This window comes from Nymphalis io, chromosome 13 (genome assembly GCF_905147045.1).
Source record: "Nymphalis io chromosome 13, ilAglIoxx1.1, whole genome shotgun sequence".
Classification (NCBI taxonomy): domain Eukaryota; kingdom Metazoa; phylum Arthropoda; class Insecta; order Lepidoptera; family Nymphalidae; genus Nymphalis; species Nymphalis io.
Window position 1 is genome coordinate 7,482,022 of NC_065900.1, and position 288,358 is coordinate 7,770,379.

Below are 288,358 nucleotides of genomic sequence, written 5' to 3' on the forward strand. Positions count from 1 at the left end.
CGGTGTTATAACAATATTCCAACGATAATAGCAGCTGAATCCTATATCTAAATAATAAAAAACAAAACTTTCAATAGTTTATCCTACTCTATCTTACAGAAGTTCATAAGTTAGAGCGGGATGATAATTATATTAAATAAATGAGAGTAAACACAGCATATCATACAGGACTATATTCGCACAGATCGTTGGAGTATTGTAATTGTGTACAAATAAGAAAATTTATGTTTAGATTTTAAATATAAAAATATTAAAGTAGGTATGCACGTTTCAACAGTTGCTCAAAGATTCTTAAATACTAGACATTCAAAGAACTTAATATTATGCACTTGTATGTACATAATATAATATTCGGTGTATTTTATTATAAAAAATATAATCAAAGCCATTCATTAGCAATAACCAATTTAGAAGGTATCGAACAGATAAAATATTCTTAAAACAATAATATACAGACTACTTTAATTTATACAATTTAGTTAGGATATTTGAATTAAACAAAAAGGCAAAAATTAAACAATAACTAATTTGAAAAAAGTCGTTTATATTTATAAAACAATGTTAATTCAAAATCAAACAGTCATGTTTATTCTATACAACAATTTTTTTTTAAATTTCAGTATTGGAATAATCCGAAAACATAAACATTTATAACAAATTATACGATTTCTTCAAATGCTGTCCTAATTAAATATAAACTTTAGCGGATACAACCATAAAAACTTATTCAATCGAAAAAAATACATCATAGCTAACAAAAAAAGCTTATTTTAATGTTTATTTATAAATAAACTGATAATATTTTAATTTTTTTCTTCACAAATAAACAAATATATGATAAATAAATTATAATATATCAACAACAGGGACATTTATGTACTAAATCGTTGGTTTCTTATGTTTTTATAAATTTAAAAAATAAATATGTACTCAAATTTGAATAAATTAACTAATATTTAACGACTAGTTATATAGATAATATAATGTATTGTGTTTCTATGAAATTGTGGAATTATCTTTATCTTTAAAATGAAATCAAACGAATTAATTAGGTAAATAGGAAATTACATCAGCAAAAAACTATCGAGGAAGTTCCGTAAATCTATTATAAGAATTAAAATATATTTTTAATCTGTGATGATATTATATCGACGACAGTCTTTGTTAAATATAATTATAAACTATGATTATCATAAGCCTACCGCAGACACTAAAAATATTAATGATAAAAAAAAATCTCGCATAAAGGCCTTTATATTATTTATAACGTGAATAGAAACGCAGCTTAAAAACATCTTCGATAAAAATATGAGTACTTCATACGGATAACTCCAATAAAAGGCACTTGTTTTCAGCATAAAGCGCTGAATTATTAATAAAATACGAGATAAAAGCTAACCTGCTAAATCTATTTTTACTCACGCGTCGATTTACCGTTACTGTAGTACGAACCTTGCCCTCGACAACTTTATGCGAAATTTATACCGTTTCAAATATAATAATTTAAAATGTGCGTTCCTCTGTAATATAACGCAAACGATGTGTTAATATATTAGCCATCTATAAAACAAAAATACATAAAAAATGTACTTGAATATTATATTTTAACTGTTTATATTAAATTCATTCGCTGAGCTCTCTTTTGAGTATCAATCATTTGGAATTTGTTATTCAATGTTATGTTCAGTGTCAGTTTTATCTTTATCTCGCATGTATAATATTTGTAAAAGGAAGACGTTAAATAAATACGTATATGTTTAAATAGTTGACATTATCATTTACTCTTAACGTTGCCAAATGTAACTAAGTGTCTAAATTTAATCGAATAAATATGTGTCAGAATTAAATTCATTTCAAAATAGAAAAACCGTATATGACTAGTTTTCGTCATAGCTAACGATATTTTAAACATGATTGTGGTCACCGTTAGGTAAATATACATTTTAATAACGAATGCTGGCAATTTAATATCTTTAAATATATGACATGTCTTTTTGGCAAGAATAATTCTTATGTAGAGAGACGAGGCGCCATTTTGGTATCCCATGCAAACTAGACGTTAACCAAGAAGAAGGTTAACGAAGCGTAATTTGAGCGGCAACGAATTAGGTTTTTTGATCGAATTCCAACCGTCGTCGCAGCAGTTTCGGGTAATTAAGCCGCCTGTTATACGCGTAATTACATGTGAAAATAGTGCTATAAAAATATCGTGGGGTCGTTGGACTTTCGAGTAAAAAATCTCGTAAAAACATCGGCAAAAAGTAGGCGAGCACGACTGTCAAAACATGCGTCACGGGATTATGGATGTGTCGCCCGCGGCGTGGGCCCGCGCCGGTCGCAGCTCGCACCACCGCGGTGCGGGCGCGGACGCTTACTTCTCTTGTTCATTTACTTAAAAGTATCGACTGTTTGCTATTAGAATGACTATTTAATGTCACTGAACTCAATTATCTCAACCAGACGTATCGTTTAATGTTTCGCACAATGTGAATACCCGGATGCTCCAGCCATAAAACTTGATTAGAACATTTAATATACATTGAGAATTTTAATACATATACAAACACGTAATATTTGTAACATAACCCAGGAAATATAGCATATACGAGTATGTATGTAATAAATCGATACATTTTAATAAGGTTCTATCGATTCAGAATTGCGTACGTTCTATAACTTTTCATCAGTACTCAATATCATTTTTGCAAAATAAGTATGTAATATTTTATTAATTCGTTTTCGTTACAGTTATTATGAATATTGTCGAAATTATGATATTAAGATAAAACATAACGAGTTTTAAATGGGGCTCTGAATTGCGCGGCGACCGATCGGTAGCCAGTACCTAACTAGTAGCGACTACAACTGTCCTATCATTGTGTGGTAATGAGCGCTCGATACAGGTGGCTCGTGATCCACCCCAAGTGAAACAAATATCATGTCACGTCGACAGCAACATACGACGCCTATTAATTTATAGCTTATTGTACTCTAAATTTGAAGATGCAGCATTGTAATGCTCATATCACGATCATCTAAACTGGATCTAACCAGTCGTTCTTGCTACTATGGTTGCGGTTTATGCGTCTCACGTTTGTTATTCCTTAATAATCTTTTGAATTAACTGACAACTAAATTTTTATAACGTAAAGCATTAATTGGCTAGAATTTCAAATATTTAAAATTCGAACTTTTATTAATAATAAATACACGAATCACCATCAATTATAAAGATTTCACATTCATATAAAAAGGAATGATGTTAAATTTAATATTTTGATAAAATCTAATTAATAAAAAATATTCATATCAATATACACAACGCAACTGGCAACACTACAAGAGTATTATAAAAAAAAAACAAATTATAATAAACGTAGCACCTCTTCCTTTGTTACACACCAATCAGTTCGTATCATCAAATACATATTCGTATTACTACGAGTAATATTTTTTCCAATTACCTTGATCGATATCACTCTAATATTAGCTGTCTAAACATCCAGGTATTACGTTTAAAAAAGTCAAACGATAGAATCAAGTTTTTTTCCAAGTCGAGCCATGTACTGGTCTAAGCGAATCTGTGTAGGATGTCTGTGGTGATACCCCGTAAGAAATCAAACACCTCAGCACCATCGCCTTCAGACTCGTCGAGATTCGGACTGCTAATCTGTAATTAAAATTGAATGTTACTACCACAATCTAAAACACACCTTGTACTGTTTCTGCCCGTGTGTGAGAAGGGAGCAGTTGTTAGGTTCTGTTTCCTTTTTTGTTCCCCTGACAACGTGTACGCAAAATTTCATGATCATCGGTTGAGTAACTACATAATGATTAAGGCGTGTAACAGTAACAAACAAATAAACTCACTTTCGCATTTATATTATTAATTAGGATGAACTTGATATGATAAAAAATACAATACACAATATATACTTTCAAAGTATGCGATGCATGTTGTCTTTTGCTTTTAAGCGGTTTATTTTGTAAACATGCGATCGAATGCGACATTTAATATCTAGATATAATCTATAACATGGTAAAATATACAAGAAAAATATCCGTTTTTGTCTTTGGTTCAGGCATAAACTTGTTATTGGATTGGTTCCATACAGCTCATGGCTGCCTGGGCTTAGTCTATAATTGCGCTTTTTTGGGTTCTCTTTTTACTCTTATATCCTCAGATCCGAAAATATCCTCGGTCATGAAGACTGGAAAAACCGTAGGAAGGCCGATAAAAAAATGGGCCAACCGATGGGAAGTAATAACCTTCGTCCATATACACCGACATTATGTTTTACTCGCTGGGCTATTTTGGGTCCACTGTAGCGACTTAATAAATGTATAATATAAGTATATCAATCAACAAATTGAAAAACAAATATGTCACTATTACAGTTTAAACAGTGCAAATTCGAGACCACAATGTAAATTTTCATAGCAATCGGATCAGTAGACTTTGCGTGCAACGGGAAAAATATATCTTAATAATATTTGTAAAAACAGTAGTCGATGTGTTTCAATCGTTTCGATGTTTGAGATATAAAATTTGGTTATACTTTAAAAAATAAACCTTATTTCATACTATTTGTATCGTACTAAATACATGATGCAAACAAACAAACCATACAGAAATTGATATGTTTGATAAATGATAACCGTTATTAACTGATCTAATATATTTGTATATCACAGCACTATTTCAAATCGATTCTGAGCTCTGGATTTATATCGTTCGTTAGTAGGCTGCCGACATTTACTATGGCTCTTGATATCTATGGTCTATATACGGAAATCGTTAGTAATAATTAAAATAAACGCATCTATTGTACACATACAATGTAGCCTTATACCCTTTTCTCTAAATGTCTTACTTTTATTTATTTATTCTTATCTTAGAAGTTGCAAAGGACTTCATTCCTTTAGACATTCACTCCCAGCGTTGCTTTGAACTAATCAGAAAGTTTGTAAGCGATGATGTGAAAACAACAGCAAAAAATACACAAAATACAAAAAATGCTATACAATTCTTAGCATAAAAGCCTCATCAATCACATACCAAGCTTGTGTAAATTTGTTTTCACCTATAAAATAACGAAAGTAACAGTGCATAGAAATAATACCCGGTCACCAAATGCGTGAAGATAATTTCATGATGATAATAATTTCGCTCGAGGGCGAAAACGTTCCGTTTAGGTATTTAAGTGGTAATAAGACAAAAATAAGTAGTCTAAATTTTGAAAACGGGAGATAATATCACGAAAAGTTAAATGAATGGGACGCAGGCAATGAGTGTGTTCCGTGCTCATTGTTGCCGATTTCTCACAGCGATTTGCTAATAACAGTTATTAACCCGCCTCCGGTCAGCTTGCCGTTGCGTGTGGACTACCGGCCTTGTGAGCAAATAAAAAATATAATTATTCCAGAACGGTATCATTAAATTGTACGTCTATTAGGAGGCGATATCACTGTCGCCTCGAGTGTCGATATCTGACAATGTCTTTCTAAATTACGCGCGATGGACTGATAGACATTTATAATAAATAGCAGCTTAAATAATTTTAATTAGTCACCGCTAAACAGCAAACCAGTTTCTGTCATCTTGACAATCCTTTCTGACATAATACTTAAGCAGAATTGTGGTACCATAAGTAGAATTTTGTGTATCAAACAAATTTTTTTTTGCATATCATTTGTGGTAATTTAATCTCATTAGTAAACGTTGAAGTTCATGTGACATGCCACTTGATTTTTTGTTCAGTCCAACTGTATAATATTAGAACATATCAGTTCAAAAATTGTGCTTATATTATACAGTAACTGTCAATTTAAATTAGAAAAACAAACAAACATGAATCAAAATCAAATATAATTTTTTTCCCCGATCATATGTAAATATTTGCACTCTGCAGTACGCAAATACCGTTTTATTGCAAACTGAAAATATAAAAAATAAATAAAAAAAGCGGAATTTACATAGTAGTATTTAAATAGTCACCGATAAAATCCAGATTATGGTTACAAATCATGGTATTACTATCAACTTGTCGTGGCCTTAACCTTTCTTTTTAAATAATATATTTTACACGCATATGAAATATGGCTCTACTTATTTTGTGACCTCAATACCGGTTAATGCAAGAAAGTATTCACAACGAATTTGAATAAAAATCGATCCGATGAAGATTACTTAAATTTATAAGGTAATTTAAGACATGGCTTTCAAAGAGAATCAACATATAAGAATGTACTCTAGTCATTGCTCATATGTCAAAGAATTGCAATTTCATTATGTGCGATTCAACATATTCATTAGGCCTCACTTGAAGTCCAGTTAGCCCTAACTAATGACGTGTTATTTGTTAATCGAACTGATGGATTGGTGACGGCGGTAGTAGAATGTGGTTTCCTTATCAGCTCGGAACAGATAAATTATCTTTCCGTGTCGCGATTGTAGGGGTCATTACGCCGAAATGCTAGTCGCACGTCGCAAAGCAACGGTACCTAGAGAGAGGACTGAGAGGTGCTGGAGGCCGTTTTTGATAACATAATATTGTTTTGTTTACGCTTAGTTTAATTAGGTGTTATCTTTTTATTATGATTGAAGAGTTTATTTGGAATATAGGCGTTTCTTTATGAATTACTATGTTGAAAAATTGTATCAGTTAATACTGCGTCGGAAACGGCAAACTACTTTATTAATAATTAATTAAATATCATATATTTATGTATCTTTAAAAAATATATTATTGTTATTTTAATTAAGAAATTAATTCTAGGCATTTAACAATCAAATTTAATAGAAAATAATTGACTATAAAATGTTTTTCATTTTCTTAGTCTTAGTTGCTATTAACAACTCCAAATAACCAAACCAAAGAAACATATTAGAATTGAAGTTCAATAAACGATCATGATTTTTTTTTGAAAAAAAATAATTGTATTACATTAGTTTCGCTATACAAATCAAATTTGCAATTTATTGATAAATTTAAAGCGATGAAACGAAACATCTAAAATGCCGACAAAAACACGATAGGAAACGAAAGTAGGTTAGTACGACAATAATAAAAATACAATACTGATCACGTGTCTACAAAATCTGAGCTATTAAATTATATATGTATGTAAAAAAAATTGTCGGACATTGTACGTCAGTAATTCAATCAAGCGAAAGTTAGCAGGAGAGTAGCGAGCTCGTTAAAAGAGTTCAGTACCTGCAGTTTTTTTTTGTCATTCGATATTCAAACGATGCCATACAAGATTGACGTATCGAGATATTGGACGATCATTAAATTATCTTTTTTTTAATGGCTTTAGACGACTAATCTAGTATCAATTTAATCCATGCACTTCAATGAAGATATGTTTGTTGAGGTTTGTTGCATTCAAGAATGATAGATGACACTGTCAACGATTTAAACACGTTTTTAAAACCGTGTGTAGTGCTTACTTTAAAAAGAATAATAAAAGAAGGTAAGGGTGTAGTCGTAGCTACGATAAGAGATAATTAAAAATATATAAAAAGTAAAAATTTGTAATCCCATTGATATATAAGTTTTTGAAGGTTGTATTTAGCAGGCGTGTGTCATATTTATATGCTGTTTATTTTTAAGATATAGCTTATTACTTCAACAAGCCAGAGACGAACCTATTGTTCGGAGCATTTCTCAAGCAAAAATCAAGCTGCTAAAATCATTAACAGCTAAGTATAAACTTCATACGTCCCCGTCAGGAACGAAGTTCATTGCGATATTTTTTCAACTCAAAACGTGTTATCAATAAAAATGTAGTTTTTTATTGATTATATTACTGTATTTTTGTCACACCAAAAAGCGCAGTCCTCCCTTATTCAACTCTCTCTAATTTGTATATTTTATGTTATTTATTTATTTATTTTATTTAATGCACACCATAAAAATAACATAAGACTAATAGGAACCAATCAAACAACAAATGGCGCGCAAAGGCGGTCTTATCGCTTATAGCGATCTCTCTCGGACAACCTTCGGTGAAAGAAGTTTAGTAAGACACCAGCTAAGTTTAAATATAAAAAGGAGATACTAAATGTTACGTGAGAACAATCGGAGTATATCAATAAACTACGCATATCTACATTATAGAGTACAATTTATATATAGATTATTATAAACTACATACTATTTCATACATACATACTTTATGTATGGTAAGTGGGCACCAAAGCCCATAGACATTGGCATTGTAAGAAATGAACACAGAATACCCCCCCTTGATATATGCGATAGAGGATGCCGAGTGAAGAGCCAGACGAGCTTGCACAAAGCCCTATACCAATTAGTTATAAACAAAAATCACCTTAGTAATTTTATTTTTTCACAATTACACAGAACCGTAATATATCCAATCAATGTAAGCAACATCATAATAAAACTACGTTATAATATTAATAGTATCCATGATTACCGCCAGAAATATAACGATATGATTGAATTGAATGATTTTATAAAACTTCAAAATCATTGTACATTTATCCACGACTTCCTTTTCTCTTATTTTGAGTATTTTTTTTTAAAGTTTGGATATATACTTCTATCATTTTTAAACTATTTTTACTTTTGTTCACACATCAACCATATAAAATAGAAAGACAGTAATAAAGAGAAAGAGAGATCGCTTAGAGTAGGCATAACTCTACTGTAAGCCGTGTAAAAGAAATTCGTTCCAAAAGTAGTTTTAACATACCCCACCACAAAAAATAGCGTTTATACATTGTAATTTTGACAATAGTTTTAGAAATATTATTAAATATTTGGGTAAACAAAGGGCAACAAAAGGCACGCAGTGAGGGCCAATGTAATATTATTAGTATAATACAGGCTGATACATAGGTTGTCTCGAATGTTTGTTTTTTTAATTCTACCACTTTCCGCAACTGGACGCGTTAAATTTATTTTTATGTCCTTACATAGGTCCAAGCTATTTCTACGACAAATTTCATTATTATAGTATTCAATGGTTTAGTCTTGATGAGAAAACAAACAGACAGAATTACTTTCGTATATATTATATTAATGTGATGATTTAAAACTATTTTGAAGTTAGAGACAGCTAGTATTATATATTATAATGAAATAAAAAAACCCTTGAGTATTTTAAGATACCGTTTTACATAAAGGCGCAATTTGTAGTCGAAATTTGTCAGTACTTCATAACCTGTGCTCTTAAAAAATATAAATAAGCAAAAGTAAATATGTACAGTCCATTAGTCAAAGCCATTTAGCGAATTCATGTTGCGAGACAATATGGACTGGCCGGCGTGAACCCATACATACGCTTATACAAAAACCCAATGAAAGTCGAAAGTCACGCTTTCACTTGTCGGCGTCATTGTATTGTCGGACGATATTCCGAATTTATTTTTAACAATAAAGTTTCATATAACTAATGGTCGAATTATTGGTGGCTGCTTGGGTGATTAGGTCAGCTAAGCTATTACCATCAAATAACCACGCAGTAGAAGCCTGTCACTCACTAGAGTTCGGTGTTTATTAACTATTCTATTCATTTGGCGCAGTCGTGTTATTATTTTTAATTACAATAATAAAAGTAGTTCTACATAAAATAAAAGAATATAGTTTTAATCTGAGCATGAGTGAAATTATCTTTCATCGCTAATTGCTATCATTATCGAATCTAGGATTGTAGATTCTTTTTGTATTTACAATCGCCTGTAATTTGGCCGATGGTACACTTTATTAGTAATTCTACATTGTGAATTGAAAGTATCCACTTCATACTTACAAATTCCGTTAGCACTTGTATGAATGTGCAAGATACATTCACTGTGTTTGTATAAAGGACTCTAATAAATATGAACATGTCTAGACGCCATAACAACGTGAACTGCGACCTCTTAGTCTTGTGCTATGCGTCGTGATATAATGTTATAAATAGTTACGACTACTTCCTTTAAAATGACATCTAATATTAATGACAAATCTTTATAACAATGTAAAGTAGCCTAACTCGGAAAGTATTAGGCTACTTTATACCTTGCACCTAACCCCCAACTCATAACACGCGGGTGAAGCCGCGGGTGAAACTTAGTTGGACTGGACTTAAGAACTTTTTAAAATTTTGTAACGTGTTATAATAAGGTATAACCTCGAGAGTTTGAACAAATATGTTTTAAGTTTGAATGAAATAAGTTTTAAAAAGAGAGTAGAAAAGAATATTAGGTTTCTTTAACACAATGTTTTATTTTAATAACATTTCGTCCTTTAAATGATACCTTATTTTATTATTACAATATTATTGTAATAATAAAATAATCCTATAATTTTTATTGAGTTAAATTATAGGACATAAATATTTATATTTTACTAAAAACCAGTTATGAGGCATTTAATACAAAGTAAGGTGTTTAATCAAAATATTAACTATTCAAATTGATAAATTTAATCTTATTACTGCTGAACAACATTCATTTACTTAAGGTATAATATTATACTACTTCGGGTCGTCAAAAGCTAATTTACTTAGCACGCCTCTTTGGCGTTCTTCATTAAAGCAACTTTGTAAATTTAATAACAATATGTCTAGTTATTGCTCTAAAATTATATTAGTTCGGTCAAATTAGACATTTCAGTTAACAATATTTTGCATAGAGCTGAAAATTAGAAATCCAAATTTCTGTTTTTTGTTTTGGAAAAAATACTACAATAGCGGGTCATGATTCATATTGCGTATAGGTTAACAGACAAGGATATTTAACATAAAACATAGATTTTATTCTCAATTTGCTGTAGCAGTGCCCAATAATGTGGACATTAAAAGCAAATTTACTTTTAAAATTGGCATTTTTCCCAGACTAATTTCTATAAATTTTTATTTCTGAGCAGCTACGGACTTGTTAGGTTATCTATTATTTACCGGATATATATTGTATATAAAAAGCCGAGATGGCCCAGCGGTAAGAACGCGTGAATCTTAACCGATGATCGTGGGTTCAAACCCGGGCAAGCACCACTTTACTGGTGGTAGGGCTTTGTGCAAGCTCGTCTGGGTAGGTACCACCCACTCATCAGATATTCTACCGCAAAACAGCAATACTTGATATTGTTGTGTTTCGGTTTGAAGGGTGAGTGAGCCAGTGTAATTACAGGCACAAGGGACATAAAATCTTAGTTCCCAAGGTTGGTGGCGCATTGGCTATAAGCGATGGTTGACATTTCTTACAATGCCAATGTCTAAGGGCGTTTGGTGACCACTTACCATCAGGTGGCCCATATGCTCGTCCACCTTCCTATTCTATATAAAAAAAAAAGAATTTTCATGTGCTTAATTTGTGATTATAATTCATCTCGTGCTTTACGGTGAAGGAAAACATCGTGAGGAAACCTGCATGTGTCTAATTTCACTAAAATTCTGCCAGATGTGTATTCTAACAACCCGCATTGGAGCAGCGTGGTGGAATAAGCTCCAAAACTCAAAAAGAGGAGAGGAGGCCTTTAGCCCAGCAGTGGGACATTCACAGGCTGTTGCGGTATATTGTATATGATGATTATACATCATCGGACGTAGAACGATGTTGATGTCGGTGTTTCAAATGGTAATTCCAAGAATGGTGGTTCTTAGGTAATAAATATATAAACAATTGTTGTAGATTAGCTGTAATTGTAAGATCTACAATTATAATAACTATCATCGTTTACGCGAAAAAAGCCAAAAACAGATGCTTTTGATCTTGAATATTTTTCTAGCAGATGTAGAGGATCGTTAGGAATTTCTGATATTTTATTTATAATACTTTACCTAAGACTTTTTTTAAAATATGTAGATGTAATTATTTATTTGTTTGATAACACTAATATCAGAATCTACGGTCTGTACTAGTCCGACATGAAAACAATTTTTTTGCATACGATCTTAGTGTATATAGTACAAGCTTATAACTTTGACGAGCCGGTTGGCGTGGTTGGTAGATGCTTGCCTTTCACGCCGAAGGTTGTGGGTTCGATTCCAACCCAGGACAGACATTTGTGTGCATGAACATGCCTGTTTGTCCTGAGTCTGGGCGTAATTATCTATATAAGTATGTATTTACAAAAGAAAAAAAGTAGTATATGTAGTATATCAGTTGTCTGGTTTCCATAATACAAGCCCTGTACAAGCTTAATTTGGGATAGATGGCCGTGTGTGAAAAAATGTCCCAGGATATCATAGTTCATTTATTGAGTGATATACTAACTAATATATATAGCATTCGCTTCCATTAACGGGGGCGGAGCAGTAACATTTAACACGGATGTAATTCCGCAGAGTAGCTAGTCTATTAATATAAATAAATTTGATTTACACATTTTTAAATTAGCTTACGTTATATGCAACTGAAAAAGTCAGCACAAATTTAGGAAAAGGATTTTAACTTACATGTAACTGTCGTATCGGTTATATTTGATTACATTTATAATCTTTACTAATATTATAAATGCGAAAAGTTAGTTTATTTTTGTTTTATATATTTGTTTATTTTTCCGCTTTCACGGCTTAAAAACTGATCATCATGAAACTTTAAATAAAAGGGTACAGAAAAGGGCACAGTTTGGGGCGAAAGTAGTTAAAAATAAAATTTAAATGTTTACCGGTTCCATTGTCTGGAGCGGGACGTGGTCCCAGGCTTGTCACAAGTCTCCCCAAATAACGCCTCGTTTTCCTCGATCCACTGAAGCCAGAAGACCAGACTGCGGATGCCACGATACCGCCGTCACTGCTGACCTAGAATAATAGCGCACTCCAAATAAAAAAAATACAAAACATTGAGCCCGTAATGTTTTTAATATGCAACATCTTTTGGCACGCCTTGGAGGTAAGACTGACTCGTATGCAGTTACGGCAAATGGCAGGACGCTCTATTATGTATAGTCTATTCCAGTTACAATACTAAACTAACTAAAAACAAACCGTAAAGTTAAATATTTCAAATGATTTGCCAATAACTTCGCTATATTATGCCCTGCAGTTCTTTGTTAAGATATCTTCATTTCTAATACAGCAATATTACACTCAACTACTTCCAAAGTTCCGAAAACAGTCGACATTCGAGACGCTATTTTGATGAAATTACAATGGTTATTGTATATAGCAACACTCAATTTAAAGTTTCAAAAATAATACAAGAGTAAGACTTTTGTCTCTGATATTTTAATCCATATAACATACATGTATATCTATTAAAATTAATATAAAATTACGTTTAGAAACAATGAAATATAATATAATATCGTTACTTATTTTTTCATTCATTCATTAACCCACTCACTAATTCAGTAATTTCCTCCTCACTAATTTAACTCAAATGTCATGTCAATTCACAGTCAAAGTTGTTTATTTACCTTCTTTCCTATTCCCATTGTAATAGACTATGGTCATGCCCCATCTCTGTCTCTATTACCTTATATGTGCGTATCGCGTATAGTACATACTTGATATATTTTATATATAATGATATAATATAATAGCTAATAATATTATTATAATGATAAGAATAAAGTATTTATTTATTTTGTTATGGAAACTCTTCATTTTAATTTATTTGAGTATTGATTTCCTTTTTCAGACAAGTATTTTATATAAAAAGGCAAATAAATATGACTTCGTTACGAAAACGGAAATGTGAGTTCAAAGAAGTCTAGGTCAAATGCTAGGAATGGCATCCTCAATACTGATATGGATAAATGGCACTTAGAATTTGCTACGCGAGAGTTCGTGAAATCGTCAAATATATGAGCTTTGACATTTCCAGTGTCGACTTAGCGCTTAGTAATGGTTCGGAGCGAAATATCTTCCTAACTCTGCATCACGACTGAAAACGAATGGGTTTTATCATGTCCGTGACTTTCGTTACAGAATTGTGTAAAATTTATTTTGTATCAACACAAAAAAGGAAATCTTCTATGGATAACGTTCGCGTTGTTTGTAAACTGTGGACATTAAAAGCTTTATGAGTTATAAAGTAATCAAACACATCAAACATAAAATGCCAGTTTCGACAACATCTTAGGTCAAAGGGTTAAAAGTGATACCAGAAAGAGCTGCGTTCTGTAGCAAAACTGGTGCATTTTATGCCGGCCTCAACTGGACCGTTACACTTCTCAGAATAGGAAAGGTGACTATGAACGGTATCTCACTTTATAAGGCCGTATATTACAAATATTATGTTGGCGCTGGAAACTGTGTCATTAGTACTTAGAAGATACTCATCGTGACTTTAATTCATGCGCAGCACCTAATGAGACCGACAAAAAATAACCAAGAAAAAAACTATGTGTTTTCATTTAACAGCAAAATGCGGTCAAGTTGCTTATAATACATATTACTATAATAAAAAGGTTGAGCTTTAGATTGTGCATTAGACTAATAAATCGTTATAGAGATGGTTCGGTTCTGACTTAATTGTCGGAAGCAACTTCACGATTTTATATCTCATTATGCAGGTTAAGGCTTCATAAACAAGAATTAGAGTGAGATTTGCTTGGTTCGTTTACACATACCGCTCCTGGTCGCATTTAACGAGTTGGAATATCGAATATGGGAGTAGGAAGCGACGTAAATACATAGCGAAAGACCATACAATTGTTGCTTGAAATGCATACGTACGTAGGGTTATAATATTTTATCTATTTTAAGGAGCTAACGAGATGACCATGGAAACAATAATTCATAATTTTCTCGTCTTTATAATGAAATCATAAAATTAATTCAATTTTTTTACATCAAGCCGTATTAAGACGAATGTTCTATAATAGAAGAAAATTTTTAAAACGTCCAATCATAGTGACAGAACTAATAACCGCTGATAATATATAAATCATATTATCAATGAATATTAAAAATGAACATACAGTGGAGGACGAAGTGAGCGATTAATTTTATTTATGATATATGAAAATATATTTAGTGGCATCCAATCAATTTTATATTACTAGCATGGTGTTCGTAAATATGGATAGAATTTGTATTTTATCCGAGTCACGTCTTGATTCATAACCGCATTACACGCCTACTATGTTCGGAAACAGGTTACCCAATAAAGCAATTTCAAGAATCTATTCGCGGCGGTCGATAGCCTTGCCTCCACAAAAAGCTTGCATCGCGTTTACACTGACTTATGTACATTAACTAGCCGCGGCCAGTACCGATCAGGATGATTGTTATAATTTGGGGGGATAACTGTATTTTTGACACATTTTACTATATTTATAGACGAAGATAACATTTTAACACTATTATTTTTTTGCGTTATGATTCCTACGTCAATTTGTTTTTACATATACGTTTTTATATAGTTCGAATGTATCAGTTCTGTAATAATAATAAAAATAATAATATCCTGGGACATTTTTCACACACGGCCACCTGATCCCAAATTAAGCTTGTACAAAGCTTGTGCTATGGAAACCAGACAACTGATATACAACATATACTACTTTTCTTTTATAAATACATACTTATATAGATATGGCCAAGCACCACTGAATTTTCATGTGCTTAATTTGTGATTATAATTCATCTCGTGCTTTACGGTGAAGGAAAACATCGTGAGGAAACCTGCATGTGTCTAATTTCACTGAAGTTCTGCCATATGTGAATTCTACCAACCCGCATTGGAGCAGCGTGGTGGAAAAAGCTCCAAACCTTCTCCTCAAAACGAGGAGAGGAGGCCTTTAGCCAAGCAGTGGGACATTTACAGGCTGTTACGGTTACGGTATAGATAATTACACCCAGACTAAGGACAAACAGACATGTGCATACACACAAATTTCTGTCCTGGGTGGGAATCAAACCCACAACCTTCGGCGTGAAAGGCAAGTATCTACCAACCACGCCAACCGGCTCAAATCTTTACATTCTGTATCTTTACATTTGGAAGTTATTGTGGTAGGTTTCATTACTAGATGTACGAATTTTATCTATTCTCTACGTTGTGCCTCAAAGTTCATTTTGAAGAAGGTGAGAAGTTTATTTGAAGCTGGTTGTACATACATTTGTTACGCAAATAATATGTACGTTTGTTAAAGAGAACCCTCCCTTAATTTTTTTTTACAATGGAATCATTGCATGAGGTCATAGATTGATATCTCAGGTTGGGTCAGTGTGTTTTTTTTTCATTCAGAAACTTTCAGTAGCAGTCCGAAGTTCGGAAGTTGGCAGTGTTACATTTCTGAGATACAGAAAGGAAAGCACGTAAACTCATAGGTACTTTGGTGCGCCTGATCGGTTTAACAGAGTACGCTCGTGCACAAACACATATTTGTGCACTATCCTATCCACTGCGCCGTTTGAAGGTCCTTAAGATTTGCCGAGTCTGAAATTCGTTTACGATGCCTTCATATAATAAAGGTGTTACGGTATTACTGACTCCGGTCCGCTCCTTACATGTAAGAGTACTAAATAGTTACCAAAAGTATTGCTATTAATAATTATAATGATAACAATAATATAAGTGTGCCAGAAATGTGGTTCTACAGCCCATGTCTTATTTATTGCGATGGCATAGTAGACGATGAATGTTCTATTTAATAAATAAAATATGCCAATTGAAAATAGCATTGTGTTTTATTTATATTTTATTATAATCACTAACTGTTAACACGAATATTCTACAATCTGGCGTTATAAATGTGAAAGAAAACATAGTATTCAAGCCTGTATTACTCCGATTAGACAAGGAATCAAGACAAGCGCGATTGAAACACTCATCGTAAATGTTAATACCTTTCTTATGAAATATAATATTTAATCCCCATTGGAAAGGATATCAAAATCATTTATTTGTATCATTCTTTGAAAATCAACTAGATTATTTTATATCATTTAACTTAGTCATTTTGATATTTATAAGAAATTTAATACGATGTAAGAATTTCGCATAGATCACGACTTTCGAAGTTATGTAAGCACGCACGAGACATTACTTCGAACCGAAGTGTTCGAAATTTACTGCGGGAACTGCTTAACAGCGGGTTAATAGTTACAAAGTAGTACTTAGAAATATATGTGGGATAACTTAAATCGATTTAAGTTTCACACGTAAGTAAAAGCAGTTAAAGATTCACATCAATTCAGTGTAAAATCATTTTATATTTATTTTTATTTTTAAACAAAAACTTCTTTTATGTATCGATTAAGCATCGATGTATTAAAATTAAAAACTCATGTTACTCACACATTATGGTGGTGGTATGAGATATTTTACAGCGATAAGCTTTTCTTTGTAAGACTGTTTTTTAGTCATTTTAAATATTTTTACAAAAAAAGGTTAGGGTTTGGAATACATTTAAATGAATTTTATTTTAAATCAAGAAATATATTTTTTTAGCAAGAATAGTTATTAATACAACGCATTAAATATAGGTAACGTTACCAGCTTGTCTAAGAGCTGAGATATGAACTTGGCTAATTGAATGTGGGCGATGTCGTAAAGGACTTCTGTGAAATGTATTCTGCGCTAGTTACAACCGATTAAAAAATTACGGTAAAACTAGTTGTTTGTTTCGTGATTATTTAAAAAAAATGTGCTAAACATATGTTTAATACATTTAGGAAAGTACGTAATACTTGTATACACGCACTGATGAAACTGATGATGCACCCTTTTTCTCATCGTCATAAACAGATGAGACGTCGATTTGATCAAGCCGGTCTGGATAGGTAGGTGAGTACACTCATCAGATATTCTACCGCAAAATAGCAACACAGGATTGTTGTGTTTCGATTAAAAGGATGAGTGAGCCAGTGTCACTACAGGCACAAGGGATATAACATCTTAGTTCCCAAGATTGGTGGGGCATGGGCGAAATAAGGAACGTTTAAAATTTCTTACAGCACCAATGTCTATGGGCGGTGCAACACAGGATTGTTGTGTTTCGATTAAAAGGATGAGTGAGCCAGTGTCACTACAGGCACAAGGGATATAACATCTTAGTTCCCAAGATTGGTGGGGCATGGGCGAAATAAGGAACGTTTAAAATTTCTTACAGCACCAATGTCTATGGGCGGTGGTGTCCATCAAGTGGCCCATTTGCCAGCCTACCTACCTATTACACACAAAAAGGTGTTAATCCGACATTACCAGAGGGAGATAGCGTAGGGTCAACGGTGTTTTTCGAGGCACGGGAGTGTAACTCTGCTTACGTCTTAACTCCGGAATAATCCAAATTACTGACTTATTATACTCGACTAGGAATTCGATGTAGCCCTAAAAGCTAGCTGTTAAACCAACAAGGCAGTTACACAGTTCGTATCCGTAATTGTCTTAATGCTTACGCAAAGGCCGTCTCTCCTGTTGAGGAGAAGATTTCAGTTTTCCACACTGCGAATCAGTGGATATTCATGTGGATTTTTTATGTCAAATGGAGGATGCTTCCTTTATAGAATAGCAAATATCAAATATGTTATCAATTTTATATAATCAAATTTATTGACATGATTTTTATATATTGCTGCCTTTACTGTTTCCACAGTAACCGATAATGACGTACTCGTATTTCCTAGATATTAAAACATTATAAATAGAACAACGGCATTGTAAGACTTTTTTAAGTTTTAATTTAGAACTTAATAATAATAATATCCTGAGACATTCACACACGGCCATCTGATCCCAAATTAAGCAGAGAGCTCTTACCATGGAAACCAGACAACTGATATACTACCTATACTACTTTTCTTTTGTAAATACATACTTATATAGATAATTACACCCAGACTCAGGACAAACAGACATGTTCACACAAATATCCATCCTGGGTGGGAATCGAACCACAACCTTACGTTACGTTACGTACATAAGACTTTTTGCACTTACAGTAATGATATAATATAAATAGTTAGATATTAGGTAATCCACCTGTTTTCCTAAACTATTTTTTAAATGATTTCATTTTACATTTTTTTATAACATTTGAAACAGTTTTAAGTTTTTTTTAAACAGTTCTATTCAACTATCTAATCGAATTGTTTATCAAATCAACAAACAGACAAATTAACACCAAACACCAAAACACATAAACTTTCACATTTATAACATATTTTATTGAAATAAAATATTTATTCAAGCCTAAAACTGAATTTAAGTCTATGTCTCTTTATTGTTTGCACAACTTTTTACTTTTTTTTTCTAACAGTAATTCACTATAAATAAAGTCCATGTCACTTTTTTATTATTCCTAATAATTTTGTAGTAACATTTTTTATCAGTCTCCTTACTAGTATGTTTATGAGTTAATTAGATATTAAAAGTTTATTATTTTATTTTATTACCAGTTAAATGAAATTAAATTACCAAGGAAATAATAATACGAATCGAGTTCGTGGCACGCGAGATTGTAGTTATCTCTAACATCAAGTAGAAAGAAACTCTACATCACTACGAGATGTTAATTGCGCCGCGATTTACACCGAGATTATAGCGTTTTAAAATTTGATTTTAATGTATTCAATCAAAGACAAATGTAATGCCGTCTATTGTACGTGTGCGCATAGATTTTAAGTGGCAGTTTATTAGATTCTGGGTTAAGATCGAGTATAAAATAAAGTAATAAAGATTGATTAATCCGCTAAATTAACTTCAGTCTTTACTCGACATAAACTTTCAAATTTTATAATAATAATATTGACAAAATAAGGTTAAATACGTCGCTTAAAATATAATAATATAATATGATAATAAATAACAATATTTAGGAGCGTAATAATAATGGGTATTAATAAAACTCGATAATGGCGTGCTTAACCTTTAAAGTAGCGCTAAATTCCTGTCCCACATCTGAGGCCGGACTGTACATCTCTCTTTATCGATGTCTTGTACCTATTATGCTTAATAATTTCCCAGGAGGCAGTCCGCTATCTCCTGTGATACAAATCGGCGATAAGACGTCGGGGCTCCGCAATATATCATAATGTTCGTAAAGACAACACTAAGTGCGTGTCGCATGTGTTCCCGTTGATTTTGCGGCCGCATGCTGCGTGCGGACAGGACTGAGCGAGTATTACAAAGATAACATTTAAATGCTCGGGCACGACCATCATACTGACATCGCTGCTCTATTGTACATATCCGGAAATGTCGGACGCCATCACTCCAACTTCGATCAAACAAACTGAAATTCAAAGCCCACTCTGTTTTGAACTTATGACCTTTTCCGCACTTGACTAAGTTTATTTTGAACGTTGCAATTTAATTAAATAACTCGAAATTTGTTGGTATACAATTTTGCACTTTGTTCATTAAATATAAGAAATAGCGAAAACTCTATTTAGATCATCAGCAGGGGGAGGCGTGCACACCTTCAGCACTGATAGTAACGACTTCGTGAGTACATACATTTCATTGTTCTGGGTTCCGTTTAATTTTGAGCGAGTTTCACCACAGTATTTGAAATAGCACATTTAACTATCACAGCCGATATTTAATATACATATTATTTGTATAATAATATCATATTTGTGCCGTATAATCGAAATCAAATCTATTTCATGTTTATAATTTTATTTTTCAGATCCAATGTATTTTAAAAGTTTGTAAAACTACGGTTCTTAAATCATAAGATAATGAGTTTTTTGAAGAAGAGGAAGTATTTTATGGTATATGTTACCGGATAATTATAAAGACCGTTAGTTTATAATAAATCTAGCCAGGTAGTAAATTGTCAAAAAATTTTAAGCGGCGAATATTGTTTTTAACATAACGGAATAACTCTGTTAAACTATATACAAATTACACTAACCTAACCTAAAAGATTATAAACAATTGAATTTTTATGCGTTTAATTGTAAATTGAATGCTCTGTTCACAAGTTTTCGACATATTACAATCTGTCTAGATTTCTTATAAACTAATGTTCCTTATGATTTAACGGTGACATATACATTAGATTGATTATTATAAAACTACGCGATATTATACAATATTTTTTTTTTTTTTTTAAATTATATGGACGATATCGCAGACTACTATATAGTAAAACGCCACGAATTGCTGTTAATCATACGACAAAAATACTAATGAATGTATCTAGATAAATATTAGACTGTATCTTGAACTTGGACCTAGGACGTAAAACCATTTTATGTTCTCGGTTATGCGCTTATGAAACGCGGAACAATAGCCGAGCCAAAAGGCGGGCAATCTTTATTGTTCATCTTACTCTAATTCGAAATTGTTCCATTCAAATTGATTTCCATCAAGAGAGATAATATTAAAATTTATGACAGAACGGTACAAGGAGTTATATTATTAGGAGAATTGTAGAAATGTTTGTTTAACATTGAATTAGACTTGAGCGATGAACGCGCAACTTTACCGCTTAAGAAAACATACGAGCACTAGATTACGAGCGAAAGTATGTGCAGAAAATGTTCCTTTTGTAAAAAACGTCATAGTGAAAGTTTTTGGAAATATTTATAAAAGTTTTATTTCGTCACAATTCATAAAAAGTTACAAATAAAATAACTATTTTAAAAGGAATGCATTACTAGAAAGTAAAAATTACCAATTCATATTTAGGCACGGCCAAAGATATAATAACGGCTACCTTATGGAAATATAAAACGCCGTTACAATTCCAAAATATACTATTATCTCATGATGAACAAACAAAAATCCGTATGTCACACGTATCCTAGAAATGTTAATAGGAAAATACTTAAAATTTATAACTAAAAATGTATACCCATGTCATGATAAATTGCTAAAACGTGTTAGTTTATAGTCCAGCTGGCAGAAACATAAATATATGACACGAAGAAAATCATCAATTCAATGGGTGGTAATTATATTCCTGGGCACATAAATCAGGTGTGTATAATGTTTAACACCAATCGAACACGGCCACCGGTGGTATGTTTTGTGGGAAAGAGAAATTTGCAGTGGTGAGACAGCCCGGGCCAATGGTGACCTCACGATTTCAATTGTCCATGCGAAATGTTACAACTAAACGATGTCACGAGCAAGACAATTCTAGTTTTAAATTCAAGGTCAGAAATGTGCTCGCTGAAACATTATTACATGTCAAAAGGGCAAACCTAGATAGGAGACTTGGCTTTGAACATACGAACAAATTGCCTTTTATGCTCGCGACACAAAACATTTTTACTTTTACGGCTTCGTCGAAGAAATACTGTTTCTTATTTAATTTAAAAAAAAAGTGCAGTTTTCCTTTTTTCACGCTAAGTCACAGGCTATTACCCCGCGCAAAAACAAGTCTCTTTAAATTTTAAAATTAGAAATGTCTACACGGAATTATAAATTATTTTTTCATTAGAGAAACTGACGTGCGATTAGATATTTATGAATGAGCTTAACTTCTTCGACATTAGTCTTAGATTAATAAGTCGCAGAAAAAGTTAAGCTGGCTAAGTTCGCATTTCGTTTCTAAGACGAGATAAAGAAACTAGTACCTGACATCCGTTCTCTATAAGTAGTTGGATTATCAGTCGTGTTCATAGTTGAGAAGTTTATTAAAAATTAAAGCTGTCCTTAGCTTAAAGGATTAATATATGAGAGAAGAAATTATTGAATTAAGATAAATATATATGAAAATAAATAAAAAAATAATAAAATCTTAGTTTATGCTTAATGAAACGTTTTTTTTTGGTCTTTTATATTAAAGAATAGAACCCTTTGGATGTATAGAAAAGGCGAAAATAATTTATAAATAATAAAGAAGCATAAAGTTAGTATATTTTATTTTAATGCATTTAAAATGTATTACGTATTTAATACAACTTTTTAATGTAATTAGTAATTGAAATTCTTATTGTGTTACCGTTTATTTGGCCACATAGATCGTTAAAAAAATTAATGAAACGACCACTATTCTTGTTTACAATTTGGAATGCAAGTTAGCAGACAAAGATCACAATGGTTGATTAAAATTGATAAAAGAAGACAAACACGAAGCTCGAATTTAAAACGACGTATACTTGAAATAAGTTTGAATTTTATCAGCTTTGTTTAAAATACTTATAACTGAAATAATAGAATAATGTAAACATTACAAGCTAAGATGTTTGCTTGAAGAAATATATTCATGTCAACTAATAGGTTCACAGCTAGTGTGTACATAACAGCACCAGTACTGTCTGTTGCAACTGTAAAGCGATAATTATCATATGTTCTAAATGCTATTTACGTTATGTTAAAATGCACATCAAGTGAAACATTAGTGAAGTGAGTCTTGAGACCAACCAGAGTGTACCAATAAATATACTTACGGTAAAACACTCTACAGAGTCTTTGCAAGAAATTGTCGTAAGGACTTAAATAATATAATACAATCTATCTATTATATAAATAATATAATTCTATCGTATTTTCGAAACCTATTATGATTTTTATGGTAGGTAGCATAACATACTTAAGGCTCAAATCGTTTTAAATATCTTGTTTACATTTTTATTGTTTCAATGTACTTACGAATGGTCTTTCAGCACCGCTTCCAGTCTTCCTGAATGTGTGTTCCATACATATGCTGCTCCATCTGCTGCGCCCACAGCTAGAAGTCGTCCAACTGGCCCAAAAGCTGCTCTCGACCAGTCGCAACCCACCTTAAACGACTCGTGACTGCGAACAATATTGGGTCAATGTGGAAAAATATAATATTAGTAGGTAAAAAAACAAACATTGGCGAAACACAGCAGACTAGCCCAGTGATCACAACAATTGTCTTCAATCGTTGCCAAAACTTTAGATATATGATATCTTATAAATACCTTTTTATAGTAATATATATTTTAATTGTTTACCCATTTGTTGAACTCCTTTACTCCTTTACTAGTCAAAAATAAATATTAAAATTCTCTAAAAAGTTGTAACTGTAATACTCATTAAAAAATAAATCTTAACGTAAACGAACTGTTGACACAAAAAAAAATAACAACATAGAAAAAAAAATGAAAACTGATATTTAACAAATTTAAATAGCCAACCATTTCACCTTTGATCTGTTGAGGAGTGTCTTGCACGACTACATTTTACGAGTTTATAAAATTAACTTTAACTGTAATATATAATAACACAATATGCTCAAAAACATTTATGATGATATATAAATCTTACCTGAAAGATCGTACTATTGTGTTCATCCGTAAATCTATAAGCTGTATCGTATCATCTCGAACACACGCCAATAAGTAATTGCTATCTGAAAATAAATTGTGAAATGTTTAATAACCCTTAATTATCGTTTATAAAATAGGCCAGCGGGAAAATGTACCACTTCATGGTACGTGGTCACCAGCACATTGCCGTTGTAAGAAATATTGACCATTCCTAAGAGCGCTAATGCAGCAACAACCTTTGGAACTAAGATGACTTCTTTTACTTGTATTGACACTGGCTCACTCACCCTTCAAACCGGAACACTTACTTCAACCAGAATTACTTCAATAAATTGAAAGATTCATTGATTTAAACATTAATTTCCAAAACATCTGTAGATAATATTATATGAATGATATCAAGTAAACATAATTAGTCAATAGACACACATATAAGCCGTAATGTTTTAAGAAATATAAACTGTTACACAGCTAAAAAATAAAAGTCAGTTACCGTAATTTAAATTATATACTAAGCCTTGATAAAAAGCTGTCAGTCAGTGTAAGTTGGTAGGCAATTTATTTTACGACTTTTGAGATACCGCGGTCAAACTGTTATTTCAGCGTACACCGGTGCAATTTTAATGTTTTATGGGAAAACCTTAGGGTCATCTCAATTAAAACTAGTTGAATCTCTTGTTAAGCAAGTTACGAAGGCAACATAAGAAGTATTAGGCCCTCATTTATACCTGTGTAATGGAGAGATTTTATAGGAAAATCGTGACTTTGAAAGCCCATATTTTTACATTTATAAATATATAAGAACGAATATATCTAAATTATAACCGGGGAAGACTGAGACGTTATACATATAAATATAAGATTATATACTAAATAATACCTCTCTGAAATATTGCTACTTTTTTCATGTAAGTTTTATATATATGAATTAGTTCAGTAGACAATATTTATAAATTTAAAATTATGGGTAATTTACAAAACTGCAATAATAATAGTTTATAGTTATTACAATTACGAGGATTATCTTCGCAAACATATATGTATGTTATTTTCCTATGACTTTTATGGTCGCATGAAACTTTATGATCGCATGAAGAGATCTGTTATTATGACTAAATAAAGTGTGTAAAATTATATAAAATGATATATATACGGTTTACATAGCGGTTAAAATTAAATAACTTTTACGACATTGGAACACAGACATTGCAAACAATAATTAAAACTGAGTCCGTTATTCAAACCTATCATATGGTATATTTTGGGCAGGTCTTGTCATCCGCCCGGTTCATTGGGCCCGTCAATTTTGTAATATAAAAAAAATGTTAATCAGTGTAACGGACACTTAAAAAAATATCCATCATTAAGATGCAAGAGTGATTGCAAAATTATGCGAACAAAGTCAACCGATTCAAGTGATTTATCTTGTGTAATACGATCGAAAAAATAGATATGAAGTAGTTTATTAGGCTCTATATCATAAAGAGGATTATGGATATTCCTTTTTAATGTAATATATCAAGTTTACTTCATAACTTAAAATCATTAGTCGACATTTGAGGTAAACATGACTATATTAAGTATCTTATAATAACTTTAATTCAACATTTAAAGATTTTTTCATAATAAAATATAGAAATTACGTATTGGGAAATTATTTAACTTTGGTTCAATAAAAATAAATGACTCGATGATAATTTTGGTAATGTTTACGTGTATGTAGTAAGCGGTCAAGTTCTGTTGATCTGGGCCGTGCGTGACATCTAACTGTGAATAGTGTCCCTATTGATGCGGCGTTCGTCAACGAGGTGGCTGACGATGATATCGACGTGATTTAATCAGTTGCCTAGCCAGTGATGTCCCGGCACTTCGATTGATTGAAGGTATCAATCTCACTGTTTCGTGAGCCGGACGGACCGTTACTGACAAAAAAGGGATTGATCGAGACACGCGTAACGGAAATGGGCATCGCATACCCGTCACGTAGTTGTACTGACACGAATACCGATACTAATATACTGTGCATTCAATTATCTCTGAATATTAGTTTGTGCTATAGAAATTAACGAGTATTTTTTTAGAGATTGTTTGTAACCGTTTTCATATGAAGTAAATTCGTTCCCGTCAGTAATCGCGCCGACGGCGAGAGTTTGATTAACTTGCAGCGATCGATAGCAGTGATTATGTTATGCGTACCTCTGCTGAGATCGAGTGATGTGACCTTGCCCTGGAGCATGATGTGATTGGCCGACATTTCAGTGCGTATGTCCCAGAAGCGTATTCGTTTATCGAAGTGTCCCGAGATGATTGTAGAACCCGCACCGTCTGACGTCACGAGATCGTTACAAGATGATCCTGCGAACTTTGTTTCTGTACCTGTAGACAATATACATTGAGAAATCGCGAGAACTGCAAAAGTTACAAACACGTTACTGGTTCTATGCTCTACAAAGTAGCGGAAAGAAATAACGTGAGAAAATAGCGTGTTGGTGCCTCAATTACTATCCTTAGAGAAATTAGGATAATTTACTGGTTGGTAAAGAGAGGCCGTGTCTAGTCGCTCGTTAAAATGGTCACCGAATGATTAAGGAAGATTTAAATTAAGATTAGATACTAAGTTAGACAAACTACTCCAGTAATTAATTAGTTAACTATCTGATGTAGGAAATTACTTAGGCATAGTTATTCGTTACCAGCGATTAAGTAAATTCTCGCAATAGCCTGTAAGGTGCCTTTTAGTGTTAATTTAAAACAATTTTGTGTTCATTAATCAAGTAATAAGTATTGTGATAATTAAACATTAATTCAGCGTATATACTTCGTTAACATAAAACGATGTGCATATAGTTAAACGTTCAATTGAGATTGCATATGATTGACAGGTTAATTATAACATGATGAATAATACGAATATTACAACTTACACATTCTACTTCTAAGATCCCAAATTTTGAGAGTACGGTCATGACTGCCGGTGATTACTTTAGTGGGTTCACCGAGGAATTTTGCCGCCATCACTTTTCCACTGTGACCGGTCAAGGTATGCTGCAACAAAGGAATGTTTAGTTTTTGTTTATCTAATTCTATTTAATAGTTAATTTATTTGAACATATTTAAACACAATTAGTATTCACGTAAAAGTAAAAGTAACGGCCCATAATGTCACTACGGGGCAAAGGTTCCTCTTCTAATAAAGAGAAGGTTTGTATATTACATCACCAAGCTCCAAGGTGGATATACCATGTGACAGAATTCATACAAAACAAGTAGAATTCATAACAATGTTTTCCTTTACCACTTAGCACCAGATGAATAACTAAAACAAATGAACACATAAAATCAATAATAATCAATGATAATTGATATAAATTATCAATGGTGCCTGGAATTGAACGCGCGATCTTCGACTAAGATACATTTATTTTGTTCTATGAGCCATCTCGACTCTTCCATTATTATGATTTGTGATTATATTTCATCTCGTGCTTGACGGTGAAGGAAAACATCGTAAGGAAACCTGCATGTGTCTAATTTCATTGAAATTATGCCACATGTGTATTCTACCAACCCGCATTGGAGCAGCGTGGTGGAACAAGCTCCAAGCCTTCTCCTCAAATGAGAGAGGAGGCCTTAGCCCAGCAGTGGGACATTCACAGGCTGTTACTGTACTGTACTGAATATATGTACATAAGCACGAAATCAAATATAAATAAAGTTCTATAATGAGCGAAATATGTATAAGATGTTCTTTGTTAAATAAAAAAATGTACAAGAAAAGGTTGACAGTGAGTACCGCAGAGCGCCAGCTACTGCCAGACACCCGATAACAATTTACACGAAGTAACCGACTCTACAACGAACGATTATCGGCTTCGTGATCCGCAACTAACCTTCTGTGCTATATTGACGTCTCACGAAAGGATCCACACAAGCTCATTTGCATATAAACTATCGATTAATTATTCAATATACCGTTAAAGTGGCAATGCGATAATATATCACGTAATATATAACAGCCCCATAATATGAGGTCATAATGTTGTGTAATTTAACGATGTTGCCGTAATTATTGTTTGTGGATTTATGTTGTTTACTAAAGGTCAAGTAACATATATTTATATTTGATGTTATACTAACTGTGCATAGGTAATTTATTGTTACCTACGACTTTCATATATAATAATTATGATTCTCTACTGTTTTCCAGACTTGTTGACGTTTACGGTTGACTTATCCGCTCCTTAACAATCGGCAAATGATCTATTTGCCCCGACTATGCTAATGCGTCGCACAACTCGATCCGCATATTTTTTTCAAGTGAATATCTCGTTATATATAGACTGGTTCGAATTTCAAAGTGTAAAAAACAATAATCAATATTTATATCATATATATATAGATAACTTGTTATGTTATTTGTTTTGATAGAAATATATACGTTGTAAAAATTAAACCAATTTCTTCTTTTTTAACATAAATATAGTTGCAGTGTATTATCAATAACAGATAGATAGATGCTGTCGCTGATATTTCTGTAAATATTTTGGAGTTTTTTGTATCTTAATTTTCTCCCATTACCACACTACATTATCACACTACGTTAGCATGTAAAGATCCGCTCCTTAACAATCGGCAAATGATCTATTCGCCCTGACTGTGCTAATGCGTCACACATATCGATCCCCATATTTTTTTCAAGTGTTTTAATTTTCTCCCAGAATATGTTAGCACATAAAGATTGTGCCCAAAGCCATCCAAATTTCAGATTTGACCAGCGCGCCCAGACAAATTAAACTGATTAATATGATGTAGTTTTTAAAATTTTAATATGTTAATTAATACATATCGCTGTCATTTTGTCTTCCATAGTCCATAGAGACACAAAATTTCTCCTTACTTATAAACGATTTTTTAGCGGGTGACTAATTAAACAATACTGTGTTTTATTGTTTCGAATGTCGAATTAATTATAACTCAAAGAGATAAACAATGTTTAAGTAACCAGTCGCTAAGCGACGATTATAAGTAAGGACGCAAGTGCAACCAAAGCGTCCCAGAAAGTCGTCACAATTTAAATAGATTTAATTAATTTAATTTAGAGTGTGCCCAGGAACTATTTAATTTGATTCCTCCGTCACCTTTTTACCATAGAACTGCGAGGCATCGTAAAGATCTGCACCCGTACGTTGTTGATGTATCTAAGACACGTACGAAACGATTTGCTTCCTCGTTTCTGATACGCACCGCTAAGATCTGGAATACCCTCCCGACCTCCGTTTTTCCCACTACCTACAATATGGGTACCTTCAAGTCTAGAGTGAATAGGCATATTCTAGGCAAGTGCGCTCGATCTTAGATTGTATCATCACTTTCCATCAGGTGTGATAACAGTCAAGCGTTCTGTTATATTAAAAAAAATAGACTATCGATATTTACAAAATACGTATCGATTAATAATACTTAAATCCGATGCGAAAAGACCAATACTGTAAACGATTAGCACTTTCAGTTATTACAAATAAGAGAAAATACAGAAGCATTCAAGTATCAAATATCAACAAATAACCAAAGATGTTGAGATACACTTGAACAAAGACCCACTAAGACGTAAGTACATTTCGTGAAGTAAAACCCATGAATCCGCATTTTGCTCTTAATTACCTACAAAACGCCCCGTTATCACGCAGCTTTGTCGACAAGCCTCATTCCATTTGCGTATACAGTAACATAAACAAAGGCCACTTACGCGTAGAGCTCCGAACATTGCTATGCACTGGACTTAACTTTAACTTTAAATATTGCATAAATTTATTGAAAACAATTCAATTTAATTAATACATCTAAGTAGCATGAATCAGTTTGTAAAAAAAATCTCGATTTACAAAGTCACTTCATTAAAAAAGTAGAACACACTTGATATGGGTTTATTTATGACGCTGGTTAAGCTGTCAATAAACCAATGGGTAAGTGAGAAATGATAATATGACCGGACGATAAAAACCAATTTATTGTATCGATATAAATAAAGTTTAAAACAACGGTCCGTATAAAAAGTAGTAGCAAAGTAATAATATTGTAAAAAAAAAAATTGCTCTCACATAATTCTTATAGAAATACGTGTTGAAGTACGCGCAAAACTATGCGCGAATAGTGTCGCGTTTCCGTGAGCGGATAACGAATAGCGATAGCTTGCCCAAATCCGTTCCCGCGAATACATTACGCGAGGAGGAATTAATTAAGCTTAATTCGCAAGTCGCCATTACCAGCGAGCACTGTTTCCAGTGAGCGGCCAACGGGACCTTATCATTGCTTTTAAAATTTATAGTATAACGGCTAATTAAGTGTACATTCATTTAGTTCGTTCATCGCGTCACGAGTTTGGGGCGCTTTATATTGTTACGAGTTTACTAATGTTTACAAAAGCCGAGATGGCCTAGTGGTAAGAACGCGTGAATCTTAACCGATGATCGTGGGTTCAAACCCGGGCAAGCACCACTGAATTTTCATGTGCTTAATTTGTGTTTATAATTCATCTCGTGCTTAACGGTGAAGGAAAACATCGTGAGGAAACCTGCATGTGTCTAATTTCATTGAAATTCTGCCACATGTGTATTCTACCAACCCGCATTGGAGCAGCGTGGTGGAATAAGCTCCAAACCTTCTCCTCAAAAGGGAGAGGAGGCCTTAGCCCAGCAGTGGGACATTAACAGGCTGTTACTCTCTTACTAATGTGTTTTATTGTAAGCGTATACATTTGTAAAATCAACGAACAGTTTCTTTTAAATAAAGTTTATAATCAAATACATACATTAATCTTAATTTTATTATAGTAAATTGTAATTTATTTACATATCACTTCACAACTGGCATACATGTTTTCTTAAATGCAAACGAAAGCGAGGGTGCATTCTTAAGATGATCTTGTGATCAAATAACACCGCAGTATCAAAATATTTAAGTTAAACGGTTTAAGCTGTAAGAAAGGTTTACATTCGATTTTTAATTAAATTAATTCAAATTGATTATAACTTACTCGATGTTATTTACACAAACGCTATATATGAAAACAAACCTTTAACTTTATCATATTATATATAATTAATGATGTAGTCTTCCTAACTGAATTAGGCTACGGCGGCCGTCTCAATGACACCTTGTTATTATAGTGCACAAGTGTATGCGTAAACACGAGTGCACTCACTATTCCTTCGCAGTCAAAACCCATTAGGAACGCAATCCAAAAGGATGAAAAAAGATCAGATACATGCTTTATGGGCTTTCCAAGGTAACACAGGGTTCAAAGGTAGAAAAACCCAACAAATTTTTATCACCATAGATTATTGGCCTGATTCAAAACTCATTGAACCTCGGGGCCTGAGCCACTAGAGAGGTCTCACCAACCAGCCAGTAAAACTTTATGCTTCTACTATGATGAAGTAGTCTTTACACATATGTTGGCGGGTAATAGCGAGTAGTAATTTAAACGAATAAAACTCATGCAATAAAATTTTAATATAGACAAATTGCTTCGAATGTTCATGTGCTTCCCTCAGGTGAATATCAGACATTCGCTACACTTATCTCTGGCCTATGAATTTGAATACTTGAGTGGCTGTTAGAATATATAAATAATGTACGTGCTCCCAGAGAAATAACTCATTCCTTATAAATCAGTTGATTTGAATTGCGTTGGCTCATTAACGATTCCAGCTGTGGTGCGTAGAACAGAAATACACAACTTATTACTTTAGATGCACAATTAAAAGCATCCGCAAAATATCTAAACAATTTTGTAGAGATGCTACAAGATTAAATTTGACCTAAATTTTAACAATACAATAATAAATTAAAATCAAATATTATTTACATAGAAATCTTTTTTAATGCAATAATATACCGTTTTTTAGATAAGAAAAATAAAGTGGACGCATATTAAATTATTATCGCTTTGATCAATTTTAGTTGCTTTATTTATTAGGTGTTAATTTTTTTATTTTATTTTATAATTTTAAATGAGGCCAAAAATCGCTTTTGACTATAAAAAGAATTGCTTTTAAGAATTCTATAACGTGTTTCTCGCTAAAAGCCAATAGCCAATTTAATAAGACATAATTTCCTAACAATGATAACAATTTCTGTTGAATACATATAATGCTGTTTTTTTTTTTACAAAAATGATTAATATCTTAATTAGACTACCGGTCACGTATTTTAATTCAGTTCTGTATATTCCCTCATGCCGCTTATCGTAAAGCGTAAACAACGTTAGACGACCATTAAATCATATGTGTCCGCTACACGAGAATGACGTGGTGATTTAATCATTGCTTGCGGTGGGGGCGCTGCACTTTTAGATGCATGAGACTTTTTCATTCGATATACTTCTGAACCAAATTTGGTTCCTTGCTAAATATTAAATATTTTTGCCATTTAATGACATTTAATGACAAAAATATTTAATGACGTATAAATAGTATAGTTGTTAGTTTTCTTAAAACAAAAAAAAAAATGATCTCACGATTTAAGATATGCTTTACAAAGAAAAATAATAATTTGATTTATCTTTGGCAGTTAATAAAATAGTTACATATAATGAACAGCTTGCATTTTTAAATTCCAATTTTTTAAATAAGTTTCATTTTACAGAACCATATACTGGTAATATTTTGTATCTTAATAAGTAAGTAGTTCACATTCTTTTAATAACGCTTTGAAAGAAACCTGCTACGTACGAAGAAACTTTATACCTACTATAAAAAGGAACTGCTAACTGTTTTACTTTCAATCTTATGTTCAGAGATAAATGCTTATTAGCTGCAGAGAAATCAGAGTAAATATAATTAAGTTTTAATTTTCTTTTAAAAAAAACACAACTGTTTACTGAACTGGCCACTTGTCTCAGTATTGACCAATTAAACAGATTTTAATATGCAAAACATTAGTTGATAGCCCTGATATTTTGAAAGGAGTGTGATGTGTGATGCGAGTATAAATTAGTGTTTGTAATTTTTTTTTTTAAATCTATATTTTTGTTGTCTGAAATAGTGAGGACTAATCAGAAAGTAGTTAATTTTTATTTATTATTGGCTTATTCCGGCCTACGGATTCCAATCCGGGCAAGCACGACTAACGTGATTTTCTTAATTTGTGTTTATAAATTATCTCGTGCTCTGTGATAATAAAACATTTATGAAACATGATTGAGTGTGATGCAATTCATACATGGACATATATCTACCAGCCTGCAGTTGGGCAACATGGCGTAATAAACTCCAGAAGCGTCACTTTTTTAATCCTTTTTTAGTAGCAATTTGTAACACAAAAAGTATAAAAAAAATTGTGAACACATGTTGAACATTAAATATTTCAATATACATATATTAATATATTATATACATACATTAAATATTTAATGGATTTGAAATACACAATATAAATAAAGTTTTATTAAATAGCGATCAAAATAGACAGTATTGCAAAAATATACAAGGTAATAATTTATTAATAATCCGTTAAACCTACTTTAGAGATTATTTATTCGATGAAAGTTTTTAATTAGTAAAATATTTTTGTCGGTATCATCTGAGACGTGCGTAGCGGAGGATATCAATATCATTATGTCGACCTAAAAATATAAATATAAATAGGTACAATATTTCACACATATCATTTAGATGTTTAATTAATTACCTCATATATGGCAAATTATTTAATATTTATTAATTGTATCTTTTGAATCTCAGCTAGGAATATCGTGGACGTTTTACGTACACTTTGAGCAGTAAAGTTGTTGGTATACTGCATGCGATCTGTGCTTTGTGACAGTACATGCTTCGCTTGTCGAGCTTTGTTACTGGAGGTCAATGGTGTTTCAAGAGAGGCAGATGTCACATTCTCTGGTACAATATATCCATTCGAGTAACATAAATCTTCATACAACAATAATCAAAGAGTTAAATTATTTGTTATATTTGGTTGAAAATAAGTAAATGTTCTAAAAAGAAATATTTTATAATAAAACAGATAGAATTTATATTATAAAATGTTTAATACAAAATTGTTATTACTACGAATATAAAACTGTTCAAGTTTAATTTAAAAATTATTATTGAAAATATTATTCAATATTTGTAATATAATAACAAAATACTTTTTATTTATTTGTTAATTTCTCTTTTTCTTTCATCTGTATCCAGAGAAAGTTACAAAGGCTGACTTTCCAGACCCTGGGGTCATTCGACGTCGCTTTAAATTTACTTGTCCTATAGCCACGTCAATTGCTTTTACTTTATCTAGACGGCAATTTATCCTTAATTATTGTTATTGGCCTATGAATAACGAAAATAGATGTACATAAAATTATGATCATAATCATATTTCAAAACAATATTTTCACATTAAGAATCAGATTGACCTCTTTCGTATGGATCTTACGACAAATATTTAATAGAGTGAGTGCTTGTGTGAATTATTACAGTTTTTACATTGAATGGTATCTGAAGAAGAAAATTAACGATCAAAAACACTTTCTGCATCGTAAGTGTCTGCATGTCGAAGCTAATGATGACAGAACACAATGAAGCAAGAATACATGGGAAGAGGATCTAAAAACAAACTAAACTATCTCACTTATTGCGGACATTCTCACACATTTGCTAATTAATCGCGTGATTGAGTCGCTTTAAAACGATTCATCATTTTTAATACATGTTAATAGGTTAGTCCAACGTTTTATAATGTAACATTCGTAGATCATTTTTCTTATGTGAATCATTACAACGAATCATAAATTTATTATGATGTTTTTATTTATTTTATAAGACTATGCTTTTATTAATAAATAAAACAACCATGACATATATTTCAAAAGGAAATATTTAGTTATGTTTCGCTTTTACAATGCACTGTGATATATAAATATAATAATGTGTATGCCTTTTTCAAATTGGGGTATTGTAATTGCTTATAAAATAATTGCGTATTTGTGTTTATAACGCACTATTCACGATTATTGCAACTAATGAATTTTAACCAGACTATCCGTAGCATTTAAAACAATCATGGTTATAAAACGTAAAGTGCTTTTAGTCATAATGATTGGTAAAATTAATTTATTTCTTGTAATGTATGTTATTAAAGAAAATGTTTATACGGAAATGAGGTAACATAAAAATCGAAAAAAGTTCTTAATATAAAATCATCTGCTTTAATTTTAAAATTAAAGCGTTTCAGTAGGTCATACGTGAACTGGAATTTTTAAATGTAATCGTAATACGCAGATCGAATTTGTAACAAAAAATTAAATGTTCAATAAATATTTATTTTAAGCTTTTTATAATATTCCGGTTAAAGGCGTTAATAAGTGAAAAGTGATTATAGAACCTGAACAGAGACGACATTAAAAACAAAAAGTATTATGTGGTTTTATTTTATATGTGACACTATAACTGCGGTTAATAAAGTACGTGGAAAAGCCATTATTATTGAAAAAATATTGTTTGCTTTTATATATCTTTATAACTTTAATAAAACAAATATAAAACATTAATTTATACGTTCCTAATAAAAATAAAATTCTAAATTATATATTACATTTTAAATTCTAAAGTTTTGAATTAATACTTTAGTGATAAGAATTTGAAATTTTATTACTCGCTCAATTCACGCGAACGAAACGTTATGCGTGAGAGCAGATTCGTTCGAACAAATGCCATATCACTGACAAAAGTCATTAAGCATTTCCGTACCGTAACCGTAACAGCCTGTGAATGTCCCACTGCTGGGCTAAAGGCCTCCTCTCCTCTTTTTGAGGAAAAGGTTTGGAGCTTATTCCACCACGCTGCTCCAATGCGGGTTGGTAGAATTCACATGTGGCAGAATTTCAGTGAAATTAGACACATGCAGGTTTCCTCACGATGTTTTCCTTCACCGTAAAGCACGAGATGAATTATAATCACAAATTAAGCACATGAAAATTCAGAGGTGCTTGCCCGGGTTTGAACCCACGATCATCGGTTAAGATTCACGCGTTCTTACCACTGGGCCATCTCGGCTTTTTAGCATTTCCGATTACACGTATTTAAATTGAAAACTGTTCATTCAATTAGAATAACGAGGCGATACTTGCGCCTATATATGTATAGTTGAAAACCAAGACCGTACCATAATAAACAATTTTCGCACATTCACGTAAAGTTGCTCGAATAAATATAGAAGTACGCGTTATAACTAAATTTGACGGTCAAAAAATGATGTGACCGTGTTACAGAATATGGAAGTAATGCTTCTATGGCGTGCCGACACCATCTCTAATGCGCTTATAATGATGATACCGGGCGGGACCGTGTAGTGCTAAGTAATTGATAGAGCAACTTGCTATCGCCTAACGATTAAAAGCTCTAATGTTACAAATTATGTTTCTAAATAATAGCTTCATTATGATTTATGTGGATATTAATTTTCATTTAGGCATTGTACTTAAATAAGTGTAAATGATTTTAAAGCGAATTTATCAAGCGACACATTAAAATAATGTTTGTTTATTGTTACTGTATTTGCATTAAATATTTCAAAATAGATATATACATAAAATATAATAGACATTATGATGGCTGAGTGTAATTTTCCTTTTTGTGGTATATAAAATGGTTTGAAGATAATATGTTTGCGATTTCAATGAACATATCTATAGAGTTGTAAAATAGTCATAACAAGCAGGAAATGTAGCTTGGTTCAGCAATGGACAACTATAAAAACGGTGCTAACATAATTTCCACAAGCCACAACTTTATTTTCTAAATTGAAGCCGGCCTATAACAATAAACAATACGTAAAAATGCTTTCTATTTTAAATTGAGGTACTAGTAAAAGTAAATTCTATGCATTATCATAATTACAATTACATAGTAATCGGTAAAGATCAATGGTCAATGCGGACCTAAAAAAACGATAAGCTTCGATTGTTTGGTTAAGGTTTGCGCCGTCTATTTTTTAATGGGCCATTCACTAAATTATACGTTTTCATCATAAGAAAGTTTTGAGTGGGATTCAAATCAATTTTTAAATCATGTATTAGAGTGAAAGTGGATCCCTTTGTATATTTAGCGTAGAGCCTTAGAATAGGGAAACGATACGAACTTAATGTACTCTTTGTTTGTTCAAACAACGAGACTCGCAATGTATTTACCGTGTTGCAGAATTACGAGATCTTAAGAGCGGCTTAGATTGAGAGGTTTCATCGGCTCGGCAATGGCTGCCTTGTTATTGTAGAGCAAATATCGTTAAATCAGTATGGCTCTCGGGCGCAATCTGAAAAGCGTGAATGGCGTGAATATTACGTTTAGAAGTGGGCGCGAAGTATTCTACTAGTGGTTTAGGTTACAGTGTGGGTAAAGTGTAACAAACAAAGGATCGTTCAGTTTATATGCCGTGGGAGACAATGCAAGTTCTGAACAACCGACGGATTTCAAGTGGGGTGAATGAATCCGAAATTCTGTATGAGTTTTGGTTATTGCCTTCACATTTAATACTGACGAATGTAACTCGCATTTAATTTTTTAGACTAATTATAATATATAAAGTTAAAGTTAACATCATAAGATCAAAGAGATTTTAAAAAAAGATCATAACTGCAATAAGCGTTTCTAAGTAATTTAAAATATTGTAATATATTGCATAAAGTTATTGTTAAATGAAATTTACATTTAATTTTCATAATAAGTGCACAGTTAAGAAGTTAATAACCTAATATAAGGCGTACTAATTTATTTTTTAATTATTAAAATATGAGCTTCATATATTACCTTTTAATTTGCGTTAATTTTTAAGAATAATATAAATCTGTCATTATGTGTAATGAAAAGTAAAGTTTAGAGAGATGTAAAACGTATGATATAAATTTTTACATCCTTTTAAGGTGAATGAGGTCCAGAACTGTAACTTGATGAATGATACGTCGGATGTTTAATGCGGGCAGAGATTTTTAACATAAAAGCGTTATATTGCATGTTTTCACCGGACTCACATGTAAATTAACCCAAAATCGCAGTCGATCTCCTCGAGCTTGTGGTCTAAGTTAAAACGAATAGTATACATTTCCTTAGTAATAACTTTTATAACATAGTTGATATATAAAATCAATTTAGTTTAGGTCACTCGACATCGAAAAATAAGAGGTCTGACGTTTATACTTTTATGCAAGAGATTTTATTAAATTATTTTTCAATGGAATTATAATCACATAACATATCTTAAATAATATTTTTGAAGTAATAAAATTTCTAAGAACGTGTAAAAACGTCTCAAGTTCTATTCTTTGTTTTAATTATCGTGATATTTTTCATACTATTATTAAATTATTATTCTGTGCCCAACTGAATGTTATTAAAACATAATTTAAAAAAGTTAGAACAGATATTATGTTTAATTATACTCTAGGAAAAAAAAGGTATCATAAAGCTTACAATATGATAAATGTTATATAAGCACGTTATGTTCAGATGTTGTTTTTATGTAGACAATTAGTATCGAGACCGCTATAAGTTTCTTTCCTGTTAGGTAAGTGTTTGAAATTCGCAGTATAGCGCGGAAGGCACACGCGCACCTCGCTATCGGCGCGAGGGCATCTGCCTCCGTACATCAAATTAACGGCGCGGAACCGGGAACGGCACGGCAGGGTAAACATACGCCAAATTTCACACCTATACCTCGCCTCGTCGCGTCGGCTAAGTCATTCACATAACGAATATTTACTTACGATCGCTTACATACCATTTGACATGTATCCAGAAGATTCCTTTGAAGAAATCATAAAAATATTACCTCTTTTAGTAAAGTTGTTCACATTAGCACTTTTCATCAAATATAACACTTAACATTTTATTTTAGCATATTCATTGTATTTGTGCCTGGGAGAAGGAATGAAAAATGAATAATGATCGCCTTTTGATACCTGTTGTTAGTTTAAGCATAAGCTTGAGCTAACTCAAGAAGGGAGCATAATTTTAACGATACAGTCGTGGGAAGACATGCCTTAAAATGATAAATAATTGTTTGATAATGTGGATAACAAGATGTGCTAAGACGTTGAAAAATATTATGCAGTATAATTATTTCATTTAATATATCAGATTTTGACATATTATTGTTCCAGTTAAGGATTAGTGATTTCATATATAATAGCTATCTCTAATGTTTTTATAATTTGTATAAATATAACGAGCGCGTTAACCAGTATAACAAATACAAGTAGATTAGAAGTAAAGAGTTACTCTCAATAAACAGTCACGATTCGTTGAAACCTGCAGAAACATTATTTGTCGCGAGACAAGAGTGAAACATGTGGGTGCTTAAGTACAATTTTAGTATTATGGTGAGTATTATCCAATTATATGTAATGTTCACGTTCAATATTAAAGTCTAGGCTAGGTGTTCGAAAAGAAATAAAATGGCGATGTTAATGTCACAGAAAGCTAAAATTATGTATTATGTGTATCTAATAATTATACGTTCATGACTTAACATAACATATATATATATTAGCAGTTAATCTAAGAATTGACCAAGAAAAGTTTGTTTATAGTATAATTCAACCATCTATTACTTGAATACTAATAGCCGTCAAACTCTAGGATCATGTCGGTAATTAATCATAGGTTTTTGTCGCGCAAAATGAATGACCACGCCCGCGATTGACTGTAACTGTATATTATACGCGAATTTTATTGTATGGTACAAATTTATCATTAGGATACACATAGTTCGCTGTTTTATTAGCAATAAATCAGTGTCTTATTAAGTAAAGCCATTAATTTATTTAATTTTTATGCGATTTTACATGCGATACGGTTAATCCGTATTTTTGATGCGAAATCACGTAATGCATGCTGACTGAAGTCTATTTGGTTATGGACAAGAACATGAAAGGTTTACTGGGCATAATCTGCGAGCCCGGGTGGCCGACAACTTAAGAGCACTCCTACACTCGTGCATCCAATCATTCCTTCATTAATATACTGCATAAACTTCGTATAAACAATTTATTCGCTACTGATGGACGTTGAAATGTATTGAAAATTCTAGATGAAATGCAAATGTTTAAAGGAAAATAATAACAATAGAATATAATTGACTTATTATTTAGTAAATATTAGCAGAAAACGTGGTGGCTTCGCCCGCGGAAAGCGCTACACGTTTATATAATTCTTAAAGTATATATGACAACATGAAGTTTATAGTTGAGGTATCTTTAGGTCGCCGTCATTACTCAATGAAAATCTGCCAAATTTGAATTCTCCGTGAGTTCTAATTTAAGCTGTGCGTTGATAAATAAATAATCAGTCAGTAACGGCATTATATATATTTGAGAGTGTATAGAAAATTTCACATTGCATCATAAATGTTGTAAAATTTACTAAATTATTTTTGTACCGTTAGTACCGTTGGAGATAAGTGTTTCAGGATTGCGTTATTGCAACGCGGAGTTTAAGGCCACACCAGGTAAGATTCTTATCATGTAGCAGTGATACGGAAGTGTGAGTGGGAGACAATGCGTGTGCGGTACATCCGCGGAATATTTCATAGGCTTGTGTCCGTAATTAGAGGACGGGCAGGCAAGGCGACGCTATCGCGGCATCCGGCGCCGCGCTATCATGTGAGAGATCATCCGATCCCTCGCTTGCCGCTTGCACTTAGCCTAACACATTTGCGATTGCAAATAATTAACATGAGCGCGTTCCTTTGACTTCTGGGGACGGCTTTATAATAATAATCTATCTTGTTACCATTTGAGATTCGGTCTCCGTGCATAAGTTTATATTTCGTATGCAACTCGTGATTCATTGTGTTGTGATTGTGATATAACTAGAAAAGATAAAAGTTGCATTGATATGCGCATCAATGTTTACATTTTGAATAGATAAGTACCTACTATCAGTTTTCCAGCTTCTATCATACTTTATATCTAACTGCATTTAAACCGGTCAACGGTGTCAAGGAAGCGAACAGGATATAGCTCTGCTGACAATTATAAAATAGCAAACATCACTTTTCCACGCAAGATAGAATACTTTGAAATTTTGCATATAGTTAATTGGATATAAAAACATATCTTGATGTAAGCTTATATTAAACACTATTGAATTATTGAATTTCAAATTACTTTATTTTGCTTAACCGATTAAGCAATTTAAATAATGTCTAAGTTTTCGATATACATATTTGCATTTATATAATAATTTATTTAATTACAGACGAAGTAGAAGTCATTCAGTAGAAAAAAAAACATAAATCATCAGTATCATACTTCATGTTATATATTAACAAAAATGTTATAATCACAAATCGTATTTTGATAATAATTCATAATAATAACAGAAATAAAAAAATTTATTACCGTTTTCTTTTGGAGTTATTCATCGGAATTAATTAATCGATTTTGTTCGTTTATATTAGGTTTATAATTAATGGCATTATAAGCTAGCGACACGAATAAAATTACAATGAGGTGATGAGAAGATATGTAAATGAATTTTTAATAAAGCCTGTTGATAAATGAAAATAATTTTATTTTTAATATTATAGCGTCAGCTCTTCATAATTTATTTGAAGAAAATTGTTAATGTTACAGGTATCGGTTTCTCGAGCATGACCCTAAATTATAACATTGACGCCTCGATAATTTTCAAATATTTATGGAAGTCGTAAATTCTGAAATCGCAAATCGTGCCGAAACGGTTATTTCGCTTCAATAAATATAGCTTTTGCTATGTTAGCTTGAAAATAAAAGTACGTTAGGTCAATGTGGCGTGTATTAATCCAAATTATTTTGTAAAAGTTTTAGTAATTTTAATTAGTTATTCTTTAGAAATCATATTTCTTTTATGAATATAAAGTTTGAAATATGTGGCATATAAGGTATATACAATATTACTACATAGTATATTTTATACGTTTATGCAAATAGATAAGGCTTTTAATAATTATAACTTTGGCTAGTGGATTAGTTAAAAGCGAGTGGTTCGTCATGCACGGTCGGTGGTCAGTATTAAAGCGGTGGTAACTGTTGATAATTAAGACCATTGGCTTAATGATCGTTGACGGTAACGGCCTGTGCGCCGCTTCGATCCCCCGCTATGTCTACCAGACGTACAACATTACGACAAAATCACATGCGTGTTACTACATATACTAGTTTAAATTAATTAACAACATAATATTAAGGAATTTTATTGTTTTAAAAATGAGACAGGAAAGACAACTAGAGATTTATTAATTTTAATAAATAATACGTATATACAAAGGATACGATCGTTTAGCTATATCTCATAAGTATGTGCATAAATCCTGATAACTAAACTAACGTATCGTGTGGAATTGTATTACAACTAAACTCACAAAGGAGTGACAGACAGTGAAAAATAAGTGAAGAGTACCTCCTAGGCTGTAATTCAAATACAAACTAAATATTTATGTCCTTCATCTCTTTTACTTTTGTGCTTCCATCTCGCATATGATAAATTCAATTTTACTAGCAAAGTATTCCTTCGCATATTATATTTTAGCGTGTATGGACACAATCTCTTCATAATTCTTTGCGTATCGGATACAATAATGTTTTGTTGTCATTATAATAGTAAATTTATCAACCATGTTGCAGTTCTTTGTATTTTTATCGGATGCACCTTAGTTGCAATTTATATCTTTGGACGTGCATTAGCAGATGTCTGCCTTCTTGCATTTTTATTTATATAAATACAACAATAGAAATGTAAATGTTACTTGATGTTTTAAAATTATTAATGGGAGAACTGTTGAATTATTATCATTTTGCGATATAGTTTACAGTAAAAACGTGTCGGAGCACAAAGTTCATAAGTTACATAGAAGGGCAGACGCCACGGCCACCGTCGCGGGCGCACGTTATCCACACGATTGTATTTCAGCTATGCACAGTTGAATTATCGCCGTAGTCTGTCGGAGCCTTTGCTTCCATTCACTTCCGCGAACGTCGCGTGTCCTCATCGATATGAGCATGACGCTAGCGGTCCTTTTGATAATGCTAATGTTTGCGAGATACGATGAAACGCATCTCGATATCAACCACATACAATGACCGCGCTGACTAAATGGACATCAAGCGACTACGGATTCCGATGGAATATTTACTTCTGCCTTAGATTGAAAGGTATTTGCAAAGATACAGATTATAGAGCACGACATTAAATGGACATCGTACCATGTTCAAGTTTAATTAAAAAAACGTTATGATTATATTTATAATTGGTTCACTTGTAGCAATCAAATACAATCGGAATACTATTTATTTTAAATGATAAAATTAATATTTACAGGCTTCATTGTAATAAATACACCATGAACAATTTAACATGACTCAACTGATTTAAAATATCGACGTAGTCAAAATATCTAATTAATGTTTCAATTGTTTTGATTTAGAAATGATTCACCCAACATTTCGAGTAAACTATTTCTATTGTTATTTATTGTGTGGGTGACATGGACCAAAAGATTAAAATTCCAAAGTACAAGAGGCAGTACTGAGAGTACTTTGTCTCTTTCCGCTTCGCTGCCTTTATTAATGTTAATTAACATCAGAAGAAATGCAAGCGTTTAAAAGCACTGAATGTGATATACGCGGTAAATTTATTACAAGCATAGACCTAACTAATCGGTTCATTAAACAAAATGGAAAGCTTTCATTTTGCTGTCCTTCTAGCATAGGTGTCTTCTATTTTAAACAAAGTGGGTAATTGTTTCGGATTGTCCTGATTTACATTCCAATAATTTAACACTAAGATATCACAAGAGAAAAAGTTCGGTATTTTAATAAAAACAAAAATGAATGGAAAAGTAGAAAGTCTCTCAAGTTTTTTTCTTCATTAGTAAACTCTAGTACTTTGCTTGTCGGTCGAAGATACAATACACAACGTGGCGGTAGTACGTGATCGACCGAGAAACCTACTCGATTTAATCACATTAATTGATACAACCGTTACGACATAATGATGATGTATTGTGGAAATAATTTGATATTTTAAAGTGTTGTACTTGTTGTGTATAAAAAACAAATACGTGTACCGCAAGTAGATGAAAATTTGGGCAAAGGTTATGTGTTTTTGCGGTATTTGAATAGATATTGCACTTCACGGACAATGCCGCCAACATGACTAATATAATTGGTCTCTTGTCTGTAATCTTCAACAAATTACTCGAGAGAATCAAGTTTTTTGGACGAGATATACCGGTATAAAGCAAGTCGAACAGTCGTGAGCCGTGTTGCACTTAAGTTTTTGTTGGTGTGGAGATTATTAAACATGTGGATCACAGTAATGCTATCGTCTCATTATATTCTTGTTCATTATTATATAGCACTATGCCATCATTTGAACGAGTATATATTACACTCACTTTAATATTAGAATATAAAATAATTTTTATCGTAATTGTAATAACGATATTCGATTTTCAAACTTCCTTACACTAACACACCAAAGTAAAAATTTAATGCATATTTAAATAAAAAAAAATCAGTAAGTAGCACTTTTCGATTGATGTTTAAAATAAAATGCGGTTTACATTTGTCTCTTCGGAAATTGATATCGATGGGGCAATTTTTAAGGTATTTCTCACGCGGCTTATTACAAAGACCAAATATAACGGTACGAATAAACCAAATTCCAGCATGCACTGATCCAGGAGGTAATTAGGTACCGTGGTCACGATTACAAGCCGAAGTGAAAACATTAGACGTGTGAACCCATAATTTAATACAAATCTTTTGGAGCGTTGAACTTAAGAGTAATTTAGTAAGTGGCAAGAAAATGATCTAAGCACTTTAGTAACTAATTTTGATACCGAATTGAGACCAACGGTCATTGCTTATATTAATGATCGAGGTCGCAAGCAATTTTCACGAACCAATTTTAACAAGAAATACGGACTTACAGTTACATTCAAATGTAATAATCTATTATTGCCGTTTAACAAAGTGTTAGACCAATACCACATATAAATTTCTTTACAAAAACGTTAATTTAGTTATCATTAACCGTGTGTATGTTTGACAACATATAAAGTGCTCAGAAATTGGTGTTCAGAATTTCAAAAACACCGACAAATGTACAATGCATATTGATATACCTAAAATATTATAACAACAGTGAAATGAAAGGTCGAGCTACAGTTAGACGCGACGAGACTTGGGGCGGCTTCGGGGAAGGAGTGCCGACAAGCAACTATAGAAACTGGAAAATTTATTTATCTGGTATCGCGAGCATCGGCACCTAAGGGCAGGCGGCTAGTTAGAAATTGAGCGGGCGATGTGTTTGTCGATACGGGACACTGCTCACTTCCTAACATAAATTCGGTGTGCGGGAATCGGATATTATTATTCAATCGGACGATCGAAGTTCGCGCGGAGGCCATAAGTCACGGCGACGCGAGCGCCGGCGGGCGCCGTGAGCGGTGGCGCACGAGCGCGATGCCATCGCGAGCCGTACCGCTAGTCCGGCTGCTTTGAGCTACGTCAATTTATACATAATTTTACCCAGCCGTTTAATTTGACTATGACTTATGGAGTTAATGTATTATACTTGAGTAATTATTATTGTTTAAAATTAATAGTACTTACGTACATGTAAAAATTGGTCCAGTCAATCATTTAACAAGTTATAATACGCATAACTTATATCGGTAAATTTTGTTTTGGAGATCGAAAATATGTTATTTATTTACTAGAATATGTAAGTACAAATTAATAATAAATATTACTCAAAAATATTGTTTTTTTTTCACTACTTTAAATGGATACGCGACTGTCTTTAAATGCAGCCGGTTTTACATAGTTATTGCTCGAATGCATAGGCTTACCGCAGCTTCCGCTACGCAAATTTACTTGAACATTTTAAACGCAACTACGGTAAAGATCAAAGAGATGTTTTTATTACTTTTCCATGAATAAGCGCGTTTTTAGCTTTTAAAATAGCAATTTGTATGTCTAGTGTGTCTAACGTAGAAATTAAATTTTCTAAGGTAGGTAAAAATTGTCAGTAAAATTTTATTTCTATTACGTGCTAGCTTAATATTTACCGCTGAAGAAGTGAACGCACTGTGGTCAAGCGTTAAACCGTACTGCGGTTGTGGACAGGGAATGTTATATAAAAACTAACATCCAAAGTGAATGCAAGTACGAGTACATCTGTCTAGTATAAAGTATTTGCATTTTCATTATTTCTAAATGATGTATGAAACCACATAAAACAACTCACCATTGTCACTATTGTTAATAATTTAGTTAAGTTGTTTGTGAAGAACGTGAAATTGTATATTACATTAAGTGATTTAAGTTTTGTTCATTTTATACAGGCCTACTTTTTACGCACGAGATCGAAAACAATTTTATTATCAGAATAAAAAAAGAATATTTCAAGGTTTATCAGCGATACTGTTTGTATTGCTAATGAATTTTGGAATTAAATTAATTATCGAATAAATCGAATATCGAATAAAATAAGTCAACGGTAAACAGTTCTCCAGCGATCTGAAGCTCTTTGTTTAAGCTCTGATTATTGTCAGTCATTTCATCCGTAATTCCGTAAAGCTTCATTGAAAAGACGCCAAGACACACAACCTGTGCTTTATTAGAAGCAATTGGTGAGTCGGTCACGCTTACGTAGCGTTTAAATGGCTAGTAAAGCTAACGTGGGTTCAGCGTCGGTGAGCACGGACATACAGAAAACTTCATAGAAATGCTTATATAACTGATGTGTAAAGTAATATCCAATAGGTATTTAACCATTTCGGTACTCGTTTTATAAATTGCATTCCTAATTTTGTTATAACAGTATAACTACTTACATATAAATATTTTTAAAACTATTTATGGGAATATGCATTAAAAACAGGAAATTAAAGAAAAAATAAATATAATTCTGATTAAAATATTAAATGAATGCGACTTAATATAATATCTTGAAAGCAACATTTATTTCACATTTGTTGCGTGAAGCTGTGTTCAAACATTTAAATAGTTTTATTAAATTCAAGCTATCATTAGCTCTAGAATATCATTAAAACATGTTAATAGCCTATTTCTATTAAAATATATATCCATTATACAAAACTGCTGTCTTGTTTTACTGTTTTTTTTAAGTATAAATAAAATAGCGACTCTTTCCCAGGATACTTTCTAGAATAATTTGACCTCTCAAAGTACAAAAGAAATGCTATAAATCGAAGTTTATCCAATACTTTAAAAGGTCATGGGACATGCCACAGTCCATTGAGAGAAATAGCTCTTGAATAGCTTCTAATTGATGCTACAAGTGCATTGTGAGCAGTCATTATATATCTGCTGCTCATGAAATATTCATCGAGCTATTGTCTTTTTACGTACGATATTTCTATTTGTTAGTAATTACTGCCTCGAAAAGATAAATAAATTTTTAAAACGTTTAACATTTTTTTCTTTCAGATTACGATGATTTAAATACTAATCGGTAGCACTGAATTATCGTATTACTATCATAATAACATTATACTGTGATTACTTGCAATAAACTGTTTAATCTGTTTGGTTTTAAATGTGATACTGAAGTGGTCATTCATTGCAAATACTAGCTTGGTAGGTGGGACTAACAATTATAAAGGAATTTAAGGATATATACACTATATTTAGCAACGATGTACAAAAAAATGTATTTTATGAAAGATATATTAATTATTAAAAATAAACTATTTAAGATAAATGCAAGGTACGTTGAATTTAACTTGTAGTTTAGACGCCACTCGGCAATACATTAAGTTACAGCGTTACAACATCGGCCAGCGTCGGACCACGTCTCACTCTACCTCCGGCCATCTGTTATTGCACTAAATTCCCGTTATCAACGTAAAATTAATATCCATCGCCGAATGAATTCTATCCGATACGTATATTAATAGTGAAAAATGATCAGTCAGTATAAGCCCGTTTATGATCCAAAGATTCCAATTTGTATATAATTATGAGCTTACATCACTTGTTTATTTCGGTATGGTTATTATTACTTGCCAACACGAGAGATTTATAGGGTTTTAAAATACGACGTAACTGTTTTTATAAACGTTTTAATTATATTGTAATAGAAAAATATGTATGTATTTGTTAGGAGCTTTTTCGTTTATGAAGTTACCTTAGACATATAGGATTTGATTCAGATAAAGTTAAATTCATTAAGATTAAAAAAAAGTGGAAATTAGGCGTGTAAAAAAATAGATGAGCGAGCGAGACAGTCAAACAGAAAATTGATTAGTTGGTAGGAGATAAACTGAGTTTTGTGGAGTCGAAGTAAATGCGACGAAACTGGTAGCGTGAGAAATTTCTGTGAGATGATACTGAAGCGTGCGTACCCAATTTCTGATGCAAATGTGCAAACCATCTTTCAGCAGTGAGAACAGCATCGTCGTATTGCCGCATGTGCTACCTACTTTTGTTAACAGCATTATTCATAGAGTTCAATTTTGCAACCATTAACCCTGGCGCGGTGTCTATTATGAGAGTTAATGGGACGGTAAATACACCTTTTACAGCTTTATTGGCAGCATTAGAAGAGGCTTAGATGTATCAGGCTTTTACGGAGCGTCACAACAATAGGGTTTAATAATGATAGCGGATTGCTCGTTAACATCACATACTTGTATGGAATGAAAAAATAAAACGTGTGTCGATTTTATAATTATATACGTGTAAAAAGATTATTATCTAAAGAAACATGTAAATTACACGATTAATGAATTTTTCAATTAAAATACGTAGTTGTATTATAAATAGTTGTTTTTAGTAACACGTTTAATGTTAAATATATATTTATCATATGAAGAAACTTTTCCAGCTTATATGTAGGATGATGAGGCCCTTGTAATTATTTATCAATCGCTTTAAAATAATATTTTTATCATGGCAGTAGCATTTTGTATCTTAAATCTCATAATAAAAGTAAGTCACCTAGAACGATCCTAAAAAAATATTAGAACAAAAAAATCGTGCTCGAATACGAATATCGAGTGACACAAGACGAGAGAGAAGTAGCCTAGTGCAGATTGAATTGGACAGGCGGGATGATATTGTTGGAATTACAAGCGTTTAATCGTGGAGAATGAGCGCGCGTCGCAGCGCGGGCTGGCTCCGCGCCGACAATAGCTGCGCTGTCATGCTGAACGTCGAATCCCAACGCTCGATCACGACCGCGACATCGGAAATCAATAAATAATCGAATGATTTAGCCACCGCGCCGCGTGCGAACTTGATTAGACACGATAGTGCCTGGCTGGATGGCTGCCGCATCTCCACCGAACTCTCGAACGTTATGCCGGCTGAAGGGCGATAGGTTATCAGCATTTCGTACATCACACAAGTCTATTATTTTAAGGCTAACGGCACGGCACATTTTTTATGATATGCATCTCATGAAACCACGCATAGTCTAATATACAGTAAGTTTGATTTGAAGGCAAAAACCTGTCCATATATATGAGTATGGGGCTATGACTAGACATTGCGGTAACTAATAAGAGCACAAATAGATGTAATCACACGTCTAAGTGGATTTATTCAAAAGTAGCATGGAATTGAGGTTCAACAAAAATTAGCTAGTTATAACGGCTCGTCTTGGACTGAAATTGTATGTTACAGCTTAGGAAAGAAACGATCTCGCAAAATTTTTATTGAAGTTTTTTCTGTTCCCATCATTTTATAGTTCATTATAAACACAGTTCGTGGAACTGTATGAAACCCTATATTTTAGTGTTTCTATACAAATGGTATTGTTAATAACGAATGCAGTGAATTTCCACATATCAGAAAAGACTACCGAGTATGGATAAATGTCAAAAGTTCAATTGTAAAACGAGATATCTATGGAAGTGCACGAAAGCAAACAGTTTGTTTCAACGAGAGAAATGCGATTCCTGACATATTGATCTTTCAGGTCATAACGGCGTTTTTATGTATTATATAACATCGGTATATTGATTAACTTTTTGAAATGATTGCATTTATAAGCGATAATAGTCCAGATGGCCTAGTGGTTCTAATACGTAAATCTTAACCGAAGAGTGCTGGTTCAAATACGAGAAAGCACCACTGAACTTGTAATTTGTCTAATTTGTATACATAAATCATCTTGTTCTCGGCGGTAAAAAAACATCATGAGGAAGCCTGCTTGTGTCGGTAACCTGCTACATATGCATCCACAAAGCCGCATTGTTGCAACGTGTTGGAATGAGCTCCAAACCTTCTCCTCAAAGAAGAGGCTTTAGGTCAGCAGTGAGACATTAACGGACTGTTTACTTTACTTAGAATTTAACTTTTATCAGCGATATTTTTTGCATACAAATTAACTTGTCCTTATATTATTTTCGACAACACTGAAAAATATTTTTAATTATAAAACATGCAACATTCTTACATATACCTACATCTTCATATTTTTATTAGCACTCCAGTCTTATTTATTCTCACTCCAAAACTACCATAACATACCATTTTTTCATCGACATTCCAATTAGATTGGAGAAAAAAATATAGGGCTCCCTACATACGTGCTCAATATAATTACCATTTACGAGGCTATCAATAAGCGTGGCGATTACATATGTGCCCTGTGTAATAGAGACCACATGAGCATTTCCCAGTGTTTTCTCTGATGTACCTTCAATAATCTACTATTATCATGATTTATAAAAGATTGATTATTGGTTAGCTCTGTTAATGACAGGCAAGGCCTGCTGGTGTTGCATATGCCTGCACGGTATGGTAATAAATACGTGTGCCAGCCGGGAGGAATGAAACTATAATAATAATATTTAGGTTGATTCACACTATTAAATTTTAATTAATTTGTCTATTTTACAATAAGTGAAAAAAAAATAGTTAAAAAAGGATTTAGCAACATTTTAATGAGAGCAGGAATCTTGATAATTATTATTCTATAATCGTAGAATTTATTAATATCATAATTTCGTTATTTCTTTTTGTTCTTTATATGTATGTAATGTGATTATAACATGTTTACTGCATGTATTATTTATCTGCTTTATTGGTCTCGTGTCTAACTTAAGATTCCGAGGTACATTAATTTTAAAGAAAATTATGTAATAGGACATTTATGGATTCACATTTATAAGTCCTCTACATCTTAGTCAAAATATATGGCTTGGTCAGTTCGTTAATCAAAGATCTATTGGCACAAAATTAACGCCTAGTTAGTGAATTACTTTGTGTTCATAAACCCATAGGAGAGTCTACGTCACTCTTACGAAGCAATATGTACTCTTTTTGGCGTTACCTTATATGAAAATATTATTGGTAGGATATCATTTCTTTTTGTAAGTTACTTAATAATTTAGATTAATTTTTTTATGTTCTTAGCTTGAAAATTGACAAAAGTTCCATACAAACTTTCATCCCCATATTTTAATGGATGGGGGATGTAAGCATATAGATCATCTATTCTTATATATAAGGCTATATCTATTGATAGAGATTAGCAAACATCACAAAGCGCAACGCAAGAAAATAGATAAGATTGTCAGGTCAGTGATTGACGTAAATTTCTATTCGTTTAGCAGATGAGATAAATTTGATATTTGACTTGTTTTGTTATATCCGAAGCAACTCTTTATCTAATACAGACTTGGTTTGTAATTATGTTTACTGCTCATGGCACTTTTTGATTAAGACTGACAACTAATTTATCTAAATCAGCCTACTTAGATGCTCATATTTTAAATTCATTTGCTGTGGTGCAGAATTGAGGAACGCTTAAATAAGAAAACGCATTCTTTTATTGTTGATTAAAGTGTTTGCTGGGGCCAGCCTTTCGGTATCTCATCACACACTTAAGCACGTTTTATATTGTATTCATAACTTATTATTCGAATAAGTATAATGTAGAATAAAAAACCTTTTGACATTTAATTATAATGCTTCAATGGGTCGGAATATGATCACGCACAAGAAATAAATAATTAGGATACCGCTTTGTAATAACTGGGGATTGCAATCAATTTTGAAATGAAGACATTTTGGAGGCGACTCGTAATAACATGGAATTCGTTAAAATTGCCTTGTTAGCAAGAAACTTTTAATAATAATTATAAGGAAAATGGATTGCTGTCAAGTATGCAGTTTGGACCGTAATGAATTGCGAAGTATTCTTTTTAGCTTAAACATAAGTTAATTGAAGATTTTTTATTTTTTAATATTCGCCGAGTATATTTAGTATCAGCTATTATATTATATAAACTTCTGATATAATTTAAATGACAATCAACAAGAAATGTTCAATTACTCAAATTATTTGTTTTATTTGTGCCAAACAATCAGAATTAATTTACTACTGCGTAAGTAGTTGAGTCGTAAATAATATACGATAGGATTTATATACTTAATGGCTGTTTACTGCGAATCGTTTCAATTTTTTGCCGTTGGTCGATAAAAAAACTTGTCCCGCAATACATAAAAGTGTACTTATTCAATACATTGTAATTTTAAACAGTTAACTCAATTACATACAATTTATTGTCATTAAGATTATGGATTATTTGTGGACACATAAAAATTAGTGCAAAAAGTTGAGTTTCAAATTGCTATATGTCTAGCGGTGTAACTTCGTAATTATCCAATTCAATGGTAGTTGAATGTATGTTATTTTCGAACGACCTGGCCGACAACAAATGTTACCTACTTTATATTGAGTAATGATATAGCCTTTAGTGTAACACTTTAGTAACTGGCAGGTGTCAAAATAGACTACAATGTAAACTGTTATCTTGGTAGGCTACAGATAATTATATATAGAGAGTCGTTGGCTGGGGGAGGATTAAAAAAAGAAGCTAGTAGATAAATTGAATAAATTCCAGCTCGAATAAGCCACCTTGATATGTGCAGGCTCGAGGACTGCGTGGCTGCAGTACTTAATCAATGTACTCATTACCCAATTAGTACGTTCAGTTACTTATTTTAAAAACGATTTCTTCGTCTTTGAGCCGGATAATAAAACCTTTATGAGAGTTTTAATTGTTTAAACATATTAAATAATTTATGTTTACGATATTCATCATAATGATCCAAATAATGTTAAAGCCGATAAACCCTTTACATGCCCAAATAAATTTACCAAAATTTATTTGTATTAAGAATAAATTATGTTATTATAACTGTATTAAATTTAAAAAATGACGTTACTTTGGCTGATGATTTTACTAGTTGAATAAAAAGTAACGGTTAACCTGAACCTTATTTATAATTAAAAGGGTAACTAATGTGTGTCAAAGTTTTGGCGAAGTTGTAAATTATACGGCGCCTTGGAGGCGCAGGGATCAAGTTTACGAGCGGCGCGATGATGAATTTTTATTGAACACGAATTAACATTGCTATTTATAATATAGAGTGATGTATTAAGGCTATTAAATAGTGCGATGTTAAAAATTGATATTAAATTTTATACTGATGACATATAGATAATGAAATATTAAAAAATATGAGGATCGATTAAGTATTACGATTTAAATAATAAAAAGGATTTTTTTTTTACATTACCAAATACATCTGCGTAATTGAAATCGTATAAAACTTAACATCATAATATAGTTGAGTTTTCATTGGACTCGAATAGTCCTTTTAAATGGCTCGAACGAAGTGCGAAGGCTGTGCTATCGCATGCATCGGACGAGCGACGCATGTTGATGAACACACTTCGTCAACGTGATTGATTGACAATCGGATGTTACACCTTCCAGTTCCGATATAGGTAAGTGTCTTGGCTATATTTTATGTTTTTTTTATAAATAAATAGATAAAGTATGATTCATTTTATGATGAAGCAGTAAAAAATTATACTATTTATATATATTTGACTTTCATAAAGTATTGTATATATGTATGATTTATTATTTTTACATAAAACAAATTGCTGATTATTATTATTTTTTTTATAGAATAGGAAGGTGGACGAGCATATGGGCCACCTGATGGTAAGTGGTCACCAAAAGCCCTTAGACATTGGCATTGTAAGAAATGTCAACCATCGCTTATAGCCAATACGCCACCAACCTTGGGAACTAAGATTTTATGTCCCTTGTGCCTGTAATTACACTGGCTCACTCACTCTTTAAACCGAAACACAACAATATCAAGTATTGCTGTTTTGCGGTAGAATATCTGAGCCCTACCACCAGTGTATCATGATTATTTTATGCATTATTATATATGTATAATTAAGATTAAAAATACATGATGGAGTGAGCTTATTAGGTGTGTAAGGAATAAATAATTTCAAGCACTATAAAAACCTGAGATACTTCGATTACCTTTTCTATCGTAATTATAGTAAATTGTGTAGCCTTACTTGCGTAAATTTGCCCGTAATTGTTTTCGTAATGTCGTTTAAGATTTTATCTACGAGCGAAAGAAGGGTTAAAAAGAGTTCGTTAAAAGTCTCGCATTGATTAGCCCACATCGGCGTTTCAATATCTAGTGAGGCGCCAATAATCAACTCTGAGGCATGCAAGACTCCGTAAATAGACGCATTAACCTGCCACCACCGCAGACTCACCAACTAACCTACAAAGTCCCCGGGAGGGACACGAACACACGTAAAAATAATGTTGATTTTTCTATCAACTACATTACCTTGCATACCAGTATTTTATTACGGACCAGTCCCTTCGGATTAATACAACTGTTGTAATACTTTAATTATTCTCGTAGTCTTTAAACAGTCGTGTATGCCCGATTAAAATCTGCATAGGCGGCTAAAAAAGATACATTCTATAAATAACTGAAATGCTATAAAACGTAAGGGAATAAACCGCAGTAAATTAAGAATTTAAAAACATGTCTCATATACATTAAAAGAAATATGAAAGAAGAAACTAAATATTTTTAATGTAACCCGAATTAATATATGCAATAAATATTTTCAAATTTATCACCGAAAATATTGAATAATATTCATGCTATAATACTTTATAGGTGCAACGCATTATTTAATGTGGTGCAACTTTTACGATTTATTATACCTAACATTTTAGTAGGTATAATGTTGTCATTATGTTAACAAGTTATCGTTTCTATCTCTTAGGTAAAAATAAAATAAAATTAGTTGCCGATTTAAACCTTAGGTATACAATACCTCTTTAAAATATAGGTAAATAACATAACAACGATTTCTTTTTTATTTGAATCATAAATATCCCATCACGATTATCATTACGATATTCAGCGTATCGAGAGAAGTAGCCGTCCGCGAGTCTTAATTTAGAAAATAAATGTCATAAGATTATAAATATATCTTGACTGCCTCGTTGGTCTTGTGGCTGGATATAATGCCGCAGATCCCGAGGTCCTGGATTCAATTCACAGGTCGGGCGGATAAAAACTTAGTAAGATTTTGTCAAAGATTCTCAGTAGCACCTTGGAGTCAGGAAGCTAGAAGTGTGTAACCTCCGGAAAGTATGTAAAGCCGTTGGTCCATTGGCCGTGGGTCACAAATATTAAGGTAAATAATTTCAGGTACAAGTTATATTGTAAATGTACTTTGATCTGAAATGGACAATCTAAACAAGGACTACAATTGAAATTGTAAAATAAACCGAACAAAAGTTTGCTGGAGCTGATCATCATTTCTTCGTGACACGAAAATAGAGACAATCCAGTGTCTAACTGATACTGATTATTGAAATAACTAACATAGTAAAGTTAATTTAAAACTAAGCTAAGTGACATTATTGTTGAAAATAAATCAAATAGACAATATTTTGAATATTATAAATATAAACACATTCTTAGATAAGAACCAAGATGACTAGAACACGTGAATCCTAACCGAAGTTTGACAAAACCGGGGGAGTACCACTTTTCAGGTGCTTAATTTGTGTTTAATTGTGTGCTTCGCGTTGCATGCACCTGATGAAAATCTGCCTTATGAGCAACCAACAAGCATTGGAGCAGCGTGGTGGAATAATCTCCATAAGATTAAATTTAAAAGGTTCAAGTTTACTTTTTGTGTCTGAGTTACTATATTATTATAATACCCATTCGTTATAAGAAATATATATTTTACAATAATATAATGGAAAATGTAGTCATAAAATTAAATTAAACAGAAATTCGCTTTGTGATTCGAATATCAATGACATAGTTAGGTACAAGTATGTATTTTCTAACACGCAATGTGCTTTATAAGGACTATTCTCATTAGACTACTACAGGGTCTCGATCGGCGTCTACTATCTCCTTGTGTAAAATAGTAATAATTTACAAAATTAAAACAACTCTTAACAAAATAATAAATCTTATAGAGTAAAGGGTCAAATAATATTGGTCCAACATTATGTAGCGTCAATAAAATAAATGAAATGCAATCTATTCATACAGAAATAAACTGGTATAAAAGTTATTAATAAACTTTATATTTATACAGGGTAGATTCATTCAACATAGCGTATAAACGTGTACGATGCGAGCGTAAATAAACTGGTCGGGCTATGAATATGCGGAGTAGGGAATGTAAGGGCTGTCGGTGAGAGCGATTTATCACCGAGCGGATCAGCGTGGGGCGGTAGTGTAGACTGTTTGATGAAACGGGATAGTGATCGGATTTTGTTTATGTGAGAAAGGGAAGGCAGATTCTTTGGTCGGGCGGCAAGGACGTCTCGCAAGGCCGGCCGTGTGTCGTTAGCCTGCTTAGTTGCTGCCCCCGGTCAAACAGACCCCTGCCAAGCGTTATGCCAATCAAACACTTTTGTAGATCTTTTGTAATATCAATTTAAAACAAAGATACTTACAAAGTCGAATAAATACCTTATCATTTAATTTAACGGCTTATAACGGTTCTTAGTGATATAAAAACATTAAATAACCAGAGCAAATAAATGAATAATAACATTTCTCTATGTGAATATTATCATTCATCTTTGACATATCCATTAAAAGGATCATAGATGTGTTACTCCCACGTTTAATTAAACTTTTTGTGCCCGTAACATGAGTCGCTGTTGTTATTAAAATTTTGATTCTCGTAATAGATACCGCTGAACAGGAAATTTTGCATAAGTATTTTAGCTTTAAGTTAATTTAGCCTCACGTTACATAGCTTAAGTTTTTATAGCGTATTCAAACTAAGAGACAATGGTTAGATTATCGAACATCATCTACGCAATATTAATTTCTCTATATATTAATATAATTATGTTTTATATGTTTGCGATTACTTATGTTTTAGTGTATATAGTAAATGAATGTCAATAAACGTCTGGCTTAGAATCTTTTATAGTTAAATGGTTCATAATAGAATTATATTAAGATATACCTATAAATGATAATAATATTTTTTATATAAAGCTAAAGAGTATGTTTGTTTGAACGCGTTAACCTTAGGATATAACAAAAAAAGCTCCTAGTTAGTTAGTTATACACTATATTTATTGACAATATAATATCACGCTACGACCGACGCTACAATCGAGCAGTAACGTTTAAAGCGGTGAAATCGCGCTGAGCAACTAGTCTTATAATATTTATCGTATACGCCGTAAATTTATGCTGGATGATATCATACGCATGTTAACGGGTTTTTTGTAAAATGTATGTCAATCGTTGAAAATGCTTTATGTAATGTATTAAATGAATTAATTACTATATAACATAATTCTACAAGTTTTGCTAAGCCTATTATATACATGTGATTAAGATTTTTAAAATTCATTATTTTTATTATTACATATATTAATTGAGACAATAGTAATCAATAATCAATTTAAAAATGCTTATTTTTAGTATTTAATTTAAAATGAAAAGGGCTTTGTTAATCAATTTAATCGACAATTAAAATAAATCTATTTAAGAGGATAGCGCGGGTGTAAACAGAAGAAGAATAAAAAAAAAATTAGACGGAATAAACTTGAAAATTTAAAAGCCAATTAACGCAAAGTAACACTCAAGTGCACGAATTCGAAGTCTCGTACGCTCACCATGGACTAGCATGGAATAACGTCATTAACATGCAAAGCAACTGTGACAAACCCCAATGCTACCAAGCGTTGACTCACGCACAATCTAGACCAACGGGTTCGCGTTTTATCTTTCTATCTTGATTTATAAATTAATATTATTTAGCTATAATTGGATCCTTGGTTGATGCACATTTTATTGCACAATACCAGTTTATAACCCCTCGCATTGTTTTAATGTCTCGCACCGAACTGTATACATACATAACATAAAAAAGAACATTAAAACATCTCAAAGTTATTCCAATGAAAATATTGCTCTTAAGAATAACAATCCAAGAGAGTCTACGATAAAGATGCGAAATTATTAACGTAACCTGTTCGATTAAAATTCAACGACCAAGTTCTGATGTGCGATCGAGTTTACGAAAAGATATTGACCTCGACCGAGGTGGATGTCTTATGATGGATGTTGGGATGAAAGTTAATGTAATTGATATATCGGATGGCGCTTCAACTGGTATTCGGTATCCGCAAACGTTTAAATGTAAGCTGATGAAAGGTTAAAATGTATATTAAGTCATTAAAGATGTACCATAATTTAATTTTATTTCAATTTAGAATATAGTTATGTTATGATATGGAATAATAAATGGTTTTAGAAAATCGATTAAATTTTTAAACAATATATTACATCGAAACGAAACCATTTCATTATATTATAGAATTTAATATGATAAGCATACAACTAAATGAGAATATCGCTTTTTGTGTCAGCAACAACTAGGCCATATAGAATGTTTTATCCTACAACAATATAATACCATCGTGGTAATTAAAAAGTACTTATATTTTATGGATCACTAACTTTCTCTCTATTCGATGAAGATTGATTTCTTTCGAAACAATAACATAGCAAACATTGTGTATTAGAAATTATAAAATGTATTATATTGCGAAGCGATACGCAAAGAAATAAAAAAAATATTTATGCGAAAGAAAGTGTGGTCCCGGATTGTAAGGCTTTATTTTTATATGGTAAATTAAATGATGTGTATTGAATGGCAAAGAATTTTTCTTTACACTGGGAAGTGAGCCATGCAAATTTTGCTTAACGCATATCAGCGTGTGGCCTGTTATAGTGTAGATTAATGAACTACTACGAATAAAAGTTAGCAGAGCGCAATGTAATCGTTTGTAAAATGCTCTAATTAGCGGCTGTGTCGCCTCCACGTTTCAATAACAATAGCTTTTAATGATCATTTGTCATTCAGTTTTTTTCATAAGCACATTCTTAAATACTTGATACAATGGCAATCTTATTTTGTTGGAATACAGAAGCATTACAAGATCATTATAAACTATAACGGACACTGGCGCCTGAACAACAAGCTTCTCATTAAGTCGATCAATGCTTGAATCAAACTTGTAAAGAATTATTGGCGAATTAATTTGGCGGACGCGAGATCGAATAACGGTGTCGGCGTGCCATTGACATTCGTCAGAGGTGGTCGCCGCGCAGCCACGACGACCGTCCTCCACGCTACCGCCCAGTACGTGTCGCCCGTCACCGTCGCACTGTTCAATGCCCATGCAATGCAATCATATTTTCATTTAAAACATCTATCTTCATTCACTACCTATTGAACTGTAATTACAAGTGATAGTGCTTCCAAATACTAAATTAGTCCATGTTCTTAATGCTATTTTACAATGTCGAAGTAACATTTCATTAAATAATGAAAGCGCATGTCTTGGAAGTAATGAATGAGTCGTCGTTCTGCCACAACGTTCGGTTAGCGGTTTTTTGCATGGTGCTCTCCTTATAAATTGATTTCTATAACTACCTAGCAAAGAACACTAAAACACTATAATAATTGGCAATTGCTGACTAAGAAGCCGTCTCTATTAATAACGCATTACAAAGTGAATGAAATTTATAGCCAAGCCATAGTCGAGCGGTCGAGTATCGCTCGTACGTATAAATTACTTATGGGTAATATTGATGCATGATATATTTTTATCCACTGCATTCTACCTTTATTCACGTTATGAATCTTCTACGAATGGTAGTGATAACAAAATTGAAAAATATTATATGAAACCTTTTTTTTTCTTGTATAGAGTTTTTCGAACAGAGCTAAATATAAAAACTGATAATGTGGACATACTTACGACTAACTATTATTTCTATTTTAGTACACATCGTAATGTCTATAGATTACTGCATCACCTTTCGAACTTGTATTATAAGAGAAATAACATACATTAGTACATTTTTATAATAAAAACATAACGATTGCGTACAATATTTTTTACTTAACACTTAAAATGTATATAGTCAAAGTTAAATTTAGTGATTTTATACATAATTATTTTGTTTCGATTAGTAAAAGACCAGGAAGAGAGAGAGAGAGAATTATGTATCTGCATCTGAATTGAAGCATTTTTCCTTAAAAATAAAAAAACTTTTTTTTTAAATAAACTTGTATGTTAAAGGACGAAGACAATTTTAAACGATGAGCATATTTATGGAACGGTTTATAATAGTGAAGTGTCAGTATTTCATAAAAAGAACTACCAAACATAACCGTTATTACTCGATATTGACATTGGCGGTTACTGATTGCTATTGGTGTAATATTTCTGTATCAAAATATATCAGATGCATTATTTTATAAAATGCTATACTGACATACCGACCCGATTAAAATGTTTTTAGGCATGTAGGTGAGTAAGACTTCAAACTAGTCGCATTTCTATTTGTCTGAATTCCCGCGTAATATGTTTTATATTTTAACTTCATATGATCATACCTGTCTTTGCGGTGGGAACAACTCTAGCTCCTTGTCTACGTTTAATTTAAAAGGTAAATAATGGTCAAGATGTTGTTCTTTCTTTTTATTGTACAGGGATTTCTTTTGCTCTCCTAGTCTCTCAAGTTTCATGGACTATCTGTGTATTTAAATCCAAACATAAATATTGTAATAGTTTATTTATAATAACCAGTATCGATGGGAACTGAGTTTGATATAGAATGTGGGGTGAATTGCTTTTTATTTTGTTTTGCTATGTAAAATTATCTGTCTTGTGGGCTTGAGAGGTTTTATGCAGTAATTTGCTTAAGAATTATGACATGTTTATGTAGTAGGGTTCGCATTTTGTCATGGGAATATTTACCCACACAGGTAGTGGGCAGGATAGGGAAGTGGTATACCACTTATAAATTAAAACATAACTATTGATTAAGTATAGAAGTCCAACTCAACTTCCATGTGATTATGTCAAGTGTATGCACTAACTCCAACTTAAAAGAGCTGGCATCTGTCCTGCAATACGTCACGCTTTCTTTTATTTTGGTGTCAACCTCGAAGGCATTTAGATTAGTGTCATCCGAAGACCCATTGTAAGCGTGCGAGTTAAGATCGAATGATTCTAGATGATGATTGTGTAGCACTTTATCAGTATTAAAACTGTGTGAAACGCAAAATGAACAATAAGAGTTTTCAACGAGGTATGATCGCTCGAGTGAAGAGATCCAATAAGCACCTGTCTAACTGTCGATGCAACCTTAACAGGATATCATCCAATGGGGATGACGCATATCTCCGCTACCACGAGATGCACTCAATTATAATAATCATTTTTAGATAATTGTGAACAAGTTCTATGAATAGTAAAATGTGAGATATTTTTATTATATTTTTATTATTAAATTGTTTATCTTTATCGCACACGAGGTTATAAATGCGATATTAAATATTTATATATTCATTGTGTTCTGAAAATGTACAAATTCATTCACTAAATCAAAGACTATCTCGTAGAGAAATGTCTGTGATATGCGTCAATAGCGATGCATTGACACATTTTGTATCTTAAGTAGGCTATGGACGCGGCTATCTTGCCGCGCTACATTTTGTTCCACGAATCACCTGCTCTTAAGACGTCTGTGTCCAAGAAAATATCTTGTGAAAAATGGAAAGTGGAGTGAATTTGTCTAGAGCAGTGTGTTAGTACGCGAGCGATAACGGTGAGTGTAACTACAATGAAACGTGCATTTACGGGAAATGACACTCAAAACAAATGAATTTATTGACCGTGAGAATTGCAACAACAATATTGTAAATATTAGGCCTAGAGCACAATGTACCTCATACATTATTTAACGCATTGTGTTATGCTAAAATATGTTGGCCAATTTCACATTGTTGAGGATTTTATAGCAAATCGGTCATTATAAATTGGTTCTTGGCGTAAATCATTATTATGCAAAAATCTATATTTATATCATTAAAAGATTTTGTGTGGTTGAACGCGCTTATCTCAAGAAATAGTTATGATTTAAAAAAAAAAACATATTATAAAAGGTAGTCCCCTTATAAGTAATGTTATAAGTTTTATAGTTTCACGCTACGATCCCTAAAAGTTGATCAATAAAATATAATGAATAAACGTCAACTCATTTGACAAACTCAAGTATTTATCACGCGCATGAAACATATATAACGCGAGTAAAACCGTGAGGAACATTTAGTTATCCAATCTTAGGTAATCCATCTATAAAATTATATCTATCAATCTAAGAATTGATTAATAACATACTTTATTAGTTTTTGCGCGCGGCTTCGCCCGTTTGCGAGGAGCGGAGGTGTTAGGTACTTTATCGTCTTTTCTATACCATTGAAAACGTGTATTATATATGTCATGAAGATCGGTTGCGTAGTAAAGACGTGAAAGCCTAGCAAACAAATTTACTTTTCCATTTATATTGTTAGTAAGGATAAGGGTTGTAATCACAAGTAAGCACTTTTGAATCGTATTTTGCAAGAATTCTTAAGTTCAAAATTATCATTGATTCTAAATATATTCGTACATACAACACTCAGTACTTACTTTTTCTCATTAAATGAAATTGAATATAATCTACAGTATCGATTACTTCGAAACAAGTTTATATCAATAACTTTTAATTTATGTGGGTAGAAACTTTCTAAAGTATTCTTTCGTTTGTATGTCACAGGGTTACTTTATTACTTACGATTTCAAAAAGCCGCATTACCGGACGATTCTCAAGGAGCAAACAAATGATACTGAGATGTCATTTACGTACCTGGAAAGTAAAATACATGACATTAATGGTGAAGATACCGTATAAGCAGCGCATTAGTATTTCTAAACGTAAATTTATATGAATTGAGGATTTAACTAACACGTTGAGAAAGTTCAATTGGTCTTAAACTATACGATAAAGTACATAAAAAATAAACAAGTATTATGATTATTAACCAGTTTTCAATGTCATGGCTACTGAGAATATAATAATTTTAGTATTTATATGTTATATTATGTTATCTTATTACATTAACGGCATGTATTTATGTTTATGTTAATTGATATTTGATTTAAGTATATATTTGTCAGCATTCCGGTAAATATTTTAAATAGATAGATTTAAATGAATTTGTATCAGTCGGAATTAACGACAACAAAATGCTATTTCGAACAAGCTCTGTAAGTTTTAAATTTATAATTTGCGTCAAAAGCAATAAATGTTTCCGTCGGTCCGTTGTACATCTAAATTGTAATTATAGTATCTATTATTATTATACTAAGTAAATAAGTTATTCCTGCAAATACATTGAATCAAGATAGTTTTTTTAAAGTATATTTAAATTTAAATATTACAAACTAAAGATGAAGCAAATGAAAGGATATATGTATGTAATAAGATTGTAACGGGGCATTGTCCGAGCAAAAAGTACTTTTTTTTCAAAGTTAATTATCGTATATATTAAATCGTTTCATATCCTTAGGAATTACAATTTAGATCAATACAAATCAAATGAAGTCTGCTTTGGGGCCAGTGGGCAAAATTATTCAAAAACGAAGCAAATCGAAGTTGTTTAAATATAAATATAAAACTTTATCAAATCGTGTACTCATAGTTTTAGTTGGGTCCATTTCATTAATTATAAATTCATACTGAATATGAAAATATGGCAGACATTATCCCACTACTTTAAGCTATCTATTTTTTTAATTAATTAAAAAGGTTCAATTGTTTAAATTAAACTATCGATCTTATCGAAATCACTTTTCATTTGGCGCCAGCGTCGAGTTTAAAAAATTAATTAAATGATGTTGGTTACTTTTGGTCTGATTTAATTTTTCGTTTTTATAAGAAATATAAACATGAATTGGAAAGGCAGAAATGACTTAATTGTTTTTAAAGACAATAAGAATAATATGGCAGGCTTAAATATCGGTTTATTTAATTAAATTAATATTCATGTTCATATACATATAGTATATATTTGAGCGACAATATTATTATAATTAAATTTATAAACGACAGTGAAAAGAGATTTTTATATGACCACATATAATTATATGATTATATACTTTATCATTATTATTTAAACGTTACTTTTTCCTGTTGATCACATTGATTATTTAGTACTCAGTCGGTATTAAACACGATACCTTAACTAGATACGAATTTATTTACGATGTATCTTAAGGATGTGAGCAGTAATCATAAAGATGCAGACTAAGCTAAGCACGCCGTGGTCTATTATACCATGGCAATACATGATTACACATTGTATATGTTTCGATAGTTATAACAAATTGTTGTTATAAAACATTATTTGAAATGCAGATAAGATAATAAATTATATAAGCACTTCCTTATCAATTCTTTCACTTAATGAAGATAACAATTGCTATTTTGCAACAATTATTGTGATGAGGCAAACCAAAATATTTTATGGCTATTATTTTCCATCCATCTAAATTATAACATATTAAATTATATATCGGTATAAATATTAATTTGTATTATGTATTTATAATGATTTTTGACATAAATGTTTAATAAAATACATAGAACTGTTTCACGACCAAATTGGTATTTAGGTAAAGTTAAATATATTTCTTGAAAGATTTTATCATTTTCTAGTTATGTTTTTGCTTGAATGTTTTATTATATAAACATTCTGCAACAAATATAGCAAAACAAGGGAAACTTTTAAAATTAACCTAACCTGAGTCGTGCATTCGTGAAGTAATTAGACTATGTTTATACGAAAACATCACGCATTTGTTATGCATCATATTAAACTGATTCCAAATACATGCATGGTGTTCGTGTCAATTACAACCATTTACCGTTCCAAACCCTTTTGTAGGTCCAAATCGTATCTTTTATTTGTATTTAAAACGGCGTCGCACGTGCCGTATGCTCAGATGCCGATAACGAGGCAGAAATACGTACTGGGCCACATTTTAAACACGCCTTTTGTTTAATAGGTACACACATTCCAACGATAGACACTATACCGCTACGTATTTGCCAGAAAGCGCCTTAATCTATCAGGAACGTTGAGGAAATCTGCATTTCAGTATTTTCAAAGCAATGCACTATTTAATTTTAATGCTCAAATTTGCGCAACAAAATCAAGCTGTAAAAAATATAGTTATTTCTGGTGGTTATCTGGCAATAGTTAATATCCGCAGCTTAATTTTCATCTTAGTTAAAGTTGCAAATTAAGCGGCAATGTCAATAAAAAGCCTTAACTGCTAATTGCAGTCGCTCGTAAAAGTAATCCTTGTCTTCCTGCAGTTCATTATATACCCTATTAAAATAGGGCATATAATAAACCCTATCAATCCTGAGATGACACTAATTACCTATTTCTTTATTTCATGAAATTGGGACATAACTAGTAAAAAAAATTCTCGACCTAACAACGGGTGAGAGCTTTTTATAATTTTAATAGACAACATCCTTAAAGTAATTAAAGTAACTTTCTTTTTTTTACGAGCATATAATCTCGTTTTATGTGATGAATACTTATCATTGTTACATATTTTATCAGAGAATAGACCGCGAGAAAAGTCTCGTTCATGCGTCCAGTCCAGTTAGCACGCGCGGCCCCGATCGTGATGCGAATGTCGTCATGACAGATGAGGAAAAAGTAAAATTGATATGTACTCCCCTGTCCACGATGACTAAGAAAACTTTCAACAGGATTTTGTGTTAGGTTTCTTTTACAATTCACATGGTAAGCGAGATTTCTTTGTGAAATCCGAATTTTTCAATATAAACCATCTGAAGAGTACTATTCATCGTTCGGCAAAAATTTATTTATAATTAGGATAATGAAACTTACCTATACAATTTGAAAAGTGTCAGTACTTTTTAAATTATATGGGTAAGTTTGATTGTCGGTCTGTTTGTTCGACGTGCACAAAAACAATTTTCGATTTTCTATAGTATCCATATATCTACATATTCTTTTTAGTTCTCCTCGTTACTAATCGTAAGAGTATAGATGGTATGGCATTGGTAATACTCGTAGGTGCCAATCAACCATGCTACAAGCATATAGATAGTGACAGTTTTTATTTACGTTTGTATGTCTGCATTTAATGAGGATGTCAAAGAAAGACCGTGAAAATTGGCTTTAAAACGAGTACTATGCGCACAAAATATATTTGCATATAAACGAAGCATATTTTTTTTTTACAAATAAAGGTGCGTCTGGGCGACAGAAGTTGTAAAATAGTCTTCGTTATGTTATCCTACTTTTCCTTTTTCGATTTCGCGCTCTCTCAGGTACGTAAAAAGAAACTTACTAAAAAGTGTGTAATGTAAAATGAAATAATATTAAAACTAAATATGATTACACGTATATTCCAATATACAATATTGTATAAGTTCAGTACGCTATCAGAAGTAGCGTAAAAGCAGTTTTGTTATTTTTTTAATTGCTTTTATACTTCAGTAAAACAATATTTGCTGATATGTGTAATAAAAATGTTATTTTATTAACGTAAAGAATAATCGAAACCATATTTCGATGTTTATTGTTGTATGAAGTCTTAGATGTCTGTAATATTTGGTGTTCAAATAGGACAACTGAACTTATCACATGAATTTAAAGAAAAATAATTATTTTATTTGAAACAAAATATTGTATGTGACAAATATATATCAGTATATCGGTTAAAATGGTAGGACAGACAAGATATTAAAAAAGTCAGGGTACGATATATCGTAGTACGTCTAAATACGATGTAGTAGTATGTAGCCTGTTAGTTCTCTGACGTATCTGAATGATGAAAGGCAATTTTTACGCTTTTATGGGATCGTTATAAAAATAAGACGAGAGATTCATTACACTTTGATGATGTAGTTATTTTATGTTCGTTGGCATATCAGCATAAATGAGAGAAGCATAGAACCTTTTTATACTTTCCTTGTTCGATTTGTCTTTTATTATTTTAAAAAATTAAATTGATCATGATTACAGAGAAATTTATAATATCAACCAACATCATACTGTATACAAGCCTTCTAAAGGTACTTTCATGAAAAATATTTATTCGTTTAAATGAAAAGTCGATTTTCGAAATTAAAAAAAAACATCATTATTCTATATTCTATGACGTTTCCAGCAAATAAGCATATTTAAAGAACCATTAGTCTTGAAATGACTCTTCAGCAAAATGTGATTTAATGTATTGGTAATAGCTTGTTAGACTCAGCTAACTATAATTGCATATCAACGGAGCCGCTGCAGCTTCTGTGTTAGATGTTTAACAAACATTTTCAAAGCTTTATCACATCAACTGTAAGATGAGAAGATTTATGTTATAGTTACTATTCATGCTTTAATGTTAATATATAATTATTTTAGGATCTAAAAAATAAACAAAACAATTCGCGGTTATTTTAATTAGAAGTGATAAAAAATATATACATTCGTTTCCTATATTATAATATACTTTATATTATAATTTAATTCTAACGTTTTTATACAAAATGTAATAAGTCATTGGAGTATTTTTTTTTCGAGTACCTTAGTGAGTAGACTTAGAATTGTGTATTTATGGTAATAGTTTAATCACATAGTAACGTAATTAAAATTCATGAATTAAAACTAATAACGAGTTTAATATTTGTTAATATTTAACTATTGCCATTTTTCGCTTATTCGTCTCGATCATCGTAGAAAAAGGCTATATGTAAGTTCTAATATAATCTGATACGAGTCACACGAGCTTCAGACGAGGCAATACCAAAGCATTTACATGATAGACTATAACAAGCAATTTACCTAATGACAAGCACGGATATTATTTAAGATATATTAAAATGTACTTGTTCATAACGATCATTTTTGTCACGAGTCTCTACGAGCGTAGATAATGGGAAAGCTGATTGCTTATTTGCCTGTTGACTTTTTTCGTTTATAGTATAAGGTATCTTATTATTGGCGCATATAATATAACAAAGTTTGCTTCATAGGATGATTTTAAATTTTTTACGAGTTAAATATCCAATTATTTTCGTCGTAATAATACGGGACAAGTAACTATTAAATGATATTTATAATAACGTTTCGGCATTTTTTAATTATATGATTTATCGCCTTCATAAAATATTACTTAAAATTAATTAATTAAAATGAAAATATATATATATATATATATATATATATATATATATATATATATATATATATATATATATTCACAAGCGATTCGAACGATTCGATCTAGTTCGGGTGTTGATGAGCTAATAAACATTATGTGAGTGTAATGTTTATGTGTTACGAAATGATTAAAAAAACGTAACGTATAATTATTTAGTGCAAATAAAATAAAATTGCAATGTTCAATTAGATTTACTTCGTAATAAGATAATAATTAAAACTTTTTCAAAAACACAAATTGCATGAGTTTACATATTTAACTGCTGGTTGCGTGCCAGTGGATAAAACAAATCTTAACCAAATACAGCGGTCTCAAATCAGCTTACGTAACATTGAGTTTTCATGTGATTAATAAAAGGTGAAGTCGTAAATATTTAAAATTACGTAAGTAACATTGAGTTTTCATGTGATTAGTAAAAGGTGAAGTCGTAAATATTTAAAATCAATTGTCATGGAAATGATCGTGAGAATACTTGCAAGTTTCGGTGTGTATCCAGCAACAGTCTGCTTTGTCCTAAAGTGGGGATTTTACGAGCCTACAATTCGGTATTGTAAATACTATGGGAACATATTATTTATATTTAAATCAAAAGTATATTATTTACCATACCAATACCGTTAATACTATCACTATCGAGGATACATCAGCCATATATTGTAATAATCATTTAAGAACTGTTAAATAAATTTTCTGTTATTATATTTTTAGTACACATTATCAGTAGTATTTAAACATCAAGCCTTAATAATGAGCAAAGGCAACCTTTTAATACACGAAGTTCATGTAAAATGTGTTAGTCATAATCAAATACTACCTAATCTCAAAGAAAGTTTATATTTTAATTATGTGTAATTTATATAAATTTAAAAGAATAGAGCTGCTTTTATATAAGTTTACTGTAAAATATAGTAACGGGACTGTTTTAAATGATAATATAATCTTGCTAATATACATAAAAAAGTGGACACTAGCTTGCTCTTTAAAATTTATTGTAATTTCGTATCTTGTTTCCTTTTCGCTGGTGTTGTTTACTGTTATAATTGTGTAATAATAGCATTAAATTATATCATTAAGTACCAGTTTTTTTTGTACGTTAGTATTTTTTGTGGGCAAAAACTTGGTAAAGAGCTTTAATGATTAAAATAATTATAAGTTATTAATAAAGTAACAAATAAATAAAAACGTAGACTATATCATGTATTATACTATACTAATATTATAAATGCGAAAGTACTCTCTCTGTCTGTCTGTTAAGCTTTCACGGCTAAGCCTCTGAACTGATTTTGATGAAATTTGGTATGAAGCAAGCTGAAGCTAAAAGGAAGGACATAGGATATTTTTTATGTAACACCTCCCCCCATCCTAACACACGGGCGACGCCATCGGCGAAAACTAGTATTAAATATTATGTCTAATTGTCACAATTTAAAATATACTGATTATTTTTTTATGACCTGTTTATATAAAAAATAATAACAAAAAAATAAACACTTATAGTCTAATAATAAATGTTACAATATTTAATTGTCTTTACGACGATTACATTTATAGTAAGCGTCTTGTATCTGATCTGCGAAAGACAATAAAGGCTTATGCACACGACATGGCGGGCGCCGCCACTGCATACCGCCTTCAATAGCCGATAATTACGATGCAATTAGGTGTAATGAACGCGCGTAAGCACTCTGCCTATCATGGTTGAAAACACATTATTTCTAACATAATTGCTTTGGACCACAACAACATGTCAAGCGTCGAACTTTTACATGTAAAATGAAATAAAATCAATTACCGTATTGTACTTATTATGGGTAAAAATGGCCATAGTTATACATCTCAGGTTTGAAACATGTTTAAGTATGTGCTGTCGAAAAATGCAATTTAAATGTCTCGATCATTATCGTTTTTACAGAATAATAACACGTAAGCTGGTATGATGATTGTTTCAGGGTTAAAAAAACAATTAAGTCGTCTGATAAAAATCGTTACATTAATTTTACCTGGCTAAACGTTGGCTGTATTAACTATGAAGCATAATGGCGGCTGTATTTTTGTTCTAATCTTTAATAGAATATGTATCAATTGAAATAATAAAAACAAAACATATACATCAATCGCACATAGAGAAATAAATCTTTGCAAAAAATTCCCTATACTTTTAATAACATATATTAAGCATATTTGGACACTGTATATCAATTAATCGCGAACAAACAAGTAATTACGACGTGCTGGGGTCAAGAGAGATTGATGAGTTCAAGAATTCATGCAACATACAGATTAGAGAAGCTGGAAGTGTTAAAAAAATTGCTGGCAATAACCATTATAATCACACTATTAATTTTCAAACTTGATTTCTCTACTCATTCTAAATTGGGAGGATTTGAATATATAAATTACTGTTAATATTGATCAATGTACGCGCGATCTCATCTGGTTTTTTTATGTTTATTCTAGTCAAGAATAATATTTCCTGGTTCACGTAAGCATAAAAAATCTATGATTATGCGTTGATTTAAATGGAGCTCAAAGCGTGTGAATAAAGTCTTCATGAAGGAAATGGTGACTGCAGATGATAATAAAAGAAAAGTATACGATTTATTTGTAATGCAGAATCGCAGATGCATCTGGGGAACAACATAAGGCGAGTGATTTTTATTTAAATTACAATTCACACAAGAGTTATTTATTAAATATAAATACACAAAAAATATACATTTGCAGTTACTTAATTATATTATTAACAAATTCAAGCTATTTTATGTTGTAAAGTAAATGTAAACTAGGTTAATATTCTGGCAGCATAATAACTATTAGAAGAATCAGTACCAGTATCCAGTATCCAGTAAGTGGCTTTAAAGCCATTCAGAATTTTTGTACGCAAAGGTTAAATTACACTCGCTTCGCCGCTACTTCCGACTTTTTATTGGGCTTTTTTTGCTATATCTCAGACTCAAGGCTCTCATAATCATTTGTTTTTACGTAATTTATGCTATCAGTTGAAATATGAATGAAAGTTGTATATAGGAGACCTGATATGTGATATTTGATATCGGAAACCTGAATTCATTACAATGAACGTGAGTGACGAGTTTTAAAACAACTCGGCAATTAAAAAAAAATGATAATATCATTGCAAAAATACGTTTATTATTATTAGTGTATGGTTATTTGTGTGACATTTTGCTGATATTAATCCAGTACGGCGTGTAATGAAAGCTGTGGAATTTAATTGATAATAAAGTGATATGCGGTATATCAGAATAAATGGTAGAGTCGTCCTAGCCACGAAACAATATATCAGTGAAATAGATACTATGTCATAAAAGCATGCACGGCGGCTTCTTGCCAACCATTTCAATTTTAGTTAATAGTTCAGCAATAAAGATGACGCGAATAATAAAAAAACAACTTTAAGATGATTAATTAATAGACGATGGTTAATTCTTTAGCTCCGATAGTTTTTTTTCAAGCCCAATATTGTGTCTTTTATTTTATTCTTTATTATAAAATCACCGTTAAAGTTTTAATTTAATTCTGTATAAAATATAATAAAATGATAATATTTCCAATAAAGCGTATTATAATTTACCGTTTATTCAAGCATTTAATTCTACCTCTATTGCGAAGTTTCCACTATCTAAAACAATAGCTTACCTCGTAATCAGAAGGTAATGTATACAGTAGTGTCCTAATAGATTATTTTGTATTGAAATATGGTACAAATTCATATCGGCCTGTTATTAATATATACATCGAGACGTACGTCTTCGTTCTGTCATAAATATTTTATTTGAAACAGACTTAGCTTTTACTGTTTTATTGTTTTTGTAAATAAAAAAACAAACTTGGATTTTATTTATGAAAGCTAATAAGACTCAGTTATATTATTATTTATTTATGTGTTATAATTAGTATGTGTAATAATTTTTTTGTCTACACTTGATAGATGAATGGATGCTTATTTATAAATCACAGGCAATGCAACGCAGCATAAAAAATATACTTAATTAGGGTCCATTATTCAACAAATCAGAATTGATTCAACAAAAGATTTATACATTTTTCTGAAAAATTAATAGTACATAATACATATACCTAGAGCTTGTTAGACAGCATAGATTTTTTTTTCGTTGACGTACGAAACATTGAATAATAACTTTCTTAGTAGTAATTTATTCCACGGATATAAACATATCCGTGGAATATATATTTTGCATATCTTGAAATTTATAAAGAAATTGCCAAGCGAACCCTAATGTAATTATACTTAAGAACCCATGATTGGTTCTTATTATTCAGGTTTTTGCTTGGTTAAAGTTTACACACTCAAATAAAACTAAAAGTAATAGTAAAAATAATTAATTAATATTTCCGAAAGGTGTTTTTTATGGTGTAGATTAATTATTTAATTATTTCCTCACACTTTTTAAAACGGATTTATATCAATCTAAGAGCTCTGGTTAATTCAAGTTTAATTTTTTTTTTTATCAACCGCTATGTAACCATATAATTATTGCTTAAAATTAAACAAATTGCTAGCAATAGTTATTATAATATTTAAAAAAACAGGCAGTCATAGGGACTGCCGATAGAAGTGAAAACTTGAAACTGTTAAATATATTTGTCCAATTTCCACATCTATTAGCACTCCAAGTAATAATTCTATCCCTTTTTATTATATAGCTTTTTATTCATCAAAATACCCAGTATGTCACAAAATCGGTATAAAATAAGAATACAGCTTAATTTAAATAAATAATAGTTAAAATATAGTGATATTATTTGTATATGCTGTTAGTTTTCACATAAATTTCAATTATTATTATTTTCATTGATTTCCACAACACTTAAATTATTTGTACTTTCAACGATTTTATTATATTAACGTTAGCATGTCGATGACGAGAAGCCACAAGTCTATTCCCTACGATAAACCAGTGCAACGCGCCTAAAGAACTTTTTACTTTAAAAACTCATTACGATTTGAACTGATGATAATTTTATGAAAATAATAAAATCTGACATAATCAATAAAATAATACTAAATGCCGTCGTAGATTTTATTATCTTGGTTTTATTAGCGAAGAGCAAATAAGCGGAAAGTATGATGGGAAATATGCTACTAATTACACTGAAGTGAGTTATCTTGAGAACATACTTTATGATGTAATCAATCGACAGTAAAGATATCCAGTGAAATAACATGTGAGAATAAGTGAGATAACAACGCAAAAGTATGTGATTTTAATTAGTAAATATTTTATACGGTCAAAGATAAATGCTAATAGTATCAAAACAAAATAAACATCAGATTTGCACGCAAAGAAGCATAATTGGTTTTTTAATTGATTGGAAAGTGGTAGGCAATAAGCTTACTAAATATAAGTCTTAATAAGTAAACGTATCTTAGTGACCCGTAGAAAGTAGAGGTCATCTGCTTAACTGAATCTTAGCAGTAAAATATGCTTTTAGGCAAATACGCCGACACACTTGGCACACATAGCAAATTGCAATTTCATTATAATTCACGCTTGTACCAACGGATGTCATTTATTTGTAAGCCGACAAAGCGTAAATAAAAAGGATTTTCAATATATTATGTCAATATAAACCATTTTCGATCAGGCTGACTTATAAGTAATTTAGAAAGCGACTCAATTTTACTTATAAGCTTTGAATGTAAGGTGAACATCTAAATTTTGTTAATTAACTAATTTCATAAATATTACTATCCTAATAAAAATGAAATTGATGAAGGATAGTGTGAAGGTCGTTTAGATCACGGGACAACTCAGGCGCAGATAGATATCGACGGCACCGGCGTCTACGATGTGGTCGCGCGGTTCGGTCCGACCGCCGCGACGTCCGGCGGCCATCTCTCCCTTTCTCTGGGTTATCGCTCTCTCTCTCCGTCCTTCGGTGGCTCGTTCCTCTTCTTCTTGCAAGGTTAAGGTTACGTCAGACGTGTTATGTTATAACCGTTGGGGCGCAGTGCGGCAAGTTCAGTGTCTCGACGAGAGTGGCCGCGACACTAGGCTCGCGACCATCTTAGCGCGCGCGCATCACGAGGACTGTGACGCACTGCTTGTGATATACGACCAGTGAAAAGTTCATGAACTGGGTGTTAAAATTGTTTGAACTATCACGTGAAGCTGACTCCTGAAAATTTAACTTTTGTCAAACTACCTTTTCAAAAAAGGTAAGTTATCATATACAAATATCAAATCAACTACAATCTACAGTACATACTTTTGGTCAATTATGGGATTTTTCGCGGTATTATTTTCCCGCTAGAAGTAGTCCTTGGCCTGTGTTATCCTGACTGTCCTGTTCAATAACAGGTCTATAAATATTTTATGGTAGTTGCGGTAGCTGGGTAAGGACCTTAGTCTCCCTACTACGGTACAAGATAATTAAGAGCTTATCCTGCTTTATATGCATATTTATAAGAATGAGTATGAAATGAATTTCCGTTACAATTAGCTTAACCCACTGTTGTTAATATAACAGAATATTAAAAAGAAACTGGGAAGCTTTTTGTTGCGTTAACTGTTTACATACAGAAAGGAAAACTGTATGTAAAATGTATTTGTATAAAGATACGATCGGTTAAATGTGTCTTAGTAATTTTGGCAGAATTTGATCAAACTATTTGACCTTCATATAGAATCGCAAGAGTATAAGAGATTTATAGGTTTTTACATGATTATTCCAAATAACGGTTTCAGTCACATCTCCCCTTTACTATAAAGTCAAGCAATTTAGGAAATTAGATATTTATGTTGATTTTTAATCGATTCATATTATCTTTTAAAATAACTATATAAATATATTTTATGTCGATATTAATAAAATATTAAAATCAGTTAGAATCGTGTATGATGATTCTTCAAATTACAAATATATTACCTAGACTAATAAATGAATAGAGGTTTTTGAGGCAAAATTTATTCAAAAAATAGCTGGTGTTTAGACGGGATAGAACTACAATCATATAAAGATATCAGAAAACATAACAAGTGTATGTTGTACCGTTAAGGTAGGTATTGCGATGTTTTTGCGTCCTCGGTTTGTCTTCAATCGTGTGTGAGATTGACAAGCTCCAGTGCACAAGCTATACATCGCTATATTTAGACTCGCATCGTTTGATTCCATTCCGGGAAGATGTTTTTGTCGATTCTTTAAGTTTCTTCACCTTAAGGGCATGATTTATAACAAAGTAAGATCATTTATTTATAAAGCCCTCAAATTAAAAGAGCAACGTATTTGAATTAGTGCTTTTTATCCCTCGAGCATGAACATAATTTATGTTGAAATTATAAAACCGCAGCGGTAATGTCATACTATAATTTATGAGGTTTCTTGCAAATATAAATAAAACGTTATTTGATTTCTTTACGGGAGGTCTTATATGATAGTAACAAATCGTTGATATTAGTGATTATAACTTTTTTTTTTTAATTTTGTAACGTAGGTTGAAGGAATAGTGAAGAAAAAAAAAGTATTTTAAATATTGTTATCTTAAAAGTTTTAATTGAATTTAACTGATTGAAACGAGAAATAACGATAAGCGTGAAACAGAACTCAAATAAAAGACTTCAACGCGTTGCACTGCGAGCATAAAATCGTAGATGCGTCGTTACCACACGTTTATCTGCGTGGGGGTAAATTATAAATAAATATATTATTCACGATAATAGATTAAACAGTAATTAAATGTCTGTTAAATACAATATATAAAATAAATAATTAACAATTTACAATATTACATGGTCATTTATTACATTTCAACGTCAGGTCAGTGTAAGTATAGTAATAGTAGTAACAGCCTGTAAATGTCCCACTGCTGGGCTAAGGCCTCCTCTCCCTATTTGAGGAGAAGGTTTGGAGCTTATTCCACCACGCTGCTCCAATGCGGGTTGGTGGAATACACATGTGGCAGAATTTCGATGAAATTAGACACATGCAGGTTTCCTCACGATGTTTTCCTTCACCGAAAAGCACGAGATGAATTATAAACAGAAATTAAGCACATGAAAATTCAGAGGTGCTCGCCCGGGTTTGAACCCACGTTCATCGGTTAAGATTCACGTGTTCTTACCACTGGGCCATCAGGTCAGTGTACGTAAAAATAATTTGTTAGAAAGACAAAACTTATAAATATTTATATATTATGTGCTGGTGTTTTAATCGCAACGACACTTTTCTTTATCATTTATTTTACCTGACATGTCGACAGTGCCAAAACAAAATAAATTAAAAAGAACGATCGCGGTTATAGCCCGAATAATAAAATACGTCGAAAATATCCTGTTAATTTTAATTCAACATATTTGAATTAAAACTACAAGGATATTTATTTATGGATGAAAGAAACGGATCTCTTCAGCTTAAAATTAATGCAGATTAGTTATATCCTTTACTGAATCGTTTTAGTTACTTAGTATAATAAAATGGTCCAGACAACACAAGCTCGATGTATTTAAAAAATCAATCGCATTTTTTTAAAGAATGAATTAATGTTCCGTTTGTGATCTTCGTATTAGAAACTAAAATAAGTGGAAAGTAATAGAAAATAAGAAAATTAAAATACTTCAATTAGTCTAACATAGCTCAGTTTTTACATTTTTATTAAAATTAATATCGAAATCAAAATTTTATTTTCATTTTATATTCTACATTAACATCTGATGATTGGAAATCCTCAAAATTTGAAGTAGGTTTTCTAAATTTTTTAAATCATAAAATATATATTATATTTGAATCGCGATTTTATGAAGTTCCTCTTGCCTAAATTTGTTACTTAATGAAGCAATTTCATTTACATGTTATTAAACATTTGACCAACCAATTGGTGATTAAATAATTATTATTGTTCATTAAAAAATTAACTTCCTGATAGCTCGGACTAGAAGATTTTAGTAATATCTATTCTATTAAATAATGCCTTGAACACTTGTTTACGAATTAATCTAACTTAAAATTGTATAAGTTCGTAATTTTAATGTATGTCCTGATTGTATTCTGTTTATTTACCTATATAAATAAAATAAATGAATAAATGAAGGACTAAAAAAACTACTAAACCAAGGTTTCAGTGCATAATATTACTGTATAAGTAGCTGCACTTCGCAGTTTTAACTGCTTTTAGTTTAGACTATAGATGTGACAAGAGTTAATTTCATGTTCTTGTTAATAAATAATATAAATATCAGTTTAACAGTTAATTCAATGTATAGTATATGAAAAAAAAAATGAAATATTCTATCATATCCATTAAATAGTCCTCTTTATAAACACGCGATAAGGAAATAGGTTCAATTTAAACTATCTCGCGGTGCATAATCTGTGGTCATTTGGTTCTGGTGAAAAGTCATTTATTTAATCGAGAGTTATTAACGCATTTATTTTCATGATATTTAATAATATATTAATATTCCTTTTATAATGTAATTGCGAAGAACTAGTACTTGTTTTAATATAGTTAATATTAAAACTATCATTAAAATATGTACCGTGTCTTCGCTCAGCTGATGTGCAATTATGGTCATGTATTATTAATAAAGTAAAAAATATAACAAGCAATTTGAATAACATTTCTAACGATAATTTTTAAGCTTTACTATTTTGCATATTTCTCAGAAATAAATTGTTGGTTAATATTGAATAAGCATTTCTTGCATATGTGTATATATATTTTGTGTATTTCGTAGACAGTTCTAACGATTTAGCTCAAATTTTTTATTTAGACAAGGTTTCACTTTTTAAATTTATCTTTGTCTTTTCAGAGTATTCAAATAAAAAAAAATTACTATTTACTTATTAGAGCCGAGCGAAGTTCAGTCGCCCATCTGGGCGTTAGTATCTACTGAGTATTTAGCCAAACACTTGAGATATCTCTCTTCGCATTTATTTTATATAGTTTTATTGGAGGTAACTATAAATTTAAGTGCAACTGTATTTAATGCTTTTACACAATTGCATACACAATTGATAGTAGTAAACGATTGGTCATAGTTGGTACAAACGACCTGGAATGCACGATCGGGGCCGGAGGTCAGCATTAGTACGAGCCTCTAGATAGGGCGCCCTGGCCGTAGTAAATTGAGACACAGACATGGAATGTTGTGGAAATAAATCCGTTTATAGCTGTTATTAGTTCTGGCTTACAAGGGTGCTTTATGGTACTACAATGTGAAAAGTATATAGATAATTTGATTCATTGACGTATAGGACGCTAGCTTAACTTGTTAGAAGCATGACAAGGTATATTTTATTCTAAAAAATAAACATAAATATATAATAAGTAATATCGCGCTTTCAAATGCAGCGTATTAATGGGATTCGATTGACCCCATTGTTGTAGCAGATTATAATTAAGAGGGTCACGTGAGAAAAGTGATGCGTTCGTGAGTTCGCGCGCGCTAGTGACACGCTACTCTCCGGACTATCGAGTACAAGGAAAAACCACGTCCTTATTTATCGATCATTGCTATGAAGATTTTATATCGTTGTTAATAATAATTAAAAAAAGATACGAAGAATTTCAAAATATTTAGAATATCTTTCTAGACGTTTTTTTCACCACTTAAAATAAATCGAAACCCATTCAAAGAAAAAATTGTACAGACGGAAATTCACTGTAGAGTTACTTTAAAATGTGATTTTATGATGACGATACATAAAATACGCGTATATCGCGTATAGTTTTACTATTGTAAAATTTTCGTTACGTTGTAATGTTGCTTAGCAAAGAAAAATATATTGATCTGAAAATAAGGGCAAATGATATTAATAATAGCATTGTTTTTCGTGGACTTATAGAGGAGCTCGTGCTCTTATTTGTATAGTAACGTTTAAAGGGCGGTACGAGGCGGTCGTGCGCAGGGCCAGGACGGATTCCATCAGGCTCGCTTTCCATGAAGGATTTTAATTACGCGGCGGCGAGTTGAACGACCCGTCTCGACGCTATTGGATGTGTCTGAAAAGCTTTTGACAATTACTTTTTTACATCCGATGGAGAATCAATTTATAGATTGATTATATTCGGAAATTGTTAAAAAAAAAACTAGCTTTCTAAACAGTTATGTGATACCTACGTGTTGTCCAAGTGTGCATGTAAACATGTTTATATTTGAATTTTATAATTTATTAGTTATAAATTAAATTGTATTTTTTTTATTTAGAGCATTTATGTGGTATTTTATTTACTGGACTAGCTTGTAACAGTCAGTTTTAAAAATAAATAAAATCGAAATGCATGAATAAACTTACGTGGTATAATTTACCACATAAGTTAAGAATAATGTGGAAAAGTCAGACAGTGGTCAAGTGTTTGTCCTTCTTACGACGCACTTAACCAGTCTTAGGAATTTCAACTTGTAGTGTTTCGTTCGGCAGGTGCACAAGGCACGCATAATAGCACCCTACGTGAAACTGATATCAGTTTTATTATGTACTTTGTACAATTGTTATCAACGATAGACAAAAAAACATATATTGAGAATTGAGAAAGTGAATTCTTAAGTAGGTACTTATTAATCAATATTTTGTAAAGGTATTGTTTTTTCTTGATAGTGTAACAAACATTTATAATCAATTACCATTACAGTTTTTCTAACATGCCTTTAAAATAAAAAGTGAATTATATTAAAACGACAATAACAAATCCTAAAATATCGAATTGGGTCGATCGATCGTTGGCGTCCTAATCGGAGTCGGAGTACGATGACCTCGTAGCCGTGATCGAGCCATTAAAAAATAACATAAATGTTGACTGTGAGAAAATCGCTAAACTAACTAACTTTAACAAAAAGACCAACATGAGAATATACATATAACAGTAATGTGTCCTAGATTTTTAAGAAAAATCTATATTCGTAAAAACTTACTGCTGTCCATATAAAGTATGATGAGACTGAGATAAAACTTATAAATAAAATTGGCAAAGTTGAGATGAGGGCGTGTGTTGTTGACTCATCTCTGACACACTTATTATTCGGATCGTTAAGCAAATAATATATTCAATCACTAAATTTGGATTTACCATAAAGGGGAAGTCTGCCTTAGAGAATGCTTAGGAGTGGCCAAACATTTCGTTATTATTAACTACTAATTTACCAAGTATACATTTATACAAAAAAAAATATTCAAACAGTGACATAAAAACCATTTTGTTTATGTTATTATTAATTAATTACAATGAAATAAAATATTTACAAACTAGTCATACATTATCATATTAAATAAGCTTTTATAATGAAATAAAATCTAAGCATGCAATATAAAATAAGATTTGAAACTATTACAAAAATCTTGACTATACTTCATAATGATCAATGTAGGGCGAAGAAAGTAAAAAAAACAATAAGAAAGGAATAAATAGCGTGTAACAAAGGACGTTAATAAATTGAATGGTCACCTGTAACCGAGACAAATCACGATTAAAATACCAGCTAGTCCGCACCAAATAGTGCAAAATCACGTACAATTGCTCGGTATCATTTACAAAAGGCGTGCGATAAAATCCATGAAATTAGTGGCATATTGTTATCTTTGCCCCAGATAACGCAGACTGAACTAATTTATATTTGCAAAGGCCTGCATTATGTCGTAAATCGGAAAGCCGTGTGAGCTTAAATGGGGAACGACGGTTTAGAGCGTTTTATGGTACATGATAGGTTGCCAGTAAAGCGGGCGGAATGTTCTCAAATTGATTGCGAGCGATACACAAGAATCATCTAATAAAATCGGTAATGGAACGGTATCGTTGGCGTGCGTCGCATAACGGCCCGGTTGTGAGTTCGCTCCCACGGCTGACGCATTATGCAACCTGTGTGCAGGCGTCAACGAGCACAATGCAATCTATTGATGGGGCTGATCGCGGTCGCGATCGCATTCCCGGCGAAAAACTACCTGCACCGTAAGTGAAAACAGATGATCTCTAACGATCTATTGATATGCCGCATTGTCACGACATAATGTTAATTATCCTCATATGAAAGATCTTCATTTAACGTAAATAATTAAACTCTTATTTATTATATACTCTGATAATGCATTTAGTACTTTAATGATTTATACGAATAACTTTTATAGAAGTCAATTTATAAAGGTGAAAATGAAAAGTACTGCGCGAGTAAGTAGTCAATAACCAGGTAATTAAGTTAATTAGACGTTGCAGTTCATTGAATAGGTAATTGATTTTCTAGTCACAGCAAGATAATTCTTGAAGCTGAGGTAATTAAAAGATCCGAGACCTTTCATCGTGTAATAAATACGAGAAAAGGGGAATTTCATTATTTTAATGTAAATGTTGCATTCATTCTTGCATTCAAAGTTATTATTAATGTTACTGTTACAGTTAGATAATGAGAAAACAGTTTTTTTGGTATGGAATTAAATGAAAACTAAAAAAATTGTAAAAGCATATCTAAATTAAATGAGCGTTGTTTTTTATTATATTATTTCGGTGAAGATCGTAGGCGTAGGGTTATTGCACGTTCAGTAGCGGAATTTGGTTGCGGCAGCGCGTGACCGCAGCCTGAAACGCACGATCCGTGAATTAGTCAAGAGCTTCTTATGTACTCGTAAGATTACTTGCGGTGAAACTAACAACTTTACACTTCACACTTCAATTACTTGGCAGTCAGCATGTGACCTAAATAAGCAGAGAGGCTATTTGGTGTGGTATGAAGGTGGAATGTCATTTGCAGAGTGCTCCGCTATTTCATTGTAATGTACATATGTAATCTATATGGACGATATGTTTTTTACTCTATAAATGTCAAGAGTAGCAGTTGTTGATATGACAATGTACATAGCACTATCGTTCACTAGGCTACCTGCAGACGTCGCTAATGCCGCTTTAGTTTATCTCTACATTAAATTCAACATGCCCCGTGCAATTTTATCATTCCTTTTAAGTCTTAACAAATGTTACTATAGGTATTTTTAGTTTAAACGTACCTTGATAATGTTGTTACTGTCGTAAAGTAAAGCTGTTGCTGCTGATAAGTGTATATATAAGTCGAAGTTTAAAATTTATGACACACGCGTTTTGATATAACTTAACTGCGATTGAAAAAAATCTTTTTCAATATTTTTTTTTTGTAATGTAGAATAACTATTATATTATATCATGTTGGTATTTTATTAATGTGTATGAATGTTGTACTGAAATACTTCAGCTATTGATAAATAAACATTGAAAATACTGCGAGTCTTATGATCATACATTGTATCATTTCTGTTGTAAAATAGAACTAGCTGATAATAATCACTAGAATTACATGAACTTATTGAACCAGTTAAATGTTTTGAGCCTGCAGGCTAAGAATATAGGAAGTCTTGAGTATTTTCAACAAATATTGAATGCTTACAACAGCTACGAGCCGCCCTCGAGGCTATTACTGTGCTAACGAGAAAGTGTAAGATCGAATAATTTGTAGAATGGTTTTAGAGGCCTCACACATACAAAATTGCTAGTTTCTACGAAACATTAAATGTAGATTTATTCTTTTAACTTTACAAAAACTCCACTTATTTAAGATACGATTTAAATTCAATCATACAATAATAAGAATGTATATAGGTACCAAATTAAATGTATTTAGCATTTAATAAAATAATTGAACTCAACATGTTTATTGAGTGGATTGAAAGCATTAAATCAACGTAACGGGTCTAGAAAATAATTATATATATTTATCTTGTCAGAATGAATGTACAAGTCTATTATCAATTATGATTAATATATTTGTTTTGTTTAAGTAATTATAAAACAATCCGACGGTATAGTGAAACGTGTATTACACGATAATAAATGGAAATGCTTTCAGGAAACAATAAAAGTCAATTAATTAAGTGATCCTGGTTTTGTCTTGTTTGGTTCAACGGACATCACCTAGTGGTATCTCTTATCACTAATGAGAGTTGCATTCGAATAATGTCGCTTCGTCCAATCCTCAAAGGTCATCAGGGCCAGAAGCTGACTCCTTCTGCCGATGCTTATCTAATACGGACATTCGCAATCGGGCGTGACTATTGAATGCTGCTTAGCATTGTTTTTGTTCATTGAACATTAAAAATGTTGATTGATAGAAATTTGGATACAGATTACAATCTTATAAAATGTCCTTAAAGAACGAAAATACTTAAAATAGCAGTTGGGTTATTATATTATAAATAAAATGCAATGTAGAGTTTCGATCTAATATAGTATTGATGCGAACTAGATGGCTAAGATAAAGCGCTGGGAGGTGTCAACGGGTCGCAGGCAGGGCCTATTTATCTAATCGGGCGTCGCCTCTTCGTCGGTGGGCGGCGATCGGGATAACGCCAGCGCCGCGCCCACACGCCAATTATGTGGGAAGAAGTTACGATTTTACGCGCGATACTGCCACTAAACCAAACGGATTTACCCAATGTCCTATCGCAAGGGTAGATCGAAAAACTATTAGCGCAGCATTAAAGGCAACGGATTAAGATAACGGCGACTGCCGCCGCAAAAAGATTCTGCTAAGTGAACAATTAATCATTAAATAATGTTTAACGGCCTTATTTATAAACTTTGTTTTGATTTTGCTCATTCTGTCATTATTTATTTTACATTCAAAAGTCACAGCATAGATTTAATTAATATAAAAATAGTTAAAAATAAAAATACATTGTCGTGAAGTGTGCCACAGCATAATAATTTAATTTACAAGCGGTGTAATGGCAGGCGACTTGTCTAGCTCAGTCACCTCATCGATCGAATGGAGTCAGCGGCCGCAAAGGTAATTACTAAACATGGTTCACATACAAACAGGAACACGTCCACATAAGGAATATGCTGTCGTTTCTTGCAATTCTAGGAAGGATATTGTAATTACGTAACACTAACATAAACCTTCAAGGGTTATGAATGGATGGAATTTTGTTTAATATTATTTTTGATAGATTTTATTAATAACAATTCAATTACTTTATTTGCAAAAGTCAAAATCTGTCGATCTTTTAGCTTGTTTTTAATTATTGTTAAAATAATTTAAAGTGTAATTAGCACATGAATGCAATGGATCAGTAGGTTTAAGTAAACACTTACAAGATCCTAAAATACTGAAAACAACGATCATGTATCATCTATTTTAAAACATATACATATTTTTCCATGATTGTAGAAACGTGAATTAGTTATTACAGTCATTGAAAGCCAATTCCGTGTCGACGATAAAAATAAGGTGGCCATCGAAGGTGTAATCACAAGACAATAATCATTGAATTTCCCTCCTATCATTTCTCAATGATCGCCGCATCTTTTCTTCTCGCATTCATTTTATGACGCATCGCTATAACGCGCTATATCTGTTCTATTAACTATTAAATAAGTTCATTGCATTCTTATTAACAATTCAAATCGTAATTATTTTAATTCATTTATAGTTAATTACCCCAATAGCATTACGACACGAAATGCGATTTATTGTATTTACTTAAATGTAATTATTTATAAGTGTACACGTATCCATAGATATTTAATTTGGGATTTTAGATTTCTAAACAAAACAGATTATTTCACGTCAGATAAGATTTTACTTATATATGAATTATATTACATTTATTTTGTGTTGTGTTCAAATTACTTTAGATGCCATTGAAAAGTGCGAGAATAATGACAAAAGGGCGGTACAGAGTTATTATAGTAATGTAAGGTTGTTTCGCCTTCATTCGCAGGCGTTGTAGCTTTCTTCTTCGTTAAAGAAAATAAAAAGTACAAAAAATAACCAGCTTGCCACAAACTCTATTAGATTTTCATTCTTACTTTTTGCAGAGGTTGTCGTCGTCTAACTCGATCTTCATGCGGACGTGAGAAAATTGTTAATCTTATTTTGTAATATTACCTCGCGGTATGATAAACTACCACTAATAAATAACTGTTCCCATTCCATGTTTAATAAACAACAAATGAAAGAATATGCCATCATGAAAATTTCAAATTATTTTAATTTTTTCTCTGCGTTATTCATATAAAGAATTACATACAGTTCGTATCCACCGTTGATGTAGAAAGGAAGAGTGCGTATATCGTTCTCCTCGTAGTCAGTAACAACCAACGGAGAAAGCAGCCGACATATCTCGAAAGGGAACTTCAAATCCACACGGTATAAAAATCTCCTATACAAACATATATATATTGAATCTTTAAATGCCATCCTTTTCTTTTTGTCCCGAGGACAGGATCTCAGGAACTTGTTTAAGAGAACTTTCCTCATATTGACGTTCAAGTTTTTTGCTCTTGTAAAAGGGCAAGTTGGTGGAATACATACCGGTGCGTGTATGAACGTGATTGTAATTATAAAGTAGGTTCATCATCCCAATCATAACAATCTGATGTGCGCCTGCAGCATAATCTGATTTCCCGTTCTCGATTATTATAAAGCTTTCTTTATTTTGCGAGGCTGTTAGGTAAATATCGTTATAACGGGGTTTAATGGACCTGAGAATTTGCATGCTGTGCTCATTGCAGCGATTGTATAGGGCGTAAGTATTTAAATGTATTTAAGAAAATACAGTAACCATTAACAGGCGATAAATAATCGATATTGTGGAATAGTAATTTTCTTGTTAGTTTTGATGCATAATTAAGTAATTTCTTTTATTTAGTTTTTTCGTAATTTGTGAATATAGTCAAACATACTTATATAATAAATAATTCTTAATAAATGCATTAACATTTATATAAACTGTTATCGTTCTTATCGTATGTATAGAATGATAAGAGGACATTGACCGGAGAATAGTAAGTAGGAACTTTTACTCGCGTTTTAAATATGCAAGGTTAGAAAGTGGGACCATGAAATGCGTCAGATAGTAAAATGACTGGAGAATCGCGTGTCAACGAGACTTGAACATTATCATTCCACGTACGATGTAAAACCACTTATTCGGTTCGCTGTGACCGTTATCCGGCGCACGCACGCTGCTTGCATCAATGACATATTTTTCCTCGGCGAAACTCCACGCACATTTGCCATTCAAGGTTAACCCGGTCAGTATAGCTCATTGTTTACATTAGTGTCGCGCAGTAAACCACTGTCTAGGATCAATAAACTTGCAAATGCATATTGTTTCCGGGATATGTCACTAAATACTAACTAAATCTTTAGTTTTAGATGAAAATAATCTCAACGTCTTTCATAAAATATATGATTTATATTTTATTTAACTTTCCATCCATTGTATCGTATTGCCTTTAAATAGTATTATCTAATTCCAAATAATCGCTCTACCTGTCATTAATACTGGTCATAAATGTCATATGTCTTATGTTTACGATTATTATATGCATAGATATTCAATTGAAGATATTGAATCGATATTTAGGGCGTGGGTTAGTATATCAGTGGTTGTTATTTGGGATCATGATAGTAACATGCGTGTATATAGCACGTTTGGCCCACGGCTGCAACTGTTACATCAATAAACGAACCAAGACCATTAATTGGAAATTCATCCAATAATTGAATCCCACGCTTTCGTCTATTTACAGTCTCGCATTTAACGTTAAAGCAAGCGTGATTACTAATAAAACTTTGATTACTGTTCTACATTAAATGTAAATTAAATTAGAAATTCGAACATTTTCAACAGAGCGAAATAATAAAGTGTTAAAATTAATAGTAATAAAGTTAGTTAGTTGTCAAGTACGTTCTTTCAGTTTCAACTATGAATGATTATGTATATGTAAGTCAAGCGGTTTTAATATTGAATGATTGTATATCACTAAATCAGGACATTATAAATGGTAAATGGTTACTCATTAATGTGGAAAGTATACTGCATCCGCCAGGTCAGTCGCAACACATGTGCTGGCAAACCTGTCCATTCCGTGTCATCTGACTGTACCACACAAGTATTCTTGAACTGGTTTAACTTTAACAGGGTCTATAATGAATCTCTTCACTCGGCTAATGACACCTTTAATAAACACTTTAAAAAGTGCATTCAGATTTAATAAATAAATTACGGAATATAATTTACTTTTAGATAGGTATATAAAACATGTCTATAAAATATTTTATTTGTATACTAATGATAGGTTCGGAAATTAGTTGGTATACAGTTTTAAAGCTTCTCGACTTTCGAGTCTTGTTTATTACTTTACCATAGTAGCGTGCACATTAAAATACAAAGCACGTTAGATTATGTACGACTTTAATATATTGCGGAAGAAGATTACAATGAACCGTAGTAAAATATAGAAACGCATATGCAAATAATGTTCAGATTTTTGAATTTAGTATTGCATACCTAATACAGTGAGCATTTAGTGTTCTCAATACGAGCAGCCGTCATGCCATCCGTACATTTTAACGAGAGCGCGATTCTCCGCACCGATAGCGACAGGCTAATGAAAACCCCTCTGAATAATGCATTAATACCAGCGTTAAATCGTGAGTACCTACAATCGACGTAACGACTAGAAAATACTAGATGCAAATTTAAGTCAACACCAACGCCGATAGGCTTCCGCAGGCAATTCGAGAAATTCAACCGACTACATTGAGTTAAATATAGCTAATCGTTTATCCATAGTGTTCTCAGTGTTGCAAATAGATAAAAGATTTTTCGGATTAAAGAGGTTAACTTAACGAGGTTTTGTGCAAGGGGTTCTATTTCGATTTTAATACTTCAAGTAAAAAACAAACATATTTATTCGTCGTTATTAATTTAATATGTCGCTATTTGCCAACCAATTTGTCGCCATGAATTAGTCTGCAGTTTGTACACAGCTCTAAATCGATTGAATAAAATATGAAAAACTGATAGTGATAGTGTCCTAAAAGCATCTTCAGATTGTCAAGACAGATGGATGGGCAACATAATATCGTGCCCTGGCTCACGCTACGACCTCTGTTCACCTTCTCTATTGAAATGTCAGTGCTTGGACCACTGACGAGACAATCGTAAAATACAATGTTAAGGTCACATCATGACTTCAATAAACAACTCCTAACATGGGAAACGTGAAGTCGTCGACGTCGTCTCAAGCAAAACGTCCCAAAAGTGTGTCAAACTTGTATCCAGTTGAAGGAAATACGTGTTAGCTGATTTTATGTTGCAAGTAAACATGTCGTTTCCGTGAAGTTTTGTTATTCGTGGTTGAATGCTCAACGTTAACGAAAAATAAATCTTAAATCGAATGCATGATTTACAAACAACACAACCATGTTTTTAATTATCATTTAGTATTATAAGAAACAGTAATCGGTAGTATTATTTTATGTGCAAGCTCGTCTGGGTACCCACTAGTCATATATTCTACCGTCAAACATCAATATTTATTTTTGTTGTCTTCCGGTCGGAAGGGTGAGTGAGCCAGTGTACAGGTACAAAGGACATAAAATCAGAGTTCCCATGCGGTTGGTGCATTAGCGATCTAAGCAATTGTCAATATTTCTTAAAGCGCCATTGTCTATGGACGCTGGTGACCACTTGCTATGAGGTGGTCCATTTGCGCGTCCGCCTAGCTATTCTATAAAAAAGTATCTAGTTACATAGGACGGGGCTATAGAAAATATAAGCCTAGCCAGTATAATCTTACCGTTCCCGCGTTCCACATATAGTGAATAAACGTAGTATGTCTTAGTCGTCGTCATAAACACTGGATAACTTGTTCTTTGATCCGCGTGACATTAAACTGTTATTGAATTATAATGAATAATGTAGTAGTTGAATGTACAAGGTAATGTTGTATTAGAGCCACCTTTCTTTTCAATAGATTGTACAGCTAGGTTATATTATTGATAACTATTAATAACGAGTGATGAAATCATTATTTAACACGCATTTACGATTTTCTTTCGCTTGACGTTAAAATTACTGTTACAAATAAAAGAGTGGATGATCAGCATCCCAGAATAATTTATCATAGCAATTTGTATGTCAACAGGACACGAGGCGAGTCGTCGAGCCAACATAGCGGGGTTTTACTTTCTTGTAGTGGCCTTAAGAAACTAGTTAAGAGAAAGTAGGATTACTATCGTACTAGTATTTATCGTTATATAACATTAAACTGAATTCCCTTATAAAGGTTACTCAATATATTTTTTAAACTATACTAAAATAATCTTAAGGCATATTCGCCGCTTAAAAAAAATCAAACATACATGATATAGGTGATGATTTAAACGTAAACAAAGCATTTGTATTTTAAACAAATTTTCACCTACAAAGTGTCTAATTAGAACGACATTACCGTGCTTATCCACCAGCCCGCGTGTGTAGAAAATAGGCGCTTACTCATAAATATTTATATAGACCACAATGCCGTCATTGTATGCTTCCATATTCATAGAGAATTATAATGGTTGTCACAGTAAGGTCCCGAACAAGAGCCGAAACGGCTCGCATTTAAGTGAATAAAAGATTCTCTAAAGAGTTTCACTTAGCAACCGACACGGTAAATATTGCCAATAGCGATGACACAGAATGGCGCGGCGTCTCAGCAGAATCAGTAATGGTAATTTTAGTGTACGAAGACTGTATTCAAACATTTACTTTCTTATGAGAAATTCAAGTCCGTTGCAGTAATCTTATTACTTTATAACTTTTTTTACTGAGTCGTTCTAATTTTGTTTGCGGCGATATCAGCGTATAGAAACAATTGTACCGGAAACTGTGGTAAAGAGCAGGTTATGTGGTCGTCGATGGTGACAAGCATTTCCCGTTGTGGTGAGAATTCAAGTTTGTATTGTAGCGGTATTCAAACTTAGGTGGTTACTGTGTTTCTGGATGTAATTGTGGTCAGTCATTATTCTTATGGAAATTAAAGCTAGTTTAATTTTATTTCTACTAACGTAATTGAACTGAAATATGTAGAAAAATTGACACGTAGAAATTGGCCCGCAATTATTTCTATAGCAATTTTGATTCGGTTTTCAAAGTCGCAGCGAAGAAAACTAGCTGTATCCAACGTTCTTAAATTATTTTCTTTAATTTCTATTGTTTTTATAATTTAGTTTCTAAAAACTAAATTAAAAGTAGTTACAAATTTATTATAACGTAAGAAAGCTTTTTACTATTTTGTAACATTCAAGAGTTTTATCTTATATTGATCAATTTTCTGAATCCCGCTGTCATGAATTTTATTTATTTAAGATAAAGACATCTTTTTTTTGTATCTTACAATTGATAAGTAGGAATTTATATAAACCAAGGATGTCTCGGTATACGAACAAACTGACTCGTAATATTCTTAAAATATTTATTTAAGACTGACTTTTGGGTACTATTTTTTTAGTTACGATAACTTTTTTCATAGATATTATTGCAATTTTTAAATCAATATCTTATTGGTAAGGACGACGACAAATGATAATTATTTATGGAGAAAAATAAATGGTTTATTGTTTAAAAAAAATAATAATATCTTTAGAGTAGCGTAGCGTATATAAATCTATTAATTATATATTTTTATATCAACAAAAATTAATCGAATTATATATCTCACGATTTTTTTTTAGATAAACTATATTTTACGGTTACGGTTTAACTTTAAGCAGATTTTAAGCGACAAAGCTAGTTTAAATTGAAATGTAGTAATAAAAAAGATAATACAGGACAGGACAATACTTCAGCTTTTTTTTTGCTCGTTGGTATATGTGGGATATGGAACATTGTTTATTTCTCTATTGTTTAGAACGTGCTTTGCATGATCATTTTCATAGTTTGCAAGTTGTAAAGACAACGGACAAGCTCCTAAGTTATTGTCGCTCTCAACAAGTCGACGAGAGTAAAATGGATGTACAATATCGATGACGAGACAATGATAAAATGGAACCGTGTGGGAGCGACATTGCTTTAAAGGTGTTGTTGAAGTTACTCCGTCTATCGTGCACATCGATTAGTTACTTCACAACAAAAATAAATCTTTATATTTATATCGTGGCATCAGAGGATTAATAGTACCAAAGTAACATTAATAAAATATATTTAGTTTAAATAAATATTGCTAGCTTACAGAAAAGTATATTCGACTAGCGAGCTTAAATAGTTGTTTATTTAGGCACATTTCTCCAAATGAGTCAATATTTATAAGTCGTCGACCTGCCGCCTCGTGCTTAGGGTTACGGGATTACGAAACGAAATAACATTCCCACTTTAAATTACCTGTTCAATTAAGTGCTATAATATATATTTATATATTCAAGGGTATGTTGAAATAGTGAAATAACATGGATCGGATAGGGTCGACGTAAAGTTACGAATCATGCCCAAGCACGCATGTTTTAGTTCAGCTGCCGTTATCTTATGCGAATTTACAGCCCGAGATTAAACTGCTCTAAAACACTGCTAACATCGGAAGAGCCGGTGAGAGGCGTCTTCGGTAATGGCTTCTTAACGTAATGGCGATAAAAACACTTCCTCGTATTGCTCACGTGAGAATATTGCCCGGCATCGTCGTGACATTGACGGATGGGGTGCGGGCGGCGTGACCGCGCTCACAAGTGCTGGTACGCTTGTCGAGCTAGCGCAGATCCTAACGCAGGACGCATCATTCTTGGCCCTTCTAGGTAAGCGTCGCAATCACGTGTCGAACAAGACATTGAAAACCTGCGGCTTTCCGGTGAATGAAGTTGCACTGAATAAACCTTTATTGTTTGTTGAATTCCTCAATTTATATGTTATATAAATATTAAATAGATTTTAATTGTATAACTGTTTAGCGAATATGGGTAGGCGGTAATTAACATAAATGTTAGTCAGTATGTAAAAATAAATATATTGTCTATAAAATAAGTATAACAGTTAACAAAAAACACGGAAGGTATTACAATTACAATAAGATTATTACACGAACGAAAAAGTTATATAGAGTACACTAAAGATAACTAAAGAAGGAGTACGAAGTTAAGTTACAGCGAAGTTATGTAATAAGTACCGGTTACATAGAATATAATACTTAATTACAGTTCCCATAACTGAATATTTTAATTTGCCAATTCCAATTAGTTAAATTTATAATAGCTACATTTAATTACAATAGATTGATGGTGAGATTGATTAAGTTTGTGTACATTGCATTATTAATCATTCAATAAATCAAGCCGTGGGACTGTAATACGATGGCAATGAAGTCGTTTCATGTAGTCTGATTAATGAAACTGATTACAAAAATTAACTTGTGTAGATAAGAGATACTTTTAATTAAAATACGTTTTGTTAATAATATATAAAATATTTTTTACAGTTTTAATTGGATACAGTTTAAGTACACATTTTAAATGACGCCTTTATTATACCTTTATATTTTTCTATACTGTTTTAACAAAAGGGAGGTGTTTTTATTTTATAATAATAGATGCGGGATAACTAAGTGGATTGAAACACGTGAATTATGACCGACCAAGGGTTTAAATCAGGGCAAGAGTTTTCATGTGCTTAATTTGTGAAAAGAATTCATCTCTTACGTGGTGATGAAGGAAACGATTACGATGAAATCTCCACGTTTAACATCCTCTAACCGGCCATGACGCAGTGTGGTGGATTATGTTCAAAATCTTCTCCTTAAAAGGAGAGGACTTTGCCCGGTAACGAGGGAATTATTAACGAGCTGTACTCATTTTTCATATCATAACAAATTATACTTTTATATTATATATAAGACATAGCGATATTTTTTATTATTAGCATAATAAAACCACTGTTTTTAAAAAAATATATCATTTGTAGCAATCTATCCCTCTGAACACAAAAGACAAATTCAGTCGTAACGGAACGTTAAATTAGGTAATCTCCTAAATTATTTTGCCTTTCTAAAACTTCTCAATTCAGGAGTCGTACGAAGAGAGCCGTTGGAATGATACAGTTAAATGTAAATCAGAGAATCTTTTCACACGATTTTTTTAGTTCGAGTAGAGGAATACCAAATTACTTTTAAGAGCTTTTTATAACATGTACATACGTATCACATATAGCACCAAGGATGTCGATATCTTACTACAGTACAAGACAAAACACAATTTATTCAAGTAGGCTCTTATAAGCACTTTCGAAACATCACTTAACAAGATTAAATAAAATTTATAGTCAACATATTTATTTCGGAATGATTATTCTACCGAGAACAAGCGACAAGAAAAACATAAATAATAAACATAATATTAATTAAATACAATTAAATTTAATTAATTGATTATAATTCTTTAATAATTCATTAATACAACACATTTAGCAGTTCTGGAGCGCGTGTCTTTGATCGGGTTCGTTGAATATGAAGACACCGTTATTTGACTATTCAATGAATACTTACACTTCATTTTCGAATATTTTTTGTCTAGTTTTTTGTTTTGCATAATGATGGGTATACGTTGATATGATTTAAAAACAATGTTATTCTTATAATATATTTTGAAAATTATAACTTCTCTTATATGACTTTATATGACTAGCTGATTCGTTCTAATGTATGATCCTAAATATTATTACACTATTACACGTAATGATGATCGCACGTCTGAGTGCATTTCTGTTACATTTCAACAACTTATGCAAGACCCGTGCGAGGATCGTGCTCATCCACCATAACAATCATCAACTTGCAAATATATTCACATCTATTTGTATTCTTAAAACACGTAACATGAATATTATAATATAAATCGATTTAAGCATTTTCAGTTCATGTGTCTATATTAATAACCGCCACATGTGGGATTTTAGTAACGACAAAAATATAATGTCTCATTGTTTCATAACGCTTAAGTACTATATAATTAACTTTATTTTTCTTTGTTCTACAGGATTGTCAGCAGCAGTTAGCAGATAGCGATTGCTGAAGTTGAGGTCAGTAACCTACGTTATTATATTCCGATCGGAATTTGTAAACTCCAGAAGTTACATGTCATTCTGTTTTATTATGTGCCGAGGAAGCGCTTAAAAGTTCGGATAGATACTACAGCTATCATTGTCTCGTTTATTTAATAAACATAAAATAATTCTCGTTAAAATATAAAACGTAAATAATAGAGCTTATTCCGTTGCGCCCATCATTAAATATTATGTTAAGATTAGTTTTACAGTTATACTGTATAAATTCGCCTTTTACAGTAAAGTACTCTAATAATATAACAGTGTCAAATTATCTCAAATGACTCAAAAGAATAATGATGATGAATGATAGTCAACGAAGTGTAAACATAAGAGATAGATACAGTTAAATTTTCTGGTAGTGCGTACGAAGTGACTCGCAACTCCCAAAAAATTATGATAGAGAATTTATATGTAGCTTCACTATTATTATCGCTTCGATTATAAAAATTAAGCTATAGACGTCTATGGTCAAAATTTTATAGGTAATTTACATTTTACTATAAATAATTAATCTATATAGCTTTATATTTATTTCAATAAATAAGCTATATTTATATATATATATATATATATATATATATATATATATATATATATATATATATATATATATCTATATATTTATAGCAATAAATAAGCTATCTAATTGCTTAAAACATCGCTATATGGAACCTTTAAAAGCAACTATTGTTTGAATATATGTGTCTTGTAAGTCAAGATTTTTGTTGAAAACTTGACATTAAAATAGGAAAAAAAAACAACTACCTTACCTAACCTACCCTAGTTTCCTAAAGTAGTTAATACTACTTTAGGTAACAGTTACCAAAAGTTTTTATTGTAATTAAAAATCGAGCTGCATCGATTTGCTAAACCTACTTCAAATGTAAAACAAGAGCCGTAAATGAACGAATTCGCAGAACTAACAGGTGGGTGATAAGTTTGGAAAAAACTCGAATCGCAAGTTTAAAAAAAAAAAACGTTAAACTCAACAATGTCGGTCTGTGGTTACCAAAATCAAAAACTGGTTTAAACGTCATCCCGTACTTTTTACCGTTCCTTGACACGCGACCCACTTTATTTTAAAATATCGAACACGTCAATACCGTATTAATATTAATTAGGTAAACTCTTCACCATACCAGCGCATACGATTCCACGGATCAAAATTGCAAGAAACACCCGTTGAATGTGAGAAGGCGATCCCATTCAAATGTCATTTATAAAGATGGTATCACCTGCAGGGTATATATTTTTTTTTAAATAACGTTTTTTACATTATTTTATAGTCCTTCAACCTTCTCATCAAAAAGAGGAGAGGAGGCCTTTAGCCCAGCAGTGGGACATTCACAGGCTGTTACGGTTACGGTTATAGTCCTGCTTAAAAGTTTATGTGCAAATGATATATTTTCTTACTTCAATTTGTCGTCATTTATATTTTATATTACTGCTGATCAATGTGTTAGTTGTCATGTTCAAGAGATTATAGGCTGCTTAAGAGTTTATTGCCCGTTTGGTACGTGCTAATTTACACAAGTTGAAAGTTAATAAACATAATAGTCGTATGTAATATATAAACTCTAAAATACTTGATACTTGTTGAATATTTAAATTAAAAATAAAATATGGAATTGAATATTACAAACCTAAATAAATAACATGTCATTTAGGTAGATATCGTTAACTACGAATAGATACTGTGAAGCCTATTTGAATATACGAAAGTAGGCAATAGGATTAGATAGGAATTGGCTTCAGGCTAGAGCTCAATAAGACATTTCTCGTTATACAAACAGGTGTGCATAGACAGGATCTAGATGGCTTAGGTATGGAGATTGCCAATGCATTCAATCATTCAGCATATTGTTTCCTGATTGCACTATACTGATCAAGCAACGATTTTCATCTAAATAGAATTTATGTTAATTCTGTGACCGTTAAGAATAGACTACATCTACGAGCATACAGTAATACAGGAAACGTCCGAGCATTATCAACCCTCCGGCGTAGGGCATGCGGGAAGCAATCGTTGTGTAAGTCACAGTACAAGCAAAAGGCGGCCGGACACTACTGACTTAAAGCCTCTCAATTGACGTCATAAATTAATGAACATAACGCTTCATACCACTGACTCATTATGTGAAATATCTAAATTATTATTTTAATTTATTAATTTATGTATAATTATAATACTAGTAGTTTGTATTAATTAAGGTGTTGTTATATTGATGAGCTTAACGGGTGAAGCATAGCTTTACAAGGTTAATTATTTTGTTGATTACCTACCAAGTATTTATGTAGAACGGTTGTTACAGTCTTTTGAATTATTACAAGAGCAATTAGAGAAAATACTTACAACGAGCGGACCACACGCCAGTAAAAACTCTTGACTAGTGAAACAATTAACGAAAATTGAAACTTATTTACTGTTGATTTTTTTTTAATTTTAAGATTAAAGGTGTATTCGGAAATTAGAGAAGAATTAATAATATTAAATAGATAATTTTTGATATAAAAAGTTGTTGCAAAAGTTCAATAATGAGGTGAAAAACTGTTTCTGTTATGCCACGTTATAGTCAGTTGCGTTCATTTTTTTTTGTTTCCCTCACCGCTTCCACAGCTTGCCTGGGTAAAAAATATACTGTTAACTGATTTGTCGAACAGTATTTTTATTATTCATTTTATTGCCATCATTCATTTATGAGGGGTATTTTTGAATTAAAATGACGAAATGAATTTAATGAATGAAACTACCTACTGAAGCTTGTACGTTATATACTTTGCTATAAAGTAAGCGGCACGGCACTTAGAGTATGTAAATTGTTTAACGGAATTGAGAAAAAATTGTGTCGACAGCTTGGCTAGAATTTTATCGTTTTCGACATAAATGACAAGACGCAGTGCACTAATGGTCGGTGAAATATTATGCTATTAAAAATGCACATAACGTTACATTTTCTAGTTTCGTATAAGAAGCGGCATTTAAAGTCGCCGTTTATATTTTACGACCTTCTTTTGATAAGTTGCGCCCGTCTCGTTACGTAGCATGCAAAGATAGTATAAAAGAGGTTGGATATGGCAGCGAAGCGGGATCTACGCTCTTATAATTATACATTCGTTTCAAGCATTCGATTCGAAAGTGAGATAATCCTGTTGCTGACAGCGAGGAGGCGGCGTTGTCAACTGTCCATCCAATGTTATCATAGCGCGACATCTTTATGTCGAGGTCGGTTTTTCAACGCGTGCGCGGTGCAGTGGGCGGTAATGGCGTCCGTCCCAACGGGATTCGCGCGCCGGCATCGTTTCGCGTCTCATCGTGCGGCCGCAATACATCGCTCTACTTAAATTACGTGCGAGTTTGTTCCGGTAAACCATCGTGATACCTTCACCGTAACAATATAAGATGTTCTCAAAGTTGCTAAAACTTGCTGTAAAAAATGGTGTTATTTGTTAATCTAGTTTGCATAGATTGTTGTTTACTTCACTTCACTAATATTCAAGTTATCTCAAAGTATAAAATGCTAAATTGTTATAGCATCGGCTGTGGTTGAATGAAATGGCGCCGGAAAGTGTTACCTACTTTTAACGCACGATATCACTGCATCATGATGAATCGCGATATCGTGTGCTCAAATAAGGCTCGTAACATTTGTTTGATTGTCGATAACGGTAGGCGCCAGATGCTGTGACACCAATTAATGAAGTACCCCTTGTATGCATTACAAACATTAACTAGAAAAAAACAAAATATTTTTAGGGTAAAGTTATTAAAGTATTAAAAATGTGTTTATGTGTTTATACATCACCGAAATAAAATTTTCAATGTAAGTTACTTTTATATTGAATACAGCAAATATTCTCTATAATATGAAATAACTGGTATAAATGACATTAAGAATTGCAGTTGTTATTTGTTGTCGTACGAGACGGTCCAGTGTGCCTACTGTCTACTGTCTAACCGTCGATTGTTGTTTTGTATAGAAAAGATAATATGTCGGAGTACTTGATTAACACAAAAGACAAGTGTTTTATACTTTAGATAAGATGACGATTTTTATGTTTTATTCCTATCAATGTCATCTTTATCTCTATCAATGTAAGTTATGATGATATGTATTATTTCACTTGAAAATAAGTGTTTTTTTTTATAGAATAGGAAGGCGGACGAGCATATCGGCCACCTGATGGTAATTGGTCACCAAACGCCCTTAGACATTGGCATTGTAAAAAATGTTAACCATCGCTTACATTGCTAATGCGCCACCAACCTTGGGAACTAAGATGTTATGTCCCTTGTGCCTGTAATTACACTGGCTCACTCACCCTTCAAATAGGAACACAACAATACCAAGAACTGCTGTTTTGCTGTAGAATATCTGATGAGACGAGCTTTCACAAAGCCCTACTAACAGTAAAAGTATTGCTTGCTACGATTTAAACTTGAGATCTTTAGTTCGGATTCACGTGTTGTATTCACTGGGCCGTCTAAACTCCATCCATACAAAGTAATAAAACCAATACATTTTATCTTATATATCGTTCACTTCATATAAACATATATATGTAGACTAAACTAAAACAATTTAAAAACGCGTACTTTTTAAATATATTAAAATGTATAAGCATATTAGTACACATAAATACGAACAGAATATTTTAGTCAGCTTCATGAAAATAATAAAATAATTAATTAATATATTATATTAAAGTTAAAGAATATTAAAGTATACTATACCGGAAATGAAATCGATATAAATTATGTAAATCATTTTGCCATTAACGAATTTGTGTGTTGAGTGCTCCGGATACATGTATTTAGGACTTAATCTGTTTAATTGATTGAAGTGACTGTCTGAATTATAAAAGTATTATCGAGAATCCATTTATACTGCCGGAAGAGCAGTGTTACCGTTATAACATTAGTGTTTTTGCATGCGTCATCTATAGGGCAGGGGTACACACGCCGCCGCTCCCGTCACAAGGAAACCAATCAATTACATATTAGCTTAATGTGAGCAAGATGACCCAAGGCGCAGTGCATGCAGAACGGACTCTGGACAAATCTTAACTAACGGACTACTGTCAACACAATGAACCTGTGATTATAGTTTATTGCTTTGTAAAATTTATGCCTAAGCATGTTCTAAAGCCTTATGTCGCATAATAATGAAACAAACGATCCATAAAATACAGCTAGTTAGAAAATAAATATGAAACGACAAAAACTGTTATTTTAAAAGACAATATAGGTCGGTTATAAGCTAAATTTTAATTATAAATCTGTAGGATATCGTGGCTGAAGACCATAGAGCCAGAGGAACAATGGCAGCATGCTTAGAAGGCGGATAGTCCGTGTTTGCCGCCGGCCGCAAAGTTCCGCCATTTCCAAGTTATAATTTTCAAGATAAAAAATGCACTGATTATATTATTTTATATAGAATTTTAAAATATTAAAAAATATAGCAAGAAAATAGTTATAAAGGTACAACATTCGTTTATAGAAATAAAAGCGTTTTTCATCACTTCGCATACGACAACAATCTATCCCATAATACACGTTGTTTAAATTAAAAGTGTTAGAAACGTATTACATTCAAAGCGTCGCTTTACTTTTTGAGCGATGCATTCACAAGATTAAATAAATAATATTACTTGGTGTCGAGCGTGAGGTTCATGGGTACTTTGGATGATTACTTGTTCGATAATGAGTTTAGAGGTCCGTTAGACTAGACCGGTCGCATGCGTACCGTACTCAGGGGAATTCACTCGTACCAATTAGTAACAACCGACATACATATCTTATGTAATTTAGTTTCTGTAGTCACACGAATACAACTTGAACACCTTATCCGAAACTGTAACTCGAATGTGTATTTTCTACTCTGCAGAAAATTAATTAAACTAGATTGGTTTTTAGATTCTATCCGTGATGTTATGCTAAATGTATGTTATTTGTTTAAATCAAGTAATGTTATTACTGTTCCAGCAATTTTCTTCGCATGCACGTTATATGTATCAAGAGTCGATTTTATTTTGCAAAATGAGATAACGTATCTCAAATGTTAAAGAATTTTCGACGAAATTGGTATTTAATATATCGACTCGGTTAGCGACTTACAGTATTGCAAAATCAGTTATAGAACCAGAATCGTTTTGATGATAAAATAATCTCCATGAATGTTATCCGAGAATATACTTGCTTCATATATCGTCCATCGTTTTAGGACAATGTGATCTGCTTTAATCCGAATACACAATTTGAATCTTTGATTATCATCGGTCATATTTCATTGGCTTTTATAGTATTTATTATTCGAACAAATAAAAAAAAATGTTATAAAAAATTTAAACAACATAAGCTTTAATGTAAAGCTAATGTTTTTACAAAGTTATCATATATCATAATTGTCTATAATATTTGTTTGAATGCTGTAGAAACTAGTTTAACGGTTATTCAAACAGTGATAAAATTGATTGTAACGCCGAAATGTTCACAATTAACATTGATTGAATGCTCACTTAACCGATCAGTAACGTTGTGTAACGATCTGTAGATAGAAATCGGTTAATAACCGTATCTGACCTTTTATCCTAATGGCTGTTTTTGTTTCGAACATTATAAGAAAGGAGTAAAGCTCATAAATATATAACGTATTTCCTGAAATATTCTACTGATGCAGTATAAATAGTTATCAATTTTAAAAATTACCAAATTAGAGAAGTAAGACGAAATATTAGTTTTAATTCAGCGGATACTTGTAAAGCCGCAATCCAATTTGTAGTATCGCGGTGACTACGAAAGATTGAAATGAACCTGTAAATCGAATCTATCACGTACAAGTTGCTATGATTATGGCAACCAATGGATTTCTTGCGGTCGACAGTTCTATATGCCCGAATGCAGAGACATCAAAATTGTAACATGTTAAAATTTGTGCTTTAGTAATATTCCTTTTAATATTCCTTTTTAACATTTTATTAGAAATTCCTTTTATAGTGTTAAATAATTGCTATTCTCGTGTTTGTGACATGTCGTTCGTTCATTACAATCGCAGCTTATAATTCTTGTAGAAGCTAGTTTTCGATTGTTCATATTTCATTTGCTATCGATATACGTATCAGTAGTTAGACAAGATATTTTATGAGCGTGGGCTTCGACGAGCTGCCTAAAGAACATAAGAAAGTGTCTATGGTTTGATTTAGCAAAACAATAAATACTATCCCGAGAATTGTGATGGTCAGTTTTGATTTATTGTTTTAATTTTATACTATTTTAGTAAAAAATAAATCAATTCACACTAATGTTTGTTTTGACATAATTATATGAAATAATACGGACGTATTTACTTTACTTTTCTAGAAAGTTTATTTAGTAAACTTCAAGTCAGTCATAAATAAAAGTAATTATAGCAAGCTATTATTAGCATGTAGATATTTTTTATCCTTATGGATCAATCGATCGTGGGCTTAACAAGGAGGGTAAGGTCGTTAAGCCATCGTTAGCGCTGTCCTCCATGCGGTTAAGTAATACAGGTGTAAGTAGTTCACTTGTCAACGTTTGTCACGCAGTGATGATTGATGAGGAGATAAACGACTGATATTACCTAGTTTGACGAGTCGATATAAACATTGTTGTAATAAAGATTGCTACCACATGAGCCGTACGGCGCGGCAGTGTATCGTCACCTGGGGCGTTCGTGACCGGAGTGCACGTGCGCCACGCTCGTCATGCGCCACTTGTGATTATTGTGTTTAGCGCCTACCATCCGTCACGGTGGTTTATTGTTCCCGGTGACTTTTACGAAATAGCAACTTTAAAAATTATATATATTTTTTAATTAATTCTATCTTGCTATGTTTTATAATTTAGTGAATATTGTTTTCGATTGATTAAACATAACATTAAATATATATAAAAATATTTCCCCAATTATATTAAAAACTACGATGGGACAAAAAAAATTGAAGCAAAAGTCACGGAACTTAATCGTTCCGGAATTTTAGTTCTTTTCAAAATGGTTCTGCACGACGTTATCAAACGTGGGTCAGTGTTTCAATAGAATTCGTGACAGTTGTCACGTGACACAGTCGGTACAGAAGTAGCCGCCATCCTATCGAGAATCAATTACGGTTTTCTGGTTGTTTATGAACGCTTTATTACACATCGAGGTCAACATTGAACGCGATCGAGTATACACAAATGTTAATAAAGCGAAGTAATATTACCATTTCAAATACGAGTTCGATATTGTGTTACAAATTGATAATGAAAACTTGACGATCAAAGTCGAGGTCTAATCTACACAGGTGTCCTCAATATTTGGACAAACTGTTCGTAGGTCAATAAACTTATGTAAACATACGTAGTCATATATCATCCGAGTGGGCACGGGTAGTGGGAAGTAGAGAGCGCGTTTCGACCTCCGCGAACGCAATAATTGAGCATAGAAATCAAATTACAGATGATTGATGATGCCGTTATAGCACGACTGAAGCCGCAAAGGCGACCGACAACTGGACGGACCATCATTTGCATTATAGGAATTCGACAGCATGCATGTTTAATTTTTTTTTACAATAATGTCATCCTGAACAGATTTAAACGTAGACGTCTTTATTTTACGAATGGTTTTGTAATTTACACTATGTATAGTAACTTTGAAAGCAATTTGTCAATGTCTATGTAAACGTGAAACATAAATAACAAAATAGCATGAATAAATTTAATGATTTACTTAAATATGACACATTATAAAACCGATTTTCAAATTATAATCTCGACTCACGACACAACAACAATCTTCGTCTAACGCCCAACGGCACATAAAAGTCACTTCTATAATAAACATTTATTGCTTTATTTCATTTAAAGTGAACAGTGCTAAGCTAATTCATAAACAAAGCTATTTCAGTGCTCTTAAATACCCTCGGGTGTTGCGGCGTGCGACGTCAATCAAATTAATTGTTCTACTGTAGTTTCGGATCGCCCATTTCATTCAAAGGCACCGACGCCTGTGGCTCTGCCTTATGGATTTCATGCGATAAAGTAGGAGCTAAAGGCTACAACAGTTTAGTGTTATTCAATTGGAACTTCATGTTGCATTTATTAAATACAGTTAAGTATATTATTTATCCGAGCAGTCTAAGCAATATATAACTTATTCTAGAAGCATTTTTGTGGTTTCTATCAAAGCAAGTGAGTTGTTTTTGTAGTGATCATTTTTTAAAAATGCTGCGCAACGAGCTCTGATAAGTGTCATTAAGTTAAAAAAAGAACGATGATAATTCTTACTAAAGCAATCTGGACAGAGATGAAAAGACAAAAAAGAAGAATAGGCATAATTATAGAAGTTACCACAAAGAATAATGTCGGCAGAAATAGAAACAAATTGCATTGTCGCCTGGTGCATATTGAATAGTGCACCGGGCAACCACAACAGGTTCAACGACCACAAATTACTAAAACAACTTTATGACATCATATACGAAACACATTTAGATAAAATTAATCATGTTACGTCACATAAAAGGGACACTGTTTGATAGTTATACATAGCTATAAAGTTAGAAAAAATTGATAGGTAAGAAAGAAAGCGTCTCAAAGCGGATGCTACGTGCACCGAAAACCTAGTTTAGATTACTGATTGAAGTCCATGCTGTTGTGAACAATGCTAGTAAATTATAGGACTTAGATTCTAGACTCTCACTGAGTTAGCACGATAAACAGCAAATAAAACTGAACAGGGTAATGAGGTAGCTCAATATACTTTCAAGATTTAGCTTTCCTGTGCAATAACATACATTAATTAAATAAATAGTTCTCAAAAAACTGTAATATAAGCTCGGTAGGAGAATGTTTAACGGCAATTTCACGTGGTTCTTATATAAATTATAGGCTATAATAATAAAAGTACCTCAAGTAGGCAATGGCGGGCAATAAGGATGATCCGATCGAATGAAGAGAAATCACAATCTCCTCATTAATGCAAATCGCTGAGACGACCAGGCCCGTGTTCAACCTACTGACCCTAGTGAGGATTATCTAGAAAAGCGGATTATGTACTATAAATTTAATTGTAGTCTTAAGAATATTTAATTATAGGAATAGAGTGCATTATATTAAAACAATCGTCTAATCGATTTTACTTATTATTTAATAAGTAAATTTTAAAAGAAGGACCGAATGCTATTATTTTTTTTGTCCATAAATGATTACGAGATCTTCATTTGCATCATTTGTTATAATTTATTTGTCTTTTTACACATTCTTATGTTGTTTTTCACTAGATCCTCAGTTTCGAGTTCTGTATTCGTAGCAAGTTAGTTGTAAAATTTACAATAGTCGATATTCAATTCGCATACATAATATAATTCTACAGAATGTTTCTTACTTTAAAGCGTCTTTGTTGTTCAAATATAGGCTTAAAACAATGAGCGACGTTGACGCCTGCGAGCCGCCTGATAGTAACCTTGTACGGGCTAGTCCACAATCCCGTCAAGTCAACACATAAGGAAACCTCCGCGCCCCATTAGAGACCAACACAACAAATTACAATTTCATTCAATGTAAATACGAGAAGCGTACTCGTAACTCCTGTCGATGCTAATGGTTGAATTTAGACACGCCTAATGGTTTATCATGAGGATTAAGCCGTTTAGATCCATTGTGACAGCAAGCGTCAATTTATTCTATTCACTGCAGTTGAAGTTGTACTTAAATGGTATTAGCAATAAGCTTTAACTGTGGTCTTTGTGCATATTACGATTGGAATGTTGATTGTAAACTAGAGATTTCTCATAATTATTATTCACAACGTATAATAATAATAAAGTAAATAATAGTTTCCCACTTATATCTAACATTAAATATCATTATTAGTTTGTGTTTATTTATAAAAGAAAATCGAAGAAACTTTCATAATTAATTGTCCCATTTCACATAATTCTAAGTTTAATTTGACATTAGATAAATCCTGGAGATATAATGGGAGTATCGAGTTACAATAAGGTCTATCGAGATCTCGGTACGAGAAATCAAAGGCGATATCCATAGTGTGCCAACAAGTACAAGTATGGTGAAACGTAAATAGCAGGTTGAAGGCATCCGGCTCATTGAATGCGCTGACCCCATCTGATCAAAGCTCGAGGCTAGTTGGGCACATTTGCAGCAAGTGATATCCGACATGGGAACACAATAGCTCTACAAGTACATCCCTTTAAAGTTCTTTCTAATAGCTATGATGTACCTTTGAGCACCTTTAGGCACAATGGTTGATTTGTATTAATTACAAATAAGTAATAAAATAATTTAGATTTTTTTAACAATAAAGAAAAATATTTGGTTATTTTTCTCAGCGATATTTAATACGATTTTTTTTTATGAATCACTTGTTGATTGAACATTCTCGCGTTTGAACTCGAACTACAGGTCAGCGTGTCTGACTCATAATTTAAGCCTACACAGGTCTCGGTGTGGGATCACTTATAGCTATTATCGATCGAGGATAGTAGGTTACGAATACAAATTACAATATCTTCGCAAATTTGCAATAGTAGTAGTAATTTACTACTATATTTGATTTGTATATCATTCGTCAATTATCTTGATTCTTGATTACCATATTGGTATTAGATTGTATAAGCATATTTATTAACATAAAAGATAAGTAAACTTAACCTAAATATTCATTACATGCTAACATATGACAAAATGCTAAATGTGAATTTAAGCGTATCGTACAATTATATTAAAATTAGCGCATCGTTTATCCGCATGACTTAAAACTGTACAATTATTATTGACTTGCGTGAAGTTTTCTGGCGTGGGACTATCAATGTATAATACGATATATTTTTTACACAATATAATTATTTGCTTGTCAAGTCGAGCATTGAGTACTTCTTAGTAAAACTCTCCTAGTTATTTAAACAAGTCCAAACGTTTAAAAAATTTCGCCACATTCTTAAAAAAAAAATTAGTGTAACGATCAGATCCGATCCGGTTTATAAATAAATATTATACATTGTATGATTACGTGCGGGTCAAAGACAGCCTGAGGCCGCGAGGACTTGATAGGTATCCATAGCGCACGTAATGCTTATACTCCTGTTATTTTACGCCATTAACTTGACGACTAATTTTATTTATCGCAGTCATTAATTTTACTTACAACTAGAGGCGTTATTTGTATTAAATACATAATAGATATTTCATTATTTTAAATTACACAATTTACAAAGCTATTGGAGTATATACAGATTATTTATATTTCAAACGTCGGTTTTATATAAGTACCGTCGAAAATAATAATTCCAGAAAAAAAGCTACATATTTTTATAACTTCTTTCAAATTTTTATTTATACGATATTTGATCTCTGAAGCCTCTTTTCAATAAGCTATTTAAGATACAATGCAGTGATCGTTACCATTACAAAAGTGGTAAAAAATTGTAATAAAACACTTGATGGGTGTCGTTCAATAGTAACAATATACAATTTATTCGTCGGTATCAGACGTAAAGCTTTAGAATGAAATTGGTATAACTTATACCGTTGACTACGTAGTGGACAACGCGATGAGACAAGGACCGTTACGAACATTGTATAGGAAACGTGAGCGTAACGTAATGCAGCGAGCTACCATCTACTCGTATATTGTTGGTAATATTAATAAAAAAAAACTATTTAGAAACTAATACAATTTGATTGCCGGTCTTTTTCTTTAAACAAATTGATGGGGTTATCGCCCTTGGAATAGGTAAACTTATATAACTTACGTTACGAATTGATACGTTTTAGTTGCAGTACAATTTAGATCATAAATATTTTAACGCTCGTTAAAGATAAAATCGATCGTAAGCATCGTATTTTTATATTTACTCTGACGAAACGTTTATTTATTTTATAAATATTATGTAATTACAAATGAAATGGTTAATTAAGTTCCGTAATCGTCCGTTTTAAACGTCTTTAAAATTTGTTTCTCTAAGCACTGTTACGTGTTGTAATTAAAGGTTATTAAACAGTGAATGCCCTGAGATAGGGATCATAAATGTTTTACATTCGTCCGTGAGAATCTAACGTGTGAATTACAATAAGAGAAACAGTGTCAAGAGACATATAGTTTATAAACAAGTACTGTTACTTAATTATTAAAAGTTATTCTACAATTATATTTTATTTGTTGCAGTTAATCGATGTTACCCCGGTCTTTATCGCTGTGCACAATGCGGCTAATATTAAGTTTGCTGGTAGTGGTGTGCGCCGTAGAGGCAGCAAAAAAATTCGAAGGAACGTTAAGATCAGCGGCAGATGCTCCTCCACAAGACAATCTTGCAGTGGAGTCAGCTTCAGCCGAACCAGCTGTAGTTGCTGCACCTGAAGAATATAAAAATCCAGGCGCACCACCACCTCCTAAATCAGCTCCGGAAGAAGAACCAGTACAACCCGAAGACCCAGTGGAAGAGCCAGCAGCAGAACCAGAAGAAGAGCCAGCTTCGGCACCAGAGACTGCTTCGGGGGGTGTTCCACCATCAGCTCCAAGTGGCATTTCAGCTCCATCAGCACCAGCTAATTCTCTTGAAGAATGTGATCCAGAAAAGATCGGATTCGAACTCGTGACAGGGTAATTTTGTTTTTATAAACTGCTTAATTATTATGTAATATTTACTATTGTTTTTGTTAATTATCTTGATGTTAATGAAAATAAAATTACACAATACTTTGCTTAAAATTATAACAGTTAATATAATTTAATTCGTTTATTATTCATTGGTTTGATAAAATTTAAACCGATTCTAATGTACCATAGATATGTCTTCTCGGCGCCCTCACACATTCTCGACGACATCCCTGGGACACTAATGCTCACCGATTGCCTCGAGCAATGTCAGGCCAACGACACTTGCCGCGCTGTCAACTACGAGACAGGACTATGCGTTCTTTTTAGTTCCGACGCTGATCAATTGCCAGGTTAGCAACATTATTAAAAATGCAACTATGTAACGGGATCTAAGTATGATAATAATAAATTCAACGATTATTCAATAATTTGTATGGTAAGCGGTAGGTTATTCTAAGTTCTCGTAGAGTCTATTTAAAGATGCAACTTATTATTTAATAAAGGCTTCGTTCGGTTCTAGCAAAAACTATTTTTAATATTATTTTAACTTTATTTAATGTTACAATCGTGCTATGAGATGTTTTAATGTTATATTTATGTTTCTATAGGTGCTCTGACTAAATCCCAATTTCCGGTATTCACGATCTACGCTCAGAAATCGTGTTTGGGAGTGAAACCGTGTGAACGAGCGTGGTGTTTTGATCGCGTTCGCGGCTACAACCTTAAAGGATTTGGAAAGAGGACACACACCGTTGAATCTAGACAAATGTGTCTCGACCTCTGTTTAGGCGAAAATGATTTCGTATGCAGGTGAGTTATTTAATATTTAATTCATATAATGAAATCAATATAACGCTAATAATTTTCAATTTCATTTTATTAATTTCCTAGCGTAACAAAGCTATGTGATAGATAAAAATGAATGTATTTGTGACTGTCCAACAGCTATTGTTGAATAAACATTTAATAGGAATTTCAAATTGGTTACTAAGAATTTATTTCCCTCGCCACAATAGAAGGAAGTGGTAAGCCCTCATTGAAATAGTGTCCGTTTATTGTAGAGAATGCAGTTGCAATGTATAGGAAAGGTCATAACATCTTCATTCGTATACTGTTATTTGTTTGTTATCTCTTCGATAAGGAAGCGAAAGATATCAAGACTGTTGGAATTAATATTATACGCTTTGTTGAATGTGAGTCTGATTCGATCCCGAGTGTATTAAACCGGCGACTCTACTCAGTTATATATCGGATAACAGCTTCAGATTTGCTATCTCAAACAGAAGATTCTTAAATGAGATAAAAGCAACAACTTTGTTGTATATTACTATTAATTACATTTGTATTATAAGTAATATTACAAAAAAAACATTAGTGTTTAAAAATTAATAAAAATATAATTTGTAATAACAATTGATCTTATCTACAAATCCAACAACAACATAAGATACATGTATTAATAGACGATTAACGATTAGATCAAAAAGCAAAACTTTACGTAATTTTTAATTAAAATATAATATGATTGACAATGGCTTAACACGTATATGTACATATATTTATAAAAAGTTAATACTTAGAAGAATTCGTTCAGACAAGGATCATAAAGACAAACAACCTGTAGTTATTCTTCGTATTGAATACGGTTACTTTTTATTGCAATTCATCGCAGGTCGATATGTAAATCCGTTTTACATCCATAAACATTGTTCGAGGAAAATATTTTTCAGAGTATTTGCACGCTACTGTAAGACACGAATTTATCATCTATATGATATGATGACAAATGCTTAATATTTTATTTTGTAATATTTATTTTTCGTAATTATTTCATCTCTATTTTTTTAACAATTCCTATAAAGATAATAAATATCTTTTAAATCGTTTAACTTCGAAAAAGTAAAATGAAAAACACAAGTTTTTTCATGTTCTTTGCTTAATAGGACTTTTTAATGTGCGCTTGTCCTATGCCCTACATGGAAAAGGCCCATCAAGATAAGTGCTTTTAGTTTTTATACTTCTAAGTATAACGAGCCCCAAGTAGTACAAAATAGGATATTAATTAATTAAACTAAAATTTTGGAAAACTTGTTTTCTTATTCTTGTTTAGTACTGGGGCTTTTTTCTTAAGATAAAATAAATTGGTAGTACAATTGACATTGACTAAAAATATACACTCATTGTAATTTAGAAAAAAAACTTTATACTAGAGATATTAGAAAAAATATAGTGCCAACTAGATTTCGTGATATACATATTATTTAATCTACATATTATATATCATTGTGAAAAAATGTAGCGATTAGAAGCAACAATAAAAGAGCACAACGTTTAATTTAATTTCGGGACGCATAAACACACTTATTGATAACTATTACACAAAGTTTAAGGCGATTGATTTAGATCGGCACAAATAACAGCGAGGCTGTACGGTGTGTTTTTAATGACTATAAAAAAAACTTTCAATGTCAATGAAACTATGCCAATTATCCCCTTTGCAGTCTGGCAATTAGATAGTAGATATATTAATTTAAATACTATTATACTACAATAGGTAACACAATCACACACGCTCGATATCTACAAAATTACAAAGTATTTTTGAGTTATTTCATCTACAATAATATATATAAGCAACTAAAATCATGAAATCAAATAAATTACACTAATAACACCACAATAAATACATAAATTGTTAAAATATATTTTTAAAATAAGAAATTAAGGATTTTTTAAATAAAAAAGTATAAACACTGATTTTGCTTCAATTTTATCTTGTGGGCGTAAAATTATAATACTTAATTTAATTTTCTATAACATTCATGTTATGTATACTTACTTTTATGTATTATTCGAAATACATATGATTGTTATAAGAGATGCAGAGTCATAAAGATGCTAAAAATTTGATCGGCCTCATAGCAGATATGAGATTTTAAGTATGGACGGCGTGGTTAGAAACAAAGTTCGAATAGCTTACTGCTGGGTACAAATCGTATCTTCATTGAAGCGGGCGCAGAGTTACCCCGGGCGGCGCAAATCGCGATCTCAAACAGTCACGACATTTGGCAAATATTCCGTGGACGTGGCGATGCGCGGTGTGGGAGCGGGCTGCCCTATCGCTTCCTACTTTCACGATACAATAACCGATAAGGCACACATTGCTCTTCGAGACTCATTGAAAGTCTATAAATTCAAGTAGAAACCTGTCCTTAAATGTCACCGTCGTGTTTCGCTGTTCAAACTTCGAAGTACCTCAATGTTTTGTGCAAGCTTTAAAATGTTGATCATTAACACAAAAGATTTATATCTGCTTGAATAATTACTCAGAGAAAACAAATCTTTTATCGATAATCTAGTTTTACTAGTACGCTTAGTATATAATTTTTCAAGAAGTAGAGAGTCATATCAGCAATCTTTAAGTTCGTAAGGTTAATATCTAGTAATTGAATTATTGTCTATAAATGGTCTATTCTTCGCTTAAACTAGGACCACCAAAGTTGCCGCCTTACAATAGATAGTAATATTCTAACTACGAATGTGGCTATAATTCACTATTATTGCTGTTACTATCATCCTGCCGTGCAGATAGAAAGATTATTTAAAATCATTCACGGGACCGCTTTATTTATGTTATAGAATCTCTTCCAGCAATAACTTCTGACACAATTGATTGAGTCGAGTTGAAATTTCATTTAATTCAATTATTTTTTGTTTAATCTAGATTTCAAATTATTCTAATGATGATGGTAATGGACTTAATAAATCAAATTCAATTTAATAATATCATAACATCGCTTGGATGATTATTTGACAAGATCCTAAATTGTTATGATGACAACATTGATGACTTTTTAGTATTGATCGACTATTTAAATAACTAAAACTTAAATGTTACATGGTACATGTGTATACCATACCCTATTTATTTAAAATAAATGAAAGTAATATTCTATCCCTATAGGAACTTTTTTTAAACGCGTTCCCATGATCTAGAGGAGCGAGGGTCATCCGATCTAAATCGATAGTATATCAAGAGAAAATACTGACCAAGATGAACAAAGATAATACTGTCTTTACACGGGTGGTCACTATAAAGCAATAAAGGGCTTAAGGTCAAACTTACATAACAAACGTCTGATCCGAACTTGTAACAAAACAGCTTCATACATATGGTTGCTTTCTTTTTTACTTTGCAATGTATAGTATTTATGACATCGATTTTACTTCACTACAAACCTTACATTGCAACCGAACCATATCATTTCAATAGATCCTAAATACAGGATTATTTAAATTTTCACTTAAGTACACATACTTTAAGTAAAATAAAAACATATTTGTACACTTTTTCAGTTGTTAAATCTTCTATAAGCCGAACATCGCATAATCCACTTTTAATGATAAACTTTACAGAAAAGAATTATAATCTCGAGTGCAAATCTTGAGAAAGTTCACACAGTATAATAAGAATCCAACAGCTATTAAAACGCACGCACATTGTTACAGATCGGCGAACTACAACAATAAAACGGGTGAATGCGTTTTGTCGAACATGGATCGTATCACTTTGGCTGGTACAAATTCTTTCCAGCCGAATGAGGGTAATAACTTAAAACTTTAAATATATACTGATATAGACCTGATAGCAATAAATTACGAATATATTTCTTTTAAATTTAGATATTGATTACTTGGAAAATAACTGCGTGGAGGAACCTACAAAGTTGTGTGAATTCAAAAAGATGAGTGGTCGCATCTTAAAAACGGTCGATTCAGTATATCAAGACGTGCAAACAATAGAGGAATGCCGCGAGTTATGTCTTAACTCACCTTTCCGTTGCCACTCTTATGATCATGGAGACACTGGCGATCATGTGTGTCGACTATCTCACCATTCAAGAGCAACGCTTGCTGACATTCAGGTAAGTGATCATTAAGTTCTAATATCAGTAAATCTCAGACTGTCAGGTTATATTATAGTACAAAAGTGTGTGCGCAAACACAGACGCCCTTTCTATTCTGTCAGTCTTATAATCCTATCGCATTATTATTATTATAATCCTATGGGACGATTCGACACGACCGGAGAAGGATGAACTCTACGTGTAGTTTTAGGCACGAGTGCAATACTGCCAAACTACTTGGGAATTTCGTGATTAAAAGCCTCAATAATTTAATGGCTGGTCCATTCCCCGGTCTGCAACTTCATGAATATGAAACGGTAGTGGTACCGTAGGGTAGTGGCATACATAAGCAGTTCGTGAACTAACAAGTGATAATTAAGGCAGTGTATAAGTGTGTTTGATAAATAAAAATTATACAAATAATTATATTTTACAATTTTAGGATCCTTATTTGGAAGTACCTGAAGCTGCTACATATGAATTATCTTCCTGCTACAATGTATCTATTGATTGTCGCGCAGGCGACATGGTAGCTCGCATTCAGACCTCAAAATTATTCGATGGTAAAATATACGCCAAAGGAAGCCCTAACTCGTGTGTTGTTGACGTTGAACAAAGTCTTGAATTCGAATTACATATGGGGTATAATAATATTGAGTGCAATGTGAAACAAAATGGACTTGGCAGGTAATTATTTTTTTTAGACTAAGTGCTTAAGTAGAAGTAAGTTTATTTCACTTTATATGAACAATAATTGTATATTTTTTTAGATACCTGAATGACGTTGTAATTCAACACCATGACACTATCGTTACATCATCTGATCTTGGTTTGGCGGTAACTTGTCAATACGATTTGACAAATAAAACTGTAGCAAACGAAGTTGATCTTGGAATTCACGGTGATATCAAGACCGGAATTTCAGAGGAGGTTATTGTCGATTCACCGAACGTAGCTATGAGGATTACCGACAGGAGTGGCGATGATACTATTGCTTCAGCTGAAGTTGGAGATCCCTTGGTAAATATTTGTTCCAATAATATTTTTGTGACGAATGTTTTTGTAAATATTTTAACCTTATATTTATTTTTATTCAGGCCCTGCGATTCGAAATTATGGACCAAAAGTCACCGTTCGAAATTTTCGTACGAGAACTTGTTGCTATGGACGGTGTGGATTCAAGTGAAATCACACTTATTGATAGCGATGGTTGCCCAACTGATCATTTCATTATGGGGCCTTTATACAAATCAGCAGCGAGCGGAAAGGTATTATTAAAAAAAATATATCTTTTTTATTTCTGAATTCCGAGCTGTGATATTAAGTGAGAAATCTAAATTAAAAATCTATAGTTTCTGAAACTCTGGCTAAAGCCTGATTAATTAATCTGACTATGAATATGTTTTGGAAACTGAAAGTAAGAGTTTGTGTTCACTAATATCAACACTTTTATAACTTACAGACGCTGCTTTCTCACTTCGATGCCTTTAAGTTCCCTTCATCGGAAGTTGTACAATTCCGTGCCTTGGTGACACCGTGTATGCCTACTTGTGAACCAGTTATATGTGATGGAGGACCGAATGAACTTCGATCGGTCATGTCATACGGTCGTAGGAAGAGACGTTCGACCCCAGCGGCACCTACTGATGACATGCTTCTAGTTCAAACCATTCAAATAACTGACAAGTTTGGTTTCGACAAACAGAAAATGAAGAATGTTACCGAAGATGCTGTGTTTGTAAGAGAGACAGACGTTACTTGCGTCAACGCATCTGGAGCAATGTTAGCAGCGGCAGCATTTATAGCAGCTCAACTAGTCGTGCTTGCAGCGTGGACTTGCAGTTGGCAACGAAGACGTGCGGCAGCTAAAGCCGCAGAACTCCTACCTGGCCCTAATGCTCCTTCAGCTCTCTGCAAAGTCTACGACGCCAGTTTCTCTCGTGCGCACCAGAGGCACTTTTGAGTAGATTTCCGTAGGTATGTTGACGTGATATACGTCTGCAATAGTAGTATATTTACATAATATAAATTCCCCCGTCGTTTCTAAGCTCCGAATGATAATGTAATATTATGATATTGCCTTGATAATTCAGGGAGTATAGGATGACGACAGCGGTTATTATTATAAGTTTCGAAGTAAGCCCGTTCTAATGCCATGTCAGGCAACCGTAGCGGAGTTTGCGCGACACGGAGACGGGGACGACCTTATGAGCGTGCGCGATTGTGGACGAATGCTTGTGATGTAACGCCTGATTTAAGAGTGTATGATGTGACTGGGTACGCTCGCTTGTCCCCATCTCCGGAGTTATTTGCGGGACTATGGCCGTGAGTCATCATAAAGACATTGTCGCTTAATATACTTTACGCTTAGACCTTTAGCAGAGGTTTCAAGTCGTATTGTACCATATTTTAATGTAGCATAAGCCTGATATGATGATAAGTAAAATTAAAAATTTTGTACCTTTTAAGTAGTTAACCGATCACGCGACCTAAGTCAAGAAACGTTAGATTGACGGCCATCCCGACATCGTAATTTATTGACTTTAGTTTAGTTTCTTTTTACGTAATTTATGTTTGATTGCGAATTAAATATATGTAATAATAAATTTTTAATTTAAATAAATAGATGCTTATAACTAAAATGTGCTATTTTCTACGATATAAATTGAAAGTATGTTATAATGGTGTGCTAGTAGTGCCTTACTCAAATATTGTAGTAATAAATTACACAATTTACTTCTATAAACTAATTTAATCCGTCCAAATTGCCAATTACCTGCAATAAATTTTTCTAAATAAATTCAATGTTTTCATTTACCACCCTCCACTTTTAAGGAACGAAAATAATCTCTTCGAAGTGAATATGTTTAGCTGATATTACCATGGGTCAAAACAATATCCAATTAATATATACATATGCTACCAATTTTTGAATGTTATAGTATAGGTAATTAAAAATATTCTTTAATATTTTTAGTGTTAATTTGATCAATCTAATCTGTGACTTATGGTTGCACAATTTAAACTTTTCACTTAACCTAGTTTCGTAAACTATGATAAAAAATATATACTTATGATAATTGCAAAAAACACGTTGATGACTCACATAATTTAGCTACTATGGATGGCAAGCAAAATCAAATTGAGTATTACAGCGGAGGCGGGGGCCGCTTTTAAATAAAATACCATAGAAATACGTTAGTCACTATGTTATGAGATATTGTTCAAACACTTGGAAGGCTCGAGAGAGACGTATAAATATACGAATGACAGGACGCTCTGACACAAATGTATAGCATTGTAGCAATGCTTTCGTGTATTTGCATTTCATGATAATAAATATCATGTAATATTTTATATTTACATATATTTATCTAAGAAAAATAGAAAAAATAAATTACCTGTTTTTTTGTGCAGTTTAATGTAATTATATTGTATTTATTTGTACTTGAGATTGTTCATAAAAATTCATTAGCTTAAGCGACAGTAATTATCTATACTGAAATGCGCAAGTAACACTGTCTGCCTGTTACGCTTACACAGCTAAAAAAATTAACTGATTTTGATGAAATTTTGTATGTAGCAAGCTTGAACCCCAAGGAATGATGTAGGCTACTTTTTATACCTTGCAACCACCCTTTCGCGAGTAAAACCGCGCGCGAAAACTAGTTCCGACCTTGTAACTCAAAAATCAAACACATTAACGAAAGTTTTATCATCTTACTTTCCCGTTCTATTCAAATTGAAAAAATTAAAATAAAAACATACTCAATCATTTATAAATGAGGATACATAAACGTGTATAAAATTTGTATTTATAAATCTTTTGATAAAACTTTTTCAACATAACTAAATTTATGATTTTTTATTGTACATTCCTTTCAAGTTACATAATAAGCTCATTTAAAAATGTTGTCAGAAGATAAATCGCAGACTACTAAAAAAACCGCTACCCACATGTTTTTAAAGAATGCGAGAACTAGTACGAAAATGGTCAAACGTTTTGACCAGTTCTAGACGTGTCTGAAAACGGCACGCATTAAGAGATGAGATCTTATAGTTTGGTTTGCGTGGAACAATCACGTGTGAAGGGGCACACCTCACGTCGGCATTCGTGCCTTAGATTAGATCGGAGTGTGCAGGCGACAACGGCACGCGACTGTAAGACACGTGCCGCACTGACAACAACCATTAGCAAACGTTGCTAAGAATCTAACTTGTGGTCTGAGATTAAGATTATTGCCAAGCGCAAGTAAATGACTTAACTTGAAATTCCTTTACAACATAGATGCTCCTTAGATCACACAGAGCACTTCTTCGAATATATTCCGATAAACTCATATTGCAAATAAATAGCGAATCATTTAAGGGCTATAAAATAAAATCGTCCAATGCAACAATGTCCATAAAGAAGAGAATTTTACAATAGCATGAAATATTCATAAAATAGGACCACCTGCGACTTTAAAGAATAAATGGCTAAAACGGCAACAATTCGTTGGCTGGCACAATTCTTCGCTGAGGTCAGCAATATCTCGACAACTCACATTTATTTAAAAAAAAAAAACGAAAAACCTTTAGAAATATATATTTCTTTTATGCAAATGAAAGCACAATTTATAAAAATATATTTATGTATGGATATATTTTAATTAAGGATAATTAACGTAAAATAATCTTCGCACACAATTGATATAATGATATTATATCCAATATTAGAAATATCTTTACACTGTACAAAGTCATCCTTGAAAATATACACGTTTAAAAAGATCTTTTGCTTGATCAAGAGGGACTCGCTCCGTATCTTACTATGATTCTATTGAACGAATTATTCGATAGTATCTTATGTTCGGAATAGCCACAGGAATGAAATATGGCTGCAGGCTTTGTTCATAAAATATGTTACGAGCCCTTAAGGTAATAAATAAGTATAATCCTAGTCCAAAAATAATTCATCCACATAATATCATTATTTAATAACAATAAAATATTGTTCATCGAAATAACTTTTATCTGAAGAGATGAAAATAATTTTGAAGTATTTCTAATTCTTTTATTTGTACATTTCATAAAATTATCTTTATTGTTTTAAAATTGATTATTATCGTCTAGAAAGAAATAACTGAAATGAAAAAAAAAAACGTACAAGAAATTAATTAATGTGAGAATAGAATTAAAATGTTTAGTCAAAACAAGGTCTATCTGTTTATAGAATCATTTTATTCATCAAAACAATGTTATTGTAGTTGCATGACTCCGCATAATCAAATATGCAGCATTTATCATCGTGTTCGCTGTCAATATGGACTTTATATTCTAAGCATGTTTATAGAAAATGGAAGTTCTATTGGTTTGGCATTTAAATGGCGCTATTGTTGCAGTAAATGTACTTTTAGTCTTTCATATACTTTCTCTGGTAAATGAAAGCGTGAAGTTGTTATGATTTTAATATTATGAAAATACGAGAATATTTAGTACGTATAAGAATTATTTGGTGTACCATTTCTGTGTTTATTAACTATTTCATTATTGAAAATTACTTGCTTTTGGTCTGTCTGATTACACACCATTTCGTTATGATAAGAGATTCATGGATACGAATTAAGTTCCGTATACAAGGTAATGTAGGAAAAATATTATAGAAACATATAGGAGACGGTAGCTTTATAATGACAAAAAATGGCATCCGCTGCTTGTGATGTTATCACGAAATCTTTTAGCAGTTCATAAATCATTTGATATAATCAGTGCAGCAATTTCAGTGCATTCACAATATATAATCGATTTTTGTTTATTATTAAGGCGATTACTCGATACCAGTAACGGATATTTGTGGTGCAATTTGTGTACTTATTTGCATCGGAATCGTTGGGAGCAATCGCAGTCACGCAGAGTCCAGTGCGAAAACAAACCTGGTTTACCCGTAAATCAAAAGTCATTCTTGTAGCGAATACGCTTTAAAATACATTAAGAAAGAAACGTGGACTGCATCAGTAAAGTCTACCTAACCTTTTCTGAAACCTTTCATTACTTACATTTATCATAAAACTAAATCCTTACTAATATTTTAAATGCGAAAGTGAGTTTGTTTGTTTGTTACGCGTTCACTTTATAAACCTTCAACTCATTGTCATGATTTTTTGCATACAAGTTGTCAGGGGTACAGAAAAGGACATAGGGTTCATAATACCCCTCCCCCCACAAATACGCGGACGAAGCGGTAGGTAAAAACTATAAAAGGTATACTAAAAATGGTGACGTTAATGGTTACGTCTTGGAATTAAATATTAATGAACTTATTATATAATAACGTATTTCTTTTTTTATATATAATCAAACCACAAATTAATACCATCACGCCTTTAATTTGTTTCATTTATTGTTTCAAACTTTTCTTGTTCGAAATTTAGCAACGTACCTGTGCCGGACAGAGTGTACAAGTGTGTGGCGCAAGCACAAGTGCACTATCTGTTCCTTCAAACATAATCAACATACGGGAATGTCAACACTGCTAACCAATTCCGGGTTGCTACAGTTCTCTGTAGCAACTAAAAATAGTAATTCTTTACTCGACAGAAATATTACTTAACTGTCTTAGATGTAGAATAGTTTTATAAGAATCACTACAAATTTTGTAGGTGGACTTTACGAGGTGGAATTTACGACTGGACTACAGTTTTGGTAAAAGTGCAGGGTCAGGAAAAAAACAATTTTTGTCATGCTATTTTTTAGCCCTCCTGGGGGAAAACCCACCTGGGTTCCCTGTATCTGGGAACCCTCCTAGAAATGGAGGCCCGCGGGCCGACATACAACCGAAAACAACCTTCTTTCACGCCTTTCAATCAATGTCCAAAGTACAACAATTATTTTTGTAAAATGTTGGGGCTTTAATATATTTAAAAAAGTAAAACATTTCTTCTCCTTAATGGCTAACGAATAGATAATGTACTATGTTTTCCAAACTATTTGGAAATTTAAGACAGTCATATAGCTGTATGGTTACGGTAGCTAGCCTTGGTGCCCCTTTTCAAATATCCAATCTATATTTATTAAACAGTTAGCACCAATAAACGATAATTTATTGGTATTAACTACAAAAACACTTATTTTAGAATCCAATATGTGTAAATATGTGAAAGCATCCAATATTGAGTTATCTATTACATTATTAGTGATTATAACTAAACATAATAAAGTATTTCCCCTAAATCGATTGTAATTTAATTTATTTATTACATTTTATTAATCGTAAAACATGTAAAATAATTCCATTATAGTAAGATGATACTACACTTGTTAGCCCTGTCGTATAAATATTAACAAACCAGTAAAGCCGTGTCGTGAAAGTAATTTGAGATTATGGCCATTCAATTTCCTCATACAAGTCTTACTGTAATTATTTGCCAGTCATTCGTGGTCGGATCCACAAATTTGTTTAGACATTCAAGTCTTGTCGTTGTTTTTTTTTAAATTGGTCAACTTCGAGATGTCCACACTGCGGGTGGCGGGAAATTCATCTGACATCGGTTTGTCATTAGCCCGCTCTCGGCGGGTTCCTTATTTGTAAACGGGTATACAACCGGTAGGTAGGTTGAGGACCTATGAGTCCCTGACAGGACTATCAGTCAAACATATTGCAAAACTGATTTGCTTGATTTGTTATCAACATTGACGAATGGTTTCTAGCGTCACTTAATATTTATATATTCATTGTTTTGTACTTGCTTCAACAATCTCAGATCGGGTTTAATCACAGTTTTACTTTATTAGAAATAAGATATAAAAAAGAGTAAATTAGAAATTTACTATTTCGTATTTTAAAACGTTTGTTCTAAAATTAAATAAAACTGTGATCTATGTGCAAATTTGGTCTGTCTTCAATTTCTCATTAAATTCAGATTCAACGCTATATACAAATTTCTTGTTGCAAGTAAAATTAGGATAGAATCGAAAACATAATTTTTATACATAAGAATATACAAAGAAACGCCCTCAAATTATAACACATACACACAAATATGTCCTTCTAAGAAACAATCGAATTCTGGAAACCTTAAAACCGGAAGATTCGTGAATTTTTATTAGTGTTCCCAAGTGTTCTCTCAGTGTTTACTTTTACTTTAACAGACTGTTTGTAAGGTAGTTTGACCGGAACTCTGAGCTGAAGTTGATATTGGCACTTGCTTGTTAAAATTAAAGAAATTATGATATTTTGTTTATCAATTTCTACCTCATGACAGCTTTTGATATATGTATATAGTTTATGATATATAGGTGATTATAGGCATATATTATAGTACGAAAAAGTTATGAATCGGAACGAAACTAAAAATAGAAAAGATACACAAAAACCACGACTATCAAGATTTGATTACTTATTAAAAAATCTTTAAAATGTTTGAATGTTTCGATGTGAAATTGGTAGATCTCTAAAACGAAAATTAATACTACATATAGTTTCATTTGATGGTTATGACACGATCATAAATTCATTTATAAAATAAAATAAATCTTTATTACAATAAATGTCATACTATTTATGATAATAGGTTACTTGTAATAAAACATAGTAATTTACAAACGTAAGAAATTATCCGAACAATAAGTGCGTGTTAAAATGACACAATGAGTTTTAATTTGATTTATTTGTATTTATAATTGACCGGGTGTTCCACTTTGAAGGAATCGATGAATAGGGAAACCACGACAATTATATCCACAAAGCCTTGTAAGTGTAACTATAATTTTTTTTTTTATAATTATATCCTGGTTCATTTTTCACACACGGCCATCTGATCCCAAATTAAGCTTGTACAAAGCTTGTGCTATGGAAACCAGACAACTGATATACTACATATACTACTTTTTTTTTGGAAATACATACTTATATAGATAACTACACCCAGACTCAGGACAAACAGACATGTTCATGCACACAAATGTCTGTCCCGGGTGGGAATCGAACCCACAACCTTCAGCGTGAAAGGCAAGTATCTACCAACCACGCCAACCGGCTCGTCATATGTGGAACTATGTGGAAAATTGAGCTTCTAACCAGTAATGGGACATTCAAGATGTGCAATTGCGTTTCACAGTAATATACAGTAACATTTCGAAGATTTAAAAAAAAACCCCAGTAATAAAAAGGGTAATTTTTTTTTATTTTTTTTTTTATAGAATAGGAAGGCGGACGAGCATATGGGCCACCTGATGGTAAGTGGTCACCAACGCTCTTAGACATTGACATTGTAAGAAATGTCAACCATCGCTTACATATCCAATGCGCCACCAACCTTGGGAACTAAGATTTTATGTCCCTTGTGCCTGTAATTACACTGGCTCACTCACCCTTCAAACCGGAACACAACAATATCAAGTATTGCTGTTTTGCGGTAGAATATCTGATGAGTGGGTGGTACCTACCCAGACGAGCTTGCACAAAGCCCTATCACAAACAAATATATCTACACAGTCCGATTAGGTCTTTAAACATCAATACAAAATGTATGATTTGTTCTATTAGTACTTAAAGTAATTTAATTTAATGTGATTGATTCTTTTGATTGTAAATTTGAATTGATTTGATTTAATTCAGATTTTTATTATTGTAATTTTTGTCTTTTTACTATTTATTTGTCTTTATGATCCCTGTTTGGTCGAAATAAATGATTTTATTATTATTAGCGTATGACGGTGTTGAGAGTGGATTCTTTTGCAAGGCAAGTATGAGCCAAAAAAATAGCTTTCTTCAAACTACCTTAAATTTAAAAATAAAAAAACCAACGCAACGGCTTATACTTCGAGATATCGCATGCCGCAATTCTTAAAGTTAAATTAAAACATTTATTTAATAATAATAATAATGTCCTGGGACATTTTTCACACACGGCCATCTGATCCCAAATTAAGCTTGTACAGAGCTTGTACTATGGAAACCAGACAACTGATATACTACATATACTTTTTTTCTTTTGTAAATACATATTTATATTGATAATTACACCCAGACTCAGGACAAACAGACATGTGGGAATCGAACCCACAACCTTCGGCGTGAAAGGCAAAGGCAAGCATCCACAAACTACGCCAACCGGCAAATTTTATTTAATTTAAAATATTTGTTGATTCGAAAGTGGCTAAACTCGATTATTATTTCTAAAAGGCACTGATCTTCAATAAATCCGAACCTTCAACTACTTAAATTAAGATCGCGTAGCGGTTCAACAATAATTCGTGAGTAATAAATTGTACTGCACTATAAATGTGCGAATAACAATAATATACAACGAAACGAGAGTTGAGTATTCGCGCGGGCCGTCGGAAGTGATGAGTGAGATCACGAAGTAGACGCGGACGCGCTAACAATCCACTAATAGGGATCGTGGTCGTGACCCCGCCTCCCGTGCTCGACAATATTATCCCAGCTGACGGATACAATTATTGCTCTCGAAGAGCGCACACTTTAGATTATTTTAACGAATCAGTCGTAATCAAATAGAAATGAGAATTTTAAAAATGTTTTAATTTTTTTTAATATAAATAATTCGATACATTACACGTTAAGATTAGTTCATAGTCGATTTTCGATCGGGTTGCTTATCAAATTGTTTTTTTAAACGACAATATTTAATAGCATATAATACTTAATAAATTATTTTTTAGGTACCTATTATATAATATTTTAATAATATTTTTTAATATGATAATTATATATAATATAAACGAATAATAAATATGTAATGTGCGGTTTAAATTATTGTAACTGAATATTTTTCTCTTAGTATTCGAATGTTATTGTGTTTAGTGTTTACGCGTTGCAATAATGAACTCTATTGAGCAATTACCTATCGTAATAATAGGGTAATGTTTGATTGAAAATATTACATTACAAATTACATTGTCTAGAGGATATCTTGCTACGGAAATCCCAAATTTCAAAAGGAATTAAGATTTAAATATATACAATACTACAATGTGAAGTTTTTTTTTTTCCAATTACCAGTAACAGCCTGTTAATGTCCCACTGCTGGGCTAAGGCCTCCTCTCCCTTTTTGGGGAGAAGGTTTGGAGCTTATTCCACCACGCTGCTCCAATGCGGGTTGGTGGAATACACATGTGGCAGAATTTCGATGAAATTAGACACATGCAGGTTTCCTCACGATGTTTTCCTTCGCCGAAAAGCACGAGATGAATTATAAACAGAAATTAAGCACATGAAAATTCAGAGGTGCTTGCCCGGGTTTGAACCCACGTTCATCGGTTAAGATTCACGCGTTCTTACCACTGGGCCATCTCGACTCTCCAATTAAATATATATATAATTTTCCAATTAATATAATTAAATATCATTGAATTTTCGAATATAGAATTGATGACAAATTATATTCTGCCTATGGTAAAATTTACCTTTATTCTTTTAGAAAATACGACGCTTGGATATTATTATGAAAACAAATATTTTATTAGATATCGTTATTCGGTTCGAATTGTCAAATTAAGTTTGACAAATTTTATATTATATTTGTATCCATTATGAGCTTATTACTAACTATATCCATTTTAATTTTACTTCCAAAGTTGCGATAACAACTTCGTCGACATTCAAGACGCAATTTTTTTTTCGAATCCATAAAAATAGATTCAGAAAATCATAGATTATTCACGATTTGGACCAATGATATCAGTCAGCGTCATTTCAATTTTCTTTTGTCTTTATTCCTCTTGAGGTTGGAATAGACTATAGGTGGGTAAATACTACTTTTATTTATATTTGGAGTAGAGTCATTTGCCCTCCCGGCTAATATAAAAAAAAATGTTGTCCGTACATATTGTAATTCGATGAGAAAAAGTCATAATAGTAAATTCTATAAAACTTTTATTGAAAGTGTTGATAGATATTAAAACAAACGTCACTCACCCTTAGTCTCTGGTCGCCGACGGTCCACACGCGGCTCGCGAAGTCGTTGGAAGCTCCTACGATGTACACGCCGGTGGCGTCGAAGTCCACTGACATCACGCCCGCATTGGACCCCACGAGTGTTCCCTTATTTTCAATAAGGCCAGCTGTAATAAACTATACTTATAATAAAAGTATTTACATTGTACAAGCTCACAAGCAGAAAGGAGTGAAGTTGAACGGTCTAAATTATAAGTTAAGACATATGTACAAAGCAAACATACTTGTATATGAACTGATTAATAAGCAGAAGTTCGGTAGTAGCGGCTTACTGGTGTGAGTGCTAGAACGCACACGAACAGAACCATCCAGGTAATAATATATATATATAGTAATCTGGTCTTGTACGAAGTCATCTTTATTACTCAATAATGTGAAATGAAGGAATTCTGGTTATTTTGAATACTTCGACTGGTTGAGAGAAACTGCTGCAAACTGGTTTCTACTAGTAACAAAAGCCCCAATATCTATTACATTGCATTTTTAAGTGTTAAAAGATACGTGCAGTTGCTACCGACTAGTGGCAACCATGTGAACAGAAGGACAAATAGTTTACACTAAGTAACTCACGTTTAGATACGTCCCAGAGTTTGACTTTCCTATCAGCTCCGCCGGTCGCTACGAGCCGGTCTGTCGGGCTCCATTTCACGGCATTTACTTCACCGTCGTGTGCGTCCTAGGCAAGGAAAATTATAAGTACATAAAAAATAGACAATTTTAATATTAAATAATATAGCTTTATATGACAAATTGATTAATAAAAAGGGGTAGCTGGTAATTCTCTCGTCGATTCTCCTCAAAAAATCCACATTCCAATGTTTTATAGACGAGACATTATAAAATAATGACTTAAAAATAATAGCCTTCATGGACGAAGTATAAGAATATATTTATTTTATTTTATCAAACGAGATCAATGCTCTTTTACTTCACGGCTAATTGTAATCTATATAATATACAAAGCCAAACAGTTCAGCATTATTACTCAACCTAATATTTTTTTATTTGGTTATTGATAAGTTTTAGTGTGATCAACAAAAAATGAAATAAGAGTAAAACAAAAAAAATGTTCGAAACATAAACAACAAATATGTATGTTATAATAAAATTTCGGCAACTGTGCGAACACTATATAAATAAGTAGAAATACAATCTATAAACTAAACATGTTATCGAATACATTAAATACTTTTCACTTATTTCCAGATGTTTAAGTTACGCCAAGATTAACTATTAACTCGGAATGATAAAGTATCATCCGTTCACTTGTAACGGCACTTTATCGTTTAACGATCAATCATTGACTTATCTAATATTCATTATATGTTTACTTAACAAGAGTACATTTAATAAAGTATACAGTTATTCACAATACCTTTAATGAAGTCGATTGTTTGTTTCTGTTTAAAAATCGACGCAGTATGTTTCGTATAAATATTTTCCATACATTATTCGACGTTCCATTGCGGTTGGTGGATACACGTGTGGCAGATTTTTATCCGACAAAAGCTGATTTTTTTAAAGATGTTTTCCTTTACCGCCGAGCACGAAATAAATAATAATAAAATAGAATTAAGCATATTACTGGTGGTAGAGCTTTGTGCAAGCTCGTCTGGGTAGGTACCACCCACTCATCAGATATTCTACCGCAAAACAGCAATACTTGATATTGTTGTGTTCCGGTTTGAAGGGTGAGTGAGCCAGTGTAATTACAGGCACAAGGGACATAAAATCTTAGTTCCCAAGGTTGGTGGCGCATTGGATATGTAAGCGATGGTTGACATTTCTTACAATGCCAATGTCTAAGAGCGTTGGTGACCACTTACCATCAGGTGGCCCATATGCTCGTCCGCCTTCCTATTCTATAAAAAAAAAAAAATATATGAAAATTTTGGTTGTGCTTTCCCGGATTTGAACCAGTAATCTTAGGTTGAGATTTACGAGTTCACCACCGTGTATGCGTCATCTATACTTTTAATTTTATACTAAAGGATTGCGATATTAAAAAAAAGCGCTTCGAATCACATTGAGAAATTGCGATAAGAAAGCAAAGTAATACTTACAAGGTATTATTTTTACATCGTATGGGATTGAAGATATTCAGTATAATAAAATAATATGAAAAAAAAAAAGAAATAATCGGTTTTAGACGACTATATTTTTTAAATGTGGTGTAAATAATCTTGATGTGGGTGGGTTTGACTGTATAATATTAAATTTAAGAGAAAACTTGATTCGTTTACTTATGTAAACATGTTAATAACATTCAAATGTATGTAAAGAGATAAAATTACGAAATATCTAATTTTGCGGATGTCAATTAATACAGATCTTTTTTTTTGGTATAAAGCACGTGTGCAACGGAACTACCGTTTTTGTGGATTTCATTTTTAAATTTGTAAATAAGTCTGTTAATCTTTATTATGGGAAAACGATTGCGCATCGGAGTGGATCGTGTACCGGACACGGTGGTAGATGTAAATTATTATTATTTTTTTTAATACTAAATATACAAGTGTGGTACTTTGAAAGGTAAAATTGATTAATTATTTTTGACGATTCTCAAAAACAAGGTAATTACCGTGAAAACAGTTTACCTACAATACGTCAAAATTCGAATGCCATATTTTTTTTACTGAACTAGTAATAGTAATAGTAACAGCCTGTGAATGTCCGACTGCTGGGCTAAGGCCTCCTCTCCATTTTTGAGGAGAAGGTTTGGAGCTTATTCCACCACGCTGCTGCAATGCGGATTGGTGAAATACACACGAGGCAGAATTTCAGTGAAATATGCAGGTTTCCTCATGATGTTTTTCTTCACCGTCAAACACGAGATGAATTATAATTTTAAATTAAACACATGCAAATTCAGCGGTGCTTGTCCGAGTTTGAACCCACGATCATCGGTTCACGCGTTCTTACCACTAGACCTTGGTTCTATCAAATTAATCAAACCAGTAAAAAACCACAAACCCAATAAGGGTTTGTGGTTTAAAATAATGGCCAATCAAAAACTATATTAAGTATGTCTATTTTTGAGAATAATGTATACCTTGAAATACATTTCGTTTAAACGCAAACGATGTAACAATACTGGACGTAAAAATAGCTAAAAATATAATTTTGAGTATTAACTTTAGATATAATTGAGACAAACTTACAAATCTTAATGCGACTTTAGTAGGCAGTGTTGTAGCGTAGTAAGGCATGGCATCCATTATTTTATCATCTGTGCTACCCCCAGAGCCACCACTACTTCTACTGCCACCTTCTCTGGCCGCTTCTTCTAATTCTTTGCGGACTTTATCACTTTTTTTCCTGAAATAAAACGTATAAAACTATAACAATTCCCGTATGTATTACTTCTGTATTTTTCTTCCGTGCTTAAGCTTCTGTACAGGGATTAAAGGGCCATTCTATCTTGTTTTCAGATCGTATAAAACCGCAACCGATGCTCATATCCTCGCTTATCCAGGCATCCATTTACTTACAAAACGATCAACCCAATACTGCTCACCTTAATTTTTATATATCAACAAACGAATGTGCAACTGCACGTGCAATAATACCATGCAATATTAAATATATACCATGCAAAATACAAACTGTCCATTATCAAACATATCTTAAATTTACAATGATTATTTTAAAATTAATGTTAATCAACCCAAAACTTTAATGATATTGAGTTTATTAATAATGATCATTTATTTAAAAGTGTTTGTTTTTATATTAAACTGGCTGATACGCGATTTGCCTTGCAACGGCTCTTTAATAAAAAAAATACATACGACTGCGTTACGTACGTCTACGTTTATGGTACTACGACAGTTACCTTCACGCAAGTGCCAAAAAAACTATAAAAAGTTTAAATCCAATCAGATGAAAGATGCGTGAACGTAATTAATACGAAAAAAACATGCATTATTTATATAATAAGATTTGAAGATTGAGTTTTTCAAATCAACATATTTCTTATAAAATCAATATATCATTTTATACACAATTATTTTAATAAAAAATCTAAATAAACAATCACTTTTAAATTTCCATTTATGAAAAATCAGATAAACAATCTTTCAAAATGTATCTAATTTATGATATTAATTTGATGTGCGTCTCGAGTATAACCACATTACAATTTTGTCATGTATGTCCAACATCATCTATATTCAAGTTGAAAATATATGTATTACAATTTTGACTTATAACTTTACCTTATACTATCATAGATATAAAATTGCCTAATTGCATATATATTTCTGAACATAATTTAGAAAACAAAGAAATTGTTATATGATGGTTAATATATACTTCAAGTAAATTCAACAAACTTTAGATATAACATTACCGCCAATTATTGAAAAAAAAATACAAATCAATATTTATAAAAAGAAACAATTTCACAAAAAAAACAACAAGACACAGTAAAAAAATTGAAATATAAAGCTGTAGATAAAAGATAGTACAAAATCGTATACAAATGCATCGTCCGTCGTAGCGCAATGATAAGTGGGGGAAATTGAAAAATGAGTCAGTTTCAGAGTGCAGTTAAGACATATATGGGCCGTCATTATGAGAAATAAATGTCCTTTTAAACGCCACAATGCCTTCATACCACCAAGACCTCATTCACATTATCTCAAACTCACCCGAAACTAACTCTACCAAACGTGTTGATGAAAAACGCAGTAGGGTTGCTTGACCTGTTGAAAAAAATTAAACAAAAGGAAGCAAACAAAATCATATACAATTATGCAAGCTTCTAAGGCTGCGCTATCACACGCATAGTCCATTCTATACATTCAACTACGTTAAAAAAACTAATATTTTTGTTATTAAACAGGGCCATTTATAAAACACAGTACCATTACAGTGAAGTAATAATAAAGCTATGCAAAAAAATATCCGACATCTCTCTTTCAAATACTTCTATTGCTAATAAATATTATTCAGGGCAATGTAATGTATAAAAATCTTATATAGTATAATATTTAATAATAAACAAATAGTTTAAGAGTGTAATAAAAAATTTAAATTTATAAAACCTAGGTGCGTTTATACAGTTATTGTCAATTTTTAATGGCGTTGTAAACATTCTGTTAACAACTATGGTACGAACCTTTAACACCTTTACCCCAACCGAATTAAATATACAATTTAACAAAAAGCCATACAGCTTTATAATTACAATCAACACATGAAAAAATATTTTTCAGTATTAATGTCAATCGGTAACCTTTAATTAAAATTTAATTTAGATACATGCAAATGATTTTGTAATGAAAATTAAACAGGCGTAATCTACTAAAATAAATAAAGTTAATCTTACTTTAAGAAGTGTTCATTTTCTTCGTTCATTTTGTCCGCATCTTTGGCTTTGTATTTAATAAGTCTTTCAACAAGAGACCGATTTTCATCCTGTAATTTAAAAAGTGTGATAATCTTATTTTATAATTATCTATTTATAATCTATAAAATGAAAAAATAAAACTTGTGGATAACCTTTTTTGAACAACATTCATCCGCTATTTGTTAAAGTAATTTGAGAATAATTAAAAAAAAATTAAGCAATGGGAATAAAAATTGAATAATATTTTTTTTATTATGAAAAGAAACATATTTTTTATTAATTAATATCGAAACAACACACATACGATAGTTAGTGTCGCGACGGTCAAAGTCTTTCACTTATTTTGCTCTAGCTCTCATAAACCAAGTGTCTGGAGGGTAAAGTACAAAAGAAACTTCGTTACAAAGATATTATCACACTAAATTGTACCGGATTGGGTCAATCATATCTAGTCAGAACAGTGTTAAGTTTTCGACTGAAGGTGGACTGTGTTTGTAATTTCATAGAAGTTATAAGCGTGAGTATTTTATATATACCGATAATCACATGAGGACTATAAGTATACAGGCTGCTCCATTTTGTTCATGTTACTTTGTAACATTAAACGGTATAACGCTGTAATGCAAATGAGAACAAAAATACTCATTGGTTTTTGTTTAAGTGTATTTTTAACATTTGTATATCTTTTACGTCTCTGTATTTATATAGTATATAATGAGAAGGTGTATTCAATAGGTATTCATTTAGATATTGTATGAAAGGTACTATCCGTTTCTGAGTACTTCTTGACATATTATTTTAAAAAAATACGCTATAAAATAAAGTCGATGATGACGAAGGTACACACGTAGTAAATAAATATATATATATTTTATTACATAGGTATAATGCGAAAATACATTAAGTAATTGCCCAATTCACCTATTATATTATTACATTATTAATTTTATATATTATATACTTGTTAAATATAATAATAATTATTTAATATTTATAATTTTGAATCACGCTGAACATGATGGACACAACCGCGAATTGCGTTGGCATATTGCCACGAATGAATGATGCAATAAAAATTCGAAGATTCAGTGGAATAGTTTGTTTCCAGCGATATGTACGTTCGGCATAAGTACTTCGAACGAACGCAAGAGCGCGCTACACGACGTGTAAATGTTTCTCGTAACGACATGATATTTAAAACATTTTCATTTCGTATTCTTATCCGGCCGAGGTTTATTTTACACATGTTTTTCGTTTGTATTACCTACGAAAACACATAACAATGCCAAAAATATTTCAATCCTCGTAAACAGATACACTTTTAGTGAGTTGAAAGATAATATTATTTTCATCTCATCACGCCCATAGCAACGAGGTCGTTCATTCATGTTGCAAATAATAACTAACCTTGCGTTTTATTACTTCCTCGGTATTTAAAATAGATTATCATCATTAATTCATGTTAATATTGAAAGCTTTATATGGTGACTAGTATAATTAAATGCCGAATGACACTTTAATTTTGTTCTGTATAAAATTATTAATGACGTTATTCATTAAAATATTAAATAACTTGTATCATTTGTTAGACTATTAAGTTATATGTAAAATTATTTTCATTTTAATTATCAATTAATTGATTTTCAAATTATAAAGGCGATTTAATATATTTGAATACACTTTTTAATGTTAGAATCAATATCCAACAAATTATTTTTAAAGTTTTAATTATCATAAGAGTATAAAGACATTTATTACTTATTAAAAAAGAAGTTTCAATGCAAATAATTAAAATAAAATAGATAATTTTAAATTCGATTTCGATTTGGCAAAATATTATTATTATCAATAACACTAGACACAATAAAAATAATCTATGAGCTATTTCAGGCTATTTTCACAGTTTCGTCCGATCAAATCCGCTTAAACATAACTCCTGACTGATACAACATCAGTCCAGACCTTTCTCAATAAATACCTTATTTTACGAAAAAAGTTCAGGTTTTATATAATTAACCTTCAAAATATTTTTAAATAGACTCTTCTTATTGCAAAGCCTATTAAAGGTTGGCAGACTAACAAGTAGGCTACCTGAGGGTAAGTGGTCACCACAGCCCATAGGCCGTTCATGATATTTTTCTCTTGCATAATTATGTTGCCTCAATACAGTTACATGGTAGCAATCACTGATAATTGTATTACCTGTGATTTCCGTAATTTGTCTTCAATAGCTGCGAATGCAATTTGTAACGCTTGATGTTCATCCCTTAATACTTGATTTAATCCTTGTAATTCAGCCATATTTGTTTCATACATTTGAATCTCTGCTCTAAGTGACGCTATTAATGCAGTGTTCTCTGAAATTCTAATCATATATTTCTAATTAAAATTTAAATGATACATTAATCTACGTTATAATAATTCTGTATTGCAATTGAAATATCAATATAATTATGGAAATATTTGACCATTGTAAGATAACATAAAGAAGTTTTCTTATATATTTATATGCACTTGTGTAATCTTTAATATATAATAGTTATTACACCATATATACATTTATAATTAAAGTAAATTTAACCATATAATGTATTCGCGACATTATATGGTTGTATAACCTAACTATTGTTAATTAAAAATAATATCATAACTATTTATATAGTATATAATAATATAATCTGAATAATCTGAGCTCGGAAAATAAAATATACATTAAATGTATAATGTAAAAAAATCACAGTAAATTAATTGAATATTCATTTCAGTCTTTCAATATAAATCTATTATAGTTAACTTGTTTATTTTTTCTTATCCATATTTTTATATGTTTCAATAACAATAATAAACAAATACTTTAGAAGCTTAAGAGCTTACATTATATCTTTAGCTTGCAAACTCTTTTCTAAGTCATGTGCTTTTGCATTTAGGTTAATGATTTGCTGCGCACTCTCTCCTCGCCGCCTGTGCATGGAAGTTAGTTCCTCTTGTTGGGAAAGAATCTTCTGTTCCAAAGCTTGTATCCTCTCATTAGATACACCACCTGAAACACATGTTAACACATTATTGATATTATTTAAAAAATACAGCAATATGTATCAAGCAACATCGTAAATTTATACATAAATGTTAAATTTAATTAGTCATTAATAAATGTTCGATATTTAATGGGTCAATGGTTTTATATCTTTAAGGGTCATTTTTGTTTATATTTTTGAGGTTTCTGTGCTGTATGACATGTTCTATTGAGAATTCCATTCTGAGAACTGCAATTTTTATACTTTTATTGAAAGTAAGAAATAATTTAATGATTATTCCTTTGGGATTTTTTTCCTACAATAGAAACTATTAATATATAGTGACTTATGGTATAAGGTATGACAATATGACGACTTCCATTAAAAGTCTTTCTATTTTTTATACTGAAAGAAAATATCTATTTAATGAAATATTACATGAATTATGTATCTCTCTATACAAAATGAAAGACATTATTTCCAACAACTTTCTTATCATATTCCTTAGGGTAATATTTTAATTTATATATATAATTTAATATATGAATAAACAATGTAAATAAAATATACACAAACCTCCACTAGATAATACACTTTCTGTGTTAGAAAATCTTATTCTTTCATTTAATAAAGTTAGCTGCAAGTTTTCATTTTTTAATGTGCTAACATTATCAAAAAGTCGACTTTCTGAAAATAAAATAAACATATTTTTTACAGAATGTCATTAATACTACAAAATGTTGTTAAATGTGCTACATTAACACAAAAAATAAACAGTTTTATCAAAAATAGTTCTGCTTATCACTAATAATATATAAAGGTAATTAGTCAAGATAATGTTGTGTTCCATCTAAATATATTAACTTTATATTACAGCAATAAAAATGACAATAAGTGTAGACAAAGACATATTTATCTGTTGGTTGAGTTACTTACGAAAAGTTATAATATCTTGGAAGGCAATTGTTTCCCGTTTATTACGAGTTTGCAATTGACTTATTATATTGTTTTTCCAATCTCCACCTTCCATTTTAACCCAAAATTTTTTTAGATCAATTTATTAAAATATATTTTTAAAGTTTTTATATCATAACAAACAGATGTCATTTCAAACCCATAGAATCACAGGTGGAAATATGTGCACTTATGTATAAATCTTCGTTTACGAAATTATGCTAATATAAACGCTTCGTTTTTCTTTATTTTTTCATTAACTAAATAATCATTAATTAATCAGTGTTACAAAAATTATGTATTCTTCACTCGTAAATAAACTTTTGACATTATGTCATTTAACTTATTTTCATAATAAAATGTCAAAGTCAACTTGCATTGGACTCGAGGATATTAATATCTTTATTAATAAAAATACAGATTGTCTACGGCTTTTAATTTTTGCTTTTAATATTTTAATAAGTAGGACAACATGGGACCAAACATTACTACCATACCCTAAAATGGTCCGAAGTTATATAAGGTTAAATTATAATTAAAATATTTACATGCAATTCGTGCTAACAAATTTTAATTTATTTAATTTTTAGACACTAAACAAACTACATGTAATCAATGATAATATTCATAATTCATAGCTACGGGTTTTTTTTGTGATGGTTATCATTTCTTTTATAAAGGAATACATCTTGAAGAAACCTGTAGGTACGTATCTGATGAATATCTGACGCATAACATGCTAAAACTTCGATCAATGTTATAATTTATCAGAAATTTTCTTTTAGTCCTAGTTTCATAAGTGTTTAGCGCTTAGCAACTTTGAATAGTATAATATAGCACCTTTTACTATTTTTTATTATTATTTTTATATTGTCAGGTGGCAGAAGAGATCCACTTTCATACAATGTTGTACATAATCATTCTAGTGCCATGTGTATATAGTTCCTTTATTATCGACTTTATAGAGCTGTTTCTCATGATGCTAATGCGATTTATTTTTTATTTTACGATTCATTACTAGTGGCTCTACATGTTATCCTCACACCTGTGGCTTTTTTGCAGACAATTAGGTAGTCTAGTAAAAAATATTAAATATAATAAAATGTTGTATTATTATACTTGTTTGCACTAGATTTAAAATGTAGCATTACATAAAACATGTTTGTTAATGTAAGAGTGCAAATCTACTATATTCGCCAGACTATAGAACTCGTTACAAACTAATTACAAGTGTTCAACGTAGAACGAGATACTGTAATACTGAGATACGGTCTGTAATAAGCCATGTGCAAATGCACGGAGTACAATTTTTCCCTGAACATAATATTGAATAAGAACTTTAATATTATGAGTTTGACTTTATTACCAGTAGCAATTGAGAAGATTTATTACCAAGTTTCTACTGACTTTATCATCAGATCAGTTTGATTGTGTATAATGATTATTTTGTTATTCGATTCCAGAATTACAAATCCATATGACAATTTACGAGACCATTAAATCAACTACCTAGATTTGACTAGGCAGGCACTGAATTTTTTAGTACCATAAAAGTAAAGTTAATATAAAGTGAGTAAGAAATATTAAGAATTGACGCGGCATATATGTTTTGTATCAACTTAAAATATATAGAAATATTAATAAAGTTCATATTTTTGTACCGTATAAAGAAAAGTACCACAATTTTCTTTATTAGGCCTATTCTGAAGTTATTGAAGAATGAAATACTTTCTTAAAAATCTTTTATATTGTCTTTCAAGAATAGATGAATTCCGTATTAATTTGGACTTTGACTGTTACTATTCAATTAAGGATTGGAGATTCAATTATAAGTTTCGAGCCAGCGTCGCTGCTTAAGGTGCGCATCGGTGCCTAAATTAATTCGCATTCTGATTCATTATCGTCCCTCTCACTTATAGTTAAAAACGTATTGTCACATTTTATTGAAAATATTTATAATACTATGTATAATCCAAAAATCACACAGTATAGTTATCATCTTACGTTTTATTCTTAATTGCTACAATTACACTTTCAAGTTGAGATGATCAAGTTACAGTACTCGTGGGTACACATCGGTAAGTCTGAAGATCATGGGTTCATATCCGGACAAGGTGTGCACTGAGTGATTTGTGTTTATGAATCGTCTCATGAATATGCATGCCTATATATGCCTTACCAGCACTAGAAGAGTCTAGTGGAATAAGAATCCTTTGTGTAACAGTGAAACATTTCCACGTTCCACTATTCAATTTATAGAATAATTTACTGACAGTAATACTATACTACTGTTACATATATTTCTTGCTTGTTGACGACCAAAATATCTTGAGGAAATCTTTAGCTGCCGAAAGAACATTGGCACCTGTACGCTAATACGTAGAAATGTCGAATAAACTCAAAAAAAACTTCTGTATGATAAATAACATTTAATCAATATCGACTTATATAATTATTCAGAATAAGGGATTTTATATGCTTAAAAATAATGTACAATGGAAGTAATAGTTGCCAGATAAAGATTTAAATAAACTTTTCACATTTGTAAAATAGAGCATTACCTTTTTAATAAGAAATGAAATATTCAGTTAGTCCTACAACAGTTTATTTTATTCGATTTTAGTCAATCTACTGTTAAATCGAAACACATTTTAACCAATTATGGTAACAACAATTTTACCACCATTTACCTTTAGTCATATACATAGTTTCGTCAAATTGTAATAATATCTGGCCAGTTTTAGCGTCATTATTCATTCTAATAAGTTTTTAATTTTTTGTTGTGCAAGAAATGTTGGTCATTTAAAATCGAACTATGTGAAACTGCAGTATTTCCTTCCCGAGTATTATGGTATGTAGCGAAATATAATAAAAGCATAACGGTCTACAAATGTTTTTAATTATCGCTCTTCCGATTCCTTGCTGTATCTTCCATGAATTTTTGAATTACCTGTGATTAAATAAATAGGTATAACGTTATCTAAATTCTGTATCACTGAATGAATAATAATAATCAGTTACTCACTTTCACGTTCAAAATCATCAGGTAAAAAACCTTTCGTGCTTAAACGTCGGTCACCTCTAGAGTCTGCAATATCAATTAAGTATAGTAAGCTTTAGGTTTAAATAATATGTTCATATAAATACGTAATGGTGTACGAAAATATTTTTAAATTTATTTTGAGATACTCTTGGTAAGATTTGTTTGAAGTTAGTTGGTGTTGAAAAAAATATTTCTCGTTGTTCGCTGTATACAAGTCGATATAAAAAAAATTGTCTTTACTAACCTGAGCTATCAGCGTCGTCAGATAATTCACTTTCTCTGGCTTTTTTAATGTTGTCGTTCAACCCTTCAATAACTTTATCGTCAACATTTTCTTCACTTTTACTCGATGACTCTGCTCTTACAGACCTTTTGTAAAGCCTTTGGTCATAATTGTTTTTTAACAGTTCTGATTCTTTATAATGTAAAAAAGATTATATTTATAAATATAAGTTACAAAATGTTTAGGCTACGGCGAAGCAAAGCGAGGGAGAGTGATACTCGTAGTTACGAATAAGAATTAATATTCCGGGGCCTTTTAACAGTTTCATAAGATAAAAAAATGACAGTTCAGATAAAGATAAAACAATTTTCAAATACTACACATTCTCATCTTTATAATTTTTAAAAATCACAACTTGTTGAACAACAAGTTTGTGTAAACTGGTGTTATCCCTATTTACTCATAATTTTGAAAGTGATTTATTTCACACGGGTGAAGTTAGAGCTTAGCCTCATTAAACCGTCGTTATATCGATTATTACATTTTTCCTCTTACGATTTTCAAGGACATTTGACCTTGATAAAGGTGCTCTATTAATGATATATATTTTATTCTTTTTAATTTCATTATTCTTTCTCTTCTTGATTATGTCGCTTTCCTTGACCAACTAATATCTTGTCAGGTTTTTTTTTTTTTATAATCGCCGGGAGGGCAAATGACTCTACTCCACCTGATGGTAAGTGGTAGTAGAGTCCAAACGCGACGACGGCCAGTACAGACGGGAAAAACGTTCTGCACTAGCCGCCTTCGCCTTGCCGGCCCGCAAGATGCCTCTTCACGCCTCGTTTGAAGGAACCCGGGTTGTAAGAGGAGGGGAACACGTGAGCTGGTAAGGAATTCCATTTTTTGGAAGTGCGACAAAGAAAGGAGTTGCCAAATTTCTTTGTTCGCGATGGAATTGATGTCACAGTTAGGCGGTGACATCGAGAACCAGCTCGCGTGGACTTAAGAAGGAAGGGGGAAGCAGGAATTAGAGAGAATAATTCCTCAGAGCACTCGCCGTGATACAGTCGATAGAAAGCGCTCAGTGCTGCTATCTCACGACGCAATTGTAAAGGTTCAAGGGTGTTTGTGACCTTTACGTCGCCAATAATGCGTACGGCACGTCGCTGCAACCGGTCCAAGGCCTCAAGTAGGTACTTAGCGGAGCCATCCCAAAGGTGCGAGCAATATTCCACGCAAGACCGTACCTGTGTTTTGTACAGCAGGCACAGTTGTTGTGGCGTGAAAAAGCGCCGCACCTTGTTCAGAACTCCGAGTTTCCGTGAAGCTGTTTTTATAACAGCCTCGATGTAATCCCTTGGACTAAGGTCGCAGCGAACGTCAATCCCCAGCATGGCGATTTTGCTTTGCATCACCAGCGGAGTACCACAGAGGGAGGGAAGAGGGGAAAATGTTGACTTTTTCGCCGTGAGAGCGCATACCTGTGTTTTCTTGGCATTAAACTCAACAAGATTATCGGAGCCCCATTTGGCGATGAGCTCTAACGTCCTATCGAGTTCAATGACAAGATCCTTCCGCCTCTCCTCAATTTCCGCTCGCCCAGCCACTGCGCGTCCGTGGTATCCACCATGCACTGTACTATCGTCTGCATAGCAATGTATGTTCCCAAGAGAGAGCATATCATTGATATGCAAAAGAAAGAGTGTGGGAGATAGCACAGATCCCTGGGGGACCCCAGCATTCACTACATAGAATTGTGAAGCGCAACCATCAACTAAAACACGAAGGCTACGCTTGTGTAGGAAGCTGGCAATCCAGGTGCATAGCTGAGCAGGCAGACCATATGCCGGCAGCTTGGAGAGAAGACTTCTGTGCCAGACCCTGTCGAAAGCCTTGGAGATATCGAGGCTGACAACCAACGATTCTCCATGCTTGTCGATAGCTTCACCCCAGAGGTGCGTTACGTACGCTAGAAGATCACCTGTGGACCGTTTTGGTCGAAACCCGTACTGACGATCATTAATTAGACTTTAGGTGATTAAAACATCGCTTCGACTTCGATATGTCGGTGCCATACAACCAATTTCCCTTTACTGAGTACCTACCGGGGTCTTGCAGACTCTCGGGTGTCCGATGCTACGTACTACGCTTCAAAGCTAGTAGAGCAGAGTGGTCATAAACAAAGTATGATTGTATTACACGGTATTCTATAAAGCGGCAACCGTCCCAACACGCTTGTCGTCTTTGTAAATTCTGGCGGATGTGTATGCGAGGTCCAGTTTGTGTTTATAGGAATATTGTTTTTGATACGTATAATAAAGTGCACAAACAATTCGTTTACCTACCCGTACTGCACTAGTACAGCACAATAAACCGTACCATACTGGTCCAAATTGCAAAATTACTATCTTTTTGTAGACATTATTAAGTTGAACAAATCTCTCATACAAAGTTTTCCAGTATCAGTTACATTACTTACGTAACAAGTAAAAAAAAAAACAAACACATCTGACCTCCTTATATAAAAGGATTCATGTAGTAAAATGTCGGACATTAAGTTCTATTAGCTTAAAAGTATCGTGCCTTAATTGTCTAAAATGAAATAGGTACTGGAAATTAGATAATATTTATTTAAAAAATAAATTGGTTTCTTTAAAATACTCGAATCGCTATTGCAGTCACAAATATGACGATGTAGGGAAATCGAAAAAATACAAAAGGAACTAAAATATTCCTAGTACCAAGCAAAACCTAGAAGAGAGCAAAAGCCTCCGAAACTACAAGCTTAGCGTTTTTATTTTCTCATGTATGTACCTGCCTTCTAACTGTAACTGCATCTCACTAACATCAAATTCACTAAGAAGAGACGGATCTACGAATTAAACTACATAACGAAAACTTACCAAAGCCTAGCGGTTAATCAAATTTTGTTCGAAAAATACTTTTAAAATTTTGATAAACCTACCTTCGAAGTCTCGTCTTTGTAATAACGGTGTTCTGTTGGGTTCAATCACTAGAAGAATAAAAATTTAAACATAACAAAATATAAAATAGAGTCAACATTAAAACGTAATATAATAATCTTTATTTGATTTATTTCTATCTACTGATTTGAATATTGTTTTTATAATTTATATTACTATGTTCATACTTACTTCCCGCTTTTTGTTCCGTCTCATCAAGTGCATATACCGACCATATATTATATGTAAACACCTATAAATTTACAAAAAAATTGTCATTTTGTAAATCAAATCAATGTTATTTTAATTATCACCAATAATAAAATACCGTAAAAGCACCAATCTTCATTATTATTTCTAAATTAGAGCACATTATGTTTTTGGTGAAAAATTATATCGTTTTAAATGCTTATGAAGGAATGATGTGATCCATTAATATTTTTTATGTGCTGCGTTATGCCTTGATTTTAATCAATGGTAATATTTTTTTATGTTCCAAGTTTAACAGCAAACATTAGGCATAAAAATTAAAAGAAATCTTCTTAATAAAATAGAAATAAAATTCACTATTAAAGTAACTTGTGTTACGTTCAATTTTATTTTAGATGCAAGTTGGTAAGGCACCACGTAAAGCTTACAAGATCCGTAGATTTAGAAATTGCAATATAACGAGTGAGGCCAAGAGATTCTGAACACTGGGATTTACTTACTTGCTCTCCAAGAAAAATGAATGGGAACATCGTTTCTGTCCAATAACTTACTTTTGTTATGTTTAGGACGATATAAATTGCGAAACGTAGTATACGATAGAGGAAAACAGCATACGTAAAACTGCAATTTTAGAAATATTTATGTGAATAGACCTGATAACTAAGCGAGTTAATCCCAATAATTACTTTATTATATTAAAAAAATGATAATAAAATCTTAATTATTATCGTTATATTATAAAAGTAATTTATGTGGAACCAAATACCTATGTAAGGTAGCCACTTTCTAAAAAAAATCATTGACATCGGGCATGGCAATTATTGCTGGAGTAGGTACATATAAAAACATTCCGGTAAAATATACGAAATATGACGAAATGTGAATTTGGTCAAATGTTCTGAACGAAGTGGATTGTTTTTGTATTAATTATTATTATTAAATTACTTTGTGTTTTTCAAAATAACCCAAGCTGCTTGACTTGTTTGTTTTTGGTATACTTAATAACACTGGTTATAAATCAGTAAGGTAAGGTATATACTATTATAGATTATGCTATACAAGTTGGTTTTAAAGGTTGACTAAGTGATTGTAATGATTATTTTTAAGTTATTGCTTATACTATATGTGTGTATTTAACTCGTATTTTTCTGGCCGATATTGATAGGAAGAATGAGTTTGGTACATATATTTATCCGTACCAGCTTGTGAATGTCCACAGCTGGGCTAAAGGCCTCTCCCTTTTTGGAGCTTATTCCACCACGCTGCTCCAGTACGGGTTGGTGTAATACACATGTGGCAGAATTTCAGTGAAATAAGACACATGCAGGTTTCTTCCAATGTTTTGCTTCACCACCAAGCACGAGATGAATTATAATCACAAATTAAGCACATGAAAATTCAGTGGTGCTTGCCCGGGTTTAAACCCACGATTTTCGGTTAAGATTCACGCGTTCTTATCACTGGGCCATCACGGCTATATATATTTAATTTAATACCTATTAATAAAAAAATATATTCTAATCAAGGCGTCAAAAGGGAAGATACGCTTAAAATTATTGAACTGTACAGTATTAAAAAGCCCTCCAGAAATACAGCGATAACATCGCTATTATTATAAATTATCTTTTAATTATAGAACTTGTCATAGTATAGCGTTCATTTTCTGCTTAAAAAATGGTAAAAACATAACATAATTTTTGTTCATTATACTTGTGAAACGGTTTTTCTTGATGGGAGAGATTTGTGCAAGCCTATATGTCATGGACATACCTTAAGCGTACTTAATTAAAGTCACCTAATAGCTCGGCCACCATTTGTCACAATAATCACCGCACCGGCTATTATCTCTTCAATTACCTTCGTTCAAATTATATTACATTAAGTTTAATATTAATCATTATTAAAGAAAACGTTACTAAAAAAGCCTTTCCTTGCTAGGTGAGTATGTTAATATACGAACTGCCTAATCTCATGAAATCGAGGAAGAAAGTTTACTGTTTCTATACCAGTTTCGTGCCATCGATGGCCTTCTACGAGACAACATTTCGGAATTATAGATAATAAAACGTCTGTCACTGCAAAAATAAGCTGCAGCGTGTGTACATTCATGAATATATGAATCCGATAAGGCAGGGTCTATAAGCAGACCCAAGTTCTCAATAAAAATGGGATAAGCGCGCTCTCTTCGAGTGTACGTACCTAAGGTGTTGTAGTGGCGAGTAAAATGGAGTGATCTGGTGTTGACACCGAACCGAACCGAAGCTTACAAGAGACGAAAACGACGAGTTACTTTCCAATTTTCGTAGATAATGATCAGCCACTTCATGCCACATGCATTATTCGCTAGCTTGGGGGACACCCGAACAGAAAGCGGAGAGGTGGATCCTTATCCGTACAGTCAGACGAGACCTCTACGATGCGATGCTTCGGGGCGAATCGGCCTTTCACAATTGCGGTACTTGGGCCTTTTCAAGATATGATGTAATCCTAGGGCCGAGAATCTACAATGTATGTAATTAGATCCTTGGAAGGACGGCAATTTAGATGGTCCCGCGCTTTTGAGATCACTTTTCCCTCTGAGGTGAGTTCCACTGACCGACGATCTTCACGACGAGGCTCAGCCGTGAAAAGGCAGCGGATGCATGAGATTATATGTTTCGGAGGTGTTTGGCCAGTGTTGTCGGTTCCTAAGAGACTGCATAAAACGTTCATATCGTAATACATAACTCTATTGGTTTACGTAGCGCACGCCAGTCGGCATGTTTTTATTCGATATCTTCAACAATCATCGTCTTATTTGAGACAATTTGCACAAAACCATAATGAATTAAACACCTAACACACCTTCATCTTGATTCACTCCGTTCATTTTTGTGCGTTGGGATGTACAGTTGGGTGAAGGGGACCATGTTTTATAATATGTAGTGATTAGACTATTTACTTTACTTTTACTACAATTTGCCATTCCAAGTTCTAAATTCAAGAATTAAGTTTTATACATTTAAAATTTTTGATTTTGATACCTTATTTGGCGGGGTAAGACGAAATATTGGAAGCGTGGTGGAATAAGCTCCTAACTCATTCAAGCAGAGGCGTCAGTCCAATAGTGGTATATTTACAGGCTCTTGCGAGCAAAAATGTAACATACATAAATAAATAAAACATAATAATAATAATAATGTTCTCCAGAACAATTTCGGCCACGACGGCCAATCTCAAGAGAGATGAGCCAACTGCGCAGAACATAAGAGTGTACTTGTGTTTGTGCACAGGTGTGTGCGCAAACACAAGTGCACTCTCTATTCCCTAGCTCTCATAATCTGATAAGATAGCAATCTGACACGATCGGAAAAAGTTCAGGCGCAGGGCCAACATTGTAAACTTCCGGACTCTGGGCTGCTACTGAGAATTTTCGGCAGAAAAATCTAATAATTTTTGATCGCCCCAACGTGGGATTTGAACTCAGGACCTCCGGATCTACGGCATTACATCTAGCTACTAGACCAATGAGGCAGTCAGATAAAAACATAAAAACAAACATACCTAGCCTGCTGAAATCATATACCTTGGTAATTTTGGCTTTACCCTATTCAGCTAAAATATTAAAAGATAATTATATAAACCTTATTTAATAAGGAACTTAGTTATATTATAAGTTGTAACAGATTTTCAATTATAATTTATGATAGTTAGATTTATTTTATTTTACTCATACATTGTCCAGTTATCAAATTCATATTCTTCTAGTAAGTTATCTGCAAGTGCATCAATTTCATAAATATCATTTGCCATTTGTATTACTTCATCAATAAAAGATGACCATACTGGTGTATCTAAATCCTTTATTTTTAGTGATAGTAAATGTTTGACAGTATCAGCTGTACTCTCCTCAGGTATTTTAAAATTCTTACACAAGTAGTTCCAAAAAAAATATAGTTGGAGTTAGAAATAAATCTTTTCGGCAAACGAATAATATCATGACCACAAGATTTAAACACACGGTCAATTTCATAATTTATATTATATAAAGTACATTTTTCTATTAAATCATATAGTAAAGGTTTAGACATACTTTCGTTGCATGGTATGTTGTTTTCCCGTAACCATTGCAGCATTTGTTTCTTAGTATAAAATCTTGTAATAGATTTATTAGGTAATAAGCCACGGAGAACATTATGCTCCATTACAATAACACTCTCAGGTTTTATGCTGTGCAGTACAATATTGATCATCCAATTCTTAAAAACTTCAGGAAAAGTTATATTGGGATCTTGACAAGTAAATAATCCATTTTCAATAACCTTTGTTTGTAATTATATGAAAATAAAGAAACCCATCAAATGTTTGTAAAATATTTCCATCAAAAATGCATTTATACTTCTTAATAGCATCCTTAAGAATTTGTCTTTCATCTAAATAATAAATTTCTCTCCATTTCAACCTTTTTTTTTTATTTTATTTAAGTAATTGAATCTATCAAATTTAATTTTTGGATTTTCCATTATAATAATTGAACAGTCCATTAATTTTCTATGAATGTAGCCCCATTCATATAACTGTCTTTTAAACATTATGAAATCAGATTTGAATTTGTACTTTTCTGATCGAATAATTCGGAATGTAACACACTTTATACTGACTGTTGAATGTTAATAGTTTCTTTTGAAAATACATGAAATTAATGCATTCTATGAGTACAATGATCATAGATGTCTTATACTTCTTTTTGATACTGATTTTCCTCTAATATAGTATACAGAAACATTTTTGGATACTCTGTATAATTTAATACTCTTTCATGGTAATCTTCTAACGGTACTAGTACAGTTATTATCACTTTTTTTCTTACACTTTTGTAATACTGTTTTTAATAAAGATAAAATTTCTTGGTCTGTATTTGTAACTTTTTACAAATTATTAAAAGATTGAATGTCACAACAGCATTTAATATCAATATCCATTTTAAGCAAATAAAATCATACACTTTGTATTTTTGTTTTACTACAAAATTATCTATTTTTTACACTGCATGCAATGACCGAAGCAAATATATTAATTAGTTTATCTTAGTTCTTAGCTCTGATTGGTGCTGAAAATAAGAACTTATACGAAACAATTCAATTCCTAGATTAATGGTCTTCAATATCAGAATATTGCCAAATTTTAATAACGCCGATGTCACATAGGAATTAGAATGGAGAAGACACGAAGATAATCGACAGTCGGTATTTTTGTAAGTTCATGTATAAGTACAATAACAAATAATTAACAAATTACAAATGACACTGACAGTTATTATTACTACACTTCTAGTTATTGTGTTATGACATTTCAGTCAAAGATAATGTTGAGTAACTATTTTGTGAATTTGAATGATTGGATATTGGCCTAGTAGTCCAAACATTTGGTAGCTTAACCAGGAAATTAGGATTTTTTTCCCGAGTTTTGAAAATTGATATTGGTATTATTTTTATAGATTTTGGGTTTACATTTGAAATTCGCATCTCGAATTTGGGGTTGATAAGAGTTGTTTTTTATTTCGGTTGCCTCTTTCGAATGAGACCCGCCACATCTCGCAGACATGCATAGTTTTTTTTATGAGTTTGCGTTTACATGCAACGGATTATTATTTTGAATTATGCATTTTTAAAGTTCTAGAATACGATTATTTTGTTTTATAATAATTTATTGTTTTTTTTTGTTAGGAATATGTTTAAACTATAAAAAGTACTAAAAATTGTCTAAGAGTCATTCCCCTATCCCCCGGTACCATTCCCATCATGAGGAAATGCTCTGTTCCTGAGATATTGGCTCAAACAAATTTTATAATACTATAATATTCTTAAAATTAGGTTTATCAACAATTTCGAAACTCAGTGGCCTTTCGCGCTTCGGGATGTGCAGCAAACCTTTGCGCCTTGAAGTCGAGATGGCCCAGTGGTAAGAACGCGTGAATCTTAACCGATGATCGTGAGTTCAAGCCCGGGCAAGCTCCACTGAATTTTCATGTGCTTAATTTGTGATTATAATTCATCTCGTGCTTTACGGTGAAGGAAAACATCGTGAGGAAGCCTGCATGTGTCTAATTTCACTGAAATTCTGCCACATGTGTATTCCACCAACCCGCATTGGAGCAGCGTGGCGGAATAAGTTCCAAACCTTCTCCTCAAAAAAGAGGAGAGGAGGCCTTTAGCCCAGCAGTGGGACATTCACAGAGTGTTACTGTATAATATTTAAAATGGAACGCGTCTACTTTTGTTCGTAAGCGCGATTCTATGCCAAATGTCAATGTAAGTCATTGCAAATTTTCCGTTGCGTACTGTTTGTTTTTTGCTATTCGTTTCTAATATTTTTACCACTCGATTACGTTGCCTTATAATTTAAATTAAAAAAATATTTTTTTATAGCAAAATCATAATTTATACTTATTGGCAGCAATCTAATAAAAGGATTTTTTGAGTTTATTTATAGCAATTTAATATCGCATTATTCATGATTATAAAACACCATTGGTGTGAATTAAATTCTATACCTATGTAAACGCTTATACAGAAATTGGCTATGTCCTTTTAAATGTAATTCCTAGATTTTAATAATATAATTCTTTAAATTTTCATTTTTTAACTTAGTATCTTTGCTCATATCCGATTAGAAAATTATAAGATTGAGGTTTTATTTTATTGTGTCTAAGACCTTGGATCCAACATTCTCTGCCTTAAAATCTCTCAGTCTTAAAATATGGCGTCTTTTATTCTTCAAGTAAGTAGTATCAAGCTTACACCAGTAATCATTTATTCATTTATTAAATCCTGTGTTTTGAAAGAAAGCAAATATGAACTATATTGTCAAATTATCACCATGTTTTTTGAGGAGTTATTATACCTTCACATCTTTTCCTTTTTAATTACGATAATCAGTACAGTTATAAAAGAAAACCGATACTCTTCGGAACTCTGCTCGAGATAACAGAAAATTTAATAAATCACTACGTTAATATAAATACTGCGTTGCAGTGTCAGTCTCGTTTCGATGAATTTTAATTTATCTAGTTGATTGTGCGCGGTACAATATTTTCATGTATATATTCTAATACTATATGAATGTCTCGTTGGTTTAGTATTTTTGAAGTGAAAACTTCTTTAGGCGCGTTGCGCTGGTTTATCGTAGGAGATGGACTCGTGGCTTCGTGTTACCGACATACTAATGTTAATATAATGAAGTCGTTCAAACTAACTAATCTAACTAACAGTATATACAAATAATATCACTGTAATTAAACTAGTATTTATTTAAATTTAGCTATATTAATATTTTGTACCGAGTTTGCGACATACTGTGTATTTTGATGAATAAAAGCTATATAATAAAAAGGGATAGACTTATTACTTGGAGTGCCAATAGATGTGGAAATTGGACAAATATATATAACAGTTTCAAGTTTTGATTTCTATCGGCAGTCCCTATTGCCTGCCTATTTTTTTATATAAAACCTGATGATGATGAAGTTTGAGAAATCCAGGGAATCCGGGTTATATTCTAATCAGGATTCCTTGAAATCTTTTCAATTGTGATTATACATGAAATAATTGAAACCCAAAATTTCGGCGAGCAAGCAAGATATAAATTATAAACACAAATTAAGCACTCGAATATTCAGTGGTTCTTGCTCAGGCTTAAACCTTCAATTTACGGTTAAGATTCATGCGTTCTAACCACTGGGTCATCCCGACTCTTTATTAACTTTCATAATTTAATTTAACAATACCAGAGTAAGTACAATATAATTTTTTATTTGATTTTAATATCGACTTTTAGCAGAAAAAGAAACTTAACTACTTTCCGCCATTTATAAATATTTTCTTTATTATCCCACGTTATAGCAGTAGTTACTGTCACTATTTGCCTTTATCTTGTTTATATTAAGTTTAAAATTGTCTTACTGCGAGTATTCGACTGAAAGCTGTAAATCAAGTTTGTAACACATTATGGAAAAGTACGAGTGCTATAAGATAAAAATAAGTCGTGATAAATCCTTTTGCAGTTTAAGATAAGTGCTTAAGTCAATTCATTTCGTAAATTGATTTATTGCTGTTACATTTCCTTAAATAAAATTTGAGAACGTTCTTTTTTGGAAAAATAAGCATTACTAGCTTTAATATCATAGTTAGCTAATTATCGTGCTTATATTTTACATAAGCCTTACTTAATAGGTAGTTTACTGTTCAGTTTTTTTTGGCGAGTTCCGTTTATAGGTGCGTATATCGAAAAGTCATATCATCCGTTTATTAAGTGTTACCTTACTTTCACATTTTTTGATTCGATTGTTTTTATTTATGTTGTTTTTTTAAGCGTTTTATTTCTAATATGAAATGCTCTAAATTATCATCTATTTTGTGTAATAGTTTTGGTGATCAAAATTATTTACTGTCAAATAAATATTCGTGAAATATAGACTATTTTCGATTAAGTCGTTATTAAAATTTACATTGTCTATCAATAATGAATATAATATAAAAAATTATAATATCTTTATTATACCTTTACCTTATAAAAATCATAAGGTATATGTCATAACTATTTGTTCTTCTGAAATCTTTAAAAATCAAATCGAGTCAACAGTAATGCCACCCTAAGTTTGCGAGACTCTTTGATCAACTTTAATTAAAGCTTTTGCAGATTTCTTAGTTTTTAAATTGCTTGATACGCTACCTAGGGCTTAATTAAGGAAATTATGACGTATTAATTCAATAAAATGGCACCGTCTTTGAATTTTGCGTATAACCACGAAGTAAATTTACAAAGATATTATTATAAATATTTTAATATATCTATTTTTATGTAAGGATGGTGTATTAATAAAAGATATAGATGTTGCAACTGCACGTAGAAAAGAAAGAGATGGTTTCAATTTCATTGGATTATTCGGAAAAAATCCAGCATACTTGCAGGCAAGTCTTCGCACGGATAAGTACGAAGACTTGCTTCAATCAAAATTGTAATAACTAAATAATATATCTAATTTAGATATAGGCTTTAAGCCCGTCTTAGTATGTCACATTCATCACATATTCTATCGTCAACCAGCAATACTTGGTATTGTTGAGCCAGTGAAACTACCGGCACAGAGACATTACATCCTAGTTCCCAAAGTTGGTGACGCATAGACGATGTAAGAGGTGGCTATATTTCGTGTAGTCTGTGGGCAGTGGTAACCACTAAAAATTAGGTAGCTCATTTGCAAATCTACCAAGCGATCGATATAATACTAATTTAACATTTATATTCTTATATTAATTTAATCTTTAACCAGTCTGATTTAAGTCAGACTACTCATAAGGTTAAATCACAATAAGGTCACAGGTTAATTATCAGACTTTACATAGAAATTTATAAAATTATTTTTATATTTACATAGTTTATTATTAATAAATTACTTAAAATAATTTTAAGTTCCATATTAAATAATGTAACATTTGAAGCATTTATTATTGATTGCGGTTTGCTTTAACATCGTTTGTTTATTATCAACTAGGAAGTTACCGTTGATCGCCCTTTTTTGGAAGGCATCCAACTTGATGTTTTTACTATGGCTGCGATAATAATATTTTTATTTTCCTGTGATATTTAAAGGGGTGCTTCCCCTTTACCGGAAAAGACGATAATTCCACCACTTTCGTTTTGGTCTGATGCAAGGTATAAATTCTGAACTAAATTTTGAACATGAAATAAACCCATATCTTGTATCAAATTCGTTTTCTGTAGGTATCTTAAAGCAAAATATTTTGTAGTCAAAGTTAATAGGCGTATTACAAGCACTTTTTTGTAACATTTTTTTTTATTTGTTTCATTAAATATAATTAAATTATTATATTGTATTCTCCATATCAATCAATAAATACTATTTACGTACAGAAGGGATGTATTGACCTCGCGAAAATGAGAATTTTGTATATATAAGTTTGTCTATACTTCTCCTGTTATAACATTAAAATAATCTTGCTTTTTTTAGCGAAAATTAACAGATTTTTTTAACATTAACGATCATTTGAGTATTGTACCTTTTCAACGTACAATTTATATAACAAGTATAATATAATATAGTATAGTATAATAATAATAAAAACTAAAAATAAAACGAATTTGATGACGATTCTGTTCTATCTCATTACTTATTCATCAGTTAATTAAGTATTTAATTATTATAATAGCTTATAAGCATGTTGTGGTAAGTTCTGATCAATTATTTTCTTTAAATCTGATTAAATGAAAGCTTATAGAAATTGTGGAATTATTCTAAACTCCACATTATTTATCTCGCTAACCAGCAGCGTAAGATTGATAATAAGTATTTGTTTAGTTGCTACGCTTGGCCACTTTATTTCTGTTAAAGAATTTGCTTTGCGCTGTTAACCCCAGTGCAATACATCACGGCGTCGCTCGGAACATAAACAAGAAGGTGCGCGGCGTCTTGACGCCCGGGGATGTTTATCAGGAAGTCTTGCGATGTATGTCGCCAGGAAATCCACTTTAAATTTTTAAACACTCAGTTTTAATCTATGGCGTACGGCGTACTGCAACGATGCCGTGATTACTCTACGAAATAAATTGACCGTGTTTAAATATGCAAAGTCCCCTGTTTGTTACCTTTGACTATTTAAAATAGTGCAATTGCAAAATTTGTCGTGGACGAGGAATGAGAATATAGCTGTATACGTTGTTTGTATTTTTTTGTTATAAGAATACTGTATAACTTGTTGATATAAAACACCTAACTAAGGGAATAAAACTTTTAGTAGTCCTAAAAAGGTCGTGTATTCTTAATGATCTGTTTAGTAAAAACTTATTAAAAAAATATCTAAGGGAACTTATATCTAGCTATACATATAATAAAAATGTAACTGATCGTTGTCTGTACATAAATCTTTCATTTGAGTAAAAGTATTATCGGGGGTCTTTATTAACGCAAGAGAACCCAAAACAATGATTTCTAGAATTTTTGTCTGTTTGTCTGTGTGTTTGTGCACGCTATTCTTAGAAACGGCTTAACATTTTTAGGCTACGGTTTTCAATAATGTATTGTGCTTAACTTCACTAAAATTTAGAGTTTGTTTTATTCAGTTTAGATCAATTTATGATTAATTATATTAAATAAGGTTCAGCTTATGCTGGCATACGTCGGTTAACGAGCCCACGCGTAGATATGTCTATCTTTTAAGGTTGACTCACAATAACGTTTTGTATGGTAATCAAATTTGTTCTAAATTAATGCATTATTTGCAGTCGTTATAAACATGGTATTATTTCCATGAAAGATATCGAGATAAGACCATAGACAGTTTTTAGTACTTTTTATAGTTTTAACTGTTAGTTGAAACAATCTACGTTTGAAATTACTCATAAATACATAAGTAAGTATTTGTTTTCGATTTGAAAATAACTTTGTAAGTTAAAGTTTATAGGTTAGATAGATATTTTGTTTCGCTGCCGATATATTTTTTATGGTTTTTTTAAAGATATACTTAGTTAATTAGTTTAACAAGTGAAGTAAAGCCTTAAATATATACACGAATAAAAATTAAAAATAGTTACCGTACAAATCGTAACCGCGTGCAGTGGTGGCAAGAATGCGGTTAGTTGATAATAAATACCTATTTAAAAAAAATCAGAATCACGTTTTAGTTTTAAAAGGATAAAAAATTCTGTGAAGGTATTATTTGCAGTCACAATAAATAAAGCACAGGGAAATACATTCAATTATATCGAAATAAGGGAATCTGGTAAAAAACAATAAATACTAATATCCCACAAAAAATAAAACTAAAATTTTTTATATACTGATATATTAGGTAAAAGTCTGCTCTTAGTGATTTCTTTAAGTTATAGTCGGTTGCAATCGCGGTCACAGCTAGTACATAGTAAAATTGGTTTTTACATTTTCACATTGCTTGACTACATCTTACATGGATACTTTTTTTTTCGCTGAAAAAACGCATTTACGCGTTTCCCCCACATGAAGTGGGGGGGGGGTATGTGGGGCTCACCAACGCTGAAGGCACCGGAATACCTACTAAAAAACCAGCGGTACCAACACCGTATTTTCGGGGGACGCCACGGGATCGCTTGCGCATACTACCGTGACGTCCCTACTGTAGGCCCGCCTCTGCAGGCCTCCAAATTCTAAGGGGTTCTCGGGGTACAGACACCCCCTGGCCCCGGCGATACTTACAGTGGGAGGAGAAGGTTTGCATAGCGCCGACGTCTTCTCCCCGGTCTTCTTCGGCGAAGCGGGTCAGCGGAAGCACTGTTCTCACTCTCTCCTTCTGTGACATGACGTTTTCGCAGAAAGAGACCATCTCCTTCCAGCACCTCTCGCTACCATGGCGTTTATCACGCTCAACAGCGAGAAGCCTCCGCATACAATGGCCGCCAGAGAATGACGCTGAGGCCCCCATGCAGCACACTCAATCAGGGTGTGACGCGCCGTGTCCGAAGGCGCACCGCACTCGTGGCAGGAGGGAGCGACCTCCCGCCTTGCTATCCGGTGCAGATACCTACCGAAGCAACCGTGCCCGATAAGTAGGCCTGTCGCCAGGCCTGCCGAGGGGGACTCCAGGTCCTCCTTCCACCTGCGAATCAAGGCTCGCTGGCCCTGACTCGCTCCACCTCCGCCAATCCTGGACGGGCGCCGCTTGACCTCGCTTCCACCCGGAACCGGTACACTTCCGCAAGCACCTCTGCCTGGAGTTCCGAAGGCGGATCGCTCGCGAGAATTGTCGCTCCGTCCATGACACTGTACGGTAACCACGTATCGCTCTTACCGCTATGACTCTCTGTGGTCTCCGAAGAAGAGCCTTGTTACGAGCAGTGAGAGCATCCACCCAGATGGGTGCACCGTACAGCGCCATGGAGCGCACCACGGTGTTTCCGGCTTTTAAATGGATACTTAAAGCGACTTAAGTAAATATATCATTCTTGGGGCAAGGTATTCGATTTTAGTGATGACTGCTTTAAGTTATATGCGGGTGAAACCGCGGGCACATCTATTTCCTAATATATTGTAATAAATCTAGTATAACATATTTTTTATATTATTAAACATATTTTTTAATTGAATTAACATGAAATATTATACGTTCCCGTTATAATAGACGGATAGTCTATTAAAGTAATTCATGCAATATTAGGTAATATAAATAAAATGTGAGTAAATATAGAAGTATTAGCTGTTCACCGCATTTACATCTGATTGAAAATAATTTCTTCTGTGAATCTATATCTTTAATGTCTATACTCCATTTTGCCCAGGCCCTAGACTATTATGTGATCATAATAAAATTTGACTCCTATGTCAAATTTCATTTGGTTTAGTCGTGATGAGGTAACTAACCGTCATAGTTGAGTTCTTTATATAAATTAGTCTGATTTAGAAACTTTATCTAATATAACGTTTACATCTCTTTATTCTGTATTAAAAATTAAAAATATAGGCCAACAAACGACTGACAACATATCATTGCCAAGATTCGACCGTTTGGCTCACTAACAGCAGCCTTTATGCCAAGAATCTGCTCGTTCAATATACAGGACATTTGGTTATGTAAATGCTTGTATACGTAATTATTTTTAAATTAATATTTTCAATACTTTGTAAATTATATTAAAATACTCGTGGTATGAAATATTTTAAATTGATCAAACTAATTTGCTAAAAATAAAAGGTTTAAAAACAAAATTATGATTTTAATTTAATTTGCTTATATATATATTTTTAACGGAGACTCGTGCTTTATGTTGAAGGAAAACATCGTGAGGAAAACCTGCATGTGTCTAATTTCACTGAAATTCTGCCACATGTGTATTCCACCAACCCGCACTGGAGCAGCGTGGTGGAATAAGCTCCAAACCTTGTCCTCAAAAAACGGGGAGGAGACCTTTAACCCAGCAGTGGGACATTCACAGGCTGTTACGGTGATTCGTGAACAAAACAAATATTTTGTATTATAATAAAAAATTGATGTGATGTGATGAATTACTTAATGATTGTAACTATATGAATACTATAATTCAATGCACGGTATCCTGACTTAGGGTAAACATACATAACAAAGCCAAGCCGCAGTATGGCCATTTATTCCTCTTAATAGTCTGAGGAGGTCACTGACCAGCCGTGGGGCATTTACACGCTGTTACTTTATTTAAACTTTTCAGTTTAATATTAATTTTAGCAGTAATATTTCCATTTATCATTCTTAAATGATTATAACTTTATGCTTTTATAATTATATATTCTCCAGGCTATGTTAAAGAAAAATTAAATGATGTAAAATGATAAATTTACGTTAGAATTTAAATACATTCTACAGCCAAAAAGCAATTTATATATAGCAACATAATATTTGTCGTGTTTCACTTTGAAGGGTAAATGAGCCAGAGTAAATAATCAAATATATACACAAGAGACATAACATCTTAGTATCCAAGGTTCGTGGCGCATTGGTTATATCAGGGATGCTTACCATGTCTCTATGTCTTACAGTGCCGTGCAGTGGTAATCACTTACCTTCAGGTGGCCCAATTGCTAGTCTGCCATCCTATATCAAATATACAAAAATATTTATATAAAACGACGGTGTAAAGCTGAATAGACGAATTATTTAGTATTTGTACAGTTTGAAGATACATTTATACAGTTTGCATTGGTTGAAGACGAAAGTCTTCAACCAATGCGTCTTACCTGCCATGACATACGGTGCCGAAACGTGGACACTAACTGCGGGACTAGTCCACAAATTCAAAGTCGCTCAGCGTGCTATGGAGCGAGCTATGCTCGGAGTATCTTTGAAGGATAAGATCAGAAATGAGATTATCCGGAAAAGAATCGGAGTCACCGACATAGCTTGCAAAATTAGCAGGGTGAAGTGGCAGTGGGCTGGTCACGTATGTCGTAGGACCGATGGCCGTTGGAGCAGACGAGTCCTAGAGTGGAGACCGCGAATCGGCAAGCGCAGCGTAGGGCGCCCTCAAGCCAGGTGGACCGACGACCTTAAGAAGGTGGCGGGCACCAACTGGATGCGGAAGGCGGAGGAATAATGCCATTTCTTACATGCCAATGTCTCTATGGGCGTTTGTGACCACTTACCACCATATGCTGGCCCATATGCTCGTCCGCCTTCCTATTCTATAAAAATAAAAAATCCTGTAGATTTTACCCGTAATATACAATGTATAAAAACGGTATTGGTGTATATAAACTATGCGATAACTTAATTACATATTTTCTGCATAATTGGACTCGAATATCTGACGATGAGTATAAGTTGTAAATAGTAGAAAATATATTAGCCCAACAAACACATTCTGTAAAATTATGTATGGATATGACTCATAGAGAGCGAGTCGCTGCAGGCTATGCGAAATTAGGCTTGCATCATGTAACTTCTCTTGATCTCGATTTTGACAATTCCTACAATAACGGTCACAATATAAATATGTTAGTTTAAAAAAAACTGTTCATATAATAAACAAAAGTACCGTTGATTAAATATCAATTTAAAAATTAGTTAAACCAGATATGTACTCGTACATACATATATAATAAAACTAAAACGTGATTCTGTTTTTTTTTTAATATATAATCAACTAACCTACAAAATATCTAATAGTTAAATTTAAAAAAACCATGAAAAAACAAAAGAAAAAATGCAGCAGTGTAACGAAATACCTACCTTACTATAAACTGTAACTTACAAAATTATTTAGAAACCGAAAATAAATACGTATGTATGAGTATTTACAAACAACCTACTCAACTACCCAACCGTTGTAATAAAATGTCAAAACTATAAAAAGTACTTAAAACTGTCTAATTCTATTTAAGTTTTTTCTCGATATCGTTCATAAAAATTAATATTTTATAAAAACGACTGGAAATAATGCATTATCTTAGAGCAAATTTGATTACCATACAAAAGGTTAAAGTAAACCTTAAAAGATAGACATATACGCATGGGCGAGTCAACCGACATATACCAGTATATGTTTAACCCTATTTAATATGATTGACTATATAGATCTGCGTTCCACTTACATTGGGGTACAGTTATTTTAAAGCAATTGTATCGAATAAATGTTCGATGTGATTCCTTAAATTGACATAACTTTGTTATTTATAAACCAATTGAAATAAAACAAAGTTAGTTACAATACATTAGTGAAAACCGCACTCAAATCCGTTTAGCTGTTACTAAGATTAGCGTGCACGAACGCACAGACAAACAGGCAAACAAACAAAAAATCTAACATTCATTATTTTGGGTTCTATTGTGTTAAGAAAGTAATAGTTTTACTCGTATATCTTCCATGTAGAGACAAAGATCAGTTACAGTTTTATTATATATATAGATAATTTTATTTTGTTAATATTATTAATATTTTTCTTTAGTTTAAACTTAGTATTAAGTTAATAATAAGCTGTGATCAACTCGGCTCATTCAAATGAATTTTCATTTGCTTGAAAATCACGAGAAAAACTGATGAAAATGTTACATATCTGTACCACCAACCATTGGAGCAGATAACGGAAAGCCTAATTAAACATACATAAGTGCATTAATTCATTGATTTAGTTAAGGATACAGAAATGAAGAAACAGTCCCTAATAATTCTATTCTATTCTCCCGCCCACAAACGCGGGTGAAGCCACGGGCGGAACCTACCTTGTAAAATTTAATTCCCTTGGTGTGCATATCTATGTTTTTTTCAGCTTATTGCCATCCACTACTGGACGAAAGCCTCTATATCCGTGATTATTGTTAATTTATTATCATGAATTGTATTTACTATAGTTAATTAATGAAATTTGACTCTTAGGGAGAGAAAGATCTAGACGGAATATAATAAAATTTTCGTAGATTATAAATACAGGTATTTTTTCGTATTATTTTATTTAGATAATTGTAAAAAAATAAGGGTTGAAAGGTAATATAAAAAAAATGTAGTAAAAGAAAGTCTAAGCTGATAAAAAAGGATACAAGATAAATAATTATAATGAAAAGTCTAAAATCAATAATTGCTTACTTCGAATGTTAATATATTTTCAAGTTTATGTTCTTTCTCTATTTTAGTTTTTACGACCATACTTTATTCATCATATTTTTTTTGAAATTTTAAATTAATTATATAATTATCACATAGAGATATATAAGCCGAGATGGCCCAGTGGTAAGAACGCGTGAATCTTAACCGATGATCGTGGGTTCAAACCCGGGCAAGCACCACTGAATTTTCATGTGCTTAATTTGTGTTTATAATTCATCTCGTGCTTAACGGTGAAGGAAAACATCGTGAGGAAACCTGCATGTGTCTAATTTCATTGAAATTCTGTCACATGTGTATTCTACCAACCCGCATTGGAGCAGCGTGGTGGAATAAGCTCCAAACCTTCTCCTCAAAAGGGAGAGGAGGCCTTAGCCCAGCAGTGGGACATTAACAGGCTGTTACTGTACTGTATCACATAGAGATATTAATTAATTAAAAACTCTTTTCATAGATTACTTATAATTACATTAATCAGTATCGATCTATTATTTATTCTTCAGACTAAAATAAAAGTGCTGCAGAACGAGGCAAAATGTTTATTCGTTTTCTTTTATTTTATGTGGAAAAGTTTTGATTAGAAACCAACTTTCAGTCTTTCAGTCACATCGCAGTATCGAATTACTGCAGTTTTTCCAAAATAAAATTATCCGTCTAGAAGCTCAGCTCGTTAGAGCGCAGAGGCATTGATGGAATGTCCATTCCTATAACGATCACGGTGCAGCCGCATCCGTCAATGACAAGCGAGAAAGCATCCTCATACTACAAACTAAGTGTACTTACTCTGGGCGTTGGATGCGTTGACATTTTATTTTTAGATATCTTGTGTTCTTATAAAATAAACCCTCTTCGAATAAATCATAATTGATTTTAAAAAATATTATTTTAAACGCAAGAGTCGTAAAAGATATATTTGAGAGTACGAATATTTTTGTACGTAATATAGCTTTATAGGCATATACATTGTATATTCTTGCCAATAAAAGAGACACTTTTATTTCGCTTAAGAGGCTCAAGAGGTATTTTAAGATCGTTAACTAAAAAAATGCTTCTGATTGGATTTGTGTTAGGTTTCGTTGAGTACAAAATAGTAATTTTATGAGCTTAATATATTATTTCATACATTTGCGTCATTAATTGTGTAACCATGAATATTTAACTTCATTTATTTTAAATTTGACAATACACAGACACACAAGGAAAATAATAAAATTTTATAATAATATAAATCAAGAATAGTACCTTTGTAGCGAAAAGTGAACTTTGTCCAGCGTGATCGATCGCATTTCAAAGTAACAATTGATGTACTGAAAGCGAGCAAAAATATAGAAAATACACTTTATTTATATTTATTACAAATACACTATTTTATAAGAAAAAACAACTTATACAAATGCAATTTTTACATGATTAAAAGTAATTAACAATAATAGGATTAACTAGACATAAATTTATTATATTATTATATTCATCTAAAATCATCAATCTTTTAAGCGAATACCAAGCTAATTATAATGACCGATAAGAGCTCTTGAAAAATTAACGACCTAGTGAAAATACTATTTTATTAGTCGTATATTAATATAAGTAAGTAGAGATGTCAAAACGATCATAAAATCACGACACGTAGTTGTTGCATTATGTTTGAGACGAATTATTATGATATGATTTAAATAATAAAATATTTTCACAAAAAACATTAATAAATAATTAACGTAACACAAGGCACAAAAAGAATGAAAGTACTTTTGAAATTACTCGAGGACAAAATAAACAATATCGAGGTAAAAGGTTTGTCAAAAGTTGAGTAATTTAAGCTTCGTATAAAATAATATCGGCTTACTGTTGTGTCTAAAGGTAAACAACCATATAGAGAAAATGGATCAAGTGTAAATTACTAAGTACTTTTGTATATATTATTTTAGGATTGACTGTCAAGGTATTTGTAGTGCTGTAACAGAGATATTTCAAAAACTAAAGTAACAACCTGTAAATATATTGCCTAAGCCTTATTTGCCTTTTTACAGTTTTTGGAGCTTTATGATTTTTAAGCTTTACAGCTTTTGGAAAATAAGGATAAGTATAAATAACCACATAATAACTAGAACTTATCACTTAAAAGCTTTCACTTTTTATTCTATTATCTTCACAGCAGGTTAATTTCTATTTTTTTATTGGGTAAGATTGAATTAGATAAATCATATTTTTTTAAACTAAAATTTTCCATTGATTGCAAATATATGTAATTTTGATTAATATTTATAACTAGCTACCCGTCCCAACTTTGTACAAGTATAATAAGTCTATAAAAACATTTATATCTTAATAATCTTCTCTATTTATTTAGATGGATGAATTATATACGTAAACCTTCCTCATTACATTTCGTTCATTAGTGAAAACCGTTCGAAAATCCGTTCAGTAGTTTTTGAGTTTATCGCATTTAGATAAATAGACAGATAAGATAGGGGGAATTTTAATTTATAATCATCCATTATAGAAATATACGTTTTAAATTAAAAATATACAAGCGTTAATTACTTGTGTAGGCAAGCATAATGGTTGTAGAGGTAGCTATTTGTAAAAGCCAAGTTATTTAATGTACAACAGCTTAAGTCGTACTATCTTAAAATAAATTTAATTATTACAAGGTCCATTGTATCATAAAATTTTCCTCCGAAAAAGAAAATATTAGGAAATTCAACCAATTTTTGCAAGGGCTCTCAAAGGAATAAATATTTGCGGGTTTACATCAACTTAAGGTCTAACCAAATACGAGCTTCATGTTGTCATCGTTTTAAATTGACCTTCTTTTTATGAACCACATTTTTAAAACTTATATTTAAAGGGTATCTGTATGTAAAGAAAACAAGTACTAAAAAAAAGAAATCGTTAATTGTTTTGTGTCTGTTTATTTATCACTTAAATAGAAACTAATTGTTAAGAAATAAGTAATTTGCGTATGCCATTTTTTATAACTAAAAGGTAAAAGATTTTTCGTATGTAATTTAAGATATATTATTTATCAAAGTTTAAATTTACATTTGGTTATAATATATATGTGCCTTTTGTTCGATGATTTGTTGAAATTTTGTAGGTAGTCATATAAACCCATTTCTTTAGAAATTTTGGGACTTCTGACAAAATTGTGACATGTAGAAGAAAATTATCAAGAAACTTGATTTCTCTTGATGTTGACCTTTTTTTCTCGCTATATAGACCGAAACAGGTGAAATTCTAAAGATACAAGAGCAGGGCTATATGGTGGATGCATTAATACTTCCCAAGAAAGCTCTCTCAATATTTACTGAGTTGCTAAAGATGTGAGTGGTCTGGCGTTATCATAATGAAAAACCACTCGCTTTCTGTTGATCAATTCAAGCCGTTCTCTATTTCTTGCTTAAGTCTCAACAGCAGTAGAGAGCCGAATCGATGGATTTGCCCAGTGGTAAAAGCTCATAATTGATCATATCAAATTCCCTTCCAATCCCACCATACACACAGCATCACCTTATTGCGAGTTAAATGGGATTTTACTATAGTCTGATGATATCGACTGTCCTTTGACCATGAACTTTTTCGCATATTCTTGTCGTAGATAATCCACTTCACTTCATCAACCAGCGATCGATCTTTTCAAAAACGGTTCGGTTTCATTACGTATCATTAGAGAATTACAACTGACTACACGATTCGAACGTTACAATTTTTTTTCGCAGCTTTTGTCGTATTATCCCCTTTTTGTAATAAAACTTCAATATGTATCAAATTTCTTCGTTAATCATCTTGGCGGACAGAAAAAAACAACAGCGAAAATATCGGGAAACCGTTTTTACTTTTCTGTTTTTAAAATATCATCTATTTAATGGTATCAAAACCAGCCAGATACAAACAGTACAACTAAATATATTTTAGTGCAAAATTTTGCTTAAAAAATAAGAAAAATCTTTTTCTCGGACATATCATTATCATTATACATAATATCATTTTGTCGATGAAATTATTTTTTAGAAATTTAAGCGCCTGTAATACTTTTTTTCCTACCGTTGGCAAATGCTTTCTCTTCTCTAGAAGCTTAAGAGCTAATTACACTACGCTACTTCAATAAGGGTTGGTGAATAGAATACACATTTGGCAGAATTTCATCCGACACTCATAATAATTTTCTTAACCGTTGAGCACGTGATAAGCACAAATTAAGCAAACGAAAATTATTGGTCCAGTTTTGAACGCGTAATCTTCTAAGATTCACGTGTTTCACCAGAGTCACCTCAGCAATACATTTCAGCAATGATTTAAAAAAATAGGTATAGAAATAAAGCACACTGAATTATTTTATATATTGTTTAAAACTTCATTTAATTGTATCTATTTTTGATATTATTTGGTGTTCTTAGTCGTAAGACGATATCTTCACAAACGTTAGCACATCGCTCGTCACAATAAATAAATGCTCACTAATTAATTAAGGACCGTCTTGTTTTCACTGTGTGGGTGTGACTGGCCTTTCGTTTTCCCCGGGTAAGAAAAGAAAGTTAGATTAAAAGAGGTTCATTGTTCTACCTTTGTAATACAGTCAGCAGAAGTACGATCATTGTTATAGAAGTAATCCCATTTCCAAATATAAAATTTGTTGGTACTATGCCTCTTAAACCCTTTTCGTATATTTATTTGATGTAAAATATCTCTTGTCCTAATATAATTTAATAAAGACAGATTAAAAACTAGGTATTTATAGTAAAATAACACTATTTTTTTTATTAAAATTATTTAGACATTTTTTTAAGAAATATAGGTAGGCGCGTACTGATTTCGTACGTGTAAAATAAGGTTTTTTTTAAATGGGCCACCTGATGGTAAGTTGTTACCAAAGCTAATAGACATTGTTATCATGAGAAATATTAGCTAGTCCTTACTCTAAATGTTATGTCTCTTGTGCCTGTAGTGGTTTATTCACTGTACAGACTAGGACACAGAACAAGGTTATTTTTTTAATTATATTTTTATTTATCACAGAATTATTTACATGAAAGCTTAAGTGTATACAAATAAAAATTAAAAATGGCTATGTACAAATCGTGACCACGTGGAATGGTGGCAAGAATGCTAGCAACATTTCCTCTTTCTTGTTTCATTTTTATTTATTTATTATTTGCAGTAGAATATAATATTAGGAGTGGGTGGAACTTACTCAGATGGGCTTACATAAAGTCATATAGCCAAGTAGTTTTATATCAATATTCAAGAAGCAATCTATTCGCCCGAATCGTGCTAATGCATCATACAACCCCTTCCCTATTATTTTACGTTTTTACTTAAATATATTGAATTAAAACTATCAAGACAAGCCTACAAGACTGAAAATTAATGGTTTTTATGTAGAAAAAAATACTGCATGTCGAAGTCGGCGCCACCTAACGAGTATTTCTAAAACTAATACACAACCATGGAACCCCAGAAGTATAAAAAAATTCAATAAAATCAGTCAAGCCATTTACATTTATCATATTTTAAAAGGCGGTGTAAAATGGAAATATGATTAGTACTTCGTAAAACTTAAACTATTCTGAGAAATGTTTCATTTATCACAATAAAGTCTTTCCGTAGAACTGACTAAAACCGGGGGTTGCCAATTTTAATCCGATCTTCCCTAGTGTAAAAATCGTTAACGCAGAGTCTAGGGCTGTTTCATTAAGACTCAAACAAGAATTTGTAATTTAAAATAATAACTTAGAGAAGAAGAGAAAAAAGATATTGCTAAACAATTGTTAAACATTATATATGATATGTATTTTCAAAAATACATTCAACGAATGGATTAGAATATATTTTTAGCTGAGTGTTCTTAAAATTTTCAGTCGCAACATTTGACTAATTTAGCCAATCTTTAAATCACTTGATAAAGGTGAGGTGAAATTGTCTAAAAGCAATTCGCAATCGACCGACGCGACGGTTCAAAGGAACGAATCTCGCAATGTACTAGCACGGTCTATTAAAATTTGAAACTTCATTTTACTGAATAAATTGCTTCTGACTTTCGCTATCTACAAGATAAATATACACTTAACAGTTTGTAATAAGGATTCGCAAATAATGTTTCAGATTTCCTTTTTTTTTCTCGAGAAATAATTTGAGTATTTTCAGTGACATCTCAATTTGGAGAATACTTGACCTCAAGCTTTATTGAGGACAATATTTCATAAAAATGCCTAAAAGTTATGAGAATCTGATACATTTATTCGTTGTTGCTAAACAATAAATAACCTTAGCAGAGCCGCTTCTCATGAGTGCATTCCTAATTGATATATATATATATGTTGCAAGCTTATATTCAAAGATAGGACTATCTTTCATTACTTGAAGTAAAATTATTATAATTTCACTGAGTGAAATTTGGATGGGTTAACATCATCGTTGTATTGTAGAGACTGCGGTCCTATGAACTCACTCCGTATGTCGTTCCTTAAACGTTGATACGCTATTTTGATGTTTGTATTCTTTAAGTGTCATCATTATCATAGTCATTTTCATAGTGTTGCATATTACTTTCTGAAATTTAACGACCGTAGAATAAAATAACTCTTCTAATAATAGTGATGTAATACATAAAATAACACAAACTTGTAAATAATTAAAAAATCAACAAATTAAAATGCAAGAGGTATCATGAGGATCACAGCCATAATAGGTTGCTTCTATAAATAATTTGAATACTGTTTGTTATACTATACCATATTTTCATAATGTAAGTAAGTAACAGCCTGTAAATGTCCCACTGCTGGGCTAAGGCCTCCTCTCCCTTTTTGAGGAGAAGGTTTGGAGCTTATTCCACCACGCTGCTCCAATGCGGGTTGGTGGAATACACATGTGGCAGAATTTTGATGGAATTAGACACAAGCAGGTTTCCTCACGATGTTTTCCTTCACCGAAAAGCACGAGATGAATTATAAACAGAAATTAAGCACATGAAAATTCAGAGGTGCTTGCCCGGGCTTGAACCCACGTTCATCGGTTAAGATTTTCTCATAATGTGCTTGATAAATATTAAAATAGTTATGTTATAATTATTATAAATGTAAATAGTTCTAGGAAATATTTAATTAAATTAAGATGATGGACATAATATTACCCGACCTATAAAGGATATACATTATACAACCAGATACAGGCAAGATGTCTATTAGATATCTACTTGGCTCTATTAGAGTAGACAAGGCGAGGGTTATATTCCAAAGGCTAAATTGTTAGTCTCGCCAGGTCAATCAGATACATGCAATATCATTGAAGTGTTAATTAATTGTAATATACTCAATATATTTTAACGATTCACAATAAATTAAAGCACGTTTAAATAGGGTGAACATTTTTAGTAGGTTAGTAAATTTTATTTGTAATTGTATGCGTTGTAGATGGAGCACTCTTGTGTTAATTTACATTCGATATCCTCTCGTAGTGCTATATTCTCGTTTATATTTTTACTAAAATTTTTATTATATTAAGTTATTATCATTTTACATGTACTGTTAAATAATTTCCAAAATACAAATAAGTATATATATTTATACGGGAGAAGGTTTAGATACAATTGTTGCTATAACAATTCGAATTTGTATTAGATGATGAATAAATTATAAATACATTTAGCAGCGCAAGTTTCAAACCATTTCTCTTCTTATTCGGCTAACCCATTTGCAGATCTCCAAACGGTACCATTACTCAGCAATAAATTGGCATTTGCGACGTCATACATAAATTACAAGAAAGCGCACCGAAAACCAAGTTACTTCGTAGTCACTTTTTACGCATTACGTCCTATGTATTATACTTTGTTCTCGCATTTAGTCTGAATCTAAATGGCAATTCCATTGGATAATCTATTGACTTTTGAACTCATAATATTGGAATAAGGTATTTCTTATATATTGCTAAAATTACCAATAAATATAGTATTTTCATGAGATGAAAAGAATAAGGTTCTTTATAGCACAGTAACATAATATAGTATAGTACAGTAACAGTCTGTGAATGTCCCACCGCTGGGCATTTAAGTACAGTGATATTTTTTTGATATAAAATCACTACGAATATTTTTCAGCATTAACATGAAGCGGTTCATACCTCGCTTATCAGGTAATTTTCAAAACAGCCACGTCGCTTTTAATAAAGGCACGTTCTTATATGAATCGCTCGTGGCTTCACTACTAATGAAACTCATAAGCATGGCCCTAATACCGGGCTATTAACACTTCGCAATTGCCTTTCGAAGGGCAAGAAAAACCTTCCCCTCTGTAAGTCACCTCAGTGTACATCGTACGTTGAAAGGCATCATTAAATTTGGCACACAAATTAACTGTAAGATTATCGTGACTTGTATAACAATATGGGCAAGACATGCCTCGGTATTCCCAATATAAGATCAAATTACATTTACCTTCATGTAATCTATATAAATATATATTATTCTCCTCAAATTTCCAATTTAAGAAACAACTTCGACAGAAAGCGTGTTATCGCTATTGTAAGAACATCACTTCTTGGTGAAAAGTTACAAAGTTTGCCTTGTAATTTTTGTTTAACAATTCTGTTTAATTTGACGTGTTCTTAAATTTCGCTAAATTAGTTATTTCGGCTTAAGATTTTTTTCTAACTGTTAACAAAGTTAAATTTGGAACATTGAAAACTAGACCCAGCAGATTTTATACAATGAAGTTATAATTTTGTAATGATTGTATTTGTTAATTTTTTTAAAAAATATATTTTATTTTGATAAAAAATGTTAAGTATAAATAGAACTATAATTAAAAAAAATGATTTCAGAATAATTTAAATGCTTTAAATCTTTAACACATTTTAACAACACAAGTGCAACCTTATCTACGATTATATTTTGGTTTTATTTCTGGACCTATATCCAACATTTGTTTTTGCCATTCTACATTATTAAAAAACAATGGAAGTGATTTAATAAAATATATGGTATAATGCAAAATCTATTACGAGTAAATTTTTAAAAGATATTACAGTGTTACTATCGGAATACAGTCCGATTACAGCTGTGGCCCAGTGGTTAGAATACGTGAATATTAACCGAAAATTGTAAGTTCAAACTCAAGAAATGCCTCTGAATTTTCATTAATACCTAGTTAATTTGTGTGTTAATAATTCTTCTCATGATTGATCGAAAAATAATAAAATATTCTGAGGCAACCTGCATGTGGTAGATTGAAATTGCACATTCCGGAGCTGGGTAGTGGAAGGTATAAATCTTCTCATCGAGAGGAAAGGAGGTATTTGCCTAATTGTGACTAGACGTTAACATATTTTATTATAACTAAGACATACCTAAAACTCTTATCTCATAATAAATAGAAGAACAAAAAGCTCCTACAATTAGCACATTTTATTCCATCTGTGACATAATTGTTTTGTCAAAATATTTCCGGTTTGCTACTTTAGGGAGAACACTCGACCACTTAAACAAATCTCAGTGAGACATCTTCCAGCTCCGAAGTTTGCTTAATACTTTAAACTGGTAATGAAGGCATTAAGGCGCGCTGAATGCATAAGGAATGAGCTGCTGCCACAAGCTTCTATATAATTAGCCCCTTTATTACATTTCTAATAGGACATTATATTTTTAGAGAACAGCGTCCTCTACAGGGACTTTATAGATATTATGGTATTTTAGCTAACAGGGCTTTTATAATTATAATTAGAAATGAATCTTCGGAGAATTCTGGTAATTAATATTTAATGTTCTTATTATTTTGGCGGTCCTTTGTATTATGTGGGTATCAGAATATTAGCGATAGTCATTATAATATTTTACTTTGTAGTTCTTAAATATAAATTCCTTCCTGATATTGGCAAAATAATATGTGCCATTCTGGTACCACTTAAAGCCAAAAAATAGAAACATTTGCTTGTCTATAATAAATACCTTCATACGAGAGACTTTTTATATAAATACAAGAAACATGTACAGCGGGGATATGAAATGTTACTAAATTAAAGTACGTCAACAATACTTGGTCGATAGTAGAGATTATAGGCTATATTTTATTTCTAAATATTGTTGTATTTAGTAAACTCATATTAATCCACTACTTGTATATAATAGACAATAAATGTAAAAAAAGCTAATATATATGTATGTTTTTATATTTACATCATTAAAAATAAAGATTTTACAATTTTATTATTGAATTATATTAATCTCAGCAAAAATCAATTAGATTAATATAATTCTAACTATTAGCAATTAACGAAAAATTATGTATTTTAAGCATTAAAAAGTAAGTCATTCGTTAATAATTACTTAGTAAAGTGACGTGGAATTGCTTATTAGGTAAACGAGTTTTTTATTCGAAAGAGAGATAAACACAGTGTTAGTACTATTGTCGATATTTCGTAGTAACTTAATTTCAATTTCCATATTATGTAGTAAAATATTCGGTTATAACGTCCTCCAAACTGATTTCGGCTACGGCGGTCAAGAGTGATTAGCCAACTACGCAGGAGATGTTATAGTGCACAAGTGTGTGCGCAAGCACAGGTGCACTTTCTATTCCCTAACTCTCATAATCCGATGGGACGGCAATCCGACACGACTGGAAGAGTTCAGGCACAGGACCAACGGCTTTACGTGCTTTCCGAGGCACGGGAGTGTACACACTTCCAACTTCCATACTCAGGGCTGCTACTGAGAATTTTCTGACAGAAAAATCCAAAAACTTTTTTTTTACTGGCCCGACCTAGGAATTGAACCCAGGACCTGATCTGCGGCCGTACATCAAGCCACTAGACCAACAAGGCAGTCGTTGGACTAGTGGCATGGTTATATAATATAATATAAATTCGGTTATATAATATAATACTTGGGCAATATAATTAATATACTTAAATGAAATAACAATTACTTTTAAGTCAATGACAAGAATTGGTGGTAAAAAGAAATAACAAAAATATATTGATTACTTCTCTGTTTTAATTTAAAATAAGCAGGCAGATTGGCAAATGGGCACCAGATGGTAAGTAGACATTATCGCTAACGGTAGAACAAAATATCAGTGGGTGGTACCTACCCAGAATGAGTTGCCAAAACCGTACCACCAAAGTTACTTGTATCGTATACTTCTGTTGTGTTTGTTGTGAGAATGTGTTGATTCGTTAAAAACTGGTTTCTGGCATAGTATCATTGTTCAATAGACGGTGGGTGAGTCATTTGGGATAAATATTTGCGACATATTACAACGTTGATTATTCATAAAAGACATATTGTTAAACTTAAAGTTAACTCACCTAGACTTTTAAGTCGACAAAAAACCCAATTTTCGAAAATACATTTTCACGTGGACTTCACTGGACAGTTTTAATGAATATCGGTATAGCCTATACCCAGGTAGAATGTAAAGAATATTTTTATCTAAAGAAATAAAGTGCTCCTACGGGATAGTGGAAAAATTGTATTTCCATATTTCACACAAACGATGTCTAGGGAACACCAACCGTTCTTTTATTACATTATTTATATGATAAATAATTCATTATTTAGTTTTAATTTATCAAAACACCATAATTCGTTTAAAATTTAATTATCAAAATATTAAAATATTAAGGTGTAATAATAAAAGTGCACGCATGTAGTTCCAAGATTTTTTAATGTTTTAATGTATGTTTGTTTTTAATTTTTTTTGTTTAAATTATTTCACGACACTTATATTTTGTTATATTGAAACACTTTTTAACATCACAAAGTCATATAAAAGGAAACGTAACAGTTCAGAAATTTTCCAAGAAGAACTTTAAAGGGTACTTTTTTTTGGTTTCGTTTTGTCACGTTTAATCTTCTATCGATGTATTCTGTTTATTGTATCTATATTATTTGTATGTATATTCCTTTTGCGTAAAAACCAAATATTGTAGTCAATAGACTAAGTTTTTTTACGGGCTAGTAACATTTTTCAAAGATATTTTACATGAATTGAAAAAGGTGATATCTTAAAATATTATATAGTATTCTAACGAAATATATATTTTTGTAAGCTTTATAAATTATTATAATTGTCAATGTAATTATAATGTAATATTGTACCATACTGTAAGTGCAAGAAATCGTGTTATATATTTTATTTTAAAATTTAATGCTTACACATACTTACTTATATTAATATGAAAACAGGAACAAAAAAATTAATATTACACTAATAAAAAATATTTAATTTCTATACTTTCCTGTCAAGTAGGTATTGTATTACCTAAGGTTCCGGCTTATATAAAACAACAACTACATTCATAATTTATTATTTATTTAAGATTATTATTATTCATTTATTTACTATGTGTAGGTTACAAATATATCTTAATATTTTATTTAAATTTAAACTTTGATTGCGAGCAAAACTCACTATTGTAAGATAGTTTACTGTGACTTGAAATCTGACTACAAAACCATATTTATATACAACCCTTTGTCTAACAGTAGCGAACTGTCAATTAAAACAGCCGAACGAACTTCAACGAGCGTCCACGTGTATGTCCACGATGTTATTAATTTACCAAAAAGGAGACATGTACGAAAGCGAGTTAAATCCTTCTCTGGATCTATACAAGGATCACCCAGCACTGTTACAGGATCCCCTGTTAGCCGTGCGTTAATAGGATCAAACCCGGCTTATTTGGGATGTGTCCACGCGATTTCACCTAACTTATCGAATTTGCAAATCGGCTTACGCTTCGTTAACCATATTGTATGAAGTGTCTACTTTATTTAGACGGTGGTGGCTTTATCTACCAATTATTTCTTTATTAAATCAATTGAAGTGAATTTGATTTAGTATACTAATAAAAAATATTATTTAGTTTACAATTATTTTAATTATAATTATTAAATTATCCGTAATGATCCAATACGGCGTGCGTCCTTTGTCACGAAAGAATTATGATATTTTTTAATAAGGAATATACTGTTCTGTTGTATATATATACATATAAATATATTTACAATGTCATTACATTACATCAAACATTGACAAAAATCCACAACGAATGTCATTGTTCACATAACGCACATAGCAACAATTAGTAAGAAAATTTATTTCTCAAGGAAGATAGAGAGAAAGCATCTCTCGCTTAGTCTTAAATTATTAACCCTGTAAGGGCGATACGTAGAAAGGTTCTGTCTTGTTTACGCGTTAAGGGAGGCTGGGAAGGGAACTTAATACCCTATATCACTGTCGGGGTAATACAAACTAGCGGGGTCGCAACTTTTTCCACTAAATTACGTATCGGCACATGGGATAATCCCAACTAAGTTGAATAACATTGGAATGAAGAACTAATTTCGTAATAAGTGCACTGAGTTTATACTGAGGCGTGAAAAATTTTAATGAGAATTTATTTTATAAATTCATTTTTATAACTAATTAATTTTATTGACCGTTCTTACACAGAGTATTTTTAGTTGAAATGGGAAAATATGTAGTTTTATTTACATATTATATTACTTTGTTAAAAAGATCGAAACTATAAATACAGTTTTGAATGGTAAGAACTACTAACTGTCATGGTCACAATGTAAAGAAAATGTAGATTTTACCCAAAGTTAGCAGGTTCAAATTCAAAGAGTTTTCATGTTTATAATTAATTTCGTGTTCAGCGGCCAAGGTAACGTGATAAAATCTGTTAGTGTCGCGTGAGTGGGCTACTTCCAGTAGTGGGATATTATCAGGCCGTTACACTATGTCGATCAGTAATATTATTGACAGTTATTTTAAATCTTATCTAAATTACGATAGTTTTTATTTTTCAATTTCGCTTTTATGTTTCGTTTATTCTCAAATTATAGAAATATTTAAATATACCAATAATACCCATCAAGGATGACAATTGGCACATAAACATGTTGGTCAAAAAAGAACGCGTTACTATAAAAAAGCACAGATAATAATTTTCAATTGTATATGCACGTTCTATATTTTTAATAATATATATAGGCGTTCTATGGGGGAGGCTTTCGTCCAGCAGTGGACGGAAAAAGGCTGAAAAAAAAATGCACATCGGTATTCCAAAAATTCCAATTGCCACGTAATAAAAACATATAAGCCGAGATGGCCCTGTGGTAAGAACGCGTGAATCTTAACCGATGATCGTGGGTTCAAACCCGGGAAAGCACCACTGAATTTTCATGTGCTTAATTTGTGATTATAATTCATCTCGTGCTTTACGGTGAAGGAAAACATCGTGAGGAAACCTGCATGTGTCTAATTTCATTGAAATTCTGCCACATGTGAATTCTACTAACCCGCATTGGAGCAGCGTGGTGGAATAAGCTCCAAACCTTCTCCTCAAAAAGAGGAGAGGAGGCCTTTAGCCCAGCAGTGGGACATTCACAGGCTGTTACGGAAAAACATATAACTAAATTAAAAATAAACTCAATCAAAATAATAACACCAAAGGGCAACACGGGAGTTGAAACTTGTTTATTTAAAGAAAAAAAAACAAAGTGTGCTGTTTCGATGATTTTAATATAACTAATGAACTTTTTTCATGTTTAATAAAAATATGTGTTAATAAATATAAAGTGAAAATATAACTACTATAAGCGAACGATGGTCTTAACGCGAACCAAAACGTATTGCATTAATAACGAGGTTATCTATTCCGGAGATCCCGTCGAAGTATAATGGCTATGCGTGACGTGGGACGTGTCGTCTCCCTTTAATAATTTATTAGATTGATAGAATCTCAGCATAATCTCAGGAGAGGATTCCTTTTTAAGAGTACGTCAATTACACTTTATCTACATTTTTTATATCAAAATAAAAAAGTTTTTATTCGTATATCTTAATATGAATTCATGAGTCAATCTAAAACCACACTAAGTATAAACTTCAAACCTTTTCCTCTTCTTCTTCGAGCTAAAAAGTTAACAAAATGAAGAAATAATAAATACTTTTGTATTCTGTGTAATATTAAAAATAACCTATGACATACATGTATTAAATACATTCTTAACGGTCATTACATTCGGTGAAATAGGCTACTCCATAGTTACGGTGTTCTTGTAATAATTATTCGTTATATAATTTATAAAATTGTATGTTATTAAAGGTATGCGTTACAACGCCTCTTTAATTTTTTTTTTTGTATTGTACAGTAATGTTACTATGTCAGAAATGTTTACACTACTATCAACATCAACTATTTCGAAGTTTAGCCGAACATACATACGAACATACATATGCATATGTAAACAGACATATGCACCATTATTTTTTAGTTACTACTAGCTAATGCATGTCATATGTTTTAGGGTTCCGTACCTCTAAAGAAAAAAAAGCAACGCTTATAAGATCACTTCGTTGTGCGTCTGTCGATCTCTCTATCCGTCAAGACCCTTTTTCTCAAGTATGCGTATAGGTATAAAGTTGAAATTAATGCCAAATACTGAGGTCTGCGGTCCCTTAGAGCTTTGAAAAAATCAAACCTCTATGTTTATGCAATCAAAAGATATGGCCGTTTATGTCGCATTTCCCATACAATCGCAAAGGGAATCAAAACCTATAGGGGTACTTCCCGTTAGTTAGGCAAGAAATATCACAATATCTTGTAGAACAAATATAGGAAAAAATCCTAAATCTGTAAATTTGTTGTTAAAACAGTGTCTGTTTGTCTGTCTGCGTATCTGTCAAAACTCTTTTTCTCAAGAACGCGAGGAAGTATCAAGTTTCAATTGACATCAAATACTCAAATTTACAGTCCCTTGAAGAAATAAATTTCTTAGTCAACGCAATCAAATTTTGCGGCCGTTTGTACCGCGTATCAGTATATCACTCTCAATCGCAAGGAAATCAAAACCTATAGGGTACTTTCCGTTGACCTAGAATCGTGGAATTTGGCAAGAAGCAATGTCTTCTAGCATAAGTAAAGGGAAAAATCCACAAACCGTAATTTATTTATTTTAAATTTGTAATTACATTGCAAAAAAAATATTGCGATGACTTTGTCCGCATGGTTTTATTTTTAAAAAATATTTTTTTCATAAATAAATAAATGTGAAATAAATAAAACCTGTATTTTTCTCTAAGCTGAGCTCTACATATCTACTAGTGCAAACCACACCAAATTTGTACGAAAAAAGTGACAAAAAAATTAAAAACCTTAAAACATTGTTTTGTTAAATATTTTTGTTTTCTATAAACTGAGCGCTACCAGCGCGATTTCTTTTGTTGTTATTATTCAAAACAAATTAAAGGTAAACCTATAGAAAGTCTAAATCTTAAAATAACCTAGTAAGTTTTTCAGTATTGTGTGGTGGTAAACACAACAATACTAAGTATTGCTGTTTAGCGGTAGAATATCTAATGAGTGGGCTGTACCTACTCAGGCGGACTTGCGCAAAGCTTTACCTCCAAGTAGAACAACATTGCAAGGCGTATATAAATTCGTTGTTAATTGTTATTCTGCACGCTCGAATATACCAATTGTCATGGCGTTCGGATTGGTATGGATGTTGATGTGCTTTGGTACCATTTATCGGCGAGCTAAAAAAAAGGGGATATTATAAAACAAAAGATTATATACGTGTCAACTTTCATGGTGATCAGTTTTGATGTATCTTAAACAGTCAACCATATATAATATAATTACACATTGTGTACATACAATATATTTGTTTATAAATGTAGTTCTTTTTCATATACCTTTGAATAAACGTGCAGGCACCTAAATATCCAAACATATAGGACAATAAAGAAATTAAAGTCATGGCATATGAATATTTTCCATGATTCACCCCCGTCGAGTGCCTTGAGCAGATTTTCCGCTCTCGGGACGGCCGTTACGCGGGAGTGCCACTTACATGTTACAACTTTCTGAATTATTTATCAAACTATCCGCCTTATTGGATTGAAATATAGTAGCCCTTCGCTTTACTCAGAAAACAATCCCATTACAGTGACGGTAGACGACACTTTGCGCGATAAAGAAGCTAAAGGAAACGGCCGGTTATGTCTCGTCATTGTACAAATCTTAATCAACAATACACTTTTGTTGGGGTTATACACCTGTTTATGTCTTGTTTTTGTGGCACTTTATATTTTTTTATTGCATTGTAATGAAGTAAATTATAATTTATTTAAAACTTTATTATACAAACCAAAATATAAAACAGTTTGTCAAAAGATAACTAAAATAAATAATTAAGATAAAGTATTTTATACATTTAAACGTTATAACAAAATAGTACAGGCACTATATATGCAAATATAATAATTATTTATATTGATTTATAAATATTTTACTACGGAGTTTTTTGCCGGTTCTTGCCGGTAGATTGTGGATGCTGAACCGATGGTAGATTTGTATTAAACTAATTCCAATATAAAAAAAATCAAATGTGTTGGCCCTTTAACATTATTTTAACTAAGTAGGTACTTTTAAAACAATGACGTCGCGTCGGAGGACCAACATTTCGAATGAATATGTTATAGTTTTCTGAGACCGTTTTTGTTTGTAAAAAATAAACTGACGACCTTCAAATATTTGATTAAATCTTCATAATTTATAGTTAAGAATCATCTCAATAACATCAGATTTCAAACAAAAAAAAAAACGCATCAAAATCGGTGCATTTATTTGGGAACTACGATCTCACAGATATACACTTTAAACTTATAACAAACTTCTTTTTACTTTGGGTCTTACAAATTAAAAGATAAAATATTGTTTTATATTGATCTTATACATAATATCTAAGTTTTATGATTTATAGGCTTTATTTACAATATCTACATGCAATGCTATATTCGGTTTATTTAAACACGTTACTTTTAGTGTATGTTCGTCTAAATTAAAATGTCTTCTCTGAGATGTATATTCACCTCTTCTAACGTTCTCTACAAACCGCAGACCACACTAGGAGCAAGCACTCAGTTCTGAGCTATAATTACAACTACAAATATATATCTTAGTATATATGTCATACACTTGCTTAAAACTTGCCAAAGTTTTGTGGTGTGAGTTGGTTTTGTTCTTTTATTTAAGTGAATTTACTGTAATATATGTGTAACATATAAACAGGAAAATCAATATCACATTAAGGTAACGGCCTGTAACCTACGGCTGGGAAAAAGCCATTAAACAGAAGGCTTGGAACTTATTCTGCCACATATACTCGTATGTGTCAGAATATTAGTTATATGTAAATAACTTCAAAACGGTTTCCTTCACCGCTGAGCACAAGTTGAATGAATTCTGAAACTCAGTGGATCTTAAATGGATTGAAATCCGCGATAAACAGTTGGGATTGACATGTTATCTCCAGTGGGCCATCTCGTCATCAATAATAATTAATTATATGTCTCACCCTAGATTTAAACTAAACTAGAGTTAAAGTTTTTCAAGACATTATTTTGCTTAATATATAAAACAGCTCAAATAATTTTTCCTATCATTGTATTTTTACTGTTAAATAATTTAAAAAAATATCCCATCGACTTTTATACACTGAGATATTATTATGAAGGAAAACATATAAACAAATGTAGAAAATATAGGAATAAATATTTTGCTTATTGTCGTGGCGTTCTAAGGAATGGTTAATATTTCTTAAAAGTGACAATGTCTTGGGTTGGTGATTTACCATCAGGTTGTTCATTTGTTCGTCCGCCAATCTACATTATTTAACAAAAAAGCGTCATACTTCAAAATAGTTTCATAAGTTCCGTCTGAAATGTATACGAACCGATAATTTCTCACCCAGTACGATAACGTGAAAACACATAAAAAACAAAATACTACTCACTGCATATCTTATTATTATAATGCAGCTGTTAAGGAAAAGCGGCTAAAATAGTAAACATTGTCACAACGAGATTGTGTTTTAATAAAACAACAACCTACGCGTAAATAATTCATCATAATTATAAAATGACTGCTATTAGGGCAACATTCCACAAATATCATTGCATCGTTATTTTAAAACTCATAAATACGTACGGCATGATGAATCAATTAGCAGAGCTTGCTATTTACATTCATATTTAAATAATTACTTGTGTGTAGCCATTTTACGTGATTGCTTTAATTGCTTTATCAGATTATTGTATCATTTTAAATAGCTGTTCGTAAAATAAAATAGATGAATTTGTTTCATATATTATCTACACAACCAAAATACATTTACCAAAAGATTAAACACGTATTATTTCTTTTCAAATGAGTTAACATTAAAATAACTCAATGACTTACCGAGTGTTTTTCTGTACTCTGTTTGGGAATGAGTTTTTTCCAGAAAATACTTCTTGCTCTAAAAGCAAGAGAATTTCACTTATAATAAATTTTGTAATGGCAAAGTGGACAGGTTAGGATATATAATATCACGAATGGTATAACACAAATACGACACTACCATTATTTCTGTGGTGTTGTGTTCCGGAGAGACGTGAGTGGGCCAGTGTAATTATTGATATATAGGACATAACAGCTTACGTTACACGGTTGGCATCACTTTGCCAATATATAGCGTTGCCAATATGTGCCAACGTCTAAAGATCGACGAAGCCACAATCAGTTCTGATTGCTTTCTTGATATTCATAAAATGAATATAAGTATTCGTTTGCAATAATGTTCTGAGTCAATTTAAATGTTATAATAAATAAACAATCGTTTAAAAAATAACAAGTATTTTCAATATCATATTAAAATTTATATTTATCAATTCAATTACTTTGTTCAAAGTTCTGTTTTCTGTATTTCTCTTTAAATGTTATTTCAGATAGTGCTTTAACGTATTTCACGTTATGGCATTAAGAAATAATGTTGATTGGCTAATGTGTAGGAATAGTTATTCCATTTATTGCTTCGTCCAGTCATCTCCTTGGCTATTAAATTCGCCGGAATGTCAAATAAAACGTTGGAATCGATTTCACATAAACGATCGACGTGATCGGTTCGCAGATTATATGTAGTCTCATCTCATTTGACGTCTTGAATCAGTTTTATACATTGAATGTAACACGCATGTATATACTAAATACACTTATGTATCCACTGCAATTTATATTAGAAAGTAACTACTAAATTTGCCCAGTACGAATTATCTAAGAGTCAGCTTTACATTTAATCGATATGAAAATCTTGTTAACAGGAATAAGCTTTGAATGACAGTTGTGTAATTAAGCTTTACCTTCTTTCGAATTTCAAATTACTGATGTCAGAAAGAGTCAAATCATTGTTTTTTTATAAACAAAAAGCCGATTGATTCAATTTTGATTCAATTTAAAATCGTTTTCGTTTTAACATACAGTAACACGAGTATAAGATGTGTTGATTTTTGAAGGCGAAGTATACAAAAATAATTGTATTATATTAAGGGTTGATATAACCTTTAACGGCTTCGTTTGATGCAGCAACACAATATATTTTTTTTGTATTTGTCATCTGTATATTCTTGTATTATATAATGATACTAAAAATACTTTAGATGACTGGCAGGGCGGCATTTCGATAGGCGGGACGAAGATTAGCAACCTTCGATATGCAGATGATACCACTCTAATCGCGTCATCCGAAGAAGAACTTGGCGAAATCTTCAGAAGAGTCCAAAACAAAAGCGAGCAGGTTGGTTGGCAAAAGAGAGGTTACCCAACTGCGCAGGTGATATTATAGTGAACTGTGTTTGTGGTGCACAGGTGCACTCTCTCATTCCTAGCTTTCATAATCCTATGGGACGGCAATCTGACACGACCGGAAAAAGTACAGGCGCAGGACCAACGGCTTTACGTGCTTTCCGAGGCGCGGGAGTGTATACACTTCCAACTTCCAGACTCCGGGTTACTACTGAGAATTTTCTGACAGAAAAACCCAATAATTTTTTTATTGGGCCGAACTGGGAATTGAACCCAGGACCTCCGGGTCTGCGGCCTTACTTCAAGCCACTAGACCAATGAGGTAGTCATCAACAGTTTCAATAATAAATATGTCAAAGACCATTTAATATTGCATTTATTTATAAAGCTTACTAATTAATCCAAATGTTATTAGGAGAGATGACGTAAGCAAAATATATTAAAAAATATATTTGTTTGGACAATGTTAATACATATCAGATTTTTTAGATTTAATTATTAAATTATTAATATTTTTTTAAATAAATGGGTTAAAACTTATTTAATAACAAAGTAATATTATATAGAGCCCATTACTCAATATTCTAAGCCGAAATTCAATTACAAGTTTTGGGCGTGAGTGACCATCAGATTAAGGGCAGACCCCAAGATCGAAATTAATTGGCTCATCCAGATATTGGACTAAAGAACCCTCATCTCTTAGGATTTATGTTGCATCAAACGACATGGATATCACCCTGCTAAAACTTTGCTTACAATTAAAATTTAAACTATTCCGAACTAAAACTTAAAAAAAAAATCTGGGTGTGGTTTCCTTTCGGTGACTTATTTATTTATAATTATTTTTTTTATTTTATTTGTTTTATATTTAAATGAAAATGAATATCATACATAATAGCTCCATGTTTAACAATTTGAGTATGCAAACAATTATGCTAAAGTGTTATTCCCATACTTGTTTCATAATCCCTACTGAATAATAAATAAAACAAATATCTATGATCTGATGACTAGAAATCAATATTTCACTATAAATAGGAGTTGATTTCGATTGATGCGTAATTAGCAATAAGACAGTTCCTTGTACTCTACTTTAATTAGTGCTATGCTTTTTCCACATCCAACAACCCGCATTGGAGCAGTGCGGAGTAAGCTCGAAACCTTCACATCAAAAGCCCAGCATCGACAGGCTGTTATTTTATTTTGATTAAGTTTTCTAAACTTTTTTTGTGATGTACAATTGAGTAAACATAAATAAAATACATGTTTGTTTGATTAAAGTTTTAAATTATGTTTGAAATACGAAATTATCTATATTTTATTCTGGTTAAAAAAAATTAAGAATGTCTAAAGAACGCCAATCATTACAAAGGATAACATATTTACAATCGTTTTTTTTATTTTACCATTTAGTTTACGCGAGTCAATTTTTACTATTTAACTTTAAACCAGATAACAACCAGTTGTGCCCAAATTTCGTACATAGTGCCGAGAACATTAAAATCTCTTACAGTTTTTGTGAAAGAAATACATGAAAGCTTGTTTTTTAAATATTTTTTAAGTGACACAAACATCGAAATTTCTGATCAAATATAATATAAAGGTTCAATTTAAAAAATACGTAAATTATATATTTAATAGGAGGTACTCATATATTTAAATTAATAATAGAAAACAACAAGCACAAATTACTATACATGATATTATGTAATGTGGCGTTCATAGTTCATACTTTTTATTAGTATAATTATCATGTAAATGTAAAAAAAGCTGAGATGGCCTAGTGGTTAGAACGCGCGAATCTTAACCTATGATCATGGGTTCAAGTCCAGGCAAGCACCACTGAATTTGCATGTGCTTAATTTGTGTTTATAATTCATCTCGTGCTTCACGGTAAAGAAAACATCGCGAGGAAACCTGCATGTGTCTAATTTCATTGAAATTCTGCCACATGTGTATTCTACCAACCCGCATTTGGAGCAGCGTGGTGGAATAAGCTCCAAACCTTCTCCTCAAAAGAGAGAGGAGGCCTTAGCCCAGCAGTAGGACATTAGCAGGCTGTTACTGTTACTGCTTATCATGTTGATCAATAACAATGCAAGTACCTACTTTGTATTTATCTAAAATGCAGGATTGACATAGAAAATCAAAATGCTTTAAGAAAACCTAGTTATTTAATGTAACACAATATACGTAACGAAATAAATATTTATTTTTTAAAATAAAATTGAAACTGATGTAAGCCGGAGAAGGTTTCCTGATACGGTGTAAAATAGCTTTGAACGACCTCTTAATTCTAATTGCGGAGTAAAATAACGTGGTGTTAAACGAACTAAGATTACCAACATTAGTGGTCTAAATTGAAGCAATAAAATTCTTAATTTATCAAAAATATAATCATTATATATTATTAGCGCCTTCTAATTCTTACGCCACTACGTAAACAATTAACGTAGATGGTATCATGCGGCCACCATTACTCACTTCTGGCGTAGGCAACTTCGAATTTTTCATTTTACTAGCCTCATAACAAAACTGGTGTTAATATTGTAGCAAAGTTGTGGCAAGCTTATAAATGTTCAAATAAAAATGTACCATGGTATAATCTGTTATAAATCTTGTTTTTTTTATTTAATTCTAAATATAAAATCCAATTCATTAAAAATATTTCTCATAGCTCATAAAAGCACTTTGGAATTGTCACATTACAGAATAAAATGATAAGCTAAAGAATAATTTTAAAGCTACCACCGGTTCGGAATGTAGATTCTTTCGAGAAGACCCGAGAAGCAACTCTGTACTCATTTCCACCAATTTACATACAATATAATATGTAAAGTATATGACAATTATTAACAATTGATCCAATATATAAAAGATGACACAAATTTAGCACGAGGTATGGTCGAATAATGTTCGATAATGGAACGCATGCTTCATAGAGCCTAAAGTCTTAGTAACGTCCATGTTCACATGATAGTTACTATGTCTCATAGACACCACTATTAATATGGCCCATAACAAATTCTGGCTGCGTTTACTTGCCTGCATTGCATGTCTGGCATGCGAAATGAAAGGATTTGCACGGGAAACCCACAGCATTTTTAATTTAGTACCTACTTAAAGAATAAAATTTTACAGTGTAATTACGTTTTGCTTTAAAATTTACACAAAAATTGAATCAAATTTTTGTCCTTTTATGTGATATTCGTTTGTTTTTATTATCTCGTACAATATAAAATGTTTGCGCTACTATTTGTCTTTGTCAAAAATGTTAGAAAACCGTGAAAAAATTATACAACATATATATAGAATACATTATAGCAAAAGGAACGTTAATAATCATAACGTGAAAAAAATAACGTGTTTAAAATTTGAGAGTTTTTCAAGGCGTTAGATTCACGAGTCAAGTGGCACATCTGTTACCGGTTCGCGTCGCTCCTCTGACTTGTAATAATAGAATTAACGAGCTGGTTATGAACAAACGGCGTCTTCATTTCCAGTAGCCCGTTTATTCGCCCTTTGCCCTATTTCACTGCCACTCCATTTCACTGAATGAAATAATGGACTCATTTGGAAGGTCTCCTCGTTGTCTAGGGAATATTACGGAGTTATGATGAGACCTCATCTAAGGGTAAATGTTTGTATCATTCAAAGTTGATCAATCAAAATTTTCATATTTCTCACTTTCAATATTGTCATATATTTTAAGCTCTATTATACTAAGCCTAATATATTCCGGTAAAATATTCCTTTATTTTTATTAATATACAAAATTGGAGTAGTTGTTTTGTATTGCGAACTCTTTTATCTATTGATGTTTATAAATATTTTTAAAAAGCTTTATAATAAACATAAGTTATCAAAATTTAAAGTGCATTTATATTACATATTTTAACTGAAATTCTGAGTATTTATTTCCATCGATATTCATGAAAAATATATCTATTTACTTTATATTTCAAATAATGGGTAAGGCTATCTAATGCAATTAATTAACATCGAGATGAAACTACATACTACTCGCACAATATCGCCTTTCTAACGGTGAATATCCCTAGCGGTTATCTTAGCAATATTTCACTTAAAATAGAACACGAAACAACATTAGGTCTTTGAAGTAAAAATTGAGTTAGACGAAGTAACTTGTAAAACATTAATTGTGGCAGAAAATTAAAGAGACGACTGATCTGGAGAAGCGTAAAACGAAAAAATCACTGAAATGAAACGTGACTGCTCACTTTAAAATAACATGCCTTATCGAAGATTTGAACATTTTTTTAATTAGTAGGTATATTAAGGTATATTTCAACATCCGAAATATGTTCGTATATTTTATGTCAAAAATAATTGATTTTTGTTATTTATTATGTCATTATGATATTATACGTACTGTTAAAAAACATATTTTATCTTGATCGTATTATTTTATTGAATACTGTTCTTTAATATTTCTTATTACGTTTACAAGCTTTTATTTAACCACACCTGTCTGTTTTTTTACGTCTTTAAAAATAACATTTTTTTTAACTAATTTAAACTAGTTTCAACCAAACGATTGACTAATCTATGCGATAGTGATTTTTTATTTATTAAAAATTTAAGTTCGAATTATTTATAAATATTTGAATGTAGAATATATTTTATTTTATTTTTTAAACAAATAAACCTTTACATCCATTAGAACACGAGAAAGTGTCACGGAAACGCCGGACACTATCTATGAAAATAAAATATTTACTTTTCGAAACCCGAGGGTGAGTAATTATTCCTGCATTCAGCTTATTCAAAAATATATTTCTATAAAATAAGTTTTAATTTAGCTTCATTGTGCAATATAATTGTTATCATAAATTATTTTCTTACCAATTAATTATTATTAAATAAAATGTATATATATTTTTGTTAAGTAGGCTGCGTACAAAATTTTTAAATTTAAAAGTCTAATAATCGCATTTATTTAATATATATATACTGCGTACGTTTAAAAAGAATGTATATATTTATGATTAGAATTTAGTAAAATTCTGATAAGATGCTGGGCGTATTATATTATATGTAGATACTTTTTTAAGTTTTATCGTGCAAATCACAGTGAACATAAAATATAATAAAATACAATCATACACACTTCATTATAAAATGTGTAATATCATATTTATCATTAGTTTTTTTCTTTTTAATTTATTTAGTAAGGCAGACAAGCAAATACCTGATGATAGTATTATCACCCATAAACACTAACTATATCAATGATCCATATGATATGAACATCTGTTTCAAACATGTATTTGTATTGAAATAACTCATTTTTTAATTTAAGCATTTTAATCCTGTTATTATAATAGTATTCTTGTAATTTCAAATCAAATTTGTCCGTCATTAATAACACGTAATCTGCGCTAAACATGGGTATCTTTGGGCATACAGACCGAATCCGTTTGTTTGTTGTCGATGTCCAGCTATAAATCACAGACCCTCGTCCTATACACAATGGACATGGAGTCAAAACGTCAGCCTTCAAGCTGGGCTCCAAAGCTAACTAGGGGGATCAATGATAATGTTTACAATATTGGTTACATTTATTTATTTTTGACGCTTTTTAATTTTTTTTTAAAATAACTCTTATTATATACATAAAACGATGTATGTAATAGTTTGATGAACACTTAAAACATAAAAATTTAGTAAAGTAGAATAAAATTGAATAAAAGTCAAGTAACACCGCGTAAATTCCAAGCTTGAACCGAAACCTTATCTTTTTAAGGTGAAGGTTTGGAGCTTATTCTGTTACGCGGTTTCAGTGCAGGTTGGTGAATAAATTAAAAATTTTATTGGCTCGTTATTCATATATAATCGCATCGTAAATTGAATTTTTATATATGTATAAGTTAATACAATCTATCGATTTATTCTAGGTGATAATTATTATAATTAAATAACGTATACATTTGCAGTAAACGTTTATAAGAAGAAAATCGAGCACAATATGGTCTTGTTATTTTAAGTAGATGACTTATTTGATGGATGACTTCCCGTGGTCTAGAGACTTTTCTTCGGAGTTTTACTTAACGCTTCTAACTAGGCGGACAAACTTTCTCTGTACTGAAGTTTCTTAAGTGTTAATCGATCAATTCTGGTCAACGATCTTTGAGATCTAATTAAGCTGTTGATATGATCTCTTTATATATAATTTTATGAAGCTCATAAATTAAACATATAAATACACTTAATATTATAGCTTAAAGATATTGCACAAAATATCTTCAACGCTATGTTCGCATAATGTATATGTAAAAACTTTCATGCAGTATTGTGAAAAGAATTTTACGTTAAACTATACTCATATATCTAGTAGGTGCATCGTTCACGGTTCATTAGCTATCAACGCGAGGGCGGCATACCCACGGCGAATGCACACAGCTTCTTGCTTCTCACAACTCATTAATATTGAAATTTTACGTTATATGGTTGAATTCAGACCACCAGTAAGGGTTAGCGCTTGTAAAAATGTTGGCATTAAAACCATTTTCTCTATTTTCTTTTTATTGATCAACTTAATTAAAACGATAGCATTAATGTATTGAAAAAAAAAACTATTAAATAATTTTAAGAATCAAAAATGCAGTCTGTAAATATTCGACTGGTGGTCTTTTAAAGAGAATCCTTGGAGCTTTGTCCACAAACCTAGTCCAATGTGGGTTGGTGAATACACATGTGACACTTTTTCATCAGAAACATGCAGATTTTTGCAAATTTCTATACCGCTGAGATCGAGATGAAGAATAAACACTGACTAAACGCATGATAATTCATTTGTACGTGCAAAGGTAATAATCTTATCTTCGTTTAAGATTGAAGTGTTTCACTACTGGACCATTTCACCGCCCTTAATAATAGAGACACGAAACTGTCATATCCAGGTTGGCTAATCTTAATATGATTAATATTTTTCTCATAACACGCTTTCCGTTTTTGTTCATAATGAATGTCAGAAATCGTGTTGAATATACGAGAAGGGAAACAGTGATTGTAGGCATATGGGAGGCATTTTGCAGCCGTTATAATCGTCAGTAAGCTACGTTAAATCCAAGGCATTACAAAGGCTTAGTGGATATATTTTATTACATTAACTTATTCTGAATTTAAAGCGACAGTATGATGACCGAGCGGGGCGAGCGACACATTTATATACCACTTAGTTAATTAAATGTATTATAGATAGCTTCTGTTTATTCCAATTAATTGCGCACTAAACGAGATAAAGATGAGATTAAATAGCTTTCCAGTATTCCATTCCAATTCTATACATTACCCTCAACTATTAGGGGTTTTATTTGTGATTATTTTAATTTATATATTAATAAATATGTTATGTTAAAATATATATGATATAGTATACAGTTTCTTCGAATTACTACTACCGATACTACCGATAATAAATGTCTCGAACTGAAATCGTATACACAGAGACTGAATTTTTACAGAGCAAGCTCACTTTACACTCGAAGGAAAATAAATGATATCATCTTTCTATACAAGCTAATTCATGGACTCATTGTCTCGTCCGATATCCTGCAATGCATACAGTTTTCCATTCCTCGCCCAAATAGTCGCATGCGATATTGTATGACCTTTTGTCTTCCTACCTCCAAAACAAATGTACTTAGCCACTCGCCCTTATACCGCATGTGTTTCTCTTATAATAGTATTCGTTTTAATTATGATATTTTTACCGACAGTTCTATAGCCTCATTGAAAAAAAGTTTAAAAAAACTTTTTCGATAGATTAAATTATTTAGCTATTAAAAAAACTTATAAGCTTAGGTCTTTGTTGCTGTCACAGACTAGACACTTTTTTTGCACTTAATCAAAAACGCATGTCGTGTCTACATCAAGAGAAATGTAATCATTTGAATTTTTTGATTGTCAATTTGTTTTGTAGACCTAGAAAATAAAATAAAATAAAAAATGAAACTACTTTACCTTAAATAATTCGAAAATTAATAATTTATTGTTATAATGAAAAACGTTTTCATGTTATTTTTTTAATGGCACATATTTCTTGAAATAAAATTAACTGCTAGAATACGGTAGAAAATGTGAAAGAAGCTGATTTTTCAACGAAGCCTGTTTTTATTATATCCGTACAAAAAATATTTTATGTTAATAAAATATACCTATATAATATACTTTGGATAACTGGCCAACATTTCTATACTATTTGTCCGTGTGGCAAATAATATTAATACGAAACCGAATTATCCACCATGCTCACTTAACAGCGCTTTGAGTTTGTTAAAAAAGGTGTGCTATAACATAAAGGTAATAAGCGGAATATGAAGTAGATTATATATGTTTTTATATTATATCTTAAATTGTATCCCTACCTGATGTGAAACATGAATAACTCTCCAGACCATTCGGTGCATTATAGTACTGGAGTGCTTGAAAGATCTTTAAATAAAATCATATCGATAAAAAATAACATTTCTCATTATTATTACATATTAATTATCTCAATATAATTAAATATAACTATAACAATGTTATTACATTTTACTTATAAAAAATATATTAATAGGCATTAGTGAAAATATATTATAGAAAGTGTGTTATCAATAATATTGTCTGTATACCTACTGCAAAGGGAGGGAAGCCGCTAGGGAAGTTATATTAACTTGTTTTATTCTTTCTTGTTCTTTCAAGTATTTTGTTTGATCGTAATCCATTTTTTTCTAATACATGTGTGCTCAAATAATATTCATAGGATTATATTACTTGGGATTGTTATAAAATCGTTAATGAATCTAACATATCTAATTTTATCATAAATTTTACTTGCATCCTTGAATAAATAGGTACTTAAATACATACGTTTATACTTTTTTTTTTCTACTTATGGAGAGAAAACCCGAAAATGTTTATATCTTGTATAATTTATCTATTTCAAAGTTAAACAAAGGTGAAAAAATATCTATAAAACTCAAAAAATCGATACAGCGGTATGGTTAAATTATATATAATATTTACAAAATACTGTTATTTATCATGTACGTACGTCATCGAGTAGAAATAAGATACAACTTTCTAAAGCGCTTTCTTAGACGATGTCATTCAAGAAGAATACCCTTAAATAAAATAAGTTATTGATTTATTGCAACAGTATCAAGGATGACATTGCTTAATGTTTTTTGCATACCGGAATAGAGTGCGCACCAGCAATGTTAGTTGCAGCATTTTTCAAACCTGTAGTCGCGAATGGCACTACCTCGTACGCTTTATATTAGTCTTTTCAACGTTCACAGGTTAATGAAAATTTCAATTTTCTCGGTCCATTCATGTATGAATAAATCAGTCATGTCGGACCATAATATCCAAATATATTTTGTGGTAAGAAAATAAAGCTATTTTGGAATTTGAATAATGGCTTTTAAAGAAAGGTTTTTACAACACAAAAAATAAATATTGCGACAAAGCGGCGTGTGTGGTAAAGTAAAAATATTATACATTTGTTTCGGTAAATAAATAAAACATAAGGACCAAAAGTTATACTATAAATAAATGAAAACCTCGATTGATAGCTGTATGAAAAAATATAGGTCTGATATAAGTAAGCAACTCACATTAATCAACAAATAAAATACGTTTTAGTATTCTTTTTTTATTTTAAGCGATTAGAAGAGAGTCTTAATTAAATGAAAAAGAAATTAATTGAATAATATTTAACCTCATGAAAGTTAGAAGTACCCGTCAAAGGTGTTCCAACATAATTACGGGTTAGGGCTGCCAATGATTTCTCACTTACTCAGGGCTGGTGCGATTAAACGATTCAATTTGCGAAGTGCCAGCCGTTAAATAAAGCCTTTGGAATCTATTTTCCGTTGCACAGAAGTGAAATGGAGCATAATATAATGAAAAAAACTGAATTGATATTTAAAAATATGAAATCCGAAAAATAATACAGTGAAAATATTTTATTTGAAAATTTCGTTGCAAGTTAGCAGTGTGCAATTAAGCCAATTAAGAACGCTTAATTGACTTTCTGTTTAAAACCATTTATCTACTAGCCGCAGAAGCTGTATTTAGACGAACCACATCCTGAAATAAAAAGTAATTATTTTGATCCATGAGAAATTTAAAACTATCTTATTTATTTCAATGAAGGTTTTACCGGAACTAAAGAATTTAAAAGTTACAAGATTATTTATAGACCGGAGTAGAGTGGATATCGGAGGGTCGTTTCTCTAGGACTATGAGTCTTAAGCAATTAGTAATTCCTGAATAAAATTTACTAACAAGTAACTGCATCAAGAGAGATCTTTTAATAGAGTGCCTTTAAAATCTTGAATCTAAATTCAAACGAGTTCTATGAAAAACCTATAAAATGATATTTAAATATCGCTTTTTCACGAACTTTCGCAACGATAATTGACTTTTTATGTTAGTTTTGGTATTTTGATAAAATAATGTTTGTAATTCAGAAATGTACTTTATAGTACATATAATTTTAGTTTCTACTGTAATAGCTGTACGATATATAAATACACTAATATTTAATAATGTGTGTATGATTGGGATTAGTTAATAAGTTGATACAGTAGTACTTCTTTCATATATTAAGTCTTAAAAATAAATCGGCAGCAAGTTCCGTAGTTCTTATTAGATGATGTAGCGATTACTTGGGCGCGCGTTCTTAGCATGATTGTAGCCATTCCTTTCCAAATTTCTGAACCAGCAAATTCTTCTTGTTACGTAACCATACTAGTTCATTGCTTTATTATTAATCGAAAGAAAATTTATGAAAACCGAAAAAAGAAACGAATACGTAATAATGTCGGGTGTCATTCCATTGTGATCTTAAAACAATATTATTATTTTTTTAAATAATTAAACGTCTTATTAAATATTTTTCTTTAATAATTGTTTTTAATATTTTGTGACGCAATTTCCACTTTGATATCCCTATCAATTACAAAAACATATTTTTTTCTGTTAGTTGTGTGATATGCAATATTAATGAGTGATGCCAAATAGTACGCGATGTAGAAACACACCGCTAGCGTTGTATATAGTTTCGTTGCGTTCCGGTTGACCAGGCTATACATTTTGACTTCAATCCCCCTGGGCGCACGCTTCGCTTATCATAGACCTTGCATGCGCACTTGCCTACTTGTCTCTAATGTCATTTAATTGTTTTACTGAATTATATTTCGTACAAACAAACAAATTTGGTAGCAGTTATTTATAATTTATTTAAATATTAATGCTTCGATTTCGGATTTCCGGAATATCAGAAAAGCTACTAAAGATAGCTTATATTATTCATTAATGTTAAATTTTACGAATTAAATAAAGTAAAGGGTTATTTTGTGAATAATCAATTATTAAATTATTGTATTTATACAATTACTAGAAATTTACATTTCAAAATATTTATTAAATTATTGGTGATTTTTATCGATCCAAGCTTCTTGGTTTCAAAGTAGCTTATATTCCTTTTATTTTATATATTTATGTCTAGGTGAATATTCCTAAACCCTTTCTGTTCGAATTAGAACCATCGGAAAACGAAAATTTTCAAATATAGCTCATCCAGCCTTTGTCGCTTTAACAAATATAAAAAAACGGCAATTTTCATTTGATTTTTAACATCTGTGATTTGGGCTAAATTTAGCCACACGTCACACACGTGTGACGAAAGTGTTATTGATTGCATGTACTGCCCTCTAAGAATCTTGAAACACTGTTAAAAATTGAAAGTTTTCATTAAAAAATAAATCTCTGAACCAGGAGAATCACTGTGTCACATTGAGCAAAGCGGTCTTGCTGATTCAATTAGGACTTTCCACCACGGTTCTCCTAATTATAAATAAATACCTCTTGTCTCCATCAACGTTTCCAGTTCTGGGGCAAGTAACTGACGCTGTTACTAGCATCGGATACTAGTTGTGGGAACGAGGCAGGCCTTTTGTGGGATGCCGCTAGAATTTAAACGTTGTTTCCATCTCATGTCAGGGAAACAGCGCTAATTGTACGTCACAAAATTCTGAAGTAAAAGCAATGCAATTATTCTTCCCTAATTGCAAATGGTATATTCTTATAGTTTACATTTCAAGCACTTGGATCTTGGAGTAAAAGTAATAGTTCTAAAAAATAGTTATAACACCTCATATCTACTGGTGGTAGGGCTTTGTGCAAGCTCGTCTGGGTAGGTACCACCCACTCATCAGATATTCTACCGCAAAACAGCAATACTTGATATTGTTGTGTTCCGGTTTGAAGGGTGAGTGAGCCAGTGTAATTACAGGCACAAGGGACATAAAATCTTAGTTCCCAAGGTTGGTGGCGCATTGGATATGTAAGCGATGGTTGACATTTCTTACAATGCCAATGTCTAAGAGCGTTGGTGACCACTTACCATCAGGTGGCCCATATGCTCGTCCGCCTTCCTATTCTATAAAAAAAAAAAAAAAATATCATTGCTGCCACCGTGACAAGAGGGATCATTCAGACAATAATTGAAATAGAGATTTATCAACGAAAACATAATTCATTGGTGTTGTTCCGTATAAGCCAACTTCAAAAAGAGGGTTATAGATTCAGCCATATTTTTTATTTTATTTTGTGTGTAATCTAAGGTTTAAATAGTCAGTAAAATTATATTATGTTTTATAATAACAATAAGTAGTCGTATATTAAATAAAACCTTAGTTGTTTTATTCTTTCATTATTATTGTTGAATTGATAATCTATTTTTGATAGTTTTTACACATACCAATAAAAAGTAAGTAGTCTGGGTATTATAAAAACAAAAACTAAGATTTTTTATGTATTTCCATCGACGTAATAGGATTTAGACTTGGCAATGATTTCTTGCGCGCTTCGTGTTGGTACAATTAAGCGATTTCGAAGTCCCAGGGAAAATATAAAGCAAACGCTTAATAGTAGTCTCATTATTTTAGCTATTTATCCAATTTAATAGCTACAAATATATTTTAAAATAATAATACAAATACAGAAGAAAGTATATATTTTACTAATAATATTATAATTTTATAACGTAAGTTTCAACGGATATTGATTTAATTTATATTTAATGAATTGTTTTTTTATTTATTTTTATCATTTTTTTAATTTTATTAAATTACATTTATTTACATTAAAGCCTTAAATAAATAAAAATAATAATAGTTAGGTACATTGTTATATTGAAATGAAATATTTGAAATTAGTAATATTATAATATATCAATATTCGAATCACTTATTTAATACATTTTGTAATAAAACCAAATTATTAAAACATTTTATATATTCCAGTACATAGTTTACAAATAATTTATTGAAATTGAATTTATATAAACAAAAGCAAACGCTAAAGAATTTAATTAAAATAATTTTATAGTAAAGTAATACTTATAATTTAACGTTTATACAAATAAATTCAAGAAATGTTATTGTTATTTAGATCTACCACTATTCAAATTGTCATCCAATCGCCTATTACATAATACTCGTTAAAATCAACATGGTGAAACAGTAACCCCCTTCAGATGCTGGAAGTTTTGTCGCGTATCGAAAGAGTTTATTAATTTGGTTTATCGAAGAACGCTCGTTAAAAGTGTTTTGTAGGTTAATGATGAAAACACTTATTTTTGATTTACACTTTAATTGTTTTATTAAAAATTTATTAACTATAATTTTTTTTCATTAAAAATTTAAAATTTTTAAAAAATTTAAAAAAATTTTTTACAAATATTTTCAAATAAATGATTTATTTATAACAAATGTTAAGTGAAGAAATAATATTAATGTATTTTGTATTCAAATAGTAATTAAATTGAGTAAAATGAGTTTAAAACTGTAGTGATAAATAGCTTACTGTGGTATCGATTTGGTCGAGACAATAAAGGCCACTGCACTGAGATTGGTCTTCGTTACATATTAATGGAAATAGCGGTTCTTGTTCGTGTTCAAGCTCACGGTACTTGGGAGAACTGATCCTTTCAAAAGGTGCAATATCGGGCCATATATTGGCTTTCATTATAACTTTATTTTGGAATTGTTCAATAATGTATACATTTATAAGTTATTCATTAATAGCATTATGTGTGTTTGCGTGTGTGTGTATATTAGATAAATACCTCGTAAGTTTAGTGGCTTACTTATAAGGCTGTCGATCCCGAAGTCGGGTCATTCTTTGGGTCAGTCCAGTAAAAAGTTAATGAGTTTGTCTTTCAAAACATTTTTAGAAGCGGAATCCATAAGTTGATATTGCTTACACTCCAGGGCTTCAGAAATAAAATAATTGGTCCTGCGCCTGAACTTTTGTCGGTCGTATCGGATTTGCGATCCCATCGAATTATAAGAGTAAGGAAAGAATTATAGAAAGTGCACCTGTGATAGCGCATACATTTATGCATTATAATGTGCCTCGCTCTGTTGGCTAGTCTCCTTTATGAAAGGCCGATGTGTCATCAACATTGTAACTGGTAGACTGTTGATTTTAATTGTTACATAAAGCTAGAAGAATTGTGATTACAAAAACTGAATAAAAATTTACAAATATAAACATAAGGTTCTACTTTATTACAAATTTTCTTAATAAATAAAGTTCAGCTATATTAAGTAAGACAAACAAAGGGGGAGATTTATCGAGGAAAATCGTTCAATCTCAAGAGAGTTTCACGCATCAAAGGTGCTTCCACATAATTACGAGTGCTAGGGCTGCCGACAATTTCTTGTGTGTCCCATATAATAGTAATTAAGAGATTCAATTTCGAAATATTTTTCAATAAATAAAAAATTAAACACCCATCTTTGCATTTATTAAAATTTAAGAAATCGAATAGAGAAAAATTACTAAAAGTAATCAGAAATATTGGTGGAATTAGATTGGAATTACTTTAGGTTTTTTTTGTAGGCAGAAATCCAGTTATCTCAACTTCGAATGAAATTCTTTTAATCTTGGAAAATAAACCTTAGTACAATTAAGTCAATCACGCCTGTTTAACTCGATTTCCTTTTAAGAAACCTATTACAGGCCGCAGGGACCATTTCGAGAAGAGCAACGAGCTAAATTGCTCCGAGGTGGAGCCAGTCAATTTAAATGTTAAAGAAGTTTCATTTAAAAAATTGACAATGCAAATTTTGTATCTGTATACATTTCTTTGTGCTAAGACTAAAGACGTAAGAAGTTATTAAAGCATACTTTTTTTATTCAGAAATATTTGAAGAGGATTTTCTACTCTTTTTCGTTGCTAGAAAGTTATTACAGTAATAAGAAAAAAAAAAAATTTCCTACTGATTCTTGACTCAATAGCTGTACCAGCCAGTATTCTCGCTGCCGTTTCTTGGTATGGTGGAATAAGTCCCAAACACTTACTTTTAACAGGAAAGTCTTTGCTCAGAAGAGGTTAGTTAGCGGTGTCATTAAATAATATTTTTTATGGTACGTGTTGTTCAATTTTAAGTCTTGAAATAAATATTGTTATTTAGTAATTTTTTTTTAATCGAAAAGTCGAGAACTGGGATCTATTCCACCATTCTGCTGCCTTGCGTGTTGTTGGATACACATGTGGCAAAATTTAATTAGTACATGCAGATTTACTCATGATTTTTTCCTTCACCGTCGAGAACGAAATGAATTATTATAAAAACAAATTAAGCACATGAAAAGTAAGTGGTGGTTGTCCACTTTTGTTAAATTTCAAAATAATATTAATAATATTATGTATTTTCATAATAGGTAAATTATAAATAGATTTTAATGAGATAGTTTCTTAGCGTCAACTAATTAAAGGTTGGTTCTATTAAATACGCTTAGTACACACAGTAACTAGCCGAGGAAGGAATCAGTTCGAATGCTTACAGTAATGACTATTTAAATTGTTAAAAATAACGACCTTACACCAAGCTCTTGGGCCTAAGATACTTTTGTTTCGTATTAAAAACAAGATAGCATAATGGCATAATAAAAATTTTTGAAAAATAAAATAACGTAAATAAAGTTTTTTGAAAATTAACAATCTCTTGCTGACTTTGCCAAACCGGTGATCGTAACATATTTTAAAGATTAGTAAATGCCCAACCAAAATATCTTGCAAGTTCATTAATAATGTTAGGATCGTCTCCATTTACCTGTACCGATTAAGATACCTATACATGCAACCCCGTCTCAAATATCTATATTGTATAATAGTTAATTTGCCTAATGTGTAATGCAATGTCTATAATATGTAAGCTATATGCATCAACATAAGCTACATATATGCCCAAAAGCAAGGATATATAGATTTACCTATATGCCATAGTTTGGTTTATATGTAATTTGATGAGTGAAAAGGTTAAGAAAGAATCAACCCCCGAAGGAACCATACAACTGAAAACTAAATATGAGATATGAAATAAATACAGTATTACAATTTATATTGTAAATGTATGTGTTATAAAGCAACAGTAATAACTTATTGAATACAATAATTTACGATTAAAAATTATTTTTCTTGTGTTCTGGTGTACAAGATGCATGAATTAGTATAAGGCACAAGAAATATGACAAAGGTGTCATATTGGAAACTAAGGAGTTTCCAAGGTTGGAAATTACGCAATGGCGATGTAAATTATGGTTAATATTTTACCACTTAATATCGCTACTTTTGAGCTTAAGCTAAAGTATTTACATTTATATATCTCCTGTATATTGTACATATTTTTACTTATCAAAGTATCATATCATATCATAGTTTTTCCACAATTTCATATCTAGATTAAATTAGCTTAAAAAATAAGGTATTGAAATTTATTATTGTTTTCAGGAAATTGTAATAATTAATTGAATTTCGTAATGCTTTAAGTTGTTCAGGAAATGCTTTATACGTGATTAATCAAAAATTATATCACATGTTCCTATGATTTAGTCGTATGTTCAAACTTTATACTAAGTTCACCTAAGACCCATGACATATTTAATTCTGGTTTATAAATCGCGGATTTAAGTCCTTGAAAGCACATTGAAATAACGGTCAATCTGAGAATTTATTTATTAACAGTAACATATAAGATTTTGAGACTGTAATAAAGTTTCGTGAACTTCCATTTTTATTGTTAAATTCAGAAATTCCTGTAATAGTTGACAAGCATGATTTAACAGAATAGCCACAGTGACAATAAATATATGATCGCATTTTGTGTGTTTTTTTGCTACGATACTTGCACGCTAAAATTACGTCTATTTTTATAAAAATAGACAGTCTCATTTTAATTTTCATGTTTTTGGACGTACCTTTCGTGTTGTACGAGGACTATAAGCTGCTTTGAAGCCGATTTTACTTTATTGACTTAGCGCTGAAGTAATGTTCGCGTATATTATTGTATTGTACCTGTACCTGGACGGCAATAGTTGTGAATTGACAGGTAATGTTAATTTATTAATGATCGGTAATGAGCCGAGATGGCCCAGTGGTAAGAACGCGTGAATCTTAACCGATGATCGTGGGTTCAAGCCCGGGCAAGCACCACTGACTTTTCATGTGCTTAATTTGTAATTATAATTCATCTCGTGCTTTACGGTGAAGGAAAACATCGTGAGGAAACCTGCATGTGTCTAATTTCACTGAAATTCTGCCACATGTGTATTCCACCAACCCGCACTGGAGCAGCGTGATGGAATAAGCTCCAAACCTTCTCCTCAAAAAAAGGGAGAGGAGGCCTTAGCCCAGCAGTGGGACATTTACAGGGTGTTACTGTTACTGTTAATTTATTTCAGGTTTTTTTAATTTATTTTATTAAAATATACTTATTCTATACATAAAATGCATAGAATAAGTAAAGAATTATTATATATATTATATATTTTTGTATGATCATAATCAATCAATAACAGCCTCCTCTCCCTTTTGAGTAGAAGGCTTGGAGCTTATTCCACCACGCTGCTCTAATGCGGGTTGGTAGAATACACATGTGGCAGAATTTCAATGAAATTAGACACATGCATGTTCCCTCGCGATGTTTTCCTTCACCGTCAAGCACGAGATGAATTATAAACACAAATTAAGCACAGGAAAATTTAGTGGTGCTTTCACGCGTTTTAACCACTAGGCCATCTCGGCTTTTATTTTTTTTACTAAGATAACATGTATTATGTAAAATATTGTCACGTAACACGCAAATACGCATATTTATTGAGTCGAATTTAGAATATAGGAAACATAAAAAAAGGAAAACTAAATAACTAATTTATTGTGATTGTGTTGACAATCAAAGCGACTTGAGGCTATTTTTAATATCAAATACAACCTTATAAATATAGTAAAGAAAAAAAACTAACACGACTTCGTGACAATAACCGTGTTGGTAGAGCTATGTGCAAGCTCGTCGGGGTGGGTACCACCCACTCATCAAATATTCTATCACATAACAGCAGTATTTGGTATTGTTGTGTTTCGGTTTGAAGGGTGAGTAAGCCGGTGTAATTACAGGCAGAAGGGACATAACATCTTAGTTCTCATGGTTGGTGGCGCATTGGCAATGTAATTCATGGTTAACATTTCTTTCAATGCCAATGTCTATGGGCATTGGTGACCACTTACCATCAGGTGGCCCGTTTGCTCGTCCGCCTACTTATTCTATAAAAAAACCGTCAAATTATATAATACTACACTTTCTATAATACTACACTTTATATGTTATTAAAATCCAAAGTGAAGCTGGTAACAATAATTTGAAAATGTTTTGGTAAAATGGTCTTTCCTAGCAGTAACAGTACAATTATGACTATCTCAAGAATTGGATGCTATGTCAATAACATAGCGTGTCATGCATATCATACATCAATAGTCTGTTTGAGAACAGGCGGTGAGGTCACAAAGCGTGAAACGTATTCCGTATACCCCCGAGAAGGCGCGAGACTAATCGATAGTAATTTAAATAACGGATATCATAAAAAAACAAACACCCTTGTTACAATTTCTTTATAAATAACATCATTTCGTGGTGCTTAAGGAAATTGGTTGTCAGACTAATTTGTACTTATTAAATAGTAAAATAAAACACACCACGTCAAACATTTGAACTCTATTCATGTTTTGAAGTTTAATAAAAATGAAGGAAATAGATACGATCAAGATAGATCAGACTGCGGAAAACTAGCCTTAACCCTTAGGCGCTGTTTAGGACTTAACAGTGTTATCCCTTAAATATTTTTGCCTTTTTTTTAAAGATAAAACGTAGCCTTTGTCCGCCTTAGTCTATGCGCAAACAATCGGGTCATTGGATCAGTAATCTTTTGAGGCCGGAAAACGTAATGATGCGACGTTCGTGATGTGGGCAAGTTGACCTTGCTTTCATGAATGTGTCAAAGAACCTAAAAATATTAAATCATTTAGAAGCAGACCAAGTCTTATATACATAACATTTTTTTCAAACAAAATAAAACATATTTTATTGATTCTATTTTACTGGGCTTAGTGCTAGTTCGTCTGGGTAGGTACCACCCACTCATTAGATGTTTTACCACAAAACAGCAGTACTTTTATTGTTCTGTTCTAGTTTGAAGGGTGAGTAAGCCAGTTTAATTACAGGCACAACGGACAAAATATCTTAGCTCCCAAGGTTAGTGGCGCATTGGCAATATAAGCGATCTTTAACATTTCTTATAATGTCAATATCTATGGGCGTTGGTGACCACTTACCATCTGGTAACCCATATGCTTGTCCGCAATCCGTATTCTATAAAAAAAATCTTGGCTTATTTCTTTCGTTGGTAACAATGCGGCGTGTAATACTTCTCTTCAAGTGGATTAAAGTGTAAACACGAAAAATTGTTCAAATATATTTACTTTATCTTATTAACTTTCTGGTCAAAGCGTAAACGAAAAAAAAATCTTTCCACAAAGTTTTTCTTTATACTTCGTTCAATAAATAATAAAACCAAATTCTAAATTAAAACATCTGTATATTAAGCATGACTTTATTTTATACACATTTATTTGGCAGTTCGATTTAGCAGCAATTACAAAACATTTTTATGTCTATAAGGTTGGTAATCTCTAAGCTAACATTTACATACAGTCATTTAAAATATAATGAATATTAATTAGGATGATTTTATATAAACTAAAATATACGAATATTTAATGTTTCTTGTTACAATTGCCTACATTATCTATACATAAATTGTATACTATAACAAATATTTAGTTAAAAACATGAGCAATTGAAATAATAAGAGCATTCGATAGTTAAAAAAATAAAAACAAATGGTTAATTATTGAGTAATATATACAATAAGAAGATCGTTGTAATACATGCTAGTAATCAATGTAGGTATTCATAAATGTATTGCTATCGGAATACTGGAGTTTTAAATATAATCGTATTTCGTTGTGAAGCATAGATTTTATAGGTGTTATTGAAATAATTTGGATAAAATGATACTGAAGTTTCTAAACTTTCTTTATATTAAATAAATCAATAGAAAATAATTATAATTTTGAAATAGCTTTCTGTTATATTCGATTTAAAGAATTATTAAGCTGAATAAACCGACATAATTACATTATATATAAATCATGCAATTTGTCTTTGTCGAATAAGGGTGAGATCCGTTTTATACTGGGGCTTCTTAAACTGTGGGTCGCGAATCCCTAGAGAAACGCGTAATAAAATATAGGGGTCGGTAAGGATACTATAATTATAAAGCCGCGATTTTGTTCTTAATATCAGGTAGATAGCTTAGTATTATATATTTAGCTGCCTTAAAAAATTAATAAGTTCCCTCTGTTGAAAAAGTTTCATAATGTACTTTATTTTAAAATTATGAATATTTTATTAGTCTAGTAAAGTAATAAGGAAAGCACAAACAGAATCGTTAATGTCGCAATTCTGGGTATTATTGATGGATTTACATGTCGCGCACAATAATTGTAAAATTATTTTAGAACACCTCTGATAAATATTTTTAAAAGACTTTAGTACATGAAAAACTCAGCGGTATATGAGTCTGGAGAGCTGGATTTGAGTCGTTTTCGACCTTTTTGCTTAATTCGTCGTAATCTATCCGCTAGGCTGTCACGGTCCAGTTTTATTAGAAATCATAGATAATCATGTTAATAACATAGAAATAATCGATATATTTCGTAATATAACTGACAAAAGTCATAAATTAACGAAATAAAATATAATAGTTACAAATCAATTTATATTTGCATTCATTTTTTGGATTAAATTGTATTTTTACAAATTAAATAAACAAATATAATATGAAATACAAGTATTGTAACAAAATATAATAGATACTAAATATATACCTAAACTTCTAATATAAAACGTACAAAATTTAAGTTCGATTACTTTTTATATTATAAGTATAAGAAAAGCAGCAGTTGTAAGAATATAATCATAAATAAAATGTTCTATTACTTAGCAAGTGAAATAACAAATCATAACTAAATTTTATGCTATTTACAGATATCTTTGGTAATGTATAATTGGTATTTATATAACTTGATTTGTTATCACGAATAAAACATATCTTTAGGAATATGTACTTTACCTAATTCGTTACAGTTATGCAAATATTTCGTAATAAATTTGAAATTGCACTGACTAATATTGATGTTTATAGTATCATCTCTATGTGATCAACATTCACTTCTTAGTTACGTGATTATTTATATAAGCATATCAAACTGTTGCTACAAACAAAATCATAAATTAATATTTCTTCATAAAAATGCGTAAAATATTACAGTTTGGAATGTTGATCTGGAATAAATATTTATTGTCAGTTCAGCAAAAAATGAAATACACTATTAGAGAAATATATAAAAGTATTGTATCTTAAGTTATTGTATTTACATTAGTTATTATGTTATCAAGAATGTAATTGTAACGTAACATTTATCAGATGATAAAGTAGTAACGCATATAATAATTTTCCTAATTTCGGAACTGTTGCTATATTTTCTTCTTCGTAGAAATCTGAAACAGAATAAAAAATATTTGGATATTTCTAGAAAGTGAGAATTATGAATTTCTGATTACAGAGCTTTAATGCAAACTCGCCGTAAATTTTAAATCCGCTTCATGCGCTAATTAGTCATCGTAACGAGATATGGGGGTTGAGTCTGAGATGAAAATGTCACCTTCGGTTTTGAACTATTAATTTAAAATTGAAAAGTTTTTGCGAAAATTATAACAATTATCGTAAAACTAAATTCTATTTTTGTATTGTTTTTGTATTAATCCTATATCAATTTTATGCGAATTAATTTTTTGTATACATTAAAATTATTTTGATTAACGAAGCCTTAAAGTGCAGTAGTAAGTCGATGCGGTGACTAAACATGCGGTTTATTACTATCGATTTTTTACCCCTTGTTTCTATTTTACTTCGTAAATATTACAAACGAATTTTCAAGGTAAGGAAATTGAATAATTTCAAAATATAACCAACACCAATATATTCAATTTTTATGAGGAATATAAAGTAAAAACGCAACTAATATAATTTTTTTTTACTGCAAATGAATAGTACGTTACCAAAATCTCTTATTTGTTCACCGAAAGCTACACCTTGGAATGTTGAACTGACTGCGTCATTCGTTTGAACAATTTGAGGTTGACCTGTAAAAAACAAAGTTAGTCGTATTTCGTTTTAAATTTTGCTTTATAATTGACGTTGGAAAACCAACCTTTTTTTCTGATCGTTTGATTATCCAGTATAGATTTTTGCGTAGTTGTGAAAGCGGACGGGGGTGCTGGTATTTCTAAAAATAAACATAAAGTTAAGTACGCAGTCAATTTAAAATGAATTTCGAGTTAAAAAGGAAGGTTGAGTACCATCGAGTTTGATGATGCCGTCCGTTTCGCCCAACGAGTTCTTCGCAATACATTTATAACTGCCGAAATCTTCTTTGGTAATATTGCGAATCTTGAGCATCATAAATTTGTTGTAGCCGCTATCCACGGGGAACGCTTCGTATTTGCCACCTACAATTTCCATTTCTACTTAAATATAAAACCTGCGTACTTACTTATACATATTAGTGCAGTGAGCGTGTTTAATAGTTATGAGATAAATGGATTGTTAAGAAATAAATGGCGTGTGATCATGTAATAGGAGCTGGGATACGAATCTCGTAAAGGGGTCGTCTGTGGTCTTAAAAGGTGCATTCAAATTTACTGTCCTTAGATTTATTATACTGGGGAACATTTAAACCACAATGGCGCCAGGCTGGTTGGCTTGAAATTCACGCTGTCTGACATTCTTAAGACTATTGTTGAGAATAACATGAACTTTGTGTAATTTTATGTATGTGTATAATGAGAATTTAATTAATTGCAATATTTGATAATGACATAGAAAATATTTGATTAAGTGGACGTTTAACGTTTGGAAGAGAATTAAAGTGTAGACTAGGGATGTTTAAAAAAACAAGCGGAGTTTAGAGAAGTTAATTTCCCTTGCAAACGCAGAATACCGTCGCCGGTGTAAAGTGAAAAGTTTGCCGGCAGACATGCGCCCAAAATATATATACTTATATAAATGCGTGAAGTTTAGGTAACAAATGTATGAATGAATTAAACATTTAATTAATTGAACATTTTATACGTAAAATAATCTTTTTTAAGATTTTATGATTACTGATTTTTAATTAATATTGTTTTTGTGGTAATAATTTTTAATGTGCTACTTTCGGTAAAGACTGACCCGTTGCTATCTTTATTTTCTCCATTGTAAGGTATCCTGTTAAGACTTTCGTCTCAATTACGCGAAACAACAAAACAAAGATCGCAATCGCTAACACCTTAGGGAGTTGATTAATCCAACCCAACTTTACTAGTTTACTCTTAATGGGTTACAAAGGTCAGATAGCAATCACTCTTTGTGAAAATTGCTTTAGTGTCATTTCGAAAAAATCACAAGAAACTAGACTTCAATATTCGTTCCACAAAACAAAGGTTATTTTAAACAATGATCTAAGCAAGTAAACTTTACTGTTTGCATATTTGCCTTTTTAGTACTTTTAAACAATTAAATTATATTGTGAAGAAACTTTGTTGAGGTGTTCTGCCTACGCCAGCGAATATCCAATAAAAACAAGAATTACTCTTTGTATATTTGTCCTCCAATATAAGCGTTGTATGTAGATCTTTATTGCATCCGTGCGAATCCGGATCGAGGAGTATTTTATAAAATGCCAATAATATATATATCCGATTTAATAATAACAAAGTCAGTACGCGTATTTCTTTCGTAAAATTTGACTGAATTTCCATTTTATATGCTTTCTTTGCCAAAGCTCGTACCGATCGTGCCGTAATGTACTTCCTCCGCTTCGACATAAACTATTTTCATTATCAGCTCATAAATCAATGATGAATTGCGTGGTATTATATTTGACAGAGACACATGTTATTTAAGCTGACATGATGAATGTATTGCTGTGGCAGTTCTATTGTGTTCCAACTTTCACCGATTAGAGTTACTGAAGTTTAGATTTAAATGTACTTATATAACTGCAGATGTGTTGATAACATATTGTACAAAGAATAAAGTGACTTCGTGTGAATTTCTCTAGTTGAAACACATGTTTCTAGTAGGTTTTTAGTGAAATAATTTTATTATACTACTGTAATATTTTTAAACTTAAAATCCTTTTTTAGTTTTATTATATAAATAAATAATAATATTTCGTTGCTTAAAATTGTTTGAAATCATTATCGTATAAATTATGTGAGTAATATTATAGTGAGCATCTTTTACATATGACTGTTTTGTAATTTTATATTAATTTGATATTTTGAGTATATGATAAATATATAATATATATATAAAAAAAATAAACAGTTACAATACTTTGTATCTGTTCATCTTTTATGTTATTACATAAATATTATGTTGGTAATAAATAACATTATGTAAAGCAATAATGTCGTAAGATATACAAACAAATCTCACCGGAAATGATCATATCTCCGCGGTCTGTGGTCCAATAGTTGATGGAGGAGGGAAACGCCTCCGTGTGACATTCCAACGTCACGTCTTGGCCAATGTATGCCCCTTCCAATTGATTTGGAATTGAAAGCATCGGTGGAACTATTGTAGGAATAAAAAATATAAATGTGCATATAAAAGACTAGACTAACATATATATATTCAGATTTCTATTTTTCTATTTAATCAATTAAAGGCTACATTGCTTACACCGAATTGTTATTTATTATCTAATAAAAAAATATTTGTTACTGTATATAAATCAATATTTTAAAATGGCGGAAATGGTTTTTTCTGGACTCAAGCTTACTTTTATCAATTTTAATAAACTTACTTCAATCAATTTTAATAATTAACAAAGTAATTTATGATGATAATGTCCGCCAAGATTAGAGCGGCTTGGTGGATCAGTACGGCTTATCTATAATACTCACATTGAACCATAAGCATGATACGCTTGCTAATCGACGGAGGAACGCCGTTGGACGCTATACAGAGGTAGGCGCCCATGTGGAGACGTGACACCTTTGTTATAGTTAGAGTTTCGCCGTCAACTACACCCACTGTCATACAAAAAGAAAATACATGTTATATGATATTTTGACTGAATCATATTTATAGACTAAATCTGAAATTTTGATTTCTAAAGTCAGTTGTTAGTTATGTAGTTTACTGTTACATAAATATTTAAAAAAATATTGATTTATATGGTTGTCTGTGTAAATTGTACTTATACCTTAAGATATTTATATAATAATTTTTTAAATGGATTATTAAATGAACTGAGTTGGTCTAGTTAATTATTAATCGTTAAGATACTTAATAGCTATGTATAGCAATGAATGGGAAGGGTCTCACCAGAATCTCCATTATAGTTAAAATCCTGTCCATCCTCTCGTCTCCACATAACATACGGTTCGGGGTAGCCCGAAGCTTGACACACCAAGGTTACGTCCGTACCTTCCCTCACAACCATGTCCGTAGACGTCATATTGTCGATGATCGATGGCGGCACTGTAGATGTCGATAAGTAATTACTCGCTCATATTTCTGGGTCGCTACCACTAATATTTCATAATATAACTTTCATATAGAATTACTTGTTAGGTGATAGTTGTGTTTGTACTATATAAGGTATTTTTAATTTGCTTTGTATGTAGTTACTAGATTTTAGATTTTTATTTATTACATAATCAAAATTCAGTGTCTTGTGTGTGTGTGTGTTTTTTTATTTTTTTTTATAACTTATATAAGCATAGAATATATATTACGATAGCAATTTCAGCGATTATATTCAAGTTTGTAAGGAAGACCGAGCCTGGCTTTCATTTCTTACTAGATTCATTGTTCTTTTGATATTAAAATGAATCTTACTTAATTGAAATAAAAAGTCTGGGTTTTTACTTTTATTAGTTGAAATTTTCAAAAGAAATCAATAAAAATATTAATTAATACTCAATAAACATAGGAGTTAAATACAGAATTTTATTAAAATTAGTAAATACTTAAGAGCTATTTTATTTTGTATTTAAATAAAGCAATCTAAGTACATACCAACAACTTGCAGGTAGCCTTTCCTAGAGCGCATGGGATCGGTGTTGACTTGACACATGTACCAGCCGCGATCCACCTCCTGTACGTTCTTGATGTGCAGGTACCACGAGCGGTGATCGTTGTACGACAAACTGATGCGCGGATTCTGTGTTATTATATTGTGATGGATGCTCAAGATTGTTTGGGTGTCCATTCGAACCCATGCCACCTAATAACAACAACATTTGCATAGTTCAAAACAGTACTTACTTAATTTTTATTTGTTTTTTTTTTTCCAAATTATATAGAACTAGTTATCGGCCATGGTTTCGCCCATGTTTAGGGCGGGTAACCTAAGCGCTATGTATAAAAATAGCCTAAGTCCTTCTTTGGGGTTCATTCTTGCTCCATACCAAATTTCATCAAAATTCGTTCAGTGGTTTAGCCACGAAAGCGTAACAATCAGACAGAGTTACTTTCGCATTTATAATATTAGTATAATTAAGTCGACAAGGTGCTATTAGGTATAACAATAAGTAAAAGAAGTCGCAATACGGTATAAGGTACGAGTCGTCTAGTGACAAAAAATACGTAACTTTGTTTACCTACGCAACACACAAACCTACACCTTAATTTAGTGCAGGTTAACCAGTTACATGTAAAGACAAATGAATTGATGTAGTGCCTAATGAACACGGATTCGTAGCCTAAAATACAACGGGTAAAGTGTTGCTAATAAATCACTCAACTGTTGGATATAGAATCATGTAAAATTAAATGATAGTTTATGCTCATAAACAAACATGGTTGAACAAACACGGGCAAAGATTTAAAAAAAGCATCATGCTAAAATGTTGTTGACGATTCAAATATATAACGTCAATATTTATACGATGTCCAACTGACCGAATTTTGCAACGGATATTCTCAAGGAAGACTTGCCAAGTGTGAAGAACATATAATGTAAAAGTCTACATTATATGCCCCTGGCACTATTATAATTTGACGGATCGGTGAATCCGACACGCACACGACAGGCCCAGGACCAACTTTTTTAAGTGTTTTCTGAGTCCTTTGAATGAAAGCACTTTTCGACTCCGAGATCCTACTGAAAATATCTCCATAGACAAACTCAATAATATTTTAATAGGCTGGCTCGGATTTAAACCTAGGACTAAAAGCCTCTTGGCCAACGAGGTAACTAACGAGCTTATACTCGAATAATGTTTGTAGGTATCGATTTTTTAAATATGTTTGATGTGATACGAAATGTTTGAATAGAGGTATTAATATGATAATATATCTTACTACGGAAAGCTCATATATTAATTGCTTTCACATTAATTTGAGGCTATAAGTAGCTATATAGAATATGTTGCGCTTAATTTTAGAGCTAAGTTATTAATTCTTCTCCATCAATGATAATAATTTGATATAAAAACAATTACTTTCTATAATAATACAAAAAAGAACTTTAATCATATTTTAAATATTAAAATACCTTAAATCCTCTTAAGTTATCGACGACGCAAGCCAGTAAAGCATCCCTGCCAACTGTGACTGTGACGTTCGGGATTGGCTCAGCGAATCTCGGGTACATAGATTCTGAAACGAATTATTTATTATAATATTGAACGTAAAGAAAATCAAGATCAATACATAGCGCAAACTTGTAAAATAGCATACAAAATAAAATAGCCACCGCTTTTCAGTATCAGCTGTTATTTATGCTAATCGAAGGGGCGCGAATGTAGAACCACTTTGGATATTTTATAGCAAATGATTATGAATATAAATTTAACTAGAACTGATTTATTTGTAATAACATTTTCCTTCAAATTGGACAGTAAAATACATGTAATTAAATTAAAAAAAACATTATTTCTTGCAAAGACGTAAACATTTATATTTTATATATAAAACAAAAATAATAAAATTATAGTAGAAACAAACGCTGGCTTAGTGGCGGCTCAAGTCAAGAGTAGGCTCTGTGTGGTAAAAAAATTACTCTGTACACAATACGGCCATGTTATTAGTCTTTATTGTGCCTCTATTTTTTTGCTTTAAAAACATTGAATAATGCAAAGGTCGTATAGTATCACATGTTATCCTAGCTAGGCATCCTTGAGCCCAACGCAGCTGCATGTTGTGTTTACCATTAAACCCACCATTGTGAGAGCTTCAGAGCACTACTCTTTTGAATATATTTTAAAACCAGAACAAAAATAAAAGAAATAGAATTATTTCTACAGTATAAGATAATATTTTAAGAAATAAATAAAAAAGGAACGGAGATTGCGATTTCAAATTTGAGTCGCGTCCGCTCTTGTCGTGTTCACAGGTTTAGGAACATGACGATGGGTGCCGCCGTGTCTGTCGCTACCGAGGGGCGCGTGATTTATGCCCAGCGCGCTAGGACAAATAGCGTTTCGTCGTTATATCATTCTTTTCTAAATAAAGAAAAAAAGGTAAAATGTACGTTAAATCCTTAAAGGTATTCGTAATAAGCATAATCTTAAGATGAGCATGTATCGATATAATAGAGTACGACCTAATCGAGTATTGCTCGTTTCGAAAAGACGTCAATCAAATAAAGAGACTGTGCCAAGACCAAAGGAACGTGATTGGAAAAATTTTACTTTTGTTTAAACGACCTGGTCTTCAGCTATTTTATCAATAGTGAAACAAGTCATGTGAAAATTTAGTTATTATATTTCTCATCTTCCCAATAATATAAATAGTCGTTGTTTCGTTTTAACGCAAAACATATTTTCGATATTTTCTATAATTAAACTGGCGCATTGATCCTCTATACTGAAACACAACATCGCATAGTTTTTTACAGCATTGACTAGACAGTCCAAGCAAAGCTGTCTTTTTATTCATAACGTGTAAATCTTTTATTTGATACATTGATGTAATTCGAGCAATAGTTGCAAGATACTTAAAGTAAAATAGCAACCTGTAAACACGTGGATTGCGATGTTTTCCAGATGAGTTATTATAAATATTTAAAAGTGACTAAAATACTGAAAAAAAATCTTTATATAAATAAATTCATGTTAATGTATATTTTTATATGACTTTAAATAAGCGTGAAAGTTCAATATCGCACTGTCCCGTCATAAAGGACATTTAAATTATTTAGGAAGAGTTCATATAATCATTTTTTATCTAAAGACTTAACGTATCGTGACTTGATTACGGTATCAACAAGCAGGAAAGGTATATTTTACCATATTTATGATATAAAATAGAAATATACTTGGAATGAATCGTTTACGTGCCGTTAGTTCTCATTATTCTCTTCTTAAGTTCCTGTGAATACTTGAAACGACTCGCCTACTGTGTAACGGACGAACACAAAGACGTTCTAGGTTTGCGATGTTCCGTATTTCCTGTTTTTGTTTGCGTTTTTATAGATTTTTTATTTTTTTATTTTATTCGTACCTTTTGATTTTGTACCGATGGTTTTTATTTACAAAATGTTGTGTGCACAAAAGAAAATGAATACAAAATAGAAGTATTTATAAATTCATTGTATTTATAAAATCAAAACTATTTCTATTACAACCTCAAATAATGATTTATACCCGGTCGATAAAACTTAAGACTTTGCTAAGATAATTGTTTTATAAATCAAAAATGACTACAATATAACGCTGGCGCATTTTTTTCTTTAGTCTATCGTAATATAAATAAAAAAACTTAAAGTGAAAATAGAAAAATAAATATTTGATTACATTTATTTTTTCCAGCTTATCAATTATAATGTAAAAAATTCTTAAAACAAGATTATAATATTTTAATTTGATTCGACTTTTCGTTTTATTTGTATAAAAGAAACTCTGTTTTATGTTATTATTGTGGAACTCTTGACTTTATTAAATTTCAAACAGCTCAACTAAAATAATAATCTCAACGCAATTTCTTTAGAAAGTAGCTTCTTATTTCAACCGAATTGTCCTACTTTCTAACGCACCTTAGTTTGATCAATAATACTGTCAAGGTCGTCTAGTCTTATATTAATATTTATATTGTGGTAAAGCATAAAAAATATACACATTACATAGAAGCCAATGATCCCGTGATGATGAATAGAGCGTAGTTCGCGGAAAGGCTAAATGGATTTATAAAAATACTTTTACACAAATAGACAAAAATACAGTATTTAAAAAAAAGAGAGTTTTTATTTCATACAATTTTTCAATTTCGCAATAGTTTTATTAGTTTTGAGGAATTAATTAATATAATATTTTGTACTCAGTTAGTGAAATGAAATAAATGTACACGAACATATACTTGGATGGACATGGATATACTTACAAACAACAAACATTAACAAAGACATACAATCTTCTAAAAACACAAATAGAATTATGACCACCTCAAAATGTCAACTCACATTGAACTTATATTGATAAGTTTTAAGCGGGAAGTTGTATTAGGACCATATGTATTTATGCACTTGTGTCAATTTTAAACTACCGCCGTATTCTAAACAAACAAACTTGGAAAGTCACAGCAGAACATGAAAATAAGTGTCATAAAGTGATAAGCGACTTTGACTATAATAGTTATAACATTTCAAGAACACAAACAAAATAGTAGTATTTCGGTTTTCAACAGTTCACAAATGTGATATGAAGTAATTTTTTTAAGAATGGTTTAGTGCTGATCTTTTGTGCTGATCTTTTGATTTTTGTTGAAAAAATGACAAAGTGATGAATGTGGCGCATTAACAATTTTAATTTTTGTTATACAAGATTTACTTGGTAGAACTGTGTGCAAGCCCGTCTGAGTAGGAACCATACGCCCATCACATATTCTACCGCCAAACAGCAATATCTTACTACTAGTTCCCAAGGTTGGCGGTGCACAGACCTTGTATAAATTGGATAATATTTCTTACAGTGCCAAAGGCTAAGGGCGTAGGTGGCCACATACCATAAGGTGGCCCATTTGCCAGTGTACTTACCTGTTTTAAATAAAAACATTTAACAATTCCTGCTATATACTTGCGTGAACCTTAAATATGGAAGATTTGTTTCTTATTAAAGGTATGTAAAGATAGTGATGGCTACAGCAATTTTTAGTTAAAGAAAATATTTAAAAAAATTCACTGTCTTTCTTCTTTACACTCTGATTCGGTTAAGATATGGTATTATCACAGTTATTTAATAGCTCCATATGCTTACTTTAAAAAAATATTCTTTAGAAATTCAAATAGATTATATCTGTTTCCACTGGATAAAAGGAGGTAAAAAAATACTCAGGTAGGTTCTTAAGGCATAAATAGTATTAGCGTTATAAAATTAATAATTTTTGTTATAAACAACGGCTCATGACTGGTACTTAAAGGTAAAAAATTAAAAGCTTTAAACATATCAATCAAGTACTGAGAATGCAGTGTCTCCAATTGGAACATTCAGAAAACAATATTGTTAGATAAATAAAAAATATTTTAGTCAGAACACAGGGTAAAAATGTAAAACAAATGAAAGTCGATAATTGAAGAAAGAAAAAAATAATGACAGAACAGTTCGACAGAAAATATCAGCGGGTATAATAATGTGAACTTTTGAGTTTTATATCTTTACGAATATATACTATACACATATGAAAAGAGTGTGATATTGCATTTTTTTTTTAATTATTTCAAATGCCTAAAAATGGGTACTTGATTCAAGTAGCGACAGTGGCGAGAAGTAATTTTTCTTTCAGTTTAATATAAAGGATAAAAAATTAAGACAAATTACTTGAAGCACTTTTCTCGTCTGTGCGGTAAGACTATATCAGAGTAGAGGTAAGTAGAACATTCTTAGTATATAAAAACAGTACGTGATGTCGAGTCTTACCTAGCGTTACTTTAGCAGATTTTTAAATTTAAGATTATTACAGAAGACGATATTAAGCAAAAGTATTTTAATGTAGAAGATCTAAATCCACATTGTGAAGAAAAACATTAAAATACGTCTTTTGCTGAGCTCGTAATAGCAAAAAGGATCCAGTGATCAGTCAGAATACTTATACGTGCATTTTAAGCGATAGTCGCAGATTCAACTCCCTGCAAGCTGCACTGAATTTTCATTTACTTAATTTGAGCTTATAATTCAACTTGTGCTTGGCAATTAAGGAAAACATTGAGAGGAAACTTTCATGTGTTAGGTAAAATTATATCACATGTGCTACCATCTATCAGTTCACATATAAAGAGCTCATACTTTGGCTCAAAATCTTCTCCTTAAACGGCGAGGAGGCATTTACACAGCAGTGCTACAATATACAAGCTGTTACTTTTTAGCTCGATTTCCTTATCAGTTTCGTATTTATTTACTGCAATTTCATCATTACGTCTCATAGATACAAATATATTCGGCTATATCCGTTTCTTCATACTTCATATCATTAGTTATCGCAAAATTGGTAAAAGTTAAAAAAACCTTGTAGTATTTATTGAACTATAATCCTACGCCTTTGGGTGGACACTTTTGCAGGTGATAAGAGCCCCATTAGAGCGAGCCCATAGGTAAAACAAGTACGTGACTTGAATAGTCAAAAAACGATGAAATAAAGAGGTCGAATATTTAGATATTTTTTGTGACTTTTCGAAATAAACTAGACTGTAAGTCTTGGATGCCGCAAATATACAAATTATACAAGGAAGGCGCACTTTTAATGACTGTATCCGTTTCTCTTGCAAAGGAATTATCGATAGTGGTCGGAGCCTACAGACGATGGATAGAGAGAAGCAATACTTGTCATCTCTTTTTAATATGTTTTCTAAATGATAGTTTGATGAACTTTTATCATACTTGTATGCAATTTTTTAACCTTTGCAATATTGCGACTGTCTCGTCAAGTGGCGAAAAGCTTTGGTATTTTTTCTGTCGGAAATTCTCAGTAGCAGCCCACAATCGGGAAGTTGGAAGTGTGTATACTTCCATGCCTCGGAAAGCACGTAAAGCCGTTGGACCTGAGCCTGAACTCTCCGGTCGTGTCATATTACCATCCCATCGGATTATGAGAGTTACAGAGTAGATAGTGCACCTGTGTTTGTGCACACAATTGTGCACTATAACATGTCCTGCGCAGTTGGCTTATCTCTCTTATGATTGGCCGCTATGGCCGAACTCGGTCCGGAGGACATTATTTCGCGATGTATATTATACTTTTAATATATTATCGGTATGACTTTCAAAACTTAAATGTGATTTTATAATTTATGTGTACTTATTACTCTCCTGAAGTATTGTAAAAGACAATAAGGATTTTTGTTAATATTTTAATCTAACATATCATACAGAACTTTCTAATAGCAATGAATTATTTGTACATTGGTTTGAAAATAAAAATATTTTTTAATAAAATAAATTAACTTAATATTATCTTTATTTACCTCTACAGTCATCTCGAAATTATTACCTCGGGGCTCTGATGCTCTAAAATGACACGGATAATTGCATGTTCTTCTTTATAAAAGGAAAATAATATTACATGGGTCTATTTATAATCTTGAAGCTCGAGACTCCCTTCGGGATGTTTTAAGCCAAGGTTATTAATAGAGGTGGTTAAATATTTTCACAACAATATTATGTATACAGATCATTTTAATAGAATCAGTAAACCACGTTTTTGATTCCGCAGAGTCCAGAATAAAAAAAAATTCTTTTGGCTTATGACACAATGCAAATACCGATAGTAAAAATGCTTGGATTTCATATTCTATTCTAGTTGATTTCTATACAAAAAATATAAATTAAATTGTATATAGTTGACTTTTATATTTAACTATTTCTGATTGTCTTGTTCAAGTTAATTCTTCTCGGTAGTCTACATGCCGAACCGGTCGTAGCTTTGTATTCAATTTAATCCTATAAGAGAAGTAAGGATTTAGATTTTTTGCCTAATGAATTTAGAGGAAGACACGTTCCAAACGAAGAATTTTGTTGTTAAATCTCTTTTGTACAGAGAATATATTATCAACACTGCATTGCAAGGCTTGCATTAGATAACCTACTTATTGAGAAAGGTTATTAACTATATATAACATCACGGATCCTAGGGCAGAACAGTGACGCGGGTGAAACCGCGCGGAGTAGTAGTAAATTATTATTATTATTTATTTTTTATATGTATAAATGCAGTGTACCAATTTTCCTTTAAGCTAATAAAAAGAAGATTTGAATGAATGTTATTAACATAACTTAATGAAACATTTAATTATAAAATCATTTTGACATAACGAATCTAAAACAATTAGCAAGAAAGTTTTTTTATTCTTTATGCCTAAATTTGTATTTTTTTTTTATTTTTTAACATGTGTAAGCACACACATGAAGACGAGAACAATTATTTTTAGAACATTCCTAGAGCAATTTTAACGACGTCACGCAAAATTGTCGAAAGGATTTTAAGCGCCTTTTTCACAAACGTACAGTTTATCTCAAAATGAAGCACGAATACGTTTATAGTTCTCCGTTAAAAAGATTAAAAAGGAATGAGGTCGTGGGCATTTGCTAGTTAAATAATAAATTGACTAAGGCGGTGACCAGCTGTATTATCGCAATAAGTACTCATTGAAATAATTAATGTGAGGAAAAACATTTGTTCAATAACGAACATACTAAGGTCAATGGTTTGGTAATAAGTATCTTCAATAAAGGTTTGGGAATTGGATTTTCTGTTGCTTAAATATTTATTTAGCCATATTATGCAGTTTTTTAATGATATGCAGATGATATCTTCCGGACGGAATTTTGCAACGGTCTGCGGCCTTATAATACTAGCCACTAGGCTAACGTGGCTGCTATTAATATGATCTTTTACTGTCATGAGATTAATTGAAAGCAATCGTGTTGCCAAGCCAGTAGGAATATCGCGTTTGTTGGAGACTTTCTTGCAATATAAGCTACAACGATTACGAAGGTCGAAAAATAGCGCGAAGATCACTTACCATTGGGAACCTCTATAGGAGCAACAGATACTACATTCAGTCCGTTGGGCAATCCCTGACCTGTAAAAGAATTAAAAATAAAAACATTTTTTTCGCTTGAAATATTTTAAATTCAGGCATTTTTTGAGATATAATAAATAATATTAAAGGGAGTGTTTGTTATTTAAGTATGAAATTACTTTATTAATTAATTACTTGATAGTGTGTTCCATTCTATTTAACCCATATATTTTCTCTAAAAAAAGAAAAAAAGTCTAGATAATAGCTTCGAAATAAGAATATTTATCAACTCAGCCATCATTGCATTCGCCGATTGTTACTTGATCTAGACGTTTTTTTTTTCATTATTTTTGTTTGAGTGTTTACATAAATAAGTATAAAGAATATTTTCTCTCTTTATACTTATTTATTTATATACACATAGGCACATAACATCTTAGTTCCTAAGGTTCGTGGCTCATTCAAAAAAAAAATATTTGTATTACTTATGTGATCCGTGATTAATCTTTACCGACAAACATGAAGACAAAAGAAAATGTAAATATATTTTATATACAAGGAATAATAATACAAGGAAATAATATATATTATATATTATTTCATTTAAATATCATTGTTAAATAAAAGTTACTTAAAGTGTATAATCATGTATAAATTTATTATAATAAGATAATAATTATGAAAACGAAGTTTGGAAACGATATAATAACTCCACTTTAATGGAACGCCTACTTTTTCAAAGAATAAATGGATCATTATCATATTAAAATATCATCCACTTAGCGTTATCAACTGTTATTCGAGTACAATAACACACGTAAAAGTTTACTGCGTCATTAAAAGTTTTCAGTGTTTAATTACCGTGCCGCAGTACAGGAAATTCATACTTGCTATTTCTCTTTTTTACAATAGTGTATGTGGTAATCTTACACATATATCAATAAATTATTTATTTAATATAATTACAAGACATCGTGGTATGTTTCGTTGAAATTAACTATTTTATCATTTCATGATAGGTACTTAACGATGCTATTGCTTATTATATTTCAAATTAAAATAAAATAAAGTATAATTTTATAAGGTTTATACAATAATTGAATCGTTTTGTTACAGGTTTGGAATGAAGTTTAAAACTACCGGTTCGAAATATAGATTCTACGAAAAGAATTAACACACTCAGTAGCTAATCAACGAAGTGGAAAATCAACGAATATTAACTCCACGCTTTTTATCATCTAGTAGTTTCCGTCCGCGGCCCAGGCTGCGTTTTAGGTTAGTGAAGGGATGTTTATTTTTTTTTTTTTATTAGGCACAATAATAACACACAATAAATTAAACAAAAACTGTTTTCCAATAATAACTGTACACAACATTTTATATGTTAGGTAGGCTACCTTTCTGTCTGCTGTCTTTTTCTGTACTCCTGACGATGTGTATGAACTCTACTAATGATGTGTATAACTCTACTTATTTATAATGTTTTTTAACATGAGATTTCAATTTAATAATAAATTAGTAGGTAAAGTTCATTCGCTTTATTAATACATTTGTAAAACTATTTATAACGCTAATGAATGGTTAGTTTATATATATTATTATTATCGGATTAGCAAGCCTTTTTTATGATAGCATTGTATGAAATATCATAAAAATAGAGTTAAAAATCTGTCGTTAAATAAATTTGTTATCGATGCCATTAACTTTATGGATATGATGGATAGCGACGATATTAAAACGTAAGTGTAGTGACTCAGGGGAATATGCGCGGTTATATACGCCATGTCGTATAATTGCAACGAGTGTTAACGATTTAATGTTTTTATATGTTTGTATTACTGAACATACAACTTTTACAACGTATATAATGCATTTATTTTCATGAATCGTGTACATGATCTATGTCCAGAGTAATTTTTCACCTGAAACCTCCTTAGTTGTGTGAAAAGGAAAATTACAAGGACGCGTCACAATTTGAAGTTTCCGCCTTGCAAAAAAAGGCAAGTTTTGTGATAATGGAAAAAATAGAAAACGTAGTTTCGTTTCCACGCACTATTGCAGCCGCTATTTAAAAATAAAGTAAAATTGTGATATTTGTTGAATAATTTGAGTCTATCATTATCGTCATCATCATCAGTCATCTATTAATCTATTTTTCTGTTCGCCAAAGTGTCATTGACGACGTATTGCATAAAAATGTTTAAGAATTTTTATGTTATTACAGCTTATACTGCCGTATTAAGCTTCAACAAATATTTACAAGCCACGGAACAAACGACAGGCATTATAACTAGTCCTTTAATGTTATATTACTTAATATATATGAAGTTGTTATTATGTATAAGATAATACCTATATATATAATTTGTTTACATTATGAAACATTTATTAATCAAAGTTTTATGATTTTAAATATATAGGGATCTAATAGATGTGACCTGACCCCACTAATAACGCTTGTAGAAAATATGATTTATATATTAAAACAACGCTGTGATAAAGATTTATTTATATAATTAATTATAAAATCACGATTTAGAGATCAGATTTAGTGAAAATATTTTAATACCGTTTATTTTTATAAAGATAATAATAGAACAAATTTCTTTATTTACAAAAATAACGGCTATAACAACATGAACCTTACTATTCCTAATTATTATTATAAATGCGAAAGTAGTTAAAAACATAAATAAGTAGTTTTTTTTTAATTGCATCCAATAGGATAACGAGCTAAGTTAGTAGTCGCGACTTCAATTAGATAAAACCCATTTTTATAAATAGTGTGGTAGGAGGATTAGCTGCGGGCGACTTGTATTCCTTTGTCAAATAAATACAATAATAATGCTGAGACAAAATAAGTCTAATAAATTAATCCAACCATTGTAAATATATTTTTATTATATTAAATATATGATGTAACTGCCTGTTAACAATCACGAGATGACTAATTATTTATAAGCACATATGCAATACATGCAAATTCAACATTGCTTGCCCGGATATCAACTCACAATATTCATTTCACTTGCTTTCAAAAAAATGTGTTACAAAACTGTATTAAAAAAGCAAATGTTCATGTCCGTTAAAATAAATTAATCAATGTGTCGGATGCTAGTTGTTATATATATATATATATATATATATATATATATATATATATATGAGCTGATATAAGCTCAATATATATAACAACTAGCATAATAAAAAATGCTAGTTTAATAAGTCGTTGGACCAAGGCAAGCTTACGGTATTACTATAATATTTTTTATGGAAACGGAACAATTAAAGTTTTTGTATACCAACTGTTTTTTCGATTTTTATTCCATATCTTCGCCATTCGTTATAATCATTATACAAAATGATAGCGTACAAAAAATTAACCGTCAATTATGTGTTTAATATTCTGTTATTATTATTTCATTCTTGAAACTAAAAATTAATTTAATAATATATAAATGCCTACGTACAAATATTGAAACGAGAGTAACAAATTACAATACATTGATTGGCGAAATCGTTCTGGTAATTAATACTTTATTACAACGCAAACTATGACAACGTAAGCGGACAAGTTAATTAGCGAACATCACACCGGTTTTAAATTAATCCGTAATTGGCCTTTCGATCTCATCGGCACATTAGCTAGGATTGGTTTTTGTTGAGGAGCACACATATAGCTACCATTACGTATAGCGTTGACAGCCACACTTCTGACGACAGGGTTGTTCCATTATCGGCACAGATGAATAATTGACACTCGCTATGATCCCTAGATGCAGTACAACTTTACATTTTAAATTTAGACACATCCCAGAGTTTATAGTATATATGCTATTATTATTTATTTTATTACTTGTTTGTGGTTTATGATGACTCGTAAGTTTATAATGTTATTGTATATGCTGTTGGAAAATACTTGTTATGTCTATAATAATAACAACTAATTTTAATGATAATAGACACACTATGGATATGTTATAAAAGCGTGTGTTAATTACAATCGTGTTTTGAATCGAACAGAACATTCAAAATCTATAATTATATATAAAAGGCAGACTAACCTTATATCGATATTAAAACTAAACTAAAAATGATTCTGAGAAATACAAGTTCAATAAAGAATTCAATGATGTTAAGGTGGAATAAATATTTAAAAAATTATAAATATATTTGTAAAGTAACTGTGGAAAATACAATTTAATTTAATATTTCTTGAATTCTTCTAAAGATTTTCTTGGTAATTAATTGAATTTAAAGAAGAGCAAAATCAACACTGTTGATTTCTATACAAATACATAGAAAGTGGATAGGTTTTTTTTTTTTATAGAATAGGAAGGTGGACGAGCATATGGGCCACCTGTTGGTAAGTGGTCACCAAACGCCCTTAGACATTGGCATTGTAAGAAATGTCAACCATCGCTTATAGCCAATGCGCCACCAACCTTGGGAACTAAGATTTTATGTCACTGAGATTACCTGTCAAGTATCGACAAACACTTTCACGTCCATACGCAGTATTCTATATATATTTATTTTGTCTCTCTGTTATTTTACCCAGATTTTAAAGTTATAGATTAATGATTCATTGTTGATACGTGGTGAAGCGACAGGTCAGATTATGCTCCAAAATCCATCACCTTAACAGAGGAGCCAATGTTCGGTAATAGGAAGATTATGGGTTGTTATTTACTTTTCTAGGTTTATTACTGTTAGTTAACTGGTAATAAATTAAATGTTAAAAACTAGTAACTAGTAAGTAACTATTTTTATATAATTTCATTATATGATTTCTAAAGCTTAAAGAGAAGACACTTTGATGAAATTAAATAATTATGATAATGTAACACCGAGATGGTCTATTGGGTAAAGCACGTGAATCATAAGCGAAAATTACGGAATCAATCCCGGACAAGTACAACATAATTTTTAAGAGATTAATTTGTGCTCATAATTTATCTTGCGCTCGGCGCATAATGAATACTTATGCTGATCTTCTTTATTTTATATCTGAACCACACGTACTTGGAATTTCAAAATAAAAAATATGTGAATATATATTATTTTCTAAATAATCCATTCGTTTTAAATGAAACTCTAATTCATAGATCTCATAATAACATTAGCAAAGACTTCATCCAAAACCTTGTTAAAACTCAGTGCCGAGACTTTAAGACGAAAAATAATTAAAACGCTACCAAAACTATTATAACGAAACTTTTCAAAACTTTCAGCGAAATGTTAATCGTTTCAAGAAAGTCCGTATTGTTTATCTTTTAGTGATGACTTAAACATTTATTCTGTTAAAGTTTTAGATAGTTTTTTTATATTATTTTAACTTATAAATAATTTAAAAATCATAATTCATAATTTACAGGCAACCAAGATAAATGTAAAATATGTTTTACGTGTATAACAAGGACAATATAATATAAGTATCATATAAAAAAATATTATTTCATAAAATAGTTTTTAAAACTAAATTATACCTGATAATATAATAATAATATTATGATCAGTATAGAGACTAATTACCTTCTAAAATATTACATTATATTGAAATGCCATTTTTTATTAATTATTACATGAGTCCGAGATGGTCCAGTGGTAAGAACGCGTGATCGTGATCGATGATCGTGGATTCAAGCCCGGGCAAGCACCACTGAATTTTCATGTGCTTAATTTGTACCGTACCGTAACCGTAACAGCCTGTGAATGTTCCACTGCTGGGCTAAAGGCCTCCTCTCCTCTTTTTGAGGAGAAGGTTTTGGAGCTTATTCCACCACGCTGCTCCAATGCGGGTTGGTGGAAAATTGCTTTATTTGTGATTATAATTAATCTCGTGCCTCAACCCGCATTGGAGCAGCGTGGTGAAATAAGCTCCATACTGCATTACACATAAAAGTATTTTTGAGAAGTAGTTCTCAAAAAAAAATACGGAGAGAAGGCCTTAGCCCAGCAGTGGGACATTCACAGACTGTTACCATACTATACTATATTACTATTTTCGTAATCAACTTGTATAGTATAAAATATTGCGATTTGCGGCACAGCGTGTTCGCTTATTTGCTGTATTAGTCTTAATTCTACGATCTGAATAATACGTAGAAGACTTTTTTAATTATATTTCTTTAATTTGTACAAATATAGAAAATATCACAAATACACTATTGCGTACTCTTGTTGGTTATTAGTAAAGCAGTATACTATGAAACACTCACTACATAATCCCTCGTAAAATGTTGAAAACCAACTAATCCTACGGTACTTTTACACGTCCTTCGTCATTTAAATCGATTTTAAATAAACCAATTAATCATCGTTTAATATCATATATAACTCTGTAATTTTATCATTAGTTTTGTGTTTGTTTGTGCAGGTCGAAGGAGTCAAGTACGGCAGATATTTGCGTTACTGTCCACACTTAGTTCCAAAGTAGCATTGCGCCGCTCTTACGTTTATAGTTATGTGAATAAACAAATATTTTGACATATCTTAGTTATTTGCGCCTTAGTTATTTGCCATATGTTAATTGCAGGTTTTCATTTATGGTTTATACTACCACATATTTGAAAAACAATAAAACTCCTTAAAGAACGTTACTAAGTGCCACCATTACTGTTATAATGTAGCCAATGTCGTTAAAGATTTTATTATTTTATTATCTTATAAAATACTGTACTTTTAACGTCTTTATGTGTGAAATAATATGTTTGACACTAGCAAAATCAATACACCTTCAATATATTTCGATTCGATAGCCAGTTTCAAATTGTAGTTACCCGGGATTTATGTATTAAGTAAATATTTCCAGTTCTATAAAGTTGGCTATTTGCTTAAGCGTTACGTTTGATTTTCGATCAGTACACAGTATTCAGCGTTTCCATGATTGAAATAGCAGCCATTATAAAATACTAGATATCTCATCAAGTTTGGACATAAACACCTGTAATCCCAATTCCTTAACTCTCATCTTCCGACATGACCAGAGTAAGACCAACGAGTTTACGCGATGTTCATAAAACGAAAGTTTAAGACTGAAAATACAAACATTGGTCTCCTACTAAGTTTGAAAAAAATAAAAACATATTTTTAGCCAGTGGTTAGAACGCGGAAATCTTAACTGATGAACGTGGGTTCAAACCCGGGCAAGCACCACTGATTTTCATGTGCTTAATTTGTGTTTATAATTCATCTCGCGCTTGACGGTGAAGGAAAACATCGTGTGTAAACCTGCATATGTCTAATTTCACTGAAATTCTGCCACATGTGTATTTCACCAACCCGCATTGGAGCAGCGTGATGGAATAAGCTCCAAAACTTCTCCTCAAAAAAAAAGAGGAGAGGAGGTCTTAGCCCAGCAATTTGACATTCACAGGCTGTTACTGATCCAAATTTCAATCGTGTTAACGTATTTGATCTTTATAATCTTCAATTAACCACAAACAGTATATTATTAGTTACTCTTTTTATCACTTAATTAGCTTATATTAACTCGTCTCATCAATTTGCTAATACACAGTCAGATAATGAATATGTTCATTATCTGACTGTGTATTAGCGTTTTCTCATATCTCTCTTTATCTTATTAGGATCCTTTTTATAGATATTAATAGATTTCTTTTTAATTATTAACCATATTGAAGAGTGACTTCCTATACAATGAAATTAATATTATAGTTATGAATAAATAATAATGTTCATATAATCGTCACATTCACCATATAAGGTCTTATGTAAAAAATATGTACCGTAAAATACGAGAATTTTAATTATTTACTTTTTTTTGCTGTTTAGGTAATTCAGGTATTTTATTTATAAACCATACTTACTTAACTATTTAATTAAAGAAATGTTTATGTACAAAAAAATATATTATTATAAACTTATAAGTATTTATTTGATCTCAGGTCTTAAAATTAAAATAATAAAGTTAATACTCGGCATTAATGTGCCGCATATTTGTCATTGCTAATCTTATCCAGCTAGTATACGTTTTTATGTTCATGTTTCTTTTAAATCGCATGTCTTTAGAACAAAAGACGATATCGACTCCAAACTAATTTCATCCAACGCGTAATAGTATAATAAGCCCATGATTCAACCCATCCGAGTCGAAGAAGGCTGAAAAACAATTGTGTTTTCTTGTCTTATAAAAAAACTGCCTAAAAAGTAGATGACATGACTTGAAATACATTGTGTCCATTGAATACCAAAATAAAGTGTGAATAGAACAAATCGCATGCAGAACTAAAAACACTTTTGTGCCACGTATGAGATGACCTTACCTTTTTAGCCTTTTTATTCTCTTCTGTTTTTTATAATAATAATTTGTAATGAGACCTATTGATTTTATATGTGGTAATACGTCGACTCCGAGTACAGATTAACTATATAACGTAAATAAATGGCTTTAGTTGAATATGTTGTAACTTACATGTAAGTCAAAGAAATAAACAATTTTGATTTGATGTATTATTATATTAAAAGGAAAAATAAATTTTATCCCATATTTATGTATTGGTTTTCGTTAATTTTAAATTCATCTATTTCGATTTTTCATGTTATCCGGGCGGGCGGTCATTGTCGGCCACGTTTTTTGTCCCTATAATCGAGAATTACATATTTTATAAGATTATCTTATAATAAAAAAAAACATAATTATATTTAACTTTCAAATATTATATATTTTTGTATCACAGTGATAGAAAATTTTAATAAACACTTTCAATCACTAAAAATTAAATTAAGTTAGTTCTTTGGAGGCGGCCGTAAAAATCTGTCCGAACAACAAAATTTTATGGATCCTTATTAAAGTATTTATCGAAAATATACCTGAAACCTGTATCTTAGAACCAAGTGTTATCCTGTACACTGATTACATTAAACATAATTGTAGTATATGCATATATGATATAAGACTAATGATGAATCGAAAAAAATGGTATTTGGAGTGGGAAGTGGCTTAATATTTTTTTTTTTAAACCAAATTTTAACTATCAGAATGAATTTATTGGTGAGAAAGTTAATACAATAAAGCGCTTCCTAGCTGTTGTCTTATCTCTAAAACGTTAATATATGTACATGTTTATTCACCTCGGCGACCTGAGAAATATATATAAAGGGTCAAATAGTCAATATTATCTCGAACTCGATTAAAATGAGAAATGTCAAATTATCTCACTTTTTTGTTCAGTCACAGGCCAAAAACTATGAGCATGGCGAATTCCAAATTTCAAGCCAGTTTGCGTGAAATTTGGAATTCGCAGTAGAGCTCGCTGTTTTAGATCTCGCTCCGAGTCTGCATACACCACGTAAGTCGTCTATGAATGTGTTTATGCAGTAGGTTTGCCTCATCTCAAAAAATGTATATAAGAAATGAAGACTAAAATTAGGTTAAGTTGTCGATTAAAATGTACGCTTCATGTGAACCATGTTTTATGTTTATGTCGACGCAACGGTACGAAGTTGAATGTATCGAGGAGGGCAAAATATTTTACAATTCTTTTATTTATTTAAAAATTACATTTATTTTTAAAGGTTCATGAAAATAGATGAAAATTATATTTCCTGCAAATAATAAAACGAAAAAGGTGTGAATGTATGGATGCTTAAACAATATCAACTGGATGAAGTTGAGATTTCGTTGATATTTTTTTTAAGTAGCAACTAGCGAACTTGTAGATAATTATTGTATTTCAAAAAGCAATTCAATCAGTAACTTTAGACAACAACAAAAAATCTTTTACAAACCTAATATAATAAAGAGCTAGCACATACTACAGTAAAGAATTAGGTAGTATTTATAAGACCAATACACCAATTTGACCCAGTAATTTAAGTTTTTGTTCCCTAAGGTGTTTCGTCATATTTCTAATTAAAAGAATAAAATAATACTTCATAATTATTTGTTATTGCCAGTCACTGGTAATGATGATTAAAGTTACTAAATTAAACTAAATAAAATTCTAGAGGAGAAATCCAGAGTTTTGTATTACCACGGGAAATGCAGCAAAAAGTTGCAAAAAAAAATTGATAAATATTCTACTCACTGAATTTAAACTTTACATTTTTATTAATTCACGGAATCATAATTAAGTTTAAGATTATTTATAATTACAAGCTTAAAATTTAATATAATATAAATACAAACTTAAGACGACTGTGGCGTTTTTAAAAGAAATAAAAAAAAAATTCAAATAGTTTCGTACAATAAGTAGCCTAAGTAAGTGGGATGTTTGTTTGATTTTTTTCGGTTTTCCTAGAAAGTCCATAGAAAAAGTAGGGGAAATCAGGTAGTAATAAGAGGCTACCTTTTATTAAACGGCTACATCCTTGTCTGTAACCCTGACAACATGTAAACAAAATTTCATTATGGTCGGTGGGGTACTTAAGACGTGAAAACTCAATAAAAAATTCACTTTTGCATTTAAAATATTATTTAAGATTCATTGGAAATACATATTCATAATTCATAGTAGAAGACATAATATATGTCATAATACTATTATCATGTATCGTTGAATCCTGTTTATGAAAGAATCACATAAAAAATGTATACGAAAATAAAAATATACATACTGATATTTATTCAACAACAACCGGGCAAATTACTTTTAACATAAATTAAATCGTATATTTTTTAACGCATGAATAGGACAAATCTAAATAGTATTCAAAATTGAATAAGATTATTTTATGAATAGTTAATATAATAAATGACCTATTTATGTTATTCATTTAAATAATTAATCATTCGATAAAGATATATCTGGCGCGAGAATGAGAGTTATGGTCTCTTTGAGAGTATTTTGCTTTCATAAAATAGCGATGATGAAGTGCTTATTTTCACGGATTTGTGTAGCAACGAAACAGACACGATTCATTCGCATTTATCTATAGATACTATTGTATTTTCGGTGCCCCTAAATATTTTGCTATATATATTACATAAGTCAGTCAGGTGATAGAGAATATATTTAATTTCATATGTGCAAAATATTAAATAAGTATCTTCAACTTGTATGTGTTCTATCCGATTTAATATATTCAGTGACGAAAAAAAAATATGCATTTATCAATAAAGTGACGCATTGCGTAGACGCTAGCAATTAATTAAACCACTCAAACTATAAATCTGACTGATTACAGTTAGTATGTATATGTTTAATAACTTTTTTACTATAAGATATTCAAAAAAAAAAAAACATTTTTTATTTCATTCAAAATAAGAGATATAATAAATATGAAAACAAAAATTTATTTAATAATATTTTAATTTTTAAAGCTACTTGGATTTTGATTTATATTATTAGAGATCACATTTGTTTATTTTATTAAAAAAGTCATTTAATCTTTATACTGGCTTGTGAGGTTATGATAATTGTTCATGTAGTTATACTAGCACATTCACTCTTCAAACCGAAATACGATAATACTGTGCTGTTTGGCGATAGAACATCTGATGAGTCGGTTATACATATACAGGTAGGTTTGCACAAAGCCCTACCACTAGTGAATTTCTCCAATTCGGATCGATAAATGCATACGTCACAGAATTCCATCCTACACATGCATGCTTCCTCAATGTTTTCCTTCATTACAGAGATAAATTATAATGAATTCTGCACATGAAATTAATTCTACTCTAATGTGAAACAAACTTGAAATCAGAAAAAGTATAAAACAATGAGGTAACTTTTAGTTTTAAGTACGATAATAGTCTCAAAGCTTACTTAAAAGGATTTAGTAAAATATAATTGTCTTAAAAAAATGTCACATGACTAAACAAAAAAAAAATATTTCCCGTATTCTTAGTGAAAGATAAGAAGACGTGCAATTTGGTTGGTTAATAGTTTGTGATATATTCTTTTGATAGATATTGGTGTTCTAAGAAACAATCTTCATATTACCAATGCGATGCGTATCATGTAACGATTATTATAACCTTCCACTTGTAAGAGATGTCTTATGATTACATTTTTGCCTAATGATTTGGAATTTCACTGAGAATGAAACCTTAGAACGTACGTACGTAAGTACACAGAAATATTTCGAGTTAGATTAAAGAAATATTAGATGACAAAAAAATGTATTACTATTAAATGTTCTAAATGACAAAATGTACTCTAGTAATCATTTTCTTTTACAAGATAAAAATGGAATATTCATATATAAATCAACAATAAATATTTTTAGGTTACGTCATAACAACGCGCTACATGGTATTACTAAGCTTTATTTTATTTATTGCAGTAATGGAATACATCCATAACTGTCTCTGCCAAGAAGCCAGCGGATATCCGCGGATGACTCACAGATCGACCCCCGTCCGTTTTGTTTGTGATTCTTCCCCTTGTTAACTGAATTATGTTTAAGAAATACAAGAGCTTCTTATCTCGAACCCTTCTAAGAAAATCTTACATTTGAGGAATTTTCCGTTTCTGAGTGGAATCGTCATCCTTTGGTTATAATTTAGTCCACTTTTATTTCATTCTTAAAATAAAAACAGTATTATAAAAATAACCGAGTTATATACATTATATAACTAAAACACAAAAAAAACATTTAAAGATCAAAGTTAACAAAAAAATTGTTATGTTGAGGTCTATTTTGGGGTGTTTATTTTATTTCTTCATTACAACTGTATATGTATTCTCTTGTCTCAATATCAATAGCATAATATATATTGGCAAATAAATGATATAATTTACTCGATTAAAATAAACATAAGTCTAAACAAAAAACATATCCTTAGTGTCCTATTCATATTGACATCATTTTAAATTAAATAGACAATTACACGACAAGACAATTTAAACAGTGAAATAAGACAATGATACTAATTTTTCAATCAATAAAAACTTTTTCACAAGTTGCCATCAACTCAATAAAAATGTTAATTGCATTCTCCACTCACCTGTCGTACTGCAGTAGACTGTCAATAACGTTATCCATACCACACAATATAAATGTAGAAAAAGAGTCATTTTTTTGACATAGAAAAAATCGTCTTAGTGAAAATATGAGTAGTCGTAAGTTCACCTATGTAGTTCGCGAACGCGTGAAAGATCGACTATGGAGCCAAACGCGCGTGCCATCGCTAGGCGGCCTGCGGAAGCACTGCCGCGGGGTGCGAGCCGCCACTCCGCGCTAACTACCCCAGCCAGATAAACAAGGCCGAGGAAACCGGGAACAAGCAGACAAACTGTCTAGCTAGCCTTTATAGCCGGCACAGAATAATGGTACAATAAAATAAAACAAAAGGCGAACAACTGACTAGCGATCTACTGCTCTAGACTGTTCGCTGTCAAATATGCATAATCCGAACAATAAACTATTGTTGGATTAAGTTGAGTAAAATATACAGACCGCATTTTATCCCGACTGGTAAAAATAATACAATCATGGAATTCTATTCACTATGAATTATTTTATTATATTTTATATAAAACAAACAATCGGCAATAATTATATTATACTTCTTAACAACTTCGAATTGTATGCAATTGTCCATGTTGGGTTTATAAAACATAAAAATCTGCAAAATAGTTTTTAAGAAATGTTTTGTCACTAGTTTGTAGAGTAGAATTTTTATGTACTTTTAAATTCATTTATTTATTAAGATGAAAAATTATATATATGAAATTATAATTTTAATAATTATTTATAAGCAAAGAAAAAAATATCACATCATATGAAGAATTACGTGGTATTTCAAATGTTATATGGATTCAGAAAATATTTCAAGGTATTTTTTAAACGGATGAGAGTATGATGGATATTGAAATTTAATAGATCGAGTGAATGAGTGTAGGGTTTTTGTCTTCTTACCTTTAAAGTTCAAAGAAGCTTGCTAAAATACGTTTCTGTGATTGTAAATTAAAGTAAATAAATATGGCATTACTGACTACTATTAATGAATAAGTTTAAGAGATAATGAAATTGTGATTTATCAAATTGTTGTGCACTGGTATAAAAAATAATAAATAAGTGACCGCACATAACCTTTGTTTTCCTCAATTAGCGTAATACATCCAATAGTGTGCCAAGTCACGTTTGACACACACACGCGGGAATTATTTCAATATTGAAATTTGATTTTTATTTGCTTACTAAATAACAAATATACTTGATTTTAAGTAACTTGGCTTTAAAAATATTTGGTAAATTATTTTATAATATTATATTATTCCGGGATATTGTTATCGTTTTATTGCTATAGGTAAAAAGAGACATTTCCTTTATTCTAAATTATATAAAATTTAAACATCTTAATATAGTCCGCCGATTCGATAGTAAATTTAGAATCGTGCTTAAGATTCGATTCACGAGAAAATTTACAAATCGTAACAAAATAAACGAGTGTCTGAGATGTGAATGTGTAGGGTTATTACTGTATGCAGTGTTGTTCACAACTGTCCCGTGCACTAAAGGCGATCTGTGTCGTGTAAGACCATCGCAACATCGCAATAATGTTCTTCTTAAGTATAACTGTTCCTTGTAGTGCCCGAGAAGCTCTTACTTTGGAGTGGGAAAACATCAAGGTTATCTTATACGAAGCGTCTTCTTATATTTTGCTATCTTTTCGTTAATACTTATTTTTCTACATCTTGTTTTCATGTATCGTCTAAATTTGTAAAATAGATGTCTGGTAGATATATGCTTAGTAACAACAGTACAAGTAACAATTGAAATAGGTATTCATTGCAGTTGAGATCTCGCGAAAATAATCGAGACAAACTCAGCTTTTTTTCTTTCTATCGGCATTCATCCAAAAATGATTAAGCATGTATGGCAATTGTGTCAAAATATCTGGAGCAAGCTGTATATAGAGACTAGGACGTTGAACTGGGCAAAAATTATGAACTATTCAGTTTTTTGTGGGTGGTGTATGTTTTGATCAAGTAATGGCTTGAAGTGAGCCGACGGGTCGCCGCCTCGCTGTCGCGTCGCTGCCGCTTCGACGTCTATTGACCCTAAAATGTAGGATAACGACGTTTGTTACGACCATCGTCATTTCTTTAACGTTGTTTGAAAGTAACTGATACGTTTTAAATAATTCATTGTTTACAAGTAACAATGTAATGTTTGGTTTTAATGAAAAATTAATATTAATGAAATAGTTTCAATTAATAGTAGTAATAGGCTTATGCGGCTGGTGTTGAACCTTACACAATAGGCAACAAAACTTGTTCACTTTGTAATATGAATAAACTAAAAGTACTGCATTGACGTAAAAATGCTCTATTCTTATAAAATAAACTTTTTCTATTTTCATTTCATGTTTCTGTGAGAGAAGTAGATATGCCTTGCTTATTTTACGCTTACGGTAATTGTAATATTCTTTTAAGATTCGTTATTATAGGAAAATTAAAATTGATAAATTCAATTAAATAAAAAAATAATATCTCATAACTACATATTAATTACTTAATTACATATATTTATATGGATTAAAAATTTAATGTAAAAGTTGAGAGTAAACTAAGCCCTAGAATGCCTTTTAACTCTAACACCAATAAATCTTTTTACGGCTCAAGCGTATACTTGAGCACATTTATTTACAGTTAAAGGCAAATATTAAGATTTTTGCATAAGAGATATAATTATAATTCATTATAAATTGAATGTACTTATATACATATATATACCACAACTTTTAATTTAATTTAGGGATATTTTCTTGAACAATGAGATATAAACAAATATTATAATATATTCAGTATCATGCCAAGTAATCTTTGGGCTCGTATTCAATGCTAATATTATCGTCCTTGAAAGTACTCTTCTGAATAGCATAGTGTTAACGGTGATTTTTATATATAAACAACGTAATACAATTAAAATAAATACGTACGATATGAATTAATACCGCGTGGCAATTAAATTTAACCTTTTCATATATTAAAATAGTTAATGTAAGTATTAATTACATATATTTTTATAGTATAGGTAAGTGGACGATCATATTGGCCACCTGATAATAAGTGGTCACCAGCGCCTATATACATTGGAACATAACATCTTAGTTCCCAAGGAGGTGGCGCATTGGCGATGTAAGCGATAGTTAACATTTCTTACAATAGGTAAGTGTACCTATTTAATAAAAAAATAAAAAAAACATCTTTAGTCAATTCGTATGTAATTGCAACTTAATTTGTTTGAATAAATAATTATTTAACCCCACTTAAAGTCAAATTAAAGTTATGAATTGTTTTTAAAACTTACGCTTAATCAAAACAAGAAATTACGTTTAATCAAAATCCTTTCTTAAGAAAGGATAAAAATTAACAGTAGCATCTACTTGTTGAATATCAACTAAGAATAATTTGGCGCTACAAACCTAATTTTCATAGTAGCCAGGTTTTAAGAAATAATAATTCTGGTCACGTTCATTCCATTGGTTGATTTGAGAAGAGGCTACTAAAGGAATTTCGTTTTCCATAAATATTGCAAGTGACTTACCTTTGCTTGAAATATAAAGGAAAGTTTATCTTTTACGTGAAGCGTTTTTTTCTTTGTTTGAATCAGTTCAATGCTAAAAGAACATAGTTAACATATTTAATTTATCGTTTAGTTTTCAAAATGAAAAATTTGAAACAATAATGCTGATTACTTTTTAATGTCTAGACGATAAGCGAACACCAGTGCCTACATTGTTTTGCTCATTTGAAATGTTGGCTTAGTAAAGTTAGTACTGGATAATTTGGGAATTCCAGTGTTGCCAGATAAGTTTAATAATAATTTAATGTGTCGACTCGTCCGAAGTTCTGTCTGCTCAGAATATATCTCGTGAAAGTTTTGTATGAAAGTTGGTAAATCAGCAAGAAAATGCAGATTGAAGGAAAGCTATTTCCAACAAAACGGTTCGCATCGGCTCAGAAATTGGTTCCTCTTGCCGCTCCACTGCTCGAAGAAACTTGCTACGTTAAAACCTATTTTTATTATTTCGTTTCACATCGGCATGTTATGGATGTTTTAATCTCTGGCCCAATATTGTCGTGAAATGATATCGGTATTTCTTCAAAATAATAAAGAAATGGTTTCAATATAATAAATATTAAACCTTAAGCTCTGATTCACGGTATATATTTAATTTTAGGAATTTAAATATAATACTTTTTGGGTCAGTTTACGTCTATATACGTCTTATAAATTACTTAGCTTTTGTGTTTAGTGTAATGTCCCTCAAAGTAAATAGAAAATTTTTGTTATAAGTTTACTTTAAAACGTGTCAAACAGTCGCCTTAAATGAATTACTTAAAAATTGATTTTACGTTTATACATTACTTATAAAAATAAATAAGTGATATCGAAAATTTTCATGAAATTTCTAATTAAACTAATATTCCTCGTCTTAGTTTTAATTATACTTTACATTATAATTTACAATTTACACATAAACAGACAGTTATTTCAATTATAATAGTACTTATGTAGCGAAATGAAAAATATATACCAAACATTTCATAAAGTTATACAATTTTCATCATTTTCGCATTTCTATAAGACTGTACTGTAGAAAATGAAAAATAAAATTGTCCCAAGTCAATTTCAACGTTTCTTTCAGCAGACGAAAACCTTATATCTCCGCCTTTATTATTTTCCAAGTCCGACCGCAATATTATGCGAGACAGCATGGCAGATGGATCAGAAAACATAAATCTGACGTCTAAACATGTTTGCGTTCAAACGATTATGTTAAGGAGTTTATTTTCAGTTTCTGCTACATTTTCATTACATTAATTGCCATTTAGAACTTTCAAACGTAATAATGAATAAGTTCTCGACTATTAAATACATATATTCAGTAAATAATAAAATTAAAACAATTAAATGATATGGAAAGTGGAAAGAGTCTGTAAGAAAATAAGACGTATAGATATTATTGGAACATCATTTATAGGAATACAATTTCGTCTACCGATGTTGCGTTATGTTAGCAGCGAGCAACAAATGGCATTTGTTATTGTCACCTTACAGTCTATGGGATTGCTAAGTCTGCATACGTTTTTATTAGCTTCCTTCACGCTTATCACGGAATAATGTCTCGCTCGGTGGTCTTTTGTGAAATTCTCTGCATTCCATTCTCGAGCTATGCATAGTTTTCTGCGTTCAATTGTCGTTGTATCTAAACAATACCATTGTAGGTGCTCAGAAAACATAACTTATTATCTGTGATTCAAGCATAGTTTTTTTTTTGTTCTAACAGTTTTTTCTTTAATTTATAGACATGAAATTCCTTAAAAAAGTTGTACCATCGTTGGATTTGAAACGCATCATATGCCTATCTCCATAGTGAGGAATAACGTTCTGAATTCATGAATGTTTTATTGCGGAGGCGACGCGGTGTTAGCGAGAAAAATGCGTCGCCATTCATTCACGCTCGTCACGGACACTAACTGCGTGTTCTGTGTTGTTTGGATTTAGTGCGAAAAATGTGATTTTTCGCAGTCTAATGCAATCTTCTAAATCATTGATTTATTTTTCTTGTTCCTATATTTACCAAGTCTTCTCTTTTTTTACGAGCAATATACGTAATTTTAAGTATGTACTCTATAACACATTGCGGTTAAAACCGACAACTCATGATAAGTATAACATATTATTATCGTAATATATACTTTATACATTTGTTTTATTACTAAATTAATATTTTTAATTATATACAATACATATAACGCCAAAAATACGGCTAAGCAAATATATCAAGGAAGTTCGATCAGTATCTTCTACTCCACGTAATTAAATACCTAAATAGCTTCTTTCTATGCCGAATTTCATTATCAATAAAGTGTCTTTACGAAAGCAGACAGAGCGACGCCGACAACGTTCGTAACAAACTTATTTTACTAGCTTGGCTTCAGAGCTATGAAATCTATACAGAGTCTTAAGAATATAGGTCGCCATATTTATTGTTGTTTATCTCACAATTCGCCATATTTACTTACCAATTAATTGTAATGAAAACAATATACCACAATTTTTCGATGATATTTTGATTAAACGTGATATCAGCTCATTAAGCTTATATGTTGTAGAACTGTAATATTAAATATGTAAAGAAAGCCGTAAGTAAGTGGTACCGAAGCTTATATATTAACGTAATTATTTAAATTAAATATAAATTCTTTATTTTAAGACGCCAATGCAATCCCAGTGATGTTCTTTTGTTACGATATATTGGTGAAACTAATTTAAGCACGAAAATTTATATTTCTCGTAGAATATCTGATAATTATTTCATTCTTATTTAGATAAACTTACACAAACGTCTGCTGTATTTTTAATCTAAGTGTATTTATACAGGACATTCATACAATGAAACATCAAACATGAAACTGTCTGGCTGATCTTATCTCATAGCTCTAGGTTCTCGTAAATTTCGTGGTGTCTTAGGTTTTTCCGTCAGTAAATTATCACTAGGAGCCTGGAGTCAGTCAGTTGACAGTGTGACTCCCGTGCCTCATAAAGCATATCAACCCATGCAGTTTATTTCTCTAAGCTTTTTTTAGCTAATTATGATCAGAATCAAATTATGATATTGAGATTATGACATTGAGGCTGTTTTGCGATAGAATAACATGTAAACTGATAATACTAATTTATATATTTTTATTTTTAAGTATATTTAGCGTGGACACTCCTATACTTATACATATAAACACAATCCTTTGATATTTTGCGGTAGCATTCCCTAGGAATGAACGGTATCAACAGACGCGTCACCGCGATCACTGTCTATCATTCATTCATCTTAATAAAAAACATCAAAATACCTTAATAAACTAACAATATCCCTATAAATTCTTTTTTAATCCCGTTTAGTAGTGTGCCTCAATAAATAAGTCTATAAAAAAATCTAAGCAAATTAAACGAATCACCCTTGGTTGAAGAGGTATGAATTAATATTCTTCCAACGATACTATCATATTTTCCTTTCAGTTTTTCTTTATAAAGTTTTTCCTAGTATGTAATTAGCTTATATTTTATCCAAATATATATTATGATTTTAATGATATAATTGATTGATAAGATCGATGATTTTCAAACTACTCGGGCAATAACGATAACAATTATATAATATTATGATTATATAAGACAGACATTACACACTACATTGAAATCAAGTTAAACAGTTAATCAATTTGTTTTAGATAGTGGAAGATAAACTATCAAAAACAAATTGATTAACTGTTAAACTTGATTTCAAATTATATTTTGAAAAAGTAATAATTGATATAAAGAAGGTAGTTAGGTATTCCAAATTTAGAATGATATCTGAATGTTAATTTGTATTGTTTTTATTTAAATATACTTGCAACTTTAACTGATTATACTTTGTATTCAGATCACATAACGAGCTTGTTTGTTACTGAAGTCGAGTGAAGACAGGAGCTGCAAATAAAATGAAAGGTATTCCACACGACTAAACTTGGCTACAGTCCACTTTTTTTAGATAACGTGGTTTACTTCAGTAATATTGACACATTAAGAGAATGTATACACTACTTGACATCGGTAGGGATTTGCCTTAATATAAAAATAATTCATTTCGTTATTTTATCTCAATTTTATTAAAAATTTATTTGCTTTTTGCATGATTTTTTAGCCTTATTGTATACGAACGAAATTGCTATGTAGTATAAATGTTCGCAATATTTTAGTTCACATAACAAGATCCGCTTACATGATAAAAAAATATCGTTTTATACTTATCTAGCCCCAAAATATACATTTTAAAATGAATAAAGAACACTGACCTTATCGTTTGACATTAAATTTATCGTGACGGGAACCTATCCCGTGAGTGAACACTATGTGGGGAGTTCGTAAAATTGTTATTGTTAGGTTATTTATAACCCTTCCATCATAGAAATTTCTAAATGAAATTTTATCATACCAATAAAAATAACTCTCGTTGTGAATTACTGTGTTTGTTATAAGTTGGACACTTATGTCGTTATTTATAGACGTATCAAAATAGATTTTCACGATTTTCATGTTGGATTTATTAAAGCAAAAATTAAAAGGTTTATGTTTTATATCGTGAAATTATGAAAAAGCTAGAAAGAACATTGATTACAAAAAGTATAAGGAAGTGAAAGAGTATATAAATTTACTTTAGGGTCGAGTAATTTTGAGAGCGCTAAAAATAGCGATATCCATACACAATGTAGATGAGATTATCACAAGACGATGCTATCGGAGCGTAGGGATTATATTAGCTTCGGAAAGTCAATATCGTCGGTTGTTAAACTTTATTGAACCCTTAAATAATTTTAACACCATTATGTTAACAATACCAATAACTTTCATTGGAGGTAAATTGTTCGACCAAAACGCTGCGAACTTTAGCCGTAATAACACGTTTGAATATTTTAGGTACGTTTGTAGTAAAAATAGCCAACTTTTTAACGGGATCCATAATGTTAAAGAGTTTTTGGGTCTTCCAGTCTCTAGAATATTATAAGGTAAAGTTTTTTTATCATTAAATCATCAATCTAAGTACAACTGTAAAAGTAGGTACTTATGTTTTTATAATGAAATTAAATGTATTTTCATTTATGAAAATAAATTATTATGGTTTATTTGTACGTAAAATATGTTAAGCTTAAATTTAAGTTATTATTCATTTTGTAAAGCAAATTTTGATAAACGTACAACCATGTCATTAATAAATTTGTTAATAAAAAGGCTTGTGTATAATTGGTTTTTATTAATTGAATTTAAGCTCATCAAAGTATCATAAGCTTAACGAGAATTACTAAATTATATATTTGTATTAAATTATGTAAGTCTGCTAGACATTTCTGTTTAGCTTTTTTACATTTTTAACAATAAAGTACATATCCTGTAAACGTCCCGTTGCTAGAATAAGGATACCCCTCCTTGTTAAGGAAAAGGTTTGGAGCTTTCCTACATCCCACTGCCCCAATTCGGGGAGGCGGATATACGTGGCAGCTTTCATCCACCACATGGAAGTATTGAACTTGAAATCATAGGTTAAAATTCTCGTCTTTTAACGATAGCCATCACGGCTGTTACAATGAAAAATTGTTACAATGAAATGATCAACGGTAAGTAACGGTAACGATCACTTAAAAAAGCATTTAGTTATTATAACACCTTTGCGTTAAGATGGATGTATCCTACTCTGACAGAACTATATGATATTGTTAAAATAATCCTATGTAGAGTACAATAATAAAGAGATTTGAAATAAATAATATATAATAATAAAGCTAACGTGAAGTTAACATTCTTGATATGAATTTTTAGATAATTTTACCGACTATGAACACTTCGACAACGATGAGCCGGCAACGAGTAAAAGTCTTTTTGAATAACGAAGAGGTTCTTTTATATACGACTGAAAGGAAAACCATTTTTTTAAATGACGGGCGTCGCGGCTATCTTGAATATGCAAAGGTTGTTGCATCGTTCAACATCATCAGACCAAAAAAAGACCATTGTTTTCAACTTCTTTTTTTAGAATAATGTTTTGTATTATTTTGCATTAAGTCGCGTATAAAAAGCATTGCTGTTTATTTGTGTTGTATAGTTGGTATGTCGAAATATTTATATATTTTTTAAATCGCCTACAATTGTTGTGTAAGTTTTACCTGTCTATTTAAAAAATAATATTTAGTTTATTCATGTAATTGTAATAATTGAATCAGAAATAATTTGTTCAGTGTAAATACATTTGCATAATTTTTTAAATAGTAGTATATATTCAGTTGTTCTGATTTTGTTTTGTAAACTCTCATTTACTAAGACAAAGTAAGCGGACAGATAAAGGCAACGATTCAAATAAAGTAGCGAGCAATAAAATCAAGTGGACCGCCAGTCGGATATCTGACACGGAACTAATTCCCACTATATTTTAATCCGGTAAAATACAAAGGAGCCCAATTTGCATAAACCTCGACTGTTTGTTTCATGCGAGAAGTATATCCGCTTTACAGGGACTATTTCGTACTCAATTTATCTGTATGCGCGGGGCGACGCGAACGGGTGTAAACATTCTATGCTGAAATTTTAATGGTGATTACTGTGTCACGTAATTATATAATACCTGCTAAAAATTCATATTTCCGATGGGAAATATTACTTCGATTCAAATTGTATAGCATTATGAAAGTTTTTTTTAATAGTTTTGCATTTTTTGTATTATATTGCTTTGAATTAATATTAATTGTAGAACTATATTTTCAATATGCTGATTTTGTTCTATTTCCTCCAAACCATCCAAAATAATTAATTACTTAGTGGATATATCTTCAAGGGCATTAAAATTCATGGGTATCCTAATCTGATTAAAGTTAGTGAAAAAAAATACCGTAAATAACTGAAACTGTCCAATAAATGCCGCCGTAGGGTTCTGACCGTTAATCCGCCACATTGGGTTAATGCGGGCGAGACATTATCTTACGCCTCTATATCACTGCTTTCCGAATCTGTAGTTTAATAGTTATAAATCCTATTAACCTTAATTTATCTTCAAACGAAATAGTAACTTTAGCTGAACAAATCATTATCAATTAAAGTGTAGACATATTTTATTTATTTATAATCTGCCCCAACTTTGCTCGGGTACAATATACAGATATATATTACTTATTTATATAAATATGAATGTTTATACATTAATAGAATTATGGCAAACGAACGAATCTGATCTTTTTTACGCTTATATATTTTATACTTTAATCTTGAAATACGCAATAAAAATATTTTATTTGAAAAAATTAAAGATAAAATAAATATAAAAAATCCTTTTTGACCCTTTTTATCTTTCGTAATTCTTGCCAATAAAAAGTATATTTTTATTAACCAATGGAATAAATTATTTATTAGTGTTTTATAAAAGAAAATATAGTCAAGAATTTAATCACTAACCTCCATCGAGTGCACTCAACCTGAGCACTATCGTTTTGAACTACTTTAAATACTCGCAAGCTTGTTCTAAGCGATATCTGAAATACAAATTAGCTACACAATCCACAATTACTATACATTCAGGATACAGATTGCATAAAACTTATTAGCTTAATAAGAAAATAATAAATAACAAATTAAAAAAAAAGCTATTCATAAGACTTTGTTCTATTACCTTTTTTTATATAGAATAGGAAGGCGGACGAGCATATGGACCACCTGATGATAAGTGGTCACCAACGCCCATAGACATTGGCATTGTAAGAAATATCAACTATCGCTTACATATCCAATGCGCCACCAACCTTGGGAACTAAGATTTTATGTCCCTTGTGCCTGTAATTACACTGGCTCACTCACCTTTGAAATTTGAATAATGCCATAAATTTATGTCCCAAGTGACGTTAAATGTAGCCAAAGTTTTTAAAATGAACTATTTTGTTCTTATTTACGTGCATTGTTCGCCTGCAGATAAAATAAAACAAAAACAAATGTATCGAATATATCGATATATTTTATTGTTAAGGTTACTCATGGATATGACAACAATAAATAGAAACTCAGCACAGTCCTACTACTCATAATGTTAAAGTCTCTGTTTTTTCATTACACTACAAAAATAGATGTTTTTATTTAAATTTCCATTGTAACTTTTTTATAATAAACTTAATTACTGTTTTTGTAACTTGATTACTGTTCAAATACAATGATACATACGTGTACCAGTTGCATTTTGTCACGTAATTTCATTAAATCACTAATTTAATAATCATTTGTGCTTAAAAAGTATAATAATAGTAATAAGTAACTGTGTCACGATACAATTTTTAAGTTTATTTGATGTTCAATTTAGAATTCATTTGTCCCTCATATGTGTGTACAATAAATCTTCATGAACGAAGTCAATAAAAATCTATTTATTTATAAACTTAAGAAAATATGACAATAGTGAAAGCATATTGCGATAAATCTAATATTGTCTGCAGATACGATATATTGACCAAGCGAATATCTTGACAGCGTCGTGTTAGTAAGCTGAGCTCGGTCTACGTCTTTTTCTTTTACCTTGGATCGTTCTTCTTCTTTTTAATAAACATTGTTAAAGCTTAAAAAAAAGTCTTCAAAAAACTTCATACAATTTACAATATTTAACAAAATAATGCATCTCACGTGTCATCATACATCCTTCATATACTCAATACATCATCAATGATGAATTCTGTATTCTGTGAAAAGGAATGAGAAATTAACGATTGTATAAAAAAAATGGAATAACAGTCCAAATCAATGTATTTAAATCGTGGTATTGAAACAATTGAATAGTATTAAACATAGCCTAAATAAAACTTAAAAGATTTTAAACTGCTAACTGAAATATCGATACTATCATCATGCCTTTTACGGATTTGGTCTTATTTCTCAATAATTCTAAAAATACAGAAACTAAATAAACTAAAAATAACAGTTTACAATTAAATCTACTACCTTTGTATATAAATTATATGACGTTTAAATAAAATTTTTACGTAAAAAAATAGGCGTAAAGGAAGATCCACCTCGTGGGGTCTTCAGGTCGGTGATAAAGGCCTGGATGGAAGATGGAATTCGGGCAACACTTTGTCCAACTGAGCCTGAAGCTCATCAATGCTGCTGCCATCTTGAGCCCCCTCCTACCTAACATGGGAGCTCCGAAATCACCATGCCCGAAGTCTATTAATCCGATTGATATGGAAATTTCACTTAATTACAACTTGAGGACGAACAACAAATGTATGGATATCATTTCTACTAGCATTGTATGAATGGATATATTGCTTAGATGTTGCTTGTTATTATAATATTTGTTTATACTCATAACTAATAACTTCCAATAACGTCACTGAAATTGTACCCGACCAAAGTCGGGGCAGATTATATGTAAATAAAATATCTCTACACTTTAATTGATAATTATTGTTTCTTCAAATAATTTAAAAATGAATTTACATGTGTATAATCAACCTTAATTATGAAGTTATTTAATTACTCAAGGATTAATATCCTGAAACGAAGTCATCATCTTTCGATTCTATCTGTGTTTTGATTGAAAATTTGAAAAAGCAGTCACTTATTATAATAGTTAAATATAATGTAGCTATCTGTTGGTAAAAGAATTTTTAAAATCGGTTTAGTGGTTTTTGAATTTATTCATTACAAACAAAATACAAAAAAAAACTAATTTTACCACTTTATAATATTAGATATAGACAAAACATTGTCAACTAGTAATGTCGTATTTTTGTAATTATTATTAATTAATGGTTCATTTCCTTTTATTGGTTTGGTTTTATTGTAGAAATGACTGCTTCGTTGGTCTAGTTTTTTTTTCAGCCTTTTGCCGTCCACCGCTGAACGAATGCCTCCCCCATAGAACGCCAACCATTCCGATCTTGGGCAGTCCGCATCCATCCCGAAACCGCGAATTGGGGGCCGTGAATTTGTGTCGTCGCTCATTGGGGGGTATTTGCCTTAGTCACCACGCTTGGCGGGTTGTTGACCGCAGTGGCTGGAAATCTTTCACCAATAGCGCTGCTGCCCGCTATCAGGATTTGCATTTTCGGATTCCAACATTTGTGTGGTTATACCACCACGATTTCGGTCGGCAGAGCTTCGTTCGTTGGTTAGCAGGATGTACCACCAGCAGGTGAGGTTGACGGTAGAGAGCTTAGGTTGTTGTCGGCTCCCCTTATATCCCAGTTGGTCTAGTGGCTTTACGTAATTACCAATAAAAAGTTATTGGGTCCTTCTGTCAGAAAATTCTCAGTAGCAGCCCGGAGTCTAGAAATTGGAAGTGTGTTCACTCCCGTGCCTCAGAAAGCACGTAAAGCCTTTGGTCCTGCACCTGAACTCTTTCCGGTCGTGTATTTTCGCACATACTTGTCCACTATAATATCTCCTGCGTAGTTGGCTAATCTCTCTTGAGATTGGCCGTCGTGGCCGAAATCTGTCTGAAGGACATTATTATTATTTTTATTATTATTGTAGAAATGATTTTATAATGTTTTTATGCTAGTATATTGTGTTGTATAATAAACCCCAATGTCTGAGCAAAACTTTAGATTAAGAAAATTTAAACGGATAACAATAACTGCACTTAATGTGCTTGCTTAAGCAATGTTGTATACGAGTAATCCCGAGGCGTATGTGAATATTCATACGATCCTACAAGGAAGAAACTTCAGAGAAGTTTTAGATTCTCGTTTAGATGCATTACTTATAGTAGATAACTTAAAAATTTCGACTTCGAAACGCACTAAAACTTTTGGATTTTTCAGTAGAGTTCTCCTGCGACTCTGAAAGAAACTTTGAAAATATACATTTCTATATTCTATGATATGCAAAATATAAAAAAATAATGATAATATAAACTAAAAATTACAAACTAAAGATTTATTATTTTAAAATATTAATATTTTGTACGCTGTATAAACAATCACAAAATACCTTTTTTTAAATAAATTATCACATTATTAATATAAATACAGTAAAGTGTAAAGTAAGCATCAACCAACCGTTTACACCTGTAATGATTTATTCACCTAGATTTAATACCCTGTATCTAATGCTAAGTGAATGTGTTAGTGATAAGTCGATGATGTAACTATTTCCAATAAATAAATAAATAAATAAATAAATTGAAATATGGATTAAAATTTAAATTAACTAATTCATGATTCGATAGGTCACTAATTATTTAACCAGTGACAATTTTCGTTTTTATAAATCTAGAAATCTAATTACATTTACAGCTTCGCTAAAGTTTCTTTAATCTCTTAAACTGACTTTTTTATTCTCATTCTCTTCAGTGATAAGACGTTTTAGCTGTTACGTTTCATTGTTTATACTTCCGTTTGTTTGTCCTATGTTGTTTACTTTCTGTCGGATGAAAACGTTGCTTTGATAGATTTTTTTTTCTTTTCTTTTTGAGGCTTGTGTAGATTTGTGTGTGTGCGAAAACAATTATTTATTATCAATATTTATTATCAATGATTACAAACATAATTTATGGTTAATTGTATTGACTTCTTAAATTTTTTTATATATATCCAATCTGCAGTGAAGCAACGTAAAGAAATAAGTTCAGACGTTCTCCTTAAGAGGAGATATTACTTTACTTTTAAGCCAAGATTGTCCAGGACCTTAATCGTGGACCGTGAACTTAATCTAGGCAAGAATTACAAAGTTTTTGAAGTTTTTATACAATACAGTTCGTTACGTGCATTGCGGCAATAAAATATCAATATAAAAATATATCAAAGTAAAAAATAAGCTTGTTTATCTTATATAATTTGCTATAATACACATCCATAGTAATGGTTATCTCTCTTCTTACTAGATTATTAAGGTTTATATTAGTAAGGTTTCTGGCTCACTGTAAAAAATATTTTTGTTTTTCACTTTTATGTATTTTAATAACATAAATTTTATCAACTTTAACTAAAACAAATGAACACATATACGCTGAATACAAATTAAAGCTGATGCCATAATACTAAGTAAAGTTATGCGTTACGCTGACCGCGAAGAGAAACTTCTCCGCATTACAACAATTGAACCTGCAGTTAAGTGTTTACTTCGCACATTGTAAGGCGTCGTACTGCAAGTTAGCTCATAAAAACAACCTGACTCTTGCACTCACTACTATTATTATTAACATATACACATTTTCAGGAAAATACATTGTTAAACAATAGTAATCTAGCATAATACAATAAAGCGGTTGTGTGCGGTTTGAATTTATCTAGTAATTATTATTTCCAAAACTTGTATAAACGAGTCGAATTGTATGCATATATGTGTATTATTTTATTGTCGATATTTTGTCTTTAGTGCTAATTATAATATTATAAGGTTTTCAATAAAGTCTTATATAAACAATTCTTCAATAGTATTTATATAAGATAAAAATATTTTTTATTTTGCTCAATCGCAGCCTTGATGGCATGAATATTGGAGCATTGGAGATCGCGTCGCGTTAGCGTTTTTATAGTTCGGTTTAAGGCCTTATCTGACAAAAACAATGGTAGTTCTCGTCGTTTCTTTATGAGTTCGAGTGTCTCAGCAAAGAGTTTTGGTGCGCTGTCTCTTTTATGTGGCGGAAAACACTTTCGGGATGTGTTTTGCAGTATTTGGACTAGCGTGTTGGTTTTCTCATTAATACTGCTTACGGTTTCTAACGCGGTAAATTGATTTTGACGCTCCATTTGGAACTTTTCGGATCTTTGAGCAGCCTGGAAACTAGTAGGTCAGAGAGTAGACCTCATCATTCGCGATCTTTCGGCTTTGAAGTCGATATCTAGAGTGCCTCGAATCAAGCGGTGATCACTACCGGTATGAAACCTGTTGATCACTGAGACATCTCTAAATAAGTACCTTTTATTCGAAATGATAAAGTCTATCTCGTTCCTTGTCACGTTATCAGGGCTTCACCAGGTTGACCTCCTCTGGGGCTTCTTTTGAAAGAAATAATTCATCAAAAAGAGCCCCTGTAGCTCGAGAAAGTTTACCAGCATTTGCCCCCTGTTATTTCTGCAAGCCAAGCTGTAAGGTCCGATTTTCAATTCGCCGCTATCTTATACTTATCCCATTTTTGCATTAAAGTCTCCCATGACAACATTGTAGTGAGCCTTCGAGGTATGCTGAAGTTGGCGCATTAACCTGTATGACCTTCAGGAAGTACCTGTTGGAAAGTTTTAGGACAAGGTACGCTACCCGGTTCGTCACACTACTGATTTCTACAATGTTGCCAATGAGATCCTTTTTGACTAGAAAACCGACACCACCCTGGAGAGTCAATTAGAGTAAGTTACCGGACTCTAGAGTTATCGTGGCCTCCCCCTGTCGTTGGACTTCAGATAACACCAGTATATGCCAGTTTATATAACTTAACTCTACTTCTAATTCGGCGAGGTGATGGTTCAGCCTTATCGAGCGTCCATTATGCGTTACCGTGTGAACGCTATCTTGGCCGGAGCTTTTTTTTCTCGCTGGAAAAACACATTTATGTGTATCCCCCACGTGAGGTAGGGAGGTATGTGGGACTCGCCAGCTCTGAAGGCACCGAAATACCCACTAAAAAACCAGCGGTACCCACTCCGCTTGTCAGGGGACGTCGCTGGATCGCTTGCGCATACTACCATGCCGTCCCGACGGTTCTCCCCTCCTTTGGGCATCCAAATCCTAGGGGTTTCTCGGGGTACAGAGAACCCCTAGCCTGGGCGACACTCACGGCGGGAGGAGAAGATGCACATAGCGCCGACGTATTCTCCCCGGTCTTCTTCGGCGAAGCGGGTCATCAGAGGCACTCTCCTAGCGCTCCCGCTCCGCGGGCTCCTTCTGCAACGTGACATTTTCGCAGAAGGAGACCATCTCCATCCAGCATCTCTCGCTACCAAGCATGGCATTTATCACGTTTGGCAGCGAAAGGTCTCCACCAATTAAAGTCGCCAGGGAAAGGCGCTGAGGCCCCCAAACAGCACACTCCATCAGAGTGTGGCATGCCGTGTCTGTAGGCGCACCACACTCATGGCAGGAAGGCGTTAACTCCCGCCTGACTATTCCGTGCAGGTACTTACCGAAGCACCCATGTCCAATAAGCACCTGAGTCAGTCTGAAGGTCAGTGTGCCACCTGTTATCGTTACCCAGCGACTCAAATGGGGACGGATCGCCTCCACTGTCGCTAGGTCTACTGATGGGGACCTCAGATCCTCCTCCCACCTGCGAATCAAGGCTTGCTGGGCAAGAGTCTTGATTCGCAACACCTCCTCCAATCCTGGACGGTCACCACGCGATCTCACTTTCACCTGGAACCGGTACACTTCCGCGTGCACCTCCGCCTGGAGCTCCCAAGGCGGATCGCCCGCGAGAAGTGTCGCCGCCGTCCACGACACCGTACGATATCCGCGTATCATCCTCACCGCTATGATTCTCTGCGGCCTTCGCAAGAGAGACTTGAGAGTTTTGAGAGAGCAGTGAGATCGTCCAGATGGGCGCACCGTACAGAGCCATGGACCGCACGACACCGGCGTATAATCGTCGGAATGGCGTTTCCGGCCCTCCTACATTTGGTAGGAGTCGGCTTTAGGCAGCAGCAGCGTTGATGAAGCTTTGGGCCAAGTTGGACTAAATGCTGCCCAAAGCTCCATCTTCCGTCCAGGGTCAGGCCCAGATACTTCATGTGGGTCTGCACCTTAATCACCGTCCCCTGGACGGTAATACACGCCCCTCGAGGGGGGCCTTGACGTGGAAACTGCCCGCTGCACAGACATCGGTCGAACAGCTCCCGAAGCCTTACGCCTAGGTGAATACCTAGGCTCTGGAATCAGAGCGTCACATAGAACCCGGCGCAGTGTTTTTGGCCCTCAAGTGGTCAAAGGCCACCTCCATCTCCCGCTCCATGATCAGTGGTGGAGCCACTGTGTCGTCAATTACGGAGCGAGGGACCATCTGTGGAGGCACATGCTGACCTGAATGGGGGAAGAGTTCCCCGACCAGGTGCAGGAGGAAATCCGGTGACATTTTCTCTGTCACGGGGGCACCCTGAGTGCGGAATTTTTGACACACACCGCGGAACGGAACGGTTCAGGCCCGCCAGTAGTTCCTCCCTAGCTTTCTCCTTGGCCTGACTTATCACCAGCTGGAGGTATTTTTTAGCTGATGATAAGCGACAATAGATGTCCCTCCAAGTCCGCGTCAAAGCCGTTGCGCCTCCGACAGGCCTAGTGGGCTTGTCGGTAATTGGGGGCTTTTTTTAGTTGCATCTACCATATAGGAAGTTTTGCTCATACTCGCCACGCTGGGCAGGCGTGTTGGCGAGCACAGTAGGGGGTTGGGGGGGTTGAGTTGTTTACGGGTGGGACGGATATTACGGGATTTTTACCAAAAATATTGGTGTTTTAATACGTGGGTTTGGAATAAAATACCAGAGAACAGTTATCATTATCAAACTAATTAACTCTTTAGTTTTATAGGTTTGATATTTATTATTACATAACATATTATGTCAACGTGTTCAAAAATAAAACTGCCGCTTCGAGAATTTTCGTAGCGAATGCTAGAAAAACCATTACAGTTAAATTGAAAACTTTTGCATTGTATTTCGTATTGGACCAAAAGATTAATCGCAAAGTCCTTCTCAAAACAAAAGTATAGGTTCCATATATATTCACTTCGGCTTCGCACTGGTTAAGTATATAGTTATAACAAAAAACATATAACGTCGCCTCTTTTATTCCGCAGGGTAGCATTTTAGGCCCAACTCTATTTCTTTGCTATATAAATGAACTTTGTAACCTAAAGCTAAGAAATTGTAAAATAATATCATATGCAGATGATACCACACTTAGTATGAATTTGCACAAGAAGGTTTTAATACGGTTAATCACTGGATAGCTTATAATACCCTCACTTTGAATTCAAGTAAAACTCAATACAATACATAGTTTTTTCAATACGCAACACACCTAATAATACAATATCACATCAATTAGTAGCTCATTCATGTAATCTAGCAGATCATACCAAATGTATCTGTCCCATTATTAATAAAACAGATCAAACTAAATACTTAGGTATAACAATTGATAAAAATCTTAATTTTAAAGGGCATCTAAAACAATTAAGTCAAAAACTCAGAAAACTTAGATATGTTTTCAAAAATATGAGACATATCACTGACTGGACCCTCATCAGGACTGTTTATATATCATTATGTCAATCTTTAATATCAAACTGTATAGGGTGGTTCTAAAAAAAAAGCACATAATTGAAGTTGAAAGAGCTCAAAGAATGATACTTAAAGTAGCTCTCTCTAAGCCACGCATATTTCCTACTGTAGACCTATATAGGGAAGCAAATGTTCTAGCAGTCAGAAAACTTTACATTTTGAACATCATTTTAAAAAAACACTTCAGGATTAAGGCCTCACTGATTGATATAGCTGACTCTAGAAGATCTTATGAAGTATGTAAATCTGTAATGGTCAAAACATTTTTTTCTCAAAAATTCTTTGATTTTAAAGCAGCCAGGCTTTACAATAAATTAAATAATAAATTACTCTCTATTTCAAATTTACTGAAAGAGGAAATTAACTGACTTAATACATTAATATAAACAAGCAATTGTAGTAAAAAAAAAATCTACACACCATATATACACATACATACAAAACACACAGACACAAACACACACACTCAACACACAAACACACACACACTCACTGACACTCACACACACACCCATAATTATTGGGTTAATCTAAGATTTGGACTAGTGGCCTTTTTTTTTTTTTTATATTCGCCGGGAGGGCAAATGACTCTACTCCACCTGATGGTAAGTGGTAGTAGAGTCCAAACGCGACGACGGCCAGTACAGACGGGAAAAACGTTCTGCACTAGCCGCCTTCGCCTTGCCGGCCCGCAAGATGCCTCTTCACGCCTCGTTTGAAGGAACCCGGGTTGTAAGAGGAGGGGAACACGTGAGCTGGTAAGGAATTCCATTTTTTGGAAGTGCGACAAAGAAAGGAGTTGCCAAATTTCTTTGTTCGCGATGGAATTGATGTCACAGTTAGGCGGTGACATCGAGAACCAGCTCGCGTGGACTTAAGAAGGAAGGGGGAAGCAGGAATTAGAGAGAATAATTCCTCAGAGCACTCGCCGTGATACAGTCGATAGAAAGCGCTCAGTGCTGCTATCTCACGACGCAATTGTAAAGGTTCAAGGGTGTTTGTGACCTTTACGTCGCCAATAATGCGTACGGCACGTCGCTGCAACCGGTCCAAGGCCTCAAGTAGGTACTTAGCGGAGCCATCCCAAAGGTGCGAGCAATATTCCACGCAAGACCGTACCTGTGTTTTGTACAGCAGGCACAGTTGTTGTGGCGTGAAAAATCGCCGCACCTTGTTCAGAACTCCGAGTTTCCGTGAAGCTGTTTTTATAACAGCCTCGATGTAATCCCTTGGACTAAGGTCGCAGCGAACGTCAATCAGCATGGTGATTTTGCTTTGCATCACCAGCGGAGTACCACAGAAGGAGGGAAGAGGGGAAAATGTTGACTTTTTCGCCGTGAGAGCGCATACCTGTGTTTTCTTGGCATTAAACTCAACAAGATTACCAGAGCCCCATTTGGCGATGAGCTCTAACGTCCTATCGAGTTCAATGACAAGATTCTTCCGCCTCTCCTCAATTTCCGCTCGCCCAGCCACTGCGCGTCCGTGGTATCCACCATGCACTGTACTATCGTCTGCATAGCAATGTATGTTCCCAAGAGAGAGCATATCATTGATATGCAAAAGAAAGAGTGTGGGAGATAGCATAGATCCCTGGGGGACCCCAGCATTCACTACATAGAATTGTGAAGCGCAACCATCAACTAAAACACGAAGGCTACGCTTGTGTAGGAAGCTGGCAATCCAGGTGCATAGCTGAGCAGGCAGACCATATGCCGGCAGCTTGGAGAGAAGACTTCTGTGCCAGACCCTGTCGAAAGCCTTGGAGATATCGAGGCTGACAACCAACGATTCTCCATGCTTGTCGATAGCTTCACCCCAGAGGTGCGTTACGTACGCTAGAAGATCACCTGTGGACCGTTTTGGTCGAAACCCGTAGTGACGATCATTAATTAAAGAGTGATCTTCTAGGTGATGGATCAGTTGGTTATTTAAAATCCGTTCCATCACCTTACAAAGTACTGAGGTGATAGCTATTGGCCGATAATTTGCCGGGTCAGACCGATCCCCTTTTTTGGGAACCGCTTGCACATTAGCTCTTCTCCAAGCCTCTGGCACACTTCCCGAAGAGAGAGAAAGTTGGAACAGGCGCGTTAACACAGGAGACAGCTCCACTGCGCACTTCTTCAGCACTATGGCTGGTATTCCATCGGGACCGCTAGCTTTCCGTACATCAAGTGATTGCAGCTCCGCACGCACATCACGTTGCCTGATTTTAATGTCAGGCATCGTATGGCCACATGCAGGTATTGTAGGTGGCAGTGCACTACAATCATCGATGACGGAATTGTCGGCAAAGAGTTTAGCCAGGAGATCAGCTTGCTCTTGCGGACTGTGAGCTAGCGATCCGTCCGGATTTCTGAGCGGTGGCAGCGAAGGTTGGCAGAAATTGTTTTGCACAGACTTGGTCAGACGCCAGAAGCTACGGGAGCCCCTAGGATGCGAAACACGGTCATGACCAATCTGTACAATGCGCTGTGCATCCGCTCTCGTGTATGCCTTTCTACAGGACTTGGAATTTTTATTATAGTTTGCTTTCAGTGAGTCAATGTTAGATGCCCCGCTAATGCAGCCGTTGATCCACTTGCGATATGCCGCCTGCTTAGCTGATACAGCATCGGCACATTCACGAGTGAACCAACGGTTACGCGTACTCCTACTGACGAGATCTGAGCTAGGAATGTAGTATTCCATTCCCAGCATGATCTCGTCAGAAACAGCAGCGGCACTAGCTGTCGGGTCATTCCCACTGAAGCAACGTTCCTTCCAAGGGACCGACGCATAGTAATCGCGCATACCGTCCCAATCCGCCGACTTATAGTGCCAAACGCGACGTTTGCATACCGCTAGTGGCGGCAGCTTGGCCTGTGGCACTCTGGTAGAAATAAGGCTGTGATCCGAAGAGCCAAGAGGAGCCTGAACCACAACCTGATATTCCACCGGGTGAGAAGTCAGCAGAAGGTCCAGTAGAGAAGGTGCTTGCCCATCAATGTCTGGGATCCTGGTGGGCTGATCAACCAGTTGGGTCAAGTCATGTGTGAGAGCAAAAGCATGAGCAGTCCTTCCAGCATGGTCAGTTTTGAGGGATTTCAACCAGGATTCGTGGTGAGCATTAAAATCCCCCAAAAACACCAATTCCGCGTTAGGAAATTGCTCTTGCGCAGCATCTGCCACCCGACTAAGATGGTCAAATAATCGGCTTGTCTCCAAGTCACCATTGTGGGATCTGTAGAGGCACACGTAGACTCGGCTCTGACGAACCAGGTCCACACGTACCACCAACATGGAGAAGGAGGGGTCCTCCAAGCAGCGCAGTCGGTGACAGCAAACATCCGTCCTGACGAACAAGCATACTCCGGCTTTCGCTTTGAAGGATTCTTCAAGCGTGTAGCCGGGATAATTAAGGTAGCTGGTATCGGCAGGACGGAGTATTTGTGTCTCCGTGAGAAACAACATTGCTGGCCGTGCTGTCTCGAGATGGTGGTGGACAGCGTTGAGGTTAGTGTGGAGTCCTCGGATGTTAGAGAACTCGACCTCAAACAGCGAGGGTATGGTGGGGGTGTGCACCGCTGTACGACCGTTATTTCTGTTTTGTTGCGCCATTTGGGAAAAATAGAATGGAAAAGAGACGTGAAGCGAGCGATGTATTGCCACGATAGGGATGGGCAAAGCGTGGAGGCGTGTTTCCCCAAGTGGTTGCCAAAAGGAAAAATATACTGACCTGCCGGACGGAAGGGCCCCCGAACCCCCCCGGAAGTGGCCGCCGGGACCCCACCTTCCGGTCACCAACCGGCACGACGGTCCACCCCGAGATTATGCGTGGCCCGGTGGTGCAGCCTCGCGAGCTGGTTAGGCACGCTCGGGCCCCTGTACTATGCCACGGGCGGCCAGCGGAACAGCCGTTTCATCGGGTCTCCCTGTCCGGTAGGTCAATACAGTTTCCCCCGGCATTGGTTCAACAGCCGTCTCCATTGGACCAACACCCATAGCGGCAATACTCGCTCGGGCACTGGCTGTACGCTGGCTGACCTCGAAACGCGGCTGCAAGCCACTTCACGAGTTTTTCACCATGCGTACGGTGGTAACAAGCCAGGCGGATGTTAGCATCCTACCACTAGATGAGCAGATGGTCGCTCAGATATCCCTTAGTCGCCTCTTACGACACCCATGGGAAAGAGAGGGGCAGTGAAATGTATTCTTTCTCCGTCACTGCACGGATAAGATTCTTGGTTTCTGTAGCGGTAAAAGACACACGCACAAAGAAAACCCAACAGTTTAAAAATACATTAAACACCGCTGATGATACAAAGCAAAATCGCCATGCTGGGGGTGGACGTTCGCTGCGACCTTAGTCCAAACAGCCTCACGGAAACTCGAAGTTCTGAACAAGGTGCGGCGTTTTTTCACGCCACAACAACTGTGCCTGTTATACAAAACACAGGTACGGTCTTGCGTTGAATATTGCTCGCACCTTTGGGATGGCTCCGCTAAGTACCTACTGGAGGCCTTGGACCGGTTGCAGCGACGTCCAGTACGCATTATTGGCGACGTAAAGGTCACAAACACCCTTGAACCTGTACAATTGCGTCGCGAGATAGCAGCACTGAGCGCTTTCTATGGACTGTATCACGGCGAGTGCTCTGAGGAATTATTCTCTCTAATTCCTGCTTCCTTCCTTCCTTGCCTCCTTCCTTCTTAAGTCCACGTGAACTGGTTCTCGATGTCACCGCCTAACTGTGACATCAATTCCATCGCGCACAAAGAAATTTGGCAACTCCTTTCTTTGTCGCACTACCAAAAAATGGAATTCCTTACCAGATCACGTGTTCCTCTCATCTTAAAACCCGGGCTCCTTAAAACGAGGCGTGAAGAGGCATCTTGCGGGCCGGCAAGGCGGGGACGGCTAGTACAGAACATTCTTCCCGACTGTACTGGCCGTCGTCGCGTTTGGACTCTACTACCATCCACCACCAGGTTACCATCAGGTGGAGTAGTCATTTGCCATCCCGGCGCATATAAAAAAAAAATATAAAAAAAATAAAATAATTTAATATTACTAAAACATAAGATAGAAGTGAGTGTTACTTTTATAAGATAGTGAACATGATTTATGCACAACAGTACAATTTGCAGTTGGATATTGACGTTAACATAAGTATCTTTGTATCCTACAAACAGCTTGCAATAAGTTCTTCCGCTTAACTTATATATATTTTTATACGTTCATGTTTTACCGGGTTTTAAATAAATTTAAACTGCAAAAACGTTAAATAATTCATATTTAGATAATTTAAAACTAATAATCCAATAAAGCCATTGTTTTATTTTAAAGTAAATTTTAATTAAATGTATATTAAAATGATTTTATTAAGCACATCTGAATGCGGATATGTATATTAATTGATAGGTATGAATTTCGTAAAACAATAAAAATACTTTTTGTGTTATGAAATAGTTATTTTCTCTTTCAAAAAACTTGCGTTAGAACTGGAAACAAAATAGCCTAGGGTGTCGAACGTGCGAGTTCCACGTCGTTAAAAGACCCGTAACTATAATAAGTAACGTATATGAACGTGTAAGCTTAATTTTTTTTTCAAAATAGTTAATGATAAAGTTTCACTTTTTATAACGTATTTTGAAATTATTTTGTAAAAGTTCGATAAATTTATGATAGACAAATATACGGTTTAATAAAATTCAAGTTGACAGCAGCAACACAATTGCCATCGAAACTTTGTTACTCATGATTAATTAAAATATTTTCTACGGTTTGTACAAGATTACAAATCTATCTTAGCTAATATTACAAGCATATAATAATTACACCCAAAAGTAGTTCAATCTGGCTTTGGTAGGCTCTTAAATTTAAATAGAAAACTATAAAAATAGATGTAAAAAAATTATAACATTTTATAAAACTATGGAAGTAGGTAAGACGGCGAACTAACTATGGACTTTTCTTTTGCTAAAGCATATTTAATAGGTCTTAAAAATATCCAAGTGTTTCACTTCATATTGCATTTTCTATCTTTATTTGGAATGTTTCCAATTTGTGAACCGAGTATGTTTATTGGCACGGTGAAGCATATAATTTAAATGATGGTGGGGAACTGGAGCTTTAAATTAAATATGTCCCATATTTAAATAACTTTCCAATTTTTACTAACGAAGCTCACTTTAATTAAATTAAACTTTTGTTTATATGTGCGTAAGCTTACATGGTTGCTTTACAAAATTAATTAAACAAGAAATACAATTTATCGTTTTTATATACATAGAATTACTGCACTGATCGTTATTTCTTCATGAATTTAACGAACTGATTTATAAACGTTGCTGAGCGAATGATTAGTTAAGCAATGCACTGTCTTCTTTTTTCGAATGACAAATCAATACTAATGACGGAAAAAGTGAAATCAGGGTTTATAAGTAAGTTTGTAATATAATAAAACAAGTTTAGAATTTGATTTTATTCAAATTTATTTTCAAAGCACTTAACTAATATAGTATAATTTTTGTATACACTGCATAAATATTTTATTATAACTCAGAAGTTTATTCCAGGTTTAAAAGCCAAAGTGATAGAAGGCAGCGCGTGAAAAGATTGCCAAAATACCGCATTATCTCGAAGAACTCTAATAAAGTGCGTCGTAACGTAACAAAGACATTTAAAATGCTTATTTGCATTCAAGAAGGCATTCAGGAAGACCAAGTGTACGGTTTTCTGTAACGTTAGTACTCAGGTTCAGCGCTAGACGAAGGGCTCCCTTGATAGAGATTAGACGATGCTAATACCATTTACTTTCCAACTTTCCTGACTTACCGACCGTTACGAGAACATTCGCTATTTATTTTACAGTACTTGGAAATCATCTTTAATGGTAGATTTAACTTTGCCATTTACTTTAATTTTTGTTCCTTTATACTGTTTAGTATAGCAAACAAATCGAGAGTTTGACCGGATCCTAGTTTGAATATAATGAATTATCGTTGTATTGTTAATTTATTTATTATCTTGTTTCTTCATTTATGTATCTAAATAGATACATAAGCTATAAATACCTACATATTTTATTTCCATGTTCAATATAAAAGATTAATTAATGCGTCAGCTAAACGTTAATATAGATAATATGTATATATGTAAAAAAAAATAAAAAAAAATTATTTTTATTAAAAAAATATCCTAAAAGTGTTAATCTGTAGCGTGAAGAAAAAGCAAGATAACTATTTTCTGAATATAATAATTCTATAAGGAATATTTATAGCATTTTCAACTTGTTTACTACGGTCATATATTAGGATTTAAGAAATGACGCAATACAGCTTAACCTAAATTAAAATTGCAGCTGTAGGTATATACTAAGTGGAGCTGCGCGCTGAGGTTCACCGCGAAAACTAACTTCTGCTGTATAACGAGTAAAACCAACAATTAAGACCACATAAAAGTGTTCCCATCACTTTCATAAGTCCCAATAAATAAAAATAAATGTATGAAGTATGTAATGTAAATTTAGGCAAAATACTACTGACTGACACATCACGAGATCGCCATTGAATTTTAGCATAGTTACTTAATTCGTGATATAGACGTTCACTGAGAACAGATTTGGAACAGTATACATTTTTAACTAAATTAATATATTCAAATGGTTACTTTGTATGAATTTTAGCCGTGCGAAGTCAGTACGGGCAGCTAGAGAATAAATATAGTTAATAGCCTATATTAAAATTAACATTAATATTTTCAATGATTTTTATCGTTACTGCGAATGATGAAAATTTTTTTTAATATTTATTTCATATTCCGTAACAGCCTGTGAATGTCCCACTGCTGGGCTAAAGGCCTCCTCTCCTCTTTTTGAGGAGAAGGTTTGGAGGTTATTCCACCACGCTGCTTCAATGCGGGTTGGTAGAATTCACATGTGGCAGAATTTCAGTGAAATTAGACACATGCAGGTTTCCTCACGATGTTTTCCTTCACCGTAAAGCACGAGATGAATTATAATCACAAATTAAGCACATGAAAATTCAGTGGTACTTGCCCGGGTTTGAACCCACGATCATCGGTTAAGATTCACGCGTTCTTACCACAGGGCCATCTCGGCTTTTTATTTCATATTATATTCTGTATTTTGCCCACTATAAAATATTTATTTGCTGTAAGTTTTGACGATTATCTTTAAAGATAAATATTTATCCAATGACTATTATACTATTATATAACTTTACTTTTATAATGCTTATTTACATTAATAAGTACAGTGGTCGCATGCATAACAGATAGACAAAGTTTCTTCTTCAAGATGTTATAAGTACCCAGTCTGGAGGATGGCAAAAGAAAGGTATAAAAATCATAAGATGTTTTTTTCTATTTATACGAAAGTATATACATAGAAAAAAAAGTATTTAATTTAAAACTAGGCAGTACATACACAAAGTATATTTTTTTAACAACATTATTTTTTTTCACTTCCCAGTGGGAAGTTTTTGTAATGGGTCCGATTTTGTGAATCACTAATTTTGACATTTCTCAACGTTTCAAGATTACTAGTCTATTGCTAAAGTTTTTAAGAAGATGTATGTGTGCGTAAGTGCGTAGGTGCTTCGGATTTTTTTTTGTCACGATTATCTTGAAAATAAAAAAATGATATTGAGATGGGAATGGGAACAATTGCATTTTACGCAGAATTACAAATTCTAACGCTGATTAGATTTTTAATAAAATCGTTTGTCATTTTTTGTTCATACTTAAATAACTAAAAAAAAGATAAATTAGCTTAATAACACAATAAGTCAATATGTGAGGTAAAATAATTTTTACGAACAGCTAACATAAAGAAAACACTCACAGAAAAAATATCATTGTATTATTATTATATATTATTATTTATTATTATTATTATATATTGTATCAGTTATAGACTATCTAAAAGGAATAAAATTCTAAGAAGGTCGTTAAAGTTAGAATTTTCTATTATGTTTTTTTAATGTTTTTCTTACCGATTTCAGCCATTTTCAGTGATCAATCTCTGCAACCAATCGACCCAAGATTTGACCTCCTGTGAACAAGCTAACTAAAAGATGGTAGATATATTTGAATAATACAAACGAATAAAACAATTTTATATTTCATAGTATTAATGCGAAAGAAATTTATATAAACTTCTAGGTTAAAAAAATAATAAGTTCGACTTTCTTATACAATAATCGTAGAAAAAAGTCTATTTTTTTACGTATAAATTACGATATATTCACATATTATTAAAAGTTATTATATTTCAAACTTGAATATTTTTTAAGGTCGTTTACACATTTAAAAACATAATCACATGTACGATTATAAATTATGAAACAATAATATATAATAAGATAAGATGATGGTGTAACTATTTCAATAAATAAATAAATTTTTGAAAAATTTAGTTACTTTCGTCAATTATATAGAGAAATTGTAGGTTTTAAATTTACTATGACAAAATAATAAACTATATTAAACATTTATATAATTTTTGATTTTTTCCTTGAGCATGTTTAAGTACTTTTAGATAATTATATGAAAGAGTGTATATTTTATGGTACGATGTATTTCTGCTTGGTGATAGAACGGGCGGAACGATCGCTTTGCGTGGGATTTATGTGATTGATTCTAATGTTTGTATTTTAAATAAATATATCGTCAAAAACTTTAGATGTAAAAGTGCAAAGACAGCACACTTATTGGTATAATTTCATTTCCTTTTAAGCATTTTCGTTTAAGAAACGTAAAAAAATATCCTGAAAAATTCTTAATCCATTAGATTGATTAGACAATAAATGACTTTAATTTTTCAAACAGGACAAGGGAGATAATAATTTCGTTTTATGTAAAGGGAATAATTATAAACTTTTCTAATTTTTCTAAAAAGTTTATTTTCTCGAAAGTCTAGAAGAGATTGTTGTTTTTCGTTTGTAGCAAAATTGTAAAAAATAAGGATACTTTTAAACTTTTTTGGAGTGTTTTATTCCATACTATACATATTATGTAACAAAATTAATCTATAAGATCTAAAACACTATTTAGCTCAACTTATTTTAAATTTTTATCGTTTTAACTTCTATGGTGTCTTATTAAGCGTTTGAAGATTCAAGGTTACTCATATAATTATCTAAAAATAAAATTTAAGAAAATCAAAATATGATAATTTTGATTTATTTTATAATGTCAAAAAGTATGTCATTTTAAATAATGAACATAATCGAAGATACGATTTCGCGTATCACAAACTATTCAAAATAACCAGTCGCTAACTAAAAGTCCTTTTGAATAACGAAGGGGTTCTTTATGTGAAAGGGGGCTGAAAGAGAGACCATTTTTTTTAAATGACGGAGGCTATCTTGAATATGCAGAGTCTGTCGCATCGTTCAACATCATTAGGCCGAAGAAATAAGACCGAAGGTTCTGAGAAAATTCTTTTATTCTATGCTTGGGTTGCTATTCTTTATATGAATTGAGTTATAGTATAAAAGACGTTTAAGGTCAATAATATCAATCATAGGCTATTATTGTTTACTTTTGCTATAAAACATTAAATAATAATTTATTTTAGAATAAATCGTTAAAAGATTATGTTTTAGTTTTATACAGAACGCTGTAAGCGTTGTCATTATATTTTGTCATTATATTTTTTACAATATTTGTTTATTTTTTTAATACAATGACATAAATAATCAGAACTTGACTACAAGCGTTATAAAATAGCTTAATTAAAATTGTTAATATTATTTTAGACTATTATCATTTTTTATAAATTAGTAAAGTATTGTTGTTGATATTCATTAAATAACTAACTTTTAAGTTACCATGTTTCATACTTGTCATATATATAAACAGGTGTGTTATACTTAATGTACATTAAAATAGATTTGTGTATATTTGTATTCCAAAGGTACTGCCTTCTTACCAATAACTTCTTTTATTTTTTGTATTTTTCTTTTTTTTTTCTTTTCTCGTTTTATTTGAGGACTTATCATTTTTATTATAGTATTTATTGTATATTGTATGTATTTATATTATATACTTGTAATTTATTTATTGATATAATATATGCGTATTTTATATTTATTTTAACATTTATTTATTAGTTTGTTTTAGTTATAGATTGATTATTACGTCACCACCTACCTCATAACCTATGAGTTATTCCTTACACCGTTGGTTGCCTGGAAGAGAACGATATGTGCGATAAGGTCGCCAAAGTTGTATGCTACTTTCATTTAGGCTGTACCAATGTTTTGTAAGTTTTTTCTCTTTGTGATGTACAATAAAGTATAAAGAAAAGTAAAGTACTGCATATATTCAAACAGTGTCGTTCAAATAATTAAAAAAATATACGGACTTATTAAAGTAAAAGTATATTTTATTTAGTTTCAAATGTGTTCTTGGGTTCTAGGTATGTTTCTTGTTGAAATTTCTTTCTTAATTAAGTTCAACTTTAACGGAAAATTATATAAGTAAACATTCTTATATAAACAAAGCACTACATAAAGTAAGCTAGACATTTCATGGGGTTACCCCTAGTGCTCGCGGGCAGAATCAGCTCCGCTCTTTTCTCGGAATCATAATATTGTATAATCTAAATTAATTTCAGCAAATTAAAAGGATAATGTAAAACTAAAAATGATACATTGTAAACTAAATTTATTGGAAGCTTCATGATAACTTACAAAAAAGTATTATGTTGTATCAATTACAAGGGATGGATCGACAAGTTGAGACGAACGAACGACGACGAACTTGTTGAACTTAATAATGTTTTTAAAATCTGGTTGACAAAATTATAATATCTATCACTTCGATTGCTTGACATGCCGATCATAAAGCTACATCACGAGGCGATTGAATTCAGATGGTTAATTTGCCTGGTAAAAGAACTTCCGGACCTCCAGTAAATTTTGACAAATAATAAACATGGGATAGTATTGTTTGATACATATATATATTTAATTTAAATTATTAATTTATAATTTTGTTTTTAATATGTGGTATTTAATATGATAACTATAGCTATTAAGCAATTACGTAAACTTTTATTAATTACGGTATTAACGTTAGGGACTTAATAAGTTTGCAGATTTAGATCTGCAGAATTCGATATTGAAAAATAACACTTTTAATTGGCGCGGATAGTGAATACGGCTCCACTGTAGTGCTATTGTTACTTTACAAAATATAATATTCTATTTTATGTAGGCATGATGCAGTTGATACTAATATAAAAAAAAGTTAATTCTGCAAAACAGGGCTTCTCACGCAATTTTTAATCTGGGTCCAATAATTTTACCAAGTAGTAAAAATATTTTCTTTTAGTTTTTTTTGTTGTTGTTTTCATATTAACTATATTTGATAATGTTTGACTTACTATGAAACCAAAAAACTAATATAAAATTGTTGTATATTATATTACCCGAATACAGTAAATATTTGGGAGGAAAACATAACGATTGTACAATAGGACCCCAGAAAATCCTTATATTCTTTTATAGTTAAATTCAAAATATGTGAGAGAACGTACGTGTAATAAAAGGAGACCTTTGAGAATAAAATATCCTTCAGGCCATTCCAAACAATGAATTAATTATTACTGTGAACAAAAATTGTTAGTAAAAAAATATAATCCTACTGTGCCCGCTAGCTCATTATGAGTCTGAGATATTTCTGTCTGAACTTACATATATATCTTTAAGATATGCATTAATCATCATTAAGATCTGCACCCGTACGTAGTTGACGTATCTAAGAGACGTACGAAACCATTTGCTTCCTCGTTTCTGATACGCACCGCTAAGATCTGGAATACCCTCCCGACCTCCTTTTTCCATACCACCTACAATTTGGGTAACTTCAAGTCTAGAGTGAACAGGCATCTTCTAGGCAAGCGTGCTCCATCTTAGACTGTATCATCACTTTCCATCAGGTGTGATAACAGTCAAGCGCTAGCTTATATATTTAAAAAAATATATATTAAAAGCCAATTTAAGTTTGCTTTCTAAATATATTGACAATGTATTTTTATGGCAATTTCTTTACGGTAACTGGATAAGTAAACAGCTATTTATTTTACTATATTTAATCGTGATTAAATTAATCACCTCTTCCACGCCTGAATTGGATTCCCTCGACACCTAGTTAGTAATATTTTGCCTTCCTCCGCCAGTATTAAATTATATATGTAAATAAATAATTGTATTTATATTTCTTTAATGTGTGATATGTTTTCATTGATACTGGCATTAATGTTTTGTGTAATAGTTTATATATGATAATAAAAAAAATCGAAATGACATTTAAAAAAAGATTTGATGTTTTATAAAAATAATTATTGTGAGGAAAAACTGAATATAAACTTAAAATGTCGTTTCTTTGGATACAAAGCAACCTCAAGTTTATTTATTTCTAATCCTTAAGATAATAAAATAATATTAAAAATAATAATAAAAATTTAGCTTATATATATATATATATTTTGTTTCGCTGGAAAATGGCGTTTACGCGTTTCCCCCACTTGAAGTGGGGGGTATGTGGGACTCGCCGGCGCCGAGCATGCGCCGGAATACCCACTAAAAAACCAGCAGAACCCACACCGCCTTTTCGAGGGGCGTCACGGGATCGCTTGCGCATACTACCGTAACGCCCCGACGGTTATTATTCATCCACCTGAATATATATTTTTTTTCGCGTATGTAGTTAATTAATCTAATTCTGCAAAAAATAACGATACGTGCGAGATTATTTAACACCCTACACATATATTTATTTGTTACTAGCAAAACCCGGCAGAGGTTTTCCTGGATGACTTCAAAAACAGAGTCGTCGGTATAACGGTATCAAAGTTGATATGCTGCAGCGCCATCTATAATACAATATAAATCAAATAAATAATAAATCAAGTATAATATTAATTAAATTAGAAAAAAAATCCATATACATATGGCAGCTTTCATGGTGATTGGTCAAAGAGTGTCGAAGTTAATTAATCTGAAACAGATATACCAACTTTATAAATATGAACAGTTTTATATTATCATTTTATACAAAACAAAGTTTCAATTAATTTAAAACCATTAATGAAAGTACATGAGATTTATATCTCGACAATAATTTATTAACAAATCATTTTTATAAATAGTTAAACTGTGTCTGTGGTACTTTATCCCGTTTACGTTTCTTTTCAAGTAAACCATATTTTAAGTAGATTGAAGTCATTGTTCTCCCCACTACGCCTTTGGATTTGCTTGAGATACAACTTAATCTAGGTATTAATGTTTAAAATTTCTTACTTCAATTTAAAAAAAAATAATACAGTATACGGATGCCTACGTTTCAATTCGAGTTTTAAAAATTTCGTAGCAATTTTCAAAAAGTTAAAACATAAGAAATGTTTTTTATGTACATTTAGAACTTTAAAGAAAAATATTTACAAGTGAATGAAAACTGTATTTTATAGGATAATATTTTATGAATAAAAATAAAGTTGTGTTTTTGTTGAACGAAAATACTCGCTTTATGTTGTTTTTTAAACTATTCCACGCTCTAAAATACTCAAATTCTGTACATCGCTTGTCATTGGGTTTCCCGCAATTATTCAACTCTGTCGCCTTCGAAAGCCTCGTTAAACTAAGCTTTGTCTGTGAACATTTTCTATCGAATTGCAATAGCTACAGTTATCTGACGCTACGTTATTTTGCAAACCTGATTGAATCATGGCTTCCATACGTCCATTTGCAGACTGCATATTCAGTTTTTGAGATGAATCATGTTTTAAAATAATATTCTTTTATAACATTTAAATTTCCTGGACGCCTTTGAACTCACATTTTAATTACCTCATGTTTAATTTTCTTTTGCTTTTTAGGTTATAATAAAGCATTATATAATAATATCATTAACAAGATTGTGTTTCTGAGCAAGATTTAATGCGAGCGCAACTAGAGAACGGATCTACCTATGGGATAATTAGTATCGCTACCTCGCGTCTCATTTATCCTTCCCCGAGGGGAATGGGTCAAGCTCTAAATCTACAAACAGAGCACTGTCGTCTTTACAAACTTGAAAATGTAATTACATTTACGGCAACTAAATGAAATATTAAATTATATGTTTGCTATTTTTATTTCTATTTTCTTAAAAAGTTGATAACATTTTTGTTAATATTTGTTTTTTAAATTATTATATAAAAGCATTGTTTCTTTTCAATATTAATTACTTATGTATACAAAAATATTACAAATTAGTACAAAAAAGTTTATTTCATATGAATTGATTTGATAATAAACCTTGCTATAATTATGGTGCATAAACACATTTATGGTTCCATCCATAAAGAACATATATACGTAAAAGATTCCACCGCAACGCCTATTTATCTGCTTGAACAGACTCAATAATGTGTGACTCAATGGTGTAAAGGCGGTCGGAGTGTGAATGTCTATTTGCATTTAAGAAGGTTTTCACATAAGGCAGACGTATAGAGTCTTTTCTTAAAGATTTAATACCATCAAGAAAGTACAAGGTACAAGAAGATAGGTACCTTAATTGGATGTTGGAATTTTTCAATTGGATTTGGTATAAAATGCGAAGTTAATACAATTTATTTTCGCAATATACACGTCTCAGATAAACTCAGTATTGTTTTATTTTTAGTATATTAAATATACGAATTATAATAAACGAGTTATCTGGTCCGATTCGTATAATAAAAGTTTTATGCTAAGATGTTTTAATAAATGGGGATATGTTAGCAAATTTTATGTATGGGAGGGTTTTGTGCAAGCACGTCTGTGTGTTTTTTTTCTCGCTGAAAAAACCTATTTATCGAATTCCCCTGTATGTACCCCCTGGTGGGTGTATGTAGGCTTCAGCGGCGCTGAAGGCGCCCGAAAAACCACTAAAAAACCAGCGATATCCACTTTGTCTCTTCGGGGGATGTCACGGGATCGCTTGTCACACACTACCGTGACGCTTCGACGATAGGCCCACCTTTTCGGGACTCCAAATCCTAGGGGGTACTTGGGGTACAGAGACCCACCACCTAGAGGCACTATCCACATGCTCCCACATATTTGTTCCAAAGGTTGGTAACGCATGGCGATGTAATAATGGTTCATATCATATCTTACACAGGCAATGTATATAGACAGGGGTTATTAGGTTACCGATTTGCTCGTACGTCTACCTATAACATAAAAATAAATATTATGTTACTATCGGTATCTCCAACCGTACTAAGTGCTATTAAACCTTACCACACGGCCACGTATTTTCTTCTAATGCATTATTTCACGTATAATATCGTCTTCGTAATCCAAATTGGTTACAAAGTAAAAAGTGCTAACTATATTTTTCATGTTAGAAATTAATATTTATACATTTTATTATCTTATAATAAGTATCCGAAACATTTACAAAACGTAAACAGTCACTTTGGTATTCTCATTTTAATAGATTTGTCTTGAATTCCTTGGGCTGATTATTTATAATAAGATAATTGAATTCTAATAATGCAATTTTATTTAAATATTGTGTTATATGAGTTAACAGTGGTATGTCGTATGATGTCTTTGAAAAAGTACTATATAGCTTAGTCATTCAATTTGTTTCAACGGTTATATGTAACATAGCAATGGTAATGTAATAAGAAAATAGGACAGGAAGATAGTAGTACAAGTATGACAAGTTAGACATATTAGAAGAAGTAGTAGTTGCTACGCCAAATATACAAATATACCTAGTTCATTTTTAAACGTATCTAAGTTTTTAGGCAAAATTTGTAATTTTGCTATTTATGGCAAATATCTCTACAAAAATTCATAGAAAAAAATCTTTCTTCATATATATTGTTGATACATTCTTTGATTAACTAGTGCAGCCGTAGACGGCCAAAGTTTCTTCTTCAAGTTTCATAAGTACTGACTTTATAACGGAACAAAGGAAAACTTTAAAAATCTTCAGTTTAGATATTTAATATTACACGCAAGCTATACTTTGAATTAGTGAATGTCGTTTATACAAAGCCAAACTTGATGTAGCTCTAAGGTTTCTTATTGCATAAAATAACGTATAATAATGTTGTAATAACTTATAATAATATTATACCCATTTCAAATGTATTTGTATTCGAAGAAAAAAAGGTATCTTACTTTGAATTTATGAAAATGTTAAAGGTTAAGCTTAATCAATCTAGCTGCAATATATAATTTAAAGCCATAATTTACCAATTTTTATAAGGGCTCGCCTAAAATCGGCAATAATTTCGTTTTCATCTGCGCCTCCCTTACACATGATCTCATTTCATTACTTTCTAACTAAAACGATCACTTTTTTTGAATTATTTTATTTTTGAATAGCAGATATTTTACTATTTATTATGAAGAATATGGCATAGTTTGTATAACGATATTATGATAATTAATATAAAGCGTTGTAAATTTTTTACCATAGTCATATTGTTCAGCACTGCAACAAGAAAAGGGTTTGAGACTTGATTGACCAAAAGACTTTGCAGTGTTTTTAAAACTGCCTTTCAGCGCGGTTTCTTAGGGTTGCTTATATATAAGATAATAAATATTGAAATTTGTTGAGGTATTCGATCAGCTTAATATAAGAAATCAGCCTAGTAAATGGAAAAGAAGTCATAAGATACAAACCACTTTTACTCAGACATAATCTCGTCTAGAAGCTTGCTTTTAGTTCGTCGTTGTTCTAAAGCTTCTATGCCTTTATACTTGTAATGTAATCCTTTATTCTTTATAATGACTCTCTTTAAGGTCTTAAATAAGCGGCCCATAGCAGATTTAACGATGTCATATGTCTCAATTTTTTGATCTTTTAAAAACCTTTTTTCTAAGGACATAGGTAAAGTTCTCTTACGTTTTGAGATCTGGCAATTAAAAATAATGCGGAAAATGTAATTCAAATCGTTGAATTTTACCATAGCAGTGATGTATTTATTAATGTCTGGGTGAATATTGTTTTTTTTACGAATATACTAAATCACAAGGCATCGAACAGATTAAAGCGATGGTTAACAAATATTCCTTGACCTTTTAATGAGTAATCCTCTCGAAAATTACTATCACATCCTAAGATACTTTTGTATCCGAAGTTGCTGGTTTTGTCCACTGCTTAGACTGTTTTTCTTTTGTTGTGTGTATTTATATTACTGGTATTGTGATTTTTTCTAGCTAACAGTGGCCTGTCACGGTAGCATGCGAAAGCGATTCCGTGGCGCTCCCAGTTAAAACGGAAAGGGTACCGCTGGTTTTTAGTGGGTATCCCGATGTTCGGAGCGCACTCGGCGCCTTGGACACCGGCGAGCCCCACATATGGGGGATATGTTCCCGTAAGGGAAATGCGTAACGCGTTTTTCCAGTGACAAAAAAATGGCCTGCTTTCGTAACAACAATAAATTAGCTATAACACGTGCGGTGATGATAGGTATACAAAATCTTTTTGCAATTATTTTCCACTAGTGAATCAACAGATTTCATTTTGAAAACAGACAATAGTTTGTAAAATTATTTTTATACAAGACTAGTTAAAAAGAAACAGTTTCTTCCTGCAGACATTTTTGTTTTATTAGCCTTTCAAATGTGGAAGGTTTTTGGGTCGCCCTGAGTACCGAGTACCAGCAAGTATGCATCAGTGTTTTTTAACTGACGAACTATTCTTTTCTTAAGGGGATGTTTTTAAAAGACTTTGAAATATTTAATATAATAAAAAAATAATTTAAAATGATCTGAATGAAATGTATTTCTTTATTTTATACATTTATACGAATGACCGCAGCGGTAACGAAATAACTGGATTCAATACATGCACAATTTTAAATCACATTGGTTTTAAAACCAATGACTTTTATTTACTGAGGAAATTTCCATTCTGATTTATTTCACTCTGTTTATACTGATTAAGTCTTTATATAACCAGATCAAAATGAATATCCAAAATTATTCGGAAATATAATTATTGCATTAAATGTAATCTTTCTGCAGAGCGATAAGCAAATGCAATTTTACAAAATAAACAAGTTTTACATGTCATGTAAGTGTTTTTAATAAGAAATATTGTATATACTAATATTATAAAAGTACATTATTATCAGTATGTCCGTCTTTCATACTGCAATAATAACAAGAGGTGGAAATCCACGATAGAGTGATTTTAAAGCATATTCTGCTTCGCACGACCACTCTGTGGAACCAAATTTCGTCAGCGACTTTTCCCAATCGATATGACATAGAACATTCAAGAAAATGCCTGCTCATTTCTTAAACGCCCTCGTGTTTTTTTATAGTATAGGTAGGCGGACGAGCAAATGGGCTACCTGATAGTAAGACACCAACGCACATATACATTGGCACTGTAAGAAATGTTAACCATCGGTTGCATTGCCAATGCGCCACCAACTTTGGGAACTAAGATGTAATGTCCTTCGTGCTTGTAATTATACTGGCTTATTAACCTTTCAAACTGGAACACAGGAATACAAAGTATTGCTGTTTGGCGGTAGAATATTTGATGAGTGGGTGGTACCCAGACGAGCTTGCACAAAGCCAACAAATGCAAGCTTTACGAAATAATGGATGAACAATTTTTTTTAATTGAATTGATTGAAGTGGAAAGTTAACTGCTACGAGTCAATATGAGTAATAAATAATTTTAACATAATTAATAATTTAAAAACCTTAAAAACTATATAGTTTTTTTAAGGTTTGTAAATGAATAACGAAATGACAATATAAAAATATTTGTAAGATAATCTTAGCATACAGCACATTTTAAAACGTTTTTGAATTTATATTTCTTCGTGAAGAGCCATTTCTCGTTCACAAAGATGTACTACTTACTTCTATCATAACAGATTCGAAATAAATAAATAACAGGCCAAGAAACCATTTCCCAATTCATCAGAATACCATAAATTACGACGGCAATGAAATAAATAAGACGTAATGCCGATGTAGGTTGAATTTCTCCCGATCATTGCTTAGTTGGCTTGGCAGTGATTGTAGCAATTATTCACCTCGGCGCCTCCCCTTTGCAGCCCGGCCTCTGTCACTGCTTTAACGGTGCCGCTTAATCCTGACATCACCGTAAACAAACCTTTCTCAATCTCAATTTTTACATTACCAAAAAAGCTAAACTTTTTGCATAAATGGTACCTTAATCTATTTAAAGTACGAAACAAGTAAACCAAATAATATATTGTAAAAAAAAATTAACATAGAGCGAGATTATTATCTTATACAATTTATTAAATCACATTTGAATAATGTACAAATATGTTATAAGTTTTTTTTAATAGTTTAGGTAGGCGGACAAGCATATGGGCTACCTGATGGTAAGTGGTCACCAACGCCCATATACATAGGCATTGTAAGAAATGTTAACCATTGCTTACATCGCCAATGCGCCACCAACCTCGGGAACTAAGATGTTTTGTTCCTTGTGCTTGTAATTACACTGTCTCACTCACCCTTCAAACCGTAACACAACAATACTAGTACTGCTGTTTTGCGGTAGAATATCTGATGGGTAGGTGGCACCAGTATCAGTATGAATAAAAAAATACAAAAAACTTAGTAGTTATAAGCATTCAACAAATATATTATTAGCTAGAAAGCTTACTCAGAATAGAAAATACTATGGTAAACATGAACAAAGGAATAAACTAACCTTCCAGCGCACTGTATTGATTGAGCTTCAGTTGGCCGCAATATGGAAGATTTGTTGGGAATAACGGTTGAGCAGATAGCTCGAGTGGCCATTACTGATATCATGAGCTTGCTACGATCGCGAACACCCATACCTACGTCTCACTCGAGTTTCTTCCAGCGATGGACCCAGAATGCAATATACACCGTTACGTAACTTATCGCATATCATGAAAAATAATAAAACGCTTTCACATTCAGAAATTATTGTAAAAGCGACGATTTTCTGGAAAAGTGTATTTTAAAATAAAAAACCTAATATTCAACAATACGCTGTAAGAATTCGTTATGTGATTACTTACGAACACTTAGGAAATTATTTGATTGGGTTATTTAATTAACAAACCGAACTGTGATAATTAAATTTCAAATTATTTTTTTAAATTAATATCCTTCTTAAAATAAAATATGGGACCGTAACTTATATTTCTTTAACGGTGTAACTATAGGTGGTAAACCGAGACGCGTTGTCTCGCATTTATATGATAGAAATGAATGTAAAGTGAAACGCGATGCTAGCGATGTTGATATCTCTTTTATTTCCTTTATATTTGAAAGAATCCGTTTGTACATAAAATACATTGTAAATATGTTACAATTAATATAATTTCATTATGGAAATTCGATTCAAATATCGATATAAAAAAGTAATATATCAAGTAAAAATATACTTTAAATAACCTATTTTTCATTATTTGATTTGTAGTAAGTCACTGCAAATTTTTAAAATATTTTTCCTATCAAATATGCATATACTCTACAGACAAATGACGCACTATCGATGGCACTTAAACCAGAATGTATTGTTGAGGTCGACTAAAAATATTGGAGAAATACAGAAACAAAATGAGACCTAAAATATAAACACGTCATCAATTTAATTTTGTAAGTGCTAATTTATTCTTATATCATGAGTTGAAAATTACCTTTTAAGATACTAAAAAACAAAGTGAAATTTATGATCTCTAAATTATTTATATTTCTAAATTGTTTAATTTTTCCTTTAAAAATTAATTACGCATAACAAGAAACAAACACAATTATTTTTAATTGTATATCGTCACTTACCAATTAGTGAAATACTGAGTATTTTTTCTCTTTTGTCGGATATAATTATCGAGCTAAATAGGACTGTAATTAAGCATTGTCCTTTTTAGTGAACGTGTGTACATCTTTGTAGGCAGGTGACCTCACGGGAATCGCTATTTCGCGCACGTTCGACATCCGATAAAAGTTTCCGCCACAATCACCTAAGAGCTCAGCTGTCAGGAAATAAACGTATATCGGTTTTGTTTCTATGTCCCCGAGGACTAAACACCTATTATTATAATTTCAACGTTAGTTCTGTATCATTATAATTTTAAATAATAAATTATATCCCACAATACATATACTTTTTTACTTTGAATCTTTAGATGAAATGTAACAACAAACTCATTTTCGGTATAGCACATTTTATCGAAGAACAAATAATTTAAATAATATTGGATATATCATATATTGTATAATTACTTTTAAATGTGAAAAATTCGCGTTTAAAATTTATTGTCTTCTATATTTTATTTCTTCGAAAAATTTATCCCTGTAGAGACTTATTAAGTTTCGAGTTTTTAAAGTACGTCGCGTTGCTTTGTTTCAGCTCAACCTAATATACGGGTAACTTTTATGTTATGTTGTTTAGATGCGTAGCTTAATAAACAGTAAACCTGTACACAATTTTTGATTGTGAAATTCAATTGTATTGTTGTTTTGATTAAGTAAATTCCAGGAGCTTTCGCAGAAAAAATATTTTTGTACGGTTTAATTGATCTGTTTAGACTGTTGAGATATTTGATTCGTTCGGTGTATTAATGGAGTGGAAAAGTAGATTTATTTGTTTAAAAATTTAAAAATAGTCAGTGAATAATTAAATTGTTGATTAAATCTGTTAATTAATTTCATAACAAAAATTAAACTAAATATATAACGTAAAAATTAAAAGAAATAAAATTGATAAAAAATGTTGAACCTGTAATAAAGGTTTTACTAAGATCGCGTCGCATCTCAGTAAAAGCGGAATACAGATGAAGTTCGATAGTTTGTAACTTGAGCTGGGAATCTAATGGTATTCGTTATGAAAAATGTCCGTAAATGCTCCAACTATAATATTTGATTATCGAAAGAAATTATATGATTAAAAAAATTAAAATTTAAATTACGTTTATGGCTATACTAATAAAGAAGGTACCGAGACTGCCCAGTAATTAAACGTGTTCTAACACGTAAATATTTTAAGAATTTTCATGTGCTTAATTTGTGCTTTAATTTATCTCGTGATCGGTGATGAAGAATAACATTGTGAGGATGGAATGTATTGGATGAAAATGTGCCAAATGTACATCCTCCAGCCTGCATTGGAGAAGCGTAGTGGAACAAGCTTCAAACTCTTCTCCATAAGAAAAGAGGCACATGTTACTTTTTATTTTACATAAGTAAAGAATAAAATCTTGTCCTGTCAATTACTAACTATTGGTTTGGAAAATAGCTTTTTTTTTTTTTTTTATAGAATAGGAAGGCGGACGAGCATATGGGCCACCTGATGGTAAGTGGTCACCAACGCTCTTAGACATTGGCATTGTAAGAAATGTCAACCATCGCTTCCATATCCAATGCGCCACCAACCTTGGGAACTAAGATTTTATGTCCCTTGTGCCTGTAATTACACTGGCTCACTCACCCTTCAAACCGGAACACAACAATATCAAGTATTGCTGTTTTGCGGTAGAATATCTGATGAGTGGGTGGTACCTACCCAGACGAGCTTGCACAAAGCCCTACCACCAGTGAGCTGATGACTTATCGATTATTATTATTTGGTTTAATTTATATATAAATTTTCTGTATCACTATTCGGTCCTAATATGTATAATATTTTCAATACAAACAACAATACATATATTACGCAACCACACTAATACATTTTATTTTAAATCGATTATATACATTCCCATTCGATGAATACGAAACCACTTATAAATTTCCAAAAAAGTCTATTTAAAACCATGAACTGTGTCACATAAAATATATTTATAGAGCGGTTGATATATCCATGATCGGGAAAAATACAGAAAGTCTTTTTAACAAAAACTCCGCTTGATAGATTTGCATACCGAGCTGAATTCATTCTACAAAATTACATTCTACTATAGTAAAACTTATTTTTAATAATAGAAATATAAAAATATATTGGATTTCATTTTATAGTAATTTAAAATGATTCGTTATATCCTTCTTCATATAAAATTTATTAATCCATTAATAAAAATTTAAAGGATAACCTTAAAAACCCTTAAAAAACTCTTTTTGAAAATTATGTAATATTAAAAATATTGGATAAAAATTTACTATGGTTACACAGATCGCGGGCAAGTACACATATTTTAAAAGACGGTATAGCACGCATGTATATTATGAATTAGAATGCTAACTGCAAAAAGAAAAAGAGTACTGTGGGATTTTTTGTCGGTTCTTCTCGAAAGAATTTACATTTTAAAACGGTAATGACTTTAAATGTAATAATAAAAATATTATTAATAAATATTGTAAAATCTCCATTCAAAAGTGCTTGTTAGAGCTTATTTGAAAAGATGTAATATAATATAACATAGCCTATCCAAATAATATTCAATTAATTTCGATAAAACTCAGTATGTGTAACCTCCGGTTCAATGGAATTGGTAGTTTTTATAAACATTTAATTTTAAAGGATAGTAATTAATATAGTCATAGTCCTTTACTATAGTCATATATTTGATAAGAGCTATACATGCATTATATATAAAAAAAATAGTAGAAAAAAAATTGGTGCCAATTCTCCGCAGTAGAATCTACATTCCTAAGTAGTATTACACTTAATTAATTGCCCTCTATGAAAAGTGATATAAGCCAAGTTACAGCGGTAATGATTATATATTTAAAATGTTTGACTTGGTACCTTCTCCTCAAAAGGGAGAAGAGGCCTTAGACCAGCTGTGGGACATTAATAGGCTGTTGACTCTATTTACTCGAATTGGTACTAAACCTAATTATAATTTTTAATTATTTCTTACTATAATAATAATTAAAATAAAGCAAGACATCAAACTACGATAACAATATTATTATATAAAAATAAATTAAAAAAAGTGATAAGTACTTCCGAAAGCCAGTAACATAATCTTCTTTGATTACTGTTTCAATAAAACACGGTCATTTAGCTAATGAGCGCTCTCTAAAGTAAATAACTTAAACAAAGTCTACGTCAGTGAGATCGAGAAACCTTTGATACTCAACAGCGACTCCCGGCTGTTTGTGAAAAAAAAAAGTAAAAATATCAATTCTTGGCACAAGCCCAACTATTTTATAGTACATTGACCCGTATGTGAATTTCTATTTATCATTTAAATATAATAGTAATTAATTATATGGAGTAAAGTTGCTAAAACGGACGACAAAACTCAATTGTCAACAAAAAAAAACAAAACGTTTTACGTATTCGATCGACTGAGTGGAATATCGTTGTTCGTTGTAGGGTATTGGAAATCCTCGTGGTCGGCAGCCTTCATTTTTTTTTCCAATGACAGTCGCGTGGTGTAAGCCTCCTCTATCAGTTGCAAAATTCTTGAAAAACGTTGGATTAATACTTTGAAATGTATTAATGTACTGAACAAAAACATCGAACCCCGTATACTAGTATGAAATTGGATATTATACAGAGACAATATATTTAAGTTTATAAAAAACATGTCAGCTATATTTTTATACATTCAATATATATTAATTACATACCTTTATAACCCTTCTTAATTTTGGTATGTAATAATTTCGATAAAACATTATATATGGCAAAATCATAAAGAATAAAAACATGAAACTCCGAATTTCCCGGAAATATCTATCATACTTTGATACCGCAAGTTAAATCCACGAAGGCATACGTTAATTCCCTGAACAAATTGTAGAAGAAAGGTAAACATTGAGAACATTCATAATTTGCACAAGAACCACAGCCTGTTTAGTATTCTTCTCACGTTCGCTTTCCGAGATAACTTTCAACCACAATTACCTGACCGTTCAAGCGGCAGGAAATATATTGGCACCTTCAGCAAGCCGCCTCCCACTATGCTACGTCCGCAACTTAAATTTACAATCTCGCTTTGATTAGCGAAATAAAAAGAAAAATCATATCAACATTTGATCCTTAAGAGAAATAAGAATAACATTTATAACCTTTTTTATTTCTTTGCGACACAATCTTGTTTATTTTCAATGCAAAATTTCACGTTTACAGTAATTAATTATTTTTGTCCATCGTCAAACAGAATTTTTTTGTAAACTTTGCATTGATTGCTTAAATATACAATAAATAAAAGGACAACTTCTAAAAGGCCCTAATGGACAAGGGGCAATCGATCAAATGACAAAGAAAGTTTCTGCAATACAAAACAATTGATGGGTTCGAAATTTTCACAAGACGTATTTTCTCCTTTCATTTGGTTATTTTTTCGCTTTTTGTAAAGAATTATTGATTGCTTTAAAATATTTTTACATTTAAATTAGTTTTATATGTATACAAATAAACCAATACCAATAAAAACTCGCACCGTTTGGATATATATAATATTTTTTGTTTAATTTCGCCTTGAAATATTAGTCTTGATTCTTTTAAACATCCGTAAAACATTGTTTAATTAGAAGATGTCCTTTAAGGTTGATATTAAAAATTAAGTAGAAGATAAGTTTAATAATAAAATTTTAATCTGAAAATAAACTAAATTACGGCTCACGTGGCTGATTATTGAGTAATAAATTACACTTGCAATTTTTTTTTATTATTATTTATATATACTTATATGTGATTTTGTATTTCTTGTAAACTATTAAACAAATAAATAAACGAAGAATTATTCAGTGTTTATTTTTTTTCACATTGATTTTTTAGGATAAATTATTTTTTATTCTATATGTCCTAAATAAATGACAAATAAAGATTATCTTTCTTTATGTTTATTCTTAATTAAAAGAGACTTTAATCTACCCACAATGTTAAAAATAGTTTAAGGCAAAGAAGTATTTTAATCCAGAATAGATCTAGGCAACGATTGCGAATTAATCTTATGTAATAATAATAATACTTTAGGTTTTTTTACAACATCCGGGTCAATACATTTTATATTTTTATGTTATAATATTTGTTGTGCTATATAATATTTAATACTCTTTTTCGTCAGATTGATGACTTAAATTGTTATTGCTTTAAAAATACTTAAATTAGATCGAACTATTTTTATCGACATTGTATGTGCAAGCAAGAACATATTCTTTAGTGAAAGTGACGAAATTTATTAAGATGGCTTATCTCAATTCAGATACTTCTATACATTTTATATAATATATAAGGAAAATTGGCTTAATACAAAGAAATAATATTAGTGGAGTCAGGACTGCGTTGTTTCAGAGCCGTAATATTCCATGCCCCTAGATTCAGCGATGGAATACTTCGGGCGGCTTTCATTCGATCGCAATCTCTATGCTAACAGCTTGCGATTCTGATCTTCGTTTAGCGAAATGACCGCAGTCACCCCGGTCTGGTGACGTTTATTCCTTACACGTTCACTCCCCAAAGTTTTTATGGACGAAACGAACACTCACCCCTCTATTAAGATTTTTTTGGACAACATAAATCCCTTTGAGCCGGTAATATCGAATTTACGTGTAAAATATTACAAGTTTTATAATAAAGCGTTTTGTGGCCAATGTTTGTAAATGATAAATAAGGCACAGCTTATTTATCATTTACAAACATTGACATGATAAATAAGGCTCAGCTTATTTATCATTTACAAACAGAGAAATTAAAACTTGTTCTAAAATAGTATATGATTAGTTGTTGTCACAGACTATAAAATAAGGGTCAAATTGAGCAGATGAGAAAAATATAGCACAGCAACAAAAACGAATACAAATTCCTCGTGGTGCGAAACGACGTGTTTTTTTGTTAACACATCAAACATATTCTGTAGTATACAAATATAATTTTATAAGTGTAACTTTACAACTTATATTAAATTACGACTTATATAAAAAATTGCACAATGTTCGTTCCGCTTGCTCCATCAGTATTTGTTTAACAACCAGAGGTTATTATGTACTCTTTGTTACTATTATTATTACTAATATTGTCATTGTAGACTGAAATCGCAGTACTAAAAGTTAAAAAGAAAAGATATAAAAATAAAACGCTTAAAAAGTATTTTCTGTTTGTTTATCAAAACCAAACTCTGTATCCCTACGAATATTACTTGTGCTTTCTTTTCTTAGACATATAAGTACTTTACAAAGTATTTTATAAATATCTATTGTTTCGTTGAGTATGATACATACAGTTACACAATTTGCTTGCGTTACGATTAAAGATATATGTTACTAATATAGAAATAATTCGTAAAACAAAAAGAATGAGGGGTCAAAAGCAGATGGTCCGCTTTTATAAAAATGTTGGAGGGTTGTGAAATATGACACACTGTTATTTCTTCGCACACCCGGTCAAGAGTTATTGCATTCCATTATACGTTTTCTCTATCTAAAGGAAGCCATTTTCACTAAAGGAGAACTAAACTGTCTAAAATTTATTCCGCTTATCATTTTATCGCTTTCGAGGAAGTATCAAATACTTAAATCATTTTTACGTTTTACGCATGATAAAATATGAACTTTATAAAATACGTAACTAATTTTGCAGTTGCAACGACCATTGTCGCGCGGTAAACTATGTCACGTAGTTATGGCGACGTCTACGTTTGTACCATACTCATAGTAATTATAATATGGTGGTCTTAATACGGGCTTTGTGACAATCATGCCATTGGCTCCTTTCGACATACCGCTCTGCGTAAGAGACTTACAATAGAATCACTGGCTCGGAAGGGAACACCTTATCTTTACTACATTGTGTCCCATGTCATACGAACGCGAGCCTGAGGCTATGAAAATATTTCATATTCACAAAGATTAACAAGATTATTTAGCTGTTTCCTTTGTATTATTATATCTCAATGGAAGCGCATTGTTTGATCTTAAAGTTATTATGATCTAAATAGTTCAATTATATTTAGAATAGTAAACCAATATTACGTTTAATACTAAAAATTCCATAGTTTTTAAGTTTTCAATTCACACAAAACACAGCTAAACTGTTGTCAATTACTATGTCAGTGTAATGAACATCAACCAATCATCGACATCGACTCTGACGAATCATAGTCGAGTCTACGTGTGCCTCTACAGATCCCATGATGGTGACTTGGAGACAAGCCGATTATTTGACCATCTTAGTCGGGTGGCAGATGCTGCGCAAGAGCAGTTTCCTAACGCGGAATTGGTGTTTTTGGGGGATTTTAAAGCTCACCGCGAATCATGGTTGAAATCCCTCAAAACTGACCATGCTGGAAGGACTGCTCATGCTTTTGCTCTCACACATGACTTCACCCAACTGGTTGATCAGCTCACCAGGATCCCAGACATTGATGGGCAAGCACCTTCTCTATTAGACCTTCTGCTGACTCTCACCCGGTGGAATATCAGGTTGTGGTTCAAGCTTCTCTTGGTTCTTCGGATCACAGCCTTATATCTACCAGAGTGCCACAGGCCAAGCTGCCGCCACTAGCGGTATGCAAACGTCGCGTTTGGCATTATAAGTCGGCAGATTGGGACGGTATGCCCGACTACTATGCGTCGGTCCCTTGGAAAGAACGTTGCTTCAGTGGGAATGACCCGACTGCTAGTGCGGCTGCTGTTGCTGACGAGATCATGTTGGGAATGGAATACTACATCCCTAGCTCAGATCTTGTCAGTAGGGGTACGCGTAACCGTTGATTCACTCGTAAATGTGCCGATGCTGTATCATCTAAGCGGCCGGCATATCGCAAGTGGATCAACGGCTGCATTAGCGGGGCATCTAACATTGACTCATTGAAAGCAAACTACAATAAAAATTCCAATTCCTGTAGAAAGGCATACACGAGAGCGGATGCACAGCGCATTGTACAGATTGGTCATGACCTTGTTTCGCATCCTAGGGGCTCCCGTAGCTTCTGGCGTCTGACCAAGTCTGTACAAAACAATTTCTGCCAACCTTCGCTGCCACCGCTCAGAAATCCGGACGGATCGCTAGATCACAGTCCGCAAGAGCAAGCCGATCTCCTGGCTAAACTCTTTGCCGATAATTCCATCATCGATGATGGTAGTGCGCTGCCACCAACAATACCTTCATGTGGCCACACGATGCCTGCCATCAAAATCAGGCAACGTGATGTGCGTGCGGAGCTGCAATCACCTGATGTACGGAAAGCTAGCGGTCCCGATGGAATACCAGCTATAGTCCTGAAGAAGTGCGCACCGGAGCTGTCTCCTGTGTTAACGCGCCTGTTCCAATTTTCTCTCTCTTCGGGATGTGTGCCGGAGGCTTGGAGAAGAGCTAATGTGCAAGCGGTTCCCAAAAAAGGGGATCGGTCTGACCCGGCAAATTATCGGCCAATAGCTATCACCTCAGTACTTTGTAAGGTGATGGAACGGATTTTAAACAACCAGCTGATCCATTCCTAGAAGATCATTCTCTAATTAATGATCGTCAGTAGGGGTTTCGATCAAAACGGTCCACAGGTGATATTCTAGCGTACGTAACACACCTCTGGGGTGAAACTATATACAAGCATGGAGAATCGTTGGCTGTCAGCCTCGATATCTCCAAGGCTTTCGACAGGGTCTGGCACAGAAGTCTCCTCTCCAAGCTGCCGGCATATGGTCTGCCTGCTCAGCTATGCACCTGGATTGCCAGCTTCCTACACAAGCGTAGCCTTCGTGTTTTAGTAGATGGTTGCGCTTCACAATTCTATGTAGTGAATGCTGGGGTACCCCAGGGATCTGTGCTATCTCCCACACTCTTTCTTCTGCATATCAATGATATGCTCTCTCTTGGGAACATACATTGCTATGCAGATGATAGTACAGTGCATGGTGGATACCACGGACGCGCAGTGGCTGGGCGAGCGGAAATTGAGGAGAGGCGGAAGGATCTTGTCATTGAACTCGATAGGACGTTAGAGCTCATCGCCAAATGGGGCTCTGACAATCTTGTTGAGTTTAATGCCAAGAAAACACAGGTATGCGCTCTCACGTCAACATTCTCTTTCTTCTCTTTCCTCCCTCTGTGGTACTCCGCTGGTGATGCAAAGCAAAATCACCATGCTGGGGATTGACGTTCGCTGCGACTTTAGTCCAAGGGATTACATCGAGGCTGTTATAAAAACAGCTTCACGGAAACTCGGCGTTCTGAACAAGGTGCGGCGTTTTTTCACGCCACAACAACTGTGCCTGCTGTACAAAACACAGGTACGGTCTTGCGTGGAATATTGCTCACACCTTTGGGATGGCTCCGCTAAGTACCTACTTGAGGCCTTGGACCGGTTGCAGCGACGTGCCGTACGCATTATTGGCGACGTAAAGGTCACAAACACCCTTGAACCTTTACAATTGCGTCGTGAGATAGCAGCACTGAGCGCTTTCTATCGACTGTATCACGGCGACTGCTCTGAGGAATTATTCTCTCTAATTCCTGCTTCCCCCTTCCTTCTTAAGTCCACGCGAGCTGGTTCTCGATGTCACCGCCTAACTGTGACATCAATTCCATCGCAAACAAAGAAATTTGGCAACTCCTTTCTTTGTCGCACTTCCAAAAAATGGAATTCCTTACCAGCTCACGTGTTCCCCTCCTCTTACAACCCGGGTTCCTTCAAACGAGGCGTGAAGAGGCATCTTGCGGGCCGGCAGGGCGAAGGCGGCTAGTGCAGAACGTTTTTCTCGTCTGTACTGGCCGTCGTCGCGTTTGGACTCTACTACCACTTACCATCAGGTGGAGTCATTTGCCCTCCCGGCGAATATAATAAAAATTATAATATATTATATTAAATGTGGATATATTATATGTATATATAATATACATTTTTTAATATAGGTAGGTATGTATATTTCTTACCGTTAAAGCAGCGTTCGTAAAAAACGCATTTGGCCCCTGTATAAAAATACATAAAACATTAAATTTATTTAAAGAATATAGTTGTGTATATAAATCTATAAATATTAATTAATTTCATTTTTGTAAGCACATATCATCATAATATAGTCATAATATTTGAATGCCAGCTTCTTATATGATAATAGTTGTAAAACAAATTTGAAAAAGTTGATGTATTACAAAATCAAGGTCTCAGATTGATTGGTGGCTTTGTTAAGACTACACCAATCCATATAATGGAAAATGAGCTTTGCATATCACCATTATCGATCAGAAGATATTATTTGCGAGCTAAATTTTGGCTAAAATGTAAAGCTATGGCTAAAAATAAAGTTATCAAGCTGTTAAATATATTTCAAAATGTGTGTACTAATTCTTACTGGCGAAATAAGAAACTACCACTACTTATTATGATTCACAATGATTACAACGCTTTCGGAATCCACCAAAGCGATAAGTTAGAAATGTTCAGTCTAGACTAGTGGGTTAGCAATGTGGATTTATCCTCTCACATTAAATTCTCTTTAGCCACAATTGACAACAGTAAAAGTAATTATAATAAAGCAGTTTTAAAATTATTATCTGAACGGGCAATTACAGAAATATATTCTTCATTTTATCAAGTGTTTACAGATGCTTCGAAAGATAACTCTGATATTGGTGTTGCTTTTTATGACCCCCAAGCTAATACTAGTTGTCAACTTAGAGTAGATACTAAGATATCAGTAATGCGTGCAGAGCTATTAGGCATTGTGGAGGCTTTATCATATATCAGTTCTATAGAATGTGATAGATTTGTAATCCTGTCAGATTCTAAAACTGCTGTCCAGCATATGGCTCGGTCTACCTCGACCTTTCGAGGAATTCCGATAGCCTATACCATCTTGAAATCTAGTCTAAGTTTCTCTCGTCAAAATAAAAAAGTGATATTACAGTAGATACCTGCTCATATTGGCATAGGAAATAATGAAAAGGTTGATATACTAGCAAAAGATGCAGCACGAAATGGTATTTTCTACCATTGCCTTCCATATCATTCGGAATTATTATATTTGGCTAAACAAAGATTGTACAAATTTTGGAGAGAGTATTTTGATGAGCGATCGCATACTAAGGGGGTCTGGTACAGAACAATGCAACCTGGCCTATGGAAAAGTCTTTGGTTTGATGGTGTCAATATGACCAGGTCTTCAATTGTTACAGCTCTTCGACTTCGTTCCGGACACATTCCATTAAATAACTTTGGTTTCCTTATGGGTAAAACACCCTCACCTAATTGCAGTGTATGTAATATCATAGAAGACACGTATCATGTAATAATGGAGTGTGCTCGAAACGAAGCTGATAGAATATATTTTTTACGTTTAATTAATTATTGCGGAGAGGTGGGGGCATGTAACAGTGTCCTCGCTGACCCTACATCAGAACCAGCGAAAGTTTTGTACAAGCTAGTGAATGATCTTATTAAGAATGATGTAAACGCTATGACATGAATGATGTAATTAAGCAATGTGAAAAGTTTAATGTTCTGTAAGCACTATGAGGGTGGCATTTTCTTAAAGAAAAAACCCTCTTTAAAATAAATGAATTAAAAAAAAAAATTAAATATACATGATGTCTTTTGCCTTCTTATCGACAACACTGTCACTGCAATTAATCTTTCCAAAAATATTTCATGTACCACTAGGTTTTTTTTATATGCCCCGGGAGGCAAATGACTCTACTCCACCTGATGGTAAGTGGTAGTAGAGTCCAAACGCGACGACGGCCAGTACAGTCGGGAAGAATGTTCTGTACTAGCCGCCCCCTCCTTGATATATATAGATTGCATATTTATAAATTTTAGTTTTATTTTCGTCAAAATCTTATATTTAAAGTTAAATTAAAAATACTTTATAGCTAAAGGACGAATCTTAAGAAAACAGGGTGCGATAAATGGCCTGTTAGGATCTGTACTTGTAAACGGCCAACAAGAGGGTCCGACAGAGATTGTAATAGACTTCTGTGACATGAGGCTCTCTTTAATTCGCAGATATCAAATTAGGACAAGCACGATTTAAAATTTTCAGAAATGAGTTGGTGCTTAAAAATGGTATCTCAGCGTTGGGGGAAAATAAACTAAATAAATCTACATGTGTCGAGCGAAATTCATACAACAGCATGTCCAACCATTTCGTATTTGAGCAGCGACGTGGAATGTGCTAGAATCACTTCTCTTGAAAATTAGGGTAGTAACGTTTTTATTATACACATACAATATGTTACCTGTTGTTTTTAATCGATTACCTTTGTGTATAATACGCGCAAACTCGATCGGACCGATTACAGCCCTCCGAGAATATCGTTAATTCAGTCATGGTGTTAAGTAAATAGTACGTATATTTATGTGCTAATTCATATTGGATCCATAGATTGGACAAAGATAAGAAGAATTTTGATAACATTTTTTTAAATCGTCTTTATTAAAAGACTGCAGTTAGTCTTTTAATTTTAAGTTCCAACTATTACAGTTAATATGATGATATAATCCTCAATCCTAGTGCGAACATCCGCCGACCCATCAATTCACCCGAACTGTTCGCCAATACATCGATATAACACACCCCACGATTTTTTACGCGTTCATTTAAACATATCGTAATATTTGTAAAATACTAGTCTGATATGCAAGTGTAAAAGGCTATTATCTACATAAAATATTTATTTATATTGATAAAGATTAATTTGAAATGAAATGTTTTTGTTAGCATTTCCTATTTTTTTCTAGGCCTAGAGAAGCAAAAAGACCAGTGGGCAGACGATTTTAGGAAAATGGCGGGTGCTCAATGGATGCGACTAGCACAGGACCGGGAGAATTGGCGCGGCTGTGAGGAGGCCTATATCCAGCAGTGGATTAATGTGGGCTTAATATGATTCCTATTTTTTAAACTTAGAAATAGTTACTGTAAGGTATAATACGGCTCATCTGTAGACATTTTGGATACCTACATAACACATATAAAGTTTTTGTGTATCTGTTGTAGTTTTGCTAGAGTTCGCTTGGAAAGGGCCCGTACAGACACACTTTCTCTTCGATTACGTTGGCATATTAAGCTATACCCCAAAAATTAACTATGTAGCCTCGATTACATATCTGGCATGAAATTTTATGAATTATAAAATAATATGACCGTTTTATATCAAACGGATCAGTAGTTTTTGTGTGAATCCGGAAACAAAAAACTATCAACCCGTACCTCTTTGCAATATAAGAATTGAGTACAATTATTTATTTATAAGTACATATTAGCAAAATATTAGTCATTCATAATGAGCCTGTCCAGAAATATTTATATAGTGTTAAATATTAACATTAGGTCCTAATTTTTATTTAATTAAATAAGTAAAGCGCATTAACATATATTTAAAACAAAAACATATCACAATTACACATTCTAAATAAGTAGTTATTTAATAAACATACATTGGTAGAAAATAGTACCTACTGAGCTTACATTTAGGACCGTAATAAGACACTCAAAAGTACTTTTATGAGCGATCCTACTTGATCAAAAAATATTTTGATTTGGTTTTTGAATTATATAAGAAAATATACTGACGTGTACATTACTAATCCAACGATAATATGGAAAAATCTCAAATCTCCGAAGAACCGGTAAAAAAACATCAGCGCGATTATATAGAATATATACCCGCCGGTATGCTAGCAAAATTAATAATACAATGGAGAGAACACGCCAATAACCAAGTACAACAAGAGCAACTTGCTATGATAGACCCAATACCGCTAGACTGGCGCTAGCAGAATTCTGTTATATTCCTTGAAAAACATGTTGCGTGAAGCGAAAATCATACTATTATACGCCCAGTGATATAATCAATGCAAGTGTTGTCTGTAAAAAATATTTCTAATTTACGAACAAAAACTTTATACTAGGCATAACATCCGACAAAGCCGTCATATATATACATTATTTGTTCAGAAATTGTTTTGTTTACAATAAGTATAATTTCAATTATATTTGAAGCTGCCTGAAGATGATCGTTTCTTTCCCAATGTGTGTTATCTGAGAGTAGCTACTTTTAAAATAAGAAAGCCTTAAAACCTAATCTTTTTTTACAACAGATAATTTTTTAATGTTTTCAGTTATGTAAAAACATCACACGATCAAATAAGTATATAGGTTCATAGATATAACAAAGCCACCGCTAATATTTATTTTTCATACTTTTTTAAGAAATATATTTTACATTATTTTTTTGCAATTACATTCGAATAAACCACAACAAATTCAAATAACAAACTCTTGATTTCTAATCGATAATAATCAAGTATTTATTTAATTACGGCCCGCTCTCACTTAATTTGTTCTAGTAAACTTTTTTTGCCAGTCCACTGGTCATTTACTTCAGTCCGGCTAATTTAGGCTACCTACTATATCACTTGTAACTGATGTTAAGAACACTATCTTGTTGTAATTAATTGGATGTACGATTATTATAACAACACACAAAATAATAAATTAGTGTGAGTGGTAAAGCGGAGCTCTTTTCGAGCGTCAGCAGAATGATGCTCTGCCCCCCCCCCCACGTGCTTTCACTAATCTAACGGAAGACTAAGGTCTGATTATAGACCTTTCCATCTACATCCAGCATGTCCCCGGGACGGAAACTGCCTTTGCTGCAGTCTTTGCAAGGCACCCACTACCTTTCGATCCGGACGATGAGGCGCTCAAGCTGTCCTTCAGCCCTAGCGCTCATCTAGGTAGCCACGAAGAAGCGTTTCATATAAAACAATTACTAAATAAAGTTCCAAAAACCTCTGATGAATAACAAAAAGTAAAATCCAATCACGTTTTGCATTTTTGTGTTTTTATTCCAACGACAGTGTTATTCCATTAGCTGAGATTACACTTTATTTTCAACGTTAAGAATATCATCCAGGTGTTACCTCGAATTTTATTTCGTTACGTTATTCTTCCACGTGTAAAAAATTTCACAAAGGGTGGATAGAAACATCTTGAAATTGAAACAAGGGGGAATACAGATGCAGCATTTCATAAAAGATTTTTAAAATGGAATACCTACAATATTTCAGCCTTCAAATCTCAATAAATCGTCTAGGCGTGGTAACGAGCTCACTGCGGCGTAGTCTCTGCGGATACGTATTTTATTGGATTCACTGAAACGTTTTTCAGGTCCAAAGGATTATTTACGAGCGTCTGCGCTCTCGTTGCAGAAATGCAGATGGACATCCCGCTACAACCTACTTACACTTTAAATCTTAACTACGTACCTTTCGGAAATGTTCTTGAATTTCCCATTTATTCATTGATTATTTCAGGCAATTTACACTAATTGAATCAAATTGTGTATTTTTCCGATGATTATGAATATTATATTTTTTTATTTTAAAGAAAAATATATAATAATTGTGCTTAAAGGCTTAATTAATTTATTTTCAGACGAGCAGTAGTCTACCTGATATATATTCATCCAACTTATATTTATGCATGTGCTTATACTATTCCGCTCAAGTTTAAAAGATATTTACAAGGTATTCATATAAGTGGCAGTAAATTTACTGAATAGTGATAGGAAGCAGACAAACCTTTACCCTCAAAAAGTTCTACCACCAGGCGATAACATCCTTTTTGATTCGTTATACTGTTTGAACAAATAAAGCCATAATCATAGAAGTTTTCCCTAATAGTTATTTGATTAGTTCCACCTGAGTCTTACTAATTGAGGTCGTACCTGCTGATTATTCCAAGGTCTGTTTTCTGAGAATCTGTTATAAATATTTTGAACTAACAAAAAAAAGTTATTTAGTGAAACACAATTTTGTTTAAACAAAATGTGACTTCAATCATAGTATTCCAATAGAGAAATGAACTGTGAATATTCCGCTTATATATTTTTTATATTTATAAGATTTTTTTCAGTTTTATTCATGTCAAAGTAACAATTTTAATTAATTCAATATACTACGAGAGGGAGCAAACTTGCTTATTATATCTAAAATCTACGACCTGAAAAGAATAGGCAAAATAAGCTCAAATAGACTGTTTTTTTATTAAGTTTAAATGCAATAATTTCATCACCGAGTTAAAGTAATATTGTATACTAATAAGTAATTATTTCAAAAGAATAATCCATTTCAGTAGATACAAAAAGGGGAAAACAGTTCAAGAGTCCGAGTAATTATATTCTCACGCGTGATTCGATCAATTAACGTATTCTTTTATATATATATACATATATATACATATATATATATATATGCCATATCATATCAACAGCCATATATCATATCAAAATTTTACTGTAAATATTGAATTAATTTATTCTGAATATATTCAATAATAACCTTCTCCTCAAAAAGGTAGAGGAGGCCCAGCAGTGGGACATTCACAGGCTGTTACTGTTACAGAATATATTCAAATAATCGTTGCACGTAAAATTTAAATAAGTTACATTTTTACATAAAATATTACAGATTACTGAATATTTTTATTAAGCTTGAATAGCCATATTGTGTATGTTATATATATCTTGACAAACGTAATTATTTAGGGTGATGGAGAAAAAAGTGTTGTTCATATGAGAAGTCCACGCAAACGAAATTGCGAACAATTTCACCACCAATAAGATCTTATTGGCTTGACATTCCTCGAGTCCCTTGGCAGTGAAGTGCAATCGCAGGTGGCTCGAGTGATTAATTGGCCTCAGAAGGCTATTTGTTTGTACACGTTGTACGAATACGTCGTATGTATGTTTATTTGTTTAAGCTCGATCAGTTTGACCGTATACATTCGGGAAAACGGAATCTAACTACATTTGTAAATAAATTATATAATTCTTGGAACAATTATAATTCGATAAAATATTTTCAGATAATATTTAATAAGAACGGTTTCAATTGTTGAACAATGGGAACTTGTAAAATAGTAAGCTCAAATTATAGTAAGTCATTTATACTTTAGTTTATCTGCCACCGATTCTTAGCTTAATATAAAATTCTTTAGTTCGTTTTCGTTCACGAATATAAATAAACCGCTTTTATTTAAGGTACAGCTTTAAACCTAATCATTTCAATTTTTTAAAATTCAATGATCAATGAACTTTAAAGTGATTTGTTCTATTCGTGGTTTACTAAAATCCCACAAAGCTGAAACAAAGTTTCAAACATTAACGACCGTACTTATAGATGTTGCTTACCAAATATTTAGTTAAACACTGAAATCGCTCTTTCTGTCGTTATAGATTTGACATTCGAAAGAAAAAGACACCGTATTATTCAACTAATTACCAGCTAAAACATTGTTTATAAGTAAGGCCGATAGTTGTTTAAATATATATATATATTTAAAGGTAATGCACATACATTGTGAAAACATGATTATATTCCCACGTTTACTAGAAATTATTTAAAAAGTGATTAATTTCATAAATAAATTTCTTCACTACCCGTAACGATATTGGCGTAAAATAAGCGGGCTTACAAGTACTACCCAAAGAAATTATTTCGGTATATTTTATCAAGTCGGGAACAATGCCACAATGCAACAGTAAACTATTTAAGTAACTGTTTTTCCGTATAAAGTTCGCATAATAATTTCCTATTTCTATGTATCTCTGCTATTGCCATTTCGTCAAATACTCATATGTATCAGAATTTTTTTGAATTTATATATTACAAATCGCCAAGTATAAGTATCGTAGTAAGCGCTAAAAGTTTTTTATCGTTATGGAAACAAAACTTTAGGGTTTTATTAAAAAAAAACCCTAAAGGGAAGCCCTAGATTATTTGTCTCAATTTTATATACAATTTTGTAACATGTGTACTATGATTTAGTAAATAAGTACCGTTTGTTTTTTTATAGGATTAAACTAAAATGTTATGAAAATATTATTTTATTATTTAGACTAAACTGGACATAGTTTTGTATATATATGTATATATAGTATACAGTATACATTCACATTGAATTATGAAAGAAACTAGTAATTAGAAGTATTCAATAGAAAACTGTTAAAAATACATTTATCAGCGACTAATCATGTTTGTAAACTTGTATTTGAAAAGTGTTCTTAAACAATTTAATAAAATGTTCTCCCAAACGAATTTTAATATAGACCATTTTGAGTTTACTATTTTTATAGCTTTCGTTGATAGATCACCGCTTACGTCGTTGCGATCGAGATCAACCTATCTCGCTTGCACCAACGATAATGGACGGGTATTTTTTCATCGACGCGTATTAAACAAAATAATAATTTTACTAAAATAAATATACACGTAGGCCGGAGAATACATTAACTTAGACTATGTGCACATAAATCTCTATAAGTAATCCCTTCCGAAATAAATCCGATATCATACTTACATTTTATTTATACTATTTTTTTAATCCTTTTTATTTAACGATATTTTGCGTGTATACATTTAAAAAAATATATTCAGATACTGCAATTCTAATTGCAAGTTAAATTCTTGCAAGCTATTCTAAAACCATAATCAAGTAAAAGTTACGTAACAATAAAATAAGCAGTATATTCGTTAATGTAAAAAGTAAATAAATAGTAATTTATTTTATAAAATTATAGCTGCTAAAGAAAGAACAAATAAATAGTAATTATAAAAAAAAACAAACAAGTAATTTGATCTTCTCAAATCTCATGGACAAAACAAATGTAAATATTTACCAATCCTCTTGAAAAGAGCTTAAATATGGATAACAAATGAAAATTCAATTAATAATTTCTTTAATAAAAAAATATTAATAGTAATAATAATAATAATATCATAGGACATTTTTCACACACGGCCATCTGATCCCAATTAAGCTTGTACAAAGCTTGTGCTATGGAAACCAGACAACTGATATACTACATATACTACTTTTCCATTGTAAATACTCATATAGATAATTACACCCAGACCCAGGACAAACATACATGTTCATGCACACAAATGTCTGTCCTGGGTGGGAATCAAACCCACAACCTTCGGCGTGAAAGGAAAGTGTTCTACCAACCACGCCAACCGGCTCGTCAATATAATAGTATTTTGATTTTCAGACTTTAATCTCCTAAATTATGCAAAGTAATTAATAATTATAAAACGCATTTATTCGCTTATTCACGTTATCATGACACGCGCCGTGTTCGCATTAAGCTAATTGTAGATCTGATACGATTGGTCCTAAATAAAGAAATTCGATGCCTCATTTTATATTTTTAGCTGCAAATGAAATTTCGATACGCTATTATTTATGCATTTGCATTTAGTAACCAAATTAGTATTACAAGAGATAAAGGTAATTACTACTAATACACAATGCTATAATAATTATTTTTTATTTTCTATTTAATTACGTTTTTTAAATAAATCAAAGATATAAAACAAGATATTTTTTGTGTGCTATTTGTTGTAAATATTTTTATTTATTTCATCCTACTTAAGTCATTAAATATATTATTTATTTAATACAAAGTCATATGTTTTATACAATGTAAACATGTGTTCAAGGTAAGATAAACAGAGGCTTTAAATAATTTAATTGACCATGTAAAATCGATACCGCTTGAGTACACAGTACTACAGCGAGGAACTGTAATTGTACATTATTAAACGGTCACGATCTAAACAGACGTGATTGATCACCCACTTGACCACACGATTAGTCTTTTGTAATTCGAGATTACATTTATACAGTCGAGTTATTCTAAAATAACGTTAAATGAATTGAAATTACATCATTAACGTAATCCAGAATAGTCAAACATTTATTTTATTGTATTACTTGTATACATCAACTCGTACTGGAGCAGCCTGGTGGAATAAGCTTCAAA

General features: G+C 32.1%; 4 protein-coding genes and 1 pseudogene across 8 annotated transcripts; 1 reads left to right on the forward strand and 4 right to left on the reverse strand.

The window, feature by feature from the left end:
- Window positions 1-951: 951 nt before the first annotated feature.
- LOC126772624 (autophagy-related protein 16-1) lies at window positions 952-134,587 on the reverse strand. 2 transcript variants are annotated; one of them, XM_050493012.1, is made up of 15 exons: window positions 134,271-134,587; window positions 133,911-134,021; window positions 133,195-133,360; window positions 132,523-132,685; window positions 130,300-130,388; window positions 129,620-129,673; window positions 128,129-128,285; window positions 125,538-125,643; window positions 124,929-125,074; window positions 27,030-27,150; window positions 26,302-26,481; window positions 24,104-24,188; window positions 23,462-23,608; window positions 12,627-12,759; window positions 952-3,670 (listed from the first exon to the last, which is right to left on the reverse strand). In XM_050493012.1, exons 1-14 carry the CDS (start codon window positions 134,362-134,364, stop codon window positions 12,666-12,668), a joined length of 1,713 nt encoding a protein of 570 aa, XP_050348969.1. In that variant the 5' UTR covers window positions 134,365-134,587; the 3' UTR covers window positions 952-3,670; window positions 12,627-12,665. The 2 variants fall into 2 exon arrangements, with proteins under 2 accessions (XP_050348969.1, XP_050348970.1); XM_050493013.1 differs by lacking the exon at window positions 129,620-129,673.
- LOC126772622 (uncharacterized) lies at window positions 74,700-115,771 on the forward strand. The gene is made up of 11 exons (XM_050493008.1): window positions 74,700-74,824; window positions 94,413-94,455; window positions 107,670-108,104; window positions 108,291-108,451; window positions 108,710-108,911; window positions 112,611-112,705; window positions 112,785-113,026; window positions 113,451-113,695; window positions 113,779-114,028; window positions 114,106-114,276; window positions 114,471-115,771. The coding sequence occupies exons 3-11, from the start codon at window positions 107,677-107,679 to the stop codon at window positions 114,969-114,971; spliced, it is 2,295 nt and encodes a 764-aa protein (XP_050348965.1). The 5' UTR covers window positions 74,700-74,824; window positions 94,413-94,455; window positions 107,670-107,676; the 3' UTR covers window positions 114,972-115,771.
- Window positions 134,588-136,876: 2,289 nt separating the features above from the next.
- LOC126772637 (uncharacterized) lies at window positions 136,877-141,007 on the reverse strand. The gene is made up of 6 exons (XM_050493030.1): window positions 140,849-141,007; window positions 140,713-140,773; window positions 140,523-140,570; window positions 137,576-137,746; window positions 137,314-137,376; window positions 136,877-137,238 (listed from the first exon to the last, which is right to left on the reverse strand). The coding sequence occupies exons 1-6, from the start codon at window positions 140,891-140,893 to the stop codon at window positions 137,189-137,191; spliced, it is 438 nt and encodes a 145-aa protein (XP_050348987.1). The 5' UTR covers window positions 140,894-141,007; the 3' UTR covers window positions 136,877-137,188.
- Window positions 141,008-143,657: 2,650 nt separating this feature from the next.
- Window positions 143,658-145,379, reverse strand: LOC126772960 (uncharacterized; annotated as a pseudogene).
- Window positions 145,380-198,405: 53,026 nt separating this feature from the next.
- Window positions 198,406-227,080, reverse strand: LOC126772628 (lachesin-like). 4 transcript variants are annotated; one of them, XM_050493017.1, is made up of 11 exons: window positions 226,866-227,080; window positions 213,947-214,006; window positions 206,492-206,595; window positions 205,012-205,219; window positions 204,316-204,471; window positions 203,892-204,020; window positions 203,422-203,559; window positions 201,300-201,449; window positions 201,152-201,226; window positions 201,000-201,083; window positions 198,406-200,438 (listed from the first exon to the last, which is right to left on the reverse strand). In XM_050493017.1, exons 1-11 carry the CDS (start codon window positions 226,933-226,935, stop codon window positions 200,332-200,334), a joined length of 1,281 nt encoding a protein of 426 aa, XP_050348974.1. In that variant the 5' UTR covers window positions 226,936-227,080; the 3' UTR covers window positions 198,406-200,331. The 4 variants fall into 4 exon arrangements, with proteins under 4 accessions (XP_050348974.1, XP_050348973.1, XP_050348977.1 ...); XM_050493016.1 differs by having other exon boundaries at window positions 201,300-201,464; XM_050493020.1 differs by lacking the exon at window positions 226,866-227,080 and adding an exon at window positions 220,168-220,219 and having other exon boundaries at window positions 201,300-201,464.
- Window positions 227,081-288,358: the final 61,278 nt, after the last annotated feature.

What these genes read in the sequence shown, in the direction of transcription:
- LOC126772622 (XM_050493008.1), top strand. Translation starts at nt 107,677, where the DNA reads ATGTTACCCCGGTCTTTATCGCTGTGCACAATGCGGCTAATATTAAGT. An exon ending in GAAAATGATTTCGTATGCAG is followed by an intron (nt 108,912 to 112,610) that starts GTGAGTTATTTA and finishes ACATTGTTACAG; the next exon opens with ATCGGCGAACTACAACAATA. An exon ending in AATCAGCAGCGAGCGGAAAG is followed by an intron (nt 114,277 to 114,470) that starts GTATTATTAAAA and finishes TATAACTTACAG; the next exon opens with ACGCTGCTTTCTCACTTCGA.
- LOC126772624 (XM_050493012.1), bottom strand. Translation starts at nt 134,364, where the DNA reads ATGGAAGGTGGAGATTGGAAAAACAATATAATAAGTCAATTGCAAACT. An exon ending in ACTCTGGGACGTATCTAAAC is followed by an intron (nt 125,075 to 125,537) that starts GTGAGTTACTTA and finishes AGTTTATTACAG; the next exon opens with CTGGCCTTATTGAAAATAAG. An exon ending in GCGGTGCTGAAAGACCATTC is followed by an intron (nt 12,760 to 23,461) that starts GTAAGTACATTG and finishes CTATTATTCTAG; the next exon opens with GTCAGCAGTGACGGCGGTAT.
- LOC126772637 (XM_050493030.1), bottom strand. Translation starts at nt 140,893, where the DNA reads ATGTGCTCTAATTTAGAAATAATAATGAAGATTGGTGCTTTTACG. An exon ending in ACAAAGACGAGACTTCGAAG is followed by an intron (nt 137,747 to 140,522) that starts GTAGGTTTATCA and finishes TACATTATAAAG; the next exon opens with AATCAGAACTGTTAAAAAAC. An exon ending in TGATGATTTTGAACGTGAAA is followed by an intron (nt 137,239 to 137,313) that starts GTGAGTAACTGA and finishes ATTTAATCACAG; the next exon opens with GTAATTCAAAAATTCATGGA.
- LOC126772628 (XM_050493016.1), bottom strand. Translation starts at nt 226,935, where the DNA reads ATGACTCTTTTTCTACATTTATATTGTGTGGTATGGATAACGTTATTG. An exon ending in TCAAACGATCAGAAAAAAAG is followed by an intron (nt 201,084 to 201,151) that starts GTTGGTTTTCCA and finishes TGTTTTTTACAG; the next exon opens with GTCAACCTCAAATTGTTCAA. An exon ending in TGAACAAATAAGAGATTTTG is followed by an intron (nt 200,439 to 200,999) that starts GTAACGTACTAT and finishes ATTCTGTTTCAG; the next exon opens with ATTTCTACGAAGAAGAAAAT.